We start from the raw sequence: 288358 nt of genomic DNA on the forward strand, positions 1-288358 counted from the left end.
TATTTGCACACATGTGCACACACCCACAGGAACATGTATACCCTCGTACTCCCCCAAATAATCTGTGTACCTCAACAAAAGGCAACCCAATTAAAAACAGTCCTAAGATTTGAATGAATATGTTGAAGAAATACAAAGTGCAGATGCCTAAAATGTATATGTTCAACTTTTTAAAAAAATATTTTATTAATTTTAATGTGCCTTAGTATGAGAGTGTCAGATCTTGGAGTTAAAGACAGTTGTGAGCTGCTATGTGGGTGCTGGGAATTGAACCCGGGTCCTTTGGAAGAGCAGGCAGTGCTCTTAACCACTGAGCCATCTCTTCAGCCCATGTTCAACTTTTTTAGTTATTAAGAAAATGTAAATGAAACCCACAAATACCTAACCAGTCCAGCTGGTCAGTTATTGGGGGGCCGAGGGGGGTCGCAACCTGTGGATAAAGTAATGGGCGAGAGAGAGGCGTGGCTCAAGGAAACAGTAGCTTGTCAAGAGCCGTTTATTGAGGGTAAGGGCAGGCTTTTTAAAACCTGCTTTAGGGAGGGCGGGGGTAAGCGAGGAGAGTAATGGAAAAGTACAAAATCTTCTGGGGTTGAGCCCCGGGAACATCTGCAGGGGGAGGGGTTTTCCTAGGTGGGGCAAAGCAGGATGTCTCTGTGGTTATCTCAGGATCGGATCGCTCTCTTCTCAGGGCTAAGCCGGATGCCTTGCATGCCTAATGAGTGGCCAAGCAGGATGTTTGCTGCAGATGCTGAATGGGTGGGGGTCGGCCACGGGCCGTTTGGTCCCTGGCAAATACCACTTTATCTAGCAGGAGAACCCATAAAGGAAAGAATTAAAACAAAATACTCTCAGTCTTTGGGCTGGGGATATAGCTAAGTGGTTAAGACTGCTTGCTGCACAAGCTTGACTTGAGTTTGAATCACCAGCATCCATGTAAAAAGCCAGGTGTGCTGTGTGTGCCTATAACGCAGCTGTGGGGCCAAGACGGGGACTGCTGGGGCTTTGTGGCTCTCAGCCTAGCCCCAGACTCAGTGAGAGACCCTATCTCAAAGGAATAGGTTGAGCAAGGCACCCACAGTCCTCTTGCCTCCACACACACAAGCATAGCCATGCACACCCTATTGGCACATAACACACACACACACACACACACACACACACACACACACACACACACAAGAGAAAAGATAAAAAGAAAAACTCTTGATTTTAAACAGTGAAAATTCCCGTTGATCCAGAAAGTTATCTTACTGAAATATTCTACAGATATATGTGTATTAAAGTATGTCGTGTGTGTGTGTGTGTGTGTGTGTGTGTGTGTGTAGAGAATGTAATCTTGCCTTAGTCTGGGCTCAAGGTGAAAAGTCTTGGGATGTTTGACCACACTGAGACTTTGTCTCTACAAACTGATCAACATCTTAGGATGGTCTCAGAGGAGGAAGTAACAGCCCAAGACAAAAGACAGGGACCAGTGATTTAGGTGAATTGAGGGGGGAGGAGGGGAAGAAGGAGAAGGAAGAAGAAGAACATCATCATCATCATCATCATCATCATTGGGGAACCAGGGAGAGAGATCAGAGGTTCCTGCCCATGGTGCCCGGCAGTGGGCGGTGGCGGTGGCGGTGGCGGTCGCGGTCTCAGTGGACCCAAGTTTGGCCCACAGATGGTGCGGCTTCTTGTATCAGATAGAGCATCTGCTAGACTTCTAAAAATTATGGCAGGGGATTTGCCCCTCGGAACTGACACCCAGAAGGTGTCATTCTTGTTCTCCTTAATCTCCTGTCCCTCCTACTTCGGGTACTCAGGTTGTAAGGGAGGGACACGCCTTTAACAAATCCCTAATAAAGTAGAATTGTTACGGAGTCAGAGCCAACACTAACACCATGACTGCTCCATGGTTCGGTTAAAGGGAGATTTTGGTCGTAGACAATGAGGGAGAGAACAGCCAGAAGCATCTGGAAGGGTCCAGAGGAGAGAGAGAAAGTAGTAGACTAAACATGGCCAGGAGACCAGACCTCGCCAGGGCAGGAGCAGAGTAGGTGGAGTGCGGGGGGGGGGGGGGGGGGGGGGAGGGGGGTTGATGAAGAGCAGAGAGAGCACGGTCACAGCCGCAGGGTTATAAGGAGAATGTGTAAGCCTGGGAGGATTAGGTGGAGGAACAAAGTGACAAGAAGGGTTAGGATGCTAGCCTGGGCACTGTGACACTGAGGGAGCCTGGAGGCCAGCGTGTGCTTGGCACCACGTTCAGATACCCACTTGTCCCCTCTGCCAGTGATAGGGCAATGGCTCCTTTGGCTTCACAAGTTGCTGAAGAATGCTGGATTTTGTCTAGCCACCAGAACTTGGGGAAAGGAGTTTCCTTTGGACATGACAGTATATGCCAAATGTATATACTGTGTGTACATAACTAGGCAGCGCAGCATCATATCCTTTGGAGGTGGAGTCACAGGCCTTCGTGAGCTGTTTAACATGCTCAACATGGGCACTGGGATCTCAACACTGGTCCTCATGATTGAGCAGCGAGCATTCTTAATCATTGAGCCATCTCTCCAGCCCCAAGTCCATTTTCATTGCTACTAAATTTTACCCTCAAGAAACTGAATCAATTTCTAATCTGTCAGCAGTGATTGCTACGCATTTTACACATATGTATTGTGAAACATTTCACTTTTTACCTATTTGAAATTTAAAAGTTGGTCTTTCAGTTTTGTCTTACATTTCTTTTATTGAGGAAACATCCTATCTACCATCTTTTAACGGTCCTCTATCACTAGTAATTTTCTTTGTTAATGTAGTCTGCCTTACTTGTCAATAATGCCAGCTCAACCACACATACGACACACCCCTAGAGAGCATGGATCTGGCATGGGAACTGCTCACACACTCATTTAGGGGTTTCTCAGTGCCTAACACCACCAACCCCCCTAGCCAACCCTGTAACAGAGTACCTCCCTCAAGCCGACCCCCCACTCCGCCCAGTCCTTCCGCCCAGAGTGCCTAACACTATCACCATTCCCAGGAGCTGTGTGGCCCTTGAGCAGTGGGCCACTAAAGTTTAATGTGGCCGGGCACCAGACCTCAGTCCTGCCCTGGGGTTGTGGAGACAGGAGAGAAAACGGCTCCTGTCAGCACCTCAGTGGAGAGCTGTCTAGGGTGACTATTCCTGCTTTAGCTGACTGCTTTATGAAAACCCGGATACCTTTCCTGCCTCAGAAAAGCCTGCTGCTACGGCCACGGCCACGGGAGCTGTCCATGATGATGACAACCGTTCCTGCTTCGGCCTACTGCCTTCACAATGGACTCTTGTAAATTTTGGACAAATTGTAAATTGTTACCCCCCACCCAAAGCAGAAAAGTGACCAGACCTCTGCCTGAGAAAGCTCCAGCAGCTCCCAGACCCCTGTAACTGTCATCTCCAGCCCCTGAGTAGGACTCATCCCAGATTCTGTTAATTTGGGATGAGAAAGCTGGACAAAAACCTACCAATCCCTGAGATTTTCCCAGAAGAGGCTTGAAATCCCACCAATCCACATTATGGAAATCCCTGCCCCAGAAAGCTCCGCCCCCTAAGAAACCCTTTATAAAGGCTGTATTTGCCCAGTTCCCTGCTGTCTCCTCCTGAGAGCAGAAGCAGCCACTCCTGGATTCGTCCCTCCAATAAATCTCTTTTAAGAGATTTACTGCCTGCTGTGACTCTTTCATCATCATCATCACCATCAGGAGGAGGAGAAAGAAGAGGAGGAGAACAAAATAAAAACTGAAGAAGGAGAAGGCTCAGACTCCAAGGCTCCTCAGTTCCTCAGGTTTGGGGCAGGCCTCCTCTGGAACCTGCAGTATCTCTGCTGAGGAGGCCTCCTCTCAGAGCTGTGAGGTTCCTGGGCTCCTGTGCCTCAGGACACCCAGGATGCCTTCCCAGCTCTCAGAATTGTGGAACCCTTCCACCCGAGAGCCAGAAGGCAGGCCACACCACCCACACAACACAGCGACAACATCAATGTCATGTTCCTGATGGGGTGGGTGTTTCAGGGATTTTTACTCCTTACAGGCCATGTGAAACAAGGTTCCACCATACTGCTGCTGCTGTAGCAGAATTTGTTGCCTTATCAAGAAATGAGCTTGACAAAGTGATTGTTGAGGGCAAAGCCAGCCCAGCATCAAAGGTGGTAGTGGGGGGTCACTTGTTAAGTCAAAGGAGACAACCAAAACTCTGATGCCTGCACCACTACCTTTGTGGTGTCACTGTGGTGGTTTGAATGAAAGTGGCCCCCATAGGCCCATAGGGAGGCATGGCCTGGTTGGAGGAAGTGTGTCACTGGGGGTAGGCTTTGAAGTTTCAAGGGCTCAATCCAGGCCCAGTGTGGCTCTTCCTGCTGCCTGCCTAGCCAGGTGTGGCACTCTCCACTCCTCCTCCAGCACCGTGTCTGCCTGCACACCACGGTGCTTCCCACCATGACAATAGTGAACTAAACCTCTGAACTGTAACCCAGCCCCAATGAAAAGGCTTCGTCTATAAGAGTTGCTGTGGCCATGGTGTCTCTTCACAGCAATAGAAACTCTAAGAGAGTCATCATATTTGGTAGCCTTCTCCAGTCAGATCATGAAGGACACACTGCAGGGAGAGACTGGCTTTACCAGCGGACTTCCTCTTCATCTCTAGCAGACTTCCCCCTTTGTCTTGGCAGATACAGGGATTATTATGGTCTGGGCACCTTGGCCATTCTACATTTTAAGTATTTCCTTGAAGTAGAGTCACTTAGTATTTCCCTGTGACTCTCTTATTTAGTATAATGACCTCAAGGTTCATCCACGTGAGGGCCAGCCAGATGGCTCAGTGGGTAAAAGTGCTGGCTGCCAAGCCTGAGTCTGAACCCCTGCAGCCATGGTGGAAGGAGAAAACTGACTCCTGAAAGTTGTTCCCTGACCTCCACTTGCTTGCCAAGGTACGCAAAGCCCACCTGTGCCCTCCACACATGACATACAGACAGAGGCAGGCGGATCTCTGTGAGTTCAAGGCCAGCCTAGTCTACAAAGTGAAGCCAGGACAGCCAGAGCTACACAGAGAAACCTTGTCTCAAAAAGCAAAACAAAACAAAAAATATCTGGATGTGGTGACACCTACCTTTAATCCCAGCACTTGAGAGGCAGATGCACTCAGATGTCTGTGAGTTAAGAGCATCTTGGTTCATGCCAACAATCTTGCACTTACTTAAACCCTGTCTCAAAAAACCAAAAATAAACAAACACTTTCTTTTAGTTACCACTGCTGTGTGCGTGGCTATATTCACATGCCAGTGTGGAGGTCAGAGGGCAGCTGGTTCTTGTCCACCACCATCTGGGTTCTGGTGATCAATCCTAAGTCATCAGGCTTGATATCAAGGTAATAGTGCTGGCTTCATAAAAAGAATTGGAAGTATTTCTTCCTTTTCTATTGTATAGAGTAATTTGAGAATATAAAATAATATTGGTGTTAATTCTTCGAAGGTCTGGTAGAACCTATGTTGTGTCCATTTGGTCTTGGGCCTTTCTCAGTTGGGAGATTTAAAATTGCTACTTCTATTTCATTGGTAGTTATGGCTCTGGGTTTTGGTGGTGGTGGTGGTGATGGTGGTGGTTCTGGGTTTTTTGTTTGGTTGGTTTTTGGTTTTTTTTTGAGACAGTTTCTCTATGTAACCTTGGCTGTCCTGGACTTGCTTTGTAGAGCAAGCTGGCCTTGAACTCACAGAGATCCATCTGTTGTGTGCATTGTGTGGGTGGCCTGCCTTCTGGTGCACTGGTGCAGGGGTGTCCTCAACTCTGAGAGCTGGGAACATATCCAGCCCTGAGGTGGGACAGTGTCCCCAGGGTATCCTGAGGCACAGGAGCCCAGGATCCTCACAGCTCTGGGAGGAGACCTCAACAAACCATGCAGTTCCCAGGGGAGGGCTGCCCCAAACCCTGAGGAGCTGAGAGGCCTGAGCTCCGATCCTTCATTCCTCCTCCTCCTCCTCCTTCTGATGAGAGAGTCACAGCAGGCAGCAAATCTCTTAAAAGACATTTATTGGAGGGATAAATCCAGGAGTAACTGCCTCTGCTCTCAGGAGGAGACAGCAGGGAACTGGGCAGACACAGTCTTTATATAGGATTTCTTAGGGGGTGGAGCTTTCTGGGGGGGGGGCAGAGATTTCCAGAGTGTGGATTGGTGGGATTTCAAGCCTCATCTGGGGAAAACTCATGGATTAATGGGGTTTTGTCCAGCCTTCTCGCCCCAAATTAGCATAATCTGGGATGAGTCCTACTGAGGGGCTGGGGATGGAAGTTACAGAGGTCTGGGCAGGGGCGTGTGCAGCTGGGCTGTTGGGGCTTTCTTGTGGGAACCAGGCCCCACTGGGCTGCCTGACTGTGTTGCTGTTTCATGTCCTGTTTTTAGCAGCTTCTGTATCTGTGTTTATGTTGGTTCGCTAGTCATGTTTACTGCTCTGAGAATGCAGCCCTCCCTTCCTCAGGTGCGCAATCACCTCTTGAGGGATTTCACCTGCGAGTGGCATGCCTGTTTTGCTGCCTATAAAAAGGCTCTTTGGCCACCGAATAAAAGCTGCTGCTGCTCTCTTAACACAAAAGACCCGCTGTTTTATTGCGTGTTAAATCCGCAGTCGCTCACCCTCGACTCGGTACCACGGTGGCGCGGGCGCCGCAAGTGGAGGTCCCACTGAAATCGGGGAAAGAAGGGAGGAAGCTGATGGATCGCCCGGGGAAGCTGGCCAGCGCCTCAGGAGGTAGGAAATGGGCGTATTGGAAATGGATGACACAGGTTCATCCACGGTTCTGGTGGATCAAGCAGTGAGATTATTAGAGGATCAGGGCACCGGGATTAAGCATGAGATGTTAAAGATTTTATAAAAACAATAGAATAGAGTAGTCATTGGTTTATGGTATCAGGAGAGCTAAATATCCAAGATTGGGATCAGGTGAAGCCTGACCTCCAGAGGATTTCACAAAAGGAAGGGTCCAACAGTGTTCCTATCGCTACCTTTTCATTATGGCGTCTTGTTAGAGATGCGCTTAGGAACGAAGATGAGAAAAGAAGAGAGCAGCTAGGAAGTATGGGACTTGCCCTGAATGAAGTGCAGGAGGAGCGATCTGTGAAATCTTTGGCCCCGTCTGAGATTGCCTCTGATATATCTCCTTCTAATTCTGAGGAGGAAGAGGCAACTTTAACCTCTGAGATACGGGCCCTAAAGAAGAAGCTGAGGGAGTGTAAGATTGAAGGAAAAGAAACTAGAGGAGAGTGGCCCTCGGCATATAACCCAGATTATCAAAGTCAATTATCTTTGGCAAAGCCTTCTGCTCCCCCTCGGGGAGTAGTCTTTCCAGTAGTCGAAGTGCCTCACCCAACTAACCCAGGGCAAGAGCAGAGACAGCATGAAGCCCTCCAGTTTAAAGACATAAAACAGCTTAAGGAGGCAGTTATGGCCTATGGTCCACATGCCCCTTTTGCGATTGCCATTTTTGAATCCTTCACAGGACAATTTTTAACACCTAGTGATTGGCAACAAATGTGTGGAGCAGTCCTCAGTGGGGGTGATTTGCTTTGGCGCAGTGATTATCAAGAACAGTGTATTCAGACCGCCGCACGTAATGCAGCGGCTGGGGTTCCACAGAGAAACGTGGATATGCTAGCAGGCATGGGTTTGTGTACTGAACTTAGTGCCCAGATACAATATGACCCAGCTGTGTATGCGCAGATTGCAACTTGTGCCACGAGGGCTTGGAAGTCCTTGCCTAATAAGGGGGCAGGAGAGCAGCTGTCTAAAGTGATCCAGGGACCCTCGGAGCCTTTCCAGGAGTTTGTAGATCGCCTTATGCAATTGGCAGGAAGGATTTTTGGAGATGTGGAAGGAGCCATGCCCATTATTAAACAATTGGCCTTTGCAAATGCTAATAAGTATTGTCAGGAAGCCCTTCGGCCTTATAAGTATAAAAGTGTGAATGACTATCTGAAAATTTGCCGAAGTATAGATACTACTCACATAATGGGACATGTAATAGCTTCTGCTGTTCAGGGACGGTCACCTTCTGGGGGAGTCTGGCCGAAAACATGTTTCAGATGTGGCCAGATAAGACACCTTAAGAGAGAATGTACTCGAAGGGAGACTGGACAAGCTCGAGATAGAGTTGATCATACTAAGCCAGGTTTGTGTCCTTGTTGCCAACGAGGGTATCATCGGGGGAATGAGCGCCGCTCTAAGACAGATAAGCAAGGGACGCCACTGCAGGGAAACAGCCCCAGGGTCAGCTCCGGCCCCGGCAAGACAGGTGTGTGGAGCATTGCAGACACCTGCCCTTCAAATGATTCAACCTGTGCATTCTATCCCCCAAAGAAACCCATTTTTATCCGAGATCTCACCCAAGGGACAGCAGGCAGCGCAGGATTGGACCTCTGTACCTCCACCAGAGTCACATTAACACCTCAGATGGGCCCCCAGGCCATTGGGACAGGAATTTTTGGTCCGTTACCTGACAACTCGTTGGGACTATTGCTGGGTCGAAGTAGTGCCCTGATGAGAGGTCTCAAAGTTATTCCTGGAGTCACTGATGCTGATACAAGGGGAGGAATAGAAATTATGGTGGAAACTACTAAGGGTATCCTGGTGATTCCCCAAGGAGCCCATATAGCGCAAATAATCCTAGTATCTCAATTCCGAACACCCAACCCATTTTTAAAGGAAAAGAGAGACGAGGGAGGGTTCAGCTCTACTGGGCCAGTGGCTTATTGGAGTGCAACCCTTAATGACCGCCCTGTGCTTACACTGAAAATTGATAGCAGAGACTTTAAAGGCCTACTGGACCCGGGAGCGGACACCTCTGTCCTTTCTCTCTCCTATTGGCCTACGGCCTGGCCACTGCAACAAACAAATACCCAATTGCAAGGAGTGGGAACAGCCAACACTCCTTTTCGCAGTACTAAGATGCTGACTTGGAAGGATGAGGAGGAACATCAGGGAATATTTCAGCCATATGTCCTCCCTCATATTCCTGTTGATTTATGGGGAAGGGATACACTGGAAGGAATGGGGGCTGTATTGACCACACAGCCAGTACAAAGAATGTTAAATCAACAAGGATATTGACCAGGACAAGGTTTAGGCAAAAACCTACAGGGCAATAACCATCCTGTCTCAGACCAAGAGATAACTCTCCGCCACCCTTCTGATAAACAGGGGCTAGGGTATTTTCCATAGGGGCCATTGTTGAACAGCCTCCAATCCCCCCTATTCCTATTAACTGGAAAAATGATACCCCAATATGGGTTGAACTCTGGCCCCTGTCTAAAGAGAAGTTGGAGGCTGCCAATATGCTTGTACAAGAGCAGCTCGTTACAGGTCATATTATACCTTCTACATCCCCTTGGAACACACCTATTTTGTTATCAAAAAGAAATCAGGAAAATGGAGATTGTTACAGGACCTTAGAGCTGTCAATGCTACGATGGTAGTTATGGGGGCCACTCAACCTGGCCTCCCTGTTCCAGTAGCCATTCCTAAGTATTGGCATATGACTGTAATTGACTTGAAAGATTGTTTGTTTTTTTTTTTACTGTTCTCCTACATCCCAATGATTCACAATGGTTTGCCTTTAGTGTTCCCTCTGTTAATTTTCGAGAACCTTATAAAAGATATCAATGGGTAGTATTGCCTCAGGATATGGCTAATAGTCCCACCATTTGTCAGAATTATGTGGCATCTGCCATAGAGCCTGTCAGGATGCATTTCCTTGCTGTATATATTATTATATGGATGATATTTTGCTGGCTGCCCAGACAGAGGAGGAGGTATTATCTGCTTTGGCTGACTTACAGGAGATGCTGAAACGGGCTAATTTACAGATCTCACCTGAAAAAATTCAAAAGCAATTTCCTTATCAATATTTAGGTCACCAGTTGTTGCAGAGTGGTGTTAAACCTCAAAAGGTTACTTTAAGATTGGATTCCCTTTCCATTCTCAATGACTTACAGAAGCTTCTGGGAGATATTAATTGGATTCGTCCCAATTTAGGAATTACTTCTGGACAGTTAAAACTTTGTTCGATATTTTGCAAGGAGATCCTGATCCTACTTCTGCCGGACATTTAACACTAGAGGGTCATACTTGTATAGAACTTCTGTAAAAAGCCCTATCTCAGGTCCATGTTAATTATATAGATTATAACCAACCATTACTGCTATTGATATTCTGCACAGCCCATGCTCCTACTGGAGTTTTGTTTTTGTTTTTGTTTTTTTGGTTTTTTTTTGTTTTGTTTTGGCAGACCAAGCCTATCTTGTGGGTGCATTCCCAGGCTTCACCTGCTAACGTGGTAATTTCTTATCCACAAGCTGTAATAAGTCTTTTATTTAGGGCCCAGAAATCTAGCCTGAATTTTTTTTTGAGACAAGGTCTCTCTGTGTAGCCTTGGATGTCCTGGACTAACTTTGTAGACCAGGCTGGCCTCGAACTCACAGTGATCCGCCTGCCTCTGCCTCCCAAGTGCTGGGATTAAAGGCGTGCGCCACCATGCCTAGCAAGCCTGCATATTTTTGGAACGGAGCCTGATCTAGTAACCTCCCCTTTTTCTTCAGGCCAAGTAACTTGGCTTCAAAATAATAACGATGATTGGGCAATTTTTACGTCTTCTACCCTCAGCAAATTTGACAATCATTATCCTCCAAATAAGTCAGTTGAATTTTTAAAAATGCACCCTGTTGTTTTTCCTAAAATTATACAGAAGCAGCCTATTCCTCATGCTAGGGTGGTTTTTACTGATGGGACCTCTAAAGGTATCGCAGCAGTCTTTTCCCGGGGGTGGGGGTGGGGGTGGGTGGGGGAGGAAGTCAAATAAATTATGGCCGCCACCCTTTCTGCTCAGGTGGCAGAATCGCAGGCTGTCCTTTTGGCTCTACAGCTATTTCCTAATTCATCTATACACATTTATTCTGATAGTAAATATGTAACTCAAATTCTCCCTCCCCTGGAAACATCTGCCTATGTAGCTCCCATTTCTTCGGTACATGGCCTTCTCTTACAGATTCAGGGGTTAATTTGGCTGAGACAGGATCCTCTTTTTATTGGACACTTAAGAGCGTACACACACCTGCCTGGACCCTTGAGTGAGGGAAACAGGATGGTGGATGCCCTTACTTAAGAGCCCATAGCTCTGACAGCAATCACAGGGGTAGATAAAGCTTGGCAATTACACCATAAATTCCATCTCAACGCCAGGTCCTTACGTTATCATGCTGGTGTTACCAAAGATCAAGCCACCCAAATAGTTACAGACTGTCCATCTTGTGCAGAGTTCCTTCCAGTTCTGCAAACTGGGGTCAATCCTAAAGGGCTCCTGCCGAATCACATTTGGCAAATGGATGTAACTCACTTGGCTATGTAAAATCTTAATCAGTGGACAGCCTTATTACAGGAGACTAGAGTCCCACCCATTAGAGGGGATGCCTTCATAAAGGGCCTACAGCTGTGGGAAGCTTGCTAAAAAGCTGAAGTGATGCTATCGCGCTAGGCATCCTGCTATGTGGCTTAGGAGGTTTTCTGTTCTGGAGCCTCTGCCACATGAGAAAGCAACAGGCATTTCAACAGTTCCATACCAAACAGGTCCTCGGGCCTTTGGCAGGGGATAACCCCACTGCCCTGACTTGGCTCAGCCTCAATAAATGAGTATCCAATGACAGGTAAGACCCAGGAGGTACCTATCCACCTAAAACAGGAGGGTTTTGAAGCACAAAGCCTTTCCAATGACGGGTAAGATAGGAAGCCAATGTCCTGGCAACCTAAGACAAGAGCACATTTGTATTTTATATAAAGGGGGGACCTGTGGGAACCAGGCCCGACTGGGCTGCCTGCCTGTCTTGCTGTTTCATGTCCTGTTTCTAGCAGCTTCCGTGTCTGTGTTTATGTTGGTTAGCTAGACATGTTTACTGCTCTGAGAAAGCACCCCACCCCTCCTCGGGACTTTCTCTCCCGTGCACAATCACCTCTTGAGGGATTTCACCTGCGAGTGGCAGGTGCTACACTTTCTCAGGCAGAGGTCTGGCCACTTTTCTGTCTTGATGGGTAGTAAAGTTTACAGTGTGTCCAAAATTTACAAAGAGTCCTCTGTGAAGACAGTAGGCTGAAGCAGGAAAGGTTGTCATTATGGATACCTCCCATGGTGGAGGTAGCAAGCTTTCTGAGGCTGGAAAAGTGTCCAGTTTTCTTTTCCTTTTTTAAAAACTATATTTTTAAAGATTTATTTAATTATTATTTATACATATCCTGCCTGCATGTGAGCCAGCAGGCCAGGAGAAGGCACCAGATCTCATTGTAGATGGTTGTGAGCCACCATGTGGTTGCTGGGAATTGAACTCAGGACCTTTGGAAGAACAGGCAGTGTTTTTTTTTTTTCGAGACAGGGTTTCTCTGTGTAGCCTTGGCTGTCCTGGACTAACTTTGTAGACCAGGCTGTCCTCGAACTCAGAGATCCGCCTGCCTCTGCCTCCCGAGTGTTGGGATTAAAGGCGTGTGCCATCACCCCGCCCAGCTCAGACAGTGCTCTTAACCTCTGAGCCATCTCTGCAGCCGCAAGGTATCCAGTTTTCATTGTGTCAACTGCCACAGCTTTGGGGCAAACTACTATTGCTGACCCAGGCTGAGGCTTGAGTCAGGGCACCATGGCTTTGGCCTAGGCAGGGTTGTGGTGGTGGTGGTGTTAGGCTCAGCTCTCTCCGCTGAGGTGGTGGTGGCTTTCATCCCTCTGTGGCCAAGACAGCTGAGTGCAGAGGCTCTGGACTGTCCCTGTGGAGGTAGCTGTGGTGGAGGTGGCAGCAGAGAAATCCTACACGTGTTTGAGTGTGTGTGTGTGTGTGTGTGTGTGTGTGTGTGTGTGTGTGTATACATCTCCGTGGTGGTGGCTTTGGCAGCCATGGCAATGACCAAGGTGGCAGTTTTGATCTGGCAGGTACCCCTGCCATGGCAGAATCCCTACACACCTGACGCTGCCTCCCTGAGTGCTGGGATTACAGACGTGTGGCACCGCATCAGGCAGTTATGGTTCTGTTGTTGTTGTTGTTGTCGATTTGTTTTGAAGACAAGATTTCTCTGTGTAGCGTTGGTTGTCCTGGACTGGTTTTGTAGACCAGGCTGGTCTTGAACTCACAGAGTTCTTCCTGCCTCTGGTTCCAGAGTGCTGGGATTATGGGCTTGGGCAACCAAGCCTGGCATGGCTCTGTTTTAGTGACTTACTTAATTCTATTTAAATTTGGTAGGTCATATGTATCTAGAAATTAATAAAAAAAAAAGTATGCCTTACTGTCTGAATTTCCTCAGTGATTATTATAATGTTTCCCTTTTCATCTCATATTTTATTAGTATAGGTTCTCACTCTTTCTTTTCATTATTTTGGCTAAAGATTTGTCAGTTTTGATATTTAAAGAACCAACTGTCCGTACTTCTTCTTTTTTTTTTTTTTTCCTACTTTGTTCATTTTAGCCTGGCTTTGATATCTCTTGTCTACTCTTCTGGGTTATTGTTTGTTTTGATTCTTGCTGCTGACCTTCAGAGGTCTGTGTGGCATTGGCTGGCTTCTAGAGGTGGCCCTCGGTCACACTGGGAAGGTGTGGCACCAGACAGGCTCTGCCCTCAGGCGCAGGGGCACAAGGTCGAGGACTCTGCCGAGGTTGCAGCTACAGGGCTCCACATGGCCCTAAAGTATCGTAGTGCGTAGGGGCCTCTTTGTACTTTGAGATCTTTCTGTTTAATTCATTTATCCATCTAGTGACTCATTTGGGGCAGGTGGGCTTGTTTGTTTTGTTTTTTTGCTTGTCTTGTCTTTGTTTTTTTTGAGACAGGGTTTCTCTATGTTATCTTGGTCATCCTGGACTCGATTTGTAGACCAGGCTGGCCTCGAACTCACAGCGATCTGCCTGCCTCTGGCTTCCGAGTGCTGGGATTAAAGGCGTGCGCCACCACGCCGGGCTGCAGGTGGGGTTTTTTATTACTTACTTTTTAGTTCTTTATTCTAGATGTTAACCTCCTGCTAGATGTATCACTGCACAAAATTTCTCCCATTCTGTATGCTGTCTTCATTCTCTTAATTGTTTCATTTATTGTGTAGAGCTGAGTGTGTGTGGGTGTGGGTGTCTGTCTGTCTGTCTGTACGTGTACACAAATGCAGGTATGGGGGTGTTGAAGCACCATTTACGGAAGTCAGATGACCTTGGGATTTGGTCTTGCCTTCCACTTTGAGGCAGTGTTTCTTTATTGTTTCTCGGCTGAGTACGTGTAGCTAGTTAGCTCCTGGGCTTCCCAGGCATTCCTGTCTCTACTGCTCATCCCCCCACAGGATTCTGGGATCTGGGATGCTTACACTACTGCCCTTTATGTGTGTCTGAGGATTCAAGGGGAGCAGACGCTGTTACTCACTGAGCCCTAGCCCGTGCAGAGAACTTTCAATTTCATGCATTCCATTTATTAAGTTCTTGCTATCATTGGGAGTCCTTTGCAGAAAGCCCTTAGCTGGGCGGTGGTGGCACACGCCTTTAGTCCCAGCACTCGGGAGGCAGAGGCAGGCAGAGTGCTATGAGTTTGAGGCCAGCCTGGTCTATAAAGAGAGTCCAGGACAGCCAAGGCTACACAGAGAGACCTTGTCTAGAACAACCTAAAAAAGAAAGCCCTTATCTATTCCTGTATCTTGAAGTACTCTTTCTTTTTCTTGTTTTTCTCAACAGTGTCCATGTTTCAATCTTGGACTTATTTTAATGTGATAATCTGATTTATTTCTGTGCTTATTTGTTTGTTTGAAGCAGTCTCACTATGCACCCTTAAGCTGGCCTTGAACTCAGAAATCCGCCTGCCTCTATCTCCTGAGTGCTGGGTTTTAAGGTGTGTGTCATCATGCCTGGCTTGAACTAATTTTTTAAAGGATTTATTTTATTATTTACTCAGTATTCTGGCCACATGTGTGCCTGCCCACCACAAGAGAGCACCAGATCTCATTACAGGTGGCTGTAAGCTACCATGTGGTTGCTGGGAACTGAACTCGGGACCTTCGGAAGAGCAGACGGTGTTCTTAACCTCTGAACCATCTCTCCAGCCCATTGAACTAAATTTTGTACACAAGAGATAGAAAACAAATTTCATTCTTCTACATGTAAATACGTGTAGTTGACCAGTATCATTGATAAAAGAGGCTGTCTTTTTCCAGTATTAGCTTCCACTCTTTAGAAGAAATCAGATGGCTGTAGTGGCATCTTCTGTCCCAGTGGTCTGGGTGCCTCTTTTTGTGTCAGTACTGTGTGTGTGTGTGTGTGTGTGTGTGCATTTGTGATGTGTGCATGTTTGTGCATGTGGTGCATATGTCTGAGTGTGTGTGCATGTGGTGCATATGTGTGTGTGTGCATGTGTGTGTGTCTGTGTGTGTGTGTGTTTACTGTGGCTATAGGACAGAGTTTGAAATCAGTCAGTGTGATACCTCCTGCTTTGTTCTTTCTGCTCAAGATTGCGTTGGCGTTCAGGATTTTCTGGGCTTCTATATGAATTTGAGATTATTTTTCTGATTTCTGTGGGGAATATTATTAGAATTTCAACAGTGATTACACTGACTCTATAATCACTTTCAGGAATACAGACACTTTCATAATAATTGGCTCTGTGATCAATTAATATGGGAGGTCTTCAACTTCTGTGTTTGAAATTTTACATTATATAGATTTTTCCTCCTTCTTGGTTTATTTTAGTCAGTTTGTTCCTGAGCGTTTTATTGCTTAGGCTGTTGTGAATGGGATTGCTTTCCTGATTTCTGCTCTTTTCCCTCCCTCCCTCTCTTCCTCCCTCCTTTCTTCCTTCCTTCCTTCCTTTCTTTTTCAAGATAGTGTTTCTCTGTGTAATAGCCCTGGCTATCCCAGAACATGCTTTGTAGACCGAGCTGGCCTCAAACTCACAGAGGTCCTACCCACCTGCCTCTGTCTCGAGTGCTGAGGTTAAATGTGTGCACTGCCCCCACCCAGCTTTTTTCGTGATTTCCTTCTCAGCATGTTCGCCATTGTCGCTGGTTACCCTGTGCTGTTGTATCTTGCTACTTACTGAAAAGCTTTACCAGATCTAAGTGTTTTCGGGATTTTTAGGGTCCTTTAAGAGGTAGCGTCTTGTGAAAGGAGAAGTAATTTGGTTTTTGTTTTGTTTTGTTTTCCTATTTGCATCCCTCTTGCTTTGCTGCCCTGGCTAGGGATTCTGAACCTACCATCTTCTGTAACAGTCAGGGCATCTCGTGGAGGGACTGGGACACCAGCCTAGCCACAACCTTAGGCCTACAGTTTGTCTTCCCTGCAAGAAGAGCTGGGGTCAAGGTGATGCAGAGCCTGTGGGAGGGGCCACCAATGTTGGCTTGAACTTGAGAGCCAAGCCACGAGAGGGAGCCCATGACTGACACTGCCTGGACAGCTAGGAACCAGAGGCTGGGTAGTCAGAGGCCGAGGATAGAGCCAAACACAGTTAGCAAACAAACAAAAACAAAAAAAAAAACAAGGAAACGACATGATTCCTAATGATATTTAAAGATACTCTGCTGTACTGCTAGACGGGAGCCTGCCATAACTGAGGCCAACCAACAACTGACAGGAAGAGATGCAAGACCCACAGTCAAACGCAATGGGGGGCTGGAGGAACCCCAGGGAAGATGGAGGAGGGGAGGATGGCAGGTGCCAGAGGGCTCGAGGGCACCGCAAGAACACGGCCCATGGAATCAGCTAAGCAGGGCTCACAGGGGCCTACAGCAGGCCCTCTGCATGTGTGTCTCAGTTGTGCGGCTTGGAGTTCTTGTCCTAACAGTGGGGGCGGGGGCTGTCTCTCTCTTCCCGTGCTTGGGTCCTTTTCTTCCTACTTGGTTACCTCGTCCAGCCTTGATATGAGGGTATGTGCCTAGTCTCGCTGTAGCTTGTTATGCCGCGTTTGACTGACGTCCCTGCGCAGGGGGGTGGGGGGTGGGGGGGTGGGGGGGGCTGGTCTTTTCTGAAGAGGAGTGGATCTGGGGGAGAGGAGAGGTAGGAAGGAGGGAGGGGGGAACTGCAGTCAGGTATAACATATGAGAGAAGAATAAATAAATTAATCAAATAAATAAAAAGAATTCAGACACTAGACTGAATAAGAGCGGAGAGGGTAAATAGCATGTTTTGTTAATAATTTTAGAAGAGATACTAGCACTCTTTCCCCATTTAGGATAATGTTGGCCGTGGGTTTGCTTCCTCCATGAAGAGAGCAGAAGAGAGGATTTATTGTATACATAACTCGTTCTGGTTTGGGCAAGATGGGCCTCTCAGGGGAGTCTCAGCAAATACAAGGGACAGAAGGCAGATCCGCTGAGAGAGAAGCTGGACCGCAGCCTGCAGGCCAGCAGCTGTGCCCACACCCCTGCTCCGTGTTTCTGCCCTGTGGCCTCCTCGGGCACATGCTTCCGAGCTTCCCTGGCCTGGCCTCTGCCTCATCCCTCGTGGCACGTGTGCCCACGCTTCGCCTCATCCATCGCGCACGCGTGCCCGCGCTTCGCCTCATCCATCGCGCGCGCTTGCGCTTTGCCTCTTGTATTAAGCGCTAAGGGCTCGGGCAGGGCAGCGCTGTGGAGGTTTGTGCTTGAGTCTTACTGAGCTCAGGGCTGTGTGTTTATAGTTCTCGCCGTTTTTAATAATGCTCTCTGTTGTTTCTTCGGCTGCATTTGGTTTCATTTGTCCGAGGGGATCAATTGTGCACGCATTAGGCTGCTTGGTAGTGACTGACTCTTTCTCTCTGCTCATTTGAGCAGTTTATGTTGCTGTGTCTTCAGACTGCAGATCTCTCGTTTCCTTGTTTATCTGCTGGTAATCCCACCTGGCGCACCTTTTTGAAAATGTGTATATCTTTATTTTTATTGTATGAATGTTCTGCCTGTGCATATGTTTGTTCGCCACATGTGTACCTGGTCGCTGTGGAGGTCAGAAGAGGCCACCCAGTCTCCTGGAAGAGGAGTTGCAGGAGCCTGTGCGCATGGGTGCTGAGGACTGAACGCTGGTCTTCAGCAAGGGCAACCAGTGTACGCAACCTCGGAGCCACCTCCAGCTTCTGTATCTTTTTCTTTCTTTCTTTCTTTTCTTTCTTTCTTTCTTTCTTTCTTTCTTTCTTTCTTTCTTTCTTTCTTCTTCTTTTTTCTTGTTTCAGGTATTACTCTTCCTCAGAGGGAGCTCAGTTCTTCTTTTCTTACTTCCTGCCTTCTGGGCTCTATGAACCATGGCTACAGTTGCTGACGGTGCCTTTGTCGGCTAGGTCCTGTAATTCTCACTTCTGGATCAGCGGTTGGTGATTTTTGTTTAAGTGTTTTATGATCCTTGTTTTGATGTTTTCCTCACTCTTGTGTGGTTTCACAGGCACGGAAAAGTTGCAGCTGTAGGCCAAGGAAACCCTCTGCAAAGCTTGACCCTGGAACGCTGATCTCCGCCTCGCCCTCCTGTCCCACACTTTGCCCTGTTACCTGTAGTCACGTCAGTGGCCCTGAACCCCGTCTTCTGACATCAAGGGTGCCCCACTTCCCACACTGCAGTCTGTAACCTCCTCCCAGCTAGAGTCAGGGAGGTCACAGCTCACTTGGCTCCTCCCCTCCCGAGCTCTGTCCTGCACTGTGGAAACTGCTGCATTGTTTGAGCCTCTGCTGTCTGGTTATTTCAGGCTCTCTCCTGAAGGCAAACAGAACAGCCGAGCCAGTGTGTCAAGGTTGGGATAAAACTAAAAAACAGGTGGTGCCTATTGGTTAAGATAACTGACCCCACTAATACTCCATTTTCTTCTTCTATAACTAGCCACTGTGCTGGTGGCCTCCTAGCCAGCATGTCCTTCCAACTTGCTGCTGCTGTGTCACTGGTGGGCTGAGGAGTCTCTGTTGGTTAATGCCTCCTTGTTCCTAGGAGTACCTGAAGACAGGGCTGCTCTTGCCTCCAAGAGTGGTACCCAGACCTGTGGCTGGAGCATGGCACTGGGGCGATGTCTGACTCTAGTCAGGCCATCTCAGTGATGGTAGAGAGTGGGGCAACTTCCTGTTGCAAGCCTGTGGAGATGAATGTCTGGAGGCAGCACTATGGGTTGTTTATTCTTGTGAAATGCTCAATCTCCCACAGGCTCCCCTGGTCTTATGTGCACGTTCTTGCCCCAGAGAAAAGATCTATTGAGAAGAGAACACGCCGGGCGTGGTGGTGCACGCCTTTAATCCCAGCACTCGGGAGGCAGAGGCAGGCGGATCGATGTGAGTTCGAGGCCAGCCTGGTCTACAAAGTGAGTCCAGGAGAGCCAAGGCTACACAGAGAGACCCTGTCTCAAATAAAATAAAATAAAATAAAATAAAATAGAGAGAGAAGAGAACATGACAGCTCATGGGCAAGAGGTGTGGGAGAAGCACTCCAGGGCCCTGGGAGCCACGATCTCCCCATGCCCAAAGCAGGATTGCCTCACTGTTGTGTACTGTGCAGGCTGGGGGTCTGTGCTACAACTGTGGTGGTTGTCACACAAAGCAGGACTGTCAGCACGGCCATTAGCCTCAGGGTTGCTGGCCGGTACAAGACTCCAGCTGAGGTGTAGGAAGAAGCCTCCTCTTCATGGTGATGGACGCATGGCTCCTCTCTCTTGCCCTACAGCTCTCTGCCTTCTGCCCACTGCGCATGCCGGGCTCTCTGCTCTCTTGGAGCATCTTCCACTGAGCAGTACCCTGAGGCCTCCCGTGTCCTCTCCCATTATAGCCATGTTCTTCAGTTCTGCAGTTACCCGAGGTCACGTGTCACCCACCTGGCCTGGGGATGTGGGAACCTGGGGACCAAGAACTGAGCGGGCTTGCCTCGTGCCAGGTGCACTCCTGTGGCCTGAGTCAGAGCACTGTTGTCGCACACAGGTGTGCTGTGGCATTCCAGGTGCACCACGTGTGTCCTAGATCTTGTGGAGCTTAGCTTACCCTCTGTCTTAGTCATTGTCCTACTGCTGTGAAAAGACGCCATGGCCGCCAGGGCAGTTATTATAAAAGACAGCATTTGTTGGCTGGCTGGCAGTTTCAGAGACTGAGTCCCTTGCCATCATGGCAGGGAACCCGGTGGCACCGCAGGCAGACACTAGCCTGATCCACAGGCTAAGAGAGAGCCTGGGCCTGACATGGGCTTTTGATTTTTGTTTGTTTGTTTGTTTTTGGTTTTTCAAGACAGGGTTTCTCTGTGTAACCTTGGCTGTCCTGGACTCGCTTTGTAGATCAGGCTGGCCTCGAACTCACAGGGATCCACCTGCCTCTGCCTCCCAAGTGCTGGGATTAAAGGCACTGGCTGGCTGGCACAGGCTTTTGAAACCTCAAAGCCCACCCTCAGTGTCACACTTCCTCCAACAAGGCCACCATTCCTAATTTTTCTAATCCTTTTAAACAGTTCCACTCCCTTTTGACTAAGCATTTAAATTTGTGAGTCTATGGAGCCGTTCTTCAAACCACCACAGCCTCTGAGGACGAAACTGATGTCAGATGCCATTAGTGGAGAGAAAATTGAACTGGGACAAGATATGCCGTGTGAATTGGATGCCATAAACGGAGCATCAGCACCCAGACTACTATGCCCAAGAGGTACCGCTTTGTGTCCTGTGCCCACTGGGAACACGAGCTCTCTTCTTGCCATGGACTTAGGCTACAAGGGCACTGACTTCTGCACGGTGTCTCTACAACCTTCCTTCCAGTTAGATGGTCACTAAAAGCTGAGTGCAGAAAGATGGCAGTAGCAGTGGCAGCAAGGGTTGGGGAATGTTGGGGGGGTGCCACTAGTGTCACATGTCATGTAGTTGAACGTCAACTGGTCACTGGCATGACCGGCCAAGCATGACCGTGCAGCCGCTGTGAGGCTCAGCAGCCCAGGTGCTGCTGTTCTGAGTAAATTTCCACTCTGGGTTCATGGCATCTTTCCAGTGAGTAGGGCTGGTGTGCCCGGACTGGGTCCTGGGCCGAGGACAGCTTGCTGAACTGAGGGCTACCTGGGGCCTGCTCTCGGGACAGAGCAGTGTCATGGCAAAGAGATGGCCACTGCTTTTGTCCCCAGGATGCTATTTCTATGTGTTCAGTGCATATTGGCCCTGTGCCTGTAGCTGCTACCAAGCCCCTGGGAGCTGCTGGCCAGTGCCACCCAAGTAGTGGGTTCTATTTGGTGCTGTTTTGCTCTTTGCTGGGTTTCTCCAAAGGATGCATGTCAGGAGGAGGTAGCTCTGAGAGGAGCAGGGTGGGCGGGCTTGCAGCTCAGCCGCACCACAGCTTTGTCTGTATGATGGGCTGAAGATACCAGAGAGAGGCTCCCACCTCAGGAAGCTGGCTGTGGGAACAAGAGCAAACACTGCTGAGTACCTTAAAATAAATAGGTGACATGGGCCATGAAAAATGGAAGCGGTGCTCTGCTGGGGGTAGGGACTGCAGGGCGAGTATGGCTTCTCTATGAGGGGTCACATTTAAACCAAAACTGGAGTTTGGACAAGAAAGGACCCAGCTCTCAAGGCGGGATGGAAGCCAGAACCCCACAGGTCATGGTGAGCACTGGATTTCATGGGGAGGACAATGAAAACTTGACAACAGATTTTTAAAGTAAGAGAATAATGTGATCAAAGATCTGGTTACAAGTTTATGAGGTGTTCTGGGAGCCCTGTGGATGGCGGTGCGTCCTGATGTGGAGGTCAAGGGCACTGGTGATGGAGTCAGAGTCCTGAGTGCACTGCAGGGAAAAGCAGAGTCTGGGAGAAGCTGGAGGGTCTCAGGGGACGAAGGCGGAGTGCCACCTACTGCCCACTGTGACTGGAAGATGAGGATTCCCATCAAAGGGTAGGGTAGGGGTGGCATCCTAGGCCAGGAAGGCCTGAGATGAGGTCCCTGCCTCAGGGTTGCTGAGTCTGGGCCTGACGGTAACTGATTAAGAAATCCCTGCCCCCATGGTCCACATCGGCTTGCCAACTAGTCTCCCAAACTCCCACACTCCCAGCCTAGACCCAGACCCACCTGCTCACTGTTCCCATGAGTAGGGTTCCATCTCCCCCATCCAAGGAGCTCTCTGAGATGCAAAGTTCAGGGTTAAATAATTTTGACTTTCATTTCAAGTCTATTTTTGGGTGCCACACTATCTGCTTGTACAATTCAATGCATTTCATTTCTTAAGGGAAAAAATAGTTTATTTCGAATGAAATATGGGTGACCATGTCCCAGGAACACAGAGTCAGGTCCCCCAGGCTTTGTTTTTATTTATAAAATTTAAAAATCAATTATGGGAAATTTCAATACATTCAGACCATAAAAATCAAGGCTCTGTCCTACATCTGTCCCCCAACCTCCCGGCCTACCCTGCCGACCTCATCCTGCCCCACTGTCGCGCATGGCTGTGTAACCCACTGCCATTAACCACACCTGGAAGCCACACACTTGCTCAACACTCATCAGGCCCTCATTCTCTTAAAAATCATTTTGAATACAAGAGGGACTTACATGTAAAACTACTGCATTGCCGTGTGTGTGTGTGTGTGTGTGTGTGTGTGTGTGTGTGTGTGTGTGTGGTGTGTGGTGGGGCACCTACAACCTTGAATATGCCAAGCAAGAACTCTACCACTGAGCTAATTTAAAAACAAACAAACAAACAACTTTTTCTTTTGAGACAGGGTCTCAGTAAGCTGCTCAGGCTGTCACCAAACTCACAGTACAGCCCAGGCTTGCCTGGAATTTGCTGCTCCTGAGTAGCTGGGACTTGTCACTTGTCTCAAATGGTTGGTGAAATGTTTCAGAGATGCAAAGATTAGTGTTTTACAGGCTCTGAATAATCTTCAGCACTGTAGTTACCAGTGTACTTCCACTCTCTTTTCACTAAATTCTTTTTTCTTTGATGACATTTGCTGGTTCAGCTGTGTGTCTTCACAGTGGTGCGGTTGAGCCCTGTCTCCCCTAGTTGCTGTAGGCTGGCGCTAGATACAGACACGGGTGCCCAACCTGTGTCCTATGGGCTGCATGCATCCCAGGAGAGCTATAAATGCAGCCCAACACATTTACAGGCTGCAACATGCCACTGTGTTACCAGGTTATCTGCTCCTGATAGAGGCTTGACTGAAGCTGTCTGGGCACGATCATCCGTGCATGCTACTGTACTCTTTAATAAGGAAGCAGAGAACACTGGCTGTTTTCTGTGAAGTCAGTGGCCCCTGACCATAGGCCTTTACTGGGGACTGTAGAACTTGGGTCCAAAGTCTCCCTCCCTGTCTGTTATCTGTGGGGAGCCTTTCCCTATAGATATCTGTGGGGAGCCTTTCCCCTATAGATAATAAATCTCAGCAGGGCCATTTTTATGAGACTCGTAGGGTCAGCTGCTGAATCTTGGACTTTGTTGTTTTGGAGAAAAGTCCCCAGAGGTTGCTGGTCTCTGCTCTGTCCCCTTTACCCTAGTATGTGTGCACAACTATTGAGTCAGTTCTTTTCCAAACCTTTATGTGGGCTCCAGAATTTGAACTGTCAGGTTGGTGTGGGAAGCGTGCACCTCACCTCCCACTGTTCATCTTCTATCAGTACAGACTCGTGTATTTAAATACAAGTATTAAGGGAAGCAGAATGAATGCTCCCCAACTCAGGCCGTGCATAGCTCATCAGGTCAAAGCTTCCCAGCTTTCTTAGAGCAGACAACTTTTAGTGAAGCTTCAGTAATAACAGTTCAGGAGATCCCTAGGTCCCAGGAAATCACTGGTGTGCTTTTATTAGGTGGGTAAACCCAAACAGTATTTATAGCCTCACGGTTTATAGTAAACATTTGGAAAAGTTAGCACATGCCTTTTTATTATTGTGTGTGTGTGTTTCTACACAGGGTTGCAGTGTGTAGCCCTGGCTGTCCTGGAACTACGCAGACCAGGCTGGCCTCGAACTCACAGAGATCCGTCTAATCTCTGCCTTCTGAGTGCTAGGATTAAAGGCCTGTGCCCTAGCTAACATGTACACTTTCTAAAGTTGTTATATTCAGTTAGTGTGTGTGTATGTGTGCATGGATGTGTCAAAGTGTACATGTAAGTCAAGGGACACTTGACAGGAGTTGGTTCTCTCCACCAGGTGAATCCTGGGGGATTAAATTCAGGCTATCAGCAAGTGCCTTGTCCTCTGAGCCATCTCACTGGCCCACACATAAAATTTAAAGATAAACTTTACTTTTAACCCTAATTCTTCCTGGAATGTATCCAAATGAGACTTTGATGTTATCACCCTTGTCTTGGTGTGCATCAATTCCCACAGGAATGCTTTCTCTGTAATGGGTACAACTGAGGCCTGCAGATAGCTACAGAACACCATGGAGAGGAATGAAGAGGTCAGCACGCTGAATCTGCACGTCACCACTCACTGGGCTACTCTGTGAAGAGGGTGGTGCACGCTGGCTGTGGCACAGAGCCTGCCCCACTGGGGTCACTTGTTTCTGGTCATAGCGCTTAAGAGAATTTTTCTAGTATCCTTTCACTTGGCTCACACTTTGGTAAACCATTGTTATCTGCTGTTTCCCTGTTCAGCATCTGGTAAAGCAAGCTTAGCACACTCCAGCACCAGGACTGGCATGGAGTCAGAGCAGCAGGGACAGCTGGGTGAACCCATGGAGCCGCCCATGGTGAGGAGGATGAGGAAGGTGACCATCAAACAGAAGAGCCCCATGGCCTCAGACAGGGCAAAGCCCAGGATGGCGTAAGAGAAGAGCACTGCCTGAGAGACGGGCTCTGGCACAGGCAAGAATCAAGCTACCACACGCTGTTCCAATGGCAGCCCCTGAGCCGGCCACACCAACTGTGGCGGCCCCAGCACTAATGAACTTGGCTGCTGTGTTAATGCTCCAGGAAACAGCACTGGTCTGGAATTCCCGTCTGGCCACCTGCAGAGGGGAGCTGCTGCTGGAAGGCTGTTTAGAAGAGGCCTCTGCTCTACTCAGCAGGGAGGAAGGCACAGCCCTGGTACAGGAGCGGATCAGAACTGGGGAACCAAGCAGCACCTCCTTGCTAGTCTGCATTTTTCAATCTCCCAGCTTTAGGCCTTGGTCCAACAAGAGCAATTTAAAAAGAGAATATTGTAAGCCATCACAGCTAACCTTAAACAAGCTCACCTGATCTGAAAAAGTGGCCAGTTTACCTCATGGCCACTGGCTGTCAACACATACTCATTGATATGACTGAACATTCCAGAAGCCCTCCAGCTGCTTCTCCCTTCCATGGTGCCTATCCCTGCACCTCCAAAGTGGGCGATGGCATGGAAGGAGAACACCCCTCCTTCTCCTGTTGATGTGGAGTGTGGCAGAGACAGCACCCAGACGTGAGAGCATCACATACCCTGTTTATCTGCTGGGGTTTCCACTTCCCCCTTTTTGTCCTAGTCCAGCCTTGGGGACAAAGACAGCCCACCTAGCCTACAGACCTATATACAAGAGAAAATGATGATCATGCATGTTGCGTTTTGAGGCCACTGACTCAGTAGTTGACACAGAAGGAAAAAACACAGGAGAGAAAAGTAAGTGAGCCCGTGTACCATCCCAGAGCTTGTTTTATTCCTAAGAGGGGTGAACTCCTGGTTAGACTGTGCCCATTGACTCTTCGACCACAGAACAGGACAAGAAGTCCTTATCCCAAATGAATGGGCCCAAGCTGAGAGGCTCTTACAGAGCCCTGTTGTGGGGGCCACCATGTGCAATCGGTGCCCAAAACCCAGATGCTGCCTAAGGCCGAAGCCCTAACCTTTTTGCTGGCTGGAAGGGAGGGTAGGGGTGCCTGGGAGTTCCCAGGAGCAGGGCATGGGTGAGAGGCTTCTTAGCTACTAAATTCTGAAAACCAGGGCGGTGTGGCCCTATATTGAAAGCCACACGTGCCAGGTCTTCCTGGTGTTTCTGTGTCCAGCTGCCTGGTCCCAGCCACCTTTCTGAGCACATTGGTTTGCTCCTTCCCACCATTAGTGTCTCAGTTGTGTGAGCAGGGTAGGAAAATGAGCTGTGTTGAGCCACCAGGTGCAGTCGCCCGGCTGGGTTTATGGGAACTGGGTGCTAACGCACCTGTGTCTGTCCCAGCCTCAGGCCAAGAACTAAAGCACCGGCCGGCCCTCAGTGTTTTTAAAGGACTCGAGTGGAGTGGATCAGAGCTTGCTGCCCAGCACCTTATAACCGGCACACGCCTGTAAACTCAACACAGAATTCCGGACTGTGCGAAGCCGAGGCAGGAAGAGCAGAAGAGGAAGATGATCTTTGGCTACAACCTCCCACCCCCCAGACCTTGTTTTAACAAAGGAACCATGATGGGGCTTCTGGCAGTTGGAGAGGCAGGTGAGTGATTTGATCTTTGAGACTCCTGCGGATGAGAGACACAGATGTGCATCAGTGCCACGGGGACACTGGCCTCCTGGAGGTTACCTTTGTACTCTTGCTAATCCCTTTTAGGCCTGCATGCCAGGCGCCTTGGCCAGCTGGCAGGTCTGCTGTACTTTGCTAACCTTGGCCTTTCTGACTCCTGACCTCTAGGCTGCTCTGCTTCTGGATAGCCCCAAGCTCCTGTAGCTGCCTGCTCTAATATGCTACGTCCACTCCACCCTGGTGTACAAGGTCTTCCTTCCTCAGGGTGGGTCAGTCCCTGGACCATGGTAGTGCTGTCTAGGAGAGCCATGGATGGTGGCACCCTAAAGGATGCCCACATCCTAACACTTTGCAAAGGGAGCTTTGTGGGAGCTGAGGCGATGGCTCAGGTCTGGAGTCAGACCTACGGTGCTCATGTGAGATTATTACAGTGGAATTCCATATGCTTGGAATTCCAGCACTAGGAGGCAGACAGGGGAATTCTGGGGGCTTGCTGGCCAGCTGCTCCAGCCAATTTAATTTGGTGAGTTCAAGATTCGGTGAGAAACCCTGTCTCAAAAACCAAGGTGGTGAGCGATAGAGAAAGACACCTATGTCAACATCTGGCCTCCATGTGCATGCACACGGCCTAGTTTGAAGGATTAAGGCCTTATCTGAGAGGAACTTAAATGCAGCTCCACTGACCAGAAAGAGGGATAACCGACCCAAGAGAAGCCAATATGCTCATGGAGGAGGCTGGAGGGATGAGCATCTTCCCCTAGAGTGGGGTGTGCTTGGCCCTACAGATACCTGGGTTTTGAACCTCCAGCTACAGAGCTTTCATGGGTTGTGGTAGCTTGTTACAGAGCCCTAGGGGATAAACACAAAAGAACTTTCAAGGATTGGAGATGATGGCAAGACCTAGCCATCTTGTGATGTAGGCACTTGGGGTTCCCGCAGGAAGAATTTCTACCACTCAGCCTTGCATTTCCCTCCCAGAGCCTCCGGCATCTCACCAGCTTCGGAGGTGATGGGTCCTAAGCCTCAGAGCAAAGCAGCTGTCTTGGGAATCTATGTACATGTCATGGAGGTTAGCCCCTGGCTACAAGGTGACATTAAGGCCCTTAGACCAGACATAAGTAGATGAGTTAATGCAGCCAGCCCTGCCTCCAGCACACCTGTGGTGAGGACAGGATGGGCAAAGGACACCATTAGATGTTTTATAACCACGCACTAACAAGATTATCAGGCACTGTTTTTATAGTAGCAAGGAGGCCCTGTTTCTGCTGAAGTCAGCACGTGCTATGAGCCTGCTCAGGCCACAGTGAGATGGCCACACAGGCAGCCCATTGTTCTGTGCTCCTGGGTGAAGGGCACACACGTGTCCTGGGGAGGTCACAACTGCCTGAGCCTTTAAAAGGAGCAGGGCAGGGCAGGTTGGCACTGCCTGGGCGGCCACCTGGACAGAGAACTAGCAGCTCTGCAATTCCACACTGCTTTTCCCCCCTTAAAAGCAAAAGAAGTGAGTATCAGAACATCCCAGGTTTTGGCAGAATTCTATCTCTACAGGTATCTCCGTGAGAGTCAGACCACCTGTGGAGTGAGCTCCCTTGTTCATCAACCATCCCAGAGCAGACTTGGGGACACGCCCCACCAACAGAGCATTCTGTTCTGGCCACTGCAGTTCCCAGGATCCGCTCAGATCAGCATTGCACCCAGGACTGGCTTTCAGGTGAGTGCGGGGGAAGGACGGATGCCTCCCACCGGTGGGGTCACTGCTTCTTTGTCCTAACACCCACAATCTCACAGGATGAGATGCTCGGGGCTGATGGGGACACTGTTCACCCTGGCCAGCCTGCTGCAGCTGGCTGTGACTCTGAGAATTGCAGCCTTCAACATCCGGACTTTTGGGGAGACTAAGATGTCCAATGCCACCCTCGTTAGCTATATCGTGGAAGTAAGTTTGGGGTGGCCCATGCCTGAGGACAGACAGACCCCAGAAGGAAGGTGGTAGCTGTCCCCAGGGACCACAGAAGTCAGTGAACCTCAAGCCTTACCAGAACTTGGGTAAATGTAGGGGTTGTCAGCTCAGGTCGCTGTCAGTGCTGGCAGGTATCTGCCAAGGCCACAGGGAGAACCATGTCATGACTTAAGAGTGGCGGCTGCAGCTCTGGCCCTGAGGTTCCTGGTAGGGACAGGGTCTGACACCTGGCAGGATTGCACACCCAGCCAGTCTTGTTCAGTTGTTGTGGCCCTGCCCCTAGATCCTAGGTCGCTATGACATCATCGTTGTCCAAGAGGTCAGAGACACCCACCTGGTGGCTGTTGGGAAACTACTAGATGAACTCAATCGGTGGGTGACAGTCCTGGAGCGTGTATGTAACCATCACCTTTAGGGGAACAATCGGTGGGTGACAGTCCTGGAGTGTGTATGTAACCATCACCTTTAGGGGAACAGCCTCACTCCCTCCATGCTCCATGGGCAGGGCTTGCTATTGGGTGCCAGGAGGTTCCCTCCAGGGTCCCAAGGAACCTTTGGTTTCCTTTACCCAGGGACCTACCTGACAGCTATCACTATGTGGTCAGCAAGCCGCTAGGCCGCAGCAGCTACAAGGAGCAGTACCTTTTCGTGTACAGGTAAAGGCCCAGGCTCTCGAAGCCCGCGAATACAAGTATAGAGATGTCAGAGAGCCCAGGGCCCCTCTCTCTTGGAGCCCCTTAGAGAGTAGCAGCAGCTATGGGTGTTACAGGGCTACAGGATAAGGTTCAGGCTGGGTGGGCGTCTATGCTCATGTACCTCTCACAGCCCCCACTCACCTCCTGGTCTTTCTTTAGGCCTGACCAGGTGTCTGTTGTGGACAGCTATTATTATGACGATGGCTGTGAGCCCTGTGGAAACGACACCTTTAGCCGAGAGCCAGCCATCGTCAGGTTCTTTTCCCCATATACTGGTGAGTGCTGTTGTGTTCCATTGTCAGCCCTGCCCAGGCCAAGATGGAGTCGCACCGTGCAGCTCGCATCCAGAGCTCGAGACGCCTGTGCTGGGTTGCCCCTCCCCAACCCCACTCCCACACAGAGCTTGCAGCGCCCTCGGCTCCCAGTGCTCTGAATCCTGTGGGGTACTGTCATTCTTCATCTCTGCTCCATGGCTGAGCTGGTCCCTACACGAGAGCCCCAGTGCGTCCTCAGAGCAGCCACAATTCTGGCTGGTCTCTGGACACCATGCCCTTAGAGATCTGCTGTCTCCTCAGAGGTCAGAGAGTTTGCAATCGTGCCCCTGCATGCAGCCCCAGGGGATGCCGTGACTGAGATTGATGCCCTCTATGATGTCTACCTGGATGTCCGGCAGAAGTGGGGCCTGGAGGTGAGACCATCCTAGGGACAATGGATTCTACTGGCCCTGTTTGTCCCTGGACCAACAGCATGTCTCCTGGTAGGACATCATGTTCATGGGCGATTTCAATGCTGGCTGCAGCTACGTCACTTCCTCCCAATGGTCTTCCATACGCCTCCGGACAAGCCCCGAGTTCCAGTGGCTGATTCCTGACAGTGCCGACACCACAGTCACATCCACACACTGTGCTTACGACAGGTAAGCGGCCGCAGAGGCAACGGCTAACCAACCCTTCACTCACTCTCCTCCTCAATAGAGGCAGACGCTTTGGTTCTCACAGGCCCTAGTTTTCTCGTCAGAATGGCTGCCTGTGGCTGGGGTCCCACTGGGCACCCCACATGCTAGTCCTGCTAGTGCAGGGCCCTCTCTTAGTGCTCCCGGGTAGAGCACGATTGGAGCCTGGGGCTACCAAACCATTACCAAAGACTACTGTGTGGGACAAGAGGGTGAGGGCGCCTTGTCTTTTGCTTTCCGGCAGGATCGTGGTGGCTGGGGCTCTACTCCAGAGCGCTGTTGTGCCCAGCTCAGCGGCTCCCTTTGACTTCCAAGCAGCATACGGGCTCACCAGCCAGCTGGTATGTGTCCTTCCCTCCTGCAGTTCTCTTAGTTTGGCTCCAGCAGTTCCTGCCATTGCTACTGTTTCCCACACCAGAGGTGGGTGGACGTGACTCAGGCCAGAGCAGCAGGGCTCTCCACTGCTCACCCTCCTGGTAGGAAGCGCTCACTCTGGCCCCATGTCCTCACCACCTTCTCCCTGCCTCTGCAGGCTGAAGCTATCAGTGACCACTACCCAGTAGAAGTGACACTCAGGAAAACCTGATCCATCGAGCAGCACAGCCATACTGCCGCTTGGGGTGAGGACGGCCCCAGCTGCACAGCAGATGGCTCTGCAGCATTCTCCTGTCTGAGGACGGGGAATGTCTACACACGGACTAAGACATACTGTTTAATTGCAGTAAGTAAAGCTGAGTTCAAGCAGTTGATGGTGTTGTCTGTGTATCCAGTCCTCCTTCCCCAGGCTGCTCCATCTGTCACCTGGTCCAGTCTCTTGGCTGTTAGTGTTTTTCCAGGGCCTTGACCAGAAGGTCGTTCAGGCGGCCCACCATGGCCCGGGGGTCATCAACAAGCCCCGCTGCTATCATGGCATTCTCATAGATCTGAAATATGAGGACAAGACAGTGAAATCGGGACCAAGGGTTCACGTCCAGCCTGACCTGTACATGACCCCTAGGGAGAGAGCAGTTTCCTACCCCCAAGGCAGACAAGCATGCCAAACCCGTCAGTCCCCGTACCTGATCCACTAGCAGCTGGGCTAGCTCCGGGTCGCCCTCCCTCAGCTGGCTGAGCTTCTTTATTAGTGTGTGCCTGCATGAGGGCAAGAGGAAAGTTAGCTCAAGCCTAGCGTCCCCAGCCCAGCGCTTCTGCGGCTGCACGAGGATCAGAACACTCCACGACCTAAAATGTACCTGTCTGGCACAGCTGTCTAGACAGTCAATAGACAGTCAACAGCCACTGTAAGACTGATAGACAATATTCCCAGCATCAAGAGGCAGCAGAGATCTGTTGAGTTAGAGGTAGCCTGGTCTACAAAGCAAGCCCAGGACAGCCAGGGCTACACGGGGAAACCCTGTCTCTGAAAACCAGATAAATGAATGAATGAATGAACAGACAGACAAAAGCTCCTAGGGTGCTGAGTAGCAAAACCAAAATCAATGTAAACATGGGACAAAGTGCAGCTTCACCTCGGAAGACCATAAGTAAAGGTCGACCGTTCATAAGTTAAGTCCTATGTTTATATGAAATCTAAATGTACAGAAAAATAAATATGAAAGAAGCACTGAGAAGGCCTCTCAGGGAGGCAGAGATGTTGATGCCCTGGAACAACTTCCTGCACAGACTTACTGTTCCTCAGTAAGTACTCAGACTCACCCACTGTCCTATAGTGACAGCATTTCACAGGGGAGAAGGTGGTTAGAACACACAGTAGGGACACGTACGGCTGTCCATCCAAAAACCAAGTCATTCTCTAAGAAATTAATCCCAAGCCAATTCCAGAACCAATGACTAACAGGTACAAACCTAGAAGATGGAAAGGATAAATCCAAGTCTATAATATTTTCCTTCATGAGGGAAAAAAGGACAAAACCTCCAGTTTAACCCTACAGGAAACACATCAAACCTCTGTTTAATTCCGTTTATGAGAAGAGCACAGGGGAAGAAGCCTGGCAAACGATGACAGGGCAGGAATTATAAACTTTACAGAGAGCACAGGAGGGCTCCACTGCTTGATACGGCCGTGTGCTGCAGGGAAGCCTTAAACATGCGCACCAACAGCGGCATCTCTGAAGCGGAAAGAAAGGACACGCTTAAGTGCTCTAACCCAGGTCCGTGGGGTGGGCCGGGTTCCCTGGAGCCCGGGAACCTGTGTGGTACGTGGCCCCGCGGAAGGGGAACACGTGCAGCTTACTACATATTACCTGAACATTTTCCCTACCAGTGGCTTTTGAGTTCTGAATCATGTGAACATACAAATCTAAAAACAAAATTGAAAATAGAGTCCTCTGCACTTTGGTTTTGTGATTGACCAGTTTTGTGTCAGAACTAGCAAACTGTCATACCGAGTCACTGACTCACAGCAGCCAGTGCAGGCGGTGGGGCCCAGCCAGAAGCTGCTTCCGACCTCTCAAGCCAGTCACTTATATGTATCATCTGGCTCAGAAAATGGGGAAAAGCACCTTTCTATACTAAGTTTCTAATAAAAACTTATGGTTATAAAGAAAAAAATGAGTGATATTAAAATCTCAAATACATGTAAGTCAAAGAGGAGACAGAGCTGGAGACAAGTGGCTAACAGCACATATCCTTACAGAAGACTCAGGCGCAGCTCCTAATACCCGTAACAGGCAGCTCAGAGCATCTGTGTGTACGTACACATATTAATAACAACATAAAAATACATCTTAAGAAATGAAAGTAAATCAAGCTAGGTACACTGACAGTGATGAAGAGACAGATCTTATTTTCTAACATTTTTAGCAACTCTATAACCTCATTAAAAAACAACTATTGCTAAGCTGGGCATGGTGGTGCACACCTTTGATCTCAGTACTTGGGAGGCAGAGGTGGATCTCTGAGTTCAAGACCAGCTTGGTCTACAGAGTGAGTTCCTGGACAGCTAGTGCTACACAGAGAAAACTTGTCTGAAAACACCAAAACAAAAAACTATTGCTATATGCAGAACCAATTTTTCCTTACCCTCATTGCATATACATTTTCAACATCAATTAGGAAGCAAAACTTAAAACACCCAATAAAGATAGCCAACAACTAAAAACTGTGGCACAGGCCCATAATCCCAGCGAGTGTGGAGCATAGTAAGGTCTGAGTTCCAGGCTCAACTTAGGCTCCAGCCAGGGGCACCGCCTCAAAGCAAAACCCAAGCCGCCCCACGCCCTTCCAGTAGGTCAGTACCTATGGAGTCTGTCAGGCTAAGTTAAATATTTCTATAGAAGTGAAGATCCAAGAGTAGCCAAGAGCTCCCTCATTGCCGTGGAGATTCAAGGAAACGAGAGGTAGTTCCAGCAGAGGGCAGACAAGACACCCCAGCGACCCGCAGCTCAAACCAATGCACCAGTGAGGCCGGCCGCATCCAAATGGACCCAAAAGCCGAAACTAGAGAGCTTTTAGAGAGAGCTGATTTCACAGAAACCCTAAAGCAGCTTAGATTTATAAATTTGATTATAATAAAATTAAGATCTTCCTCTTATCAAACGATATCTTAAAACAACAGACATCTGAAGCTAACTGTATATAAATGGCCAGGAGAGGTGATGTACACCTTTAATCCCAGCACTTGAGAGGCAGAGGCAGGTGGATCTCTGAGTTAGAGGCCAGCCAGGACTACACAGTGAGCTCTAGGCCAGCCTGGATTACATAGTGAGCTCTAGGCCAGCCAGGACTACACAGTGAGAGCCCCATCTCATATACACTACAAGTGAACTTTAAATATAAGGTGCTCAGCACATCACCCACCTGGGAGTTCTGTGGGGATAGCTGAGGCAGCTCACACTGCTGACCCTGAGGACAGCACATCCAACAGAAGCCCCGCGTTCATACCAGCCCCGTGCCTAACAGCTCCAGACTGCAAGCCACACACCTCTATCAAACGAGTAAGCTGTCCTAAGTGGAGTCACACAGTGAACTGCACTCTGCCATCTGCACCAAGATCCATTCCATGAAGTTAAAAAATGGCTTTAAGGATAGAGATGGCAAAACCAACAACAGACAACATGAGAAAATGTCATGTTGGTGGTTTAACTCAAGGAAATAGAACTCCTGTGGAGAAACAGGGAGCAAATTAGATCAGCCATGTTCTAAGGGCTGCCTCTTAGAGCCATCCTCACACGGCACACATGCTTTCCATCCATATGTTAATGCTCTGCAGACAGAAGAGCTCGTGCTCACACAGCTGCGAGCTGGGGCCCAAGCATACCTGGGGTTAATCTCCAGTGTGGGCTGTAACAGTTGAGCTCGTTCCTCCTGGGTCTTGGCCAGCTGCTGCATGCGCAGGAAGTGCCGAGCAGCCCCCATCTCCAGCACCGTCACCATGGCAGGGTGTGTGTCCAGGCGGAAAGTCACCTGCAAGCAAGGCCCAGGATGAGGAAGAGCCCAGCAGTGAGGAGCCAGGGTCGGCAGGGTCTGAAGCAGGGAGCAGTTAACGAGGCCACCAGGTAGAAGGCAGCCGCCCTGGGGTGGCACTTGCTTCTGTATCTACCGCTCCAGGCAATAACAACAAAGATCACAGCTAGAGGCCCAAGGGGTATGGACTTGGACAGGCTCACACCCTTCTCCCCATGGCCAGGAGACCGACCCCTCCGCACCGAGGGGCAGAAGCTGAGTTGCTCACGTGAGGTCTCTTCAGGACAGGAAGCACAAACAAGATCCTTGTGTTAGAGTGAGGCAAAGGAGGCAGGGCCTACACTAGCACTGGGGGATTAGAGATGGGCACAGCCGGTAAGCTTGACCAGTGTGACAGTGGAAGGCAAGACAAAGCTTTGATGGTGAGATGCTAGTGCCTGTGGCCTTGGGAATACAGCAGGAGTCCCCACCCTGGCTCAGTGCCTGCCTACGGGGCCCCACCAGGCCAGCAACCATAGCTACAGTCAGGCTCCGGGAAGAGACCGAGTCCCACAATAACTGGAGGGAGGTGGCCTTACCTTCACGTTGGTGACACGAGACCCCAGAGCATTCCTCATCCAAGCCATTAGCTCTTCTGTTTCCTTCTCAGACAGGCGTTCGCCAGCTGTATACAAGGAGTGAGTGAGCCTATTGGCCAGTCACAACTGTCCCACTTGTGGCTTCCACTTAGCAGATTCCCAGGCTCTCTCTAGCAATACCACCTCACCAGAAACTATGAACAGACAGGCTCCTGGAAATGCCTTCCCACTGCATAGAAAACACATATGGTTGCCCCTGGCCTCTGTGAAACTTCTTAGGACTCGTAAAGGGGGTGGGGCGGGGGCAATCCCCATTCTTTCTGGAAGTCTGGTAACCACAGGAGGAGCATGAGCAACACCGGGGCCCTGGCCTTTCCCAAGCAGCTTCCCGCATAGGCTGGTGAGAAACAGGGTGCTGTACATTCATGGGCAGGTCAAGAGAGCCCTGTGGGACAAGTGAGTCTCCTGCCTAACATTCCCAGAGAGACGGGAGTCAACCTGGAGACGTGTCCTCAAACTTCTCCTCCTTGTAGTGATCGACGACAATGTCTGTCTCCACAGAGATCAGCTTCTTCTTGTCAAACTCCCGCAGGTGCAGCAAAGTAAGCTCATCGAACTGCTCATAGCAGAAGAGCACCTGTGGGCAGCCAAGCCCTTCAGACCGCAGCCGCGGAGGGCACTGCTATGGATGCTGAGCAACAGCTCACCAGAGGCTTCTAAGAGAGGCTCTGGCTGTCTTGGCCACACCCACACACTCCCACACCCACTCCCACCCATTTCATGAACAAATCCATCTGCCACCTAGTGGGAATGACAGCCACATCACAGACAAGGGCAGGCACTGCCTCACACCACACAGCCTCCAGGGCCTCAAACACATTCAGTCACTTTCTCTCATGCATAGTTGGGAGTTCAGCCCTTCCCTCAGAGCTTAGACCCTGTACGATACCTTCTTGGCCCGGCAGCAAGCTGGAGCCCACCTACCTCAGTGTGTTTCCGCTTCATGGCCTCGTAGTAGGGTGAATGCTCAGCCAGGTGACGGTTAGGGGCACACAGGTAATAGATGTTGCGAGTGCCAGCCTGCATTCGGCTGGCGTAGTCTGATAAACTGGTCAGCTGGCCAGCAGGTAGGGCTGAGGACTCATACCTCAGCAGCTTCGCGATATCCTCCTGTAGACATGTGGGCAAGTCACTGCTTACTCCAGGGCCAAGACCTGAGCATCATTTCCAACTCTGACTTTTGGTAAAGCCTGTAGCTTTCTGGCTGCCCAGCCTGGCCCCCAAAGGTGGACTCAGAGTTATATACAGGCCTATGAGCCCCACTGAAGACATATAGGACCGGGAGAAAATCTTTTTTATTTTGTTTTGTTTTTTGTTTTCTCTGTATAGCCTTGGCTGTCCTAGACTCACTTTGTAGACCAAGTTGGCCTCGAACTCATAGCAATCCACCTGCCTCTGCCTCTCAAGTGCTGGGATTAAAGGCCTATGCTATCAGGCCCGGCTAGAGAGAACATTTTAATTTGGGTGGCCTAGGGCCTCTGAAGAGCTGGGCAAACTGCCTCAGGGTCGCCAGCCCATTCATGGCAGAGCCGACTCTGGGACTTCTTATCCTCTCTCTGTCCTCAGTGACAACTGGACACAGACAAACATTGCAGTTTCCAGCCTCCTCAGCCAAGAGTGTTCACACTACCAGTTCTGGCCACTGGAGCATATGGCAAAGAAAAGGGCCTTTAGGGACCAGGACAAAGAGATGACCAATGCAGCCCATGGGCTGTGTAGAACTAACAGCAGTAAGGTAGGCCCCTGGAGCTGCAGGCTTAGATGCTACCTTATCTAAGGCAATGTCACCGCTGACCAGCCCAGCATAAGAACCTGGGGAAAGGGTGTGACAAACAATAATCAGGGAACAGATCCAAATGAACGTGCTACTGTGCCTTGGACCCATAGTAGACAGAGGCAGACAGACAAAGATTTTCAGAACTGTCAAGGTCAGGTCTGGCCACATCCCCATCACAGACGCATCTGGCTCTCACCGTACAAGTACGCCTCATCTAAAATGAATTCTAAGCACATGGAAAGGCCCTGCCTAGCTCAGCAAATGCTATTAGACGCTGTTAACCAAGAGTGAGATCAGGGGCTGCAGAAAAGGCTCCGTGGTTACAGGAGCTTGCTGCACAGTATTCGTGAGGGCTGGGATTTAGATCCTAGCACTTGCATAGCTCCTGTAACCCAGCTCCAAGGAGGGGCTCTCTGCCTTCCAGCCAAGCTGAGAAATGTAAGTTCCACATTTAGGGAGGCACAGTGCCTTAAAAGGGATAGATGGAGAGTGACAGAGCCACCTGGCCCTCTCCTGACCTTTCCAGCTGTACTTGCACATATGCAGATGCACACATACATGAGTAAATTTTGAAAAGCGAGATCAATAACAATGAATGGTATCACATACTGAATCATAAATGCTCCAAAGCTGGGCTGGAGAGGTGGCTCAGAGGTTAAAAGCACTGACTGCTCTTCCAGAGGTCCTGAGTTCAATTCCCAGCAACCACATAGTGGCTCACAACCATGTATAATGTGATCTGATACCCTCTTCTGATCTGCAGATGTACATGCAGGCAGAGTGTTGTATACATGAAAACAAAACAAAACAAAACCCTCCAGGGCTCATGAGCTGGATGCCCAAAGCAGCAGTATGCACAGTTGAAGCCTTGAGGAGTGGCTGGATCACACGGGCTCTGGCTAACGGACTGATAGGAAATGGTAGAAACTTAGGACTGGGAATCTAGTTGGCAGAATCTCTGGGGTGTCCTTTAAGGGTCTATTTACCCATAGCCCCCCCTCCCCTCTGTTTTTTGCTTCCTGCCATATGGTCCGTGCCTCACCAAAACCCTCAAATATCAAAGCCAAAGCGTCACTGTGTGATAATAAATCTTTCCTCCTTTAAATTCATCTTGGCTACTTTGTCACAGTGATAGACACATAACAAACGGACATCTTAAGTAGACCACTACTGCTGGGACCTGTTGGTGGTCTGCTGAGAAGAAGGCCCAGGCAGTGCCATGGAGCCACCTTGGTACCTGCACACTAGTGAGCTTTGTACAGCCACAGGGCAGTGACACCGACGGATTTATATTGTTTTCCTGAGACAGGGTTTCTCTGTGTGGCTTTGGCTGTCCTGGACTCACTTTGTAGACCACGTTGGCCTCGAATTCACAAAGACCCGCCTGCCTCTGCCTCCCAGAGTGCTAGGATTACAGGCATGTGCCACTGGATTTTACATCATGCAAATGATACTTCAATGTAACATGTCTCAAACCATTTAGGGACAAATGCATTATTTTTTTAGTAATTAGCCTGGCCCCAATGGTGGTATTACTAACTCTACCAAGTATACAGTGACTACTGGGTTAGGTGTTTTGTCAACTTGACGGATAGTTATTTGGGAAAGAATCCCAATTGAAAAAAAAATGCCTTTATAACACTGACCTATAGGCAAGTCTGTGGAGCGTTTTCTTCATTAATGACTGATGTGGGAGGACTCAGCTCACTGTGGGTGGCGCCAACTCATGGCAGGTGGTCCTGAGTTATATAAGAAAGTGGGCTGAGCAGGCCAGTAGGCAGCAGTCCTCCATGCCTTCCGCTTCAGCGCCTGCCTTAGTTTCCATTCATACAGGACTACAAATAAACCCTTTCATCCCCAGGTGCTTCATATAATACAACAAAAGGAAACAACTAAGACAGTAACTGAGCTGGGCGTGGTGGCGCACGCCTTTAATCCCAGCACTCGGGAGGCAGAGGCAGGCGGATCACTGTGAATTTCAGGCCAGCCTGGTCTACAAAGTGAGTCCAGGACAGCCAAGGCTACACAGAGAAACCCTGTCTTGAAGAAAGAAAAAACGTAAGACTGTACCCTACCCTCACCCCTGCTTTTCTGTACTTTCCCTCAACTCACAACACCTCTCTTCCTGCCAGCTGCCAGGGCCAGGGTGTCAAGAGATGAAAGCCTTGGCCTCCCAGCTAAGAGCACTATGCCTGTGGGACAAGGCTATGTGATGGTTGATCTTGCCCATCACCTTGACTGGATGGAGACGTGCCTAGGAGACAGCAAAGTGCACCTCTGGGTGAGTCTGGGAGGGTGTTTCTAAGCCCCTACACTGGCTGCATCAATGGATCCCAGCTAGGTGCTCCGTTCCTGTGAGTTTCCCCTCACTTACAAAATAACTGAGAAAGTCAATTTTAAGGAGTTCCAATTGACTGAGGGGAAGCACTCAGCTACTTGAGCGTGTGTGGTCCTGAGTGTGGGTGGCATCATACCATAGATTGGGGGCCCATGTAAATAAAGAGAACACAGAGGTAGTCAGAAAACACAGGGACTGTTTCTCCTCCACACTACACTGAGCCCACAGTCCTGGCCTTGAGTTGCTTTTGCCAGGTGTCCTGTCAGTGACTGTAGTTTAACCAACACAGGTAAGGACCTATGCAGACCTGCTGTGGCTACCAGGAGAGACTCAGGAGCCTGGTGTTCCCAGGGCTGACCACCTGTCTTATCATCACGTCCAGGGCGGCCTCTACCAGCTTCCTTGGTAGCAATGGGGCCAAGGCTGATAGGGAGGACTGGACATTAGCGTACCTTGATGTCCTGCTCTGCAGTGGTCACGATGCCCTCCCTCATGAACAAGCCATAATCTTCAAAAAACTTTGCATATTTTTCAGCATCTTTTTTACTTTGGTCAATGAAGAACTTGATCAGTCTCTGTTGTAGAACATCCCGGAGTTTCCTACAGAACAGAAGTCACTGACTGTTAACAGAACTTTCTGCCAAGTACCAGGGCCACAGGGACAAGAGAAATCAGCATCACACCAGAAACTGAAGGCCCAGGCCCAAGTAAGCACACCAGGAGCCTAAAGGAAAGCACAGAACAGAAGGGGTCCCATGCTGCCCCCTACTGGGAAACTTGCTGCACCTGCAGGAAGGTGGTGGAACAAACTGACAAGCAGCAGGGACATCTTGAGGAGACTACCTGCAGCCAGCAGGCACCACACATCAGAAACAAGGAGAGTGAGTTCCACTGCAGCACACAACAAAACAACCATCAACAGGCTCAGGGGTAAAAAAAATCATGCATTGCTGAAGCCACCAAAAAATGCCATCTACCAACCCTAGAGATAGGAGGAAATGTCTGCCTTACAAAACAGAACAAGGGCTGGAGAGATGGCTCAGAGGTTAAGAGCACTGCCTGCTCTTCCAGAGGTCCTGAGTTCAATTCCCAGCAACCACATGGTGGCTCACAACCATCTATAATGTGATCTGATGCCCTCTTTGGCAGATAAAGCATTCATATACAATAAATAAATAAATCTTTTTTTTTCCAAGACAGGGTGTCTCTGTGTAGGCTGGACTCGCTTTTAGATCAGGCTGACCTCGAATTCACAGCAATCCTCTGCCTCTGCCTCCTGAGTACTGGGATTAAAGGCGTGCGCCACCACCCCTGGCTATAAATAAATCTTTTAAAAAAGATATTAAAAACAAAACAAAACAAAATATAGGAAACCCTAGTGGGGAAACGTCACAGCACAGTATATATACATACAAAGACTGCACCTATGCTGCAGAACTTCCCGTATTTAGGTCGGTGCTGTGTATATTATATACTTTATAACCTGGGGCCCACTGAGTGTATTTCACACACACTGTGTAACTTGGCACAATGTGATTCTGTGATCAGGACATTTTACTGTATTATCCATAAACACCTACACCGATGAGCAATCAGGGTCAAGTGCACAGACACGGGCTTCAGGAAAGGACGGTCACTGTCTCAGGTTTTCTATTGTTGTGATAAACAGAGCCATGAATCCCAGAGCCTGCTATGTCTGGGCCAGCACATGGGACACAGTGAGGGTTGCTGAAGGGGGCAGTTCCAATCCAGAATAACGTGAGAATACAATCCACATTGACAGGAATAAACCGTTCCCTGATTAAACAGGTAAGCAGCACATGTAAGTAAGCGGTAAGTATTTTAAAAATACTATTGAATAACCTAGAAAGAGATTGTCTAGCATGTACGAAACCCTGAGTCCAACCCTAACACCACTTAAAAATCCATAAAGCTATTGAAAAAACAAATAAACAGACCCCCCCCCCAAAAAAGAACCAAAAACCCCAGTGAATAAGGAGTGCCTGCAGAAACTCACGTTGCTACCACTTCACAGGACACTCATTACCAAGAGAGAGCAAGAGTGGAGAGAAGCTTAAAAACTTCCCTTTACCAAAGTGTCCAAGTGAACATCACAAGCCAAGAGACAAGTCACAGTCCTGCCCCACCCCAGGACCAAGCCTTGTGCACTTCCAAGTGCAGGGCCACCCGACAGCCGGAGGAATCCCTCTGGGAAAGCAAGGGAACCGAGACTATTTCCTATGGCTTGCCATGACCACTGGCACCAGGAGGAAAGCAGCGGTTGGCAACCATGGCACAGAAGAAACAGAACCACCCAACAGACAGCTCCCTGTGTGGCTACCTTTCCTTCTCCAGGAGCAGAGAGGGTCACAAGACCTTCTCAGGACAGAAACCAACCCTCCTTTGAGATCCCAACCACTTTCTGGCCACAGCCAAACCATCTTGGAAATGAGGTTGGAGGGAGCGACTCGGTGCAGCTGCCTGAGTCACTGTGCTTCCCTAAGGGGCCCCCAGTTCCCACTACAAAGCAGAACCAACAGTCTTTGTTTTCGCTGTCAGTCCCCTCAGCTCCACACAACGTCACAGCACGTGGATGCTCCCAACCTGAGCGAGTAACAGCTGTGGGCTCAGGGGCTCGAGAACAGACAATGGCAATGACAGAGCCATGCAACTGCTGGTTCTGAGCTTCTTCCAGGTAGAAAGAAGTCTTTGTGAGATGGTGACACCCCAACACACACACAGGAAGATGGCATCAGGAAACAACTCCACCTCAGAAGTCCAAAGCAGAGCTACTCCCCACTGGGGAAGTTTCTGATTCTCTCAACATTCAGAATAAAGCAGCGAGCTCAGACTGCCTGCCCGGTCCTCATAAGCACAGGCAGGAAGGAGGTGCTGGCTCTACACCCCAAGGGGCAGACTGCCTCAGGGCTAACACAGGTGCAGCATAAGCACAACTGCTTTGTCAGACTCAGGGCAACAACACACAGCTAGCTCAGCTCCAGGAGTGAGAGAGATGTCTCCACACGAACCAGGCCTGATCCCCTAGTTTCAGAAGAGCATCCCCAACCATGTTGGTTCTAAGGTCACCTCTGCCTAGAATCTCTCCGACTGTGGCAGCAGTGCACTTCCCACCCTGAGGGACTCCTAAACGTTCAGAGCCGGTGCGCGCAGCAGTGTTGGGTCGCAGGGTTAGAGTGGGCTGAGAAAATGGACCAAGTTCTTTCTTCACTCGTGATTTGTATTTAATGGGAAAAGTGATTATATTCCACCTAAGAGCCCGGACAGGGAAGATGTACCTACTATGCTGTTGTTAGTGCTTCCCAAAACAGTACTTGGAGCACCTGAGAGCAAAGGGGATAAGCTGAGGCACCCGTCCGTACAGGGCCCAGCCTGGCGCCTCACAGTTCTACTACTAATAGGTTCAACCTCAACAGTTGCCAAATTCTTCCTGATCCCAGTAAGCCTCAGAGGTCAGGACACCTGGAAGGTCATGGTGGGATCCTGCCCTCAGGCCTCTCTTCTCTCTCTCTCTCTCTGCTCTTGGCTTTTGAAAACTACACCTGGGGCAAAACCAAGTAAAGGTCAGCCCTCCCCTGGGCGCCAGCCCTCCCCTGAGCGCCAGCCCTCCCCTGGGCGCCAGCCCTCCCCTGGGCGCCAGCCCTCCCCTGGGCGCCAGCCACAGGCAGGCTTACCGGATGAGTGCGCTCTCCTGCAGGAGCTCTCGGCTGAGGTTGAGGGGGATGTCCTCACTGTCCACCACACCTGAGAAGACAGGGAACACCACAAGCAGGCTTCAGTCTGAACCAGCTCTTCCTCACTGCTTGGCCTCATCTAAGCCGTGGATGGTAAAGGAGGAGCAGGAAGGGCAGGAGGGCACTCCTTCTCAGTCCTGCTCAGGAATGGGGGGCAGTACAGCAGGCCCAGGGCTGGACTGTGCTGGGGGTGGAGCCTCTTGGGGCACACAGCAAATACCACCCCCCCACACACACATTCAACTTCAAAGTGCTAATTAAGCAAGGCTGTTATCTCAGAACTTTGGGAGACCGAGGCCTGGGCTACATATAAGACCCTGTATCAAAAGAAAAAAATTCCTAACTGGACAGTGTTGGTCTTTGTGCTATGAAAGTGATGCTGAACTCTTTAATCTCAGGTCCATCATAACTCATCCATAAACCTGATATTCAGGACAAATTTCTAAACATGAAAGAACTCAACGCCTCTCTGCCTCCCAGTGAGCCAGGAATCCAACTACGCCATTTCCCAGAGATGCTGAGCCCCTCTCCTGGCTGCTCCATGCTAAGTCCCACTGGGTAAGGATAGCTAAAGAGCAAACGCAGCAGGCAGCACAGGACACTCAGCAGCACTGGGTCATTGGTGTGAGCAGCAGTACCTCGAACGAAGCGCAACCACTTGGGCAGGATGTCCGTAGCCTTGGTCTGGATGAGCACCTTGCGGCTATACAGTGCCACGCTGGAGCCCAGCTCCCTGCTCACGTCAAACATGGATGGTTTCTGGGAGAAGAAAGCAAAGAACATAATCAGGTGGTAACATCAGAGCCAACCAGATAAAGGGGAGGTAGGGCTGAGGGCAGCATGGCAGAGAGCACCTCCCTAGGCCACATGGGTGATGAGGCCCAGGCGAGGAGAGCGCACCCAGTTCCTCACAAGTGCTAGGGGAGGAAAGGGGGTGGGCGCAGCCTGGCCCAGCTGTACCCAACAAGTCTTATACGTCCCCAAAAGAGAGTCACAACTTCCTAGGACTCAGAATCAGCAAACTGCAGCCTCCAGGTCAAAGTCAGCATGGGTTTCCCCACCGCCATTGCTAGGTGGGGCCTGGCCATGGATTTTACATTAAAAAAAAAAAATGGTTGGGAAAAAAAATCAACAGGAATATCTCCTGACACACAAAGACATGAAATTGGAATTTTGGCATTATAAGGTCCATGGTCCGCTACCTCCTGGTCCACTGAGGCACTGGAGTACAGCTGGCAGCTCTCTCACTGGGATCACAAAGCCCTGCTGGCTGCCCTCTTAGAAAACACCCACTGCATCGGTACTGCCTGCAGTGACAGCGTGGGCGCATCTAGGAAGTCCTGGCAAGCTGAGACTCAGCATTTCTGATAATCTATTGATACCAAGGGTCTTATCTAAAAACCTCAGGGTTGGGGGGGCCAGGGCCAACCTAGCCCTTTTCCAGAGGACAGTATGAACTGAGTGCTGCCAGGCTGCACTGAGGAAAGGCAGGGGAGGAGAGCTTGGCTAGGCTTTGTACCGTGGACTTGGCAGAGCTGTTGCTGCTGCAAACCAGAAAGGCAGAGGGAATGTGGGAGTAGCAGTCACCTGCAGAAGCCTCAACCTTACACCACAATGGCAAACACATATATGCAGTTTTTCATAGGGAAAGCCTTGGGTGTGGGCACTGTGAGGTAGCCCTGGACCTGGGGCTTGCCCAGAGTTATGCTGTGGACCGCCTCACCATCTCTGGCACATAGAAGATGCTGCGAATGTTGAGTGGTGCGTCTGTCTTGTAGTGCAGAGTGAAGCGGGGCTTGTCGTAAGCCTGAGCAACGTAACGGTAGAATTCCTCATGCTGCGACTCACTGATGTCCTTTGGGTCCATCATCCAGACGGCCTGGAAATTGATATCAGACGGGGGTATCATGTTTCTCAGTGACTGTACAGGCCTGGGGTGGGACTCACGGACAGGCTAGCAGGGACTAGGAAGCCCCGCACTGACAGCCCCAGACTGGTGCAGCTGATGGCAACACAGGCGAGAGCAAGAGCCCTTGTCTGTCACAGCAGGTTGGGGAGGACTAAGCAGGGACCACACATGAGATAATGACACTGTCCTGCATGTGAGCTACCCAGGAAATGGAATGCTGCTCAGTCACACCTGCTGCCCAAATTAGGCAAATCCAGAGATGAGGACTGCTCCTGGGGATATGGCTACTTTTCAGGATGCTTAAGTGCTCTAACACCAGTTGTGGAGATATAACTGGCCATATTATAATTTCCGCTCACTCAATTGGGGGAAGCACTTAGTGAAATGCAGCTTACAACGTCAAGGAAAACTGCCTGCACCATAGCTCCCATCTCCCCTGTGATTATGAGCAATGTCCCCATAGTCACCTCTGCCTCTACATCCTTGAGAAGGTTTCTACAGCTGTCTGAGCCTCACAGGCAGCCCAGGGCCTCACCTGCAAGGTGTTAATCCGCCTTCCATTAAGGTACAAGGGGAAGCTGACAAAGTTACTGTACTTTGTTACCACATCTGGAGGAGAAAGAAACACAGTGACCACTTACAGCCCCCCAGGGAGGGCTTGCCTGTGCTGTACAAGGCAGGGAACGCGGAAGCCTCAACAGGACAGACCCCTCAGACTACCATCCATCATGGAACAGGACACCAGCTGGTGGCAGAGGATCTGCTTGGTGCGCTCAAGAGCTTTCGGTGAGAGACAGAGAGAGCCAAACAGTGGCTGGAAGCTTTCCCCAGCTCTCAGAAAGCCTAGGCCTAGAAGGCTCTGCCCAGCAGGTGGCAGAGTCCCAAGATTCTCAGGGAATGAGAGCCTTCCACACCCAGCAGAGGGCTATGGAGCCTGGCCATCAGGACTCCTGATGCAGGGCTGTGGCAGTTGAGTGGGAGGCTGAGCCTCTCCCGACCCTTCTGTGCTGTGCCCACGCCCTCCCTCACCCAGGCTCGCCTGAAGACAGGCCTGGCTGAGCTCACCTTGCACCCGGGACTCGTTGGCGAAATCTTTGCAGTCTGACTTGAGGTGGATGATTATTTTGGTGCCAGGTCTAACTCCTGAAGCTTCAGCGACTTCAAACACTCCAGAACTAAAACACGAAGGTGAGTGAAACCAGTTCCACAGCTTGCTGCAGGCTGAACCCCGTGTGGCAGATTCACTACTTCCTTGGGACTTTCACAAGTGGAACCCACACTTGAGTGTGGAAAAGGAGCAAAGGTGGCCTCCTTCCTCCTCTGCTTTCCTTTTTTAAATAAAATCTTGTTAAGTTGCCTAAGCTAGACTCAAACTCATGATCCTCCTGCCTCAGAATCCTGCGTCCTGGCATTAGAGCCCTGGGCCACCACATCTAGCTCTCTAGCTCCTGACTCTGACATCAAGGTTAAGGACAGCTACAAAGTGGCACAGGTACGGGTGCTAGGACACCTAAGTCATCTTATCACTCTCTAAGAGAACGTCCTGGGCATGTGACTGAAGAGCAGGCCTAGCCTAGCTCCACAACCGCACAGGATGCTGTGGGGATCCTAAGGTGAGCAGAAACAATGTCAGAGATGCATGCAGAGGGCATGTTCCCTAACCTCCCCTGCTGGCATTGTGCAGTGCCCACTAGGAACAGCTCTCAGGGGATCTGCTGAAACGCAGACTAAAGAAGGGCGCTTGAGTTAGCTTCCAGGCCCACGAGTGTGAAGATAGAATTAAAAACATCTAATTCTGGGGAGGGAGCTACAGAGATGGCTCAGCAGTTAAGGGCACTGACTGTTCTTCCGAGGACCCGGTTCAACTCCCAGCACCCACGTGGGGGTTCACAACCATCTGTAACTCCAGCTCCAGGGGATCTGACACCCTCACAAGGACAAACATGCAGGAAAAACACCAACAGACATAAAATTAAAATAAATAAATAAATCACCTTAACAAATAAACAAAAAAAGGTTAGCCAGGTGTGGTGGCGCACACCTGTAATCCAGGCACTCTAGGAAGGAGAGGCAGATGATCTCTGTGAGTTCAAGGCCAGCCTGGTCTACAAAGAAAATCCAGGACAGCCAAGGCTACACAGAGAAACTGTATTGAAAGAAAGAAACAAAATAAAATAAAATAAAAATAAGAAAAAAAGAAAACGAAGCATCTAATTCAGGGCAGCCCATTTTAGAGACCCATGCAGGGCATGTACTCTACTTCTCAATAAAACCTTGCTAGGTTGCCCTAATACAAACAACCAACCCATGTAACCCAGAAAGACAAATGCCTTATGTTTCCCCTCATTTGTGGATATCAGCTGCAGGAAAGGGCATCAGAGGAAGGCCCATTCTCTTACTGCACTACCAAGAGCCTAATGGTGCAGAACAGCACCATAAAGCACGGCGACCCAGGCCCCAGGCCATCTGGGCTTCGCATAAACAGCCCACAGAATGTACAACTGAACCTAAGAAACTCCTAACTCTCGCTAGATGCACATCTGTGATCCTAACACTCAGGAGCTAAGACAAGGGGATTGTTGTGGGTTTAAGGCCAACCTTAGCTACACAGGATAACCTGCGGTAAATATAAAAACCCTGTCTCAACACTCCTAAGTCAATCAACTCTGCAAACTCATGGATAATTTCTAGTTTGCATGTCAGATGACAGTAGACTCTGAGTGCCCCGAGGGAAAGGGACATTGCCTGTGTGAGGTGGCCCCTTCTTACTTACCCATCTGAAAGCCACTGGTAACCTGGGCTCTCTGGGGCTGCTGAGCGAGAATAGACCTCAACTTTGTCAGCCACCATGAAGGCTGAATAGAAGCCCACTCCAAACTGGCCAATGATCTTGCTGCTGGTCTCTGCCTGGTTCTGCAGTGCTTCCAGAAAGGCCTGTGGAGGCAAAGATTGTTCAGAGGGTGGCCGACTGAGCTGGGCATGGTCCTCTAGCATATGCCAAGAGGGTAGATAGCACCACCCTAAATTCTCCTAAGGATGAAGTCAACAGAAGCTGGAACAAGATGCGTAGAGCCATCCGGCTGGGCCCAGCACTGACAGGACTGTACTCTATTTACACTGCTCATTGCTAACAACTTCAGTCATACCAGACAGCGAAGAGGCAACCTGACCTTGTGGGTCAGCAGGCCTAGTGGGGCCACTGCAATGGTATTGTGTGTCATGTCTCCTGGGCGCTAAGCCTTGTGGGAAGCAGTACAAACCTGGCACCACTGTCCCTCGGTGCCCTGGTACCTAGTTCCAGGACCAGGTTACAAGATCCACGGATGCTAAGCAGCTTGTAGAAGAGCGGCGTTCCTATATAATCTGTACTCTCTACCCGCTCCTAAAACCATCTCTACTTACAGTGCCAGAGCGCAGAGTGTGCCGTTTAAAGAGTAAGTGTGTCTTAATCCCAGTACTCGGGAGGCAGAGGCAGACGGATTGCTGTGAGTTCAAGGTCAGCCTGGTCTACAAAGCAAGTCCAGGATAGCTAAGGCTACACAGAGAAACCCTATCTCAACACCCCCGCCAAAAAAAAAAAAAAAAAAAAAACACAAAAAACAAACAAACAAACAAACAAACCCCAAAAGAGTAAATGTGTCTAGGACAGATATCACTTTTTAAAAATACTTTCACTTTGGGGTACTGAAGACATAGAGGTACACGTGCTTCTGTAAAACACCCCGGTGCTTGCTTAGCTACTCTCACATTGCCACTGTCCACTGCTCTGGCCTAAGCTGGCTATCCAGAACATCCTACAAAGATCTGTTTTCAACAGACCAGCAACACGGCAGCTTCTAGCACACCTGGCTAGTGTGATCAGTGAGCTGACTTTACATCTCATTTTGTTAAAAACAGCACGCACAGCTTGTACTACTCCATGAGACAGTGCAGACAACCGCACACAAAAAACTAGTAAGGACGCACAGAAGCTTCTTACAGTACAAGTTCCTGTGAGACACTCTGGCCTGTCAGTGGCACCATTGGCCCAAACAGAAATGAACAGAAAAGCACACAGGAACCAGAAGGCAGCGCAGACCTCTGGCTTCTGCCTTTGGCCAGCATGGACACTGCTGAGGATCCCAGAACAAACACCTGTCTTCCCAGCATGGTTTCTGTCCCACTGCAATAAAATGAGCTCAACTGGCTGATTGTCCTCAGAACCAGTGCACAGTGTGGCCCAAGAGCATTCTTTTTTTTTTTTTTTTTTTAAGTTTTTGTTGTTTTTTCAAGACAGGCTTTCTCTGTGTAGCCTTGGCTATCCTGGACTCACTTTGTAGACCAGGCTGTCCTCGAACTCACAGAGATCCTCCTGCCTCTGCCTCCTGAGTGCTGGGATTACAGGCCTGCGCCACCATGCCCAGGCCAAGATCATTGTTAAAAGCAATGCTGCTTGGGAGAAGTGGCCACCTCTGCTGATTGTCTGGGTCAGGCCTTGTAGCTCAGGGGTGGCTGAGGGCTAGCTTGAAGACAAGTATCTGCAGGTGGTATGGCTCCTCCTGGACTTGGATTGGCAGGCTCCCAAGTCTCCCTTCACCATGCTACAGCTCTGGGCAAAGTGTGACTTCAACCTCTGCTAGCAAAGGCCTCTCTATGCCACGGCGCCCATCCCGAAGGGGAGGAATGATGCTCCGGCCTGTACCTACCTTTGACCCTGATCTGGCGATTGTGCCCAGGTTGGACACCAGCTCCTCCTGTGTCATCCCAATGCCAGTGTCCTGAAGAGAGAGACAGTGTCACACACAAACCCTGTGTAGCTAGACCAAAGCACACAGACAGCACCAGGAATACAGCTGTCCTCCTTGCTACACAGGTTCAGGAAGCACACCACAAACTCATTAGAAGTCCAGCCCTGTTAGTCTACAGCATCAGACAACACCTTTAGAGTTGGTTGGAGGACTCATCAATGAAAACACCTCAGGGCTAGGGTGCAGTTCAGTTTATTTGTGGTGGGCCTTGGATTCCAACCTCAGCACCAAAGATAAACAAAACCAATCCTGGGAAAAAGGCACTAATTTAGCAAGTCAAGAGGTAAACATCCAGCTCTTGTCACCTACACATCCCGGCCACTCCTCTGCCTGGCTCTGATCCACCCTCTGCTAGCTCTCCTGACTCAGAACATTCGAGGCAGTGATTACCACTGTAGGGTCCTGTGCAAAGGGAGGGCCTTCTGGGGCAGCTGGACAATCCTGAGGCAGGAAGGATGCCCTGTAGCCCCCTGGCCTGTGCATTCCTGGAGCAGCTGCAGCTCCTGTGTGGGGCCACAGGTCCTCTCTCCTGCACAGGCCTGTGCTGTGTGCTGTGTCACTGCTCCTTGGCTAGATCCTATTCCCTCACGGTACAGGGTTAGGAAGTGGGCCTTCGGAGGTGACAGTAGGCCATTAAAGAAAGGAAAAGGCCTGTGAGTCAGGTGTGGTGACTGACATCTGTAATCTCAGTATTTGGGAGGGTGACGCAGAAGGTTGATGAAAGTTTTAGGCCAGCTTGGGCTACATAATGAGTTCTAGGCCAGCCTGGGCTACAGAAGTTACAGAATGCTTGCCTGACATGCTCAAGGTCTGAGTTCCATCTGTGGGAACACATAAACATGAGTCCATGGAAACAGGGTAAATTACAGCCCTGACCTTACACCATACACAAAATTTACTTAAAAGGATCACAGATATTAACAGAAGAGCTAAGGTAAAAAAATCCAGAAAAAAATATTTTCGGAATGTTTTCTAGAAGAAAAAGGAATTGTCTTTTCCAGAAGCAAAACTTTCCCTGTCAAATCAATAAAAGCATAAAAAGAAAAGAAAATAAATGACAAGAGCTGGAGAGGTGGCCCAGCAGCTAAATGTACTTCGCGCTCTTACAGAGGCCCCAAGGCTGGCTCTCAGCACCCATATGGCTAACTCACAACTACCTGTAACTGCAGTTCCCGGGCTTCCAATGGCTCCCCCCCGCCCCCCCAGGCACCTGAATGTATGTTGGCATGCACGCACACAGAAATAAAAAATAAATACATCTTTCAAAAGCAGAGAAAGAAATGATAAACTTGACTTCTTTAAAACTTGAAATTTGACCCAAGGGTAGCTACGACTCAGCCACAGAGCCCCTGCTTAGCAAGTAGCAGGCCTGGGTGAAATCCCAGGGCCACAGAGTGAAAGCAAAACCTCCACAACCTTCACTCTTCAAAGGGAGCACTCGACTAATAAAAAGGCAAGCATAGCCTTTTAGGTAATTTTAAATTTCCTTCTCTTCTGCCTGTGCCTCTTTCAGTGAGTGAATGAAAGCCAGAGTCCTCAAAATGGGAAGAAAGTGGTCCACATGTTACTTGAGTCCAGCTGCAACTAAAATGCAGGCCAACTGTGTCTGCTCAGCCTGGTTGTTTCTTTTTTTAATTTTGTTTGTTTGTCGAGACAGGGTTTCTCTGTGCTATCTTGGCTGTCCTGGACTCACTCTATAGACCAGGCTGGCCTCGAACTCAGAGATCCACGTGCCTTTGAATGCTGGGCTCTGGCTGAAGAAGAGCTGGGTACTGCCAAGGCAGAAGTACCTGGATGGTGATAGTGCCTTTCTCAGCATCAGTCTGAAGGTGAATCTCCATTTCCGGCAGCACCTGGCCTTCAGATACCAGCCTGTGCCGCAGTTTCTCCAAGGCATCGCTGGCGTTGGAGATGAGCTCTCGTATAAACACCTAGGGAATAGGAGCGAGAGGTAGGGAGAAGATTAGCACTGGGAAAGATGTGACAGCTGAGTTTGCAATGGCTGCAGCTGAGGACCTGCACACAGTACCCAGCCTCCCGTGGTGGGTGGCACGTCCTCAGCACATGCTCTGTAGCAAACCTTTCCTTTTAGGATGTTCAGGGAAGCCTGCAGTTACATGTGAACTCAGACTTTGAGAGACCTGTAATGGCCCCCCAGCACTCGGGAGGCAGAGACAGGCAGATCACTGTGAGTTCGAGGCCAGCCTGGCCTACAAGGTGAGTCAAGGACAGCTAGAGCTTCACAGTGAAACCCTGTCTCGAAATACCACCACCAGCACCACTACCACCACCACCACCACCAATAACAACACCTGTGATGGAGCAGAGCAGTGGCCACAGCACTCAGGAGACAGAGGTAGGTAGATCTCTAAGTTTGAAGCCAGCCTGGTCTATAGAGTGAGTTCCAGGACAGCCAGGGACACACAGAGAAACCCTGTCTATAAACAAACAAACAAACAAACACATAAATAAGAAAAAAAGATAGATCTGTGAGAAGCCCTTCCTTAACTGTCTTGCATAGAATGGTAAACATTTCCCAAGGACCTCTCACCTGCTCTATGAGAAAAGAGACGTTGATAAGCCAGGGCCAGTGGCAGAGACTTATAATCCCAGCTACTCAGGAGGCTGAGGAACTCTGAGATCAATACATAGACGCAAGGAAGCCTGGGTAATTTAGTGAGACCTTGTTTTAAAAAAAAAAAGGAGGAGGAGGAGGAGAAGAAGGAGAGGGAGAAGAAGAAGGAGGAGGAGGAGAAGAAGAAGGAGAAGGAGAAAAGTGTGGCTGGGAATGCAGGCAGAATGATTGCCCAATGCACACAAGGGCCTGGGTTCAATCCCTACCACCACAAAAACAACTGTTTCATTTCATCTAATGGGGAGCAAACACTAGAGTCACTTTTACCCTACAATTGTCACCTAGCATGACAAGTTAAATGTAAGACTGCCACCAAGGAACTGGTGTGCATACCGAACATATTAGGTACTCTGGCAGCTGAGATAGCTTCCTGAAATGGCTGAAGGAAAATGATGAAGAAAATAAGAAAGGCAAAGATGAAGGCACCTACATCGAACTGAAGTGCCAGCTGCTGCACTCAGAGAAGCACACTTTATAAAGACTAACAGGAGGAGCCTGAGCCTCCTCCCTATGAACTCATGGCCTAAAGTGCAAAAAGAAACGAAAGTCCTAGACTGTATTTTTTTTTTTTTTAAGTTCAGTTGGGTGTAGTGGTGCATGCCTGCAATCCCAGCACTCAGAAGACAGAGGCAGGCAGATCTCTGTGAGTTAGAGGCCAGCCTGGTCTACAAAGAGAGCTCCAGAACAGCCACGGCTACACAGAAAGACCTTGTCTTGAAAAACAAAACAAACAAATAGCAACGAAGCTCAAAGTCAGGCCAGCAAGATAGCTCAGTAGGTAAAAGTACTTTCTGCCAAGTCTGATGACCTGGGTTCAATCCCAGACTCCCACGATAGAAGGAGAGAACCCACTGACCAATTCATGAGTGCCTTAGAGCATGCACACACAAAATAAATAGACTTAAGAAAAAAATCAAGTGCAAGGTCATCTTTGACTACAAAGCAACACATGAAACTCTGTCTTGGAAAAAAGAAAGTCCTGTATCCCTCTCTGGCCTGTACCGCACAAATACAGGCCTGCAAGACCAGCTGAAGTGGGTTAGCACAGGGGATTCAAACACATCAACGGTCCTGCAGAAAGAGATCACAGTAGATGCCTATGCCAGCATTTGGGAGATTTTTACATTATCAGCAAAATTAATCCTCAGAGTTGATCTATGAACCCAAAACAGACACTGTGGAAACTCCTCTCGTCAGTGGATCCAGAGTCCCACACCTTCTTATGGCGCCAGAGGATTTGGATTTGGGCTTTTGCAGGATGGGATGGAATCAGTTTGCCAGAGCCCACCAGCTAGGAGAGTGATGCACACACATCCTACCTCTTTTTCCGAGTACAGGGAACGGGCCACAATGTCCAAAAGTTTCTTTGTCTCCGCCTGGAACTCATGTTTGGAGACAGAACCTGGTAACGAATCACAGACACAATCAATAAAACTGCACTTTCACTTCTGTGAAAGAACACGCTACTACACACCTTCCGAAAGAAGCTTCTGGTGCTGGCTTCTAACCACGGAGGAATGATGGAGAGAGGTGGACACTTAAACAGTCTCTCTCAAAATAAGGGACATGGAGTGACTATGTGGCCACAGAGAGGGACATATGGGACAAGGAAACAAAGCTCCAGCCTGGCTGTGACCACCAGCTTCTACGGTGCGCTCCCCAAGAATGTGCCCTCATGAATCACTCAAAAAGCAAAGTTAGAAGAAAGCCGCTCCTGAACATCACAGTTCTGTCCTTGTCTCCACCAGAAGTCAGAACTGGAGCCCCTCGGCCGGGAAACAGCCTTGCTGTCCTGCATCAGCTGGACAGTGATTACTACCAGAGGTGTCATTCATCACCAGTTGGCAGCTTCTTGGGTGACCAGCAGAGGGGGCAAGCCACAGCGGGTGACACTTTGCAGAAGGCTGCAGTCTCCAGGCTTACCCTGCACAGCCTCAGTGCTGCTGATGATAGAGTGCAGAGCCTCATCCTCCTTGCCTTCCGCTGCCTGTGTGCTGTACAACTGTGCTGCAGAGATCCTTGAAGCCAGACTGTGTGTGGGGCTCCTACATTGGACTGTGCTGCTCTGAAGATGCAGAACTGGTTTTCCTGAAAAGACAATCAGAAAAAAATGGATGGGATTCTCCTCCCCCAACCCTGAGTCAGGGTCTCTCTGTGTAGCCTTGGATGTCCTGGACTTGCTTTGTAGACCAGGCTGGCCTCGAACTCACAGTGATCCACCTGCCTCTGACTCCCAAGTGCTGGGATTACAGGTGTGTGCCACCGTGTCTGGCAGGATAGGAATATTGTAAGGCAGATGTCCTAGCCCACTTAAATTGTGCTTGTCTAGCAGAGACCAAAGTGGTCGTCTGTATGTCCAGCCCATCTTGTGAGTATGAAGGCACAGCTTCTGTGGCAGGTAGTCTCGGTGAACTTCCCTCACAAACCCAATGACATATAAAGGTATTTTACCAAAAGGTACCTGATTGAGCTATGCTTAGCCAGAAGGGGGACTCAGCATTGTGTTGGCAACTTCCTGGCAAGCCTGGTGGGTCTTGAATCCTCTGGCACAGAACTAGGTATGAGGTGACTCCACTTGGTCTCCACTGCCACACAACCCTTGCAGAGTCTGTACTTCAGCTGGAGGGGTGAGCCTGGCCTACACCATTCCTTAGCCAAGGGCCAGCAGGCAGTGCACTGGCACTGCTCAGCGGGCCTTCAGTGCTCACTCATTTCTAAAAATGAGTAGTTTTTAAAAACAAATGTCAGGTAGGGTGTGGTTGGCGATCTCTGTGAGTTCAAGGCCAGCCTGGTCTACAGAGAATGTCCAGGTTAGCCAGGATTCTGTTACACAGAGAAACTGTGTCACACACAAACACCAAAAACAACCAACAAACAAATCACCAGGGCTGGCCGAGTAACAATCCACAAGAGTCAAGAAGGAAATCTGGTTCAACATGACTCAATAGCTGGTGTTGGTTCAAACTTCTAGAGTCTGACACTGGGCAGTTTATTTTAGGCATATTTAGGCACAGTACAATTTGGATCGAAGTTTCCTGGTGTAACACAGTCCTGTGTGCACAATGAGGCACAACAGCAAACTCTTCTCAGAGTACATGTCCCCTCTTTCATGAAGGTGGGTTCCAGAGATAGACTATCCATGTTAACTTAAGGGCCTGGGGAGAAATGGGTATGGTGTAGGTCACAGTGACAGCACGAAGGTCACCTGGGCTATTAGCCACCTACGGTCCTGCTTGTGGGTGCTGGATATGGTCTGGCCCTATATATAGCACAGATTACCAAGCTATGGACCACTGTCATTCCCAGCCTTCTGTGTGTGTGTTGGGGGTGGGGGGTGAGGGAAGATGGGGGATGGGGGGTTGAGCCAGGTTATGTATCTCTTGCTTTGAAAAGACAACCCTGCATGTTTAACATTCCTGATTCCCTACTGCTATCTGCGAATTCAAGGACCTCCGTGCTCCCAACATCTGTGAATGAGTTATGTGCACAAGTATAAGTACCCAGAGGTCAAGCAAGGCACTGGATCCCTCTGGAGCTGGAACTACAGGTAGGTGTGCTAAGAACTGAACTCGGGGCCTTTGCGACAGCAGTAAGCATTCTCAACTGATGAGCCATCTCTAAATGTATGTTTGTGTGTGTGTGTGTGTGTCCTCTAGTGAGGGTAATGTGAATTAGCTACTACAAAAATGCACACAGCGAAGCGCAGCATCCGGGGTACCTCACGCCTCCCTAGAAGACGACTGCAGTGACCTATGAGGATGTGCGTGTGACCTTCACTCAGAAGGGTGGGCTGTGCTGGATCCTTCCCACAAGCCTCTACAGAGAATCTGTAAGAGCTCCATCGCCATAGGCAAATACAAATATTGAAGAACACCAGCCAAGTTCTAGACGACACTGAAGCAAACTGTGCACCTCTTTCCCACAGTAATTAGAAGATATATAACAGTCCCCGCTAGGAGCAGATCTGGTGAATGTGATATGACTTCACAAGTAACTGGTTTTCCAGTATGGTTTCTTTTTCTTTTCTTTCTTTTTTTTCCTTTTTTTGGAGGGGGGATCTTTGAGACAGAGTTTCTCTGTGTAGACTTGGCGGTCCTGGGCTCACATGGTAGACCAGACTGGCCTTGAACTCACAGAGATCCGTCTGCCTCTGCCTCGGTTTTCCAGTATGATTTTTAAACATGTTTTCAAAGATGACCAGAATGTGTAAAAGCCTTAGCAGAAAATGTCATTTTTACTGTAGGTTACAAAGGTGACCTCCAAAAGGACTGCACATCTTGGCAAATCTATTCACCAGCCCCAGTTATCAAGTCTGAAACTGCCCTGGGTATAAACTAAGGTCAAGCACACTACACCGTGAATGAGTCTGGATCCTCAAAGCTGAAGGTGGGAAAGGGGGAAAGGTTAAGACTGTCAGCAATTCCCTGGAAGTGAAGCACCACAGACCATGAGGTCCCTTGTCATGTAGACCAGACAGAAGCCAACACAGAAGTGTGTGCACCTGTGAGTGCACCCCACCTCCACATGGGTTTCCTGTCGCTGTCCACTGACTGATAACACCCTGAACAAGCACCATTATATAGGGGTCTTCCTCCTCCTCCTCCTCCTCCTCCTCTGTTTTTCGAGACAGGGTTTCTCTGTGTAGCCTTGGCTGTCCTGGACTCACTTTGTAGACCAGGCTGGCCTCCAACTCACAGAGATCCGCCTGCCTCTGCCTCCCGAGTGCTGGGATTACAGGCATACGCCACCATGCCCAACCTAAAGGGTCTTCTTAAAAGGTCTAGCAGCGACTCTTGACAGCCCCTTTCTCAGGAACACACTGGTCCCGGGCAAGCTGGAACTACTCTACCATCTCCCAGTGAGTGGAACAAGTGCTCTGGGGAGGGCGCACGGTGATACCAGACAGTGATGAAGAACTCAGCAACGAGGCTGGCTCAGGGCAGCACTATGTCTAACCTGAAGGTAATTTTAATGGTAGAACCTGGGATGATCCGAGCAAAGAGATTACCAGTAACTGACTACTGCCTTCAGTTTAACAGGCATTAATCCATACTTTAAAGTACAAGAGAGAGGGAAATTGCCATGGAATGACAGAAAACAAATACACTCAGGAAAGTCACAGTCATAATCTGTGGCAGATAGAAACTACTGGTAGCCATCAGTGAACAACAACTGCACAATACTAGTGTATCCTGAAAAGCCATTTGCTGATTTCAAAGAGGAAGTCAGTCAGCAGCTTTACCATGGAGAAAAGGGCAGGTCTCCTTTAATCAAGTGACTCCCACATCAGGAGAGACCAGCCAACATCATAATGTGACACACCACTGTTCTGCTATCTTTTTGCCAAAACTGTATCTCTTTCTAATCCTTACAAAATGTTAGACAATCCCCAGACTGACAGACATCCCATAAGAGCACTGGCAGGAATTCCTCCCAAGTGTTGTAGTTCCAACAGACAGACAGACTGACTGACTGAATGACTGAAGGCAGCTCAGAGATGCCAGAAGACAGAGGAGATACAATCAGGAATACAGGACCAAGAGTCCAAGAACAGCCTGGGCTACACGAGAAGCTGTCTCAAAACAGATCTGAGGGGCTGGCAAGTTGGCTTCACTTGTGTGGTAGTGTTTACCACGGCAGCTTGATGACCTGAGTTAGATCCCTACAACCCACGTAAAAGTGGGAGAAAAACTGACCTCTCAAACGTTGTCCCTGGCACACACAAGAATAATAAATAATTTGAATGTGCATGGTTATAACACTAGCACTTGGAGAGCTAAGAAAGGAGGACTTTAAGTTTGAGGCTGGCCTGGACTACATTAGGGACAGTCTCAAAACAGAAAAAGTAAGTTCTTTCTGTCTACAACGTGTGGATCACAGGCGAACTATCACCTCCTGAGCGGTGCCTGCCTGACATCAGATGTGAGCTGTCACCTCCTGAGCGGTGCCTGCCTGACATCACACGTGAGCTGGGGGCTCCTGAGCGGTGCCTGCCTGACATCACACGTGAGCTGGGGGCTCCTGAGCGGTGCCTGCCTGACATCACACGTGAGCTGGGGGCTCCTGAGCGGTGCCTGCCTGACATCATGCTCTTTTCCATTATGGTCACAAACTAACCACCTATACATGTACCTGTCACCTCTGTGAAGGGAACCAAGGGACAGCTGGGCAGACTGCCTGCTGCTCATGTGGTGACATTGTGATGGCCATAGTCAAGACAAACCAGAACTAAGAAAAGGTCCATCCAGCAGTGGTAATTCACCAGCAAAAGTCATATGGTAGAAGTGATGGTGTGTGTCTTTATTTTGAAGACAGTAACAATAGACATAGTAAACAGTATCGACGAGATAAAAAGTTCTACCACCACAGGTCCCGCTGCAAAGGAGTGTGCAGTCTTGTGGCCTAGAATTACATCCAACACAGTTTGCATTGCATGATTCTCCAGTGCATTTGTAAAATATATTCACTAAAAAGCCTTTGCACAGCTCGGTGGTGGTGGTGGTGACGCTCACCTTTAATCCCAGCACTTGGAAGGTAAAGGCAGGTAGTTCTCTGAGTTTGAGTCCAGTCTGATCTCTAGAGTGAGTTTCAGCACAGCTAAGGCTACACAGAGTAACACTGTCTTGAAATACTCATAAGGGTGGGGGAGGGCTGGAGAGATGGCTCAGAGGTTAAGAGCACTGACTGCTCTTCCAGAGGTCCTGAGTTCAATTCCCAGCAACCATATGGTGGCTCACAACCATCTATAATGTGATCTGATGCATACTGTATACATAGTAAGTAAATCTTTAAAAAAACAAGGGGGCAGGGCAACACACGGACGGACCAGATTTGATTACAGGTTAGCTGAACTTTCTATAATGACTTGAAGAATAAACCAATAACTCAATATATCGGCCTGAACCAAACACTAGAGACGCTATCTGCATAATATCGGGCTCTATGTTTCCCCCACACCCTACAGGAAAAGGCACAAACCTCAAAGGCAGACCACAGCCCCCGCCCGTTAAAGTGCTAGGTGGCTTGGGGATCATATAGTAGCACTGGTAAAGTGACTGTAATGTACATGCATGCGTGTGCGCACACGCAGCTAGCGTCCCTATTTCTCCTAGCTGCAACCACACCGCTTTCCATCTGAACTGTTTCTGGACCTGGCTCAAGGCCTCGTGTGTTATCCTCCCAGGCCTCCACTGTTCACAGCAATCTCTCTTTATTATGCTTTCACCACTCATTTTCTATACTACTCATTAAGAATCATTGTTGTGTGCTGGTTTGGGGCAGTCTTTCTATTACCTTGTTACTATATCTCAATAAATTACAACAGGGACAAGCTTTTATTTCCTTGTATCAAATTCTTACAGACCAAAGCCTGAGACTGTGAAAGTGGCAGCCACTGAGTTCCCACAGAAACAGGAAAGGTGAGCATCCAACTTTAAGGGGAAGTAAAGTCATCAGGCCACAGGATCCACTTATGTGAGCAAGGAGTAAAAGGACGCAAGCTGTGAACGTCTACCTCCAAAACATCACCCACCTTTCCTACAGAGCTCCTGACGGCATCTGAGAGGCCAACAGTGTGCTAAGTTGTGAGAGGCATGCTGGCTGTTTTTCTGGAATTACAAATCCCAATCAGACCATCTCCAATTTACAGAAGATACAGGCAAGAGATACTTTACATGGAGCGCTGTGTCCTGTCTGGCCTAGTCATATCCAACCAGGACACGTTTATTTAAGACTACAACCATGACCTTCGGTCCACCACCAAAGACAGAGTTAGGGGAAGCCCTAGAGAAACAATCAATTGGTCAACCAATCAATCAATCAACAGAAGGGGGTTCCCAGAAGGAGCCAGCACAACATGGAAGCAGGCTGAAAACAGAGCTTTAATGAGGCGCCTACCTCTACAATAGAAAAATGTATATACTTTGTATATATTTTCTCCACCTAAGACTCAGGGAAAATTAGTGTCACCACTGAAGGCAGAAAAGGGAAAGGGAATCCCTGAGTCAGTAGAAAGAAGCAGCAATGTTGCAAATAAACGTAAGGTTCTGAGAGACCCTGAGGCAGCCTCTGTGAACAAACTGAGCAGACCAGGCAAGGCTGAGAAGGTGTTTGCAGAACATGATGCAAAGATACACAAATGAAATCACAGAAGATACTGATCCACTGTTAAACAAGTAAAAACAGTCTCTCACTAGAATACATGTAGATAAAAACCACAAAAGCTCTACAGAGGGGTTTTTTGTTTTGTATTGTGGATGGTACTGGGGACCAATCAAGCAAGCTTTCGGGGGATTTTTTTCCTTTTTTTAAGACATAGTTAAATGTTGGAGAGGATACTATGGAATAGTCAGTTTTGCTACTAGAGGATGCATACATAAAGTATTTTGAGCACCACACAGTGGCACACATCTTTTTTTTTTTTTAATGATTTATTTGTTATGTATACAGTGATCTGCCTGCATGTACTCCTGCACGCCAGAAGAGAGTACCGGATCTCATTGTATCATTGTAGATGGCTGTTGGCCACTATGTGGTTGCTGGGAATTGAACTCAGGACCTTTGGAAGAGCAGCCAGTGCTCTTAACCTCTGAGTCATCTCCCCAGCCCCCGAGGCACGTGTCTTTAATTCCACCACTCTGAGAGGCAGAGGCAGATGAATCTCTGTTTGTGGCCAGCCTAGTCTATGTAGCAAGTTCCAGGCTAGTCAGAACAACAGTGAAACCCCATCTCTCTCCCAGACCCCATGAAAAATTAAGACAAAATTTAGCAAACTAGATAACATTAATGAGGAAGAGGAGGAGGAGGCGGCGGCTGGGCGTGGTGTTACACACCTTTAATCTCAGCACTCGGGAGGCAGAGGCAGGCAGATTGCTGCGAGTTCAAGGCCAGCCTGGTCTACAAAGCGGTCTAGGACAGCCAAGGAAAGTTACTGTACCCGTATATGCCTAACATGAAAAGTTGTGTAGGGAATGCTGGAAACATTAAAAAAGGATTCTTTAGCACAATTCATATTTGATTTGGGCTCTTTTACGTAAATGTACGTAATTTGTGTTGTGTGTGTGTGTGTGTGTGACACGCTAATACCTTCACTGTTACTTGAGTGAGAGGCGGGAAAGCATAGGATGGTCATTCTTTCTCCATTCCTTGTTCTTTCAGTTGCAGACCCTAGGGATTCAGGGACCAACCACTTAAGAGTTCACCGGCCTCTACACTCCGAGGTGACCATTGGTTTCGTTCGCCGTAGTTTCCCCAGGGCTTGAGCTCGGCCGGCACTGAGCTGCGTGCAACGTACGAGTGAACCCAGGCGCCGGAGACTCCGCAATCAGGAACACCAGGCACAGACCAGACAACGCTGAAGGTGCCGGCGCTCAGGCTCCCCAAGACTGACCGCACTTCCCTGCCCCCGGCCCAACGCTGCAGCCCCGGAGCACGCCTCCCGCCAGTCAGAGAGCCCAGGGCCTCAGACGCCGCCTCTGCGCTCCCGCGCCGCGCTCACCTCGCCGGACGCCCGCCAGCGCGGGAGCCCGCAGTATAGTCTGCAGCCCACGGCCCCACAGCAGCGCAGCCCGCAGCTCACGCGCCATGCCTCCGTCCCCCAAGAGCCACGAACAGCGAACGAGAGTGGTGAGGGGGCCTTCCGCGGGGGGGCGGCGGTGCAGTGACGTCATGGCGCGCGCCGGGCTGCCCAAGTTGCTGCCTGTGCGGGAACACGGACGAAGCAAAATCCTGCTCTAGGGCCGGAAGACCGGACTCTTTGATCTTGGATCTCGGTGTCAAGGGCGTGGAGTGGGAGGGTGGGGGTGGGAAGGGGGGAGCTGGGGGGTGAGGGCTTTAGTGTCCCCGACACCCGCAGTTGCTGGCTGTGCCTAGGCGAGAGCGTCCCGTTCTCGAAATGTTAATACCCAGGCTGGAGTGTGGACGGGCGGACTTACCCACCCATGTATTTTTAAGCGCTTGGGCCACTGGAAGACTCGTAGAGCAATGCCAAAAGCTACAGTGACAGAGATTTTAGGTTTGACTATCATTCGCCAAAAAGTGAACTTAGTAACTTCCAGAACTGGACTTACCCGTTTATTGTGACTTTCTTCCTATTGGAAGTTTGGGGATCCAGGCCATAAACCTTAAGCTGGTTGCCTGTCAGCGCCCTAACCTCAAGAGTAAGGCGCTTTGTGACAGATTCTTGCTTGATTCTGAGACAGGCCAGATATAATTTGCTATGATCAATGTTTAAAAAAAAAAAATTAAAGCGGTTGCCTATCTAGTTCCAACTGCAGGTATATACACCGACCACAAAACCAGATTTGTAAACGGTGCTGGAAAAAACCAAACCAAACCAAACCAAACCCAGAAGGATCCAGGAGTGGTGACCTCCTGGATCCTGGACAGACTTGAAACGTTGGCAGAGGGCATGTTTAGGAATGGTTCCATGTTGAATGTATCAAAGATAGCTCCCACATTCTTGACTTTATAGACAGAAAATAGAAAAGAATGAGCAGGTCTAGAAGGCTGGACAGATGAGTCTGTATTTAAAGTGCTAGGTACCCTGGCACCCCCAAGAAAATGAAAGGGCAGCGTGGGCCTGCAATCTCATTGCTGGGGAGGATGGGTAAGAGAATCCTTGGATCTTGCTGGCCAATCTACCTAAATCTGCTAGTTCCAGGTTCAGTGAGAGATCCTGTTTCAAAATAAAAGGTGGAGAGCAGCTGAGGAAGACATCGTTCACTGAATGCCCGAACACTTCAAAATTACCCCACATCTCCCAGCAACGTCTGGTTCTTCTTCGGGGGGGGTGGGACATCCCCCATAGCCAGCCCCTCTCTTGGGGCTCTTTTCCTCTGTTCTGCCCTAGATCCTTAAAGTTTCTAGCCTCTGCCTCTGCCCACAGGTCGTGCGTCACCCACCCTAATCTGCCCGGGTCCAGGTCATGTCACCACACAGAATAGCTTCCCTGGACACTACTAGAGGAATCAAGGCTTCATTCCTTTAACTCTTCGTTCTGAAATCATCTCTTCAGTTAGAGGTTAGAGTGATCTGTAGAATACCAGGTCTGGCTGGGAATATGCTTAGAAAGGTGAAGTGACATTTGGCAAAGGAAGGGGAACCTGGGCTTTAGTTAAGTACGGGGTCGTAGGTTCTGTCCAGTATAAACTTCCTACATTCCAAGCAAACCAACCCTAGGCCATCCTGTATGCAGTCTGTCCACTCCGAGGAAACGAGTTTGGAACCCATGTATCTACCAAGGGCCAGGAGCAATAGGAAATGTCTTCCTACAAAATCCCAAGGGCCTTCTGTACACCGTAGCCCAAACTACAGTGGTTGCCTTGTCTTGCCTGATTCCACGTCCCAGCTTTGGGACTTGTGGTAATTCTTTCAATGTTCACTCCAGGTATGTGCATGGAAAGTTTCTTAGTGGCTCATACCTGTGTCAATGTCTGAGGACAGATAATAGAGATATCATTAAAGGATAACACAGGAAGGAGTCCTGGTGGCAGAAGGGGAAAACACTCAAAGAGATGGCAATTACTCAGTTGTCCCCCACCCACATCCCCCTTGCACTCACTCAGCAGGCTTTCAAGGACCCGTGTGTTCACATTCTCATTGTAGCTTGGAACTTTCCCTCTCATTCTCCCTCAGGGATCCTTTTATCTGAATTCCATACATAAGCTTACACGTACTGAAACTGTCAGTGTGCAGGTTTCCTTGTGGCAAGAGCCATGGAATACAAGTTGAACGACCTTAAAGACCATCTCAGTTTCAAGCCTCTAGTAGAATTTGCATTGAGAGGACAAAGCTGGGTCCACTAGGGGCCCAATTCTGTGGATACTGGGCTTACCTGACTCTTGAACCGCTGCTCAGTGAAAAGTGAATTATCAATGATTTCTAAAGAATCCTCTATAGACCCACATGCACTTGATGAAAATGATGTTTTAGACAATTTAGATCAGCTGTAGCCCTTGGGTATCTGCTTTTAGTTTGAGTTCTGCAATTTCATTAGTATTTTATCATTGACTCTTTTCTCCACCACACCTAGTATGCGCAAAATAAATTAGACATACCAGCGTATGCACAGCACACCAGGCTCCTGTGTTATCTTCACAGTTCCAGATGGGCAGACTTTATTCCTACATTCCCCAGACTTGCTAAAGTGTATGGACGGAGATCTGCTTCCTGGTGCTGTCCTGTCACCTCCTGGCACCACACTGGCTACCGACACACAATCACCTTAGTGAGAAGTATGCCCCTTTTGTTTTGAAACACAGGCTTATTTTGTCATGCTGCACTAGAATATGGATTCAAGATACCTTGCCCCTGCCCAGTGAGACATTCCTCTATGTAGCCATGGAATTCCCTATGTATACCAGGAAAGCTGCCTCTGGCTCTTCTGGGATTAAAGGCATGGGCCACCAAACTCAGCTAGCCCCATTTAATAGCCAAAACATATCTCGTTCAGGAAGACAGCATGAACTCAAATGGCAGTTTCTCAGAGCCTCAAATGCATGCAGGGTTATATTACCAGGCATCTTCAGTCATTCAGTGACTGGTAGCCGAACTAATGCTGAGGGGACCATTAGCCAATCGGAATCATCTTTGAATCCAAGCAGTTTTACCAGCTTTTATTATAAACACCAGCACATTTCAAGTTCCCTCTTTTTGATCACAAATATAGGACTTTTTTTTTTCTTCTCCTCTTAAGTATACAGCATGAGACACAGTGTCTGGGCACTCCAGCTCTTACAGAAATTTCCGTAGGACAAACTTAGGGATAATATCCACAGCCCACACCCTCAGCCACATCCTTTGAGATCCAGATGGACAATTGCATAGGATGCAGACTCCAAGGAGGTTGTTGGTACATAGCTTTGAACTTCAGGACCTGTAAAGGATGTCCCCAGGGCCCACATTAAAAGGCTGCACATTGCCAAGTGCTACCTCCTGAGTGAGGATGAGAGCAGCTCCTCTGAGGCTCCAGTTCCTTTTCTTGTTTGAACACATGGCTTGGGCTTCCCAATCAGCAGCAAAGGGAATTCTGAAGAGAGCCAAGAATGTGCATGGAGCCATTAAGTAGAGCAAAGACGGAGCGTCCCCTCTGGAGGACTCGGGGCTTAGTTGGGGATGTTAGATGGTCTGCTCCTTACCTGGTCTTATCCACAGCATTAAAATTCAAGATTCAAAATTCTACATTCAAAACTCTAATCTTGAAAAGCTTCCTCAAATTTATATTTCCAAGCATCAGGAATTTTGAAAATACTCCTGTGAACTTAAAAGGCCAAAAGGCAGGCTATTTGGGTCATGATTTCTAAATTTTTGCAGCCCCCCACCCCCATCTAGACCACTCTTTTGTTGGAAGACAGGTATATATATATATATATATTTTAAAAAAGGTTCCCTGGGAGCAGCAGACTAGGGGTTAACTTAGTCCCCTGTCAGTGGCCCTCCTCTTAGATGTAACATTTTCAGCACTCAGGAGCTACCATCCTCTGCTGAGGACCAGCACCTGTAACTGGACTCCATGAGCAGGTAAGACCACAAAGTAGACGCCCCCAGGGTGGCACCAGGCCTGCAAGGCCATAATGAGGCCACATGGGGCAGGCTGATGGAGGTAACCTCCCTGTTGAACTTTTGGGGAGAGGAGGTCAGGAACCACCTCAAGTCCCTGGAGCACCCTTTGCATTGATTGTGGGATCTGGGTAAAGAAAGGGGAGCTATCTGGAGGGAAATGGGGCAGGAGCCCCCTCACAGGGGAAGCTGGCCAACCAGAACAGGAAGAGTAGGCTGGAGGCAAAGTGCTGTTTCTGATCCAGTGGTGATTGCCCCTCATGGTATGGGTGACATTCACCTGTGAGTACCAGGTGGTGCTGAGCTGCCTCCTCACTCTGTGCAGGGAGCCCCCTTTCCTCCATCAGTGGCCACAAGTATGGGACATTTCCCAGCTGCCACCCACACTGCAACTATGACTGCAGCCCCGACCTCTCCACTCTGAGTGAACAATCAGAACCATGTCTTACAAAGAACAGACTCCAAAAATATATATAAATAAATAAAAACCTTAAACATTCTTACAGGGATCTTAAAGAACAGAATACATGTTAAAAACTTCAGTAATTTATATCAATTTTAAGCGATACTTTATATACAATGGGGAAAAAAAACACATGCATAGTCCAAATACAATGTTGAAAACAGCATTTTCATAACAAAAAAACCCCCGAACACTAAGTGTTAATACCATGTACATGAATTCAAGAAGGACCACCCTTTTTGTCTGTTGCACACAGTTTATTTAACAATATGATATAAGAAATGAGTTTGTATGTTACCATTCTATACAGTGATTGAATCTTCTTGAATTTTCTTATTTATAGTAATTATAGCGCTTGCATGATTTACACTAGAATTGCTTTTCCTCATTTCAAGTTTCACATAGAAGAAAGAAAAGAACGCTTCTTCCCTAGTAACATTAGCATGGTCTAAGAGTGATCATCCCTATTTTTGTCTAAAACCAGTTTTATCAGAGAAACAAAGCAACAATTTCTACATCTGCAAGACAAGAGGTTGGCTTAAGCCAGCATGTATAGATAGATGTGTGTGGGTGTGTACATGTGTGCACGCCGGAGTCAATTCCTATCGTCCAGGGGTAATACTTGGAGATGCCCACAGAGTTCACTATAGAAAAAAATCTTCCCGCAACATCAGCTCGTTATCGGGACACATTATAAGATGCATTATTTCTGGAACCAGTTTCTGAGTATTATTTTTCTTCTCACTTTTAAACATAAATGTTTAAGTCTTGAAAATACAAATAAAAAATATGAATATAATGAACTTGTTTTTCCCATTAAAAAAAGGCATGAGTCACCAGCAATGACAAAAAGAATCCAAACAACCCCCCACCCCCCAAAAACAAAACAGAAAAAAAGAAAGGAAAAAGAGAGAAAGAGAGAGGACAGAGAGAGAGAGAAGAGAGAGGAGAGAGAGAGAGAGAGAGAGAGAGAGAGAGAGAGAGAGAGAGAGAGAGACCAGATATTTAAATCAACTGTTTTTTTTTTTAACAAAAAATATATTCTTTGTATTGTTTCTTTAAACATCAATCCGCCCTTCCATGCTTGGGAGTCACAGTCCCATCTAGGATTAATAAAAAGAGCCCAGATGCCTGGATTTTCAGTACAAAATGTCCAAAAACATGAAAGGGGAGGGGAAAAGAAACAAAAACAAGAACAAAAAACAAAAAAGAAAAGAAAGAAAGAAAAGAAAAAAAAGAAAAAAAAATCCCCAAAACAAAACAAAACAAAAACAAACACCCAATGCTCTCATAATGCTACAAACCCTCCACAAACTTTTCTAGCGTGTCTCCCGTGGTATCACCAACCAGAGACAGTTCACTGGACAGCGCGCTCCTGTTGGGGGTATTCAGCTGGGGGAGCATTGCACTCTGTTCAGGGTTCCCCAGGTGCCCCTGATCCATGGAGCTGGCCATGGTGACTGCAAGTCCAGGGTGGGGGGAACCAGTCTGGGGTGAAACATGGTGTGGTGAAGGCTGGGGCTGTATCCGTGGTGACGGGCTGGAATGTGGAGGCTGGGATTGGGGCCGTGGAGACTGGACAGGGGCTGGAGATCGCACCTGGTTACTAAGGGATGTGGCGATCTGCTGGCCGGGGAGATGAGAGGCCTGTGGCTGTCCTGAGAGCATGTGCTGCTGGGGGCTCATGGGGTTCGGCTGGCCTGGTGACCCAATCTGCTGCTTCATCTGCTGCTGCTGTAGAATCCGCTGCTGCAGGGCCTGCTGGATGTTGGGGGTGCTATCTGCCCCCAGCCCAGGTTGCCCCATCTGGCCAAGTTGTCCCATTGGAGCAGCCATCTGGCCCATGGAGCTGCCCTGGATGGGGAGGTGCTGTTGCATGCGTTGCTGCTGCATGGCTGGGGCATAGCCTCCAGGTCCTTGTGGCTGCTGGAACTGGCCATGTCCTGCCATGCCCCCGGCCAAGCTGGCACTGCTTTGCTGTTGCTGCTGTTGTTGCTGCTGCTGCTGCTGCTGTTGCTGCTGCTGTTGGTGCTGTAGCAGCTGTCTTCTCACCATTTCTCGGTACTGTGGATTCATGCTTGCCATGTTTGGGTTGTGTCCTGGGTTCATGATGTTCAGAGCCTGTCCCTGGGGATTCAGGCCTCCCATTGCCTGTTGCTGTGGAGGCACACCAGGCCGTGGCACACCAGCTTGCATTGCGTTCAGGTTTTGCAGGCTGGGCTGCTGGTGCATGCCGGGCTGGGGCTGCATACCAGGCTGGGACTGAAGTCCGGGCTGGGGCTGCATGCCAGGCTGATTGGCCACATACTTGGCTGTGCGCTGTTTGATGAAAGCTGCCATTAGCTGTGGGTTTGATTTGAGGATGTTCAGCACCTGCTGCTGCTGCTGAGGGGAGCTGGGCGACTTCAAGGTCCGCAGCAGGTCTTGCAGGGCACTTGGCGAGATGCTCCTTGGTGGCTGCACATTGGGCATCCGTGGCCCAGCCACTGCTGGCTGGGCCTGCATGGACATTACAGGCCTAGGCATGCCTGGCATCGGCTGCTGCTGGGGGATGGGTGCCTGCTGCCACTGCCCAGGTGGCATGCTAGACATTACAGGCCCACTGACTTGGTTGGGACGTGGAACATTCAGGCCCACAGGGGCCATCTGGCTCCCTGGGTTTCCCATACCTCCACGCCCTGGGGGCATGCCATTGTTGATGTTTGCTCGGTATAGGTGCTGCTGCTGCTGGGCCTCACGTTCAATTTGCCGAGCTGCTTCCACTGCTGCAGGTGGGGGCTGGGCAGGGGGTGGGGGGGCTGGCACCTGGTTAGTAGGCTTCCCAGCAGACACTATTGTTGGGGGCTGAGTCCGGGCTACATTAGGGAAGCCAGCTGGTGACATGTTTACAGGTGAAGGCTGAGGTTGGGCAGGGGGCTGTGGTGTCTGGGGTGTGCTGGGTTGCTGCGTGGGGGTCCCGGGTGGTGCTGAGGTAGGAGAAGGCAAACTCTGCTGAGGCACATTGCGGGTGTTCATGGTGGCCATTCGCCGGCGCATGAGCTGGGCCTGCTGCAGGCGATGCTGGATCTGCTGCTGGCGGAGCTTGTGTTTGATGTTGAGGCAGAAGGGCACAGGGCATTTGTTTTCTTGGCAGTGTTTGGCGTGGTAGCAGCAAAGAGCAATGAGCTGCTTGCATACTGGGCATCCTCCATTAGTCTTGCGCTTGCAGCCCTTGGTGTGCTGCACGACTCGCTTCATCTTCTGGCAAGATGGCAACGAGCAGTTGGCATTGCGACACTGGCAGGCATGCACCAGGGACTGTATGCAGCGTTGGATGCTGAGACGCCGGGACTCCTGGGGGCTCTTGGACTGTGGCTCACCCTGACTGCTGCCCTCATCGTCTAGGCCCAGCCCCCACTTCACCATCTTATGGGTGTGGCTCTTTGTGTTATAGCAATTGATACAAAGGTCGTAGTCCTGTAGACAAGAAGGGAAAAAGCAGCATTAGCACAGGCCCAGCATAAGCAGACATCCTTAGGCCAGGGGCATACTGTAGGCCTAAGGCTGAGCAGTTATTAACAGCTCCTTTCCTTCTTTATTTCATTTGCTTTAGGAAAAGCATCAAGACCTTGACCCTGAGGACTAAGAACATTGGGGCCATTTCCTCGAAGCTTCAGAGGACAGTGAGACACTATCCCCAGGAGAAAGGCGTCAAATGCTTCCTTCCCAACACACAAGCCCAAGTGGCTGAGAGATACTTGAATGCAGAAACTAAAAAGAAAGCATTACATCTGAGGGATGGGGGTTTAGGAGATAGTTCAGTGGGTAAGAGGATTTGATGGTCAAATAGGAGGACATGAGTTTCTATCCTTATCACTCACACAAAAATCTGGGTATGGTTGTGTGCTTGCAACTGCAGCACTGGACAGAGACCTGCTGGGGCTTTCTGGTCAGTAACCAGCCTAGCTCAAGACTCAGTGACGTACCTTTTCTTTTGGAAATGAGGTAAAGAGCTAAAGAGCAATTTTCTTCTGGCCTCTGCACACATGCATGTGCTCACACACCCACACAACACATCTGAAAATGAAGTCCTACTGCTAGGCCTAGAGATCATGATCAGACAACACACACCAAATAATAAAATCAGCAAAGCAGAAAGACGATGGAGAAGAGGAAGGGAATGGGACAGATGAACAGATGACATGGGACAATAATCCAAAGGTAGGCAAAGAAGGAAGGGTTAGGAAGCCTTTGCCCTACCCAGGACAAGATCTACAAGGGTGAAGACAAAGCACCCCACAGGGCAGGAGACGGTGAGCCTGCCGGTGGCATACGGTCTTCTAACCACATTCAGCCATCCCGACACTGGACTTGATCAAAGGTGTCAAGCTGCAAGCAAGGTGAATGGCATCCATTCCCCCTCAGCAAGACGAGATAGAAAGAGAATCCCTGTAGAGCGCAAGTTTTCCAGAGCCTCTTTTCCAATCAGGCTGCCTCAGAATACGACCTGAAGCCATGACAGACAGAGCCCACGGAAGAAAGAGAAACAAGGGTGCCATTCCTCACCCTAAAAGGGACAGCACAAACAACACTGTACACAGATGCTTGCACCTGTATCCATCCCAGCTGCTGCAGGGGACAATGCTGCATGTGGGGAAAGGCCAGGAGGGAGGTGGTGGGGCTTACCTCACACACAGTGCAGTGCCAGCGTGTCTCCACGTGGTGTTTGCACTCATTGCAGGTATAGACAAAGCGGTCCTGGCCCTGTGTGTGCAGCTCCACCAGCATGCACAAAGTGGACCATTTGGAGCGGCGTAAGGAAGAGAACTCCCAGTGCTTGTCTCTGGCCAGGGTGAGGAAGGCATCGCGCCCATCCATGAGGTCACAGCTAAGCAGGGGGTCAGGGTCCACGATGGGGGGCTGAGTGCTGATGACAGGCCCAGCATGCAGATGAATCACAAAGAAGACCTGAAAGGAGAAGCTGCATTAACACACAGAGAGGCAGCGTGTACCAAGTGCAAGGCCATGTCCTCCTGTGCAAAAAGAGGGTAACCAAACCCAGGGCCTGCTTGAGGCTCTGGTATTCTGGGATAAAACCTAAATTATGACAGACCAAACAATACATTAACAAACTACTGTTCCTGCTCCTACAGAGGTAGCCCTCACTTCTATCACACTTGTGCAGACAGCCCCAACAGAGAGGGTCTACTGCCTGCTGTTGCTCAGAGTACTGAGTATCCCCAGAACCTCCCACCACATCATGGCACTACCTCCTTGTGTTTCTCCATGGTGGCATATAGCTTCTGGGACAGGTCATTGGACACATTGGGCATGCTGGGCTTCTTCTTGTTGGCGCGGCTAATGCTGCTTTTGTTTTTGTTGGTCTTCTTGTTGTTCTTTTTCTTGGCATTCTTGCTGTCACCCTGACTGCCCTGCAACCACATGCAAAGCTGTTAGACCAACACCCATTTCCTAGGCTGTGGTGCTCCCCAGCTCCACAGACCCCATATAAACTTGGGCCACAGGCTACCTCCAGAAGGCTAAGAAATGGAATCCTCCCAGCCTGGCCACAGGGCCTGTATGTCTTGTTACTTCTTCAGGATTTTAGATTCAGAATCTAAGCAACAGAGGAAACTTTCTACCACTCCCCACAATCCCATGGAACAGGAGTGCTATGGTCCGTCCTGGATGCTCAGTACCTGGCTCTTTCCTTGGGAAAGCCCACACATTTGCAGAAGACACAGGGAAGAAGCAAATGGGGGACAGCCCAGGAGGATCAGGGAACCAACGGGATCTTTCCAGGCCCCACTCATAACTTGCACTAGGGTAGAACATGCCTAAGATTGTTTTGAAACCTATTGTTACTATTTTCATCACTACCTGGCTGAGGTCTAAAAGGGACTCATTCCCCAATTCAAGTACTGCAAGGATCCTACTATGAAAAGAACTTTGAGGGCTGGAGACATAGGCCAGTGGTTAAGAGTTACAGGCTGCTCTTCCAGAGGTCCTGAGTTCAATTCCCAGCAACTACATGGGTGGCTCCCAACCATCTGTACCAGGATCTGGTGCCCTCTTCTGGGTGTATATGTGAAGACAGATTATAAATATACATTAAAATAAATAAATATATTTTAAAAAGGAAAGAAAGAAAAGAACTTCGAGTGTTACCCATTTAGAATACAATACAGAAAAGCTCACCTGATCCATAACTTCTTTATCTTGTACTACGGAGGTAAAACCCAGAGCCTACGCTAAGCATGCAGGCTGTCACTGAACTCTACTCTCAGCTCCAGAATACTTTCTTCAAGTGGTTCTATATAACCTAGCTTTAAAACTCCTGCCTCAGGTTCCTGAGTCAAATATATATATAAAATTATTTATGTACATGTGTGGCCATGCCATGTGGTGGTCAAAGAGCAGTTTTTTAGGGAGACTGATCTCTTCTTCTACCATGTGGATCCTGACCATCACATGTATAACAGGCACTTTTAGGGACCCATCTTGCTGGCCAATTTGGAAGTTTTGTTTTTTTGTTTGTTGTTGGTTTTTAAATTTTTTTTTAAAAGAGAAGGTCTCACTATGTAGCTCTGGCTGCCCTGGAACTCACTGTATAGATAGCCCAGGATGACCTCAAACTCACAAAGATCTGTGTGTGCCACTTTGTCTGGCTTCAAATAGATTAAAAAAAAAAAAAAAAGAAATTGTTTTTGAGTCAGGGATAGTGGCACATGCCTTTAATCTGAGCACTCAGGAAACAAGCCTATCTCTGAGTTTAGGCCAGTCAAAGCTACACAGAGAGACCCTGTCTCAAAAACTAACAAAGACTTGCGGGGGAGGGGGGGGGGAAGGGGGGCACATGCAAGCGAGAGACTCTGTGTGTGTGTGTGTGTGTGTGTGTGTGTGTGTGTGTGTGCGCGCGCGCGCGCGCACGTGCGCATATGTGCTTTTGCTATCTGGAGCAACGTACTTTATTTCTCCAGTAGTTTTACCTGTGCATGTAGCTGAGTATGGGCTTTTTTTTTTCCTTTCCAAATACTGTAGTTGAATACATGTTGCAGTATCTTTTCTCCTCCATTTTAACACCACCCTAAATATTTCTCTAGTTCCGTTAACTTGAGATTCCAATTTTTAACATTTTAAGAATCTCATACATGCTCACAGTGTGTTATGACCAAGCACCCTGGCCCCGTTTCCTCTACTTTGTTTCCTCCCCAGAGAATCTGATTTTAAATGGCAAAGCAGCATCCCCTACAAAGTATTGCTCTGAGGTGTGGTTGGGCTGGTGGCGTCCTGAGCACTTGGTCTCCACTGCAATGTGCTCTGAGCCAGCCACTGAGACCTGCCTGTTCTTTTAAGGCTTGGAGGTGGCTTCTCCCCTCCAGCATCTTTTTGGATCATTTTGCACTGGAGTAAGAAACCAAACCTTGGTAGAGAACCAGTCAAGCTCCTGAGAAGGTGAAAGGACAGACCAATCAGTGAGAGGAAGTCAGACGATGGGGCCATTTGTGGAGTTCTTGTGACCCACAAAGGACACAAGCTTCTGGTTCATCCTAGCCTGTGCACTCACGCTGCCAGTGCTTCAGGAGTCGAGACATGCTGCCGGCCCCTTTAACCTGCTGAGGCCCAGTCTCAGCCACTTCCTTTGGGGGGCACTACAGACATTTTAATAGCAGTGCATTGCAGCATACTCGTTGTGTCTCCCTCACCAAAGTATGTTCCACCTTCACACAAGACATTTATTAGTGCTGTTGCTGATTTTTTTGAGACAAGGTTTTTCTTATAGTCCTGGCTGTCCTGTTTTGTAGACCAAGCTGGCCTCACAGTAAAACTCTGCTTACCAAGTGCTGGGATTAAAGGCGTGTGCCACCATGTCTGGCACAAGACACTTCTTTTTTTGTTTGTTTTTCCAGACAGGGTCTCTCTGTGTAATAGCCCTGGCTGTCCTCCAACCCAGAGAGGTCCGCCCGCCTCTGCCTCCCCAAGTGCTGGGATTAAAGGCCTGCGCTACCATATCCGGCTACAAGACATTTAATTCATGATTTTTGGGGGGGGCGGGGCTGTTAGCTCCACCTGCCACTCACACAGTGCCTTGTGATCGTTAATACAGGACTTTCCTTCCCCTTCCTGGAAGATTCTACATGGGATCCCCATGACACTGTTTCAAAAGCCACCCCAGCCCTCCTGCTGTCTTCTTAACCTTAAGCTCCTCTCTTCTCAGAGTTGTCCCATCACCTGACGACACACCATTCAGCTAGTCTAAGTCCCTTCCCGTTTCTCCTACTATAAGATACAGAACAACGTCTTATTTAGTTCACTCTGCACTTCCTGGTACACAGGGATAGTAAACAGTGAACAGGTTGAGATTGGAAAAGAAAAAGCACAAAAGTAGGAGTTACACAATATTCAGCACAAGGCCTGGCATTCCAGTTTCTCCTGGAAGTAATTTCCACCCACCTTTACACACTTTCCTGGCTACAACACAGCACCACCTCCCCTCTACTCTCTAGGTCTAGCCACTATGCCTCACATCTGTTTATTGCTGTTGATGGTGATAGCCGGCGTGTGTGAGTGAGAATATCACCACAGAAAGAGCCCAACAGCAACGTTTACTCTGCAGCCTGCCGCTCTGGAGGCTCGGATCTAGTGGAGGCTGTACCTCAGGGGTCTCACTCGCTGCGGTACTCTCTTCTTTTTTCCGCTCTTCTTCTTCTTGTTCTAGTTCCTTAATGCTTTCTTCCAACACATTAGGCCAGAAATCGCCTTCAAAATAGGGCAACTCCTTGGCACTTGTGAGCCTGTCTTCATTTGCTTGTTTGAAGATGTCCTAGGAGGAAGCAAGACAGAAGAGAGGTGAAGTCCTTCATGGGCTATTGGGGACAACAGTCACAAACAAGATAGCAACTGCCTGAAAGGCCCACTGCTTTGATTGCATAGTTACTTCTGCAGTTTCACCAGATGCTTCCAGGCTCCTGCTTTCTTTTCTTTTCTTTTTTTTTTCCTTTCTTTTTTTGGTTTTTCGAGACACGGTCTCTCTGTGTGTAGCCTTGGCGGTCCTGGACTCGCTTTGTAGACCAGGCTGGCCCTGAACTCACAGCAATCCTTGTGCCTCTGCCTCCCCAGTGCTGGGATTAAAGGCGTGCGCCACCACGCCTGGCCTTCAGGCTCTTGCTTTCTATTTCTTGTAAATGATCATAATAATTAAAGCACACGAGTGCCAGAGATTTTGAAAATACACAAAATATGCCAATCAGTTGCAACAAAGCCAGCATCTTCCTTCAGCAGGAGTACCTTGTAGTCGTTAATGATTCTCTCTGCAAATGCCTTGTCCAGCATCTTCTTGTACCACTCTTGTAGTCGTTTTGGTTTGGGGATTTTCTGATCAGGGGGGTGACAATGAAAGATGTAGTCATCTCCTTCACTTGGGGGACAGGCCCAGATGTGTCCTGTCACATACCTATAAAACACATACGAACAAGCAGACAGAAGGGTCAATGAACTCAGATCTGCTTTTAAGAACAGGAACTAGAAGAAGGACAGAAATAAATGTGAGGACAGATGGGGGGAAAAAAGAGAAATGATCATACTGCTAGTGTAGGTCTTATAAAATACCTGGGCTCCAAATCAGTAATTAAATGGGGCTGAGGGAGGCATTCTCTTCATCACTTAAAAATTCAATGCTAGACTCAGACTTTGTTCTCAGAAGGACATGCATAGGGTTGAGCGTGGCAGGGCACAATCAAGGGATTTGTAAAACACCAGCTTCCTCCATACTTCCTCCTGTGCACTGGAAAGGTAGCTCAGCACGTAATTCTCTTTAAAGGGTTCAAGTCAAAGAAATCTTATTTACTCTGTAAAAGACATTTCCAGAGGGCTGGGTGCAACGGTGTACTCTCAACTCTGGAAGGCAGAGGCAGGCAGATCTCTGTGAGTTTGAGGCTAGCCTGATCTACAGAGCAAGTTAAGAACAGCCAGAGTTACACAGAGAAACCCTGTCTCAAAACAAAACAAAAGAGAAAAAGAAGAAAGAAAGATACTTCTAGTAAACTCTTTTCAGGTTTGGAAGAAGAATGCAACAGGTATGGTATAGAAACACAGAGGTACCAGAGGGAAGAAACACATAGTGTGTATTGAATTAATGGATTCTAACAAAAGACCAGAAAAGATAGAAGTAGAGAGACAGAAAGTGAATTAGCTGTCATCTGAGGGCAGGAGCAGGACAGGGAGTAGCAGCAAGAAGGCACAGGGCTCTGGGAAAGGAAGGAGGGTGTGTGGACACTGACTTAGGAAGATGGTTACACCAGCCAGTAACAGTAAAAATCATTGACTCCAAAACCGGAAATAGGCAAAATGTATGATATAAAGATTATGTCTCAACAAAGAAAGAAGAAAATGAAAAGTACGTAAAGGCAGAGTAAGTATGGCTCTCTGGAGTCAGACACAGACACATATGGAATCCTCAAGAGACTCCTGAACCAGCCTCAATATACTAGAATAAAGACACACAACTACACCAGACACGGTGCGCACGCCTGTAACCCAGCACTTGGGAGGCAGAGGCAGGTGGATCTCTGTGAGTTCAAGGCCAGCCTGGTCTATAAAGCGAGTATAGGTCAGCCAGGGATTCACAGAGAAACCCTGTCCCGAAGAACCAAACCAAACCAAACCCACAAACAAAAAGCCCCACATAAAACTTGCTATTTCACAAGACAGACAAAACACTTCCATTGATCTGAATAATCCATACTCACCCCAATTTCTTCACATACTCCAGATATCCAATGAGGATCTCATGGTAAACAGCTGTCCGGAGGCAGCGGGGCCGGAAGAAATGAATACTGTCCAGGTAAGATATGTACACACGCCTATGGGGGAAAGACGGGGAGTGTTATTTTATTTTTAACTCAAGATACCCCTGAATATTGAAAATAAATACAAACATCCAAAAGCCCCCAGAAAGAGGTCTGATAGTAGTCACACAGGCCACCCAACAAAACTATAAAAGCAACAAACCAACAAAACAAAACAAAACAAACAAACAAAAAACCCTAATCACAATCCCAGCTGAAAACGAACACAATTTTTTGCTGTCCAACAAAAGACTCAGAAACTTTCCTCCAAGGGAGCAACTTTGGAGAAGCCACTTCTTTGCCCCAAAGTCCAGACAAAAGCAAACTAACTCTGGGCCAGAGACAGTTGGTTTGAGGAGGGGCATCTAGCTATTGCTACCCTGGCTCCCAAGTGACAATCGTGGTGAGACAAAACAAGACTAGGACCACACAGCACAAACATGCTACACTACCACCAAAACCTTCTGTCAACTAATAGAAAACAAAACTCACTGGTTTAGTCACTTACCTGTGGCTTTATTTTAATCTAGTACCAAAGCACATAGCTCTAACACCTCCGAGCTCTGGTCTGCTATTACACAACATGGGGCTAGAAGACACACTCAGAAGTAAGATGGAAGACTACCTTGTATTTGGCGGGGGGCAATCAGAGCCATATTCTTGCACATGCATCCCAAAAAAGCAGACATCAACTCCATCGATCTCCTCAAAAGCAAAGAGTGCTTTGGTTCGATATGGGAAAGATTCAGACATTTCTCCAGAATCCACAAACCTGAAACACAGTAGAGCTTGTGTTCGCAAATGTGTGTTCCAACTGCTTCTGGGCTAAACCTTCTGTGAAGAAAAGTTCAAGGCTTGACAACCTCTTGCCACAACAGCCAAAGCAGTTTCAGGCTATACTGCAGCTCTTCCTGGTTCTGTTTCTTGGGCAAGGGAGTGGCATGGATGCTAATAAATTTGGATTCAGAAGAGAAGGCCACAAAATCTCTGCATAAGGGTGACACATGTGGAGACCAACAGAGACAGAGGTGGGTGTCCTCACAGTGTAGGACAGGAAGTAAGAAAACAAACCTTGACTTCATCCCCGGCTTGACCTCCACAGTCTTGTCTGAGCTGGCCACCACTCTGACAAAAACTTCACCAGCTTCAGGGTGATTCTGGCGCCGCAAAAATTTGTTCACTCGGTCTTCCAAGTGGTTTCCCAGTCTTGTGGTCTGCAGCCCTAAAAAGATCCAAATGAACAAGATTAGGCAGAGCTGTTCAGAATGCTGCTTCACCTCTGCAGCTTTCAAGGACTAACGACGGTTTTGAAGAACAGAAGGGTCCATCCTGTGACATGAGTGTCTTATGAAGGAAAAGTAGATGTTGGACTTAGGCACTTTGCATCCTGTCGGCTATTTATTTGTACAGATATTTCTGTCCACTGCTAACAGTAGGGGACAGGAGAGCAAAAAATGATGGCCTGACCTTGACAGGACTGAGGACACTGTGCTTCGTGCCTTTTCCCTATGCTGAGCAGACGTCTCCTTTATGGAGGGTGACTTATCTCAAGGATGGCAGCAGGCAGATGGCTTATTGCTCCAGTAATAACATGAGAGCCTCTAGTAGCAACAGGAACATGATACTCACTCGGCCTAGTCAATGGCTGGTTCCCTTCCACCCAGCTAACTTACAGTCTAAATGTAGCTTAGGAAAGTCAGGACCAAATCACCTAGCACCAGGCAAGGGCTGTTGGCTATCTTCAGGGCTGAGTGACTACTCTGACAAGCACAGGTGCAGGCACAAATAGCCTCGCAAAACCACCATTCTTGTTGAAACCCCTGAAGGAAATCTTCTCATTCTCACCCCTATACTACTGGATAGCAAGCCTTGTCCCCACAGGTTGCAGTTTCCAGCTCAGACACAAAACAGCCCCAGAAAACCTGTAACAACACCTTTTCTGGATAGGGCCCTTGGTTCTGAGCTTTGAGAAAAAGATCTGTCAACAAACATTCTCTCAGTATTTCTAAAATTTTCTAACCTGTTATTGAAAATGAGCTGAGGCTGGGCATGGTGGCACGCACATGCAATCTTAACACTCCAGAGGCAGATGCAAGCTGATCTCTGTGAGTTCGAGGCCAGCCTGGTCTACAAATCAGTCCAAGACAGCCAAAGCTACACAAAGAAACACTGTTTCAAAAAACAAAAACAAAACCCAAACAAACAAAAAAACCTCAAATAAACAAAACAAAAAACATGAGTAGATCATGAAACTAGGAAACCGTACACATGAAAACTGCTGACCACTGAGCTCTAACCTTCACACTGAAAGGTAACACAAAGAGAAAGAGAAAGAGGAGAATCTACAGAAGGTCAAAGTCCACAATGCAGGAAACAGACATCTTCAGCAAACTTACTCTTAGCACTGAATTTGTTTTCTTTCCGAGGTCTGCCAGTTTTCTTCAAGCAGTTGTCACACACAAAACTGCACAACAAATAATGGGTGTTATCAGATTATAATACTCAAAAGTGTATGTTGCCAAACTAGTAAAATGCAGCACTGAAATACTTTGTTGGCAATTGAAATCACACCATTGTGAAAAGAGTGAGGAGACAGACAGCTTTGATTCTACAATTTGTAAAGCAGGCAAACATAAGATTTAAATATAGAACCAACTGCCACCTCCCTTAATTGCTGAATTCTTGCTGACAAGGAAGGAGACTCGGCACCACAGCCACCTCCCTATGAGTTATGCACAGCTGCTCCCCCTTCCCAGAGATGACAGAAAATCACGCACCCTGAAGGCCATATGATGTCATAGTGCAGAACGCAAATCTGATGCATCTTCCGGCCACACTCTTTGCAGTCAACAAAACTGGGAGACAAGAAAACACAGTTACATACTGGGAGCCACACAATGCAGTCTTCGGCTGGAGCTTGAACATATGGCACGCACTGTTGTCTGAGCTGCTTTCAAAGCTCTGACATTAATGCATATGGTGCCAATCCACAGTGTTTTACACACTCATTTATATTATTAGTTAATTTCCTTAGGGAAGAAGCAGATACCCCTATCCCTACCCCTGCCCCACTTTCGAGGTCTGGCCATGTAGTGCAGCCTGGCCTTGAACACATCATCAGCGATCCTTTACGTGGATTCTTGGGATTGAAATCAGGTTGATCTATTTGTAGAGCAAGTGCCTTTACCTCCAAGCAATCTTGCTGGCTTCCAAAACATTATTTTTTTTTCTCAGTTTTTTGAGACAGTGTGTGTGTGTGTGTGTGTGTGTGGCCTCAGCTATCCTCAACTCACTTTGTAGACCAGGCTGGTCTCGAACCTACTGCAATCCATTTGCCTCTGCCTCCTAGAGTGCTAGGATTAAAGGCTTGCATCACCATGTTCAGCTCCAAAACCTTATTTTTAAAATTTACTATGATAAAGTTCAGTAATTCTACCATTACCATGCACTCTCAAAACCGTTTCTTTCTCGATGGAACTTTCAAGTACCTAAACGGGCTTAGGAATCAGAACAGTATTTTTAGGGTTATTGTGGAGGAATGCTGAGTGAATGTATCAACCATCAATAAAGCGCTGTTTAGCCAATCAGCTGGGCAGAAGGACAGGAAGTGGAAGGCGGGACTTCCTGGAGGGGAGGAGAAAATTGGACTGTTGGAGAAGGGAGGAGGTTTTTGACAGTAGGAGGAGGACAGTGGGGACTTCAGGAGGACCGGCCCAGGGGTCATAGTGGCAAGCGCCCGGAATATATGTATGTTATAAGGTTTAGAGTAGTTTGTTTAGTTTACGAGTAGATTAGTTCAGACTCTGCCCGGCGAAGTGCTGGCAGCTTTAAAGTACGTTTCAGTCTCCTTGGGTCAGTTATTTATTTGCTTTGTAGGCTGAACGGATACAAAATACTGTAACAGGTTATAAATACTTGCTTCTAATTTTCAGAACCCCCTTCCCAAGGTTACAGGAAAGAAAGAGACTAGAGGAGAGCAGCCCACTAGGCCCCAGGCGCAGGAAACACCTGCTCCAAGTTGGTGACAGATAGTTTAAATCTTCAATGCTAACAGAAAGTGGATAGGCTTGAGTACAAACTCCGGTCTCCCGGTGCCGGGCCGTACACCGCTCACTTCAGCTACAGCCACTTCCAAGAGGAGACTTCAATAGGAATCCTCAACACCAAGACACTGAGTGGTCAAGCCTTTTGCTTTTTAGGGTACTGTCTCGCTGCTACCAAAATCCACATCACAGGCAAATAGAGCGCACCAGAGAGCATGGTGAGAGAACCCATGCTCCTGATAATGACTAGCTGCTTCTTAACCCTTCATCCTGCTGCCACACCTGCTATATAACCATTTAGCCATATCTTTTGTTTGTTTGTTTATTTGTTTTGTCTTTTTTAAAAACTATATGTATACAAGAGGGCACCAGATTTCATTATAGATGGTTGTGAGCCACCATGTGGTTGCAGGAAATCATACTCAGGACCTTTGGAAAAGCAGCTAGTGCTGTTAACCTCTGAGCCACCTATCAGCCCCCTGCCATGGCATGACTTAGCCAGCCTCCCTGCTGCTGTTGTTCTTAGAAAGAGGACCCACATGCAACACTGTGGAACGGTGGCAGCATGAGTTGGTTTTGACTACTAGCTACTAGTTATGGTGGAGGTTGCCTCTCCACACCCCACTTAATCATTTATGGCCTTCATTCCATTCCTCCAGAGCTGCACCTCCAATCTCTGAAGTGAGCTTGGTTGGTGTCAGTGGTGAGGCACAAGCTCAGAACTTTGACTCCCACCCTATCTCTAAAGACAGCCCACTCAATTCTTTCCTCCAGTGTCAGGAAAGAAAATACCAAAAAAGAAAAAAATTTGTTATGCGTATGTAACAAGACCCTGATGACATGGAGCCTTCTCTCTCATAGCATGGCATCTTCTACCTCCAACAGGTCCAGTTTTAGTTGAGCCCTGACTTCTTGCCGAGGTTGTACTTTAGAATCAAAGCTGTACCTCCAAACTTGCCCAGTACACATTGAATGGTCTAAATGCCAAACAGGTTAAATTCATTATGTGCCCCTGTTACTGCATCCCAGACTGGATCTTTACCCTCAGGCCTGACAGGCCAATCATTCCTGTGACACGTGTGCTTTGAGTATCTTCTGCTCTTTCCTTCCATATGTCCAAAATGTTATGTCCCTCTCTCTAGCACCTGCTTTTAGGTAAGAATCACCAACTCCAGCAAGCCAACCCTAATGGTGATGCTGCTGTACCCATGCTAAAAGCCCTCTCCCACGCACACGGTGCCTCTTGCTGCCTGAATTCATCTATTGCTGCAAAAGAACCTTCAAACCCAGAGGTGGCTCAGTGGTTAAGAACAATGGACCCGAGTTTACCTCGAAAAACCCTGATGGTTCACAGCCACTCTAGTTCTGGGAAACCTAGCATCCCATTCTGAGCTCTGAGGGCACCACATGCACATGTCCAGTATACAGATACACTTAGGCAAACAATGATACATACGAATAAATCATTAACTTGAGGGTGGTAAGTGGGGTTGGGGGATTATGACATGACAACATAACAAAGAATCACAAATAAAACTGGATTGTCTCTAATGGTACAAGTGCGTGCCCTGGGGGAAGTCTCCATATACACCAGCACTCATTAATTAACACAACCCTATTCCTAGGTATCAGAAAGTAAGAAAGAGAAAGTAGCCTTCCCTAAGGAAAGGTGGTTCCCTAAATGTAGCATGGGTGGGAAGTTCAGTGTCTTCCATTATAGCAGTTGACCTCTCTGGAACTAGGAGATTTGGGGCCAAGAGAACAGAACAATTATGCTAGGTCTCAGACCTGTCCCAAGCTTTAAAAGCCATTAGACAGTAAACTTTGCAAATGAAGCATTCTCATAAGCAAAGGCAGTGGCAAGAACATACATTATACTTCACAAGACAGATTTAGAAAAAAACTAGACATTCCCAAAATGTTTTCATTTTGGAATTTCTCTGGGACCATGTCAGCACTTCACTTAGAGTAACTGCCTGTATTCATTGCAGAACTGCACTTAGCAGTCCTTAAAGATGCCTATGACCAAACTTCAGAGAGGTTCCAACAGAACTGAAACACCCACAATAGTCACTACTAAAATTCAACAATTGGAGAATGTGTTACAGAGACATCTATTTTGAGTTTTAGATAGCTTCCCATAGAACTCTACTTTTTTTCTCCCATTATCTAATCACAAGTAGTAGCTTTCCTCATCTAAGACTAAGGGGGGTGGGGGTGGGAAAGCCAGGTGTAGTACTGCACACCTTTAATCCTAGCACTTGGGAGGCAGAGGCAGGCAGGTCTCTGTGAATTTAAAACAGCCAAGGATAAAGAGAGAACCTGTCTCAAAACCAAATGAAGGAAGGAAGGAGAAAAGAAAGAAAGAAAGAAAGAAAGAAAGAAAGAAAGAAAGATAACAGAACACACACACATATATATATATATATATACTCACGGCTCAGGATCTAAGGTATCATTTTTCTTCTTTTCAAATTGATCCTTGGAAATTGTCCTTATTTAAAAGAAAAATAAACATCTTAATTGACTCACATATATTTCTCTACAATTTCTTTTCATTAAAATATGTTCCTAACTTCTATGAGCTTTACTGTAAGTTTAATTAAGACACATCAGTATATGTGTTGAGATTTAGACATGTTTATCTTTAGTCAGGTTCATATGGTGAACAGTTAATAAATTGGACATTGGTGAGACCACAACTGAATGGCAACATATCCTAAGGGAAGCATCCACTAAGGATTTTCTATTTTGGAAGGGTGGAATATTGAGCTTCAGTTGTGCATATGTGAACTGCTTCTGATGCATGCAATTATATACCACCTCCCTTTTTGTGGTTGTTACTTTGCAAAAAAAAAGAGTACTTACATATTTACATGTGTGTTTATGTGTGTGTAAACATAACGTGTATGTGTGGACAGTGATCACGTGGAGATCCGAGAACAGCTTTGTCAAGTTGGTTCTCTCCTTCCACTTTGGTTGCCAGATTTGAAATAAAAATGCCTGTACCTATCAATTTATCTTGCTGGCCTCTTTTCCACACCTTTAGCTTTTATTCTAAATGACATACAAAAACTTAAGAGTCGAACATTTTAATGCTATACTACATAATACCTGAAACTTGTGCACACTGTATAATGCTTAAATTAGGCTAAACATACTAACCACCTCTAATACTTCTCTTTGGGGAACAGGTGTACAAAAATCTTTCAAAATCCTTCCTTGTAGCTTCCTGCAGTGTATAGTACATAGCTGTTATCTACAGGCCCGTACTGTGCAAGAGTACTCCATAGCTTTTGCTGGTGTCTACCTCACTGAACCTTAGCACTTATTGATTAGCCTTCCACCATTCCTACTTCCTACAAGTGAATGATTAACTCTAATTAGACCAAGGAATTAAGATGAGGAGGGTAATGAATCATTTCTGGAGGACAGTCTTGCTGCTTGTGAGATATAGTAACTCTGGAATCATATTTCCAGAATGACCAGATGCATGGGAAGACTGGGAAAATCAATGTCCAGAAAAGAGAACCATAAAACACCGGGCACGCTAGGGCAGATGGACAGGTCAGTAGGCCTTTGGGTATTTCACAAAAATCAAGTACCCACAGTGGTTTTCATTTCTCTGCCTATGGTCTGGTCATACTGCCACTCAAAAGAAATTTCACCACAAGACCAGCAGAAATATGGATGAACAGACATGCTTAATCCAGCTAGGGAACAAGAGTCAGACCACTAGCAGGGAATGATATAAACTTGCCCTATACTAGAAAATGTGGACCGAGGGTTAGAATCTAACCTGTACTAGTTCAGTCGCGTAAGAAGTTAAGTTTAATTCCAAAGGTTTTTTGTTTGTTTTTAAGGTGGTGGTGGTGGTGGTGATAATGTATACAAACCTACTTTTCTGTGGATAAGGCTACTAGGCTTCTTAGGTGTAACTCAAATTATAATTTCCAAGCAAAGGTTACCCACCACTATGAAGAAAGCTATTTGTCAGCGAGATATATGAAGAACTTACTGAATTAATCCTGCCTCAAGTGAAGAACCATGGAGAATCGGTTTGCTGCTTGGCTGACACCTATATCTTTAAGTACAAGCATCTATGCTCATGTAACTATGTTTACAGTAAATGTGGGTATAGTTAACGAGAAGAAAACTAAAATACAAATTGCATGAAACTCAAAATGACACATTTTGGCTTCTTTTTTAGTTATGAACATAAGGAAGTATAACAAGATGTACTTACGTCTGAGGTTGGGAAGGGTCGTCACCCAGGGTCACATTCTCGCCCTGGATCTCTGTGAAACACTTCTCACAGAAATGATACCTGTCAGCAAGAAGGCCATACTTGGGTGAACTGCTCCATCACAACATACAGCCACCCAAGCAACGAAGCCACCAATCAGAGCAGGGCAGAGCACCACGACGAAGGGGGGGCGTTGTTGGTTGATTGATGGGTCAGTGAGGACAATGAAAGGAACAGGGGGCAGGAGGGGAAGGGCAGAATTAGAGAACAGGGAAGGGAACAAATAGCACAGACACAGAGGTAAGACGCAAACACCAGACAACACAAAGCAGAAAGCCAAGGCAAAGCATTGATTAGCATTCGGTCTCATTGCACGCATCATAGGCCATCATCACTAACAACTGACAGGTTTGGTCCGGCTCCAAGATGCAAATGCTTTCAAGGAGTTAATATTAGGATTGCATGGAGCCTAAATTTAGAAGTCTGAATTTTGTTATAAAATTAAATATTGAGCCAGGGTTTAAAATAGAAAATTTTACTTTGAAACACAGTATGAGAAAAAAAGCCTTCAAAAAGCAAGTTAAACTGGAATAGCTTCAGTTTTCAAAATGGAAATTTTATGCTTGATAGCATCGGGTTTTATTTCCAGTATTAAGCCAGATCTTCAGATGTGTGACAATGTTGAGCACCCAGAACCATTTTTATAATTGTTATTTTTCATATGTTAATCACTGAGTTAATAATAATTGTGTTACAATACAAATGAAACCAAATCCATATTCTAGACAAACACTTAACAGAAATGCAGTCAGGGTCAAAGACTTTCCAGCCATTTATTAATATGAATATACAGAGAAAAACTGTGATATATTGTATAAACAATACAATATATGCAAACCCACAAACAATTTTGAAAAGCTTTGCTTCATTTCTAAGCTTTGATTTGAATTTTGGCACTGGGACCAATCATTCATCTTGCAATACATGGCGAATGACTGTTCTGACTTGGTAACAACCCAAGTTAAGCAAATTTAGAGAGTTAATCTTTAAATAGAACAATCTGCATTTGAAAAATTATCCATCATCCCAATTTCTTGTGTGATAATAATATAGAGCCTGGGCTCATGCTGTTAAGTGAAAACAATTAAAATAAAGACTATTAAATGTTTGGAAAGGACATGAATGAGAAGTTAACAAAAAGCAGATGGATTCTGCATAAAACAAGATGAGCACACAAAAATACTATAAAATAAACAAGCTTAATGGCAGTAAATTACACAAGCAAAAAGATGAGCATAAGCTAGCAGCAGCAGTACAATCAAATGCAAGTTTAGCTCGAAACTACATCTACAAGATACCACGAAGGATTAGTATTAGGGACACTGATGAGACTGGGAGCACCGGGCTGAGCCCCGTGCAGAGTAAGAAGCAGTGACTGTGCTCTCTCTCACTTGCTCACTCACCACTCACGGGCATGCTCACTCACTCATTTAGTCACTCGCTCTCTACAGAATGAGCCGCGAGGAGAGGCCCCCACAAGCCCCAGTTTTCATCTCCATTAAAACATTGAGCATTTGGTGTACAGACTTCACTGACACATGCAGCCAATTTAAAGCATAAAACTTCATTCAGAGCAGTCATAACATCTCAAGATTATCCAATTTTTCATATTCTGTGGTTGAACAGGGCAGATCACTGCAGATCACCAGACTAATAATAATTTCTTGCCAGGACAAGATTAAAAATTGAGTAGGAACAGACAGATTAACAGTTTTGTCTATTTTAAAAATAAACCATAGCGATGTCCTTGTCATTCACTATCTTGTAAATATTCGTATAGAGCCTTAAAAAAATACCTTGCATATACAGCAAGGCATGGTAAAAGCTGACATTCCCTCAAGCCAAGAGCTTCTCTGTCAAAAATAAAGCTTAGAACTGAGAGATCCGTTCATTATAAAAACAAACGTACTACTGGGGGCCAGCAAAAACTGCTATAGTTTGAAAAGAAACCACAACAATCACAAGTGAGTCATGAGTAATTTTTAAAACCTGGAAAAATTCTTGGTTATTTCAGTCAGTCAGTCATTAAAGCCTCGCAATATCCAGGACAAAAGAACATGAACCTATCATTTTCCAGTGGTGGAAACTGATGGAGAAAGAAGCACTGGTGATTGACAGCCAGCCCCTGGAGGGGCGAAGGAAACCTAAGCTCTCTGTACGTGACCAGTTCCCACTCCTGAGAATTTCGGGTCACAAAATTTAAGGGATAGTGTTAAGACTCTGGCGTCTGTCCCAAAGCACTGGCATTCAAAGCACAGATAATCAGGCCTGCTCATTAAGAAGGTGAGAGGACAGGGCCCATAACCTCACTGCACTGAGCTCCTCTGAGGTGAGGACAGTGGAGAAAAAGGCATCTGTCTAATGAAGATGAAACAAGTCTGGTCTTGGATAACAGAAGCAATGCAGCCTGTTTTATTATGACACAATCTACACTTCATTCTCCCTAAAAAGAAAGGTGCAGAGGTTCACTTTTTAACCATTTACAGCTTGGGTAACACTCTGTCTTGTGTGAAGGAAGTAGTGTGATGAACATGGAACTGTGGAGGAGAACATTTCACATAATCCAATGAGAATGCAAATCTGGGTTGCTAAATTAGCACATGTAATTATATGGTTTAACTATGAGGGTAGTTAATGTATGATTTCAATTTCAATTTCAAATGCAGATTGTTTTAAGAACTCTATCAGTACTCACAAACTATCATTATTTGGCCTAACAGTATTTAATTATCTATAAATAATTTTCACATTATCTTCAGATAATTGTTGGAAAAGCTGTAACAATTTCCTAAAAGTGAGGTACTTTTAATTTTCAAAAGTGTAGAAACAAGTGAAAATGTAACCACAAACATTAAGAGTGTCTGTCACTGCTTACTTAAATGGTCTATAGAATATTTTACTGATTTAAGTGTCCAAAACTTTAGCACAAGTGACAAAACAATTTATTTATTGGAACACAACAGTGTTCATAGTTGATTTCAGAAAAAAAATATGAGCAATTAATTATAGCATGTTCATCAAAGAACTTGACCTCCTTTCTTAGAATTACAGAGTATTAATTCATATACTTCATTCTAAGAGCACAAAAGGTGTGTATGGCTGGTTAAAGCTTTTGACATGAGTAAGACATAAGATACAACTCTTATACAGAGTTCTACACAAAAATAAAATTGGGCATTTCAGGACTTCCAGAGCAGCCCTGGTGTTTGTCCTCTACCACTTCTCCTGATCCCATCAGTTCTAATTACCTTTAATTGTACTCAGTTGATGGGGCTGGGCCTGGTTAAGTCATCAAAAGCAGTGTTTCCTAAGTACCCAGGAACAGTCAAAGAATGCAAGGTGCAAACACTAAGAGACAGCGGGTAATACCTCACCTTCCTTTTAGACCAAAATTGTGCGAGCTAAAAAGGTTATCAGGCACAGCATTTTTCAGGGTGTAGTTAATACTAATCTACACAATCTTATGACTCTAAGAGCAAGATGGTCTCTACCCATAATCCTAGCACTCAGGAGACCGAGGAACGGTGATTAACTTTGAGGCCATCTGGAGCTACACAGTGAGACCTTGTTTCAACTAAACAAAACAAAACCCAACCAACTGACTTACAACTTTATATAATTCACAATGGTCTTCAAATTCAAAGTACGTCCCTATGTACTATTCCACTAAAGATGGGGCAACAAGAGCCCAAGGAAGATGCGATTTTGTCTGTATCTTGGACAAGGTTAAGATGTATTAAGAGTCCTAGGGCTAAAACAAAAAGTGGAGGGGACAGGGCGACTGTATGGTCACTATGGGAGGACCCCATCATGAGGGTGGAGGGGACAGAGCGACTGTATGGTCACTATGGGAGGACCCCATCATGAGGGTGGAGGGGACAGAGCGACTGTATGGTCACTATGGGAGGACCCCATCATGAGGGTGGAGGGGACAGGGCGACTGTATGGTCACTATGGGAGGACCCTATCATGAGGGTGGAGGGGACAGAGCGACTGTATGGTCACTATGGGAGGACCCCATCATGAGAGTGGAGGGGACAGAGCGACTGTATGGTCACTATGGGAGGACCCCATCATGAGGGTGGAGGGGACAGGGCGACTGTATGGTCACTATGGGAGGACCCCATCATGAGAGTGGAGGGGACAGAGCGACTGTATGGTCACTATGGGAGGACCCCATCATGAGGGTGGAGGGGACAGGGCGACTGTATGGTCACTATGGGAGGATCCCATCATGAGGGTGGAGGGGACAGGGCGACTGTATGGTCACTATGGGAGGACCCCATCATGAGGGTGGAGGGGACAGGGCGACTGTATGGTCACTATGGGAGGACCCCATCATGAGAGTGGAGGGGACAGGGCGACTGTATGGTCACTATGGGAGGACCCCATCATGAGAGTGGAGGGGACAGGGCGACTGTATGGTCACTATGGGAGGACCCCATCATGAGAGTGGAGGGGACAGGGCGACTGTATGGTCACTATGGGAGGATCCCATCATGAGGGTGGAGGGGACAGGGCGACTGTATGGTCACTATGGGAGGATCCCATCATGAGGGTGGAGGGGACAGGGCGACTGTATGGTCACTATGGGAGGATCCCATCATGAGGGTGGAGGGGACAGGGCGACTGTATGGTCACTATGGGAGGATCCCATCATGAGGGTGGAGGGGACAGGGCGACTGTATGGTCACTATGGGAGGATCCCATCATGAGGGTGGAGGGGACAGGGCGACTGTATGGTCACTATGGGAGGACCCCATCATGAGGGTGGAGGGGACAGGGCGACTGTATGGTCACTATGGGAGGACCCCATCATGAGAGTGGAGGGGACAGGGCGACTGTATGGTCACTATGGGAGGACCCCATCATGAGAGTGGAGGGGACAGAGCGACTGTATGGTCACTATGGGAGGATCCCATCATGAGGTGGAGGGGACAGGGCGACTGTATGGTCACTATGGGAGGATCCCATCATGAGGGTGGAGGGGACAGGGCGACTGTATGGTCACTATGGGAGGATCCCATCATGAGGGTGGAGGGGACAGGGCGACTGTATGGTCACTATGGGAGGATCCCATCATGAGGGTGGAGGGGACAGAGCGACTGTATGGTCACTATGGGAGGATCCCATCATGAGGGTGGAGGGGACAGGGCGACTGTATGGTCACTATGGGAGGACCCCATCATGAGGGTTATGGTATCCTTTTAAATTTTGTCTTACCAAAACCAACACCAAACAGCTTCTATTTAAGAAGGGGGTGTTTAAATAAAATTAAACTGTAGTTGAGTTAGGTTGCTTTCAGCAGCACAAGCTATTCAGGCTGCACTTGTAATAGAGATGACCCTAAGCTGCGGTGGACAACAGTAGATTGGTCATGCGAGGCTTGGAGGTCTTCTATTTTTGTTTGTTTTTTGTTTTTAACTTTTGTGTGTGTGTATGTGAGTTCATATGTGCACGTGGAGGTCAGAGGGCAACTTGAGGGAGTTAGTAGTCTCCTTCTAGAATACAGGACCAGGGAACAAACTCTGGTCATCAAGCTAGATGATGAATGCCATAACCTGATAAGCTAGCTCACCAGCCATCAAGTTCTTTTTTTTTGGGGGGGGGGTGCAGGAGGTGGGGGGGAAGATTAAAAAAATTAAAAACTGCTATCATGGAGCTATCTGGGAGAATGATATATATATATATATATATATATATATATATATAAAATTACAAGGATAACTGAAAAGAACATAATTGAAATTTTTTTCAGAATTCCAAATGTTTCAAGGTTATATACATAAGTACCTCTAAACAAATAAACAGCTCTATTATTATTATTATTATTATTATTATTATTATTATTATTATTATTATTATTATTGTGGCCCAAATAAGAAAAGACGCAAATACCCACAGCAGCAAAACCCTGATACAATGCTGAAGGCTTAAGACAAAGAACATGTGCAAAGTCCCTCTTGGTCACACAGAGGCTCTCATTTCTGGCTCACAAAATGGAGTCAACAGTACTGACCTCAGCATAAGTCATAACTTGTGTTTCAAGCCATGAAGTCTTTGTGCTGCAGCAACAAGGCAGTGAGAGGTCTCATAATGGACAGAAAGGAATTTAATTTTCACTTAATTTTAGCAAAAAAGGCAGGTAAATGATTAGAAATTTTAATTTTTAAAATAAGCCACAAACTACATACAGCAGTTATCTGTGGATTATTACCTCACTGTCCCTCTGTGTAAAGGAGGAGATCTATTCCAGAAGGTTGGCCTACCACTCTCAAAGCCTTGGCAACAGTATCTCAAACCTTGCCATGTCAGACTGGCCCCAAACTCACAATTCTCCTTCCTGCCTTGCTTCCTGACTGCTGGGGTACCAGGTTTACACGGAAGCCCAACAGGAAAGTTCTTGAATTCACTAAAGAACAGCAGCCCTTACATGGCAGTGTTAGAAAAGAGTACCTGTGGTTGCTATCTGTCTGTCTGTCTGCCTAGTCCAGCAGGGCAAATGATATAGGCATGCATCTTATACATCCGTTGTAGAAGAAAATGTAATTTTCTATTTTCTGAATATCTTAAAAGTCATTTCAGGCTTTTCCAAGGTTAGTTTCAACTTTGGCATCTTGTTTACAGTGAGCTACAACCTCAGCCCAAAGTAAGATTAAAATTTATACTATATGCTTTTTTTTCTTTTTTTTAAGACAGGATATCTCACACAACCTTGCCTGTCCTGTAACTCACTATATAAACGAGGCTGGCCTCAAACTCAGAGATCTGACTACCTCTGCTCTAAGTGCTGGGATTAAAGGCCTGTATCACCATGTCCAGCAAATTTATGCTTTAAAATCAGGAGACCAGGGGGCTACCTGACTCAGACGCACAGAAACTGTGGCACTTTTAATAGGAATTTCAGGAAATAAGTAACACATCCAGGCTATGGTCAGCTGCACAATGCTTACCCTGACACCATCCTTTGCTCTGGAATGCAGAGATCTGCAAGATGCTTACCTATTCTGATAGCTGTAGTAGGCTGCATCACGAGGAATTGTACACAGCTGCTTCCCGTAACAGCACAAAGTCTGTGGGGAAAACTCATACTGCAAAAAGAAGAAGAAAACACTAAACATGTACTCTCCTTACCACCCTCAAGTAGTCTAGCGTGCTGTGGAGTAGACTCGGCTGGTACGCTATTAACTAGAACCTAAGGTAAAATTCTAACAATGGTCATAGTTATTCCAGGACATTTTTGGATTTAAAGCGACAGAATTGACATAGCTCTAGTTTCAGAAAAGGCTCACACTTTGACCATGGTATCATGTCAGGAAGTCAACTGTTGCAAAACTCGTATTAGTCAGCCAGTGGTGGTGCACACCCTTAATCCCAGCACTTGGGAGGCAGAGGCAGGTAGATCGCTGTGAGTTCAAGGCCAGCCTGGTCTATAAGACAGTTCCAGGGCAGCCAAGGGTACACAGAGAAACCCTGTCTTGAAAAAACAAAACAAAACAAACAAAAAAATCAAACCACTACCACCAAAAAAATATATATAAATAAATATAAACCCAAAACCACATGATACCCTAGAACTCCCAACACCAACTTGGCTGGATTAACCATAAAAGTTTGCTTTCCAGAAATACTATACCTTGCGTCCACAGCAATATCCAAGAGACTGCATGACAGGGTCAATTTCTTGCTCAAAGACCTCTGCGAGTTTACTGCAAAATTTATATACCCGGGACGTCTTACGATTATATAGCCATGCATTGTTGAACATAAGCCAGACGTCATCCACATACTGCCAGGGCTCTTGGTACTGCCCTGTATCCAGCTTCCGTTTGATGGTAGAAAGATCCATAGGATTCTTCACAATATCAAAATAATCCTTAAAAAAAAGTCAACCCTGTGAGTGGATTCCGCAAAGTTTAAGAATAAAAACAGAAAGCATCAGACATTTGTACCCAAGAGTAAGGTCTGGAACTGGAAAGAAAATAATCCCAAATGTTTTATTGATTTGACTCACTACTATAGCAACTGGTAAGTGCAAGTGTGAGTAAATTATTGCAAATGCAACATTAAAAAAAAGACACAAGTAAAAGGATTATTAGAACATATTTTTGAGCTGGGTGTGGTGGCGCACGCCTTTAATCCCTGCACTTGGGAGGCAGAGGCAGGTGGATCTCTGTGAGTTCAAGACCAGCCTGGTCTACAAGAGAGTTCTAGGACAGCTAAGGGTACAAAGAAACCCTGTCTCGAAAAACCAAACAAAACACATACACACACACACACACACACACACACACACACACACACACACACACACACACGGTTTGGTGTCTCTGTGTTATCTTGGCTGTCCTGGAAATGTTTTGTAGACCAGGCTGGCCTCAAACTCAGAGATCCACCTGCCTTTGCTTCCCGAGTGCTGGGATTAAAGGTGTGCACCCCCACACCTGGCCCAAAAACATATTTTTAATAAAAATAGAGACTTTATTTTACTGAATTAAAATGGTGAACAAAAGCACCAGAAAATGTATACTTACTTACCTCTTTAACCAATTCTTTTATATAAATTTGTACACAAAGCCTCAAATACAGGGGCTCTGTGCTAACGCATGTGGGCTTGAGGTCCAAAAAATGCTCCTACTGCCTCAATAACTGATGACAGACACAGACTTTTATAGCAAAGTTAATTTACTCAAATCTTGCGTAGTCCTGGTTGACCTCAAACTCAGAGATCTACCCACCTCTGCCTCAAGTGCTGAAATCAAAGGTGTAGGCCATCACTAGGCTTCTTTTCCTCAATTTTAAGAGCTAAAACAATAGATACTCAAAGCTCTAACATATCTTTCATATTCACTTACTGGGATTCCTAGGAGCTGGGGATCTACAGGCTGTCGAAAAGGTAGAGACTCTGGGTCCTGTCGATAGAGTGCTTCTAGAGTTGGCATAAGTGCCTGGCGTAGCTCCTCAGGTTTGAAGACTGGAGGCAGAAAACATTAGGAGAAGACATTACACATGGTGCTCAGATACCTCCATCACCAGATTGACATGGTTAGCCTCCTGGCTTCTTCTCTCCACAAACACTCTGCCCTTCATTCATCACGTTAAGAATCCTTGGTCTAGAGGTGTGAGCTGGGGTTTCTGAATATAGTGGGCTTTAATTCTTATACTCAGTCCATGAGACAAAATAGAGCAGGAAGGAGTTTGCTCCAACAAAAATCTCTGACCTTAAATTGTTGCTAATTCCCGAATCTGCTTTCTTAATCAAATTAGGCAATAAATGAGGTCCTTTTACTGCAGGGACCCTTTGTGAATTTTCTAGAGATGCTTTTCTGTCCTTGACTTAAAGTGATATTCAACTCACATGAAATAAACCTTCATCTATTACACCCTCACATACAAATATAAATAACTGAACTCTAAAAAATATGAAAGCCCCATAGTATTTCTCCAACACCTGTCCGTGCCCACTGCTCTCACTGCTTAGCTATCATAGTTCCTACCTAGTGTGTTGTTACCATTGTGCCTGTAACTGCAGTGCCCAGGAGAGTGAAGCAAGAGGCCTGACTGGAGGGCGAGTACTAGGCCAGCCTGGGCCCTGAGTGAGGCCCTGTCTCAACAAAATAAGCCAGAGATCGGTAGGTAGGTAGGTAGGTAGGCAGGCAGGCAGGCTGCAAAATATCTACAAATAGGACAGTAATAAAAACTCCGAGCCTGCATGGCATGGGAACACACCTTAATCCAGTCCTTAATGTGTAGGCCACTGTTCTAACTCTTGGCTTCCAAAAAACAAAAAACTGTACAGAAGGAGGTATATCAAAGCAGTTCTGATGACTGCTCTTGTAAGTGATGCAAACCTTGTCTCAAACAAATGAACACACATCGTAGACAAAAGTTCCAGCTGGGCCACAGCATGTAGACTACTTGGAGAGTCTAACTTGTCAAATTCTAAAATTTTACTTGATTGTTTTTTCATGTGAAAGATTAAAAGTTAACGTCCTCACTTTAGACGTGTAAACAGTTGCACCAAGTACCCATGATTTGCTCCCAATAGAGCCAGGAACCCATCTGGTCTTGTGAGCACCTTGTTATAGACACTGCCTGGTTACTCTTGTCGACTCCCTATGAAAACATCTCCAGCACTCAGCAACACAAAAGCGCACTCAAGCATACAGACATGTCCTCAAAATATACGAGTATTCTTTCTGCCAACTTCATTCTTCTGTTCGTTAGACAGTGTTACAAAGGAGCACCTGACCTTTGCATTTTGCATGTGCTTTTGTATTTGTATCTTCTGAGACAGGAACTGAGTATGACTAGGCTAGCTTTGGACTCATTACTGCCTCAGTCTCCAAGTGCTAGAATTACAGGCATGTACCACCACGCCCAACTACATCTGGTATCCTTGAATAATCTGTTTGATGTTACACTCGCACATGTAGAGGCCCAAAGCCGACACTGTCACTGATTGCTCTTCACTGTATTCATCGAGTGAACTCAGAATGTGTAGGAATGACTACTTTAGAAAGCTTGTTTGTTCCAGGGCTACCTTGCCTCTTCTACCTCCTGAGCTCTAGAATTACAGTCAAGACAGCTCACCATGTCACTATGTGGGCTCTGAGAGCTCTGAACTCTATTCTATACGCTTGTTGATTGTGCAGCAAATACTTTAAGTACTAAGCAATTTCTCCATCCCCTTAAATAAGTCTTTATAAGAAAATATTTATTCAAAAGCTTTCTCATTCCTATAGAGAAGGCACTGATCAAATAACCTAATCTGGCAAGCTTCCCACTTTCTATGAGTCACAACCTCAAAATGGCTTTTACTTTTACAGGACTTCCTCTGTACAGCCCTTGCTGTCTTGGAGTTCACAGGGATCCTTCTGCCTCTGTCTCCAAGTGCCAAGATTAAAGGTATGTACCACCACCACCTGGCCAGATAGTTACCTTTTTTAATGCCTGGGAAAAGTTTATTTCATGATACACAAAAATTAAATTCAAGTTTTAATTGAGAGACCTACCCAGAGAGACCTTATCTAAAAATGATGGTGTTGGTGGCAGCACGTGCCTTTATTTCCAGTACTCAGAAGGCAGAGATAAGTGGATCTCTGTAAATTTAGGCAGGCCTGGTCTACAAAGTGAATTCCAGATCTTCTAGTACTACAGAGACCCTGTCTCAGAACATCTGCTCATAGGCTAATGGGCGCCTGACACCTGGAGTTATATCCTCAGGACCTATATGGTGGAATCAATTCCCATAAGTAAACCTCTGACTTCCACTTACTTGCCACAGTATTGGTATGCACCTCCAATTAAAGAGCTCTTATGGACTAAAGAGATAGCTCAGCGATTAAGAGCACCTACTGCTCTCTCTTCCAAGGGACTGGAGTTTAGTTCCTATCACTCATGTTGAGTGGCTCACAACCAAGTCTAACTTCAGCTCCAGGGTATCCTATGCCACCTTCCACACTGCAGCCACAGACGGGGACACGGACGGACACACACACACACACACACACACACACACACACACACACATCCTCCCCACCTCAGAAAAGAGAAGGGTCTGCTCATAAAATAACTAAACGTGTCTCACTATGACTGATTATTCAATAATTAAACAACTACTTACATCCTGTAAGTATTTTCAAATTCCTAGCTTTATCATACTTTACCATACCACACTCCATAAGGGCTGAAGAGAAGTCAGAAGCTGTATCAGAACTGTAACTAATTACTGGTGTAACAGAATATGTTATTTCACTTTGCTAGCATCAACACCATAATTCAGTAAGAATGTGTGTGGTTCATAAGCTCCGTGCCATTCAATGTGGTAGTAACCGGAAATATTTGGTACTGAGGGTTCAACAAAGCAGTTTTACATAAACTGAACAACTCACTTTACCAATCACTACTGTTAAAAATCAAGTGGTCAAGAGCCACAAGGCAGGCAGATAATCACTAAAATAAAGCAAAGGTGTGATATCTCTATTATTGTAGAATTTTCTAGCACTGTCTGGGGCCTCTCTAGGGATCTGTGAGGTCAAAACTACCCCTAGGACAGAAATACACTATGTCAGTAGTGCCACTGAAGAGGCAAATCAATGGGAGATTCTTCCAGTTGTTGTGAGCGCGCTACTCAGGAAAAGGAATGACAACGACTGGATGAGGCAGTGAAGTCAACACGCTTAGTAAGTCTGCACATCACACATCTGCCACCATGTTCACTCTGTAACGGACCAGGAAGCCCAATTGTGGAGAAGCAGGAACCAGCAGCAGTGTCAGCACAGCGGCTGGAAGCAGGGCTGCTTTTCTCCCTGAAGACAGATTTTTGTTGTTGTTTTTGTGTTTTTTGAGACAGGGTTTCTCTGTGTAGCCCTGGCTTTGTTTATGAAACTGATAGTGACACTAGAAAATGTGGGTCTTTGGAGGAGGGAGATTGATATTACAGCATCAAGTATGTTAGCGCACTTGGAACATGTTCACAACTCAGTGACCAAAGGATCGTATCAACTCACCCTCAAGAGACTCTGCTTGCTGACTTTTGAAGCATCTATCAAAAGCAGAGTATCTATCCCCAGTCTCCTCTCTTTACTAATAAGTGCTGAGTGAGATGGCTGTCCCTCACACAGTTCAAGTAGCACTGTGGCCACAGCAGAACATCTAACTCAGTTGCCTAACTCTCTTCAAAACATTGACAGGTTACAAAATATTTCACATTTTTACTATTTTTTGTTTAGAAAAGGTAATTTTTGTAAAAATGTGTTAAACAAGGTTAGCAATATCACAGGTAGAGTACTGGTTCTATTCTCCAGGTGGCATAAATAGTACCTTTAACAGACTTATTAAATGAAATGATTTTCAATTTTACAAGGTAGTTCACACAATCAAAAACTCTGGCATCCTCAATTTATAAAGGAAGTGTCTTTCCTAACTGTGGAGCTTTACTGCCTCAGCTACCAAAATACTCTGCACTCTTTCTCAAACATGTCTCTTGTCACATGCAGCTCTGAACTTCCAAAGTCCTGTTAAAGAAAGGATCTCTTGACAATTTTCTAACACCCTATTGCTTCTAACTGTGGACACATCTTAACTGAAGTATGCCAATTTCAACTTGTCCTGAGTTAACCTCACACAGCTGGAGCTTAATATTCCCATCCCATGCCAAGTCTATATAGCCCTTTACTTGAATCCATCTGCAGAAACCTATAGTACGTACACACGTGCTGATAACACACACATGCTGACAGTGATCATTTGCTTCCAACTGTAGCACTCTTATTCATTTCCCTTCATGAATACCTTATCAGTTCTTTACCTGGCAATGCAGAACCTACAATTCCTTAGCCTGCTCAAAAATCAAGAAGCATTTAGCTGCCTCTCTAGTCTGCAACATCTCATCTTAGAAGAAAACTCAGGGCTGTTTCCTGAGTCACAGTTTGTTACTGTCATTTTTCTCTCTCGCCCTCTCCAGGCCCCACTATCTCCATTCTCAGAGGTAAAACTTAGAGAAGGACAGACAAGGAACAGAAGGGAATTTGTCATCATTTTCCTGCCTCAGCTTTCAATCTTTGGTGTGGACACACCGCAGTCCATACATTACAGAAAATGTGACCTACTTTTTTTTCGTGGCTGGGAAGGGGATGTTGACTGTGAGGCTGCGCCATTAGCACTGTTCTCTTCTTCCTCTTTTGCTTCTACTTTTCCTTCGGGTTTCTTTTCTTCTACTTCCATTGGTTCTGACTTTTGCTCTGCTGTATCTGTTTCTTCTTTCCCTTGGGAAGATCCTTGTAAATCCTCTTCCATCATCTTGAGAAAAACAGAAGCCATGGAAGACAGGTGATTGCTAGACTCCTGCAACCCAATTCAGCTCTGCACACACAGGCTACTGAGTGTTCCCTTAGTCAAAGTACCTGTATCATTCTTCCCGCCCCTGGTTAGGAAAAGGAACAAAATATCTAATGTCCTTTGAGTCACTTTATATAGCACTGGTGCAAGCACAATTCTAATTAAGTTTTTTTTTTTTTTCAATATAAAAGTACATTTACATGCTGAGTAAAATACTGGTACATCTTGTTTGGAAATAAAATTTCCTTGGAAAAATGAAACAAAGATCAAAACCCCATGCTCTGAGATAGAGAGTATGACATGGGACTTGGACTAACTGGGAAGCGCATGTCCCACCCATATCAAGGACCTTGCCTCCCATAAAGGAATGTCAAGAGCACTGATGACAGAGTTGCTCATCTTTTGAGAAAAATCAGGTTTTCTAACTTCCTGATTTTGAAAATATTGATCAGCCAGAACAAAAACACACTGACAGGCTGGATTCAGCTCTTGGCCTACTGATTTCAACTTCTGACCTAAGTCAATAAAAGAATCTACCACCCTTTCTGCAGAAGCAAACATGAATGAAGAAGATCAACAAAATTCTGGAAAATTCAAACATTTAAAATGAATATCCAAACATCATGATAGGTTCTGAGGATTTGTAGGTAAAGGTGCCAAACACAGCATGGACTGATGCCTAGGGAGTACCAGGTACCTCAGAGCGAGGTTCCCCCTTGGATTCACCAGGATCGGGCTCAGCATCATCTGACTGGACTTCTGTCTTCATTTCCAGCATGGGTACATCAGGTCCTGGCTGCTGGGAACTGGTTTCAGCACTGGTCACAGAGGAGGGAGTGGGGACTCTATTATCAATGCTGGCTGCTGCCTGAGAAAGCTGCAAAGAAATCGAAATTATTCACACTGTAAAGCAGATAATAGGCCTTCAACTCTTGGGTCTTCCAACCCCAGTCGCCCGTTTATATTGCTACATACAACCTAAGCATGTACTAGGAACATTAAAGCACAGGAGTTCTAGAGGAAGTCACTGTCTGTCAGAGACACGAGTTACTTCTTCCCAAAAATGCAGAGCTGGAAGAATAGCGTTTTAAAAATTCTGACAGAAAGCTATTTTCTCTCTGCTCTCTCAATGGATTATTTTACCATTATTTCTCTTCATTATCAGTCAGGCTTATGGAGAGAGGCAAAACACCCAAGTATTTACAGGCAGCTGGGGAAATAATGACCCATGGGAAGCAGAATATTGAGTGAGCCTGTGTGTAAGGCAGGACAGTGGTCAAACACTCTACGACCATGCAACAGGCATAACCCAGTGAAGTTCTATATAAACTAATAACGGAGCTCCAAAATTAAGAAGAAATTATTTTTGAGGGCATAGGAGGCAGCCAGTGGCAGCGTGCTTTCCAAGTGTCTGCAACACCCTGGTATGGAAGATGGGAAATAACTTATTTAGAGATAAAAATGAAGAGTCAGAATAAGTATATGTCCTTATGGAGAAAGCAAAATGATGTTATCTTTGCAATTGTTGTTTGATTAATTTTGCCAATCTATAAGTAGCCTGAGTATCTAAGAATGGAATAAATGTCAATCTGGGAGACCTAAAGGTTAGGGGATCTAAAGATTAGATTTAAAAGAAAACAATACTATGATCTCTGTACTTCTAGAAAGGCACTTTGCTATGCACTGGCCAGCAGGCCTGGGATGATACAGGACATACCTTCCATCCCTCCAACGATACCTACAGAGAGGAATGGGGTGCTTAGAGCCACAGAGGGTACAAGCCTCACTCTGTTGTTTTGTTATGGGTGAAAAAAAGTTTCCTCTTCTGAAGGAAGGCTGATTATCCAAGTTTGCAGTACAGCACAAGACTAAGTAAAAAACTATCAAAGCCTGGAAATACTAATCTAGAACAGAATATAGGGAAAATAATGGTAGCACATACAGTTTAGTAGTTCTGTCCATGCTGTGATATATCAGTGACTCAACTGCTTTAACTAAAGGTAACTATAAGCCATGCCTTTATGGACAACAGTGGCAACGAATCACAGCTCACTGCAATTTCATCAGGGTGTACACACACACACACACACACACACACACACACACACACACACACACACACACACACACACACAGAGTCACAGTCACACACACGTTTTGGCATCATAGAAAACTGCTACAGCAACCTGGCAGAATATTCTTTCTTTTCTTTCTGTCTTTTTGTGAAAGACAGGGACGTACTTTGTAGCTCTGGCTGGCATCAAGAACAAAAAGATCTGTCCACCTCTGCCTAGAGTGTCTGACGTTCTTATAGGAAGGTATCTTGTAAACCTGGCTTGGTAAATGACAGAATGAAAGAGGCTCACCGGTGTGCCAGGAGGCTGAGTGTGCACAGGTGTTGGCTGCTGCTGTGATGACTGAGGGGTAGCCACAGATGGTGGCTGCACTGGGGTTTGAGGCTGTGGAGTCACCTGGGCCTGTGCTGCTGCCTGGATCGTGGGGGTACTCTGTGTCTGGGCAGCACTGGGCACTGAGCCAGGAGTTGGTGTAGGAGTCTGCCCAGATGACACAGGAGTGGAAGGCTGAGTGGGAGCTGCTGGCTGGGGAGGTGTCATCCCAGGTGGCGTTGGATGTTGGAGAGAGGGCATGCCAGCAGCTGTAGAAGCAGGAGGTGGAGTCGGGTGCAACGGTGACTGTGTCACTGGTGGGCAAGGCAGTTGGTTAGCCTGGGGTGCTAGCATGTTCAGCGGGTTAGGAAGAGCACCTCCAGGCACCTGGCCCTAAAAGAAATGAACAGAGCATGTGAAAACTACTTTACCCAATTGAAAATGTAAGAGACTTAAAAAAAATATGAAAAGTTTATCATAGTTTCTTAATTAGTTCTGCTAGTTTCATGAGGATGTTTCATTTGTAAAACTTCACAGACTACACATTTATAGCATGCACCACTCCATGTAATAAAGTTAGCACAAAATGCTTCTCATACTTTGATTTGTACAGCTACAATATTCAAGGCTTAGACATATATTTACCTAGTTTATATTGACTTCATGTTTCATCACATCAACTTGTAACTTATACCACAGAAAAAGGGTTTGTTTTGTTTTTGTATTTTTGAGACAGGGTTTCTCTGTGTAGCTTTGGTTGTCCTGAATTCACTTGGCACATGAGGCTGGCCTCAAACCCAGAGAGATCCACCTGCCTCTGTCTCCCTGAGTGCTGAAATTAAGGCGTGGACTACTAAGCCTGGCTTTGTTTTTGTTTTTAAGGGAGTTGAGACACCAGAACATTTCAGTATAGTAATATTCAACTGGGGAGACACTTGAGAATTGTTGGCCTTTCAACAAATGAATCAAATTATTGCTGTTCCTGAGAGAAGTTTGACCTAAGGCACCAAAACCAGTTTTATAAGTAACAACCATAAACATCCATGTGCTTAAGCTAAATAGTTAAGGCTAAAACTAAGGCCTAGAAAAATGAACGAACATATTCACTGTCCAGGTTTTTACAGAGAAAGTTTACTGCTGATCACTGTACCATATGGCTGAGATAGGAAGACTGTGGTCTGGGCTACATGGAGAGACTGTGGGGAAGGAGAGGAGCTGGTTTCCTGACAGAGAAAGTTAGATGCTACTGAGTAAACCTAATATATTCAGCAACTCATTCAGCACTGCCTCATTGTTTTAAAAGACATGAATTTTATATTTTGAGAAAATTTGGCCTATTTTTAAAACTTTGTATGCAGCTGACATTTGACACACTCCACTTAAGCAAAGTGGGAGAAAGCAGTAAGATGATCAGAAAACCCAGCTTGAATTGACTAACTGAAGCTCACTCAATGAGAAGAGATTGTCACTACCCCGATGACCTGTGACACCCAAAAAGGGCAGGAAGACACACATCACTGAGACGAATTCACCCTTTCCTAAAGTCCCAGTATTTCTCAGATTCAGTTTAGCATTCTAAATACACAAACAGTAACCAAAATCCAAACAACAAAACCACACAATCCATTTTACTTTTTGTGTGAAGTTCACCTAGAGGGAATAAGAAGAATTGAAACAAATTAAAATTTACAAGACAAAGTAGGAAACAATGAAAAGTTGTACAGAGTCTAGTTTCCATAAAATAAGACAACAAAGATCTTGTCACTGAGACTGGGACTACACAAATACTGGTTGTCCAGGCTCCACCACTGGTTGTACCTGTGAAACGGCTGTCTGGGCTGTTGGCTGCCCCATGCCCACACTGTTTACACTCATCGCTCCACTGGATGATGGGAACTGGTTCTGTGGCAGAAACTGGTTCTGAGTGGGTGCCTGGGCCATCATGTTGTTGGCATGGGTGCTCATCATGTTTGGAGGCTGAGGCATCCGGGAAGGAGAAATGGCCATCTATAAGACAAGAATCAGGACTGTTACAGTGCAGAAGTGATAGGCCAGCATCTTCACGATGTACAGTGCAATGGAGACCCAAAGCCATCAAAACTAGTATATCTTGGTTTTAAAGGCCAGCACTTGCTAGGCACCTCTCAGTTCCTAAGCACTTTTCTGCACCTTCTCAGACAACTTGTTTTTACAAATTTAATTTTCATTGGTATTTTGCCTGCATGCATGTGTCTGTAAGAGAGTGCTGGATTCTCTGGAACTGGAGTTAGAGAGCTGTGAGTTGCCATGTGGGTGCTGGGAATTGAACTCAGGACCTCCGGAAGAGCAGCCAGTGCTCTTAACTGATGAGCCATCTTCCAGCCCCCTTCAAACAACTCTTAAGTAAGTTAACATTGAACTGTTCTCTGAATGGCAATCAATAGCATGCTGTAATTTAGAATTCAATCAAGTCTTTAATTATTGAAGGCTATTTTAGGAGGGAATAAGATAAAGTCAACAGACACTGACTATGAGCAGTTGGTTGCCTGTTCCACATTTGACAGCAAATTCCTACAGACTTGTTATTCAATAAAAAATAATTAACAGTAAAATAATCCTCATTGTAGCAATAGTTATGCTTGTTTGCTTGTTTTAAGAGAGATGAAGGAAATAAAACATAGCTTAAATTCAAAGAAATAAGTACCCAAAATTCTCAGGTAACAATGGAAGATCCTTGCTCAGAGAACGTTCTACTGAGCAAAGACTGAGAGGAGAGGCACTTACACCCGGAACTGAGGCCATGCTGTTCATCTGGACAGAGTGGTTCATAGGGGAGGCTGCACGAGGTCCCATCGGTGCTTGTGCCAACTGGACGTTACCCAGGGACATTGGGTTAAATGAATTCATCCCTATAAACAGTTATAATAATTCATTAACAAAAGCATCCACAAGCAAAGAAATATACCCATAGAGTAAACTACAAGTATGACAGAACACATGGGTAACAGACAATTGAGAAGAGCCCACAAGCAAATCAGAGCAGATGGTAGGAGCCTTCCGTATCTGACAGGAGCAGTGGTTGGGAAGGTTCGGGGAGCTCGGGTAGGATGAGGACATGAAGGCAGATTAGAACAAACCAAAACTAATGTGCATAAAGTTTGGAAGCAACAAAGGAGACATGAAGGCTTTGAGAAGGAATGAGGTTGCCCCATCTACACAGGAGGTATTTCCTCAGACTGACTACCTGAGTGCATTTAACAACCCTAGCAGCAATCGGCTTGCATTATTACAGACTTCTAAGTTTCTTGGCTAGAAATACTATTGTTAGAATCTGTGCTAAGACTCAAAACATCATCTCAATTTTGCAAGCATCTTTAATAGGAAGTGTCCAAGGGCCACCCTCAGACTCCAGTAGTTTGCAGAAATACCACATCAATGACAAAGGCTTAGTAGGGAAGTGTCTTCAGATTACAGAGGTTAATTCTCACTAACTTTCTATAAAACTATGCAAACTATATGGGTTCTAAATAAATCCCAACTCAAGCTGCTACTCTACCCAACACTGCAATCTAACAGAATCCTTGAAGAAGTTTCTGAGAGGCCTTGCCTTACCAGTGCTAAAACCAAGAGACGATTTTATTATACTTTCAGTACTATCCAAAACTGCCATCCTCAAATGGCCAAATTACAACAAAGCCCAAGAAGACTTTCCAGGGAGCTTATAACATAAAAGCTCCTCCGCTCTCCATGCCAATTTTGTGCAGACACTAAGAAATAGCACTAAAAGACATGGACATTCATGGGTACTGATATTACTAGCAAGGAAGGCTGGTAAATATGCCTAAGAAAATGTCTCTTCTTATCGCCTGCAGCTAACTTAGTTACCTTGTCAGACCCAAAGGCAGCAATGGTTCCCTATCCTGCTCAATGCCCACGTTCCCCCAACAACATTCAGCCATGTTGCTATGGGTCAATTTCTCAAGCACTTAACTTCCCTCTACCCCTCAAATCCAATCCATCCAAACAAGTTCTTGAAACGTTTATCCAGTGTGTTTCAGTATGCAGTTAACACAGCCTCTGCTTTAAATCCTTTACCCTTCTCCCCTCAAACTGCTTTGTGTACTACACCACCTTTCTTCACCATTTGGATAATGTTCCCAACCAGGAGCAGTATGTCAGAAGCTGAAAAGCTTACAGATACCCACAAACCCTGAAGACCTGCCTATTCCAAATAACCACAGAATCTTGAATTAAGCATTTTATGGTTTGAACAGCCATAATTACTCCAGTGAGGCATGGAGCTCTGCACACAGCCTCCAGTGGACAGCACCTACTTGCCAGCTTCAGTCCTGATGGCCCGGAGCAGCACTGTGCCTTTTCAGTCCCCCACAAATGCTTGCCACAGACTGGCTCATAGACTCTCCTGCTCAGTATTTTAAAAGGCCTTTTCTTTCTTTTATGTTTCTTTCCTTCCTTTTCACATGTTTCATTATGTAGTCTTTTAATAATGTCTTCCCTGTTTTGGTGGGTATGTCAGTCCAAAATCATATTTTTAGTTGGTTGGAAAGCTCTCCTGTAATTTCCAATTCTGTTTGTCTGTCTGTTTTTGAGACAGGGTTTCTCTGTGTAGCCTTGGCTGTCCTAGACTCCCTGTGTAGAGCAGGCTGGCCTCGAACTCTGCCTGCCTCTGCCTTCCTGAGTGCTAGGATTAAAGGTGTGCACCACTACACCTGGATAATTTCCAAACTTTTAAACACAAGAGACTCATATTATTTGGTGACTATATTCTCATCAGAAAGGAATAGAAAGAGCAAACACACACATCACATAAACACAAAAAGGGAAAAACAAGGGAAAAATTCGTTGCCATTGAATGTTAAATTAAAATATGGCTGACAATAAATAGTTAAATACCTTGAGAAACCTGCATGCGATTAACTGGCAAAGGCAGGGGCCCATCTATAAGGGGAAATTTTTAAAAATTAAAACAAAAGGAAATATGTTCAAGTCTAAAAAGCACACAACACACTCCTTTAAGATGTGCCCCTCCCCCACCCCCCAACAGCGGCACATGTCTTTAAGCCTAGCACTTGGGAGGCAAAGACAGGTAGATCTCCAAGTTGTGTTCTAGAACAGCCAGGGATACACAGAGCAGTCCTGTCTTTTAAAAAAGGAGAAGCAGGAGGAGGAAGAACAAAAACAAAAGACAAAACAGAAGAAGCCTCCTTATGAGTGAAGCTCAATATCCCCACGGGCCACTGCATACATACACCTTCCAAAGTGTACAGTTTTGGTGAATATAATTGTATATTCTTAGAAATATGCCCTAGAGACTGAAGGAAAATTAAACAGGCTAATGGCTGGTAGAGAGAAATGCAGTCCTTACTTGGAGGTCTCACAGACTGAGCTGGTGGGATCACAGGGGGCTGAGCACCAGGAGCTGGTAAGGCCGGCTGGTTACCCAGGATGCCTTGCTTATGTAAACGTGACCTCCGTTTTTCTTCTAGTTCTTTTTGTATTTTATAGATTTTCTCTGCTAATAAATGGTAGTACTCATCCTAAAAAGCAATAACATTAAATATTAAAGAATTGAAAAATCTAAGAACGAACAGTTTATTTTGTATGTTCTAACTAATAAATTCATTTGTTTACTCTTTCACTCACTCATTCACATTTTGCTGGGAATCAAACTCAAGAGCCCTGGTGTACTAAGCAGGTACTATACCACCGACCACATTTTAAGTGCACTGGCAAAGAAGTTTGATATAAATATTATACTACACTATACTAATATATTATACAACAATCCTAAAGAACACACACCCACTGTGGGGGAAAAAAAGCTGTTGATTTTATAGATCCTCTATGCTCCTATATCATGACATTGTATTTCAAAAGAGGTCTCTGGTCAGGGTCCTCACAGTTAAGGGCTCTCCTAGACCACGCAGGTTCTCCTAATTCCAGACAACTAGACAGATAACATCCCACCATGCGCTCGCCAGCTGCTGGCAACATACCCGGCTGTTAGCCGACTCATACATGTCTCCCTCTACTTTCTTAGCATAGGCAACCAGGTTCTCCATGCGGCGATCTTTCAGGGCTGCAGGGTCAGGAGTTGGGAAGATGGCTTGGACCCTGAAAGGACAATACAGTCTATCAACCCGCTTTCATGGTAGATGCATGAGAGCTTAAACAAACAAACAAACAGGAATGGCCAGCTACGTGTAGAACCCAGATCTCTCCTTGTTCTGTATGTGAACATGGGAACAATACTAGCGTCTCATCTACGCACCAAAGACAAATATGTGCTAGGTCATTTTGAGAATATATGACTCCAAATTCCTATTTTGAAACTACTCACTATAAACAGATCAAAATAAGGAAGCATCTATAGTTGATTTAACTTCACTCCAACTTAGGACAGGTAGTTTGAAAACCTTAACTTCCTATATATAAAATAAATGTATGGTCATACCATCTATACTCAGCAGATCCAAATTTCCCCCAATTTTTAGGGAACTCTATAACTAGTTTCAAGTCATTGAACAAAGTTGAGCTCAAAAGCAAAAAAGGAAGGGCTCCAAGTCATGCCCCCATGCTCTCTGATGCCACCACACAATGGGGACCACAGTCTGGCAAAGCCAGACTTCCTAGGTCTCTGAGCAGTGGGGGTGGTGCGTATGGACCCTGTGCAGCTCTGAGCTGTAAATTGGGGTTCAACATGCAGATGAAAAACAAAATCAAACAAACATCTACGCACCCACAGAGTCAACAATACCCTCAGCCACAAGATGTGAAGCTGGTTGATGGGGTTACATACAGTTTATGAACTAGATGGCTCCGCAGGTCCTGAGTCACATGTTCATGCCAGCCTTTTCGAACACCAGTGCTGGAAGGAGGTGCTGCTGTAGGTATCGTGCTGAGGCTTCCAATGTTACCAGAGTTTGAGCCATCATTCATCAGTGGACTGAAGAGAAAATAAGGACACTTCATCCAGCCACTCAAGTGAATCAAATGCACTCCCCATCTTTTCAAGCACGTTGACTTAAAATGTTTAATATAAGAGAGTAATGTATATCCACCAAAATTCAAACCGTTTAATTGGTTCTGTTTTACATTTATCATTTTAAAAAGAAAGAGGCTGGAGAGACAGCCCCACTATTAAGAGTGCTTGTTTGTCCTTCAGAGGACCAGGCTTCCATTTCTAGCACCCACATTGGGTGGCTCATCACTGCCCATTATCACTCTAGCTCCAGGGAATCTATTACCCTCTTCTGGCCTTTGTGAGCATCTGCACAACACGCATGCAGTCTCTCTCAGTCTCTCTCTCTCTCTCTCTCTCTCTCTCTCTCTCTCTCTCTCTCTCTCTCTCTCAGTCTCTCTCTCAAAAATAAGAAAAGAGAAAGATAACATTCACCCTCACCTCCTTCTGAAATGGTCTCTCTGCCATATGCCTAGGGTTCTGTATACCCCTCATCTGTTCTTATGCCCACTGTACTTCAGATAGGAGCTATCTGAAACTTTGGTCTTACTTGGTGGCCCCCAAGGAAGTTGGAAGAGCTGATTCTGAAATCAAGTTTGGTGGCTGCTGATCTGCTGTTATTCCTCCTGCTGGAATACTCATTGGGTTGTTTCCTTTAAAGACAAAGAAATGAAATCAATCCCTACCCTATAAGCACTTCATGTTCTTATAATAGATAAGCAAGTGAACACATAAAGAATTCATATGAAGGATAGCAAAATACACTAAGACAGAACCTTTGTTTTTTTGTTAGTGGTAACTAACATCAACAAATTCCATTATCAACTCCTTCCCACTCCTACTCTATAGTCTGGCTCATGCCTTAAGTGTACTCTATGGCTTCTGAGAAAATGATCACTGCCCATTTGTTGCCTTTTCAACTTTCTGTTTCATTAATGTCAAATTCTAGAAAACTACACTGACCTGCCTGGCACACACCTGTGTGTTGGGGCTCTTCTTACATGTCAAAGAGTAAACTTACAAAATTTAAGTTTAGGGAAAAAATAGAGAAAGCCAGTTTGGCTATAAGCATCTCATTAAAAGAAAAATATGTAACTCAGAGTTTAATACAATTCATGAATTATACCATCAAACAAGAGAAAAGTAGATTAAAAACCTGGGTGTTAGGGTTTTAACCCATTCTCCCAGACATTACTAATAATCATTTAGGTGCTTTTCCAAAAAGTAATATAAGGATGATTTTAACTGGTCCATCTCTGTCTCTTTTTACCTCCTCAGCATTGGTAGATATCAAACTTGGGGTGTCACGCATACTAGATAAGTGTTTTAACACTGACCTACATCTCTAGCCCCTTAACTGGCCATTTTTAAATGACTCACTTTTGAGTCTAAATAGTGCCACTACTCACAGCTTCGTTGACAGAATTAATCACATAGTAAGAGCCTGAGGTTAAACAACAAGCAAAGGAAAAAACAGACAAACAAACAAACAAACAAAAAAACCCAAAACCAATCCCGCCTCCAAAATCAGAAGAAAAAACTACCCTGAGGAATTGGGGAATTAACACAATTTGTGTTGATTATGAACAAATGTGTAAAGATGGCAAGTGATGGGCTAGAGTGACCAAAGGAAGTACTGATCTACCTAGAGACAGATGGCAGCAGTTGTTGGGAATCCACTGCTAACCAACCTGATTGTGCATGGTCACGTCCAATGATGGCAGGATGCTACCATGTCCTATTAAGTAAGTAATGTACTTAAGAGTTCACTCAGGTTGGATTCTGCATTCTGAGCCACAAGGATATCCTTTATTAACTGTCTAGACAAAGTGGTACATATAGGGCACTGTTTTACTTGAAAATATTCTCTTTACAACCATGTACCATCTTCCCGACAAATATATGCCTCAGGTTTTCTCCAGAAGCTTGCTGATCCAAAGCAAGGAATCTGAAGTCAAAACACGACTGAAAACAGCCTTGGGTTTGGCAAGCACTGTCACCTTTATAGTGTATCTGGAGAAAATTAGTTCTTGAGTGCTCCCTGACTTACCTAGGGCATTGAGAGTCCTCATCTGCTGGTGGGCTGGAGGCTGTGCTGGTTGCTGGCCGGGAACCTGAGGCTGCAGCTGCGTCTGGGGCTGGTTCATGTAGGGGAGTCCTAGAGCGGCATAGGCCCGCTGCATAGAACTGGGGTCTATGGGATTGGGGTTACTTAAAGAAGTGGCATTCTGTTGCCCTGCACCAACAGAACCAATTGTGTTTTGAATTCCACTAGCTGGAGATCCCAGGATGGCTAGAACAAAAAACAGAAAGACAAGCAAAAAAGGTAAGTAAAAAGGAGATGCCCACAAGTGACTTGTACATAATGTGAGGCAAATAAGCCTTTCAAACTCTAGGCATGTATATAAAGCATTAAAGCTAGTAAGAAAGAAGCAGAGCTATTTGGTTTAGCAGTAGTTAAGGAACAAAAAGCTAAAGAAAACTTACCCTCTATGTCTAAAAGCAACAGAACATAAGTAAGTGAAAAGAGATCACTTAGTAAAAATGAGTATGTATTAAAATGTAGAGCTACCTATGAAGTAAGTTACAAGGAGTGTCGAATGCATGACAAGGCACATGATTCTGAATGGGTCAACAGCTACCTCAAGAGAAGGAAGGAGCCTCCTACAAGCTGGTGTCCACCTATCTTTTAGTGCTCACTTCTGTAAACTGAGAGAAACAGTAAAGGCGAAACCTGATTGGACACTTTTTAATCAATAAACCTATGAGGTGACCCTCTAAATTACAAAACAGCATTTCTCTAAACTCACTTGTATAATGACCTTCTCATAAACTCTTGTCCAGGAGAGCACCATATAGGGCTGTATTATACTTAACTGATTGACAGATTTGCCTAAAATTAACAAATGGAATGAGGCTTGGAGATTCCATGTGAGCTTAGCTTTATTTAGGTGTCACCTCGCTATCCCTGATAGATGCACTTCACTGTGCTGATCCAAAGCCATAAGCAGCATGCAGAGCAGCTGTCCCATCTGGGTGTCTAACCCCAGGAAATTAGAAAGGAAAAGCAATGCCCTCATAATAAACTCATCCCAAAGGACTTCATGACATGAAATAGCATAACCGGTAATGCTTTTTTCTTTGATCATTTTAAGTTTAAACCATTTACCCACTCATACAATCCATCCACTTGATGACTTTTCTGTATGACAGAGGCTTTCTGTCACACTATTATCTTTAAGAGGTCCTTTCTTTTAAACTTGTATGAAGTTTAGAGTCATGTTAAAAGTAAAATTTAAAAAGCATGCTTTATAAAGTGGGTATATGACTTTTTGACACATAAAACAGTCACAAAGCCTTTAGTAATTCAATTAGTAGTATTTGCCCCCACCCCCCGGGTTTCTCTTTGTAACCTAGGTTATTCCAGAACTCTTAGACCAGGCTGTTCTTCAACTCAGAGATCCATCTGCCTCTGCCTCCAGACTGCTAGGAGTAAAAAAAACGCTGCCGCGCCCACTTGGCTAAATTAGTAATGTTCTTATAACAACGTTTATGCGAATATAATATACAACTGCAGAGCAACTTAATTAAACTGTAATGTGTAAAAAGGAAAAAAAATCATGGTAATTACCCATTCCATGCTATTAACTTTTCTAATAAGGACAGTCAGATCTAAAACTCATTAACACTCATTAGATACACTTAAACACAGCAAACATCTCATCATTATAAATAAAACGCAACTCCCAAGGTTCACCTTGACAAGAGTGTAGATGAAATAGTCAAGTACAAGGTCTTTAAAAGTATACTGTTTGAGAGTCCCTGAAACCATAAGCATGTACTCATCATTTTCCTCAACTAGCATGGTAATTTTTCAAAAAGAGTTATGACACAGAAAAAGAAAATAATTACCCAGCGTTCCCTTGTATGACAAAATTCACAGGCTTCTCTTTCAAAATATTTCTTTTCCTTCTCCCTTCCTCACCCCCACCCCGTTTCTATCCTGTCTTCTCTTACACATGCTACTCAAACACCCAACCTGAGCCCAGAACAGTCAGTTTCCTGCCACTTCAGGACGAAGAAAGCATAAAACATAGTGAATTTTCCCAGGGATTTGAAGAAACAAAGTGTCCATGTGGCCCTCCCTTTCTCAGGAAGATGCAATGGCTGGGCTCTAATGACTTTATTCTACTATAGTCTTTCATCTACACATCCTGAAATGTCATCTATTTAGACAAAATGCCTACCATAGGATGGATACCATTCCTAAACTTGGGGCCACATATAAGATAAACAGTCTCATGGATGTTGTTGACATGGTCACTCTATTTTCTGCTTATGCTAAAAACATATTTCATAAATATAAATATTATTTTTATTTTACAACAAAATATACCTAGCAGAAAACATGCAGACACTTTGGAAATTTGACACTTTAACAATCCAGAACCAAGAAAAAAAACAAAAACAAAAACAACTCAACAGGAGCTCCAAACAACACTACTGTATGAAAAGCACAAACATATAAGGGTTACAGGAATTTACAAGGGGGGCGGGGAAGCTGATGGACTGACCGAGTCATATTACCAGGGCTCCATGTCCTTCCCTAAATCCCCACAGGGCCAACAGGCCTCTTTATCTTTAGGTGTTTATCCTCCCAGTATTCACACTACATCCTACTAGGCTCCCTGATACAGCGGCTAGCACATAATCCATGTACTCCTTGAGCTAAGACCTGCTGGGAAAATCAAGAGTAATCTAATAATCATCCATAGCTTGAGAGCTGGATCATCTTCATCTTTCCTGGACATCACTGGAAGTTGGGACTCAGTCTACTTTTCACCTACTCTTGCTACACAAGGCTGGCTTAACTAGGAGGACTTAGTGTCAGTTAACTCTTTATCTGCCACATGGAGCCATGTGAAGTGCACTCTGTACAGGGGATCTGTAGCTATCTGTCCCTTGCCCCTCACACCCCTCTCAGCCCCTCAAGGATGAAAAAAAAATTAAAAGAGCCTTAAAGGCAGCAAAGCTCACCTACTTGCACCCCTGACAAAAAAACAAAAAAACAAAATTCTGCACTCATCAACTGGACATGTTACTGAAAACAATCTACTTGGGACTTTTCCCTTCCTGAAGTTTAATGCTGTGATACATGTCACAAGCCCCTTGAATGTCATTAGGACCCTGAAGAGTCCTGATATGCTAGCTCAAGCTAGCATGGAGATGTACCTAACTTATAAAATCCTTGAATCCAGATATATCTTTGAGGAGTTTGGGGCTGTTATTTTGGTCTGTTTGTTTGAGGGCAAGGAAGACTGAATCTTGCTACATAGCTATGGCTGGCCTGTAACGCACTGGGTAGTCCAGGGTGGCCTCAAGTTCATGGCAATCCTCCTGACTTCACTTCTTGAATACTGAGATTACAAGCATAGTTTCTGGAATGTGTTTGTCTTTTCTAATGCATGCTCAATACCTTCTCTGCCTCACTACTCCTTTTCCATTGTAGCTAATGCAAAAAGTCATAGCTTCGGAAACATAAGGCCAAGTTTATTATGAGTTCTGTAGAAGATTCGCCTATCGATCTTTAAATAGGGACAAGACAGTCTTTCCCCTGTGAAGTATATGTTGCTAACTTAAAACATTCAATTAACCAGACAACTTCAGGCTTTAATCATTTTCTCTTTTTTTATTTTGTTTTGTTTTGCTTTGTTTTTCGGGACAAGGTCTCTCTGCATTAGCCTTGGCTGCCCTGGACTTGCTTTGTAGACCAGGCTGGCCTTGAACTCACAGTGATCCGCCTGCCTCTGTCTCCCAAGTGCTGGGATTACAGGCATGCGCCACCATGCCCAGCTAACCATTTTCAATAAACTCGGCTCAATCTGGAAATTCAACAAAACTGACACGAAGTAAATTTCCCACTCTGTCAGAGTGGTAGAAGACAAAACGCAAGCTAGGCATTCTATTCATTCTTAGATTGCTACAGAAAAATCAGTGCTAGGTTCATTCAGATCTGCGCATATCTTTGCCAAGTAGAAGGTATCACCTCATCAGTCTTTTCCTGTGCACAATACAGGGCATAATAACAAACAGAAAGACTGAGTGCCCATGTTCTCAAAAGTGGTTGTCCTCAGAAGCTGAGAGACACCAGAGGGCATGCTCTGATCAAGGCAGAGAGAGTGAGTTCTCTCACTCTATAAAACCATCCAGGCCCTATCTCCCCAACCCAAACTCTACTAGTATGTTTGCGGGATCTGGGGACTACAGGGCTCCCAAATGGAACTGTGAGCCTGGTCAGGCAGAGCCCAGGAGGTGCTGTATGAGTGAATTTTGAGGTTGATTTTAACTGAATATTATAACAACAACAACAACAACATCCAAAATGTGCCTAGAAATGGGATAAAGAGGCAACAACAAGCTCTCTCTCTACACCTCTTTCCCTCTTACCCTTCCTCTCTCTCTCCTTACTCTTCCTGTCTCTGTCTCTCTGGGATAACCCTGTCCCCTTTCCTTCTCCCCCATGTTCATTCAATAAACTCCTCTACAACATTTTTTTGAAAGATGCAACAATAAAAGGTGTTTCAAGCAATCCAAAATGTGCCTAGAAATGGGATAAAGAGGCATCCCATGAAGTAAGGGACAAAGCAATGAGGACACTGGAGCAACAAGCTAGATGACTACTGTCATAGACACTGGGAATTGTAATTCTGTGCTTCAGTCCAAGGCTGAGGCTGGAGCTGGGGCTGTTCCTGGAGCACAAATCTAAATCCCTGTGGAGTTCAGGTAGAGAAGCCAGGGTCTTCCTCGGAGAATGTCTCTATCCTCCCTACAGCTCTGAAGCAAATCCGGCACTTGTAGGCATTCCAAATGGTCACATCCCAGATTTTAATGTACACACCAAAATACCAGGAAATGTGTTTTTAAAAAAAGTACAGATTCTAATATAAGAAGCCTAGACGGGGCCCAGATTTCCACACAATTTAGTACGCAATCTGGAAACATCCATCTATGCAGCATGCCTGTGATTATAACAAGAGACCCATTGGTTCCAACATGCGGACTCAAGCACATGTCACACAGAACCTACCAGTGGTTAGAAGCCAGGAATGATGATGGAGAAGCTCTAATAACTCAACGACTACTTCTATGGTGGGCAGATAACTCATAATGACAGTCAATAAAGCAAAAAACAAACAAACAAACAAACAGGCCCTCACAGTAACAAATAACATTGGTTTCATTTCAAGCAGTATCATCTTCGTGCACTTTACTACCACTAGATGTTATCCCACTGTAGTTTTGTTGATTCTGGGTCCTTTGAGCAAATTTTTCTCTATGAAGTAGTCTAGGCATACTCTGATTCTCCCCATAAGGACTACACAGAGCACTTCACACCTATACCTGATCCTTTGACAGAGACTATTACCACTTTTTGAAAATATGAGAAAACAGTAAACATGAAAAATCCCAGAAAAGTCACTCCCCTACATTAAAAGTCAACGATGAAACTGAAGTTCACTACTCACTGAATTAATAGCACACAAGTACAAACTAGCTTAACAACAGTGGGTTTTTTGTTGTTGATGTTTGGTTGGTTTTTGTTTTGTTTTGTTTTGAGGGAACATGGTGTGGAAATATACTCTATGATAGCCTAGAATTCATAATCCTCCAACCTCAGCTTTCAGAGTTACTAGAATGAACCACCACACTAATTTTTAATGTATATAGTTCAGGCTCTAGAACTCAACCTGAAGCTACTGAAGGATTGGATTCACATTTTTCTCTAGCTCCTAATCTAGGATTCAAAGACCATAAACACAGTTTTCTTGAGAAAGGCACTGCTAAACATTCTTAGTGAGGACATAACACAATTTTATACTTGGACTTCTGCAAGTATAGAGCCAACAGACCACATTCAAAATTGAAATGTGATTTTAAGAACAATTTAGGCTGCAGAGATGGCTCAGTAGGTAAAGTATTCAGATCTCCAACACTCGCATAAAAATCATGCAGTGGTGGTGGTGGTGCCAGTGGTGGTGGTGGTGGCGGCGGCAGTTTAACCCCAGGGGCTGAGGAAGCAAAGAGGAGCAGATTCCAGGGGCTCACTGGCTCATCAATCTAGCCAACGCTGTAAGATCCAGTTCAATGACAAAGTATCTCAAAAACAAAAAACAAACAAAACAAAACAAAAAAATAAGGTAGAGAGTGATCAGAAAAGGCCCCGGATGACCTTTGATCTCCACAGGCTCTCACATGAGAAAAAAGCACCTATAGACATATGTGCATACAGACACACACACTAATTAAAAATTTCAAAAGCACTTCTTTTTAAAGTGCTTTTATTTATTTTTTTATTAAAACTACCAAAAACCTTGTACAGACATCATCTCAACTCTCCCTGTGACTTAACATTATCAAGTCCCCGTGATAACACCTCATGTTATGACTAGTAGGAACACTGTGGTTTACCACTTGAGAAAGCATGCACCAAATCAATTTTCATACTTAGACAGTTATAAGGATGTTAAGAAAAAACAAACCACATTTCTTTTTTTTTTCTCCCTCTTGAATAAAAACCACATAAGTATTTCTTAAAAAGAGAAATCACAAAGGTTAACAATATTCATACCAGTATGTACATATTAAGCTCAAAAGATCCCATACAAGTCACACCTCTAAATTAAAAGTGAACAATAAAATCCTAGCTATTTATGGAATTAATAAGACCCAGTATCCCAGAATTTCATTTTATGTGAGATGTCTAGGAAAATCATGTATTAAAAGTTCAGGAGTTAAGAAGATGACTCAGTGGCTGGCTAAAGTGCTTGCCACTCAAGTGTAAGGACATGAGTTCAAATCCCCACAGCCTATGTAAAGCCAGGCATGGTATCATGTGTGTAATCCCAGTGCTCCTGGGATGCCAGGTGGAAACAGAAGAATCTCTAGAAGCTCACAGGCACCCAGCTCACACAAACAACAGAGATTTTGTCTCAAAAGATAAGGACCAACATCTAAAAGGTATGTGGACAAGTTACAAGTTACAAGGACACACCATCACCACCACCATCACCACCACCACTACCCACACACAAAGAATAATGTAACCCATCCAAGAGAAACTATGTTTTCAAAGAAATTTAATTGTGGTCTATCTGTAGGGGAAGAAGACAACAAGCCCCAACGCCCTGTATTTTCAATGAGGCATGCTGTGCAGTATAGTCAGCTCATAGGAAGGAAAGTTGGATTCATAAGAAGAGATCAACAGCCAGCAATGGCACGCCACTCCACGGCACTCTTAGATTAGAGTGATTTGCCATGTACAGCCAGCCAGGAAGAAAGCAGCACATGCTCACCAGGCAGAAAGGGAACCTGTGAAGATGTTCAAGAAGATATCCTAAGTGAAGAGCACTCAGGACATCTATCTGGGAGGAGTGGAGATGGTGAAAGATGGTGAAAGATGAGAAAGACTGTGTGCCTCCTAAAAGACCACTAAAAGAGGGCATGCCTCCCACCTAGAGAATGACATGGATGAACCCAAGGGTACCAAAGTCCACAACTGAGCCTCTGAAATGACAGCAAAGAGTCTTAAGACTGCGAAGAGGTGTCCATACCCATCCTAATGCTCTGATGGCTAAAAACAGCAGGGATCCAGGGGTCACATGCAGTAAGAGCAGCCAGTAGAGAACTGGTCATGTATCAAGGACCACACAGATGATTCAGAAGACAACAAAACAATGGGGATGAGAAGGATGTGTCAACCCTGAGGCTAAGATTCCCAGTCTAAAGCTTAGTAAGTTGTTAGATCAGCAGGTGTGGGAACTGCATAAGCAAAACTCTACCAGGCTCTTACACTGATACAAGCTAACAGGGTCTTCACAAAAACAGTGCCCCTCTTGTGCCCCCTTGGTGTCACTATCCTTGTAGGTGACCTGACATTCAATCCTCATACTAAGTATTGTCAGAAAATGCCAAATCTTCGTGGCAGCCATTTGATGGAAGTGACCTTGCAGCTTTGCACCCTTTCAAGTGGGTTGGTGGAGGTAAAGGAAAGCCTACCATGGCCATGGCTATTCACAAAACTCACTGAAAGCCCATCTACCCACCGAGTTTGGCTGCACCAAGGTCACTGTTGTCCCTGCCTCACTCAGCATGTTGTGCTGGTGACCTTTGCCCACTACCTACCTACTCTCACCATCCTCTTAAGAACAGTTTCTAGTCTTATCTCCAAGCTTCTCTGCCCCGTGCTCACTTACTTTGTTGGTTTCGCTTGTCACTGGCATTTTTCAAAGGGAGGCAAACAGGACAGTCATGTCGTGTGCAGTTCTTCCAATGAGAGATGATTTGTCGTGAAGATGCACAATGGGCAACTATGACCAGAAAAACAACGAGATGTTATTTTTCTATCCAAATCGTCACACTTTCAATTACACCTAAATTATAATGCCAGATTCCATTAAAAAAAAATGGTAACAAGTGTAACCATAATACAATATAGGCAGTCCTTAACTTACAAACAGGCTGTCCAAAAAGTTTGTAAGCTCACTGCTAAGTAATTCCAGGCAAAAATTTCCCATAGAAACAATGTTATGAATGATGGGTGATTAAGGTTCCGCCCACAAAAATAGAACAAAAGCTATCAACCTCTGAAATACTGAGCATCTACAATGAGAGGCAGAACAGAGTTCTACACTACATGTTACTATTAAAAATAAAAACATTAAATTATATTTCAGGATGGAACCAACTAAGAACTACCACAGGAAAAAAACACAGATAGTGAAGCCAATGAGAAGTCTGTGGAGATCCTAAGAGGAATCTAGGGCACTTCATGAAGTGCTTGAGAGAGTAACTAAGCCTGAAGAGTCCCAGTCTTCATAGTCTAAAGTCTAGCCTTCCCTCCCCTGTTCTGTGTTTCCATCATGATCAGGGTTATTCCAGGGATTCACAAATAGCACCACAGGATAGAGGGAGACCATGGAGATATTTCCCCCCAAAGTTTATGAGCACAAGAAAGAAGAGAAGAAAAGAGAGAAGAAGGGTTACAAGAAATCACAGCTGTTAACAGGAAACACTTCTTTCGGTGAAACTGAGGTCAATGGTTAAAAAATATATATATATAAGTAAATAAATAAAAACCTAAAAAAGGAGAGCATAGATGTATGTGTCTAATCCCTCCCAGCCCCTGGGATGATGACTTGGATGTCATCAGAGCAGCCTTAAGACAGAGGACAGAGGAGCAAGGCAGTAGGTCGCTGACAGTCTGAATCCATGAAACAACCACAAGACAGATGGCTAAGGGTGCAGGAAAAGGTGTGTGCCTGCTGTGAGTATTACTGTCCAGACAACCACAATATAGATATTACCAAGGAATACTCAAGAAGTGATAGAGAAGTCCTTCATGAAAGAAGGAGAAAAAGAACACGCTCAGGGAACAGCCTCATGCAGGAGCAGTGCATCTATTAGAAGAACAAATCACCTGCCAGCTCAACAGGTGAGTTTTTCAGGGACAGTTGAGCGCCAGATGTGGGGACTACAGAAACAACATATTCTAGGTCACACCAAAAGGAGGCCAGCACCTAGACCATGCAGGCTTTCCAACCACCAAAGCTGCTGAAAAACAATAAAGGCAAATTCCATCCTAACAGCAGCCACTAGTTCAGAAAGTGCACTTACCTTGGCAGGCTTTCCCAGCCTGACAATGTGTCATGTGGTTCAAAACATTTTTCATGGTTCGACAGTGTGGGAGAGAACAGGCCCGAACCTCTCCATTCGCTTGTTCTCTTCTCTGACATTTGTGGGCATGAAGCAGTAGAACCAGCTGCTGCTGTATCAGTTTGCGTTTTTCAGGGTCTGCTGTAGGGCCTGTTGCAATTGCTTGTGTGGGTACAATCCCCACTGATGTTTGCAACTGGGACTAAAATAAAACAAAGTAACAAAAATTTCTTATTAAGTTTTTAGAGTTTTGATTCATTCTAATTATTAGGAAAGCTCACAGATGTAGCCGAAAAAATTGATACAGTTTTAATTGATCAAAAACCTTGAGAAGCACCCAAGCACAAAAATCAGCCTAACTTAGATGCAAAACTGATTCAAGTTCACTTGAATACAATTATCATCCAAGAGACAACAACAACACAAACTCAATCCACCCCACTGTGAGCTCCATCAGTGGAAAGGCATGTATCAGCTGACCCACAGGATGCTGTTGCTTATGTAGGTAGGTCCCAAAGAGCAGAATGTTGGACATTTCATATGGTTCAACTTAATAAAAAAAAGATTGCCTTGGAGCTGGGCACAGTGACACATGCCTATAATCCCAGCCTGATAACCTGAGGTAGATCCCCAAGTACCCACAATATATAAGCAGTCCCAACCTCCATACATACAAACATATACATTAAACATAAAAAATTTTAATTAGATTTATTCATTTTACATGTGTTTTGCCTGCATGCATGTATATGCACCATGTTCAGGCACACTTGGAACCCATAAAGGTCAGGATACACTGGATCCCCTGGAACTGTAATTACGGAGGATTCTGAACTACTGTGGTGCTGAGAACCACATCTGTGTCCTCTGCAAGAGCATCAAGTGCTCTCAACCATTGAGCTACCTCTCCAGCACCAATTTAAAAATTAAAAAAAAAGAAAAGAAAAACTTAACTATGTATACACAATTAGGAGATAAACAATAAAAATATTAAGTGTGTATCTGCTTGCATGTGTGTACAAAAGCCCAGTTCATATTGTGGTTTCAGGTTGCCTACTTGGTCAGTGACCTCTAGGGATCCTCCTGTCTGGCCCAGAAGCACTAGGGCTAACCATGGCTTTTAAAAACGTGTATCCTTGGGATCTAAACTCAACCTCCCCAGCACAGGCTGGTCAAATTTTACAAAGTTCCTAGAAACTGAAAGGCAGATTTAATTGCTTCTCCCAAGTCGGCATTTACTAAGCAGCAGAGGGCTGCAGGTGGCCCTCATATCTGTCAGAAGCACCCTCTAGAGTCTCTTTCTGTCTCTACTGCCCAGGCAGGCAGCAAGACACCAACAGAGGGAAGGTGTTTAGAGAGAACCTTCCCTTTAAAGCATAAAAACTGGCAAGATGGCTCAGTGGAAGGAAGGGAATTGTCTTAAACACAAGTATCTGAATTCAAATTCCAGTGGAAGTAGAGAACCAAATTCCAAAAATTGTTTTCTGACCCCCCCCACCCCCACATGCATAAGATAGTAGGAATACACTGCTTATGTGCACATTCACACGCAGTAATCATTAAAACAAGGGGGGGGGGAGGAGAAGAGATGACAACACACACACAAACATAAGCGTTGTTTCTCTAAAGTAATCCACACACTTTATAAAATAGTTTAGAAATTTTTTGAAAAACAGTTAAAAATAGGAGGGGGAGCAGCACTAGACAAATGGCTCATAGCACTATTCTTTCAGAGGACAAGAATTTGAGTACTAGCACCCACATGGCTGCTCATAACTGTAACTCCAATCCCAGGAGATCGAGACACACATGTAATGTACATATAAACATGCAGGTAAAGCACACATACAGATTTTTACTTAAAAGGGAGCTGGGTGCATTGATACATGCCTTTAACTCCATCACGTGGGAGGCAGAGACAGGCAGATCTCTGTGCATTTGGGGCTAGCTTGGTCTACATAGAAAATACCAGTGGAATCAAAAGAGAATGGAGAAAGTTGTTTGTAAATATAGGTCTGATATCCAGCCATGATCCAAAACAGTAAGAAAAACACACAAACTCTCTTATAATCCATTAACAACAGACAATCTTTAAAATGTGCAAAAGATCTGACTAGATTTTCTTTAAAAAAAAAAAAAAATACACACACACAAAGCATCACTAGTATTACTGAAATGTCAATCAAACCAGTATGATGTTGTACATTTTTAATCCTAGCACTAAGGAGGCAGGGGTAGGCAGATCTCTTTGAGTTTGAAGCCAACTTGGTCTACATAGTCAATTCCAGGACAGCCAGGGCTATGTATATAAAAAGACCCCCATCTCAAAAAACCATAAAACTGGGGCTGGAGAGATGGCTTGGTGGTTAAGAGCACTGCCTGCTCTTCAAAAGGACCTGGGTTCAATTCCCAGCACCCAAGTGGCAGCTCACAACTGTCTGTAACTCCAATATCTGGCACCCTCATACCAATGCACATAAATTAAAACTAAATAAATAAAAAAATAAACAAACAAACAAAAACAAAAACCAAAAGAAAGATAAATCAAATCCACAGAGTATAGCTTTGGAGCTACCCAGATGGCTATAAATGAGACACAGATACTAAACAACTGCAGTGGTCCAGCAGAAGAGAACATGGAGGAATCGTGACACACATCACTAGAAAAGAGCCTAAGATGCTGGGAAACTGTCTGGCAGTTCCTCAACACAAAACAGTACATCACCCAGTAACTGCACTCCTGGGCACATATCCAAGATAATTAAAAGAGCTTTTCATACACCAACATGTTAAAAAAATTTTTTTAAAGCTGGGTGCAGTGGCACATGCCTTTAATCCCAGACCAGACCAGGTTGGTCTTGAACTCACAGTGATCCTCCTGCCTCTGCCTCCCGAGTGCTGGGATTAAAAGCATGCATGCACCACCATGCCCAGCTAAGAGCTAGGTTCTTGTTAGATTACTTTTGTTGTCTTGAGACAGGTTCTCCTGTAACCTAGGCTGGGCTAATCCTTCTTCCCTCCACTTCTCAAGTGCTGGAATTATGTCACTCAACATGGCCAGCTCAATAGATCTTTTTCCAAAAGTTCACTTCACTGGTCATCAAAGAAGTCAAAAATAAAACAGAGGCTCTTTACCTATCAGTATGGGACACACATAACACACACACACACACACACACAAATAACCACTGTGGTTGTTGAGTGTATATTTTAAAAAAGTATTCTCAAGTGTTCTAATAAAAATACAGCTTAGACTTGGGAAAAGAACACTATCAAAAGAAACGCGTGCAATCCTTCTGGTTGTAGGGGAAGGGGATGAGACGACGTCTGTTCTGTGACCAGGTTGTCCTCTTCAGTCTACCTCTAACCAATGCATTTCATTTCCCCTCCCTGTCGTTCTTTCCTCTCTTCTTAACGGCACTGGGTATTAAACCCAGGGCCTCAGGAAGCTCTAAGTATGTGCTTTATGACTGAGTTAACATGAACAGCCCAAAATATATATTCTTTTGGCTCTAGACCCACTGCTAAGGAAGGAACCGAACAAAGATAGGGTCCAATTATACACTAAATTAAGCATCACATTGATTAATGAAAAACTGGAGAAATACAAAGGCCTAAGAAGCTGAATAAGCTTTGACACATAGCTATACAGGAAGAGGATGCAGCCGTTACATGACAGAGCTCAAATGAAACCAGGCAATGCACCGGGAAGCACTAGAACAGCCTGGCCAAACCTGCCTGATTCTTGACAGACAACAAATTAGAAGATAAAGTTAGCATCACTTAAGGCAACAAATTATAACACTGAAGTAGACTTGCAAGCTTTTGGGTTTCTTTGCTTGTTTGTTTGGATGGTTTGATTTTTCTAGACAGAGTTTCTCACCTCCTGGAACTTGTTTTGTAGACCAGGCTGGCCTCAAACGAAATAGATCCACTTGCCTGCCTCTGCCTCCCCAGTACTGCGATTAAAGGCTGTGCCATGACCAGCTGGCTGACTTGAAAGTTTTAACAGAAAAATACCAAAAGGATATTCAGGATTTAGAATAATACTATAAAGTCATTCAGTTTTCCTCATTAACCCTGAGTTTTTATCTTTTCTAGGAGAAACCTTGACAGAATCATCTACTAGTTCAAACAAAGGAGGGTGGTTCAGGGCCTAGTTGTACCTCATTTTCCAAAATTAATGTATTGTATCAATGTTTTAGAGAAAGTAACCATTACTTTTATAACTCAAACATTCCTATTTAGAGAAACTACTTTAAAAAATGAAATTAGAAGAATCATTAGTAAATGTAAAGGATTAGAGCATGGAGTTTGGATCCCCAGAACCCACATAAAAAGCCATGCAGCACTGGAAGGCAGAAATGGAGGACTCCCAAAGCTAGTCAGCTTGCATTCACACTCATATGAACACGAATGATTGAGCACATATGTACACACACACACTGAAAAAAGAAAATGGAGAATATAAAAAATTAGAAAGGCTCAGAAAAACACAAAGGTCGGTGGTTAAGAGCACTTGTTCTAAGGAGCAGAGTTGGATCCTAGCACTCATGGAACAACCGAGTGCATACCAAGTTCTGTGGAAGATGAAAACAGCCAACAAACTGCAAATGAAAGACCCTGACTCAAATAAATAGGCATAATGATGGAGAAAGACAACTGGCATCCTCTTCTGGAATGTATGCCCTGTGCACATGCGCCAACACATACCTGTGCCTGCACTCACACAAACAAATCTTTTTGTTTGTTTGTTTGTTTGTTTGTTTGTCTTGTAGTCCTGGATTCACTTTGCAGACCAGGCTGTCCTCGAACTCACAGAGATGTGCCTGCCTCTGCCTCCTGAGTGCTGGAATTAAAGATGTGTGCCATCATACCCAGTCAACAAGCCATTTTTTTTAAATGACAGTGGTTAACACAAAAACTCACAACTATTCAAAGTGCAGAGATTAAGTATTAGTGAACTGGTTAGTCATAAATAGGACGTCTATATCATAACACACACACACACACACACACACACACACACACACACACACACACACACAGCTCATGGAGGGACTGGATTAAAACAATGGCTTTTGGACATGACAGGACTGCTACAACCATGAACTCAAAGACCATGGTTGTCTGCGCAAGATCAAGCAAGTCAACATTCTAGTATGAAGTGTAAAGGGGTTCATGAGTCCATATATCTAACTGAGGGCCTATGGGCAGCTAATGGCATCATGGAAAGTAGGTTTACTCAAAGGATGTGGTAGGTCAACATACTCCAGTTCCCACATAGGAGGGCACATATTGGAGTGATTGATCATTAAAAAATAAATCAAAGAGGGCACTAAGTTGAGAAATTAGGGAGGGGTGAGTTGAAGGAGTTATGGGGGAAAGTGGTATGTATGTATTCAATTTTTACTGTTACTGATGTCTCAGAGTTAATAAGAAAAAAGTAAATCTATAAAAGTCCTAGGAGATGAGATGTATAACCTGTGAGGCCCAGGGATGGAGAAAGCCTTTGTCCAGGCAGTCATCCTCACCCGCCCCCAGCAGTACTCTTCAGATAAGTGTAGATAACAATGCAAATAACAACAACAAAGAGAACCCTGTCTCTTCCTCTTGGCCACCCTCATTTTGTAGGTACCCAGAAACAGGGTGAGTTCAAGGCCCAGATAATAAGAGAAGGTGAGATCAAGAGCAAGCATCTTGGCCAGGTTTCCAGAAGGATTTATCATGGCTGGGACCCACCCTGAACCACTTTGCTCTCCTTCCACAAAGATCAGACCTTGCTTATAAAGTATGCTTAAAAACAGGACAGCCAGCAAACAGAGAAGCCAAACAACTCAAGTAAAAAAAATAACCACATCCCTAAGCATAAGAACTTTAAGTCTTACTAATAATCAAAGAAATACAGATGAAAATAAAGATTCCATGACATTCTTCAACAAAAACTGCCCCAGCCTTTGGAAGACAATGTGATGCTGGGGATCAGGTACACAACTGTTTCTGAAAGGCAATTTAATGGGGGGCATTCATCAAAAGTCTTAAATTTTTATGCAACATAACTATTTATAAACACCTATTTTTATTTTATGTGTGTGTGCCTGCATGTATGCATGGGCACTGTGTACATGTCAGTACCTGCAGAGGCAAGAAGAGAACGTCAGATGCCCTGGAAATGGAATCACAGGTGGTTGAGAAGCACCTCATGTGTGAGCTGGGAACTGAACTCAGGTTCTCTGCATGAGCAGCAACCGTTCTTAAACACTGAGATGGTTCAGCCCCAAAACAGACACATTTTATAAGAATTAGTTCACATCAAACAGCTAAGTTGCAAGGAAGTTAGAACACTGGTTTGCAAAGTCTAAGCTACTGAGAAACATGAACAACACACACTGAGCCAGACGCATCAGGACATCGTCCATTTATTCAGTGGTGGGCTTCACTAAATACATGCTGTGGTAGTTAGTTTTTGACAGTTTGTTTTTAGAAAGGGTCCCTCCATGTAGTCCTAGCTGTCTTGGAACTCTCTAAGTATACCAAGTTGGGCTCAAACTCAAGAGATCTGCCTGCCTCTGCCTCCCAAGTGCTGGGGTTCAAGGCATACAACACCTCAGCCTTGTGATAGTTAGCTTTGTCAATTTTACACAGTTCAGAACCACCTGGAAAGAGAATTTCGGTGAAGACATTATCTAGATCAGGCTGGCCTTGGACATTTTATCTTGATTACATTATAGTATACCCACAGTGGGAAAAGTGAGCAGAGCACAAACAAGTGTGCCTTCTTTGCCCTCTGCTCCTAATTACGCACGTGATACAACCAATCCCCTCAGGTTCCTGTCCTGGTGATGTCTGGAACCTGGAGTGGTGAGCTAACACAAACACTTTCCCCTGGTTTGGTTTTTCAAAACAGGGTTTCTCTGCAAATCCCTGGCTATCCTAAAACTCAGAGATTTCACCTGGCTATGAATGTCAGTTTCTATGACGTGTTCTCTCACACTTGCTCTTTACGGCACTATGCTCTCCAGCATAATTGGCCATGAGGTTTATTCTTCTTAACGTTTTACTCTTATTGTGAACATTAATTTTGGAAAATTAGCAAGCAGCATCAATCTAACCCTGTAAAATAGCCCTTTGGAACTTTAACCAATAGAAATACCTGTGCAGGTGTCTCTGAGGAGAACCAAGAGGCGCCTGTATCTGAGAGTAATGTTGGGGATGGGTGGGGATTACTGCGTTTTTACACCTGTGTGCTACAAATTATTCACCTCATCTACTAGTGCTGCTCTTTATAGAATTTTTTCTTAACATTTTTATTAATTCTTTAAGCAACAAGTAACAGTAAAAGTATACTACATGCACACGCACACATACCATTTCCCCCCATAGCTCCTGTGCCTCCCAAGTGCTAGGATTAAAGGCGTGTACCATCACACCAGGCTTGCTTCTGGGTAATCCCCATAACCTATTTTCCCTATATACTCTATATAAAAGAACATTCAAAAACAGACAAGCAAGAATCCTGAGGTTTGCCTGGCAGTGCTCGCTGTGTCACACTACATAAGCCCACTGTGGTAACCTCAGCTCTGAACACAGTGTACTTTGTACTTACTGCACATGCCATCATGCCAACTCAACACCAACAAACACTGCCTGGAACACCGCAGGCTCAAGAACGCACATTTACTGCACATACAAACTTTTCTGTTCTTAGAGAAAGAATGGTTTAATTGCAGAAAACAATGACTCAGTCACTCCTCAGTAATAGTGTATCAGAATGTATTTTGCTTTATCTTATGTGCATGGGTGTTTTGCCTGGATGTGCAGCTACATACCACTGTTTGCCTGATGCCTCAGGAGGCCAGGAGAGAGGGGCTTTAGCATCCCCTGGACATGAGTTACAGGTGGTTGTAAGCCACCATTAAGGAAATGAAACCAGATTAAGTGGGGGCCGGCTATGGTGGTGCACACCTTTAATCCCAACACTTGGGAGGCAGAAGCAGGCAGAGTCCAGGACAGCCAAGGCTAACATAGAGAGCCCCATCTCGGTGGGAGGGTAGAGCAGAGCGGGGAGGAGAACCACCAAAAAAAAAATTACCAAGTTGAATTTTGGCTTGGGACTAGTATAGAATTTCCAAAACATCACCATACATACTTTTACCATTTTGCAGTATATATTTACACAAAGCAGCATTTTTCAGTACTGACAATTATAAAATCAAAATAGCAACTAGAAAAATCATTGAACATGCTCTATACCCTGCAGATTCAAACATTAAACATTAAAAGTTTGAATCTTATGTAAAAATAAACAAATACATTTATCTCATTCACAAGCAAATTAACTTTCATTTTAATAAATTTAATGATTATTAAATCATTTTAATAAATACTGCTGGCTCTAATTCCCTTCCGGACTCTGCAATCACTGAGAATGCAAAGATGAGGCGTAAAACAGAAAGTGCTATCAAGGCCCAGCATTGAGCACATGCTTGTAGTCTCAGTACTCAGAGGCAGGAGTTCAAGGGCAGCTTAGGCTACATAGTATGAACCTGTCAAAAAAAAAAAAACCACTACCTAGAAGAAGGGAAAAATCACTCAGAGACAATGAATATCATGTGGTAAGAAGCGAATACACCTATGCACATCTCCTATATTCTCTAAGGACACTATAAAACATAATTTTGCCACCTAAAAATATGGTGGATGATATACAAGCCTATCCTGGGGTACACAGGGCTCATACGCTGCAGGTTAGACACGATTATGCAAATCATCTCCAGATTACTTAGAGCAGACACAATGAAAATGCTAAATAGTTGTTATGCCATATTTCTTGCCATAAAGGCATGAAAAATTTTGCGTGTGGTACATACATATATAATTATATGGCCTATACGTTCCATGTGAGATATATTGGATCCATAGATGCGGGTCCATTGTACTCACTGGCCTCCACGCAGCTCCTGCCTGCTATGCTGGTTTATTCCCAATGCCCAAATCATTAACCAGACCCAAGAGAAAGAAAATATGTATGTGGCAAATAAAAAAGAAAAGGTAAGGCAAGTCTATTCCACAGGGCACAGCTGGTCACTTAGCCAATATTTTAGTCGACAATGGCTGTCATAAGCTTTCTTTTAGATCAGTTCCACTAAAGGGACACATTCTAACATAAAAGAAAGGATTACATGGCCATCTATTTGAGAAGTATTTGAATTACATCAGAGAGGTTTAGGTATCATAAGCTGGGAAACTAAGCAAGAAACACTCTCAAGTTTCACAGTGACCACAAAAACAGAGATGTCTTGCCTTTTTTCTGGAGGATTCTGAATCCGACGGAAAAAGAAAGAATGTCCCATCACCAACATGCACACTGAGATACACAGCTACTTACTAAAGCCCAGGACACAGGGCAAGAATGCCCAGCATCCATGGCTCACTACTCAGATGCTGCTGGCATCAGGATATTCTGGCAGGACACAGAAGACATGACAGCTCTTCTCTATCTGAAAAATTCCCTCTGGCCAGCCACATTTTCCTCCCATTTAGAGACAGCTGTCTATCAGCAACTGTCTGGGCCTTGTCTAAACCTCTACCTCACAACTCTACCACACACTCAAAACAGAGTATAAAATCATTCTCATGAGCAATGTTAAGTAAGCTAAGCAGTACCCCTAATGAATCTCCTACATTATATGCTTAAGAATGCTGAACTCTTTATAGTGTTGTTTTTAAATTTTTTCCCTATTTAAAGAATCCACATAAACCTGCTGGTCACAAGTATTCATCAGCAGAGGATGAACTTTCTCAGCATGGTTTTCATGTTCTGATGATGCTCTTTGGCCTTCCTCTTAATCTCAGGTGACACCAAATCCATGCTCCAAAGGTCCCTTTCTCCCCTGGCAGTGAATTATTCCCCTTTGCCAACTCTGTTTCCTTCTTGTCCCTAGTTGGGGATCTATAAGATCTCTTCCTGAGCCACATCATAAAATTGTCATTACACTATGTCATGTTGAGCTGTTGACTCCAAGATGGCTAGCAAACTGACCGATTCATTTGTGCCTCCCACCTGTACACCATCCTCTCTTGGGGTGCAGTCATTTGTGCTTATACCTTTGTTCCCTCCCTCAAGCCTGCTACTCTGCCACCTCTGTAAAGGATTCTCCACCAGGACACCTTCTCTGTAGATAATCTACCAAAGTGACAACCTTGTCTTGTCTCCTAACTCACTGTGAACAACCATATCTAGGGCACTAGCTCCTTTAGCCTCTACAAAGAAGCTGGGGGCAGGCGGGGGGGAAGAGGGGGTGACTTTGAATGACTTATAAACAAAAACAAGAACCGCAACTTATTTCCTTGCAAACAGACAGCCCTCCTTCCACTCAAGACCCTACCCTCACACCAGCTTTATAAAATATATCTTAACACAATTTTATTGGCACTTTGCCTGCACGTATGTCTGTATACTACACGCATGTCTGGTGCCTACAGAGGCCAGACAGAACAGGGCATCAGATCCCCTGGACCCCTAATGGTGCTGAAAATTAAAACCTGGTACTGAAGAAGAGTAGCCAATGCTCTTAGCTGCTGAGCCATGTCTCCACCCCAACTCCAAGATAATTCTTGTTTGGCCTCCAGTTTTGTTCATGTACTCCTACTTGCCCTTCATAAGAGTCACCATTCAAAAGTACTGGCTTCCGCCATTCCTACAAAAGCCAATGACTATTACCCTAAGGAAGCAACCTGTGGATCACAACCCCTTTGGGGTGATGTAACAACCCTTTCACAGGGTCACCTAAGATCACTGGAAAACACAAATATTCACATTACCAATCCTAGCAATAACAAAATTACAGTTATGAAGTAGCAACAAAAATAAATTTATTGGAGGGCACCACAACATAAGGAACTGTATTAAAGGGTTGCAGCATTAGGAAGGCTACCTCCCCAACTCCCATTGTCAACACCAGACAAAAACGATGGAGCCATGCAGGAAGAGAGAAAAAGAGTGCCCTGGCTCATGACTATGAGGCTTCAGTTGCCCCATGAAGAACTAACCTATGTAATTTGGTATCAGTGCCCCTAACCTGAACTGCTTGGTACCCAAAGTCAATCAACTGTCTCTTAAAAATTACCTCTTGTGCTGGCTAATTGTTTGTTAACTTTGACATAAGCCCAGGTCACTCTGAAAAGAAGGAACCTCAACTGAGAAAATGCCTCCTAAGATTGGCCTGTAGACAAGTCTGTGGGGGTATTTTCTTGATTAATGACTGATGTGGGAGGGTCCAGGCCACTGTGGGTGATGCCACCCTTAGGCGGGTGGACCTGAGTTGTTGTTGTTGTTGTTTTAAAGCACACTGAGCAAGCCACAAGGAATAAGCCAGTAAATATCATTCTTCCATGGTCTCTGCTTCAGTCCCAGACCCCAGGTTCCTGTCTTGAGTTCACGTCTTGGTTTGTCTCAGTAATGAAAAGTGGTGTGGAAATGTAAGCATTTGCCTTTTCTCCCTATATTGGCTTTGATCCTTTATCACAGAAATTCAAACCAAACAACTTTCAAAGTATATCAATTCCCCTCCACTCCAAAAAAGGGGAAAGCCATTAAGTTCAGGGTATCATAGTTTCCCTCTTTAATGTAACAGATCTAGTTTTTATAACAATGTTTTCTTGCTATGTGAAAATCTGTCATTTTAAGATACTAGATATAAAGGAGAAAATTCAAGATTACAAAACAGAGTCAAAGAACTGCAAATAAACTGGAAGCACAGGCAAGGAAGGCCATTGCCAGGGAACTCGGGGCTGCTAAACCATCTGAGTATAATTAAAAAGAACTTTACAAAAAGGAAGCCACAGGGCCAGGAACAAGTCAAACTCCCTGCTAATGATGGTGTTCTCAAGAAGCCACTGCAGGAATAAAGTAAAGAAATACATGCTGCAAAAGATGCCATGCAACCTGTACCTTGACCTCTTTATCAGACACTGAGGGCTTTCCCAGGTGCTGCTGTCTCATAGGCACATGGCCACCCTGTGCCTCCAGAATAAATAGTACAAGCAAAGGACCCAGCTTACTTCCCCAAAGCATCTATGGATCTTTTTCTAAAGTCCACATTAGCTTTTAAAACAAAGGTAGCCTGAGTGAGCACTACAGGTTCTGTAGACAAAACTGCTTTATTAGCTTACTATGATTCCCCCCCACCCCACCCCACCCCCGACAAGGTTTCTCTGTGTAGCCTTGGCTGTCTGGACTTGCTTTGTAGACCAGGCTGGCCTCGAACTCACAGCGATCCGCCTGCCTCTGCCTCCCGAGTGCTGGGATTACCCGGCTTAGTTTACTATGGTTTTGAGGGGGTTGAAGAAAATGCGGTTGACTGAATTTCTCCAAGATTCCAGAAAATAAGCAAAAGAATGGGATACACTGCTATTGCTCCTCCTGACCATTCTTCAAAGCAGGGACAGCTGTACCTAAAGGAACAAATCCTGTCAGTGCCTGAAGATGTTAGATTGTAACGATAAGAACAAATGAAGGGCTACAGGTAGTGTGAGTGGCCAGGGTTCTGGCCAGATATTACCAAAGCTCCAGGAGGCCCTGGAAGAGAACCGTGGTCACTGCTAAGATCCCTGCTATAGTCCTGAAAGGGGAAGGCAAGGCCCTCTCCCTAGTCCCTCTGTGCAACCCTTGGCCACCACACCTAACAAGTTTAGGACTCCAGCTAGCAGAGGACGCTGGAATACGGGAATTTTTGTCACTCTGTAGTAGTAGTGGAGATGGAAAGACAAGAAGCCAGAGGGGGGTGGGGGTGGGGCGGGGGCGCAGGGGATTTTTGTTTTGTTTTGGTTTTTGTTTTTTGAGACAGGGTTTCTCTGTACAGTCCTGGCTGCCCTAGACTCGCTTTGTAGACCAGACTGGCCTCAAACTCACAGTGATCCACCTGCCAGAGAAAAAAATTTTAAAGGGAAGGGAGGAAAACATTAGGTTAGGGATTTCCCTGTGTATAAAGCATAGAACACCATGGAAAAAGACAATATTTTCACTGGAGTCTAAATGTGTGCCTAGCTACCAAGCAGGCACAGGCAATGCAGCTAGTCCTGGAGATCACACCACTGTCTTCTCAGGGAGAACTGAAAACAAAACACGAGAGGGTCCAAGATCCTAGAGACTAATTGCTCCCATAACCCTGGCAACCAAAAACTACTGAAAGGAAGGTTAGCAGACTAAGAGAGCTAAGGGGATTGTCCTAAGAAGAAAGAAGAGAAAATCATCAGTAGTTTTGAAAACATGCAGGTTTTACTGTTTAAAAAAAGGGGGTGAGGGTGGGTGGGGGGGTTAACGGTTATAGCCTCTTGCCAAGGTATCTTACTGTTCCCATTTTCTGATTGTACACTAGTGGAGAAAAGCCCTCAACACTTGCCTCGGAACATTTGCACACTGTAAACACTGTCACTCTTTCTGGTACATACTAAGGTTAGAGAAGATCTTAGGGGGCAGGGAGAGGGGAGTGACGCTAAATATACCACAATTCTTTGTGCTAGTATTTCAAAATGAGAAGCTTTTAATGCTAAGAGGCAACTTTCCAAAGAGCACGGTCAGTTTTGACTAAGACTTGCCAAATGACTACCTTAGAAGCGCATGGAAGTGTGTGGGCCCTGTCGCCGACCATCACCTGCCCACCTGCCTACCATGTCCTCAGCAGCTGAGATGCACCACTAGGGACTGGGGACACTAGCCTCAATGCTCTAAATCAACAGGCTTGCTGGGGCATAGAGTCCATGGATAATGCTTGTTATAGCTGGGAACTCTTAAGAATGAAGATATGATATCATCTATCAAGTCCTATCTAACACCTGTCTCATCAGCACAACATAATTCTTATAATAGCTTTTGTTTAACTGTAACATAAATCAAGCTTCTACTGACAGCTTCAACCCACTAACAAACAGCAAGATGACCCAGTCTTAATGATATTCAGAATTTTGGAAAGGGTAAAATAATTTACATGCATAACTCTCTCCATCTACAAAGGGAATCTGGGAGGAGCTGCTAAATCAACCTTCCCTATCACTCTTGTTGCTAGCTCATGACAGAAAACGATAAGCTCGTTTAGAGAGCTGTTCTTAGGATGCAGGTTATGTTTCTAGCACCATGGCACACTCTCAGATACAACTCTTCACTGCAAGCACCATAAAATCCATATGCCAAAGCACCCACCAACACCCAAAGCACAAAAATCCAAAGGCTACTTACCATATTTGGCACATTGGTGACTGAAGTATTCTTGATATCTGTAGGAAAAGCGGGCAAACTATTGACCATGCTCTGTTTGCTGGATAACTGGGGGTTCACTCCAGCGGCTCCCATCTGCTGCCCTCCAGTTTGACTAAAGGGTTGTCCAAATGGACTTGAGTTACCAGTCATTCCCATCTGAAACAAAACAGGAACAATCATCCGCGGTGAATGACACAATCATACATGAAAAAACAGACAACAGAATTGCTTGGCTGACCCACTGATGCCTTGCACAGAAGGCTAATGAAGTGGCATAAGAGACTAGATTGCCCCTGTCCTACAAGGGGCAGCAGCACCCCACAAGAGGCAGCAGTTTTCTCCCCTCCCCCTTGACCAAAGGCCTGCCCAGCACAGCCAGTCCTAGACAGCATAGGGAGGAATCTTTAATTACTCCACAGTGCTTTATTTCTCTCAGGTTCATCAGATATTAACTAAGTTTCAACTAGTTCAAGATGCAGAGTAGAAATACTAGCAATGAAAGGATAAAATACGTGGACTCTCCAGCATTAAAATGATCCAGCAAGGCAGGCAGTAGCTAATGAGGAGAGTGAAAACTGAAGAAGGTATACCAACCGCCAAGCTCCCAACAGTGGTGTACCACTCGTTATTACACACGCTGAACATTTTCCCTAATGAGCTTTTTCTTTTAAACCAAAGTGAAATAAACTAACAACACGGTAGATTAAGGTAAAGTCAGGAAGGAGGGACTCCCGCCTCTCCCTCCAGAGGCCAGCCATACACAGAGCTAGTTTGCTCAGGTACAGCTAGCTCCAAACTCCTTGAGTAGATATGGAAATCCCCAAACAGTGCCCAAATGAGCTCCCTGTTGTCTAATGCTTGCTCTGCATGTCTGGCATCATATTGTGTTTGATGTTTGGACTGGGAAGAACAGTCTTGAGCAGGGAAGACCTCCAGGGAACAAAGTTACACGCGAAGAACTACTAGTAAGCTGGGGTATGGCTCCATGGGAAAGACTTGCACTAAATGTTCTAAGTCACAGGTTTCATCTCCAACAATACACACGGGTAAGTTCTATCTAAGAAATCACTATCAGACTCAGCTGGTAACCATCATGCCAATAAACTCACTCTATCACATACAGTCCTTCTGTGGACTTTTAATCTCTTGACTCCAAGGTGAGGGTCACTAGATCACATCATTCCCTTTAGTTCTAAAGCTCTAGGTTACAAACTAATCCACATGTAACACTAGCTCCAACTAACTCTCTTCTGCTGAAATGCCTATATGCCCCAAAATACCAAATGTCTATATGCCAAAAGCCAGTGTGACTAAATGTCAATAACGCATATATGGGGGGGGGGGACCATACGACATGTAGAAGTGCTAGCTATGTGCACCTGAGTTTTCTCATCTTTCTGAGAATGAATACATTTTAGCTGTGTCCTTTGTACTAGGTACTCAGTGTGAGTGACATGAAACACAAATCTTTCATCAAATCCAGGAATGAGGCTCAAACCTGAGTGCATGAGACTTAAAATCAAGGCAGAAGCTAGGTGAGTCTACAAAGGGCATTCCTAACCCTAACAAGACTCCTTCAACTGTAATCTGACACTCAGAAAACAAACCGGATTGTCTGTCCACAGTGCAACACACTATGTTAATCCATGTAGCAGCCATTACTCAGAATCCGTTTTATTACATAATTCAGGCCATTAAAGGCTTGGTGGAAAGTGCTTTATAGCTGGGCTATCTTACAGGCCCCGGGTCCTGTTCTTAAAGGCCTAGAATTTGAAAAACAATAACAAAAAACTCACAAAGACAAAACTCCCAGTTTCTAAATTTCTTTATTTTGAACCAAACATTTCAGAGTACATGTATTCACTCAGCCACAATCAATCCACCCTCACTGTTCACCAGTATCTACTATAAGCCAAGCCCCCTTGAGAATGGCTAGAAAGGCCTTGTTCTCCCTATTCTCTGAGGAACATGCTCCTTATATACGTGGACTTAACAAACAAAAATAAAAATCAGTGTTGGCTGAAAGCTTCCAGCCTAATTAGAATACAGTGCCAAGAACTACAGCAGGTGGCGTGTGAGGTAGAGTGGAGAGCCTGTGCTACCATACACCCCTGCACTGAACACAGAGACCACAAATGCCAGGACAGTAAACTTCCCAAGTGCTCTCTATGGTTCAGAAAGTATACCTGGCCTGTTCTCTGAAAACATACATACTGTTTCTGACCCTGCAAATATTCCTGACAGCATTCCAAAACCCCCCCTGCCAAGGTGAACAGTCAGGTGTGTGCCTGGTCAAGTAGGTGGATATCTGCCTGATTAGACTCTGGGCACTCTCTAACTGCCTGGTTTTAAGGGCAATATCATGTTTGGAAACACACTGATAAGTTCCTTTTAAAAAAACGTCTTTTCTTTCTCCTCCCATTACCACCACCACCACTTTCTCTCCTTCTACTTTTGGTTATGAACCTAGTTTTTAATGGCTAAGCCAACTCTCTAGTCCAATTTTTGTTTTGTTTTGACAGGCTCACTCCATGTAGCCTTGACTGTCCTGGAACTCACTTCGTAAACCAGGCTGTATTCAAACACAGAGATCTACTTGCCTCTGCTCCCTGAGTGCTGGGATTAAAAGAAGGGGCCAAAAGTACCAGGCCTTCTTTCGCTTTTTAAACCACTAAAATATAGTTTTCCTGTGTTGCCTTGGCTGGTTTTGAACTCATGATCCTCATGTACACTGCCACCCTCAGCTTTCTTCAAGAAATTATTTTTCATCTTTTCTCCTTGACAAGTTGGCAGTTTCAACATGGCTTTAATTTCCAAAAGTTAAGAATGATAGACAAAGCCTAAGGAACTCATTATACATTTTGAGAGCTAAAAGCAAAAGTCCTCTCCTGAGTTATAACAAAAAGAAATCCGAACTAATTAAGGAGGCCAGGAACTTGAGTATCTGGTGCCACACCCATTTCCAGTCAAATCAGAGTTAGTAGTTAAGGCCAACAAAGTGGACGTAAGCCTCCAAAGGGCTACCACAGCTCATCTCAAGTGGACTGTCCCACCTTAAAAGGAGTGATAGATCAGATAGAAATAAATGGTCAAAGATTTAGGTAAAAGCCATTCATTTTTAGATTGTCTAGATTTCAGGATTCCTCATTCTGCATCTATTTTCTGTTGATCAAATCAAGTCTATGCTAATGCACTGTTTAAAACCAGTGTCCAAGGGGCTGGAGAGATGGCTTAGTGGTTAAGAGCACTGACTGCTATTCCAGAGGACCAGGTTTCACGTCCCAGTCCCACATGGCAGCTCCCAACTGTCTGTAACTCTAAGATCTGACACTCTCACACAGATACACGTGTAGTCAAAACACCAATGCACATAAAATAAAAATAAGTAAATGTTTTTAAAAAACAAACCAGCCAGGCATGGTGGTACACACCTTTAATCCCAGCACTTGGGAGGTAGAGGCAGGTGGATCACTGTGAGTTCAAGGCCAGCCTGGTCTACAAAAGTGAGTCCAGGATAGCCACGACTGTTAACACAGAGAAACCTTGTCTCAAAAAAAAACTTAAAAAAAAAAAAAAAAGAAAAGAAAAGACAATATATTTAAGATGTCTAAATCCAGTTAATAACTAAATCCCTTTTAACTCCCTATGTTTCTTATTAACAATAATATGCTCATCAACTCAATTGAAGTTTTATCAGATTTAGTTTAAATCTGCTACTGAAACTGAGTAAAATCCAAAGCAGAAAGGAACTTTCGGTGATGGTAAATTTATTTGTCAACAAAATAAAACTTGTAGAATATTGATATTCTCCCCATTCACCAGTACCCAGCGCAGTAAAATGTGCTTTTACTCTGTCCTTCCAAACAGAGCCCCTTCAAGTACTTAATTTAAGTCCAATCTCAGAAAACAGAAGAGTCAATTACAATGGCATCTATTAATTAATGTTTCACAGTTTCATCCTTTTGCCATGAAAAAGATGCTGTGACCATGTATGCCCAACAGTCGTTCAAGAATCTGCTTATCTGGTAATGTCTCTCTTTACTAAGAGAATAAAATTTTGTAAACTGCAGCCCCCAGGAGAATGAGCACAACAGCTAAGGCGAGACATCCAAGAGCTAGACATGAGTCTGCACCGCCGAGGTAGGAGACCCAGTGAGGGAAGAATGTTTACGCCAAGGAGAACACCCACACAAACTCTGCTCACCGACACAGGGGTACTTGTGGCAAACTGGCAATTATCCAGCCGACAGGCAAAAGCTGCTCAGGTCCTGGGCTACACAACATAATCAACTGACTGTGCCCAACACAACGGAAGGAAGGACAAGCTATGCTTCTTCCACACTGACACAGGAATGATACCATCACAGAGATGGAAAACAGTGAGCACTATTCAACTCCAGAGTTGCCTGCCACATCAGTACCTATGCTAATCCACACTGAGTCTGACTTGGGCACAAAACCAGGTCTTGCCTCCCACAAACATTTGTCTTATGTTGAAGGTGTTTAGCGTTTGAAAGGGAATAAATGACCATTCCAAGACATTACCACCTTAAGAGTCTCCAGGAACATAAGCTTGTGTTACACCTAAAAAAGTAAGTCACTGCAGCCAGGGCACAACAGCACATCTGCGGGCACCAGGAGAAGCAACTGTCCTCTTTCTACCTTCTAAACTTTGGAGACAGGGCTGGGAAGATGATTCAGCTGGTCAAGTGCTGACTCCACAAGCACTGGGGACCTGAGTTTAGCTACATGTAAGCCACACCAACACATACATATACCATGGACATAAGCAATTAATAATAGTATAAAATAGAGCCGGGCAGTGGTGACGCACGCCTTTAAAGCCAGCACTCGGGAGGCAGAGGCAGGCGGATCGCTGTGAGTTCGAGGCCACCCTGGTCTACAAAGTTGAGTCCAGGACAGCCAAGGCTACAGAGAGAGACCCTGTCTCAAAAAAACAAAAACAAAACAAAATAAAAAAAATAGTATAAAAATAATAAACTTTCAAGATTCTCAGTAACTAGCTAGTACCCAACTAGCAGTTCACTTGGTCACACTAAAAAAGTTGAAGCACTTTAGAGTTAATTTTTACAGGATGGCAGTTTTGTTTGATCACAATATAGTCTAGGGCCATACATACGATGAATGCTCTCTGCCTTACTTTTTTTTTTTTTTTTTTTTCTTTTCCCTGCCTTACTTCTGATGCCAACAAACTTTTTGGGCTTTGGTCCAAGACCACCTTATCTCCTAACCTAGACACACTCTCTGCAAACAAACAAACAAACCTGGGTACCAAAATATTAACCTCTGGGCACAAAAAGCCCATTGAGTTTGTTTTAATGGGGGAACAAATACTATTTTCTACTTGTAATGATACAACAGCTATCAAAATATTAATAAAACAAGCTCCAGGATCCAAAAGAGCAGAAAGATTCTCTCCACTGCACCAATCAAGAGACCATCCTAGCTCTTCTTGGAGTTATTCACCTTCCTCTCCTAACACATCAAGCAAGATGTCTCAACCATCAAAAAGGTAAACCACAAAAACACTCAACCTAGAGTTCTTAAGGCACAATGGCACTAATATTGAAAAGGCAATGAGGTAGTCCACTGCCAAAGAGGCCCCTCCCCAGGGCAGACTTCACAAGAGTGTACGCCATAGCTCTACCTTCTTGCTCCTCTGTAGAATGGGAGCACAGTGAGGCATTTACTGCACATAGACACCAGTCATAGCTCGCCTCCCAGAAGAACTCCCACACTCCACTAGGCTGAAACAATGGGCAGGAACAACCTGAGCCATCAGTAGGAATAGGACAGAGGAGTTGAGTGTTGACATCTGCTTTCTGTGGTGGTGTTTTGCTTTTTTGTCTGTCTGGTTTTTTGAGGGAACAGATACATTATTAGATTCTCAAAGGAGATCAGGTCAATAGGATTCCCAAGAGCTCCTCAAAATGAATGCTCCTTGCTCATGAGAAAATGAACTCAAGCTAACGCAATACTCAGTGCATAACAAGCTTGTCTCTACCCTCAACCGTATACCTCATGTAAGAGTTTTACTGTACAGATAACTACTCGTGAAGCCAACTATGCTGTAATAAACGGTCATCTCCAGGTGACCACTCAAAATAAATACTCAAAGGAGAGTCCAACTCCAGTGATACATCAGACAGTTATGTCCAAAGCTACACATCTGATGACCATGTGGTCAGCAAGAGGAAGGAAGGCAAGGAGACATATGCTGCCATGAAGGAGCTCACAAAAACTCAGCAGGGCCATATGGAATGCTTCCTGTGACAAGTGCTAAGTATGATACAATTTCAGTGAAGACTACAAGTTTTTTTTTTTCAAAAGTGGACTTCAGTTTTCCTCATAATTTTATATACACTTAAAACCAGATAGCAGAGCACTTGGAGGAAGTGTGACCAGAAAACATACTTAGAAAAACCAAGTATGGCATTCAAATAAGCTACCTATTGCTTCATAGACAAGCTTTCCTAGAAAGCTCAGGAACATCACAGATCAGCTCAAGATCTCACTTGAAGTGCCCTGTGTCCAATCCAGAGACACTGTCCTACACAATGAGGCCTGTCACTTCTTCACCGCTGCGTCCTCTACGCACACCAGATTGAAATGAGTACCGCTAGACAGAGACACTGGCTCTCTCCACAAAAGATCTGACAAACTACAGCCAGTAGGACAGTGGCAATGTAATGCTTGATTTAAGAGGCACAACAAATCTTATTAGCACACACCCACAAGTAAGATGTCATTTACAGAGGCAGCCAAATCTGTAAGCTTTGGGTATTAGTTTGGTCTGGATGGTAGCTTCTGCCACTTGCTATCTATATGACCTTCCTTAGGATATTTACTTAAAACTTTCTATGCTCTGGTATACAATGAAGATGAAAACACCTCCTCTAAGGGGTCTGTGAGCATTTAAAAAAAAAAAGCCAAATCACATTCATGAAGAATTCCAAATCAGAGCTACTATACAGAAAGTCCACGAATGTTGGCTACTTCTACCTTCACGGTTTTTCTGAGGCTTTGGGGTCAAACTACAGGAAATATGGTTTATTTCCAGGGCTTACCTACACTAATGCTGAAGTGAAAGAATAGCGTTTTGAGACTGTCTAATGATAGGGAGAAGCTTACACGCAAGCCAGCAGCAGCAAGAGGGCTCTGGGATCACGGTATCTGGCTGTGAAACAGATTCTGACAAACCATGAAAACATTAGGATGAGAACACTCACCCTCAGGGATCACTATGTGTAGAAATACCACGAGGAGACAACTATTTTCAAACTATCCCAGAAAATCACAACTGTTTTTCTTTTTTCTTTTAGCATTTAATGACAGGGGTTTTCTGTGTAAGAGCCCTGGCACTTGATTTATAAACCAGATCTAGCTGCCTCTGCCTCCCAAATGCTAAAATTAAAGGCATGCACTATCACACTCAGGCACAAATATTTTCAACTTAAAAACGTTCTTTTCAAACTTAAAATGTATTAAGAAGCAACTGGGTATGGAAGTCCAAGCTTAGGCAGGAGAACCAGAGACAAAGCTATATAGAAAACTGTCTCAAGAAGAATCAAGTATCATAAGCAATATGACCAGAATATACTGATATAATGCAAATGAGCTAAAATGTGAACCAAGCTTAAACAAGAAAAAAATCATAAATTAAAAAACCAATGTGTGCCCAAAACACATGTGAGCCACACACAACAAATGCTACACTTGGTGTGTTCTGTATGACCTGACAGGTTAAACAGGCACCTTCAATCTTTCTCTATGCAGTGGAATACACATAAAACCACAGATTTATGTAAGGCTTATAAAAACAATATAATCCAATACATATCAAACAAAAAATTGTAAATACTTTTAGGACCATAAATATTCATTCTTTCTAATGGAAAGATGAACCATTACTGGCCTACATTATGGCTAGATCATTTGTAAAGCCAAAGTATTTCTCTCTTGGCAACCCACCGCTGCTGGAGAAAAGCCAAGAAGAACAGCTTTCATGGAAAGGCTTGCCTGTATTCATCAGCAGCTATCACCCACTTGCTCTTGGAATCCTTCCAGCACCTCTACTTGATGAATGGAAAGCTAAGGGCCATGCGACAGTAGCGACAATGCCATAGGCAGCACCCTCACCAGCCAGAGCACACCTGGAAGCAGAATGAGGTGAACTGCTAAGAGCAGGCAATAGTCCCATGCTGGTCGCATTGGAGAGGACACAGGCCTGGGTCTGAACACTTGCTGAACAGTAAACCCTATTTGTAAAAGTATTTAGAACATCTGTTATGTTTCTCTTGGATATGACTTCTTTTAAGGCACTGTGAGAGGGCCTGGGGCAGTAGAATCTTCTGGTAATAAAGCCCGTGCTATGCCTTAGCAGGCCATGACCTGTGGGGGTGCAATCTATGTTAATTCACAAGCAAAACACTGGGCTGGAGACAGTTTGAAATTTGTTTCTAATCCTGCTCCTAACTAGTCACATGGCATGGACAAATCTCTTGTTCTTAGCATTAATTTTTTCATGTAAAAACAGGAACATTCAGATGGGACTCAGAATTAAACAGAGAATTCTCAACAGAGGACTATCAAATGGCTGAGAAACACTTAAAAGAAATGTTCAATGCCCTTAGTCATCAGAGAAATGCAAATAAAACTACTCTGAGATTCCATCTTACACCCATCAGAATGGCTAAGACAAAAAACTCAAGTGATAGTACATGCTGATGAGGATGTGGAGAAAGGGGAACCCTTCTTTGCTGGTGGGAGTGCAAACTTGTACAATCACTTTGGAAATCTATCTGGCACTTTCTCAGAAAACTAGGAATAATGCTACCTCAAGACCCAGCTATTCCACTCCTTGGAATATACTCCGAAGATGCTCCACCACACAACAAGGTCATATGCTCAACCATGTTCATAGCAGCTTTATTTGTAATAGCCAGAACCTGGGAACAACCTAAGTGTCCCTCAGTTGAAGAATGGATAAAGAAGCTGTGGGACATTTACACTATGGAATACTACTCAGCTATTAAAAACAAGGAAAGCCTGAAATTTATGGGCAAACGGGATGGAATTAGAATCAATCATGCTGAGTGAGTTAACCTAGACCCAGAAAGACTCACATGGTATATACTCACTTATAATTGGCCACTAGCCCAAATGGAATGTCCAATGAAAGTCTTCACTTACCAGGAGATTGGGATAGATGCGAGGACTTCCTATTGGGACTCCAGCTACTGGGACTCTAGGTGAGGGAAATATAGAATGGGGAAATAGAAGGACCCAGAGGGTCCTAGGAACCCACAAGAAAAACACCATGACGGGCAGATCTGAACCCAAAGGGTCTGCTCAACCTACTGCACCAACCAAGGACAATACATGCAATAAACATTGAACCCCTTTTCAGATCTAACCAATGGTCAAGACACTCTCCACAGTTGTGTGAGAGCGGGGACTGACTCTGACATGAACTCTGGTGCCCAATATTTGGCCACTTCCCCGTGGTGGGGAGGCCTGGTGGCACTCAGAGAAAGGATAAGCAGGCTACCAGGATGAGACTTGATAGGCTGTAACCACATGGTGGGAAGGAGGTCCCCTTCTGTCACAGACCTAGGGGAGGGGAACAGGGTGAAAGGGGGAGGGAGGGAGGAATGGGAGGATAAACATAAGGGGATAACAACTGAGATGTAATCTGAATAAATTAATAACATTTTTAAAAAATAAAAAAAAAAAAGGACTGTTCAGATGATCACAATAGAGTGTTCACAGTTCCTTCTGATACTAAGACTTATGTCCTTTTTAGTTTCAATAAGTATTTAACTTATGTGAAAGCTTTACTTCTGGGAGATGCACTTACAGTGAGAAACAATTTGGGATCCCAAATCTGGCTGATCAGGAAGGGCTTATGCCAGCAATACTCTCAATGTGGCCAATGATCACACAGGGACCAAGCGCCCACAGCTTCAGATTCTCTGTACTCTTGCCTAGAGTACATTATAAGACTATCTAAAAGGGCCAATGAAATTAAGTGGGGTGTTTTGCCTAATTTCTTCATATTCTAATAACCTTTAAGGCAGAAGAACAGCCTCTTTAAGATTAAGTAGTCCATTCCAGCCTGGCCCATAGTAAGTAACAATGGAGAAGGAAAGGGAAAGAGGAGATAAATAAGAGACATGAGGAAAAATACCATTTTCCTGTACCAACACAAATTTAATTCACATTGTGGCTCAGTTATGAAACAGTAGAATAGATTTCATTGGATCACCTACACATGTGGCCCAAACCTTCATACAAAGGACAGATATGCCACAATTCATAGTCCACTCACTGATGACCATGACAAACAGATACTAGAGGAGGGCACAAAGGAACCAGGTAATGAGAGCATAAATAATGCAAGACCCAGAGCAATGGGAAGGAAGAGGGAGCAGAACCTGGGAGACAAGAAAACACAAGTGCCTCCGCCACGCTAAGGCTCAAAACAAGGACAAGTTCTTGAAAAGTTCTTGAAAGAGGCTGTTAGCTTTGCTGTGACAGTGAAAGAACAGCATATGGGGTGAGCTCTAAGAGGGAGCCACAGGGATACAAAGAGGCTCTATGCTGTCCTCTCCTTTATACAAGCTTTATACATCAGTGGCAACAGGAGGGCTGAAATGTTACAGGTGGAGCCAGAAGACTAAATGCCATCACCTGAAGTATAAAGCACACTCAAAGTTGACTGTCATTTTAAAACATGTCAAGCAACTCTACAGCATACAGAATACTGAACTGTGAAAAGCCTTATCAAAAAGATCATGGACAAAAAACATGTGTAAATGGAGGGTTCCTGACTAGAAAGAGAGAGCATCAGCACCTGGCACACAAAGAGGAGCCCCAGAAAAGTGCAAAAAGTGGAAAAGCAGTGAAGGCACTGATGGGCTAGTGAGATGGCTCTCATAGTTAAAAAAAAAAAAATAGCATCTGATTACTGACAGGGAAAAACACTTGGAAGTTTAAAGGGAAAATAGCAAGACCACAAAGTATATAATCTTCAAGAAACATGTACACAGTCAGAGCAAGTGCTGCAGTGGGAAGGGGTCAACAGCAAAACATTTAGTGATTAATCTAAAGGGTTTTTCTTTTTCTTTAAATTCTATTTTATTTATTAATGATGATGGTGGTACGCGCGTACATGTGAGTGCATGTTAACAGTTTGCCAGGAGAAGGAGGCCAGAAGAAAACTTTATAAAGTCATTTCTCTCTTCTACAGTGTGTTCCAGGACCAAAATCAGGTTATGAGGCTTGCATGGCAAGTACCTACTACTAGGCTGCACCTCAACGGCCCCAGTTTTTCTCTTTTAAAATTTCTGTTATTTAAAACATCTATAAGATGCATTATTTTTAAGAAGAAACTGTTTTTTAAAGTAATTTTCTACGCAAACATTGTGACTGACCGAAATGACAAGATGACCAACTATTTGGCTATACAATTATATTTAAAATATTAACTGAAGCTGTCATCAGACACTATAAATGCAACTCACTGAAGCAATCTGATTGCAGTTCAGAGATATCACATGGCTATACACTGTCACACCTTGCTCCAATGTAGCATAACCTATCCAGAAAAATATCTGAATGAATGAGGTTTGGCCATCACTATCAGATCTTTACCACCAGTCTTTGTAAAAAAGATGAAAAGGAGGGAAAACAGAAACAGGTGCAATCAGGACACCAAAGACTGTGTGTTGCTAAAACCACTGATATTTACTTGTCCAGCAATCACATGTTAGCTCCTGAGACAACAAGGGTGCAATTGTCTCCCCAGTCTGAATTCTGGTTCAATTACGGCAGCCAGAGATGTTGCTTCATTAGGAGTTATTTGGTACGTGAGCTTTAGAGAGCTTAACCAAGAGACCAGAGTAAGAATTGCCTGAATGAATGTCCTAAGCTCCCATTACAATCACTGAACAAAAAATAAACAAAACCCCCACATTATATAAGGAGCAGACTGTTCCAGCAATGAGACTATATGGGAACTATCACACAGCCACCTGCTTCTAAAGCTCGGCTGTGATCATATACATGTTTATCAACCAAGAACAAAATTATTTGTTATCTGTCAGAAGGTTCTATGGAGTAGTAAAAGTATTATGTAGGGGGGACAAGTACTCCCAAGACCAAGGTTAATAGACACAAGACCCAAAGAAATAAATGAGTGTTGTCAACTAACTACAGAATGGATCTCTAAGTGAAGAGAGGATTCTCAGTCCAAAAAGTCAGGCTCAACAAACCACACCAAAACTGGGCCTTGGACACCCCACCCCGTATACAATAGTAATATTCAATATCTCAGCACAAAACAGAACTTGGCAAGACAGTGGAAGGAGAGGCCTGGATCTTTACATTCTTGCAGTTTCTACTCCAATAACCTAAACATCTATAATATCACAAGTATGTAGCCATCCATCTAGAGAAAGGGGTGTGTGTGTGTGTGTGTGTGTGTGTACGCGCGCGCATATGTGGTGGCGGTTGTGGCGGTGGTCTTATTTGTATATGCAAGTGGGTACATGCTTACCATACCATACGTAGTCAGATGACAATTTTTGAGATTTGGTTCTCTCCTTTCACCATGGGTTCTAGTGATCAAACTCAAGTGTCAGGCTTCCACAGCAAAGTACCTTTATCTCCTGGGCCACCTTAGCCATCCAAGACCTGAAGTCTTAATTAAACCTGGCATGGGGGTCCTTGCCTTTAATCCTAGCTCTCAGGAGGCAGGGCAGGTAGATCTCTGCAAGTCTAAGGCCAGGCTGGTCAATATATCAAATACCAAGCTAGCAAAGTTACATAGTAAGTCAATGTGTGTGTGTGTGTGTGTGTGTGTGTGTGTGTGTGTGTGTGTGTCTGTCTGTCTGTCTGTCTGTCTGTCTGTCTGTCTGAGACACACACACACACACACACACAGACACACACACACACACACACACACTCTTCTCTCTTCTCTCTCTCTGTCTCTCTCTCTCTCTCACACACACACACACACACACACACCCTGGAGAGTGGAAGAAAGTAAGAATGAGCTGGCTATCAATACTTAAGGACTATACACACCATCTCAGAAAAACATCTTTCACAACACTGACAAACAGCATCAAAGCTGCTCAAATCAGGCAATCAAATCCTAAGCTAAGGACAGTCAAAGTGTTAGAACTGTTCTCCTTTTGCTTCCTTCCCCTTGTCTTACAGAACCTTCTTTGGGGTAGCAATAGCAGTAGCACAGACAATGGCTAAGTCATACAACCCAGAGACCGTAGCTACCAAGAAAGCCAGCTCCCCTGTCTCCAATGACCCTACAGGTAAATGTGCCAACCTTACCCTCTCTCCGCTCACCCTTCTCACCTCCACACACACACACACACACCATAACCGCTCTCTCCGCTCACCCTTCTCACCTCCACACACACACACACACACACACCATAACCGCTCTCGTCCTTCCTTATTCCTGTACCTCACCCCTGTCCAAGGAGAACACATGTGAATGGCTGAGAATACTACTTCTGCTTGCCATCTGCACAAGACATGATAACTTCCTGTTTCCAACATCAATGGAACAGCACATAGGAAAATGCTGAGAAGCCACAAGGCACTATGCAATCTTGAGGTGGCTTTAAGGTATCTTTCCAAAAATAGAATGTAAAGTATCACCCTAAGCAACCACGAGTCTCTGAAATGAACACAATTTCTAAGTTTAAAAAGACAGACAAAAGCCGGGTGGTGGTGGCGCACACCTTTAAATCTAGCACTCGGGAGGCAGAGGCAGGTGGATCTCTGTGAGTTGGAGGGCAGCCTGGTCTACAAAGCGGGTCCAGAACAACAAGGCTACACAGAGAAACCTGTCTCGAAAAACCAAAAAACCAAACAAAACAAAAAACAAAAAAAGGATAACTATCAACCGGTGTCAATCCCTGGATGCAGGCAGGGCTGGGAGATGGTGCAGTGGGTTAGAGTGTGCTGCTCTTACTAAGGACCTGGTGAGGGTTCCAGCACCCACATGGTGTGGGTTCCAGCACCCACATGGCGGCTCACAATTACTTACAACTCTAGTTCCATAGCATCAATGATCTCGTTCAGACTCAAAGGGCACCAGGTTTGACTGTAGCACACATCCATACACGCAAGCAAAACACAAAATTAAGCCAGAATGTTACAAATCAAACCTCTCTTTGCCATCACAATGTCAAAAAGATAGATGTCTCAGCAGTTGGACTTGCTATTTAGAGGATCGAGTTGGGTTTCTCTGTAACTCCAGTTGTGGCAGGGATCTTACACCCTCTTCTGACCACCATAAAAACTGCATGCACATGATATACATAAGTAGGCAACAACCACGTACATAAAAATAAACACACACACACACACACACACACACACACACACACACACACACACCCATTTAGCTAGGCATGGTGGCACACACCCTTAATCAGGAGGCAGTCAGACCGGTGTGAGTTTGGAGCCAGCCTGGTTTATTGAGTTCTAGGGCAGCAAGGACTATGTAGGAAAACCCTGTCTCGAGGCTGGAGAGATGGCTCAGAGGTTAAGAGCACTGACTGCTCTTCCAGAGGGTCCTGAGTTCACAACAACTATATGGTGGCTCACAAGCATCTATTCTGGGATCTGATGCCCTCTTCTGGTTTGCAGGTGTACATGCATGCAGAGCACTGTATATATACATACATACATGCATGCATACTAAATAAATAAAATCTATTTTTTTTTAAAAAGAGAGAAACCCTGTCTGAAAAATGAATGAATGAATGACAGATATTAAGAGGCAGATTGCTCTATAGACATAAAATATAGACAGATATAATTATGCTGGCCTCCAGCATCCAACACAAACACACATTTTTAAAGTCTTTTTCCCCCCTTCTTTTAAATTTTTTCTAGAGATAGGGTTTCTCTGTGTAGCCTTGGCTGTCTTGGACTCACTTTGTAGGCCAGGCTGGCCTCGAACTCGCAGCAATCTGCCTGCCTCTGCCTCCCAAGTGCTGGGACTAAAGGTGTGCACCGCCACTCCCGGCCACAAGTCTACTTTCTTACGACCCTGAAGTAGATAGCTACTTCCACTACTTCAGCTACCTCAGCTAGAAAGCCATGGCCTGCTCAGGTGTCAGGCAAATCTCAGTGCACAGGGATGCATTTCTTTAGACTATAAACAGTAAATCCTTTCATATAATGAAAAATACTCCAGGGAAGTAACTATCTCTTTCTCGGCTACATTTTCTATAAATTTTGTATAGGGAGAAACCTGTCCTATACAGAAAAAAATAAGGTACTATATACATTATCATTTTACAAACAAGTGGTGAATAAATACAATTTTTGGAGCCAATCATAGGTGGGATTTAAGTAAAAGTCTGCTACTTTCTAACTTGTAATTTTAAATGATGCTCTATATGAGCAGGACTGTGGCTCTGATGTTACTCTTTGTTTTGTAAAGTAGATACAGCACCACTTCAAAAGGTTACTGAACATGAGACAAAAGAAATCTGTTTGCAAAACCCTCCGCACAGTATGGGCACAGTGGCATCCCTCTCCTGTTCATGACCTTAGCATAATTCAGGGAGGATAAATACAGTATTTAGAGCCGGGTGCAGTAGCACAAGCCTGTAAGCCCAGCACTCAAGGAAACACAGGCCAAGAGCTCTGTGAGTTCTACAAAGTTGAGTCCAGACAGCCAAGGCTACACAGAGAAACCCTGTCTCCAGAAAATAAACAAACAAAAAACCAGTCATTTAAGACTATAATAAAAATTTATGCTATGGGCAGACACACACACACACACACACACACACACACACACACACACACACACACACATTTTGAAAAAGGCCAAAAATATTACACCACAATCAGCATAAAAATCCTTCAATGTTTTACCTTAGTGGCAGATGGACAACAAATTACTGTCTATGGTAAATGTAATTCTTTCAAAAATATAGAAGAAACATTTTAGAAAAGCTTATCATGTTTTGACTCAAATGTATTGAGAAAAGCACAGCGCTTCACAAGTTTGTGCCCTGAAGTCATTTATGAAGTGTGCAATCACTGTAGGCTACTAAATGCATTCCATGGTGTACGTTCAACCATCAGAACAGTATTCTTGGAGATGCTACGCTGCCAGCCCCACCTGGAGCCTGCTCAACTTGGCTGCAGGAACAGAGTGCTCAGGGTGAACTGAACCTAAGTGGTACAGCACTGGAGACAGAAGATCTAATTACAGCCCAACTTTGAAAGCTCTGCTAACTACCTTAGTAATTGAACAAGACCCCAAAAGACCAACTTCAAGGCTTCTTTCAAGATTTGCCTTAAGAAAGGAAAGGCAACACCAGCCTTGAACAGATTAAAAGTAACTGACAGAACAAAACCTCACACTCTCCAACAGAAAGCAACAAACTACATTCAGCAACATGTCATCCACTCTGTCTACTATACAGTCAAAACTTACTGGGCATGCACAAAGGCAGGGAAATGTGACTGTTACCAGGGAACATTCTATTTAAACAAGCAAAAGAAACCAGACACAGAAATAACAGACATGTGGGAATTAGATTTTTTTTTAAAAAAGAGAGAAAGGAGAAAAGAAATCAAGCAAAACACTAAAGAGACAAGTGAGGGGAAAGGTTCCCCAACAAGGTGAGAAATATAAATCCAGTTGTCAACATTAAATATTAAATACTACAGCTAAAAGACTAATAACAGCAGGCTCAGTTGGAAGGGTACTGAACTAAAGAGCTAAAAGACTAAGATCGTCAGAATAAATAAAAGGAAAAATGCTACCAAAATGCTGTTTATAAGAGAAACACAAGCAAATTAACATATAATTTTCAGATACTGATAAGAAAACAGGAACTGCTACATTAGTAAGAAAAGTAGACGTTAAGACAGAATATTCATACCCTATGAGCATATACAGAGGGAAGAGGTCCCCCTCAGCCATAGGGGAGGGGAGTAAGGGGGAAATGGGAGGATACAAGGGATGGGATAACAATTGAGATGTAATGAATAAATTAATAAAATATATTTTAAAAATAAATAGAAAAAAGACAGAATACTCAAATAGCCAAGAGGAATATTTTATAATGGTTTTAATTTGTGAGAGAAATACAACACAGTATATTCACATAATGAAAGTTCAGTGTGGTGGCACATACCTTTAATCCCACAGCCCTGGGAAGGCAGAGGCAGGAGGATCTCTGTCAATTTGAGACCAGCCTGGTTTATACAGACCCTGTTCCAATACAACCTTCTCTCAAAACAAATAAAAAACTTAATGAGGGGGCTGGAGAGATGGCTCAGAGGTTAAGAGCACCGTGCACTTCCGAGGGTCCAGAGTTCAATTCCCAGCAGCCACATGGTGGCTCACAACCATCTGTAATGAGATCTGGTGCGTTCTTGTGGTGGGCAAGGCACATGTGTAGGCAGAACATTGTATAAAAAAAAAATCTTTAAAAAAAAAAACAACTTAATGAAATGTCTTCCTGGATGTAAGCAGACATCACTTTGGGGGGTGGGGTGGGGAAGAGGGGAAGCAAGGCTATAATTAAATGTATACTTTAAATGTTCCTTTCCTAATAATTAATAATACACCCATTCGAAGCCAGCAAAGATTCTATTAATAGCCAACTTATTCTGGTTAATATTTTAAAAAAAGAACCACACCTTATAACTAGAGGCTGCCTTGTCGTTCAGGCAGGTACAGACCATGCACTAGAAAACGATGGAAAGAAGAGCTCAGTGGCTAAGAGCACTCACTGCCTTTCCAGAGGACCTGGGCTCAATTCCTAGCACCCACATAGCAACTTACACCTGCCTGTTACTCCAAAACCAGGTGATCTGAAACCCTTACACGGAGGGTTTCATACAGGCAAAACACTAACGTACATTAATAAAAGTAAGTAAATCAGAGAAGTATGGGAAGAAAGGCCTAATAGGAGGGGAGGAATAGAGAGGGTAACAGTTTGCTGTTGTTTGGTGCTCTCCCCTTCCCCAGCACCCCCCCCCCATGCCTTCTCTCAATGTGTAGAATGTTAATGTAAAAAATATTTTTTTTCTAAATATACCAAAGCACTGCTGAAGACTGTAGCTCAGTGGTAGAGTGTTTGACCAGCATGCATGGGGTCCTAAGTTAAAACACAGTCATTAGGGGGCAGAGTACTTCAACCATCAAATTGAAGATGCACTGGCAGTACTTTATAAAGCTGGAAAGATCACTCAATGGGCAAAGACACTTGCTGCCAAGCCTGGCAGCTCAAGTTCAAACACCAGAACATACATGGTGTGAGAATCAACTCCTCAAAGTTGTGCCCTGACCTTCGCATTGTGCACTGTGGCATGATGTCTACGCATACATGCACACAAATAAATATACATATACTGAGACTATTTTCGAGGAAAGGGACTAAGAGGAGGGGGAAATATCCATGTATTTAAAAGTACTGAATAAAAACAATTTCCTAAGTTAATTAAAATTTTTAATTATTAAAAAAGCCACATGTTGTGTCATAAAGTTCTTAAGTTCCAATGAATTTTCAAGGGAAAGATTCATACAGAGGAGACTGGGGATGTAGTTCAGTTGGCAGTTTACCTAGCACTCATGAAGCCCTCGGTGCAATCCTTAGCACCACAGTAAGTACACCTGTAATCTCAGCACTCAGGAAGCAGAGGCAGGAACACCAGGAAAAAGTTTAAGGTCATCTTCATAACATATATGAGGCCAGCCTGAGCTACATTAAACCCTAACTAGGAGCCGGAGAGATGGCTCAGAGGTTAAGAGGACTGCCTGCCCTTACAAAGGTCCTGAGTTCAATTCCCAGGAACCACATGGTGGCTTACAACCATCTACAATGAAATCTGGTGCCCACTTCTGGCATGCAGTTATACATGCATCAAAATATTGTATATTTAATAAATAAATAAATCTTAAAAAAAAAAAAAAGACCCTGTCTCAAATATTCATCAGATTTTAAAGCCCTAATGGGGGAAAGTAAGAGAAAAGCACAGGAAACATGACAAACATATTCTACAAACAATAAAAGTTAAATAGAAAAATACTGGGCTTTTAACATGGCTCAGTGGATAAATGCATCAAGTCTGACAACTCCCAGGACCTACAATATAAACAGACAGAAATGGTCCCCACAAGTTGTCAGAACATCCACACATGTGCCCTGGCACTATCCACAGGCACACACATACACACAGATAACTATAATAATTGTTTTTAAAAGAATATTAAGAATACATTTGAGCAGTGGCACACTCCTTTAATCCCCAGCACTTGGGAGGCAGAGGCAGGTGGGTTTCTGTAAGTTCAAGACCAGCGTGGTCTACAAAGGGAGTCCAGGAGAGCCAGGGCTCTGTTACACAGAGAAACCCTGTCTCAAAAGAAAAGAAAAGAAAACAAACAAACAAACAAAAACAATAAGTTAGATGAAATCAATAAATCCCCTTAAAAAACTACAAATTACCAAAATTAACACAAGTAAAAACTATGAATAACCTAAAATGGATCATAATTTAAAACCTTTCCAGGGCTGGAGAGATGGTTCAGAGGTTAAGCGCACTGTCTGCTCTTCCAAAGGTCCTGAGTTCAATTCCCAGCAACCACATGGTGGCTCACAACCATCTAAAGTGAGGTCTGCTGCCCTCTTCTGCAGATAAAGCAGTCATATGAAATAAATAAATAAATACATCTTTTTTAATTTAAAAAAAAAAACCTTCTCAATGATAAAAATAGCAGACTAAGATGGTTTCAACAGTGAATCTTTTTAAATAGTACTAATATTTTAAATTTTTATTTAGTTTTATGTATACATTGTCTTCATATATGTGTGTGTCTGATACCCAGAGGCCCAAAGGCGACACCAGATCCCTGAAATTGAAGTTACAGATGGCTGTAGACAGTTGTAAACTGTCATGTGGGTGCTAGGAATCAAACCTGGGTCCTCTGGAAGAGCAGTCAGTGCTCTTAATTGGTGAGCCATCTCTCTAAGCCTCAATAATACTAATCTAGATAAATTTTAAGAATGGTAAAAGAAGCAATCCCAGAGTTACCTCACGAAGACAGTGTATTCTTGACATAAAAATCATGTAAAAATAGAAATGCCTTAATGTAGGAGCTCACACCTGTATTCCAGATTTCAGGAGGCTGAGACAAGAGAACTGCAGTCAAGTCTGAGGCCAGCTTGAGTCATACTCATACAGCTCGAGTGAGCTACAGGGCCAAAGCTAACTCAAAATGAAAACAAGGGCGTGAGTGACTTAAGTTAGGTACTACACTAAATGGAACAGGAAAATCGTGAGGGTTTGCTGGCCACCAAATCTAGTCAATTGGTACACTACAAGCTCCGCGACTGAGATCCTGCCTCACAAAATAAGGTGGAAAGTGATTAAAGAAAACACTCATGCTGACCTCTGTTCTGTGCACACATATATCCTCCCTCCCTCCCTCTCTGTGTGTGTCTGTCTGTCTGTCTGTCTCGCACACACACACCCCTCGCATTCTTAAGAGGCACAAATGCCAAATGTTTTAGTAAATTTACTAAAAGAAGGCATAAAAAGCCCCACAGAAGCCTATTATCTCATAACTCAGCTTTTTAAAGTGCAGTGATAGTAGGACACACATGAAAAGAAAGAAGAGGGATTGAGCCGGGCGGTGGTGGCGCACACCTTTAATCCCAGCACTCAGGAGGCAGAGGCAGGTGGATTGCTGTGAGTTTGAGGCCAGCCTGGTCTACAAAGGGACTCTAGGACAGCCAAGGCTGCACAGAGAAACCCTGTCTCGAAAACAAAAACAAAACAAAACAAACAAACAAACAAACAAAAACAAAAAAGGAAAGAAAGAAGAGGGAGATACTTAGGGCTAAAGGATTAAATCTTAAAAGATGAGGAAAAGAAGCAGATAATAGGGGCTGGAGAGATGGCTCAGTGTTTAAGAGCACTTACTGTTCTTCCAGAGGTCATGAGTTCAATTCCCAGCAACCACATGGTGGCTCACAACCATTTATAATGTCATCTGATGCCCTTCTCTGGCCTGCAGATGTACATGCAGGCAGAGATCTGTATATATAATATAATAAATACATAAATCTTTTTTAAAAAAGAAGCAGATTAATTATGTATGAAAAGCCTTATGATGAAACCCAGTAACTTAGGAGGCAGAGGCAGGTGGATCACTGTGAGTTAAGAGGCCAGCCTGCCCTACAAAGTGAGTCCAGGACAGCCAAGGCTACACAGAGAAACCCTGTCTCGAAAATAAAAACAAAAGAGAAAGAAAAGAAAACCCAGAAGTTAATACTCAATTTCAAAATACAACCTTAAAAATTTTAAAACAGAAGCTGGGCAAGGTGGCACACACCTTTAATCCCAGCACTTGAAAGACAGAGGCAGGTGGATCTCTGTGAGTTTGAGGCCAGCCTGCTCTACAAAGTGAGTCCTGGACAACCAAGGCTACACAGAGAAACCCTGACTGGAAAAAAAAAGAAAACCAGAATTAATCATTAATCTGCTTGAGTAAACAATGCTACTTCCATAAGACAGGGGTTATTAAATAAAAACTAAAGTGCAAGGCATGTGATGGCTAATCATTTTGACTATATCTGGAACCAACAAAAACCCTAGTGGCGGGGATACCTTTGAGTATTTCCTTGAATGCATCTTTTGAAGTGAGAAGGCCCACCCTAAATCAGGGCTACCCGCTCCAGTGGCAGCCCACATAAGAGCACATGCTTTTTGTCTGTCTGCCTCATTCTCTTTGTTAAGTTCATCCATCCTGCTGCTGATGCACTAATTCGCTGGTTTAGAACTATGTTCTTTGGGATTCCAATGTATACTGAAGACCAGCTAAGACATCCCAGGCTCGGGGACTGAACTATTGGACACCGCCTATAGCTACTCTAATACAGAGGCAATCAGGATTAAGACTCAGGAGGCTGAGCTGGGCATGATGGCACACATCTTTAATACCAACACTAGGGAGGCGGCGGAGGCTGGAGGATCTCTGTGACTTTAAGGTCAGCCTGGTCTACAAATCAAGTTCAGGACAGCCAAGGCCACACAGAGAAGCCCTGTCTTGAAAAAAATAATAATAAATTAAAAAAAAAAGAAAAGAAACAAAAACAAACTGTCTAGATTAGCAGATGGAGGCAGCAACCATCAGAGGAGGGTTAACATGGAGGAGCAGAAGTGGCTATAACTAAAAATACATTTTACATAATAAAAATGTGAAATGAAAGAAGCCAGATACAAAAGCTACATATTATACAACTCCATTGATATGAACTGTCCATATGAAGCATTCATTCATATAGTTGGTTCCAATTAGGTAAAAGCAACCCAATGAAAGCCATTAGCAGTAACTGAAGGGGAGGAAGGGACTGAGTGAGTAGTGTCCCACATATTCTCTGGTACTTGACTACTCAGTCCCCAGTTGCTGGCATTATTTGAAGGGGTTTAGAGGTGCCATTTCTGTCACAGGGAGAAGGTTTTGAGAATTCTAAGTCTTAACATCATTCCCAGTTTCCTTCCTCTGTTTCTTGCTTATGGTGTGAGATGTGAACTCTCCGCTGCTCCTGCTGCCACAATTTCCTGCCATGCTGAACTCTTTATCTCCTAGAACTCTCACCTCTTATGCTCATATAAGCCTTTTCTTCTATAAAATGTCTTGGTCATGGTATTTCATCACAGCACAAGTGAAGTAACTAATACAGAAGTTGATGCCTGGGAGTGGGATACTGCTGTCAAAGGCCTCATGGTGCTGCTGCTTAGCAGCATGTAAGTCTCTGAACTTTGGTCTGGAACTTAATGAGACACCTACCAGGACCTCGGAAGACAGCAGTACTGAGCGCTAGGAGAATTGTGGAGACTCAGCTCAAGACAGTTCAGAGAGTAACAGTATTAGTCACTAGGCTAGGGAGTATTCCTGTAATATTTTGGCAAAGGAAGGAAGAAAGAAAGGAAAAGAGGGAGGGGGCGGGAGGGAAGTGGCTGCTTTCTACCTGTGTCCTCAAAACCTGCCTAAGGCTAAATTTAGGACTAATTTCTTTGGCGGAGATTTCAAGACAGCCAATATTAATCCTGTTAAGTGATTATTAGTAGTCACTCTTATGCAGATCTGCAATGCAAAAGAACAAGTGAGGTAGAAAAAGAAAGAAAATATACAGTATAAAGACCAAAAAAAAAAAAAAAAGAACACCAGAAAACTCAATGTTACAGCTAAGACTTGTGCAAAAAGAAATAGAGATTAAGGAGAGGCCTGATTTGCAACTGAATAAAGGAAAGGTGCCTAAGGCAAGATCCAACACAGCTAGGCTTCTACCACGTGAAAGGAAAAGGCCCACAGAAAGTCTCTGCTCCAAGGAAGAAACAACAAACAAAAGCTGCTGCAAAAACGACTCAAAGGAGCAGCATCCCAAGACAGTGCGTGCTTTAGAATCACCTACCATGATGTAGATCTGTTAGGGTTTGCTACATGATCCCTGCATGGAGGACCTAAAAGGCCAGCGTGTGGAGCCTAAAAGTGGAAATGAAGCCTCAGTTGCATTGGTGACCTCTGATGCCAGAGTCAGGGGACATTTGCCGAGAACTGTAAGGGAGCAGACTGCACACAGCGAAGCTACAAAGGCAGAATCATGGAAGGTCTTCGACTTCAGACAGTGAGCTACAGGATTTGGTATTTTCCCTTCTGGCAAATCTTGTTTCTGTCCATCATTTCCTCACAGTACAGTACTGGTGGTCTTTATTTCTCTCCAGAAGCATGTAATTTGCCTTTAGATTTTACAGGGAGTTAGAGTTAAGATACTGTCCTGAGTCTCGTAAGAGATTTTCAACTTTTAAATAGTACTATGACCGTTAAAAATGATGAGGACTTTTGAAATTGGATTTTTTGCATTATGTTATCCCAACAGGACTATGGGGCCCGGGAGGGCAATGTGGTGGTTTGAATGAGAAATGCTTCCACAGTATCAAGGCATTTGAATACCAGGTCCCCAGTGGAAAAGAAGCTTAAGGCTGCCGAGATGGCTCGGAGGTTAAGAGCACTGGCTGTTCTTCTAAACCAGCGTCATTCAAGTGGGAAGACCCAGCCAGGCGGTAGTGGCCTTTAACCCCAGCACTTGGGAGGCAGAGGCAGGTGAGTTCAAGGCCAACTTGGTCTACAGATCAAGTTCTAGGAAAGCCAGAGTTGTTACACAGAGAAACCCTGTCTTGAAAAAACAATAAAAGAATATAGTGGGAAAATCCACTTTAAAGTAGACAGCACCATTCCATGAATAGAATCCTGGAATGCATAAATAAGGAGAAATCCAATTTAGCACTAGCATTCACCTTCCTCTCCACTGCAGATGCATTCCTGCCAGTATGACCCTGGAACTGTGAGTCAAAATAAGCTCTCCCTTATTTGATTTTGTTAGGTGTTTCTTTACAGTAACGGGGAAGATGACACAGGAGAAAGATGGGTACAATGGAATTTTCTAGCAAGAAAACTGCCCTACATCTTGAAGATTGGGGAGCAAAGGTATGTAAGTTATGACTGATACAAGATTTGTTCAGTCCATTCTATGTGCATTATATTTTTAATGTAAGACATTAAAATATATTTAAATCAGCAACAGTATGTCTTTAATTCTAGATACAAGAACTGCCAAGATAACAAAGATGATTCCTTGACTATTTACTCATTCCTCTTACAGTATTGGTCTAAGAGTTATCAAAGAAGTCATTATTGTTAGGAATGTGCAACACATTCACTCAGGTTGTATTACAGAGAATAAGCAGCTAAGTAGAAAAAAGGAAAACTGAGTTCAACTTTTACTTTTAAAAGACACATATATGGTAGCGCACACCTGTAATCCCAGCACTCAGGGACGCAGAAGCAGGTGGATCTCTGAAGGCCAGCCTGGTCTACAAAGGCCAGGTGAACCAAAGCTTATTTTAAAAAGCCGCATAATCGTACATGTAAGTGAGCCCTGTCGGGGTACTTGTTGACTAGTGTGATAACCCATGTTCCATCCTGGAGCCTACAGCCTTAAAAGAGGAAAGCAACTCCCACACTGTAAATAAATACAAACAAAAGACCCAGTAGAGATGGAATTACATTTTATGCTTTTTTCTCTACAAAATCCTATGCTTTCAAATTTATGATTTAAATAACAGTCACTGAAAGCATTGCAAAAAGTCTCGTCGCTGACTTCACACTCTTATGGCTATTTCATGTCCTACAGTAAAGGAGCACTTCTCAATTTCTACAAAACCCAGGCAGTGTCCTAAGAGCTGCTCTCACATCCCACAAATCACCACAAATCCTCCAGGAGACATGAGTACTATCCCCTCAAACTGATAAACCAGTTCTTGGGGTGGGTAGTGCTATTATAGTAACCTCACAGAAAAGATGGGGGTAAACAAAGTCATTGGCATATGGGTAGGAATTCGGAGCCTTCATCTGAACCCAGGCAGCTCACTTCAGAGTCCAAGCTCCACTCTTGAAGCTTGACTTGGTCTGCAGTTATGGTGAGGTTCCTGAAACTGCTGTGTACTCTGCCCAGAGGCCGCGCCTGCACGGGTTGTATATGTACCATACTACAACCGTACTTCACTGCTGGGGAGGCTCATTTTACAAACTACTCATCTCTGTTGTGATCATCTAAAAGAGATCAAATTATGGCTTTTTCAGAATAGAAAATTGCATTCTTAGGGCTGAAGAGATGGCTCAGCAGTTAAGAACACTGACTACCCCATTCCAGAAGACTTGGGTCCAATTCCCAGCACCCACATGGCAGCTTACAGGGTATGACACCCTGAGAGACAAATATGCAGGCAAAACACCAATGCACATTAAATAAATAAGTAAATAAATAAATCTAAAAATGCAACAAAAAGGCAAATTCCATTTTGTTTGGATTAGTCTTAAATTTCATTCCATCTTATGGAGGGAGGGAGTATATGTCTGCATGTATACATGCACCATGATGTTTGTACAGGGTCAGTTCCTCCACCATGAGTCTCCAGGGATGAACTCAGGCTTATTAGACTTAGCAGAAAAGGCTTTTACACATTGAGAAATCTTGCTAACTTCCTTTATGTTATATTAAAGAAAAAAGATGAGATGATATTACATCAGAATGAAAAGCATCAGAGAAGTAAACAGTGCTACAGTGCTGTTTCACTTAGTACTAAATATCAGAGATTCCCAACAGTCTGAAGAACAAAGATGAACTAACCCTTCTTTAACAAGAGACTTGACTCTACTAACCCTCCAACGCCTACATTGTGAATCTGTTCCTTTAGAACCTGGATCCCCAGAATGCAATTCCTGACTGGCATAATCAGGTTCACCCTGGAGGAACTTGTTATAAATGCATATTCTGAGGCCACACCCCTGTCTAGATGTTGGGCACTTTGTGTGTAGAGCCCAGCTTTGATTTTAAATCACTGGTCCAATATGATGATGGTTGAGTGTGGCTGAAGACTGGATCCACGTGAAAACCTTTACTCTAGGAAGAAGAGTCCCAGGCAATATCAAGCTCTACTTTTCTGAACACATTCTAAAAAACAAGCAGTATCTCAAAAGTCTCAACACAACAAAAAGGGCCTACTCTTAACCCTCTGTGGAAAAAAAAATATTTTTTTACTTTATCTACTTATTTTGGAATCCTTCCAGAGTAAGGAAAAAAAAGTGATTTCTAGGGTGACAACACTAGGAAATTTTTTATTAACCTTAGAAATAAAAAAGAATCTGGACCACCTGACCAGGTTTGCTGCTGTTTTCTCATTATTTACTTATTATCATGTATACATGCATGCCCCAAGAGGGCAATAGATCTCAGATGGCCATGAGCCACTATGTGGTTGCTTGGAATTGAACTGACTGCTGGAAGAGCAGCAGTCAAGTGCTCTTAACCTCTGGGCCATCTGTTCAGCCCCTACTGGTTATCTTTTACTGTCAACCTGGCATACCTACCTGTAAGAGAAATCCTCATTTGAGGAGTTGCCTAGATCAGACTACATGTACATCTCTATGACAGAGTGTGCTGACTGGTGACTGGTATGGGAGAGCACAGCTCATGGAGGGGGCACCATCTCTAGGCAAGAAAGTTATATGGGCTATATAAAAAAAGTAGCTGAACGTAAGCCAGAAACGACACCAATAAACAGTGTTCCTTCATGGTTTCTGCTTTGTTCTTGCTTGAGTTCCTGACCTGACCTTTCCTCCCTGCTACACTGCTTTTGGTAAATTAACAAAGCAACAAAAAGCAAACTACAACACCAAGCAGCACACAACACTCCCCACTCTGCTCTGCAACCTTCTGTATAAAACAACATATCTCAGCACCTATCATAGGAGAATATTAGTCTGAGTGCCTGTGTGGTTTCTAATCCAATGGAAATTCATCTTTTTCTGGTTGCCTTCTACATGCAGGCCAATTCTCTGGGCTATTTTCAGTGGCAAAGTTGACACAGGCTCCCCTAAAAAATAGTAACACATCAAGTTTGCTAACGTCAAATCAAATGGGGAATTAGTTTTAGTTGGCTCCAGATGTTAACTTCGCCATGCCCTGTCATCACTGACAGTGTGTTTAAAATGACTTACCTTTTTCCTGTAACTGTTTTCCTGATGACAGGACACCTATAATGCCACCCCTCAGCAGGCTGAGTCAGGAAGATCCTGAGTCTCAGTTTAGGGCCAGCTTAGATTACATACTGGAAAAAACTCACAGCATTTTCTTCAATAGTGACACACAATTATAAATAATCCACAATCATCAAGATAAAGAATATTTTTTGGCCGGGCATGGTGGTACACACCTTTAATCCCAGAACTCCCGAGGCAGAGGCAGGCGGGTCTCTGTGAGTTCGAGGCCAGCCTGGTCTACAAAAAGTGAGTCCAGGACAGCCAAGGCTACACAGAGAGACCCTGTCTTGAAAAAAAAAAAAAGAATATTTTTTGTTGAAGTCTCTGTGTGTCTGTGTGAGTGTGTATAGGTACAAGCAAAGGCCAGAAAAGAATGCCAGATCCCCTGAGGCTGGAGTCAGGTGGTCATGCACTGCCTAAAGTTTTGAATGCTGGAATCTGAACTTAGGTTCTTTGAAAGAAAATCAAGTGCTTACAGCCCAGAGTTACAATAATTTTAAGATAATAAATGAGTGTTGGGCATGGTGGCACACGCCTTTAATCCCAGCACTCTGGAGGCAGAGGCAGGTGATGGATCACTGTGGGTTTGAACCCAGCCTGGTCTGTAAAGTGAGTCTAGGACAGCCAAGGATACACTGGGGTGGGGGGTGGCGGTATTGACTCATGCATGGTTCAGACTGCATAGCTCATGATTAAAAAGGCTTAAAGCCAGGCTGAGTAGAATACAAGGGGGTTCTGCAACTTATTGACTGAAATTATATAAAGTTATTCAATGTCCTAATCTGTTCTATAAAAAGTAAATAGCCTACAGTACCTATCACATATACACACTTAATTTAGAATTATTTATTTTATATGTACAGTTTTTGTCTATAAACATGTATGTTTATGCACCATGTGCATGCTATGCCCAGTGTCATGGAGGTCAGGTCAGAAGAGGGAGGTCAGATCAGGTCTGGAATTGAGTCATGGATGGTTCTGAGGCACCACATAGGTGCTGGGACTTGAGCCTAAAACCTCTGCAAAAACATCAAGTGCTCGTCCCCCCCACCTTCCGGCAACCCAAGGCCCTGCGGCTTCAGAGGCAGCCCAAATACCCTCGAAAGAGCACACCCAGGACAAACAGGCTTGACCACTACGCCATCATCAAGTTCCCCCTAAGCACCGAGTCAGCCATGAAGACAGAGGACAACAACACACTAGTGTTCATTGTGGATGTCCAGGCTAACCAGCACCAGGTCAAACAGGCCGTGAAGAAACTCTACGACATTGATGTGTCCAAAGCCAATCCTCTGATAAGGCCTGACGGAGAGAAGAAGGCGTGTGTTCAACTGGCTCCTGATTATGATGCTCTGGATGTTGCCAACAAGATTGGGATCATCTAAGCTGAGTCCAGCTGGCTAATTCTAAATACACACTTTTCTCACCATTTAAAAAAAAAAAAACATCAAGTGCTCTTAACCACTGAGCTGTGGCTTCAGCCACTAAATATACCTTAATGAGAAGTATGTGTTTTTCCTAAAATCTAAGTAAATTTACACTTCCCTGAAAAATATAAAGACAGCTACATCAACTCAAAAGACAAAGTCCAAAACCAGAAAACTGACAAAAGATGTCAGGTCAGTCTGGAGGTGAGAAGCCCTAACTTTCCACAGAAAGGAGGACAAAGACAGAAAATGAGGCAGCCTCAGGTCCCCATGCTTACACAGACCACATCCTTCAAGGTATTAAATCATGTCAGCACTACTTCAACTGCCTGAGGAGGAGACAACAGGAACTTCTACACTCGCTTTCATTCAGTTAACACAACAGTAACCAAAAACAAACAAACAAACAAAACACACAAATGACAACAACTCTGAAAACCACCCCCCCACCCCACCCCCACCCAAAAGGTCAATCTTCCTAATCTGTAAGAAACAGAAATCCTAAAAGATGGGGCTGGAGAGATGACTCAGTGGCTAAGTACTGGCTTCCTCTCAAGGACCTGAGCTCAAGTACCAGCACCCACATCAGGAAGCACACAGGAAATCTGACATTTTCTTCTAGTGTGTGTACACACACGTACACACACACACACACACACACACACACACACACCTAATTAAAACCTAATTAAAAATAAAAAATCTTTTTCTGAAAATCCTAAAGAAGCAGCCGGGAGGTGGTAGCGAACACCTTTAATCCCAGCACTCAGGAGGTAGAGGCAGGTGAATCACTGTGACTTAGAGGCCAGCCTGGTCTACAAAGCGAGTCCAGGACAGCCAAGGCTACACAGAGAAACCCTGTCTCACCAAAAAAAAAAAAAAAAAAAAAGGAAAAAGAGAGATAGGTTATTTCACTGGCCTTATGCTCATCAATCAGACTAGGCTGGCCAGCACCAAGTCCTAGGGATCTGGGTATCTTACCTTCCCAGGCAGCATGGATACCAGGAAACAAACTCAGGTCCTCATGCTTATGCAAAAAACACATTACTGATAGAGCTCTCAATCCAGATAGAAACGGTTCTCATGTTTACCTAAAATAGTGGTCCTTATCCCTGTCTGCTGTTAAGATCATCTGAGGAATATAAACTATAACCGTCCGTGTCCTGCTATGTCTCAGAGATTCTAATCTAACTGCTCAGCAGTGAGGTTCAGACATTTTTTCTTTAAAACTCCCAAATAATTCTAATGTGTGGCCATGGCTGAGAAATACATGTACCAACACTGTCATGAACAAAAGGTGAGTCAACAGCTGGCATGACTTTCTAGCACAGGTACAGGCAGAGATCAATAACTAATGCAAACAATAAGGAAAGATAGACTAACAACATGTAAATTAACTGCAACTACTACCAATTGAAAAAAAGCAACCTTAGATTGAACTTTGGTCAAAATGAACATTTCTTTGGTGAGTCTGTTTGTTCATTGCAAGAGGGGCATTCTTAGAACACAGTGTTAAGGTAGGGGTACCCACGGCCTCACACTTACTAACAAATGCTTTGCCACACCATGAACAAAAAGTAAGGTCAAGACTCAAAAAATAAGAAGAAAACATAAGAGAATAGTTTTCTGTTACATTTTTTAGGGAAGAGGGCAACAACAGATCTTGCTTCTATTGTCTATGCTGATCTTCAACTCCAGAGCTCAAGCCATCCCCTTAACTCTTCCTCCTAAATTGTTAAGATTACAGATGAATGTCACCACATCCAACACATTTATAGTTTAGACTATAGAAGGTACTTTTGAATATGATATACAATCTAAAAGCACATAAAGAATAAGCTATGAGCCAGGTGTGGTGGCACATGCCTTTAATCCCAGCACTTGGGAGGCAGAGGCAGACAGGTGGCTATGAGTTCGAGGCCAGCCTGGTCTGCAAAGTGAGTCTAGGACAGCCAAGATTACAAAACCTTGTCTTGAAAAACCAAAAAAGAAAAAAAAGAAAAGAAAAGCTAAAGCTCAGTGGTACAACACTTACCTAACACATGTGATTCCTTAGGTTGGGTCCCTAGCACTAAAGGCAGGCAGGCATGAACCCACACACACATGTAAAAATAATCTGAGAAAGACAATTACTTGTGATTTCTAATAAAAATTATTTGACTAGAGGATCTCACAACATCCAATGTTGGTGAGAATTTAGACAGGTTTACTCAGCATGAGTTACGTTATTTTTCAAAAGTATATCTATGGTAAAAAAAAAAAATCAATGTTCTTTTTCAAGTTTTATTTTTGTTTTAAAGAAGGTCTCACTGGGTAGTCCTGGCTTGCCTGGAAATTGTTGTTTATCACAGGCTGGTCTCAAACTTGGCAATAATCCTCCTAGCTTTGTGAATACTAGAATTTACAGGAGTACAACATAAGTACCATCCCGTATTTGTTTTAAATGTCAGTATTCTTTTGTTAATAATTGTCCCCACCAGGGCTGGAAGATAAGAGCACTTGCTGCTCTTCCAGAACTCAGTTCCGTTTCCATCACCCACAACAGGTACATCACATCAGCCTGTAACTCAAGATCCACCACTTGGAGAGCCATTGTTCTGTTTTCATTGAAACGCGGGGTCTACAAATCCCCTGGCTCTGTCTAGTTCCTCTCCTCTGTCAACAGTGGCAAGTAGCTGACCATCTTCAAATATAGCTTCTTTAAAATAAAATGGAGGCTGTGACAGTAAACATATTCCCAAGTGATGCAAAGAAAAGGGTAGATAGGAGGATATTTCATCAGCTGAGTAAAGAAGCATCCTTTACCAGATCCTCTGATGCATTAAAAAGCTGGTTCTCAGCAGAAACTGCCCTTGAACTACATGGTTCCATTTCTCCATATTTTTCTCAGAAGAACTGGCAATCAATGGCACACACCTGTAATCCGAGCACTTAATCTGCCTCTCATGGACATGTGCAACTTTGAAGAGAAGGGATAAAAAGAAGCCATACAGTCCCATGTTCCCCACCATCATTCTAGAAATAATCAAACACTTGAGCTCACTTACCTTGGTCATGCCTCCTGCCTGTGCTGTATTCAATCCAGCATGGCCTGCCATTTGTGGGGAAACCTGTGTCAATGTCTCAGCCAGCACACTGCTTGTGGCCCCCTGCATGGCTGGAGCAGGGTAGGGCATTCCAGCTCCCCTTCCTCTTCCAGCAGCCCCAAGAGATCCATTCATGACTTGGGCCTGCCCTTGTTGAGCCTGATTCATTAAGCTATGGCCAGAGTTACTATTGAGAAGGCCTGGGTGGGTCTGGTTGAAGTTAGCATTCATGCAGATCCCAGGTCCAGTCTGTGATGTGGCAGGGCTACTCGTCACCAGCCCAACTTGCTTTTGTGCTTGTGGATTCAGTGCTTGGGAGGCAGGGGGGTTGGGCCCAGAGGTGCTGGCTGCCTGTTTGGGCAGGTTAGGAGTTGATGAGTCTCCTTGGTTCAGAGGGCTCTTTCCCATGGCACCCAAGTTGGCCATGCTTGTACTGTTTGGCTGCCCCTGAGCCTGGCCACCAAGGCCCTGTTGCACAGGGCTGCTGGCACTCACATTGCCTATCCCAGGGTTGATGCTAGAGCCACTGCCTCCTCTAAGAAGCTCCGACAGTTGTTTATGTTTAGACGCAGCATCTGGAACAAGGTTCCCACTGTTTAAAAGGCTTAATTCTCCGTTGGGGATCAGCTCATCAGGAAGATCATTTTCCAAGTCAAACAATGATCCAAAATCTAGAAATTAAGCAGAAATGGAAATGAGAACCTAAGAAAATGTAGCAGCTCTCCAACTGTCATGTTACCATAATCTTAGCCTAATGGAGCACAGACTACTAGCACATCTTAAGAGTAACATGAAGCTAAAATGGCATTATGTGAGGAACTAAAACACGGAAAAATGTTTTTCAAATTCAGAAAAACAATAGCTAATAATGAGAAAGGGACCACCATTTTGTTTTTGTTTGGTTTTTTTTTTTTTTTTTGAGACAGGGTTTCTCTGTGTAGCCTTGGCTGTGTAGACTTGCTTTGTAGAGCAGGCTGGCCTCGAACTCAGTGACCTGCCTGCCTCTGCCTCCTGAATGCTAGGATTAAAGGCAAACGCTACCACACCTGGCCCACCTTTTTTTTTTTTAAATCCTAAAATAGTAATTAAATAGTATGGTATGAGGAAAAATCCAGATACACAAATTAAAGTATAACAAGTTTTATTTTTAATTTGCTAAATTAAAATGTTAATTAATGAAAAGATGGCTGAGCATGGTGGTGTATGCCTGTAATTTCAGCACTCAGGGAGGCAGAGGCAGGCAGATCTCTGTGAATTCTAGGCTAGCCTGGTCTACAAAAAGGGAATCTAGAACACCAAGGGCTGTTATACACAGAGAAAAATCAAGACTCAAGGAAAAAAAAAAAAAAGAACGAAAATATGGAAGAAGAAGGGAAAAAAAAGTATAAAGGCAGGTGTAGTAATACACACATGTAATCCCAGCATTCAGCAGGTAAAGATGGAAGAATCAGAAGTTCAATGCCAATCTTGGTAATTATAAATATAGAATTTCAAGGCCATCTTAAGCTATATGAGGTCACATCTTAAAAAATAAAAAGTAGCCATGCAAAAAATTAGACATGAGATTCTATAAATAGCAATTTAAGGTAAATTAAGCTCAATATTTGAATATTTGCATATTTGAAACTTAAACTGTTTTTAATACATTAAAAATTACATTTGTAGTTTTCAAAGGATTGAAGATACATGTATAAAAATATAGAATCTAAAATGTGAAGGTATAAAAGCAAGCAGCCATCTCCCAAAAAAGATGAAAGCAGTTAGGTCTTCTTGGTCAGCAAACAAAATACAAGCAATTTCCTTTTTTTCTAGCTCCTTTCAGGGTAACCCTCCTCTACAACGTAGTCTTCTGTGCATCACCTCTATTCTTTCACTCCCAAACCCCCAGCGTGTTCCTCAGCTAACAGCCTGTCTATGCATGTGTAAAGAATGAAGTGTGCAAACCACACACAGCACAATGTTATCTGTAAAAGGAAGGAAAAGAAGCCAAAAACAGCAATATCCAAAGGCAATTCAATCTAATAAATACAGATGAGACTCCCTGCACCAGAACTCCAACTCTACTCTATCTGTACAACTTTGGATGCCTTTCTCCGCCTTTCTGTATCTCACTCTCCTCATCTGAAAGACAGACAGCAATGACTCCTGTACAGGTTGGGCTGCTATGGGTACCAGAAGAACTAATGAATGGAAATCACTGAGGTCTGTGGGTAACAGGAACTTAACAAGAACCAGCTATTCCAGCCGGGTGGTGGTGGTGCACATCTTTAACCCCAGCACTCAGGAGGTGGCTCTCTGAGTTAGAGGCTAGCCTGGTCTATAAATCAAGTTCCAGGACAGCCAGAGCTGCAGAGAAACTATCTCAAAAAAACAAAAAGGAAAAAAGAAAAAGAAGTGCTGACTGGTACTGAAGACTAGTGCTGATTAATCAGAAGAGTCTTCTGGGTTGTCGGCCCTTCCAAGATCCAAGTCCCTTCTTAAAATTGACAATTCAGTGACCCTGAAGAGGCACCCCACATGAAGGAACATCTACAAAATAGTTGGCTGGAGAGGTCGCTCAGTTAAGAATGGGTACTGCAGCCGGACACGGTGGCGCACGCCTTTAAACCCAGCACTCAGGAGGCAGAGGCAGGTGGATCTCTGTGCGTTTGCGGCCAGACTGGTCTACAACGCAAGTCCAGGACAGCCAAGGCTACATAGAAAAACCCTGTCTCAATGAATGAATGAATGAATGAATGAATGAATGAAGGGTGCTGCTCTTGCAGAAGAGTTTGGTTCCAAACACCTATACATCCAGCTCTCCTCTGGTTCCCTCAGGCACCACATCAATGTACACCCCTTGCTCCCTACTATATATATGTAATAAAAAAATGAAACTTTTTTTGAGCACTAAAGAGTGTGTGTGTGTGTGTGTGTGTGTGTGTGTGTGTGTGTGTGTGTTGCATATGTGAGAGAGAGAAAAATGGTGGCAAGGTGGGGAAGCAAAGTCTGGAAAGTGGCACCTTCTTAGGCAATACAGACTGAAGTCCTTAGGAGAAAGGGATTTCCTGTTCACAACTTAATCTTGAGTACTTACAAAATCCATGAGCCTGTGTGTGCTCATTCTGCACAATAGGACCTCATTTAGTATTCTCAGGTGGCGTTAGAACTGGCTTGCTAGACTAGTAAATTCAGAGAATGTTAGGGGTCAAAGAGGGACATGGCAGTTCTGCAGGAAAACCTAAAGAAAGCCTGTGCAGTTGCTGCTAAGTAGCCAAGCGGAGCTGGAGTATAAATACAGAAAGGTTGCTTGTGTACATGGCAGCTCTAGCTTGTGCTACTGGCTAGAAAATAGTGTGTATCCAGAGGTGTGGGCTAAAACAGTCTAGGTAAGTGGTTTTAACTCTACAAAGTGTATTTTCTCATAATACAAGACATTAAGGGCTGGATGATGTAAAAGTCCAGACTTTACCAATTCAGTTGTTAAAAATACTTATTTTTAGGGGCTGGAGAGATGGCTCAGTGGTTAAGAGCGCCACCTGTTCTTCCAAAGGTCCTGAGTTCAATTCCCAGCAACCACATGGTGGCTCATAACCATCTGTAATATGATATGGCGCCCTCTTCTGGCTTGCAGAAGTACATGCAAGCAGAGCACTATATACATAATAATAAATAAATAAATCTTTTTTTAAAAAAATACTTATTTTTGGCCTGGCAATGATGGCACACACCTTTAATCCCAATACTTCAGGGTCGGGGGAGAGGCAGGCCAACTCTATGTTGGAGGACAAGAGCTATACAGAGAAACTTCGTCTTGAAAAGCCAAAAACACCCTTATTTTATTTTTTAAATTTTGTGTGTATGGTGTGTGTGCACATGGAGTCTAAAGGAATTAGATCCCTTTGGAGCTGGAGATCCAGGCTCTTATGAGCTGCCTGATGTGGATCCTAGTACCTTGATTTAGGGTCCTCTGGAAGACCAGTACATGGCCTTAACCACTGAGTCATCTCTCCAGTCCCATCTATTAAGTTTCTACCAACTTAGACGCTACCTTTTTTTTTTCCTCCCTCTGTACCCAACTATGGACGGCGATGACTTCTCTTGGTTGCAAGGTGATTTCTATAGGCCCATGGAGAAATCTAGTGATGAAAGGAAGACTTCTTTCTGAGCAAGCTTTGCTAATAGGAAGGGAAACTGTTAACACTGTCGTGGCTAACAAGAGGTTTAGCCTCCCTTAGGTGGTGTTTCAGCACCGGCATGTGGTCGTGGTGTCTGGCTTATCTGGTCAGCTTCCCTCCTATGGCCCTTCCTCAAAGGAAACTCTCAGGCAGCACCTCAGAACTACATGAGTTTATCTACAGTGAAAGGTGTTGATGGTGGAAGCGGATTGGACAGCTAGACAGTATGATCTGCTACCCTGGAAGCAAAGTTCTCAAATTTCTAAAGGGGTGGCAGATGGGTATTAAGCTTAAAAAAAGATAACCTCCCAAACTCACACTGCATTCTCTACCTCACTGTTTTACCACTACAGCTAGTTTATTTTTGACCAGTTACATTCTAGCCATTGTTCTTTCTACTCTTTTATGCCATTTGTATACATTTCTTTTCATTTTGATGCTTTTCTATAACACATATATACTGAAATTTCTATAGTCATCATAATTACTTAAGACATTTTTATAATATAGGGCTGTTTTATTAAGCTTTATAATAGTAATAACTAATTCTTGTTTTGTTTTGAGATGGTTTTTTTTTTTTCTGTGTTGCCTGGCTGTCCTGGAATGTGCTTTGTAGAACAGGCAGGCTGATCTACACACCCAACTAGTACTTAAATTTCCTTTATTCAACCCGGGTGCGGTAGCACACACCTTTAATCACAGCACTGGAAGACAGAGGCAGGAACTTTGTAAGTTCCAGGACAGCCAAGGCTACATAGTTAAAAAAAAACAACAACAACAACAACAACAACAACAACAAAAAACCCCTTATTTTCCTTATTTTTATTTTGTTATTAAAAAAAAAACAAAACCACTTAAGCACAAACTCACTCTAACAATTTCTTACCTTTAATATTTGCCCACCACTCTACCACATGACAATCAGTTTTCATTTATAAGATACTCATCAAATGCACAAGAACTTTTTTAATGTGAATAGAGAGGTTTCCCTGATGATTACTTTGGTTTCAGTTTTTACTGGCCTGTTACCTTTCTGTCTTTGATCACTTTTCTCTGTGTAGCCCTGGCTGGCCCAGAACTCTGAGACCTGCCTGCTTCTGCCTACCAAATACTGAGACTAAAAAAGCAAGAGACACCACACCAGGGATCAGGATGTGACTTGTTTGTTTCTCTCAAGACAGGGTTTCACTGTGTGAGTAATAGCTCTGGCTATCCTGGACTCACTTTGTAGACCTGGCTGGCCTCACACTCACTGAAATCTGCCTGCCTGCCTCTGCCTCCTGAATGCTGGTATTAAAGGCGTGCGTGGGGTGTGTCTGTTTTAAAAGACAAATGGACAGCAGGCAAGCCATCACCCCTCTTCTCACCACTTTCCCCATAGTATTAAAAAATAAAAAATAAAAAACAAGTGACGGCAGTGACCCAAAACATAGCTGTGACCTAGCACACCTAGGCTTTCTGCACACCACAGTGCCCAAACATTGAGTAAGAGCAATCTAAACCATCTGACGTCCCTAGTCTCAGCTCAGAGCTCTCATTTCCAGTCTCAGATGCATTCTCGTCTTCTCTGCCAATCACCAAAGCCCTGGGAGAACACAAAGTGGAAGCTGCACCAATAGGGACATCCTCCAGCCAGGGCCTTTTCCTTGAGCAGCAGAAGTCGAGGTCACACATCAAATACCAACATCTCCTATCACACTTAATGGCTAGAGACAAGAATGTTCCCAATGCTGAGGCTTCCTGTCCATCAACCGGAAGTCCATCCATTTTAATAAGCTGATACTATAGAAAATGAGCTACAAGCATGCCTTTAATCCTAGCACTTAGGAAGCAGAAGCAGGTCAAACTCTGTGAGTTCAAGGCCAGCAAGGACTGAAAGAAAGAAAGAAAGAAAGAAAGAAAGAAAGAAAGAAAGAAAGAAAGAAAGAAAGAAAGAAAAGAAAAGAAGAAATGAGTACAATCTCCCCATTTCTACTGAACCACTGTGAAGCCAAGGAGACACAATGTGGAAAAAATAAGTGTAAGGTCTGTACATGACAACCAAATAAAATAACAAAGGACCTTTCACTACTAGCTGAGAAACTCAAATCAAGTCTGCAGACCTAGTTCAGGTAACCAACCACTCCTGAACACTCAAAGATAAATGATACCCGACCTGAGTTGTGAGCTAGGAGTACACATATTTAGTTCCAGCACTGAAAAGGCTGGTGCAGGTACAAGTTCCAAACCAGGCTGGACTACAGAGCAAGAACATGTATAGAAGAGCCAGAACAAAACCCAGGGTTGACTGGAGAGGAAAAGGAGAAATGTAAGGGGGAGGAGGCGGCAGGAAGAAGGTAGAGAAGGGGAAAGGTGAAGGAAGAAGAAAATACTAAGTTAGAAACATCAGTATCTTAGCCGGGTGGTGGTGGCACACGCCTTTAATCCCAGCACTTGGGAGGCAGAGGCAGGCGGATCAATGTGAGTTCAAGGCCAGCCTGGTCTACAAAGTGAGTCCAGGACAGCCAAGGCTACACAGAGAAACCCTGTCTTGAAAAACAAAAACAAAAAAACAAAAAAAAAAAAAAGGAAAAAAGGAAAAAAAGAGAAAAAAGAGAAAGCTGCTCATTTAACAGAATCAGGGGAACAAAAAGGCCTGTCTTAGGCGCTTGGAAGGTAGAGTCCAGAGAATTACCAACACAGTGAAATTGTTCTTAAAAAGACCCAAATGTAGAAATACATAACTGTAATCCAAGTTACTCAGGGGACTGAGACAGAATCGAAAGCTCAAGGATTTGGCCATTTATCAAAATTTAAAAATAATCAAACAGCTTGAGGGAAAGATAAGGCCCAGCAATAGAACACTTGCCTAGCATGTTGAAGGTCCTGGATTAAATTCTCAGAACCCCAAACAACCAAAAACAAGTAAGTGGTTGAATCAATGCGTGCAGCCAATAATAAATGTCTGATAGCAGTTGTAGATTTGTACCAGCCAATAAATCGTACACAAGATGCACCTTCTTTCTCAAATACCCCCCTTTCTTGCCTAGCACAGCATATATAATATATAGTCCCAGCATTTGGGAGGTGACGACAGAAAGATCAAGAGTTCAAAGCCAGGCCAGGTGTGGTAGTACATGCCTTTAATCCCAGTACTCCGGAGGATTGGGAGGCATAGCTTTGTGAGTTCGAGGCCAGCCTGGTCTACATAGAGTTCCAGGACATCAGGGCTACTATACAGAAAAACACTGTCTGAACCACCACCTCCACCATGCCAAAAAAAAAAAAAAAAAAGGAGCTAGGGTGATAATAGCTTAGTCAGTGAAGTGCTTGCTGAGTAAGCATAAAAACTCAAACCCCTAGCACACAAGTTTTAAAAAAAAAAAAAAAAAAGGAGAGTATAGTGTTGTACACTAGTAATCCTAGCACTAGAAAGCATGGGCAAATCTTTCTAAGGCTCACTGGCCAGCCAGCCTAGCTAGTGAGCCTCAAATAGGCCCCTGCTTTAGAAGAGGACAGGGCATGACACCTGAGGTGACCTCGGGTCACACATGCACAAATACATATGCAACACAAATACATACGCAACACACACACACACATGCACAAACATTAACACAAAGTTTCAAAGTAAAACTAAAGCACTCTTAAAACCCTTTTTTTCTTTTGTATTACATTCAGAGGCCCAGAGTCTCTGTACGGACAGAACTGGCATTTGCATCAAAAACTGCTGGCAGATCATCTTGTCATACCTCCTTCTGGCCAGAAGAATGAGCTCTTGTGCTCTAAAGACTCATCACATGAGTTACTGAAGCTATACTACCAACTTCATTTTGTAACTCAGGAAGGCAAAGTTCTGCGAAAGCACTGAGGGGAGGGGGGGAGGAGAGAGAGAGAGAGAGAGAGAGAGAGAGAGAGAGAGAGAGAGAGAGAGGGAGAGAGAGAGAGAGAGGGAGAGAGAGAGAGAGAGAGAGGAAGAGAGAGGGAGAGAGAGAGAGAGAGAGAGAGAGGAAGAGAGAGGGAGAGAGAGAGAGGGAGAGAGAGGGAGAGAGAGAGAATACATATATATGTGCGTGTCTGTCTGTCTCATCACTGTCAACTTAGTGCCTTAGCATAATAAACTTAATAAATATCAGTAGTGCATCAATTATACAAAGCCAATTTTAGCTGGGCAGTGGTAACGCACACCTTTAATCCCAGCACTTGAGAGGCAGAGGCAGGTGAATCCCTGTGAGTTTGAGGCCAGGACAGTCAAAGCTATACTGTCTTTGGGGGGCGAGGGGGAGAAAGAAAGAAAAGAAGAAACACATGTATCAAAATATTACTATTTATACACAAACAGAAGCTGTCTGGTTTAGTGAGAAGAGCACCAGTGGGTCTGGGTTCAAATCACAACAATCACTACCACTGCTGTCTCCCTGACCTCAGCAAGATCAGAGTATACAGGAAGAGTGTCCACAGGATAGTACATGAGGGAACTCAATAATATTAAGCTGTATGTACATCAAGCCTAGCATGTAGTAAGAGCTCAATAAACACCAGTTATTATTATCACAGTGACAGGAAAACTAAGAGCCCAACTTAAGACCATGACTGTCAAGGTCCCAGAACTCATCCCTGTCCAGAGGGCCGAGATACTACTACTATATCTTCTCTGGCTCATCTCTGATAATATTCTCAGCTTGAATGACTTATAGCCATTCTGGAAGAAGTGACGCTTACTTAGCCTTGGAAATCCTTAGCAATTATACAATTATATAATTCAATAATTTATATAATCTATACAAATAATAGTTCTCCAATGATGGGGGGGAGAGCACTTTTATTACCAACTATGCCAGTATATTCGTGCAATGACACAAGTTTCCAAAAGACACTCCACCTTTTCCCCCTAGTGACTGTTAGGAAATAATTAAAGCACCTCTCTCTAAAGTCTTCTATAGTTAAGCTTCTTTTGTGCAGGCATGCTACCATATAATTACTACAGAATACTGATGTTTTAATTCATTTGGTTTGGTTGGTTGGTTTTTAATTTTTGTCAATTTACTTGATTGGCTGGGCTTTTGGTTGTTTTTGTTGTTTTGGTTGTTTGTTTGTTTTGAGACAGGGTTTCTCTGTGTGTAGCCTTGGCTGTCCTGGACTTCTTTTTGTAGACCAGGCTGCCCTTGAATTCACAGAGGTCTTCCTGCTGTGATTAAAGGCGTGCACCACGGCATCCATCCTTATTTTTTTTTCTTAAACAGGGTCTCACAGTATACCTCTGACTGCCCTGGAACTTCTATATAGACCAGGCTGGCCTTGAACTCACAGAAATCCACATGTCTCTGCCTCCCAAGTGCTGAAATTAAAAGTGTGTACCACCATGCCCAATTTTTCATTCTAAATAGTTGTCTGTATAAACAGTCTCATCTCTCCTCAGAGTAACTGCCCTGCTGGAGACTGGCTCCACTGTGGTAGACAGTGGCCTCCTTCCCCAGTCCTCCCGAAAGCAGAGAACAAGTCACTGCCTGCGATTGCCCCTCTTTGCAGAAATGACTGGCCAGGTATATTTCAGTCTTTGATAAGTCATGTTACAGGAGGATCCACCCAGAGGCACTCTAAGGTAAAAACCTGCCTAATAAGTACTTAAAATATTTCCATTACACACACCCTATGATTTGAACAAAAAGAAACCAAGCAAGGTATTTACTGCAATCCACATAATAAAATGCAAAACTTTAGAAAATAGTGTAAATCACAGAGGAAATCTCCAATTTTTAAAATGTGCTTTAAGGGACTGGCAGCAAAAGGGTTTGCTGCCAAGCCTGACAAACTGCATTTGCTCCCCAGAACCCGCATGGTACACACATTAAATGGATAAGTAATGTTTTAAAAATATTAATGCACTTTAAGGTCAGACATAGTAATTGACACTTTACATCTCAGCTGAAAGTTGAAGCCAATCTGTGTTACACACAAAATCCCAGGGTAGCCTGAGTTAGAGAGTAAGGTCCTGTCTCAAAAAATAAAATAAAATAAGCTGTGTGTGGTGGTGCCCACCTTTAATCCCAGCACTGGGGAGGCAGAGGCAGGTGGATTGCCAAAGCCAGGACAGCCAAGGCTACACAGAGAAACACAACAAAACAAAACAAAAATAAAATAAATAAAAAGAAAAGTGTACTTGATATACTTTTCAAGAATTATTTGACTTAGAAAAGATAAAATTGCTGGAGAGATGGCTCAGTGGTTAAGAGCATTGTCTGTTCTTCCAAAAGTCCTGAGTTCAATTCCCAGCAACCACATGGTGGCTCACAGCCACCTATAGTATGATCTAATGTCCTCTTCTGGCCTGCAGGTGTACATGTGGGCAGAATACTATATAAATAATAAATAAATAAATCTTTGAAAATATAAAATCCATTTTATATGATTACTACCAAAATATGAGCATTTTATTGTTCTCTCAGATGTACTTCAAGACCAATGCACTAGTTAACAGGAAAACTTGTTTCACTGAATGCTTTTTAACTTTCCACCTAAAGAATTCAAGACAAGCCTGATGTGGTGACACACACCTTTAGTCCCGGCAGAGGCAGAGGCAAGCAGATACCTTTCAGTTCAAGGCAAGCCTGGTCTACAAAGCAAGTCCAGGACAGCCAGGGCTACACAGAGAAACCCTCTCTTGAAAAAAAAAAAAGAGAGAGAGAGAGAGAGACCTACGTATCTGAATGTTCTTTGTCATGCCCTAAACCTAGAAACACATCCTATGTTTTAATAGTCATAGGGAAATGCCACTCAGATTACTAAAACAACTAAATTTTGCTCATTGTTGTATGTTCACTACCTCCCTAAGCCCTGCACAATAGAGAAAAACCTTTATAAATACAAGGATGGTACAGGGGGCAGCTGTCACAGCAGCAGGCCACCAGATCTTACAGTACATGACCTAGAAGTTCTTACCAGGGTTACCTTAATTGTCTGGGAAAGGGGATAGGAAGAAGGGGTCCGTTATTTTCTGCCAGTGTGGCTGAAAGGACTCAGACCTCCCAGGAAAATAATATAACCAGCTGCCTGCCCACACTACAACTCAACGAATTGCTGGGGAAATATTATCCTGTCAAGAACAGTCCTGGAAGAAGAGGAATGTGGGTGCTCTGCCACAACTGGACCCCTGCAAAAGCAAACACTGAGATCCAGGTGCCTGCCTGGCCATCTCAGACTCTGCAGCCACATACCATCAACATAAGCAAGCAGACCCCAGTGGGATAAGTCTGTAGCTAATAGCTGTGAGTTACAGAACAAGCAGGTAGCAGTATCAACTCAGGAGAAAAAAATGAAGAATATATCCTGAAGTCAAAACAAAATTAGATGTCACAATATAGAATATATATGTGGGCTATTGAGTGTCCAAAACAGGAGATCAATACATTAAGTACAAAAATACTACATTAAACACAGGGACTGTCTCTGTGGTATAGAGACTTTGCCTGGTTTGTGAAAGTCCTTGGGTTCAATTCCCAAAACTACACTGATAATAACAGCAACAGTAAATTAGTGCATAAGAAACTATTATTGGGTGTGGTGTCTTGGATTGTAATCCCAGCACCAGGCAGACTAAAACAGAAGGACTTCTGCAAGTTCCAAACCAGCCTGTGTCTCAGAAAAGCCCTTGTTCGCCTCCCCCGCCCCAAAATTAGGAGGCACAAAAGGATGGAAAATTATCAGCTGAAGGGCCTGAGTATTGAGCCACGTGTGTTATCTAATACCTATAATCCCTCTGCAGAAGTTCAAGGACAGCCTGAGCCAAATTAATAAAGCCATGTCTAAAAGCTATCCAAAAAATGTAATTACTGGACTATGCTAACAAGTGCACGTAGACCACTTAGAGATGTTTACACTGAGCATGTATGTGTGGTTTACATGGTTTTGGAGGAAGCAAGATTGCTCAAGAGGTAAAGGTGCTTTCCATGCAAGCCTGACAATCTGAGCTCAACCCCCAGAATCCACACGAGTGAAAGAGAACCAACTCCAAAGTTGTCCTCTGACTTCTACACATACACATACACACACACACAGCACACTGATAGTTGTAATTACAGATGCAGGTCGGTGAGCTAACTTAGCAGATAAACGCACTTGCTGCCACATCTGATACCTAGGACTTAACATGGTAAAAGGAGAACTGATTTCTACGCGCTGTTCTCTGACTGCAATGTCCATGTACATGCACCCCCACCCCCACCCGTGTCTACATACAAAACAAATGTGATTTTTAAAAAGTAAGTTCTAGCTGGGCATGGTGGCACATACCTTTAATCCCAGCACTTGGGAGGCAGAGGCAGGTGGATCTCTGTGAGTTCCAAGGCTCTGTTACAGGAAGAAACCCTGTCTTGAAACCACCCCACACACAAAATAAATAAATAAATAAATTTATTTTTTAATTTAAAAAGAAACCTGAGGAGCCGGACGTGGTGGTGCATGCCTTTAATCCCAGCACTTGAGAGGCAGAGGCAGGCAGATGGCTATGAGTTCGAGGCCAGCCTGGTCTACAAAGCGAGTTCAGGACAGCCAAGGCTACACAGAGAAACCCTGACTTGATAAAAACAAAACAAAACAAAAAGCACTTAGAAATACCTAGTTAAAGGCTTACTCCACCATACTCAGCTCATAGTACAGGTTTAAGTAAGAGAGAAAAGCCTTTAATCCCAGAACTCAGGAAGAGAGGCAGGCAGATTTCTAAATGCCAGGCCAGCCATGGCTACACAGAAACTCTGTCTCAAAAAACAGAATAACAAACAAAAAAGTGTTAAAATGAGAGGGAAGAAACAGCCAAGGCTGACTAGCTGTGGGAAGGGCAAGTTACTTCAGAGAAACAGAAGGACGTTCATCAAATGTTTGTTTCAACATAGAATGCATTATCCAATTTTTTAATGAATTTTACTTAGTCTTAGCGCATGCACATGTGCCATGTTGTATCTACTATGTGAGGTGTATGTATGCATGCAGAGTATATGTGTATGGACACACTCAATACCTAGCATATGATCTTTTTTATAGAAAATTTCCCCCAATTATCTTAAGACCGCTAGTTCCTAGTCTTTTTTGTTGTTCTTTTGTTTTTTGAGACAGGGTTTCTCTATGTTATCTTGGCCATCTTGGACTTGCTTTGTAGACCAGGCTGGCCTTGAACTCACAGCTATCCACCTGCCTCTGTCTCCCAAGTCCTGGGATTAAAGGTGTGCGCCACTATGCCTGGCTTAATTCCAAGTCTTATACTCCTTTAAAAGGTACTCTTCTTCCCCAAAGTGGGGCTAAGATAAAGAAAGCCAACTCCATAGATATGAGCTCTGATGGAAAATGTAGATTTGCAGAAAGCAGACTGCAATATTTCTTCCCTGGATTACTCTGAACCTGGTCAATTTTTCAAACCTGTATTGCTCTTTTTGTTTTGTTTTTCGAGACAGGGTTTCTTTCTGCAGTTCTGGCTGTCCTGAACTGGCTTTGTAGACCAGGCTGTAGATCTGCCTGCCTCTGAGTGCTGGGATTAAAGGCGTGTGCCACCACACCTAGCTTCCAAACCTGTATTAGTCTTTAAACCCTAAAAAAGACTAGAAGTTTCTGGTCTGGCATTAAAGGCTCTTAAGTGACCGTACCTGGTCTCTACATGCCCAACCACCCTCCTCAACTAACCTTGCAGCAAATTCCTATGTCTTTCCTGTGGAAAGTTCCCCTCACCACCCAGCCTAAAGCATCTAGCTTCAGTTTCCTCAGTCAGAAGCTGATCTAGAGGTTTCTTTATATTCATGGCTTATGTTAGTTTTCCAGGGTTATTCACAGAGGAAAATGGTTGTCATACTGTGGTGTTGTCCCTGGTGATCTAAAGGGACAAGACAGCCTACATACATATAAATAAAAATAAAATATATTTTTGCCAGGAGGTGGAGAGATAACAAAGCACTGATGGGAATGGCAAACTGCCTAGGCATTCACTCAATTCAGTTCCACCAGGCCAAGTACAGCTTTTGCACCAAAGTTATCGCCATGACCTGGCCAACCATACATCTCCAACCCTCACAAATAAACACAATAAGCACTGAAATATTTGTTGGATAAAATAATGACGTAGTGGCACTGAGACTACAGGCTGCAGGCTCCGCCTGACCACCTCCCTGAGGGCAAGACCACATCAGCTGTGTCCATCACCTCAGAAGCCACCAAAAGCTCCTAAATGAGGGTAGCGCAGTAAACAATCCAAAAACAAAACTGATTTTTTGCAAACTATTAAGGTGCTCAAGAGTTCACGCAGCTAGACCGCCACACTTTACATTTGTGCTGTTCCCCGTGCCCAGAAAAGAACAATTTTCCATCTCTTCATCTTCAAGTCACAGCACACATCACTAAATCCAAGAGGCCTCCAAAGACCCTTCAGAGCAAGTTCTGCCCCATCTGGTGTTACAGCCCCCCTCGAGTGTTATAACAGCAAACTGTCCAAGATCTGCCTTCCCCAGCATGAGTATGTCCATGAAGCTGTGCAGAATCTAGGCCTGTCTTGTCACTCTCGATCAACCAGTATGATAGCTATTACCCAGTGGTTAACCCTAAAAAATTAACCTAAGCCATGAGTATTTCTAAAAGTATCCTCCATCTTTAAAAGGACGTTGTCTTTATTTTTTTATTAAAGATTTATTCATTATTTATAAAGTATTCTGCCTGCATGTACGCCTGCCTGCCACAAGAAGGCACCAGATCTCATGGTTATGAGCCACCATGTGGTTGCTGGGAATTGAACTCAGGACCTTTGGAAGAGCAGACGGTGCTCTTAATCTCTGAGCCATCTCTCCAGCCCAAAAGGACTGTCTTTAAATCATAAGCATCTTAAAGAAAACTCTAGACAAATGTGAGAAGCAAATGAGCTTAGAGCTGCACTGTTCAAAACAATGGCCACTAGTTACATGAGGCCATCTCCAAAAATTTAACATTTAGCCAGGCATGGTGGCCTATTCCTGAAATCGCAGCACTTGACAGGTAGAGGCAGAAGAATCAGGAGTTCAAGGCAAACCTCAGCTACATAGTGAGTTCAAGGCAAGCCTGGGCTACTAAAACCCTTGTCCCAAACAAACAAAAGTAAATAAATAACTTAATAGTAAGATCGAACTATTCTTGCATCCAACTCATCATATTTCAAGTACTTGATGGTATATGTGGACTTTCACTCCTACTGAGCAGCACTGACCTCTAAATCACCAACATCATCTCCAGGAAGAGCAATGTCCACACTTGTGGCCGGTGAAAAGCAATCCTTTCCCCACACTTCAGACAACTGACAAGTTGCACAGGGAGCCCAAAACCATTCACTTTCCCAATGCTGCTTTCTATAAAAGGAAGACAACTTTTACAATTTCTCTGCACTCAAGTTTTCCTTTTACTCTGTAAGTTCTAACCCATATCAAGCCTTTGCTCTGAAATTGTAACTAGAAACCAGTTCCGCTCAATTAAAGTTCAATTTCCCAATAAAGAACAGATCGAGCCAAGCGAGGTGGCGCACACCTTTAATCCCAGAGAGACAGAGGAAGGTGGATCTCTGTGAGTTCAAGGCCAGCCTGGTCTACAAAGTGAGTCCAACAAGGCTACACAGAGAAACCCTGTCTAAAAAAAAAAAAAGTAGGGGGGAAAAAAGATCAGGTGGAGTCAAGTAAAGTGAGCCACACAATTGCCCATTTAGTAGAATTTCTGAATCTTAGCTCTCACTTCATTCTTTCTACAGACTGGAGCTGAAACTGCATTAGAGCAGGGTATTGAAGTGAAGCAGAAAAAGGCACAATTCCCTATACTGTCCTAGTGAGACGCTACGTGGGTTTAGGTCTGGGTCAAGCCTTCATCCCCTTATCAATCACGCCAATCCTCACCGGCCCCAGGATTAATACCTGCTATTCTCTTAATTAATTAAACAATAATGGCTGCCTCAAATGGCTATATGCCAAGCTCCATAACAGCCTAATATACACAAAGCTAATCAAACTGAACAAAAGTAGAATGCCATGAGGGAAAACTCCCTTTTAGAGACCTGACTCACTCCCTTTGTCCCCAAGGCTCCCACATGTGAAGCCTCTGGCCCCAGTCACAGAGCTGCTGAGTTGGGAGCTAAACTTCCATGTCCACTCTGAGCCCAAGCCAGGGCTCCCTCCTGAGCACACACGGCTGGCTCCCAGTATAAAAAGCTCTGACATTTCCTTCAACTCTGAGTCATGCTTAGAAGGTTCTACTTTTAATCAGGTGACAAATACTCAAAATATTTTAATCCAAAAGAACTGGGTCAAGCTTTCATAGTCCATAACTATCCACACAATCCCTATTTGTTGATAGATTTCTATAGCTCCTGAATATCATTCAACTCATAATCAAACACCAAAATCTATTAAATTCTATTTAAATGTTACCCAGCCTTCTCCATGGGTTACCATAAAGAACAACCCAAATTTCTATTTCACTTGCTAACTATAAAGTTAAAACATGCAAGGGGAGGCTGGCAAGTGACTCAGCAAGGCACCTGAAGCCAAACCTGGTAACTAACCTCAGTTCAATCCATGGGACCATGTAATAGAGGAAGAAAAGGCTCCCCTGTGTCCTTTGACCTCCACACAAGTGTCATGGCACACATGCACCCACACACACCCACAACTCTATACACACAAAGTAATCAAATAAGTAAACACATATAGATGATAGTGAAAAACAAAAAACTATTTAAGAAAGGAGGAAGCTTTTCTATTATAAAAATAATTGATAACCGGGCATGGTGGCGCACGCCTTTAATCCCAGTACTCGGGAGGCAGAGGCAGGTGGATCGCTGTGAGTTCGAGGCCAGCCTGGTCTACAAAGTGAGTCCAGGATGGCCAAGGCTACACAGAGAAACCCTGTCTTGAAAAACTAATAATAATAATAATAATAATAATAATAATAATAATAATAATAATAGCCTCATTAAGCAGACCATGCTCTGAATTACAACTTGTTAGAATGTAGATGTTATTGTTAAAATTAAGAGATTCCCAGATGGGACATTTGAGAGATGGAAGAAAGGCTTTTTGTTTTGTTTTGTTTTGTTTTGTTTTTTGGGCTTTTTTTTGGGGGGGGGGGTTGTTTTGTTTGCTTGTGTAGTTGGTTTGGTTTTCATTGAGACAGGGTTTCCTGGCTGTCCTGGACTTGCTTTGCGGACCAGGCTAAAGGCACAGCAATCAGCCTACTCTGTTTCCCAAGTACTGGGATTAAGGTGTACACCACCACACCTGACAAGGAAAGATTTTCACTGCTACGTTTTACTATTCTTAGCAATGCTTCAATTAAATATTCTTCTGAATTACTAGAAACAAAATAGGAGAGGAAATGTTACTACAGATAATATTCAAGTATTTCTTAACAATAAGTTTTAATCGGAAGTCAACTTTTAGACACAGAATTCAAAAATATACCACGCCTATAATCTCAGCACACTGGAAGGCAGAGGCAGGTGGATCTCTCTGAGATGGAGGCCAGCCTGGTCTACAAAGCAAGTCCAAAACAGCCAGGGCTACACAGAGAAACCCTGTCTTGGTGTGGAGTGGGGGTGGCGGGTGGAGGGAGCTTACTACATAAAGAACTAGAAAACACACTAACAGTTTTTCAAAGACAGCAGCAGTCCTTCTTTATATTATTTGGAGACTTGTAAAAGGACACGCACTTTGCTTACTTCCAAGGCTTGTACACCTCTGTGTGTATAAGTATCCTGGGTCACGGCCATTCAAGAAGGTCCAAGCTCATCAGCAAGCCTAGGAGCACCCAAGCAGGACCCTGAGAGGACTGCCCTGGAGAAGTAGAACACGCCAAAGCTCCATAGCTAATAGCTTTCAGTACAGTGCTTCACATTTCAGCATCAAAGTCAAAGCTTTCCTCTGAAGGCTAAGCTTGAGACTAACAGGAAGGTGTGACCCCTTTCCCAGTTAAAGCAAGAGTTGTGGACAGGACAGGGCAGATCTGATAAACATGTTCCAAGAAGCAAGGGGGAGAGGGCCATCCCCAACCTCAAATTGTACTACAGAGCTATAGTAATAAAAATAGCACGATAACTGACACAAAAACAGACATGGTCATCAATGGATTCTAATTGAAGGCCCAGACATAAATCCATATACTGATAGACACCTGCTTTTTCACAAAGGAGGAGAAATAACCCTGGAAAAGACAGAATCTTTAACAAATGGTGCTGGTCAAACTGGATGGCCTGCACGTAGAAGAATCCAAGTAGTTCCACATCTACCACCCTGCACAGAGTTGAGCTGCACGTGCATTAAAGCCTTTAACATAAAACCACATACACACGGAACCTGACAGAAGACAAAGTGGAAACAGCCCTGAACCAGTCAGCCCAGGGAAAGACTTTCCAAACAGAGCACCATTAGCACACACAACAAGGTCAACAATTAATAAATGAGATCTAATGAAACTGAAAAGCTTCTGCATGACAAAAGACACTATCATCCAGACAAAGTGGCAGCCTACAGAATGGGTAAAGATTTCTACCAACTACACATCCCATAGAGGGCTAATATTAAAAAAAAATTTATATAGATAGATTAAACAAAAGAATCCAATTAAAAATTGGGTACAGCTCTAAACAAAGAATTCTCAAAAGAAATTCAGATGGCTGAGTAGCACTTAAAGAAATATTCAACATCTATAGTCATCAGAGAAATGCAAATCAGTACTGACGTTTCATTTTACACCTAACAGAATGGCCAAGATCAATCAATAAAATAAGTGACAGGTCATGGTGGCAAGGATGTTGAGTAAAGGGAAACATTCATCCACTGCTGATGAGACTACAAACTTGTACAACCACTATGGAAACCAGTGTGGTGGGTCTTCAGGAAAATGGGAATCGACTGACTTCAAGATTCAGCTGTACCACTCTTGGGCATATACCCGAAGGATGCTTCATCCTACCACAAAGGCACTTGCTCAACCATGTTCATTACTGCTCTATCCATAGTGGCCAGAAACTGCAAGCAGCCTAGATGCCGATCAACAGATGAATGGATAAAGAAAAGGTGGCACATTTACACAATAGACTATTATTACTCAACTATTTAAACATAAAATAGAATCATGAACTTTGCAAGGAAATGGATGGAACTAGAAAATCCATCCTGAGTGAGGTAATCCAGACCCAGAAAGACAAATATAGTATGTATTCACTTATATGTGGCTATTAGCTAGCCACTAGGTCAGTGATAACCAAACTACAATCCACAGAATGACAGGCATTCAGTACAGTAAGGGGTTGGGGGGACAAAAAGATCTCCCTAGGAAAGGGATATAGAATACATGGCTAGGGATGGATGGGGAGGGGGGCTGGAAAGGAGAGAAGACAGGATGAGGGAGGGAATAAAGGGAGAGAAAATTAAATTAAGGACCATTTGAGGGGAAGTGTGGTGACCTAATACAGGAGAGGCATATATTTACATTTATTTATACATACACACACACATACAAACTAAATAAATAAAATGAAAAGATGGGGGAGACAGAGTCATCAAATGAAGCTTCTAGTACCAGGAATGGGTTATATCTAATTGAATTGCTGGCCAAAGGAGTTTCATGAGAACCCCCAAATGCAGGCTATTGCCAAAACTATAGGTTGCTCTCCACAAACTGACTGCAAGGTTCTATCGCTGAAGACAACACCTACACAACTCACTGAACATGGAGAAGTTGAGAGGGTACCCTACATGTTAGTAGTAAATACCAACTCAGCCACAAACCTTTTGAGCTACAATGTTGTCCTGCCTGCATGCTATGCTAGCGCAAAGCTTGTGGGAGTAACCAACCAGTATCTAATTTGACTTCAGATCCACTCCACAAGATAAAACCCATGACACTACTTTGGTGATGAAGAAGCTGAGACTAGATAGTCCAGGGACCCTGAGTAAAATCAAATACCACTGTTCTACTAAAAGAGCGTAGCAATGAAATGACGCCTAGTGACACTCTGCTACACTCCTAGTTCAGAGCCCTGCTCAGCCCTCGTCAGAGAAGCTTCCCCCTGCAGCAGATGGGAACAACACAGAGGCCCACAACCAAACACTATGCAGAGCGAGAGACCTTGGAACACTCAGCCCTAAATGGGATCAGGCCTCAGAAAACCCTGTGAAAGAGGACTCAGAGAGAGTGTAAGAGCCGGAGAGGGTGGAGGGTCCCAAACAAGACCCTCTAAATCTACAGTATCACTGCACATATGAACACACAGTGACTGAGGCACCATGCACAGGGCCTGCACTAGTCTTTTGGATACATACATACATACATACATACATACATACATACATACATACATTATAGCTTCCACTTTAGTGCTTTTATGGGATTTCTGAGTGTGCAAACAAAAGGGTCTGCTTTCTTAAGCTTTTTCTTGGGCTCTTTTCCTTTTGTCCTACAGTCTGATGTGTTAGTTTTCGTTGGATCTTATAATTTTTTTTGGGGGGGTGGGTTTCAAACAGGATCTCTGTGTGTAGCCTTGGCTGTCCTACACTCATTTTGTAGACCAGGCTAGCCTTGAACACACAGCTATCCACCTGCCTCTGCCTCCCAAGTGCTAGGATTAAAGAAGTGCACCACCATGCCCAGCTTTGATCTTGTATTTCTTATTATCCCTTAGAAGCCTGTTTTGTTTTCTAATGAGACAGAAAGGAGGGTGGGTCCAGATGACCAGGGAGTGAAGGAACAGAGGTAGAGGGAAGAGAAACTATAATCAGGATATAAGGAGAGGGAGAAACACTATTTTCAATAACAGGAGGAAAAAGAATTAGTAAAGGGGCCACACACCTTTAATCCCAGCACTTGGAAGTCAGAGACAAGTGGATCTCTGTAAGTTCAAGGCCACCCTGGCCTCTTAATAATATAACATATTAAAATATAGTAAATTTTAGGATAGCCAGGGCGACACAGAAACTCTGTCTCAAAAACAAAAACACAAAAACTAAGAATGAGTGAAGGGCAAGGGTACATGTTAACAACACCAGATTACATCAGAGGACAGAGGGCATGCCGAGGAGAAGGCTTCTGAGAGACATCTGGAAATAAACAGGAGTTATACAAGAGCTATCTATGTGTACTGTGATACCCAGGAAAAAAGACCTGCATGGCCAGGGTCCTGTCTCCAGCCCTGAAGACTAGGGAAAGAGCTGGGCTTCCTCAATTGACAGATTAGCACTGTGGTACAGCAGGAAGGCCAGGAAAGCAAGACTTAAGAAGACCCACCTAACCCAGGCGGAATCCCAGCTCCCTGGGATTTGACACATTGAGGCACTAAGAACAATAGGAAGTAAATACATCCTCTTTGGGTCACTCTCTTGCCCATTTTTACTTAATTGCATTTTGTATTCTTTTCTTAGTTTTGCTTCATTGTTTGACTGAACAATTTTAAACCACTGAAAGCCATCAAGTAACCAAGTAATCCCAGCACTCCAGAGGCAGAGGCAGGCAGATCACTGTGAGTTTGAGGCCAGCCTGATCTACAAAGACGAGTCCAGGACAGCCAAGATAAGATAGAGGAAAGAGATTTGAGGGCTGGAGAGGTGGCTCGGAGGTTAAGAGCACCATCTGCTCTTCCAGAGGTTCTGAGTTCAATTCCCAGCAACCACATGGTGGCTTATAACCATCTCTAGTGGGATCTGATGTCCTCTTCTGGTGTGCAGGTGTACGTACAGATAGTGCACTCATATAATAAATAAATCTTTTTAAAAAGGGGGGGAGGGCTGGAGAGACAGATGGCTCAGGGGTTAAGGGTACTGACTGCTCTTCTGGTCTCTACACAGAGGTCCTGACTTCGATTGCCAGCAACCACATGGTGGCTCACAACCATCTATAATGTGATCTTCTGACATGCAGGTGTACACGCAGGCAAAGCGCTATATACATATAATAAATAAATAATTTTAAAAAAGGAAAGCTGGGCAGTGATGGTGCATGCCTTTAATCCCAGCACTCGGGAGGCAGAGGAAGGTGGATCGCTGTGAGTTCAAGGCCAGCCTGGTCTACAAAGCGAGTCCAGGACAGCCAAAAAAAAAAAAAAAAGAGGAAACCCTGTCTCAAAAAGAAAAGAAAAGAAAGTCCCCCATACAGCGATAATGCCTAACAGGTATCTCCAACTGAATTTTAAGGCACACAGTGGGTAAAGAACAGAAGAGAATCACACATGCAAGACTTAAGAAGCCCATGAAATGTGTTTCAAAAGTATCACGAGTTTACAGAACACATAAATTTTTAAAGTTTTACATTTTCATAGCTATGATGTTTCCAGTGAAGGGGCTAGAGAGAGAGCTCAGCAGACTGTTCTTCCAAAGGACCTGCGTTCAATTCTCAGCACCCACAGGGCAGCTAACAACCATCTGTAACTCCAGTTCCAGGGGATTTGATGGCCTCTTCTGGCTTCCAAGGGTAATACACAAATTGGTACAGGAAAAACACACGAAATATAAACAAATATAATATAACCATCATCCATTTTACAGATGAGAAAACTGAGGTTAGAGAGTAGAAACCTGGCCAGAGCTCAACAGCTAGGTTACCGACGGTGAGAACATCTAGATGTAACTCTTGAAAGAGAAACAGAGAGAAGGATAGGAGACCCAAAGAATGGATCAAGCAGTGGAAAAGCAAAATCTTAGGAGAAAACTATGAGCATTTTTCAAAGACAAAAACTGTACATTCTTTCACTTTTTGTCTTAAGCATCTCCTAAGGACCTACTACTGTGCAAGTAAGCTTCCTTGTGCTGTGCTCAGTACCAGCAGGGCAATTGTGGGAAATCTATACCAGCTCCAACAGAGATACTCACCATCCAGTTTCACAGAAAAGTGAGGCAGTTGAGGACCTGAAGTGACAAAGAAGCAGGGAAAAGAATGCTGTGGCCTACTCAGGTCAGCAAAAAGCAAAATGGCCAACAAAAGAACAAAGCTACCTTATGAAGTTACCTGGCTTTCTGTTAAACTTACCTGATTTTAATATAGTATGTAAAGCTATTACAGAAAAAAGAAAAAGGAAAAAAAAGCCACTCAAGAGAAAGCCTCCTAGCCGGGCGGTGGTAGTGCACGCCTTTAATCCCAGCACTTGAGAGGCAGAGGCAGGCAGATCTTTGTGAGTTCGAGGCCAGCCTGGTCTACAAAGTGAGTCCAGGACAGCCAAATATACACAGAGAAACTCTGTGTCAGAAAAAACTGAGACGGAGAGAGAGAGACAGACAGACAGAGACAGAGACAGACTCTCCTACTGTGAAGTGCTCATCCTACCCTACCTAATAGTCACTGTCCAGGCCAGGGGCAAAAGTCTTAGAAAGCTTATGCTACCGCTAGGACAGCCACAGCCAATCACTACTCCAAACTGGTCCTAACACCAAGAGTACCATGCGACTCAGATCAAGCTGTGGCTCAAGGGAAACTTCTCTGGATGCCAGTTTTCACACTGAAGTTTAAGAGGAGACAGCCATCTCCACATACTATCTGTGGCTGAGTTCTTGACAAAATCACAAAGTAGAATGGTTAGAGCAAGAGAACAGAAATATGTCCTCTCTGGCCCTTTACAGAAGTTTACCAATCCAGGTATTACATAAAGGGGTGGGGTATACTCCTGGTGCTAGTGAGCTGTAGGAATGATGCAAAATCATTTTAATTTTTAATGTTCACAGTACCTACCAGGAAAAGCTCTGAGAGGTCTAGTCCTGGCTGTCCTGGACTCCAACTCACAGAGATCTGCCTGCCTCTGCCTCCCAAATTCTGGAATTAAAGGCATGTGCCACCACGCCTAGCAAAAAAAAATTTTTTTTTTAATTTTTGTTTTGCTGGTTTTGAGACAGGGTTTCTCTATGTAGCCCTGGCTGTCCTAGAAGTCACTCTGGAGACCAGGTTGGCCACCGAGACAACTCTCCAATTCTAGCCTTTCTTTCAAGAAAACAACTTTAGCCAGGTGTGGTGGCACACACCTTTAATTCCAGCACTTGGGAGACAGAGGCAGGAGGATCTCTGTGAGTTCGAGGCCAGACTGGTCTACATACAAAGCAAGTTCAGGACAGCCAAGGTGACAGAGAAATTTGTCTCAAAAACACAAAAAGAAAGAATGAACACACCTTCTAATTTCTTAACTATATTCCAAGTGTTGACCTGAGTAAGATAGAGAGGTAACACCCTCACTAATGGAACCCTGAGAACTTAAGTAACAAGCTTTCCTAATCTTTACAAACCCACAATAAGATGATACTTCACCTTAACAAAGGAAGGCCTATTAGTCACCCCATCTTAAACTACTTTATTTTCAAACATGAAGTAGAAATATTGTAAATCAGCATTTGCAGAGACCTAAGTAAATGGGGCACCCTGAAAGCCGACCACAATGGCAGAAATTAAAGGTGTAGACCTCTGACTTACAACCTAAGCATCAATTTCCAAATGCAGAAATAAAGCCTCAGTTCCTTTCTAAGCCATTTTCAGTGGTGGTATTTAATGCCAGCACTCAGAAGGCAGAGGCTGGCAGATGAATGTGATCTACAAAGCCAGTACAGCTAAGGCTACACAGAGAAATCCTGTCTTGAAAAAACAACAAAACAAAAGTTACCGAATCAAGCTGGGGCACAGTTGAGCATATCTGTAATCCCAGCAACGCAGGAGGTAGCAACAGAAGCATCAGGAATTCATGGCCAGTCTGAACTACATGATATCCTGTCTCAACAAAAAGTGACAGTCATTGCAGAACCTCCCAACCTTTTGATTTACCACTATGGCACCACTGACAGCACCTTCTCTGAGGAGCTACCAGTGCAACTCAAAAGGTTGTACTTTCATGGCAAGATACAGTCATGAAAAGCCCTACATCTATGAAAACTTGTACTCCTATTTAGAAAAGACAATAATAATAAAGTAAAAAAAGAACCATAAATTATAAATTTTCTAAAAAAGGACAGCTGGGGGTGGGGGGTGGGGCGGGGGACCAGAGACAGAGAAATTAAGACCTGCTTTGTAGCACAAGCTTGCCCAGAACTCATAATGTTCCCTAGGTTAGCCCCCTCCTGTTTTAGACTACAAAGTGCTGGAATTACAGTTGTACATCACAGGCCTACACAGGCCTTTTTTTTTTTTTAAGATGTATTTATTTATTATTTATACAGTATTCTTCCCACGTGTGCCTACATGCCAGAAGAGGGCACCAAATTATAGATGGTAATGAGCCACCATGTGGTTACTGGGAATAAGACTCAGGACCTTTGGAAGAGGACAGTGCTCTTAACCACTGCGCCATCTTTCCAGGCCCCTATACAGGTCTTTAATTCACTAGTTCAAGTTGATGCTACTGAAACCTGGCAAATATCACTCAATGAGTCAAGTTTTAAAAAAATTACACACCACACACACACACAGCGTCGGGAGGTAGTGATGCAGGCTTTAATCCCAGCACTTGGGAGGCAGAGGCAGAGGCAGAGGCAGGTGGATCTCTGAGTTCAAGGCTAGCCTGGTCTACAAAAAGAACTTGCTAAAATTGGCTTTGTATAATTGATGCACTACTGATAGATAGAGCTGTTACACAGAGAAACTCTGTCTAGGAAAAAAAATATTGTGCCCGCATGGATACTGTGCAGAATGTGCAGTATCTACAGAGTCCATATCCTCTGGAACTGGAGTTACAGATAGTTGTGAGCTGCCATGTGGGTGCTGAAAATTGAACCAGGGTCCAAATTCATAAAATAAATTGCTAGGATACCCTTTTAAAAAAAATACACGTATTTATTGTGTGTGTGCATGCATGTACATGCACTTACATGGTCATGCATGTGTCATGACCTATGTATGAAGATCAGAGGACAGCTTGCAGGAGTCACAGTCTATCCTTCCACTGTGTGCAATATTGCAATCAAAATCAAATTCTGGGGCTTGGGGGCAAGTGCCTTTACAGGCTGAGCCATCTTACCTGAATCTCTGACTTTTTTTTTTTTTTTTAAACAATCTAGATGTGGTTCTAACTATTGCTCTGGAGACCATACCCCTTAAGGTACTGGTCCTCATCTAGAAAACAGCAATTATTGTATCTTCTCTTCATCTGCTGCTGAGATGGCTCAGAGAAGAGTATTGTGACACATAAAGGACTGAACACAATGAAGATTTGCACTCAGTAGTAAAAGATGCGTATTTATTTACCACAAGCTTTCTTTCTTTTTTTGTTTTTTGGTTTTTGAGACAGGATTTTTCTGTGTAGCCTTGGCTGTCCTGGACTAACTTTGTAGACTAGGCTGGCCTCGAACTCAGAGCAATTGGTCTGCCTCTGCCTCCAGGTGCTGGGATTAAAGGCCTAACCACCACCACAAGCTTTCTTTAAAAATACCTTTTTTTTTTTTTTTTTTTTTTTGGTTTTTTGAGATAAGGTCTCTCTGTGTTAGCCTTGGCTCTCCTGGACTCACTTTGTAGACCAGGCTGGCCTCGAACTCACAGCGATCCGCCTGCCTCTGCCTCCCGAGTGCTGAGATTATAGGCGTGCGCCACCACACCCGGCTAAAAATACTTTTATACTGAATTTAAAGAGATTTATAGATACTCAGAAAGCGGAGGCAGGAGGTTCACTAGAGTCTAAGAATTGAGGGCTGGCCTGGACAACATAGGAAAATTATGCCTCTTGAAAAGTTAACTTTTTGCTAGTAACCACAGAGCATTTCTGTAATCCCAGCCAAAACTCAGGCTGAGGCTGGAGAATAACAAGTTCAAGGCCAGCCAATTTGATGTTAGTCTTGGGTACGTATATAATAAAAAGTGGGTTTTTCTTTATTTTGGGATTTTTTTTTTTTTTTTTTTTTTAGTTTTTCAGAGACAGGGTTTCTCTGTTTAGCCAGCCTGGTGTTTTGTTTTGTTTTGTTTTGAAGGCATAGGCATTACAAAATACCACCACAATGGTTTAGGCTAAAATATACCTGTGTTCAATTTTCAAAAAACAAATTTAAAACTTTAAAATTTTTATTTTGTGTGTATGAGAGAAAGATGAAAGTGTCTCTGGTAGATGGTGGCACACGCCTTTAATTTCAGCACTTGGGAAGCAGAGGCAGGCAGATCGCTGTGAGTTCGAGGCCAGCCTGGTCTACAAAGGGAGTACAGGACAGCCAGGATGACACCGAGAAACCCTGTCTCAAAAAAAGCAAAAAGTGTCATGTCATACTTAAAGGTCAAAAGACAACTTTGTGGAATCAGTTCTCTCCTTCCACCTTTATATGGGTTCTGAAGACCGAACTCAGGTCACTAGGCTTACACGGCAAGCACCTTTCTTTTCCCCCTAAGCCATCTTGCTGGCCTTACACTTTTTTGCTTGGTTGGCTGGGTTTTATTTGAGCTAGGACTTGGCTTTGTAGACCAGGTCAGCCTCGAACTCACAGATAATCTGCCTGCCCCTGCCTCCCTGAGTGCTGGGATTAAAGGCATGTGCCACCACTCCAGGCTGGCCCTAACATTTTTAAAATGGTTTATTTGTTACACACAAATTTTACCATAAAGTTTCCCAGATCACTAAGTGTGATAGTGTACACCTACAATACTAATATTTAAAAGGCTAAAGCAGGAGAATCCAGAGTTCACAGCCAGTTTGGGGTACACATCAAATTCGAAGCCAGTCTGAACTAATAATCAGCAATACTCTACCTCAAAAAACAAACAGCCGGGAGGTGGCGCACACCTTTAATCCCAGCACTTGGAAGGCAGAAGCAGGTGGATCTCTGAGTTCCAGGCCACTCTGGTCTACAGAGCAAGTTCTAGGACAGCCAGAGCTAGAGAGAAAATCCTGTCTCAAAAAAAAAAAAAAAAGCAAACAACAACAAAAACCTTAACAATTTTCATGAATGTATAAACTGCCAAAAAACAAAAAACAAAAGCCTAATATTTGCCTGAGTATATTTCTCCTACACTGTTCCGTCATGAATCTCTGGTGTTAAAAGATACTAGAATGTGCTATTTTAACTTGGACATAAGAGAAAGTTTCCAAAACACAACCAGCAAAATATTGGTAATACAAAGCCCCCTTTTCTTACAAAATGCTTAACGCTTCAACACAGTATAAGAAAACAATACTGATACCATCTGACTCTGTGCCACTCAGAACTACCTATAGTGGGGTGAAGAGCAGTTTCTCCGTGCACTTGCTACCCTTCCTCCAGGAACCTTCCCTCTTCCTTGATGTGCTCTGCCCCATCTTAAGTGACAAAGGCGTTGATCACTCAGATGCTGCCTGGCCCCTAGTGGAGTGGTGTATGCATGCATGGCCACTCCCCTTGGTGAACTCCAAGGACTGCAGTGGCCTGGTAGGCTCCTCAACATCAAGAGTGCCTGGGATACACTCTCTTTCCACCCACTACCATCCCTAGAAACACAGCTAAAATGCACTTGATGGTTTCACAAGACAGTCCCCAAAGATATAGCCTGTATCACAACAGTTCAGATAGCCGCTGCTCCTCAAGTGTCTAGAGCTCTGTTCTTCTCCTTCCATCCCCTCCCTCAAATATGATCTTGTGCTCAGAACACACTTTTTGCCCACTGTAGCCTAATTTTCTCCTGGAGGCTTGAAACACAACTCACAAAAACAAGATTCAATTTCTCAATGTTATCCTTCTATGTCCCGGCTGTCACTTCTTTAAATATATTTAACATAAATACTTCAGCCATTTGTTTAATTTGCATCTTTAAGATCTGTCTATCTTGTTACTGGATCTTAGACTGTTACTCTTGACAATGTTTCACCTTGTTAAATGTGTTCACAGCCCACCCTACAATGTGATGGTGCATTTCATATAACCAAAGACTCAATATGACTGGCATTTTATTCTTTTAATCATTTAAATCAGAATCATTAGAAACTATTACTTTTTGTTTCATACATTTAGAAATATGAAAGGACTTTTGTGCTTTTCCTGGATAAAAGTTGGAAAGGGGGCAAAGTGGTTAATTGTGGAAAACCCTTTTTGATAAGTTCTGCTCTGATTAGCAGCACATTAAGTAAATATCTAACCATCCACTAACATAAACTCCACCAAAACGAAACAAAAAAGCCATCGTTTGGGTTCCATCTTGTTAACAGCTGGATGTATAAAATACTATGGGTCTTTTTGTTGCCCGATTATTAATTTGCCCAACTTTTAAGAAAGGAAAAAAAAAAACTACAATAACTTCACTGAGTAACAGCAAAGCTGCAAAGTCTCCAGGTTACCAGTGTCGGAGGAAACAAGCTCCAGGACTAAACTTGCCTGCTGTGATCTACACTTCACATTACAGTCTTCTGCCTTAAACACGGCAAGATTACCAAAGCAAGCAGGCTCTATTCTGCACGACGGCACTTAAACCATTGTTTCCACATTTCTCGTGTCAATAAGTACACTTTTATAAGAATAAAAGTCAAACTCAAAACTTGTCATTTAAAAAGTAAAGTACCATTAGAGACTTTTCTCTATCTGCAAAGCACTTACTCCTTCCCTCTACTGAACAAAATTTAAGGCAACAGAAATCTCCTGAGAGTTATAGAGGACACTCATCTCTCATTTCTACATTAACTAATATTACACATCTCCTTTCATGACTGGATTCCAGGAACAGTATTTAAATTAAAGCCACAAAATCCAAGTTTTGTTTCAACAGTAGAAATTTTTTTAGTACACAATAAAGTCACGGAAAAGAGTTCCAGGACTTGAACATCTGTGTCTAGCACCAATCTGCAGGCAGCAACGTAATTTGATTTGGACCCATTCATCAGAAACTGACTTTCAGATGCCGCCACTACAAGAACACGGTACTGGAGAAATGCTAGTTGCGCTGAGCCGGCATTGTTCGCAGTAGCGCACAAGTTTTTAATAGGAAGGAGAGCTTAAAAGAGGAAATACAAATAATTAATTGGCAATGTTACCATAGAACTGTCCAGGACAACTCTAAACTACAGAATGAACAGAAAACTCTTGGGTATCTGATACGATCACCTAAGAAAGTTTGCAAGGAAGCTATTTAGTGAGTCCGGAGGAAGAATTTAGATTGCTACTTTTTTTTCTGGGGGGGGGAACCCCTACAGCCCTTAATTTTTAAATTTTACATCTCCACTAAAAAGCAGACTGGAGCCCACATGGACTTTAAAGCATGCTAGCTTCTTTTAAGGTTATGTACGTAAATGAAAGACACCACAGCAACTTTGATGACATCTCGCAAATGAAGTTTGGGGTTTGGGGGGTGGGGGAAGTAGGTGATCAAAAAAAGAAAAACGAATCAAGAGTTTCAAAATAACCACTAAGCGTTTTCCCAAGCAACACATTCCAAGAAACTTCTCAGTTGCAACTCAGAAGCCGGCGGGCAGCAGTGTCCGCGACTGCACCGCCTGGAGTGGGGGGTTCCGATCCTGAAAGCACTCATTACCTCTCAGTGGCATTCTCTCCCTCCACACCTCCAAGGTCCCCTCCGCTGTCATCCCGGCCGGCCACGCGTGCGGACACTCGGCCGCGCCCCCGCTCCACTTTTCCTCTCCACCCGCGAAGCGCAGCCCAAGGCCCGAAACAGTGTCCCGCCACAGCGACCCTCAGCTCCCTCCCCGCCGCGGACTCTGACAGCGAGCCTGGCCCCAGCCTCACCTGTGTTGTCATTCGTGGAGAAGCCGGGCGAGCTGAGTTTGGCTCGTTTGGGGTTGGGCGGTCCGTCCAGCAAGTTCTCGGCCATCTTCACCTGCTCGCGGAAACAGCCCTGAGCGCGGGCGGCACGACGCGGCCCGGACGGGGGTCGGGCCGGCGGCTGCGAGCAGGAGAGCCAGCGAGGAGCGAGCGCAGGAGCGCGGGCCGGGCCGCGGAGGGCGCAGGCCGGGTGGGGGAGGCGGCGGCCAAATCTCAGCCTCAGCAACAGCGCCCCGCAGCGCTCACCGCCCGCCCCCGGCCGCCGCCGTCGCCGGCCGCGGCCCCCTCATCCCCCTGCCCGCCTCCCGAGCGCGACACTCCGCGGCCCGGGCAACCCAGCGGCCCGACCGCCTCCGCGGGCCCGGCTGGCAGCGACGGCGCCCGGCCCCGCGGCTCAGGCGGCGCCCGGGAACATGGTGGTGCCGCCGCCGCCGCCTCGCCGCCTCCCTCCCCCCCGCGCGCGCCCCACTTAATGAATTCGCCCGCGGCCGGACGACCGGGGGGCTCCGGGCTCCGCCGCCCGCCCGCGGCCCGCAGCCGCCGTGAGGAAAAACAATGCGCCGAGCGGGGCCGCCGCCGCGCCGCGGCCCCCCCACCCCGTGCCGCCGCGGCCGCCGCCGCCGCCGCCGCCGCCGCCGCCGCCGGGCTCCGGGAAGCCGAGCCGAGAGGCGAGCGGGGCCGCCGGGGCGGGCGCCGAGGGCCGGGCGGAGCGGGCCGGCCAGGCGGAGCGGGGTGCGCGGGCGGTTGTGGGGCCCGGGACCGGCGGGGCCGAGTAGATCGCGCTCGAAGCCCCGGTCGGGTCCGCGACAAGATGGCGGCTGTTGATTCCTCAATTAAAAAAAAAAGAAAGTTTTTTTTCTTCTCTTTCCAGAGCCTGAACGGGGAGGGGGAGGGGGCGGGGCACGCCTGTACGTCACCCCCCGCGGCGTCACCACGCACGGCCCCCGCCCCGCCCCCTCCACCTGCGCCGACTGCGGCGGAAAGAGCCGAGCGCGCTCGGGTGGAAGGGTCGAAGGCGCGGCGGCAGTGCGTGAGGCAGCGGGCTGCGGCGCTGGGCCGGGCCTGCGGGACGCGAGGGACGCAGAGCAGGCGGCCACTTTTGTTCTGACGGCGTCAGAAACGCTGCACGCGCGGGGAGGGCGCCCTGGGCTGGAGCCTAGGCCCCCAAGGCGCGGAGTCGGCGCTGGTCAGAGCCCAGGCAGTCCGGTCCCGCCCCGGCAGCTCTGCCTCTTAGAAGCTGGCTCTTCGCCTTCTTGCTTGCGAGCCTCCAGGGTGACATGGGACTGGGAAGTCGCCAGCGCAACCCGCGCCTCTTCCCCTCGACCTGTGCTAGTGATGGCGAAGTGGCGTCTGCAGGTTACAGAAAGTCCTGGGGTCTGTGCAGGAGTGTGTGAAGATGGGGAAACTGAGGCCGGAGGGGGCAAAGCAACTTTTTCCAAGATCACGGAGGGGAAAAAAATGACAGGTCGAGAGTCCAGCCAAAGTGTTCTCCCAAAGTTTACCAACGGCACCACGAGGCTCCTGAGTGCCCATTCCCAAGCCCAAAATGATGGACCCAGGTCCAACGCTGCCAACTGAAGAAAGAGGAAGAGGCTCCTGGAGCTGGGAAGGGCCCTGGTACCAAGACCAAGCTTAACTCGGAAGTGCTTATCTTCCAGGTATCAACAGCACCCCTGTTTCCTAAGCCAGAAACCTGTGAGTCAGACAAACCTGGGCCCCTCCCTCCCATCTGCCCACGATGTAGCCAGTCTCCCCCACATCTATACCCACACCGCTGCCACCCGGTGTGTTCTCCATCATGGTCCCATCCTTTGACTGGGGCAACTTTTAAGTTTTTTCGAGAAGGTTTCTCTGTAACAGCCCTGGCTGTCCTAGACTCGATTTGTAGACCAGGCTGGCCTTGAGTTTAGCAGAGATCCACCTGCCTCTGCCTCCCGATTGAGTGCTGGGATTAAAAGCGTGCACCACCATGCCCAGATCTGAGGCAACAACTCCTTACATAAGCTCTTCTTGTATTTCACGTTGTTTTTTGGTTTTTTCACTACATAGTACCAAAATTACCTTTCTGCAAAAAGAAAAAAAAAGAGGAAAAACTAATTGGCTCCTCCTATACAAAGAAAAAGAGAAACGCTAAGAACATAAAGTAAACATGATGTATGTGTACACACACATATGTAACAATAATTGGGCCAGATTGAGTGGTACACATTTTTGTGACACTGTTCAAAGTTTGTGCTATCCACACCTCTTTATCTTTCCCTTCTATCCGCCACCCTATCCCCATCAGCATCCCACATCCACCGCTCCACTAGGTCGTTCTCAGCATCCCTCTATCCGCCACCCTATCCCCATCAGCATCCCACATCCACCGCTCCACTAGGTCGTTCTCAGCATCGCTCTATCCACCACCCTATCCCCATCAGCATCCCACATCCACCGCTCCACTAGGTCGTTCTCAGCATCCCTCTATCCGCCACCCTATCCCCATCAGCATCCCACATGCACCGCTCCACTAGGTCGTTCTCTGCATCGCTCTATCCACCACCCTATCCCCATCAGCATCCCACATCCACCGCTCCACTAGGTCTTTCTCAGCATCATTTATACTTATGTCAATACTATTCACAGTACTGACAACCCCGTCACTAGCACAATAATTCATTCTCCAAAACCCAGTCCAAACCTCACATATGCTTCATAGAAGCCCTTCTATCCCCCACTTCAGGTCCTAGGAGATCGAAGTCTCCGTGAGCTCTACTTGAGGAGTTAAAGTGACAAGCATGGGAAATCATAACCAGACTATTCAGCTCGTTTTCACAGGAGAGGAGGAAGTTTGTGGAACCACAGAGAGACAGGGGACCAGCATCACTCTGCAACTGAAATGCCCTGGGTGTTGGTCTCCGCGTAGGGCATTGTATTCACTGAGGGCAGGGCTCAGTCAGGGTTATGGTTTCAATCAAAAAGCAGGTTTGTGAATTTTATGACTGAGTGGATGTAGTCTCAGGTCTCCTCCCAGTTCTGTGGCCTTTGGCTATTAAGAAGAGTAGGCTTACCCTGAAGGCCTACTCATCCATTGAATAGTGGCTAGCCACCTAGAAAAAAACAGGCTCTTTCCCCAAAGGAAGTGCTTGGTAAATACTTTGTCTGTTAGGGTATCCTTGAGCTTGAGTCATTCCCCAGCTTGTGGGCAGGTACTGGGTCATACTCCATTTTACAAAGACAACTTAAAATCATGGTCCTTACACTTTGGAGTAGGTGTGGTAAGGATGAACCAAGGTCACAGTTCTTAGACACTGAGCCCCCTCCCCTTTGGTTTGTTGAGACAGGGGTTTCTCTGCGTAGCCTTGGCCTCAACCTCACAGAGATCTGCCTACCTCTGCCTCTCCAGTGCTGGGATTAAAGGTGTGCACCACCACAACATCTTGGTGAGGACACTGTGTTCCTTCAGGATCCCTCATGGCAGGATGTAGAAAGTCCACATCTTTCTAGATAGAATTCCACTCAGTGTTCCACTAAAAACTGTACTTGGTAAGGATATCAGTGTTCACAGAATTGCGAATTATAGTAGTTAATCATCTATTCCCTTGTTTATAATTTTATGTACCAGTACACTTGTAGGTAGCAAGTGTATTTGCACCTATGTGTACATGCCTGGGGAGGCCAGGAGTCAGTGCCAAGTACCCCCTAAGGCATTCATTTTACTTTTGATGCAGGGTCTCTCACTGAACCTGGAGCTCAGGGAGTCAGCTAGAATGGCTGGCCGGCAAGCTCCGGGGTACCCTCTTGGCTCTGCCCCTCCAGAGTTTGGATTGCAAGGGCCCCCAAGACACACATGCACAGCTTTTATGTGAGTGCTGGGTCTGCACTCAGGGCCTTCTCCTCGGCCTCTCATCTTTCATCCTGACCTGTGAGCAGCCTCCCACACAATGACCGCTTCTTTCTTGAGGATCTTGCTTTCAGTACACCTTCCTGCCCGGGCCCCTCTCATGATGCTTCCTCTTCATTCTGAGCTTGGGATGCTGGGATGCTGGGATGCCACAGGGCTCGGTCCGTTCCTTCCTGTGCAGAGTTCCTCTGTAGCTGTCTCCACCACTCCTGCTCTCAGCTCTTCTTTCCTTTCTTTTTCTTTCTTTGCTAGACAGGGTTTCTCTGTGTAGCCTTGGCTGTCCTGGAATTTGCTCTGTAGACCAGGCTGGCCTTGGAACTCACAGAGATCCACCTGCCTCTGCCTCCCGAGTGCTGGGATTAAAGGCGTGCACCACACCATGCCTGGCAAGCTTTTATTTCTTAAACAGGGTCTCTGTCTTAGTGTTCTGTTGCTGTGAAGAAAAAACATGACAACTGAAACTCTTATAAAGGAAAGTATTTAACTGGGACTTGTAGAGGAATTTTAATCCAGAAACAATGGCTGCTCTGGCTGGAATACAGATATGCCTTTAATCCCAGGAGACAAACACAAGCAGATCTCGTGAGTTCAAAGCCAGCTTGGTATAGAGCAAGTTTCAGGTAAAGAAATGCTTAGGTCTGGGCATGGTGGTATATACCTTTGATTCCATAGGAAGGTAAAGACACACACACACACACAAAAAGCCTGTCTCAAAAACAAAAAGCAAACAAAAGGAAAGAAAGCGATGTTTAATTGAGTGGCAGAAAAAGTGACAAGTCAGAGAAGATTTGACAGAATAGGATACACCCAACTCTCATGAGAAGAGAGAGGAAAGAGGCAGTTTTACAGAGAGGGGAGGCAGTTTTTTTTTACCAGGACAGTAATAGAGAGATCGGTTGCAGAGAGAAAACTCAGGTATAGACTAAATGAGCCAGAAAATGAGAAGAAGCCAGAAGACAGGCTCTGGTGCGTTAGTTTGAGGCCAAGCAAGAAGCCAGATTGAATAAGTCAGCTGGGAGAAGAGTTTGAGCCAGAACCGCTGAGTTGAACCAGCCAGCCCAGAACTCAGAAAGAACAAGTAAGGGTGAGCTCATTAAGCAGTAAGTCTCAGAGGTTGAAAACATTCTAGGCCTAGGTTAGATTGTGTGGAGGCTACAAGCTTCCAGGAGTAGGCCTAGGTCAGCAGAAGGAGGCAGGAAGCCTCCAAGATGACAATTACATCAGCTGACTAAAAGTTAGGTTTACAGGGCCAGCTGACAGTTTCAGAGGTTTCATCCGTTATAATCACAGCAGGGTTCATGCAGAGATAGCTGACAGCTCTACATCTGGATCTGCAGGCAGCAGGAAAAGAGCCACAGGGCCTGGCTTGGACCATTGTTTTGTTTTTAGAGGCAGAGGCAGGCAGATCGCTGAGAGTTCAAGGCCAGCCTGGTCTACAAAGTGAGTCCAGGACAGCCAAGGCTACACAGAGAGACCCTGTCTCAGAAAAAACAAAAGCAAAAACAAAATTGGCTCTGTTTTTTGTTTGTATGGTTGTTGGTTGGTTTTGGATTTTGGTTTTGGTTTTGGTTTTTTTGAGACAGGCTTTATCTGTGTAGCCTTGGCTGTCCCGGATCACGTAGATCCACCTGCCTCAGGCTCTCAAGAGCTAGGAGTAAAGGTGTGCGCCACCTCCACCTGGCTAGTTTGGGATCTTTTGAGACGGTCTTGCTATGTAACCCTGAACTATGTGACCTGGAACTTCCTATATGGACCACACTGGCCTTGAATGTGTGGTCATCTTTACCTCTGTCTCTCAAGTGCTAGGATGATAGGCTTGCACCACCACACTGCCTTTCATATCTATAAATAAGGCTGACAGCTTAAATGTCAATGTGGACCCTCAGTCTCCATCCCAGACCTCACTTTTATGTTGTATGTATGCATGTGTGTGTACAAATGCGTTGTGTATATGTATGTTGTTTATGTATGTGTGTGCGCTGTGTGTATGCATGTGTGTTGTGTATATATGTATTGTGTATGTATGTGTATATGTGTTGTGCATTGTTTGTATGCATGTCTGTATGTGTGTTGTGTTTATGTGTGTGTGTGTGTATGTGTATGTGTGTACTGTGTGTGTGCATGTGTGTGCTCTTTGTGTTATATGTTTTTGTGTGTGTTCTGTATATGCATGTAGAGAAGTCAGAAGACAGGGTGGTGGTGGCGCACGCCTTTAATTGCAGCACTAGGGAGGCAGAGGCAGGTGGATCTTTGTGAGTTCAAGGCCCTCCTGGTCTACAGAGCGAGTTCCAGGTCAGCCAAGGCTACATAAAAGGAAGTCAGACAACAGCCTCTGGTGTTGGTCCTCACCTTGCACCTTGCTTGAGACAAGGTCCCTTGTTGCTCGTTGCTACAAAGTTTCTCGGGGTCCCCTGTGTCTGTCTTCTGTCCTGTCATAAGAGCACAGGGATTATAGACAAGTTTGATGCTGGGTCTGGCTTTCTGTGAGTTGTGGGGAACTGTACTCCGTGATCTGAAGTCAGGCTCACACAACAAGAGGGGTCCTCACTGAGGACCAACACTCTGCATTCTTTTATCTCTGTCACCCTGGAAAATATGGAATAAGAATAGATAAATTTTCAAAAATCATAATCCCCTAGTTCAAAACTATATCCAAAGTCTAACCTTGCTTAGTCACTTTGCCTGGCTCAAGTTACTGCCATGTTTTACCTGGATTTCAGGAGTTCGGATCCACTTGCCGCCTGTCCCACTTTGTCCCACCACAGTCTGTATCTCAGCGCTCACAGGGAGTGTTCAGAAACCTAAGTCAGGCCAAGACACTGCTCTGCTCCAAACTCTCCAATGGCGCCCAGGCTTTACAATCATTCATGAGAAGAGCCACATAAATATTACATTTTAAAAAAAGTATTTATGCTGAGCCTTCCCTGAGCCCAGACTGTTCTGGGAATTCACAATACATCAGGGAAGGGGACAGGAAAAAGTCTTTATCTTTGGTAGGGAGATTCTAGGGAGACAGCTAATCAATATCCTTATAGAAATATACTATTCTCCAGTAATCTAGAGAACAGTAAGTGGTGACTGAGAAAACAGAGAAAATGGTTAAAAAGAAAAAAAGACAGATGCCCAGCCTGGTAGTGCAGGCTTGCAATCCCAGGGACCTAAGGCAAGAGGATTTTGAGTTCAAGACCAATCTGAGTAACTTGGTTTTTTGTTTGTTTGTTTGTTTGGTTGGTTGGTTGGTTGGTTGATTTCGGTTTTTCAGAGACAGGGTTTCTCTGTGTAGCCTTGGCTGTCCTGGACTCGCTTTGTAGACCAGGCTGGCCTTGAATTTACAGAGATGCCAGCTTCAGCCTGGGTAATTTAACAAGATGTTATCTCAAAATAAAATGTCAAACAGGACTAGAAGTTTAGCTCCGTGCCAGAGTTCCTAGCCACTACTGTAAGGCCTTTTGTCCAGTCCCTAGCACCATGTAAACGCAAGAAGGAGCCGGGCGTGGTGGTGCACACATTTAATCCTAGCACCTAGGAGGCAGAGGCAGGCGGATCGCTGTGAGTTCAAGGCCAGCCTTGTCTACAAAGTGAGTCTAGGACAGTCAAGGCTACACAGAGGAACCCTGTCTCAAAAAACAAAAAAAAAAAAAAAAAAAAAAGAAAAGAAAAAAGAAAGAAAAAGAAATGCCGCATGCCCTTGCTGTCCTCCTGTCTCAGAGCCGCCCTACAACCAAGGAGACTATGCCCAGGGCTACACAGCTCCACTGCCTCCACCTCCACCACCACCTGCCTACAACTATGGGAGCTGTGGCCCCTATAATCCCACCCCATATACCCCCACCACCACCCCCCACTGCCCAGACCTACCCTCAACCCAGCTATAACCAGTATCAACAGGTACGTGCAAGATGGGCCTCCCAGTGAAGTCTGGGAACAGTCGTGCGTGTATATTGACTTGTGTCTTCAGACTTGGGTTTCTGCCTATTCCTGAAACTGAGGCTTTTGGTAAAGTGATCTTTACTGGCTGATTAAAAGACTGGTGTGTAAAGCTGGGCATGGTGGTGCAAGCCTTTAATCCCAGCACTCGGGAGGCAGAAGCAGGTGGATCCCTGTGAGTTCGAGGCCAACCTGGTCTACAGGACAGCCAAGGCTACACAGAGAAACCCTGTCGCGAAAAACCAAAAAAAAAAAAAGGAAGAAACCCCAGCACTTGGGAGGCAGAGGCAGGCGGATCGCTGTGAGTTCGAGGCCAGTCTGGTCTACAAAGTGACTCCAGGACAGCCAAGGCTAACACAGAGAAACCTTGTCTCAAAAATCCAAAAGAAAAAGAAAAAGAAAAAAAAAGAAAGAAACAACTGGTATGTAGGCCCAGCATGGTGATGCACACCTTTAATCCTAGTACTTGGGAGGCAGAGTCAGGCAGATCTCTGTGAGTTCAAGACCACCTGATCTACAAAGCCAGTTCCAGGACAGCCAGTGCTACACAGAGAAATCCTGTCTCAGAAAACCAGAGAAGAGGAGAGAGGGGGAGAGAGAGAGAGAGAGAGAGAGAGAGAGAGAGAGAGAGAGGGAGGGAGGGAGGGAGGGAGGGAGGGAGGGAGGGAGTCAGAGAGGGTCTGTACCAAAGCATCTCATAATTGTAAGCATGGCATCACTTGGGAGGTGTGGGCAGGAGACTGAGGTTCAAAGCCAGCCTTTACTGCAGAAGGATTTAGAGAGCAGCCTAGATGGAGCGTGCCTGTCACTCCAGCATCCAGGAGGCTAACACGGAGGATTGATTTGAACTCGAGGCTAGCATGGCTACATACATCTCTTTTTAAAAAGAAGGGAAATGATGGATCTTGGGAAAGTGAAGTCACCCAGGTGTGGTGGCACATGATTTTACTCCCAGCACTTGGGAAACAGAGGCAGGAGGGTCTCTTGTGAGTTTGAGGCCAGCCTGGTCTACTGAATGAATTCTGTAACAGCCAGACCATGGCTACACAGAAAACCCTGTGGAGGGGAGGATGGAGTCAAGGTCAAGCAGTAGCGCGTCTTGTTCCAGAAACAACACAAAGGCAAAGGGATGAAACATCAGAGGGAGCTGAAGGGAGAGAGAGATGGGCAGAAAGTTAGTAGGCGTGTGTTGATGGGTCTTAGGACCCTGTAGGATGGTAGCCGTCAGGACATTTCAAAGCAGGAGAATGATGCCATCTGAAACACACATGCACATGTGGCTTTGCTGTAGAAAGGGTCTTACTACACAGATCATGCAGAAACTCACAATCCTCCTGCCTGTTTGGGGATTATAAGCATATTCTACCACATCTAGGTTTTAATTTTTTTTTCCCCCCGAGATGGAGCCTCCTCATTGTGTTGTCCAGACTGACCTTGAGCTCCTAGACTCAAGGTGTCCCCAGCCTTAGTCTCCTAAGTAGCTAGGAACACCTGGACACATCAGGGTTTCTCTGTGTAGCCCTGGCTGTCCTGCAACTTTCTTTGTAGACCACCTGCCTCTGCCTCCAGAGTGCTGGGATTAAAGCCGTGCGCCGCCACATCCGCTTAACTTCTCTCTTTATATGTTAGTCATATATCTGAGGACTTGTATCTCCATATCAACAGATAATCAAATCTAAAACTGGGCAAAGAGTCAGGTATGGCAGTATAGCATGCAGTTATAATCCCAACACCTGGCAGGCAGAGACAGGGGAATCGCTGGGGTCTGATGGTCACCTAGCCAACCTTGTAGTTAATGAGCATCAGGGCCAGTGAGAAAGCCTGCCTCAAAAAAGAGGGAAGTGGAGCTAGAGAGATGGCTCAGAAGTTAAGAGCACTGAGAGCACTGACTGCTCTTCCAGAGGTCCTGAGTTCAATTCCCAGCAACCACATGGTGGCTCACGACCATCTGTACTGGAATCTGATTCCCTCTTCTTCTGTACAGGAAAACAGATTAGTCCTATACATTAAATAAATAAATAAATAAGGCTTGGTGGGTAGAGGGCCTTACTGCCAAAGCCTATGACCTGAGTGTGATCCCTGGGACCCACACAGTGGAAGGAAGGAGAAAACCAATCTGCAGCAGTTATGCTCTGTTCTCCACATGCACCCCATTGCACCTGTGTAAACGCAAGCACACACGCACAAGTTAAAACAAAAAAGAATGTTGAAGCTGAGCCCAGGACAGGAAAGCTACACACAGAGAAACCCTGTGTGTAAACCAGAGAAGAAAAAAATGTTGAAGCCAAGTGGTGGTGGCTGTGGCACACGCCTTTAATCCCACCACTTAGGAGGCAGAGGCAGGCAGATCTTTGTGAGTTCGAGGCCAGCCTGGTCTACAAAGTGAGTCCAGGACAGCCAAGGCTGCACAGAGAAACCCTGTCTCAAAAAAAACCAAACAATGTTGAGAGGTACCTGAAGATTTCTTGCCCTCCACCTACATTTTATTCTTGGGATAAAGCCTTATATGATTATTTAGTGTTTTTTTGTTTTTGAGACAGAGTTTCTTTGTATAGCCTTGACTAACCTGGAATCACTCTGTAGAACAGGTTGGCCTCGAACTCAGATCCATCTGGCTGCCTCTGCCTCCAGAGTGCTGGGATTAAAGGCACGTACCACCATGCCTGCAAGCTTTGTATGATTTTAATTATATTGTGAGTTTGTTTTTCTGTTTTTATCATTTTAATATATTGCTAGGTCTGGTTTGTTAATATTTATTTAGGATTTCTGCTTCTGTTCTCATAGATGAGATTGGCTTGTAATTTCCTCTGTTCAAATTGCCCTTGTCTCATGAACTGACAAGAGTTGCTTTTTCTCACATTTTTTTTCTTCCTGAAATAGTTTGTTATGATAAGACATAATGATCTCCTGAATATTCAGAAGTGCTCACCCAAAAGACATATCCTCCACGTTTAGTTTTGTGTTGTTAATGTATGTATCTTATCCTGCAGGGTGGGGTGTAACAAATGAATGAAATATGTTTATGCTTATAAGTGAATATGTCTATTATATCCCTTTTCTTCTCTCTCTCTCTCTCTCTCTCTCTCTCTCTCTCTCTCTCTCTCTCACTCTCTCTTGTTTTTTGAGACAAGAGTTTCTCTTGTAGTCTTGGTGTCCTGGACTCACTTTGTAGACCAGGCTGGCCTTGAACTCACAGAGATTCGCCTGCCTCTGGCTCCCGAGTGCTGGCATTAAAGGCGTGCGCCACCACTGCCCAGCTCTTTTTCTCTTTAAGATTTATTTAAGTGGGGCATGGTGGTGCACACCTTTAATCCTACACTCAGGAGACAGAGGCAGGTGGATCTCTGTGAGTTCAAGGACAGCCTGGTGTACAAAGTGAGTCCAGGACAGCCAAGGCTACACAGAGAAACCCTGTCTCGAAAAACCAAAAAAAGAAAGAAAGAAAGTTAAGTATTGAATTTCCATGTAACCCACAAATTTCATTCCTAGGTATATAACAAAAGAAAGAAAGAAAGAAAGAAAGAAAGAAAGAAAGAAAGAAAGAAAGAAAGAAAGAAAGAAGAAAAGAAAAAAGAGAATATATGCTTCCACAACCCTTGTACATGAATGTGTTTAGCAATATTATCCACAATGTCCAAAAAGCCCAAATATCTCAAGTGTCCGTTAACTAATTAATGAACAAATAAAAAATTATATCATTCATACAATGAAGTATTACTCAGCCAATAAAAAGGTATAAAGCACTAACATGCAACAACATGGATGGACCTTGAAAAGAGGATGCTATCTAGCATGATGCACATCTGTAAAAACAGCACTCAGAAAGCAGAAGCAGTAATCCCAGGGGTTCAAGGACAGCCTTGACTACATAGGAAATTTTAGGCTAGCCTAGGCTATATGAGACCCTGTCTCAAAAAATGCGATTATGGTTGATGGCTGTGAAACTCTGAGAAATTGTTGACTTGTCACCAAGTGTTAAACAGGCCAGGCATGATGAGGCATGCCAGGAGTCATCCCAATACTTGGGAGACAGCGGCAGGAAAGGTGTCAAATGTTGTGGACAAGCCTGGTCTACATAGCAAGTCCCAGGCCTTTCTGGGCTACAGAGGGAGACCATGCTTGAAGAAACCCAAAATAATAAACAAAACAAATGACACATTTCAGAGGAGGAGACAACGTGCTGGGTCCCAAGTCTGCCCCTACCATTGAGAGGATCCTAGGCCACACTATGTATAATGATGGTAAATGCACCTAAATTTTAGATTTCACAAATGAATCTAGCCAACTATCAAATAAATACAAACCGTCCTCTCACTTTGCAGAGTGAACCTTCTGAACTCCCTAGAGGCCGAGGCTCCACAGAGAGCATTCTGGCTTGGGGCTCAGCAGACAGATGGCTGGCAGCAAAGTGCTTGATGTACAAACATGAGGGCCTGAGTTCAAATTTCCAGTACCCATGAAAAGAGCCAGGCTTGATAGCACCTACCTATAATGCTAGCTCTGGGAAAATAACAGCAGCAGGATCCTGGAGCTCACTAGCCAGCTAGTCTTGGCAAATCCATTAGCTCCAGGTTTAGCTGTCAAAAATAAGGTATGGCGGCTAACACTTACCGACCCTTAGGATGAGGTTTTGTTGTTGTTGTTGGTTGGTTGGTTTTGGTTTTTCGAGACAAGGTTTCTCTGGGTAGCCTTGTAAACCAGGCTGGCCTTGAACTCACAGTGATCTACCTGCCTCTGCCTCAAGTGCTGGGATTAAAGGTGTGCACCGCCACCACCTGCTTGCTTTTTTTTTTTTTTTTAAGACAGGGTTTCTCTGTAGTCCTGGCTGTTCTGCCCCACCATGCCCAGCCCAGAATGGGGACACTCAACATAAACAATAAAAAAAGTGCTGACAAGCTAGGCTTAGTGGCACATGCCTTTGATCCCAATACTTGGGAGGCAGAGGCAGGTAGGTCTCTGAATTCAAGGCTAGCCTGGTCTACATATTGAGTTCCAGGCCAGCTAGGGCTACATAGAGAGATGGTGTCTCAAACACAAATCAGTAAGGGGCTGGAGACATGCTCAGTGGTTAGGAATATTGACTGTTCTGCCAGAGGACCCAGGGTTGTATTCCCAGCACCCACACATAGGCTCACAACTGTTATCTCCAGGCCCAGGGGATCTGATCCTCCCTTCAGGCTCCCAAGGGCACCTGGCATGCACTTTGGTGCACAGACATTGCCTGTACAGACCCTCTTACCCATAAAACAAACAAACAAACAAACAAATAAATAAATAAATACTAAGGTGAAGAGGCCCAGGCATGGTAGCACATGCCTTTACTCCTGGCTCACAGGAGGCAGAGGTAGGCAGATCTCTGTGAGTTCGAGATCAGCCTGGTCTAAAAAGAGAGTCCAGACCAACCAAGGCTACACAGAGGGACCCTGTCTCAAGAAACAAACAAGCAAACAAACAAAAAACTAAGGTGGAGAGTGAATTAAGACACCAAATGCACACTTCAGAGATACAGAGAGAATGTTCCTTGAGGTTCTGTTCCAGCGTGAGGGGCAGGGTGACAGCTCTGTACCTACTCTTCTCTCCTCCAACGCCTGGATCTGCCCACATCGTGAGGAGTGCCGTGAGTACATGCATCTGGAAACCTCGCTCTCCGCAGCTAGCTCTGGTCACGTCTTCTCTACTCATTCAGTCCTGGAAACCCTGCATGCGCGAGGATAAACAATAGGGGGGCTGTTTGCCGTCCTCTGGAGGACAGACCCAGAGAGGATGCCAGTACAGGTCCTGGAAGCCAGTGTTGACGTAGCATGGACTCCAGGCTCCAGGATTAGACATAGGTCACTGTCGTGGCGGGTCACTGTCATAGGCTGTTTGGAGCTGTCCTGGGGTCCTCGTCCTTTGGGAAGGGGTCTGGCTGGAGGATAGCCGGGGGTCTCCCTAAAGAAGAGTGCCCAACACAGTAGACAGCCCTTGCCCATGTTTGGATGAATGATACAGAGGGTCTGTTTCATCATTGTGAATTTTTAGAACACTGGGACAAAGAGAGGGTTCTAAAAACTTCCAGGAGAGGAAGAGAGGGAGAGAGGAAGAGAAACAAGAAGTGGCTTCTTATAATGAGCCAGTATCAGAGTGACAACAAAATGACAACACACAACACTTCTAACACAGAGCTGGGGGCCAAAGACAGAAAGCCACACTTCCAAAATCCAGGAGATGCTTTCTAGCCTAGAATTCTCTATGCAGTGGCCACACTTGGCAGCTGAGAGGGCCTGATACTTTGTGTTGACTTCTAGCTTGAACTATGTGAACAAACTAAGAGGCAGACCCTGAGCAGGTCTGGTGGGGGGGGTTCCCAGGAAACAGTAAAAGAAGAAAGGTCCCCAAGAGTGGGCAGCATGCAGTAAAGGTCCAGATCGGAAGAGGTCCATCGGGAAGGAGGCAGTGCTGTCTGCCTACCCAACCTCTCCTCTTGCTCATCCTGCTGCTTCCACATTCTGTACCGGCATCAGAGTCCAGCTGCCCCGGGTCTGCCATGAGCTGAAGACCCCAGGCTCCCCAGGCATCTTTCAAGTCTTCAACATCTGATCATCGACATTACTGAGGCATCCAGCTCTAGGCCTTTAATCCCACACAGATCGCTGTGAGTTTGAGGCCAGCCTGGTCTACAAGGTGAGTCCGGAACAGCCAAGGCTACACAGAACACCATTTCAGCCCTGTATCTCAGAGATTGGAGTGTGTCTGTAGAAACCTACACATGATAGAAAAATACATCTGGCTCTGCTCAGAGGCGAATGCCTGCAATCTCAGCACTCAGGAGGAGCTGAGGTATTGCCATGATCTAGAGGCCTGCCAGGGCTGCAGAGTGAGTTCAAGTCCAGTTTGGATTACATTCATTCTTCCTTTTTTCTTTGCTTGGTTTTTGTTTGTTTGTATTTGAGACAGGGTTTCTTTCTTTCTTTAGGTTTTTGTCTTTTTTTTTTTTTTTTTTTTTTTTTTCCAGAGCTGAGGACCGAACCCAGGGCCTTGCGCTTGCTAGGCAAGCGCTCTACCACTGAGCTAAATCCCCAACCCCAGGTTTTTGATACAGGGTTTCTCTGTGTATCCTTGCCTGTCCATGACTCACTTTGTAGACCAGGCTGTCCTCAAACTCCAGACATCTGCCTGCCTCTGCCTCCCAAATGCTGGGATTAAAGGCGTGCGCCAACACCCGGCTTGGATTAGATTACATTCTAAGACTCTGTATTTGGAAAAACAAAACAAAGCAAAACAAAACTTGGGAGGCAGAGGCAGGCGGATGAGTAGGAGGCCAGCCTGGTCTACAGAGCGAGTCTAGGACAGCCAAGTCTACACAGAGAGAACTTGTCTCAAAAAAAAAAAAAAAAGTGGAGATGAAGCTGGACTGGTAGTAAATGCCTTTAAGCCCAGCACTCGGGAGGCAGAGGCAGGTGGATCGCTGTGAGTTCGAGGCCAGCCTGATCTACAAAGTGAGTCCAGGACAGCCAAGGCTACAATAGAGGAAACCTGTCTCCAAAACCCAAAAAAACAAAAAAAAAAAGCCAACTGGGAGGATTTTACCAGAGACACTCAATCCTTACTCAGCGTCGTGATGGCAGCCTCAGTCTTCCCAGCACAGGAGGCGAAGATCTAAGCCAGCTTGCATGGACCAGGGAGGCCGGAGGGGTAGAAGGAAGCCGCATTTGCGTTGTGTTGTTTGAAGTCCTGAAGACAAGCTATTCATGGCTTCAGGGTAGGTTCTCAGCAGCGGAGCCCCAAGCAAAATGAAAGTGAAGGTGTGCGTGGCTTAGTTCCTCACTTGATGAGATTTCAAACCGGAGCCTGGAGGCAGAGACAGGCAGATCTCTGTGAGTTAGAGGCCAGGCTGGTGTACGGAGGAAGTTCCAGGACAGCCAGATAATAATAATGAATTGAAATCACCCAGGGGACACGCCTCCGGGTGTATCTGTGTAGGCTTTCCGAAGGCTAGGAACTGTGTGCGTGAATCCAGCAAATAGTCCCGGACTCCCAGACAGCATAGAAAAAGAGAAAGGTTTTACCGGGCACGTGGTGGCGCACGCCTTTAATCTCAGCACTCCGGAGGCAGAGGCAGGAGGATCATTGTGAGTTCGAGCGAGCCTGGTCTACAAAGTGAGTCTAGGACAGCTAAGGCTACACAGAGAAACCCTGTCTCGAAAAACCAGAGAGGGAGGGAGGGAGGGAGGGAGGGAGGGAGAGAGCGAGCGTGAGGGAGGCAGAGAGAATAGCGCCAGAGCACCAGCATTCTTCTCCGGCTCCATTCCCCCCTTTTTTTTTTTCCCCCGGTTTTTGGAGACAAGCTTTCTCTGTGTAGCCCTGGCTGTCCTGGACTCGCTTTGTAGTCCAGGCTGGCCTCAAACTAACAGCGATCTGCCTGCCTCTGCCTCCCAAGTGCTGGGATAAAAGGCGTGCGCCACCACGCCCGGCTAGCTTTTACAACCCCCTTTTTTCTAGTTTTCTTTCTGGTGCTGTGTTAAAATACTGAGCAGAACCACCCCGAGAAGGAGGAAGGGGTGTTTTAGGCTCACACTTTCAGGTCACAGTCTATCCTAAGAGAAGTCATGGCAAGAAACACAAAAAACCCTAGAGGAGCCAAGACACCCCTGTAATCCCAGCACCCAGGAGGCAGAGGCAGGCTGATCTCTGTTGAGACCAGTCTGGGAGTCCAGGAAAGCCAGGGCTACATAGAGAAACCTTGACTCGGAAAAAACAAAAAATAAAACCCCAAACCAAAAAACCCACGGAGGAATGGTGCTTACTGTCTCGCTCTGTGGCTCATGGTGTTATCTTTACAGTTCAGGGTCACGTGCTCAGGGGTGGCAGTATCCACAATGGGCGGCGCCATGCGACCTCAAAAGTCGAGGAAGGCAATCTGTCCCACAGGCCAGTCTGATCTGCCTCAGCCGCTCTTGCCGCCTTAAGTAACTCCAAGCTGCCTCAAACTTTCAGCTGATTAGAGCTCCTTTAATATAGGCATGGAAGATAATTTAGAAAATGGATGGCAGCCGGGCGCGGTGGCGCACGCCTTTAATCCCAGCACTCGCAAGGCAGAGGCAAGGGGATCTCTGTGAGTTCGAGACCAGCCTGGTCTACAAGGTGAGTCCAGGACAGCGAAGGCTACACAGAGAGACCTTGTATCCCGGGGCAGGGCGGGGGAGGGGGGAGCGGAGAATGGCTGCCGCTTTGTGTCCTCCAGTTTCGGGGTGTCTAGCCACACAGTCCAGAGGCTTCATCTTAGTACACTCACTTTCTCGCATTCTGTCAAGTCCACAAGGCTTAGCGACTGAGGCCAGCTGCTCGCTGGAGCCAGGGTGTGGATGTCCAAGTGGTCTAGGAACCTCGGCTCCCGAGGAACGAGCCTCCAGGCTTGGCCTCTGACCTGCTGGCGGCTGCCTCAGTCTCCTTGGTTGCCCTCTGGGCCTGGGCCTTAGCCACAGCCCACCTTCAGGTTCCTGCCTCTCGGATATAAAACCATAGCTGTAGGGTGGGAAGCACTTTTGTTCTGCCCTCTGGCTATACACAGCCACATCTTCATCAAGTACAAGGAAGGTCTTGCACAGACCAATGCTGAGCTCTACCGGGAGCTAATGGCTATGAGTCGCTCGGTCCTCTGTGCCTGGACAGAGAAAAACGCAGCTAAAATCGACAGATTCATTCCGCTGTGCATCCCTTGACTGATCTTTGAAAATTAAAGCTGGGCCAGGGTCGCCTGTAACCAGGCTGTTTTTAAATTTGATATGTAGTTGAAAATTACCTTGAACTTCTGATCCCTCTCCATCTCTCAAGTGCTGGGATTATAGGCATTCAATAGCAAACGTGGCTTTAAGTCTTTCCTCCCCTCCCCTTCATTTTGTAAAAATAAATAATAATCAAAAGTAAGAGCACACATACACACAGCATCGCACTGGGCCTGTGGAACATGCTTGTAATCCAAGCGTTTCGGAGGTGGAGGCAAGAGAATCAAGAATCAGTTTCATGCCGGGCAGTGGTGGCTCACGCCTTTAACCCCAGCACTTGGGAGGCAGAGGCAGGCGGATCGCTGTGAGTTCGAGGCCAGCCTGGTCTACAAAGTGAGTCCAGGACAGCCAAGGTTTACCCAGAGAGACCCTGTCTGGAAAAAAAGAATCAGTTTCATTCTAGGCTACATAATAAGTTTGTAGCCACACTGGGATACATGAGACCCTGCCTTAAAAAAAAAAAAATTAAAAAAAAAAAAAGAGGCTGAGGAGAAGGACCAGAGAGTAAAATGCTTAGCATACAGGAGGCCCTGAGTCCAAGCAGAGCCCGGCAAGGCAGTAATTATCTGTAATCCTGATGCTCCTCTGGTGAGATGACAGGGAGGATAGAAGCCCTGAAAGCTTTCAGAGTGCTAGCCTGCTGTTTGCAGCCTTGAACAGCAAGGAGACGTTGTCTCAAGCAAGTTGGAAGGTGAGGACTGACTGAAATGCGAGTGTGTGTGTGGGGGGGGTGTGTGCAAGCGCACACCCACGCATGCACGCACGCGTCACACACACAGGGAAACATACTGAGAACCACAGGTGTGGTGGCACACGCACACAGGAGGATCTCTGAGTTCAGAGGCCAGCCTGGTCTATGGTGCTCCAGGATAGCCGGGCTATACAGAGAAGCCCAGGGTTTTTGTTTTTGTTTGTTTTCGGGTTTTCAAAACAGGGCCTCTCTGTGTAGCCTTGGCAATCCTGGACTTACTTTATAGTATAGGCTGACCTTGAACTCACAGAGATCCACCTGGCTCTGCCTCCCAAGAGTTGAGATTAAAGGTGGGCACGACTGGTGATAAGTCCAGTCTTAAACAAAACAAAACAAAAACAAACAAACATACAGAGAGAGCAGAGTGGGTGGCGCACACGCCTTTAATCCCAGCATTCGGGTGGCAGAGGTAGGTGGATAGTTGTGAGTTCGAGGCCAGCCTGGTCTACAAAGTGAGTCCAGGACAGCCAAGGCTACACAGAGAAACCTTGTCGAAGAAGAATTAGAAGAATTAGAAGAAGAAGAAGAAGAAGAAGAAGAAGAAGAAGAAGAAGAAGAAGAAGAAGAAGAAGGAAAAAAAAAAAAGGAAAAAAAATCACAAGGAAAAACTACTGCCAGGTAAGGACCAAATTCTAACACAGAGCACTGTTGGCTCTAAGAGCATACTGGAGGAGTCCCCTGGCATTGCTGGGGCACTTAGGAATGACTCATTGTGGGCTGGGCCAGCAGTGGTTAAGTGAAGATGCCAGGGCGGGGTTGAGCATTGTTCAGCCATTGATGGATGGTCTCATGTCATAAGGAGCCTTGGAAGAAGCAAAGGGGACACACTTCCTCTTCTCGTTTGATGCTCAGAGCAGAGTCTCATAAAATGAAGGAAGGACACTATTCGCAGCTGGGGCTGCCTGACCTACATGGGGTGACTCGAAGAGTGCTCATTGGGTAATTGGGCGGTCCGGCATCTGAGGCAAGCATATGTAATTAGCCGTGTTGTTGCCTTGTTGACCAGGGATTTGCAGTCAGCTGCAGGGGAGGAGGGGATGGGAGGGGCAGGAAATTGGGCTGAGCCCCTCCAACTCACACCGCTGGTCTCTGCAACTGTCTGATGAGACCTAAGCCTTGAAGGGACTATCCATGAACCAGATGATATAATCTAGGCTGGGATGTGGCATATGGTGGACACTGAGGTCCAGGTCACACTTGGATCAGGGTCTTATAGTGGGGGAACCTGTACCAACTATTGTAGTAAAAGTCATAGGGGGTATGTGGAAAAGTCAGTGACTCTTCCCACCCCACACAATCTTCCTCCTTCAGGACTGTTGCCACCCCTACCCCAACGCTGGAAATGCTGTGAGGAACTGCCCTCGACTGAAGAGGAAATTTTATCTGAGCCCCTATCTCTTCCCTGGGGTCTGCTGCCAGGAAGTAGATATGCAACGGGAGGTTGGCCATCACTGGAGCCCCCGTGGGACTGGCCACCCTGACAAAGGCAGTGAGTCTTGGTGAGATGGCATTGAAATCTTTCTCCTCAGCCTGCCCTGTGAACGCCTATGTGCTCCTAAACACTCCATGCCGCTCCCCCAGGAGCACTTTCCACTATGAGGCTCCCATGAGTTCTCTGTGGCTGCCATAGGCAAGCACCTGGGACCTTAGGGTGAAGATGGACATTTCTTTTCACAGTTCTAGGGGCCAGAGTCCAAAGCCAGCGGTAAGCTCCTCTGTCACTCCACTTGTGGGGTCTCCGGGCTGTCCCTTCTTTGGGTTGTGGCTGCATCCATCTGCTCCTGCCTCCACTGTTGCATGGGCCCCCTCTGTGTCTGTTTTGGCTTCCTGCCTGTGATCAGGACCATCCTGGGGCTCAGGGCCCACCTCACTCCAGGAAAATTCACCAAAACCTTATCTCAGTTAACACCCACAGAGGCTCTTACTCCGCCTGAGGTCACAGTATAAGATCCACAGTGGGGGGAGGGGAGGGGCTGGAGAGATGGCTCAGTGGTTAAGAGTGCCAACCTGCTCTTCCAGAGGTCCTGAGTTCAATTCCCAGCAACCACATGGTGGCTCACAACCATCTATAATGTGATCTGATACCCTCTGCTGCAGATAAAGCACTCATATGCAATAAATAAAGCTTAAAAATTAAAAAAAAAAAGGACAGGTATAGTGGTACACACCTGTAATGCTAGCACTCGGGAGGCAGAGGCAGGCGGATCACTGTGAGTTTGAGGCCAGCCTGGTCTACAAAGTGAGTCCAGGACAGCAAAGGCCACACAGAGAAACTGTCTCAAAAAAAAAAAAACAAATTTAAAAAAACAAAAACAAACAAAAAGATCCAAAAAGAGTGCACTCCATCTGTAACAGCACAAATAGTCTCTCTTAGCCAGGGTGTGGTGGCGCAAGCCTTTAATCCCAGCACACAGGAGGCAGAGGCAGGCGGGGATCGATGTGAGTTCAAGGCCAGCCTGATCTACAAAGTGAGTCTAGGACAGCCAGGGCTACACAGAGGAACCCTGTCTCGAAAAACCAAACAAACAAAACAAATAGTCTCCTGTTTTCTTTTATTCCTTTCTTCTTTCTTTCCTTTTGTGTGTATATGTGACATGTGTGTGTGTGTGTCTGTGTGTATCTTTATATGTATGAATAAAGGGTGTGAACATGTCATACATAAATGTGGGGGTCAGAGGACAGCCTCTGGTCCTCACCTTCCATCTTACGACAGGATCCCTCGCCGTGTGCTACTGCCTAAGTCAGGCTAGCTGGCTGGGAGGTGGGCTCCTTCAGCCCTGCTCTCTGTCTCCCTGCAGGGATGCTGGCATTCCAGGAACACTCTTATACAAATTCAGGCCCTCATGTTTGTACTGAGCCATCTTCCCAGCCCCTCAGGCTCTTTACAGTGACACTAACAGCTAAGAATGAGCTTCCAAGGTAATGAGGACAAGATCCGGGGTACAGTTGTTTCTGGGCCTGCAGGGTCCCTCAGGAGACGTGAAAACACGAAGGGCTCCATCTGCCACCACCAGGAACTGCCCTCTAACAAGGGTCATCTGAAAACACCACATAATGTGTGGGAGAGGGGGGAACTCAGACCACAGCCCTTGCCAGCACCCCCAAATAAGTAGCCACAAGAAGGGTCTACCTGTGGTTAAGAAGGTTATAACAAGGCCACAGAGGAAAAAGGAGACTGACATCTTATGAAACTTCCCACAGAGGATTAAAAAAAAAGCAAAAAACAAAATCAAAAAACCTAACTATTTTCTACCTACAAAGCTGTCAAGGTTGAGTTCCATGCTAGCCTGGTCTACAAAGTGAGTCTGGACAGCCAAGGCTACACAGAGAAACCATGTCTCGAAAAAACGAAAAAACAAAACAAAACTAAACTAAACAAAAAACAGATGTTAAGGTTAAAACTGAAAACACCAAACCAGGTGCATGTAGCTGCAAAGGCCAGGACTCAGCCAGGACGCTGAGGCAGGAAGACTGCTAGGAGTTTAAGGAGCTCACTGGGCTACATAGTGAGCTCCAAGTCAGCTTGATTCAAACAGATAAAAGCAAATGACCAAGACCATAGTAAATTTTATTTGAGCACAATGTTTGTGTGTGTTTTCTGGTGCTAAGGGCCAGGCCCAGGACCCGACACATGCAGGGCCAGGGCTCTCTCCTACTCAGCTTATCCCAGGCCCTTGCTGCTGGAGATCAGAGCCTTTGACCCGCTAAGAACAAATCCTCACTGAGCTGCATCGCTAGCCCTCAGCTGCTCTTTCTTACTGATCGACTTAGGTTTTGAGACGGGGCCTCAACATTTGGTGCATAGCTGAGTATGACTTTGAACTCCTGACCCTCCCGCTTCCATCTCCCAAGTGTTAGGATGGGCGGCACCACTTCATAAGTGGAAATGGTAAAATGAACACCACATTCGGGCCACTGTTTGGCTTCTGTCTATCCCTCTCTGCTTTAGGGATCCCAAAATGTTGATAGACCAAACAAACATAAAACCTCAGGCAAGATGAGAGAAGCCGGAAGCAGCCTCTTGATCCTGGAAACTCTTAGGAAGCTAGAAATGTTTCTGGGGGGACCCACAGAGTTAAGATGCTGGGGTCTCCAAAGGCAATGACTGTGGGACATGCAGTGTCTGGAGTGAGATGTGTCAGCATACGGCGCACATAAGTCTACCAGTTGGTGAGTCCTAGGAAGTCATTGTCCTAGAAGAGAGGATGTGATTTGTACAGTTTTCGTTCTCTCTCTCTCTCTCTCTCTTCCCTATCTTACACACACACACACACACACACACACACACACACACACAGAGAGAGAGAGAGAGACAGACAGACAGACAAAACAAGACAAGAGCAGAGAAACAGGCCAGCTGAGCTGCCTGGGAGAGGTTTAGGCCAACCAAGTTGCTTGGAAGGGACACACTCCAGTCTGTTGAGCTGCCTGCAGGCTGTGCAGTGTACACAGTGTCCCAGCTTTCTGAGCTGCCATCTATTCTGGGTGGGCTTTTGTACTGCAGCTGTCTTTGAGTCATTTTGGCTCCTGTAAGTGACCCCTCACCCACCCATACTCCTTAACCCCAATAAAAGTCACTGGCTCACTAAGTTGAACCTCAGAACTATCCACACTTTGCTCTACCATGGGATCCCTACATGGGGTGAGTAGATATGTATATTGTGTCTCCCCAGAAAAAGTTTTGTCACACAACCAGCAGTGTAGCAAGCTGAGGCACCATGAACAGAGTGATGCCGGGTAAGCTGGGTCTCAGAACCTAGATTTCCCTGTAAGCTACAGTGGCATCCAAGAGGCATGAGTATGCGGACGAAGGGTGACTCCCGGGACCTCAGGAAGCAGGTAGCCCAGTGCCTGGAGTGTTGTGGGACCTCCATGTTGAGTGCTGCTCCTTCTGTGGGGCCACTGGCTGGCTGTTGGCACATACAGACACCCTGGGAAGGGGTGACGGGCGTGACTGGGTGGTGGCTGGGTGGCTTATCGAGGATGGCAATGATGAAGTGATTCTGACCTCCTATCTGCTCACTGCATGTTGATAGTTTTTACTTACTTTGAGGACCAAGGAACATTTAATGGTTTGTCCACGGCCGGCCTCAGCTAAGACCACAAGTCCTATCTGATAAGGGATGGAGTTGTCTTTGGTCCACAGATGCAGGACACATAGAAGCACTTCATTTGTAGCACACAGATTTTGTGCTTGTGTGCACACATGTGTGTAGATGCGTAGGGACTGTCTATCTCAAGCCCTATCCATTTTGTTTTGTTTTGTGTAAGACAGGGTCTCTCTATGGAGACCACGCTGTCCTGGAGTTCACGGAGATCCTCTTGTCTCTGCCTCTTGGGTGCTGAAATTAAAGGTGTGCACCCTCATGCCCAGCCTCTATCTTTGCTCCTTACATTTTTTGTTTTGTTTTGTTTTGGTTTCTCTGTATAGCCTTGACTGTCCTGGACTCAACTTTGTAGACCAGGCTGGCCTCGAACTCACAACGATCCACCTGCCTCTGCCTCCTGAGTGCTGGGATTAAAGGCGTGCGCCACCACTGCCCGGCGTTCCTTACATTTTCATTTATGTCTGAGGAGGTTACATGTACTACCGCATAAGTGTGAAGTTCAGAGCGACAACTTGAGGGACCCGGTTCTCTCCTTCTACCCTGTGAGTGCTGGGGACCGAACTCAGGTTGTCAAGCGTCATGGCAAGTGCCTTGACCTGCTGAACCACCTCGACATCCCTCCAGCTTTGAGATTGGAACTGAAGGGCTAAAGCCAAGAAGCAGATGGGTCGGGAATTTACCCCAGGAGGTGTATACCGAGCCTTGGTTTCCTCAGACAAGTCAGCGAGTTGCACATCGTGATCAGGGGAGAAAGGGTTAGCATTCACGAGCTTGAGTGTTGTACAGATAAACTGCTTAGAGTTAAATGCACCGGGCGCTGGCTTCCTCTACTGGATGTAGACACAGGGTCCAGGATGGGCTCCCCTGGTCTCACACTTGCCTCATCCCTGGTGGCCTCTTCTGTTTCACCCCCTTCCTCCCCTTGCTTACGCCTGTATCTGACCATGAGCTCTGATGAGCTCTTTTGTAAACCTTTATTATTCTTGATGCTCGAAAACACCCAAGTGTACCCAGGACAGACACACTGCCCTAGGGACACCAACACTTCGCCTACACCCATTACAGGTCGTTCCTTGGAACACAGAAATAGTCCCTGAGAAACACTAACAACTTTAGTCCCATCTGATATCTGTGGCTGTTCTTCTGACCCATGGGCGGGTGGTGTGTGGTGTGTGTGTGTGTGTGTGTGTGTGTGTGTGTGTGTGTGTGTTCCTATTCAAGCTTTGCTATAGCTTGGCTCTGAACTGTCCTTCATAGGCCCATGTGGTGGAGGCTTGGCCCCTGGCTAGTGCTAATGGGAGACGGTGAAACCTTTAAGAGGTGAGGGCTGTTGGGGAGTCCTTGGGTCATTGCGGGAGGCAGGGTGGGGGGTGGGGGGGTGGGGAAGGTGATTCCTTGAAGAGAGCAGTGTGGCTGCTGGATCCTTCAACTCTTTCTGTCTCCTGACTTGTTGGGACCCCACTGCTTCCTGTCTCACCTGAGGCTGGGAACCAACAGGGACCGAACCCTCCAAAACCCTGCACACATAGGAACCTTTTTCCTCCATGTCAGCCGATTATCAGGTATCAACTTTCCGTCTGTCGTGATGCAAGGGTTGTGGACACGGACTCCCCACCAGGATTGCTGGCCCCATCCTTCCACCTGAATCTGACTTGTAGAACACAAGCTGAGGACCAGTGGAGGTCAGAGCTTGTGGGGATGGATGGGGCAGCAGTGTCCCTGTACTGACGCAGAATAGCCACCCCCACGGAACCATGGCCAGCACCCTGGTACCGAAGGAGTAGAGTGGGGCCACCCTCACTGAGTCTCTGTGGGGGACCCAGGCAAATATATCCCCAGTTCCTCTCAAGCCCCACAATAGGCTCATGAAGTGATGCCGTTGCTAGGATTCCTGCTTCACGGTGGACCACTCAGGAGCTTCCCAAAGACAGCGCAGCTGAAGGCTGGCTGGAATGGCTGACGGAGCACTCAGCCCAGCTGAGAAGGTGGATTTCCCCACGCTGTGCGGAATCTGCCCTTAATTGCACGGCCGGGAGTGATCAAACAAGTTCTATCACATACCAACAACCAGTCTCCCCTGGCTCTTTGAAGATGCCAAAGCACTTCCTGGCCATGGGCTGAAGGCAGGGAGAGAGGGACGGGAGAGAGGCCTGGGGTCTTACGCCCAGACAGCATAGTTAGTGCTATCTGAACCTTTGTTTTTACCTTAGATCCCCTCACAGTGCTGAGCACAGACTCCTCAGATACATTCTGTTTTCCAACCAGAGAACCAAAAGTTTGTAGCCCACATACCAGGCCAGGCATGGATGCAGACAGTTTGGACATGTATTTTGAGCGGGTGGGTTTGGCTACCCTAGAACTTAGTTGTAGAGGCCAAGGGGATTCTAAAGACTAACACCTAAGCAAGACGGGAGCCAGACCAGAGAGTCAAACCTGGCATCGTTGCCTTTGTCGAATGACCTGGCAACCCTGGTATTTCCAGAGAGCTGGGGGAAAGTGGGGGTGGCAGACATGCTATAAATAAAAGCTAATGGTGCTGACTTACCCTATAAAACAGGGCACAAACACTCTTTTGGCCATGACAGCACTGCCATAGCCAGAGAAGAAAGGCCGGGTCTGCGGACACAGTGGTGGCCACTTTGAGCTCAGGTGGACATGGTGTTTGGGGACAGCAACTCAGAGGCCATGACAAAGCCTATGCTGAATAGACTGTGGCAGCCTTCCTCGTAGACGCAGGGTGGCCTTAGAAGGGGGACTATGGTTTTGGAAGCTTGAGTTCTAATCTTGTTCCCGTCATTTCCTGGTAGTGTGATGACCAGCAAGTTAATTAAAGACTCAGCATAGATGGGAAAGGTGCTGCCTGCTGGAGTCTAAAACATGTTCCCAAGGTCTTTGATATCCATCCTTTGAAGAGGCAGAGTCTAATTCTTCCCCTTCAGTGTGGGCTGGAATCAGTGGCTATCTTCTAACTGTCAGAATAAACCCAGAGTGACGGGCTGGAGAGATGACTCAGAAGTTAAGGGCACTGATTGCTCCTCCAGAAGTCCTGAGTTCAATTCCCAGCAACCACATGGTGGCTCACAGCCATCTTTGAGGTAACCTGATGCCCTCTTCTGGCCTGAGGTGTACATGTAGACCACTGTATAAATAATCAATAAACCTTTTTTTTTGAAGATTTATTTATTTATTATGTATACAGCATTCTGCCTGCAGGCCAGAAGAGATGAGCCACCATGTGGTTGCTGGGAACTGAACTCATGACCTTTGGAAGAGCAGTCAGTGCTCTTAACCTCTGAGCCATCTCTCCAGCCCCCAATAAATCTTAAAAAAAAAAAAGAAAGAAAGAAAAACCAAATAATAATAATAATATAATAATAATAATAATAATAATAATAATAATAATAATAATAATAATAATAATAATAATAATAAATAAAAATCATTATCTTCCACTAACGTATCTTGGGGGATAGTTTATTATGAAGCAGCAGATAGTGGATATGCCCATCTCGGGGTGTCTATCTGTACTTACTGAGGTAATGTGCACAAAGGACTCTGCTTCTCAGTCCTTCCCACTCGGAAATCCCAGCTACCCCTTCCTCATGTGGGCTGAGGCTTGGCTGTGGGCTGTGCTTACCCAGGGGCCATTCCTCTAGATACTTTCCCTTCCTTTCTCTCAGTGTGTCTCCTGGCTTTGCCCCACCAAACATCCTGGCACATGGGGAGGCCTCCTCTCTCTTTTAAATGAAGGATCGAAGAAATTAACCTGTATCCCGTGCCCTCACCGTGTACAACCTCCTTGTTTGAGCTTGTCTTCCACACAGTGCCAGGATGAGATGTCCAAGATGGAAATCAATCAGCCATATGACTTCCTCCTCAAAATAACCAATGGAGTCCCTATTGTAGAGTTACCACAGCTATAGGACCACACTATGGCTCCCCCAACATTTTTTTTCCTTTTTTTTTTTTTTTCAAGATAGGGTTTCTCTGTGTAGCCTTGGCTGTCTTGGACTCACTTTGTAGACCAGGCTGGCCTCGAACTCACAGCGATCCACCTGCCTCTGCCTCCCGAGTGCTGGGATTAAAGGCGTGCACCACCACGCCCCACCGCCCTTTCATGTTCTGCTCCAAGACTCTTAAACATGCCAGACCATACCGTCCCTCCCGCATAAAAGAGCCTTTCATCAGATCTTACTGTTGTTCAAACCTCTCTTACTTTTTCAGAACCCCACACTGGGTCCTCTCTGCCATACGATTTGATAATTTTTATCACCAGCTAAACCATCCCATCATCATATTTACCAGCATTAAAGACTGCTTAGAAGTAAAATTTAGGAGTAAAAACATGTTTACCACAGGAGCCGGGAGGGTGCTGGGATACCACAAGCACTCTGTGAACGTTTTGGGGTCAGTCAGTTTGAGTTCTCTTGTCAAAGTGCTGGAGGCAGCTGTCTCCTTGGCGGACCTCCTGAAAAGAGTTTTCCTGTAAAGAAAGTAAGGTGTCCTGGAGTTACACATAGCCCACGGCAACAGGCTGGATCTACCTGGAAACTTTGCCAGGGTGTGGGTTTTTTGTTTTTGGTTTTTTGAGACAGGGTTCCTCTGTGCAGCCCTGTCTATCCTAGGTTTTGTAAATGAGGCTGGCCTCGAACTCACAAAGATCCGCCTGCTTCTGCTTCCTGCCTGCTGGGATCACAGGTATGAGCGGCCTTTGCTAGGTTTTGAAATGAAGGCTGAGCATATGATTCTGCAGCATGACTTCCGTGGTGTCACTTCCATAGTGGTGACTGAGGGTAATAAAGGGAGCTTGAAACAGATGGAAGAAAACCAAAACAAGCCGGGCGTGGTAGTTAATACATGCCCTCAATCCCAGGAGGATTGCTGTGAGTTCGAGGCCAGCCTGGTCTACAAACCGAATCTAGATTAGCCAAGGCTACACAGAGAAAGCCTGTCTCAAAAAACAAACAACAACAACAACAACAAAACAACCCCACAAGGGGCATTATAACCCCAGCAAGGCAGGATACAGTGATACAAGTGAGAAGCCATGGTGCAGGTGAGTGAGGCAGGAGGATGGCAAACTTGAGGCCAGTGTAGGCTACAGAGTAAGATTATGCCTAACCTGGACAACTCAGTGAAATCTTGTCTCAAAATAAAACTGAAAAGGGGGACGGACTGTGTAGTGCAGTAGTGCAATGTGTGCCGAGCCTGCAGGAGGTGCCCGGTCAGTACATTCCCAGCGCCGTGAAAGCAAAGGAGATCCCAGCCCCGCACGGAGACACCAGCTCATGCTCACCAGGACGGAGTGTGGATGAGGGGTGAAGACCCTTGTACAGATTTTGTGAGCATGTGCAGTGTGTGGCTGTTGTAGAAAATAGTCTAGCAGTTTCTCAAAAGAGCAAAAAAAAAAAAAAAAAGGAGGCCGGGTGTGGTGCTGCAACACTTTTAATCTCAGCACTTGAGAGACAGAGGCAGGCAGATCTCTATGAGTTTGAGGCTACTCTGGTCTATAGAGGGAGTTCTAGGACAGCCAGGACTGTTCTACAGAGAAACCCATCTGAAAAAAACAACCCCCCCCCAAAAAGACCCCCAGAACAACGCAACAATAAGAGCAAGGCGGCTGTGTGGGGTGACGAGCTAGCTCATTGAGTAAAAGTGGTAGCTGCAAAAGCTTGATGATCGCCGGGCAGTGGTGGCGCCCGCCTTTAATGCCAGCACTCGGGAGGCAGAGGCAGGTGAATCGCTGTGAGGTCGAGGCCAGCCTGGTCTACAAAGCGAGTCTAGGACAGCCAAGGCTACACAGAGAAACCCTGTTTCAAAAAACAAACAAACAAACAAACAAACAAAAAACCGAACAAAACAAAAAAAGCTTGATGACCTGAGTTCAAGCTCTACTGCCCCAGCATCTATGCTGGCAGGGCAGAACTGACTCCTGAAAGCTGTCACACACATACACGCACACTAATAATAATAAATAAAATTAAAGTAAAAAAAAAATGAACAGCTAAAATTAAAAACAGATGAAAGCCAAGTGGTAGTAGGCTATTACGCAGAGAAACCCTGTCTCAAAAAACAAAACAGAACAAAAACATAATAATAATAATAGTAATAATAATAATAATAACAATAACAACAACAACAGGTGAAAGAAGCCAGGTGTGCTAGTGAACACCTATATCCCCAGAACGCAGGAAGTGCTTCATTTTCCCAAGTGCAGGGATCACAGGTGTGCTACCGTGCTCAGCTAGACTTGTACATGTAAATATATTAATTATACGGTACATGGATTATATCTCAATAAAGCTATTTAAGGAACAAGGTTTTGTGGGGCAGGGACTATCTTTTTCTCAGCTTGTGTGGTGGGTGTCTTGTAATCCTCCAGCCACTTGTGAAATGACTGATGTGGGCCACATAGTGCTAACAAGGAAGAGATTTCTGTGCTGGAGAGATGGCTCTGTGCTTAAGAGCACAGGCGGGTGTTCCAGAGGACCCAGGTTCGATTCCCAGAATCCATGTGTCTGCACACAACAGAACCCTTAGGCAGCTCACAACTGGCTGTAACCCAGTTCCAGGGGACCCAATACCCTCATCTTAGACTCTGCTGGCGCCAGACATATAGACAGGCCCAAAACCAAACATATAAAATAATAATAATTTAAAAAAAGAAATTACTTTCTCTTTTGAGCCCAAGGCTCATGAAGCCAGGGCTGGCCTTGAACTGGTGAGTACCAGCGTTTACAGTTCAGTCTAAGTGAGCACAGTCGCACACCTAAACCTCTGCACTTGAGAGAATGAGGCAACGCTGGGGTCATAGGCAGGCGCTAGCACCCCTGACTTCTTTAGCCTGCTTTCAGTTTCAGCTGTTCATTTTCCTTTTGACTGGGATTACAGGCATGTGCCATCCTGCCTTGCTAGGAATTTCTTATCATAACAACTATTTCGATAAGAGGTACAGAGCAGAGGAGATAGCGCAGTTGGTAAAACTCCATAAGAGCCAGAGTTCAATCCCCAGAACCCACATAAAGTTTTAAAAAGCCGAGCATGAAGGTGCATGCTTGCAATCCTATGAGAAAATTAATAAGTAGGCCAAGAAATTAATAAAAGGCTTTGGGGGCTGGAGAGATGGCTCAGGGGTTAAGAGCACTGCCTGCCCTTCCAAAGGACCCAGGTTCAATTCCCAGCACTCACATGACAGCTCACAACTGTCTGTAACTCTAAGATCTGACATGCTTACACCAATGCACATAAATTAAGATTAAATAAAAATATATATATATTTAAAAGGCTACAAGGCAGAGGCAGGTGGATCTCTGCGAGTTTCTGGGCCAGGCACAGAACTGCACAGTGAGATTCTGTCTTAGAACAAACAAATAAATAGCAAAAGGCTGGTAAGATGGCTAGGTGGGTAATGTTTGTCACCAGGCCTGATGACGTGATTTCAATGATCAGATTTTCTGGGAAAGATAAGAGCTGTGACAATTTGGAAATGTTAAAAAGGCTGAGCAGAGCCAGAGATGAGTGGGTGAAAAACAGAGCACTCTGAGGCCAGTGAAACCGTCTCTGTCCCTGCCCCCTCCTGTTTTTTGTTTTTTTGTTTTTGTTTTTCAAGACAGGGTTTCTCTGTGTAGCCTTGGCTGTCCTGAACTCACTTTGTAGACCAGGCTGGCCTCTAACTCACAGAGATCCGCCTGCCTCTGCCTCCTGAGCACTGGGATTAGAGGCATGTGCCACCAGGCGTGGTTTTTTCCTGTCTTTTGTTTGTTTGTTTTCTTTTTGGTTTTTCAAGACAGGGTTTCTCTGTGTAGCCTCCGCTGTCCTGGACTCACTTTGTAGACCAGGCTGGCCTAGAACTCACAGTGATCCGCCTGCTTCTGCCTCCCCAGTGCTGGGATTAAAGGCACACACCACCATGCCAGGCTCTTATCTGTTTTTTAGAGACAGGATATCTCTGTGTAGCCCGGGCTGTCCTGGACTCACTTTTGTAGACCAGGCTGGCCTCGAACTCATAGAGATCTGCCGGCCCGAGTGCTGGGATTAAAGGTGTGCGACACCACCTTCTGGTTGAAACTTTCTCAACGTACTATCATGGTGGACAAATGTCCCTGTGTATTTGTTCAAAGTCACAGAATACACAGAGGGAACTCGGGAATGCGGTGGCAACTACAGGGTTAGGGTTAACAGACAGGAGTTCACCAACGGGAGTATATCGACAGTTGCATTTTGTGGTGCTGACTTTGCTTGCTTGTTTGGGGTTGCAGTACTGACAGAGCCCGGAGCCTTCCCTGCACATGCTGGGGAGAGGCCTGTGCTGAGACACAACCCAGGTCTCTTTACTTTTTGAGAAGAGTTTCACTAAATTGCCCAGACTGGCCTTGGACACACTCACGCTCTGCCGTGGTTTGCCTTGAGTCTGCGATGGACTCAGCCTTCTGAGTAGCTGAGATTACAAGCTCAACTCCATTCTAGAAGCTTTCTGCTTTGTTTGTTTGTTTGTGTTTTGTTTTGTTTTGTTTTGTTTTGAGACAGTAGCCCTGGCCATCCTGTGCAGCTGCCACCATCTGGTATCTTTTTTATTTATTATTTATTTTTGGCTAGCATTTGTTATTATCTTTCTTTCCTTCCTTCCTCTCTTCTTTTCATTTTCTTGTTTTCGTCTTTTTTGAGACCGCGTCTCTGTAGCTCACACTGGCCTGGAACTCACTAGGATCACACATATCTTTCTGCTTTTTCTGCTGGATTTTTGTCCTCTTTATGCTGTATTTAACCATGAACCTAAAACTAGTAAGTTCTGGCTTTCAGTCTGGGGGGAGAAGGGGGCACACGAATACATATATGTGGAAACCAGAGATCGAGGTCAAGGGTCCTCTTTTTGGTTTTTTGTTTATTTGTTGTTGTTGTTGTTTTTTTTTTTTGTTTTTTTTTTGAGACAGGGTTTCTCTATGTAGCCTTGACTGTCCTGGACTCACTTTGTAGACCAGGCTGGCCTTGAACTCACAGCGATCCACCTGCCTCTGCCTCCCAAATGCTGGGATTAAAGGCGCGTGCCACCACACTCGACATCAAGGGCCTTCTGTTTCTGTTATTACCTCCCACCTTATTTTTTTCAGACAGTGTCTCGAACTGAACAGGCTCACCAATTGGCCAGCTCCTCGGATCTGCCCTCTTCAGTGCTATGGATACACACACATGCATAGCTTTTGTCTGGTGCAGGGGAGGTGACCTCACTTTACTCTCGGAGCTACCTCTGTTGTTCCCCACTGCCCCGGAGAGCCTTTCTACCCAACACTGAGCGTCTCTGGCTGTGGGCAAGCCGAATATAAGGGTATCTTTTCCAGGAAGCTTCAAGCTGTTTCTAGAGAGGTCTTGGATATTTATCTTGAATATTTCATGTTTTCAAACTAGTAATTTACACACAGTGAACATATAATAGGTGTCTCAAAACAAACAGAACCAAAGCCTAGACTAAATCAAACCAAGACACACAAACACTAACAAAAACGGAGGGTGGTGACTTCGTTAGGTTTGGGGGTGTTTGCTTTGTTTTGTCACAGGGTCTCACTAAGTAACTAGGTTGGGTCTGAACTCCTCATTTTCCTGCCTCAGTCTCCAGGGTGTTGGGATTATAGGCATTTGGTTACAGTGGCCACTTCTCGAAGTGGATTTAGATAGATCCATGTGATTTGTGCCAACCTGCCCAACAAAAACAGCTAAAAAGCCAGGAGGAAATACAGACTCCCAGAAAGGGTCAGAGTGTCAGCTGCTGCTCGCTGGAGGTTGTTTGCTGATCTGAAGAGATGCCTGGCATGGTTTACAACTTCACAGAGCTGTGGGGGGAAAGCTACAGTCCCGAGGCCTGCCACCAATCACAGGCCGCTGAGCGCACCGCTCCCTGCTGGGCCCTGGTTTTGAAGGGCAGCAGACCCTCAGGAAAGAAGGTGCCTTGGAAGACCACAGTAGGGCTGCAAGTCCTCGGAGAGCCCAGAGTTTTTACAAAGGAGGTCCCAGATGGCTCGTGTCACCAGGCACCTGGAAAAAACAAGAGAAATCCTCTCTGGAAAAGAGCATCATCGTCCTAGGACCCTCATTGTCCTGCAAGTAGTCTTTCACCATATGTTGTGCGCTGTGGGGAGGTGATTTGATGCAAAGAGGTAGAGCCAGGAGACGCGGCTGACAACAGGAATGGCTCCAGGCGGCTTCTGGATGTTAAAAGTCAGATGTGTGAAAATAACTCCAATTCCTCTGCCCAAGAGAGAGATCCCACTTACACATTTGGTCCACGAAGCACAAGCTACCTTTGCATTTTTTTTCTCCCTTTCTTCTTCCATCCTTCCCTTCTGCCGTGTGCAGGCAGCACCCTCAGAGGTTAGAAGAGGACATCAGGTCATCTGGAATTGGAGTTGACATGTGGCTGCGAGCCACCAAGTGAATGCTGGGAACCATACCTGGGTTTCCTGCAAGAGGAGTAAGGGCCTATCTTACCAGATCTTTAATACATTTTAGTCTTAAAACCTATAAAAGGGCCGGGCGTGGTGGTGCACGCCTTTAATCCCAGCACTCGGGAGGCAGAGGCTGGCAGATCGCTGTGAGTTTGAGGTCACCCTGGTCTACAAAGTGAGTCCAGGACAGCCAAGGTTACACAGAGAAACCCTGTCTTAAAAAAGCAAACCAAACCAAAACAAAACCAACCTATAAAAGGGCTGGAGAGATGGCTCAGAGGTTAAGAGCACTGGCTGCTCTTTCAGAGGTCCTGAGTTCAATTTACAGCAATCACATGGTGGCTCACAAAGCATCCATCCTGTGATATGATGCCCTCTTCTGGCATGTAGGTGTACATGCAAGCAGAACACTATATACATAAATAAATACATCTTTAAAAAAATAGTTTGGTTTTGGAGCCAAATGAAATCTGTCATGGTGTCCCAGCACTTGGAAGGCAGGGGAAGGAAGAGTAGATGCTCAGGTCTAACCTTGACTAAAGGAGGGTCTATCTTTTTGTTGTTGTTTGGTCCCCCCACTCCCCCCACCCCCCCACCCCCCCATCCCCACGACAGAGTTTCTCAGTGTAACCCTGGCTGTCCTGGATTTGCTTTGTAAACCAGGTCTCCTCAAACACACAGAGATCCACCTGCCTCGGGAGTCTGTCTTAAAAATTACAAACAACAACAACAACAACAAAAATGCCTTTGATCCCAGCACTCCGGAGGCAGAGGCAGGTGGATCGCTGTGAGTTTGAGTTAAAAGTGTATCACACCATTCCTGGCTTCCTACTCGGGTGCTGGAGATCTGAGCTGGGATCTTCATGTTTGTGCCGAGAATGCTTACACACAGGACTATCTTCCCAGGCTTCCCAGTTTTGCTTTTTAAGCGTGGGTTTCATATAGTCCACGGTGGCCTCAAACTCACTATGTAGCCAAGGCTGGCCTAGAACCCCTGGCCCTCCTATCTTCACTACCTGAGTGCTGGAATTGCAGGCACCATAGCTAGTTCAAATTTTATTTTTTTATTCCCTCTCTCTCTCTCTCTCTCTCTCTCTCTCTCTCTCCCTCTCTTTCTCTTTCTCTTTCTCTGTCTTTGGTTTGTGAGAGCAGATGTCTCTGTGTAGGCCTGGCTGGCCTGGAACTTGCTCTGTAGACCAGGTTGACTTGAACTTGCAGAGATTTGCTTGCCTCTGCCTCCCAAGTGCTGGGATTAAAGGTGTGCTGCCACTGTCTCCACCACCACCACCTGGCTAAATTACAACAAAGCAAATCAAATAGGAACTTTAGAACTTAAAAAAACGAATAATCAGCCGGGTGAGGTGGCACACACAGGCCTGTAATGCCAGCACTGGGGAGGCAGAGGCAGGCGATCTTTCTGAATTAGAGGCTAACCTGGTCTACAGAGTGAGTTCCAGGAAGCCAAGGCTACACAAAAAAACCCTTTCTGGGGGTGGGAGGAAAAAGAAAGGGACAAAAATAAAACTGCATAATCAAAATTAAGAAATCAAGGGGGCTTTAGTCCCAGCACTCAGGAGGCAGAGGTAGGAGGATCGCTGTGAGTTCGAGGCCAGCCTGGTCTACAAAGTGAGTCCAGGACAGTCAAGGCTACACAGAGAAACCCTGTCTCAAAAAACCAAAAAAAAAAAAAAAAAAAAAAAAGAAAGAAAGAAAGAAAGAAAGAAAGAAATCAAGGGGCAAGCCAGGCGGTAGTGGTGCACACCTTTAATCCCAGCACTTAGGAGGCAGAGGCAGGTGGATCTTTGTGAGTTCAAGGCCAGCCTGGTCTACAAAGTGAGTCCAGGACAGTCAAGGCTACACAGAGAAACCCTATCTTGAAAAACCAAAAATAAATAAATAAATAAATAAATAAAATAAAATAAAATCAAGGGGGGATAAATCTGGGATGAGTGGGAGTGAACATGATTAACATATTGTATGCAATGAATTAATAAAACTATTATATATAAATTATATAAAAATTGAAAATTCAAGCCGGCGGTGGTGGCGCACGCCTTTAATCCCAGCATTCGGGAGGCAGAGGCAGGTGGATCGCTGTGAGTTCGAGGCCAGCCTGGTCTACAAAGTGAGTCCAGGACAGCCAAGGCTACACAGAGAAACCCTGTCTCAAAAAACAAAAAATAAAAAAAACAAAAAAAATTGAAAATTCAATGGAAGATTTTAGCAGAAAATTGAGCAGCTGAAGAATGAATTGGTGGAATGGAAATTAAATAAGCGTTGAGAGGCCGGTATGCCTTTTGTAGTGAGCAGACATCTAGCTCTCTTTCCTGCAGAAAGGCACCCTTGACAGTACTTTCCCGCCTCGCCCCATTATACGGCAAATGCTTTGTTTTTCACAAAATCATCATGTTAACATGAAATTTGTTTTTAAGCATGGCACTCTTTCTTTTTATCTCTCTTAGTTATTTATTTAAATGTTCATTTTTAGTTATGTGTATGGGGGGGGTGTATCTCTGATTCAGAGGTCAGAAGCACCGCATTCCCCTGGAGCCAGAGCTACAAGCAGGTTTGAGTCACCTGGCATGTGGGCTGGTAATAGAATGCTGGTGTAAGCCATTTCCCTGGCCTTGGCTTCTAACTTTTGGCAGCCTGCCTGCCTCGGCCTCCTAGGTGCTGGGATTATAGGCATGAGCCACTCTACTTAGCTAAAACAAAAACAAAAACCTCACATTAAAAAAATATATATTTCAGGCTGAAGAGATGGCTCAGAGGTTAAGAGCACCGTCCACTCTTCCAGAGGGTCCTGAGCTCAATTCTCCACAACCATCTATAATGAGATTCAACGCCTTCTTGTGGTGGGTAGGTGCACACGCGGGCAGAGCACTGTATACATAATAAGTAAATCTTTTTTAAAAATTAAAAAATTTCAGCCAGGCCTGGTGGTGCAGGCCTTTAATCCCAGCACTGGGGAGGCAAAGGCAGGAGGATCGATGTGAGTTCAAGGCCAGCGTGGTCTACCAAGTGAGTCAAGGATAGCCAAGGATACACAGAGAAACCATGTCTCGCAAAACAAAACAAAACAAAAATATAATAATTTCGGGCTGGAGAGATGGCTCAGAGGTTAAGAGCACCACCTGCCCTTCCAAAGGTCCAGAGTTCAATTCTCAGAAACCACATGGTGGCTCACAACTATCTATAATGAGATCTGGTGCCCTCTCCTGGCGGGCAGGCATATATGCAGGCAAAACATTGTATACATAATAATAAATAAATAAATCTTAAACAAAAAGATTTGTATATAAAAATACTTTGTCAGGCATGGTGGTGCACGCCTGTAATCCCAGCACTCAGGAGGCAGAGGCAGGCAGATCACTGTGAGTTCAAGGCCAGCCTGGTCTACAAAGGGAGTCCAGGAGAGCAAGGGTTACAAGGAGAAACCCTGTCACGAAAAACCAAACCAAACAAACAAATATCCAGGAACCGGGCAAGCACTGGGGAGGCAGAGGCAGGTGGATCTCTGTGAGTTCTAGGCCAGCCTGGTTTACAAATCGACAGCCAAGGCTACACAGAGAAACCCTGTCTTGAAAAAAACCAACCGAACAAAAAAATCTTAAATTACATATTTCTATTTTGGGAGATTATGATGTAATTACATCATCCTCCCCTTTCCCTTTCCTCCCTGCAAGCCCTCTCATGTAAGCCTTCTTGTTCTCTTTCAAACTCACGGCTTCTTTTTAACTAATTGCTGTCATATACATATATATGTATATATATTCATAAATGCATAGCTATCTCCTGTCCAGTCTACGCAATGTTACTTGTATGCGTTTTCAGGGCTGACCATTTGGCACTGGATAACCAGTTGCTGTGTTCTTCCCTGGGAAGACTGTTTCCTCCGCGTTCAGCATCCTCAGTTGTGTGTAGTCCTGTGTTAGGGTGGAGGCCCCTGTGGGCTTTTCCTCTTGGCATAATAAACACCACTCCTGCAGGGTTATTGTTGTCCTTGCTCAGCTAATGTCTGAGCTGTGGTGTCTGTGAGATTGAGGGTGCAGCTCCTGACACCCCCAGGGCACATGGTCTCACACCAAACCCCCTGAGCCCCAGGCTAGGAAATCTTTACACAATCATTTCCACAGTGACCCTGAGGCATAGGGACGGGGGTTGCATTGTAGATGTGTCTGTTAGGCCTGGGCACCTCACGCTTCAATAGAACATATTTATACCTGAAGAACAATTAGAGGTGGGGCCTGCACTTGACGGTGAGACTACGGAGGACGTCAGAGCCCCCAATGCTAGTGTGCACTGTGGACAGCCTCTGCATCCTAGAGGAAATTCTAGCATCAGATCTCTGCTGCCTCTGATCACTGAGACCAAGCATCTGAGCTTCTGGAGGACTCACTGTCAGCAGAGGTCCCGGAAGTACCAGGGAAATGTCACTAGTGGTCAGAGGAGACAGTGAAGGCTCCAAGTGCTCCCCGCACCCCACTGTTCCCTGCACCCCACTGCTGCCTGCACCCCACTGCTCCTCCATATCCTACTGCTCCCCTACGGACTTGCCTCTTGTTTAGGTGAGAATGTGTGAAAGGCAGGAACAAGATTTAAATGGTTGATGCCTATAAGCTCTGCCCTTGGAAAGATGAGACAAGAAGATCAGTCTGAAGCTGGGCGGTGGTGGCGCACACCTTTAATCCCAGCACTTGGGAGGCAGAGGCAAGTGGATCGCTGTAAGTTCAAGACCAGCCTGGTCTACAATGTGAGTCTAGGACAGCCAAGGCTACACAGAGAAATCCCCCTAAAAAACCAACCCCCCCCCAAAAAAAAGAGGCCAGCCTGGGCTACATAGTGAGTTAGAGGCTACCCTGGACTACAGCATGTGATCCTGTCTCATACAAACACACACAAAACAAGCATATATAAAAGACACAAATGGTTGAAAGGAAGAAAAGACTAAAAGGACATTTTTTCCCTTGGGTAATAGAGAAAGGAAATTTAGAAGAATCTACTGATTACTATTAAAAGAAAACATGGTTACTTAGTATAGAGTCAATATATACATTCCAGTAGTAAACAGAAAAGCAAATTAAGAAGAGGTCGGCTAGCCTGGCTCTGTAGCCCACGCCTTTAATCCCAGCACTGGGGAGGTAGAGGCAGGTGGATCACTGGGAGTTCGAAGCCAGCCTAGTCTACAAAGTGAGTTCCAGGATAGCCAGGGCTACACAGAGAACTCTGTCCTAAAAAAACAAAACAAAACGAAATGCTGGGCATGGTGGCTCACACCTTCAATCCCAGCACTTGGGAGGCAGAGGCAGGAGGATTGCTGTGAGTTCGAGGCCAGCCTGGTCTACAAAGTGAGTCCAGGACAGCCAAGGCTGCAGAGAGAAACTTTGTCTCAAAAAACAAAACAAAACAAAACAAAAACAAACAAAAAACAAAAACAAAAACAAAGTGTGGTCTCTTCAGAGGATGAACAAAGGCAGATGAACAGCACAGAATGGCAAGAGCGCGCTCAGACAGATGCCAGCAGCACGTGCTCCCACTCAGCAAGGAAGGGGTTACATGCAAATTAGGATGTGAGGTGAGATCTGTGATGAGAAAGGGGTTCTGGTGAGCTGGTACTAACCCACATCTGGACCCGGGAAGTAATTATGCAAGTATTTGCTTTATGGTAAACTCTTTTGTACACTTTTCTATGATTGGGCCATCTTTTACAACTTTTATAAAAAATGATATAGAATGTTTCTCATACATCAGAATGTGAGTGCCATAAATGTTGTAATCTTATTGGAGAGACAAAATGAAACCATATGTAAAATAAATGTTTGGGCTTTTTAAAAAAATAATTATTTGTTTTCATTTCAGTGTTCTGCTTGCCTGTATGTACGTGTACCATGTCCTGGGGTCCTGAGGGGTCAGGAAGAGGGCACTGGGTCCTCCCACAGCTGGTGTCCAAGCAGTTGTGAGCTGCCATAAAGGCAGTGGGAAGTGAACCAGGGTCCTCAGTAAAAGTAGCAAGTGCTCTTAACCACTGAGTCATCGCTGTAGCTCTAGCCTCTGTCGTTTGCATGTTTATTTATTTGGTTGGTTGGTTTTGTTTTTCCGAGACAGGGTCTCTCTGTGTAGCCTTGGTTGGTCTGGACTCCCTTTGTAGACCAGGCTGGACTAGAACACACAGAGATCCGTCTGCCTCTGCTGGGACTAAAGGTGTGAGCCACCACGCCCGGCCCTTTGTTTACAGCTTTATGCTTACTAATTTTTTTTTTTTTAATCTCAACCTGTAGCCTCGCCTGGCCTGGAATGCAAGCTCTTTCTGCCTCAGCCTTCAATGTCCTGGGGTCGCAGGCATGTGCCACCACACCCAGCTGAAAAAGCAGTTGCTTAACTATGCCATAAATAACAGAGGGCAGAAGGAAGGGAGTGGCCTGGCCTGATCCCAAGAAGATTGCTGATGGCTAAAAATTTGCTATTATTTATTCAGAAGGACACGGCGGCACAGGATCACCAGAGGTACCTCCGAATCCCACTTCCACCAGGACAAAGACAAAGCAAATCTACAACAGAGTCCTCCATCCTGGCCTCACCCAGGAATATTTTGCAGTGTTTTTTGTTCCAAGACCGTGACTGGATTCCCGAAGCAAAAACATAAACCTTCAGGTCTCAGAAAAGATGCATTCTTCCCTAAGGCTTTCGTCTCTCTGAGCCTGTGCGTAAGGGTCCACCTGCTTAGAAAACGGCTGTGTCTGAACCATGCTGTCACACAGAGTCCTTGCAACAGTGTAGAGATCCTGGTCCCAACGTTACCCATCTAATTCACATCTAAGAGACCCAGACTGCTGGGAATGAGGCTCAGTGGTGAGTGGTGGGCTAGTAAGGACAGGACCTAGGTATGAGAAGAAAGGGGGGGGGGAGAGGAAGAGAGAAGAAGAAGAGGAGGAGGAAGAAAGAAGGAAGAGAAGAGGAGGAGAGGGGAAGAGGAAAGGAGGGAAGTGGACAGTGGGGGGAGGAGAGGGGGGAGAGGAGAGGGCACCATCTGGGGATTTAGCACTCAGTGCTGCCCCTGCTGGCTGCTTACCACACTGGGAATGGGGCCATGCCTGGGGAAGATCTTGGCTTGGTTGAGGATCTCAGTGTTTGTTTGTTTTCAAAATGATTTGTTTTTATTTTTAATTATGCCTCTGCATATGAGTAGAGGTACCTGCCGAGGGCACTGGATCTCCTGGAGCTGGCGTTTTGGTGGTTGTGAGCTGCCCAGGGTTCAGATGCAGGTCCCCTCAAGAGCAGGAAGCACTCTTCACCCCTGGGCTGTCTTCCCAGCACCTCTTACCAAAATAGTTTGAATCTTCCACGCGTCAAAGGACAGCATTTAGAAACTGTGAAAGAGGCCTGGAGAAACTGCTCGGCAGGGAAGAGCGCGTGCCGCACAAGCGTGAGGATCAGAGTTCAGATCCCGGCAGCGTGTTAAAAAGAGATAACTTAGCAGCCGGGCGTGGTGGCGCACGCCTGTAATCCCAGCACTCAGGAGGCAAAGGCAGGCAGATCTCTGAGTTCGAGGCCAGCCTGGTCTACAAAGTGAGTCCAGGACAGCCAAGGCTACACAGAGAAGCCCTGTCTCAAAAAACAAAACAAAACAACAACAACTTCCTGTGGCCTCAAATCTGCATGTAGCCCCAGCACGGTGGGGGCTTTCTGAGGCTTGCTGGCTGCTAGCCTCGCTCTAGTTTCAGGTTCAGTGCAAGACCCTGTCTCAGATGGTCGAGGCCGAGAGCGGCTGAGCAGGGTTATCGACCACTCTTTTCTCAATTCTGCACAGATCTGTGCAACACACACACACACACACACACACACACACACACACACACACACGGGAAACCAGGTGCTATATGCTTGTAGTTTAATACTTAGAAGGCTAAGGTTGGAAGATTTCCAAGAGTTCAAAGCTAGCATGGTTATACAGTAAAACCCTGGTCCACCCAAACCAAACTCACAACAAGCACTTCTCTACACCCTGCTGAGTAGCAGAAACGAAAGGAAAACAAACAGCACCTCCTCGACCCCCAAAAAAGAATAATACCAAGTGTTGGTGATGTTTTGGAGCTGGCAAGATAACTCAGTGTGCTTGCAAGAGTGTGGCATACGTACTAACACCCTGGAAAATATCTCAGAATGTTAAGCATATGTCTCTCTCTGACCAGAAACTCCTCTAGGCGTTTACCTATGGGAAGTAAGGATCTATTGCACCAAGTGTCTTGTACGTGAGTGATCACAGCAGCAGCATACTTGTTCAAGATGGAAACGACCCAGATGTCCACTGACAGGCAGAGGGAGGGATCACCAGAGTGCTTTTCTGTCGCCAAAAGGAAAAGACTAGCTGACCCATGAAATGACATGGATGGAGCTTCCTGCCCTTACACTGAACAAAGGCAGGCCACACCTGTGATCCTAGCTCTAGGGAAACCTAAGTATCAGGCTAGCCTGAGCTATACTTGAAGACCCTGTCTCCCAAACCAAAACAAAGAGGAAAAACCAAGAAGCCACGTCCTTGGAGAGCCACACAGACTGACTCCAGTTACTAGGACTCTGGAGCAGACACCAGGAAGGTGAGCAGAGGTTGCCCGGAGCAGGCTGAGTAGCAGGGAGCAGAGGTTGCCCAGAGCGGGCAGAGTAGGGAGGGCCCTTCTGACAGGGCAAGGCAGCTCTGCAAACTAGATGCAAAGATCAACTTCATTATTATCAGCCTCAATTTGCTATCTTCTAGCTGCAATAAGTCCTCGGGCAAAGTACTTAGTGGCTCGGGATGGCCTTGACCTCACTATATACTGTAGACTAGTCTCAAACTGCCTGTGCTGGGATCACAGGCAGGTACCATCACATCCCAGTTTAAAGTCTCTTACCTAGGCCAGCGCTGGCCCTGTGCACAGAAGGTGGCACAGCCTAGGTTTTCTTTGAGACATGGTCTTATGGAGCCTAGGACGGCTCTGAACTCAACACATAGCTGATCAGGCCAGTCTACAAAGTGAGTCCTGGACAGCCAGGGAGACACAGAGAAACCCTGTCTCAAAAACAAACAAAAACGGGCTGGAGAGATGGCTTAGTGGTAAGAGCACTGCCTGCTCTTCCAAAGGTCCCGAGTTCAATTCCCAGCAACCACATGGTGGCTCACAACCATTTATAATGTGATCTGATGCCCTCTTCTGGCCTGCAGGTGTACAAGCAGACAACACTGTATACATAATAATAAATAAATCTTTAAACAAACAAACAAACAAAAAACCCAAAAACAGTGTGTGTGCATGTGTGTGTGTGTGCATGCCTGCACCAGTATGCACACACAAATGAGTGCAAGAGGGTTGCTGAGGCCAGAGGAGGACATCTGACAACATAGATGCCAGGACTCCAATCCTCTGCAAGAGCAGCTATACCCCACCCACCCCCACCCACCCACCCGTCCCCCCCCCCCTCTGCTTTTGAGACAGGTCTCACATTATAGCCCGGGCCTGGCTGAGCCTCCTGAGTGCTGGGGTTAGGAGTATACGCCACCATGTTGGGCTTAACTCCTCACTCTTTCTGTTATAGTTTTTCCGGAGTAGGACCTATTTGTATTTAGGAACAAACTGAGAACAAAGCAGGCAGTAGTTCCTTTTGCGCGTGGCCCAGAACCACTGCTTTTAAGGATCAGCCACTATTGCACACGTCGGCGTATCAAACATCATCCTAAGCACTGTGTGTAACTCACTGGGGCTTCAGCACAATCCCAAGAGGAAGAGTCCATTACTCTCCCATTGAGCAGGTAAGCAAAGCAAGGCACAGAAGGGCTATGTATTGAATGCAAGTGAAATATCACTAAAGAACAAACAAACAAGCCGGGCGGTGGTGGCGCACGCTTTTAATCCCAGTACTCGGGAGGCAGAGGCAGGCGGATCGCTGTGAGTTTGAGGCCAGCCTGGTCTACAAAGCGAGTCCAGGACAGCCAAGGCTACACAGAGAAACTCTGTCTTAAAAAAACCAAAAAGTAAATAAATAAATAAATAAATAAATAAATAAATAAATTTTTAAAAATTAAAAAAGAACAAACAAAGAAACAAACAGCAGAATGCACCTCCCTGGGGCTTCAGGTGAGAAGAGTTTAGGAATATTGGGGTTAGATCCAGAATCTAATAATCAGTCAGGTTTGGCAGCCTTCAGCACTGTCTCCAGAGTCCCCAGAGTCAACCTGGGCATTGTTTAAATGCAGAGATTCCTGAACACCGTGCTGGATCTGGGTAGCCTTCAGCCCGCCAGCAGCTGAGCAAGGCCAGTTGCCAGTTCAAACCTCTGCTGTTGCCAGCTTTAAACTCTTTTGTTTGTTTGTTTGTATTTTGTTTTTCGAGACAGGGTTTCTCTGTGTAGCCCTGGCTGTCCTGGACTCACTTTGTAGACCAGGCTGGCCTCGAACTCACAGTGATCCACCTGCCTCTGCCTCCCGAGTGCTGGGATTAAAGTTGTGCCTGGCCAGCTCAAACTCTTAATGTTTTATCTTACCTGGGTGTGTGTGTGTGTGTGTGTGTAACACATGTATATGCTCCTGTACACACCCATGTTTTTGTATGTGAGTTCACACAGGCCAGAGGTCAGCATTAGCTCTCTTCACTAGTCTCATTTCGTCTTTTGAGACAGGGTTTCTCAGTGAGCCTAGAGCTTGCCAGTTATTCTAGACAATTTGGGCCATGAGCCTGGGAACTGTCCTTCCTCTGCCTTCCCAGCTCTGGGATTGCAGGTTAGCGCCATGCCTTACACTGCCCTATGTGGCTGCTGTGGCTCAAACCCAGGCACTCGCGCTTGCACGACAAGCAACCTACCAACTGAGCCCACTTCCGGCTGCTTGCTTGTGCTTTGCAGTGAAGCACCATGTGGCGCACTCTGGGCTTTGCTCTCTCAGAACACCTGAGATTTCTCTGCCCTCAACCCTGCGCCCTCCCTGTTCCCTGGAGCTCCAGGTCTGACCAGGTACCTCTCCCTGCCTTGACCTCTGACGCTACCACTAACTTCCTTTTTCTGTCATCCCTAGGGGAGCCTAGGCACAAACACAGGGAGGGTTTGAGTGAGTTTGAGTCACCTAGGTTTGGGATGATGGCTTGTTGGACCCTGCTGTTAAGGTGGAAGTCTGGCATTACCCCCGAGCTCAGTGCTGGAATGACAGACTCCCTTCTTCAGCTGGGACCTCACCTCCCTGCCTGAGCTGGGGAAACCTCATATGCTCTAAGGAGCATCACATAAGCCCTCAGGGAGATTACGGGCCCAACCCTTTCACGATTAGAAACCTGTTCAGTGTGCACCTGGGGATTCCTGGAACTACCTTAGCTTCCCAACCAATCATCTTTCTCTTTTTCTTTTCTTAAAGATTTATTTATTTATTTATTTTCGAGACAGGTCTCTCTGTGTTAGCTTTGGCTGTCCTGGACTTGCTTTGTAGACCAGGCTGGCCTCGAACTCACATCCACCTGCCTCTGCCTCTGGAGTGCTGGACTTAAAGGCGTGTGCCACCATGCCCGGCCAATGACCTTTTTCTATACCTCTAACTGTCCCTGGAGTTCTTCCCCCTACCCACCCTCCCCCCCCCATGCCTCCCCTCCCCTCCCCCTGCTGCCCATAGGATAATTAAGTACTTCCTTCCCCTCTTAGGATAGGACTAAGCTGCGTGTAAATGTAGTAACCCTGGCAGCCCTAGCCCCAGCAGATCAGACACAGTCACCTCCAAAAGCCCTCCCACCGCCCAAAGTTTAGAAGTCGCTTACAGATAAAGAGGCCACCGCCTTTATTTCACCAAAGATCATCTGAGGCTCGCCATTTATTCTAGGGGAGGAAGGGCTCCCCTCCTCCCTGAAGGATTCACCAGAAACCGCTGGTCCACGCGAGGGCTCCTGCCACTCACCAGTGTGTTAGCACAGACTGACACCACCAGCTTTCTCTCCGTCCACCGCAGTGACCGCCACACCCAGCGCATAAGACTATTCTTACAGTTCAAGCAATCAAGCCTGGCCCGGGTGGCGCACACCTTTAATCCCAGGACTTGGGACGCAGAGGCCGGGGTGGATCTCTGAGCTTGAGACCACAAAGTAAGTCTAGGATAGCCAAGGCTACACAAAGAAACCCTGTCTTGAAAAACAAAAACAAACAAACAAACAAAAGACACCTTGTGTTTAAAAAAAAAGGGGGGTTGGGCTGGCGAAATCACTTGTTGCTTAAGAGTATTGGCTGTGCTTGCAAAGGGACCCTGGTTTGTTTCCCAGCGCCTACCTGGCAGCTTATGGCCATTTTTAACTCCAGTTCCAAAGGATCTGACACCCTCTTCTGGACTCTGCGGGCACCAGGTACTCACAGAGTGCATAAATGTATATTTGAGCAAAACACTTCTTTCTTTTTTTAAAAAAACAATTTGTTCATTTTTATTCTCTGTGCATTGGTCTGAAGCTGTCAGAACCCCTGGAGCTGGAGTTTCAGACAGTCGTGAGCTGCCCTGTGGGTGCTGGGAATTGAACCCAGGTCCTTTGGCAGAGCAGGCAGTGCTCTTAACCACTGAGCTACCTCTCCAGCCCTCTTTCTTTCTTTTTCGAGTCAGGGTTTCTCTGTGTAGCCTTGGCTGTCTTGGACTCAATTTGTAAAAGAGGATGGCCTCCAACTCACAGAAATCTAATGCCTCTGCCTCCTAAGTGCTAGGATTAGAGGCGTGCGCCGCTGTCGCCACTGCTGCAACCACTACCCGGTTCATATTTTGTTTTTCTTTCTTTCTTTTTTTTTAAAGATTTATTTATTTATTATGTACACAGTGTTATGTCTGCACAAACACCACAAGATGATATCAGATCTCATAGATGGCTGCGAGCCACCATGTGGTTGTTGGGAATTGAACTCAGTACCTTTGGAAGAGCAGCTGGTGCTCTTAACCTCTGAGCCAATTTTGGTTTTCAAGACAGGGTTTCTCTGCCCTAGAGCTCACTATATGTCTTGAATCAGGGTCTCTCTACATAACCCTAGCTGTCCTGGAATTTGCTCTGTAGACCAGGCTGGCCTGGAACTCACAGAGATCCACCTGCCTCTGCCTCCCAAGTGCTGGGATTAAAGGCGTGCGCTACCATTGCTCGGCTATATATGTTTTTAAAAGGAGGGTGAAGTTAAATAACAAATGAAAAGAATGCTACCACCACAGTATCCACACAAAGCGTGTAGAGGAGAAAGGAAACAGCTCTCACTCGTTGGCGTTTCACTACACTTTGTTCAATGTTTCTGTTGTTATTATGTATTGGCTCCTGAGGCTAAGGAGCTAGTTGTGGTTTTGAGGGCTGTTGTCAGGAAAGCTGCAGGTACTTGTAGGATTTAAAAAAATCCAAACTACGTGTTCCTGTGAGAGTGTGCAAGTGTGAAGTGTGTGTACACTCTCATGGAAGCTACAGGTTGATGTTACGTGTCAGTCATGTCTCACCTTTTTAAAGGTTTATTTTCATTTTGTGTGTGGGGGTGCTTTGCCTGCGCATATATCTTGTGTCATGTGCATACAGGGACCTCAGACCTCTGGGAGAGCAGCCAGCCCTCCTAACCACTGAGCCATCCTTGTTTGAGGGCAGATCTCTTTCTGAACCTGGAGCTCACATGCTAGACTGACCGGCTTGCAATCTGGAGGACCAGGTTTGGGGAAAACTCTAAACGTGGGTTTTGGTGTTGCCAATGGCCGTTCCACTTCCCAGCTATTTGGCACTGTTGTAGACATCTCACTCAGCCCTGCTTGCCTCCGCATCTACCAGGGCCTTTCCAAGAACAGTCTGTGCCTTTAAGAGAGAGCAGGAAGCAAGGTGAGCTCTGGGACTGATGCTGACTGAGGAAGAGTCTCAAGCTGGTCAGCCAGTGCCCTATGAAAGGCTAGCTGGTGGCTCTCAGCACTCAGCCTAAGCACAGCCTGCCTAGAATAGGCGCAGGGTGGGAGTGTCCTCTGGGCGAAGTGTGTCTGATAAAATACAGGGCTCCCTGTTATATCTTGATTCCAGATCTATAGCAGATATTTAGCATATTTGACTTTCCTTTTTCGTCTTTCTTTCTTCCTCTTCTTTTTCTTTTCTTTTTTGTTTCCCCCCCCCTTTGGTTTTTTGAGACAGTTGTTTCTCTGTGTACCCTTGCTTTGTAGAGCAGGCTGGCCTCAAACTCACAGAGATCCACCTGCCTCTGCCTCCCGAGTGCTGGGATTAAAGGCGTGTGCCAACACTGTACTTCTTCTTTTTCTTTTTTTTTTTAATTTTTATTTTTTTGAGATATGGGGGGGGGGTCTCCTATGGCCCAAAGCTGGCCTCATCACCCCTCCCCCAGCGTTGCATTTACAGGCCTCCCTGCACAATATTTGAGATAAACAAAAAGATTATTCATGGTTGATTTGAGAGTCATATTTAACTGAACATCCTGCACTTTTATTTGCTAGACCTGGCAACTCCATCTGGACAGGAAGTTCAAGGATCCAGATCATAGTCTTGACTCTGCTGTAACCAGGCTGGGCACAACGGTCACTACTTTGCAGGCCTCTGGTGCAAAACAAAGAGCCCTTTCCCCGGCGGGCCCCCCCCCCCCCACTCCACCTTCTCCTGTGTGTGAGTGAACCACCCAGGCTAGACCCAGGATCTGTGCTTTCTAGGCCAGGTTAGTGCAGAGCCAAGACTTTGGAAAGTGGACTCGAGAGTGCACACAAGTAGTTAAGAGGGCTTGGTGCAAAAGAGACTGGCAGCGCGAACACACACACACACACACACACACACACACACACACACACACACACACACACACACAATGTTCTTCACACTGAGGGGGACTCACTGGGTGATGGTGGAAAGTACGTATGTTCCGCACTACACCCCCACGTCAATCGGCCTGGGGTGGGGTCCAAGATACTTGTCTACTTAAAAGTTCCCGGAGGTCCCAGCGACCTGCCAAGGTTAACAAACTGCAGGGGTCTGGACTGCTTCCAGGGATGGTCTCGACGCTCGCTCAGCGCGACCGCAGGGCGCCTCCCGACTCAGGGACAGGCAGAGCCCGCAGGGCTGAAGCCGGACCTGGGCCTTACCCCTGTCTCACCAGCGCCCTTCCCTGCACGCTCCACTTCCCTGGGACCCCAAAGAGAGACGCCAGGATCCCAAGGCAGGAGCAGTCTCAATGGCGGCCAGCTCCGGCTGTGGGACCCAAAGCTGCCCCACCCCAAGCCCGCTCCCGCCGCCGGCGCCTGGGCTGGCCAGCGCTAGGCGGCGCCCGAGAGCACCGAGCCTGCTCCAGTGCGGGTCTTGCTTGGGGGGCAGAGGTGCCTGGCAGAGATCCTGGGGGAAATGATAGTGTTACCGGAGTCTTGGAGTTGGTCCCGGAGGTAAGTGAAGTGGGGCGTGGATTTAGGGAGAGGGCCTAAGGCACGGGGTCCCGGAGCTTGGAGGCGCGACCAGGTCTCACCTTTCATAGGACAGCGGGTGGGCTCCATCCAGGTTACCTCTCCTCTCAGGCCAGCTGAGCACCGCTGTTAAAACCAATCTGGACCACATAGTCGGGGAGGAGGTCTCCTTCGGTCTTAGACCTAGGGGAGGGGAACAGGGTGAAAGCGGGAGGGAGGAAGGAAGGGAGGGAGGAACGGGAGGGGGAACAAGTGAGGGGATAACAATTGAGTTGTAATCTGAATACATTAATTAAATAATAAAATAAAATAGAAAAAACCAATCTGGAAGCGTCTTTAAGGGTTTACTGCTTCACGCTGTGCTTCAGCCGACTGATGATTGGCAAGAAAATTACATCGTTGACAAGGGATCCTGTCTCCGAAAAACAAAAGCAAAAGAAAGGGAAGAAAAAAAAAAAAGAAAAGAAAGAAAGAAAATTTTATTGTTTCCAAACACAAGAAATCCATCAAAACAGATCAAAAGGAATACAGTTCTTATGCTGTGACAGGAGAGCGGTCGTCTCACATTCAGGATCTTGAAACATAGCAGCATCTAGAATCAAGAAGAAACACACTCTGTTGAGCACTGTGTTCATATACTGTGTTTTACTGTTCTGCACGTGCGTGTTTGTGGTGTGCATGTGTATTCGTGTCCACTTGTTTGAGCACACATATGTGTGCATTGGGAGGCCAGAGGCTGCTGTGAGGGTGAACTGCACCTTTTATATTGAGGTCTCTCACTTGAACCCACAGCTCTCCAGTTAAACTAGCATAGCTAGTCAGTAAGCCCCAGGCACCCTCCTGCCATACCGCCATCTCTTGGTGCTGGAATCACAAGCCAGCTGTGCCTTCTGGTGGGTTCTGGTCACCTGAACCACAAGTTTTCATGTCTTGCCTGCAAGCACCTACCCACTGAGCCATCGCTATAACCCTGAGGGTTTATTATTATTATTATTACCATTACTACTACTACAAATTTAGAAGAAAAAAATACATCATAGGTCACTACCCCCCCCCCCAGGAAAAAAAACCAGACAAACATTTCTTCCTCATGTTACCAATGATTTTTCTCTCTCTTCTTTCCCATTTTATTTCACAAAGTTATTCTGGTACCATTGATTTGCCAACTTCTGAGTTAACTCTGGAAACTAGAAAACCCAACAAACGATAGGAAATGACCCTTTGCCTTCTGAGACTCACCACCTAACTTCAGGAAAAGGACGGCTCATAAGACCAACAAGGGGGCTGGAGAGATGGTTCAGAGGGTAAAAGAACTGACTGCCCTTCCAGAGGTCATGAGTTCAATTCCCAGCAACCACACGTTGGCTCACAACCATCTTTAATGAAATCTGTATACATAACAAAAGAATAATCTTTTTAAAAAAGAAAAGAAGACCAGCAGGGCTCACAGAGTCAGGGAGAGGGGAGTTAGGGGTACTCTGTGTGTTTCTTTTTTTTGTTGTTTTTTTGTTTTGTTTTTTGTTTTTTGTTTTTGTTTTTCAAGACAGGGTTTCTCTGTGTAGCCTTGGCTGTCCTGGACTCTCTTTGTAGACCAGGCTGGCCTTGAACTCACAGCGATCCGCCTGCCTCTGCCTCCCGTGGGCTGGGATTAAAGGCGTGCGCCACCACGCCCGGCTCTCTGTGTGTTTCTTTTTGAGGCAGGGACTTAAGCTGCTCAGTCTTAAGCGGTCCGGAATGGGATATGTAGTCAGGGGTGACCTTGAACTCCTGATCTCCCAGCTTTTACCTCCTAAGTGCTGAGATTACAGATGTGGACAACCAGGTCCAGCTTAATTCTTCAGCACCCCTTTCCCCCTGCACAGTTTGCGTCACTAGGGATGGAGTGTGAGGCCTTGGCTGTGGAAGGTAAGCGTTCTGCCTCCGAGCTGAATGCCTAGCTGGCTGAATTACTGGATTTGGAGAGGAAGATCTGAGTGGTAAAGTCCTGGGCTCCCAGAGTAAAGACCACAGACTGTGGCTCCAACAATACAAATTGATTCTGTTACAATCCTAGAGGCTAGGAGTCCAAGGTCAAGCTCTGATCGATCCTGTCTGTTTTTTCTCCTTGATTACAAAATGCCTTCTCTCTATCTTCACAACTGTGTTCCTTTTTCTAAGTGTGTCTCCTAAGTTTTTCTTAGAAGGTGACCATTTATATTGGACTATGGCCTACCCTGCCCCAATGATCTTCTTCCTCCTTCTCCTTCTTCTTCTTCTTTTGTTTGTTTGAGACAGGGTTTCTCTGTGTAGCCTTAGCTGTCCTAGACTCACTTTGTAGACCAGGCTGGCCTCAAATTTGCAGTGATCTGCCTGCTTTTGCCTCCCGAGTGCTGGAATTAAATGTGTGTGCCACCACCGCCAGGCGACCTTTCTCATCACTGCATTTCTGTGGGTGTTGAATTTGTCTATCAAAATTCTCAACTCCCAAGTTTTGCTCCCAACTCCATACCTGCAGGAGTGACAGGGGGGTATGAGAGGGTAAGGAGGAGACTGTGATCGCAACACACTGTACACACACATATAAAACTGTCAAAACCCTACAAGATGAGAAAAAAATACTTGTAAATTACATGTCGGATCATATCTGATTCAGGTCTAGGATTCAGAGCATATAAAAAACACTTAGATCCCGCTCAAACTAAGGCACCAGCCAAGGACAATACAGGCGGTAAACTTTAAACCCCTACCCAGATCTAGCCAATGGGCAGAACATTCTCCACAGTTGAGTGGAGAGTGGGGTATGACTTCCACACGAACTCTGGTGCCTCATATTTGACCATGTCCCCTGGATGGGGAGGCCTGGTGGCACTCAGAGGAAGGACAGCAGGTTACCAAGAAGAGACTTGATACCCTATGAGCATATACAGGGGGAGGAAATCCCTCTCAGGAACAGTCATAGGGGAGGGGAATAAGGGGAAAATGGGAGGGAAGAATGGGAGGATACAAGGGATGGGATAACCATTGAGATGTAACAAGAATAAATTAATAAAAAAAACTATTTAAAAAAAACCACTTAGAGACTAAGGCTGGCCAGAGGGTAGTGTGGCCCAGACACTTATCATCTCGGCACGCAGGAGGTTGACACAGGAAGACGGACTGTGAGATTGTTATCTCAAAGAAGACACCGTCAGGAAACCACTTCTCATTGCCTTTCTCCCTGGGGCTGAAACCCTGTAATCTGCTGCCTGTCTCTGAGGATTCGCCTCTTCCCCGTAGCTGAGGGTCTCCTTTGGGATGGCGAGAGTGTTTCTGAACTCGGTAGAGGCGAGGTCATGGTTGTACAATACTGTAAAAGAACTAAGTGCCAGTGAATTGTTTACCCCCGTGTGTGTGTGTGTGTGTGTGTGTGTGTGTGTGTGTGTGTGTGTGAATGCTTGTGAATGGAGGTGAGAGGACAACCCTGGGTGTTGCTCGTCACCTTCTACCTGGTTTTGAGACAGTCTTTAGCCGTCCTTCCGCTGTATTCACTAGGCCGCACACCTCACCACTCGGGCACTGGATTCCCACACTCACATCGCTAGACATCTGAGTTGAGGTCTCCATGCTCGCACGTCACCACTTTGCCCACTGAGCCTTCTACCTGGCTCCCTGCCCCTCTAACGGAGGCACTGGAGATCGAACCCAGGGCTTAGTGTATGCTTGGTAAACCCTCTACCAATCTCCAGCCCATGTGTTTTTGTTTTTGTTTTTGTTTTTGTTTTTGTTTTTTTTGAGGCAGGGTCTTACATATCCCAGGCTGCCCTACAGCTCATCATGTAGCTGAGGCTGGTCTTGAACTCCTCATCCTCCTGCTTCTACCTCTCAATGCTGGGATTGGGCACACACTACCACACTTGACCTACACTGCTCTTTTTTTTTTTTTAAGAGAGAGACGGGGGTGTGGTGGTGCATGCCTTTAATCCCAGCACTTGGGAGGAAGAGGCAGCAGATCTTTGTGAGTTCAAGGATAGCATGGTCTACAAAGTGAGTCCAGGAGAGCCAAGACTACACAGAGAAATCCTGTCTTGAAAAACCAGGAAAAAAAACAGAAAAAAAAAGTTTGCTGGGCAGTGGTGGCACACGCCTATAATCCCAGCACTCAGGAGGCAGAGGCAGGCGGATCATTTTGAGTTTGAGGCCAGCCTGGTCTACACAGTGAATCCAGGACAACCAAGGCTACACAAAGAAACCCTGTCTCAGAAAAAAGAAAAGAAAAGAAAAGAAAGAAAGAAAGAAAGAAAGAAAAAGACAAAACAAAACCAAAAATTTAAGCCAGGTGTGGTGGTGCACACCTTTAATCCCAGCACTCAGGAGGCAGAGGCAGGTGGATTTCTGTGAGTTCGAGGCCAGCCTGGTCTACAAAGGAAGTCCAGGACAGCCAAGATAACATGGAGAAATCCTGTCTCAGAAAACAAACAAACAAATAAACAAAAAGCCAGTTGGGGGAGATGGCTTAGCAAGCAAAGGTGCTTGTCACCAAGCCTCATGCCCCTGGGTTTCACAAAATGGAAGGAGATAACAGATTTCCACAATTTGTCCTCTGACCCCTACTCCTGTGTTGTGGTATGCACTCAGATGCACATGCACACACACGCGCACACACACACACACACACACACACACACACACACAAATACAAAAGTAACAAAATGCTTTTTAGAGAGCATTTTATGCTCTGTGGGCTTCCGACTCTTTCAATGCTGGAGTAGAAGGACAGGGAGACGCAGCTCTGCCCGGGCTCCACTGCAAAGCCGCGGAATACTTTGGCTTAGCATTAAGCTTTAGTACGTGAGCCAGCCACGTACTTTGAATAGTAAGGAATTTAAGCCACAGGCTAACTCCTGGCTTACTTCCAAGACACTACGGGCGGTTGGGAGTATCTGCTTCCAGAGGCGGTCCTGCAGGATGGGGATTCTCCTGTGGAGGAAGTGGGGGGTGGGGGTGGGGGGCATTTCTGTTCCCTATTCTGGGGCACAGGCAGGGAAGGAATCTTGGTCTGACCCCGTAGGCTGGCCTTGACTCCCCATATGTATTATGTACCTGACACCTTGTAGGCAAGCGAATTTGAGAGCTTTTTGTTCCTTTTGGTTTTCTGGACTAGGGTTTTGCCATGCAGTTTATCTTAAAATCACCATGCAGCTCAGGCTCTTCCCAAACTTGAAATCCTCCTGTTGTTGTTGCTGCCCAAGTGCTGTTACTACAGTCTTTGAACTCCATGCCTGGCTCAGCCTCTCTTTTGCCTTTTTTTTCTTTTTTCGGAGACAGGGTTTTTCTGCGCAGTCCTGGACTCACTTTGTAGACCAGGCTGGTCTCAAACTCACAGAGACCTGCCTGTCTCTGCCTCCCAAGTACTGGGATTAAAGGTGTGTGCCACCACCGGCCAGCCTCTTTTGTCATCTTGATCTCAAGGTAGGTTCCGGTCAGAAGGTGACACACACAAACTCTCTTTGCTCTCTCTGGCTTCCCTGCACCCCCCTCAGAGGTACAGTCACATTTGCCAGAGACAAGGACCATGAGGCCGCCTGCTTTCCCCATGCTATCTGCCCTGGACACAGTTCCCTGCACATCTGTGAGATGGCTCCCCCTTCTCCCCAGGGGACCGTGTTCTCTGCCCATCCATCCAGTGGGGATGGTAGAGTGACATGGGACTGATGTCTCGGAGCTGTTGCTTCCTGAAGAGCTGACTCCTGGGCTGGCACCTAGGACTCTCCCGATGAGACTTCAGCTCTCTAAGTGCCTTTGGCACCAGGTGAGCTGTCCTAGTCAGGGTTACTACCTCTGAGATGAAACACCATGACCGAAAAACAAGTTGGCTACCACATTGCTGGTCAATCGTTGAAGGAAGTCAGGAGAGGAACTCAACCAGGTCAGGAACCTGGAGGCAGGAGCTGATGCAGAGGCCATGGAGGGTGCTGCTTACTGGCTTGCTCCTCAGGGCTTGCTCCAGCCTGCTTTCTTGTAGAATCCTGGACTACAGGCCCAAGGATGGCACCACCTACAGTGGACTTCGCCCTCCCCCGTCAATCATCAATTAAGAAAATGCTTTACAGTCTTGCCTATAACCCAGTCTTTCTTTTGGTTGAGACAGGTTCTCTCTGTGTAGCCTTGGCCATCCTGAACTCACTTTGTAGGCCAGGCAGACCTAGAACTCACAGTGATCCGCCTGCCTCTGCTGGGATTAAAGGCGTGGGCCACCACACCCGGCTGAGACATTTTCTTAAACTGAGGTTCCCCGACTCAGATGACTTTAGCCTGTGTTAAGTTGACAAAAAAAACTCTCCAGCACACATGGTACAAACATTTCTCTCTAGACACGTTCCAGGCCTGGGGTCCCTGGCACTCTGCTCTTTGGATGGAATGAGACCTTCATCTTCTAGTTTCCAGCAAGTTCATAAGGCTTTGAAGCTTGCTGGGCTGGTGGCTCTGGCCTCCTTGAGTTGCCCGGGCTGTCTGGATAGAGGACAGGCTTATAGCCCTGTGCTGCCTCCCTGGCAGAAGTCACATGCTGCTCTTCAAACCCCCAAATTTCTATCCCAACCCCATGGAAACAGCCTTAGGAGAAGGGTCCTCAAATCTAATTTCTAAACCACTTTGGCACAGAGGTAGTTAGTTCCTTTGTTCCTCATGTAAGAAATCCAAGCTGGGCGGTGGTGGCACAGGCCTTTAATCCCAGCACTTGGGAGGCAGAGGCAGGCAGATCGATGTGAGTTCAAGGCCAGCCTGGTCTACAAAGCGAATCCAGGACAGTCAAGGCTACACAGAGAGACCCTATCTCAAAAAACCAAACCAAAACAACAACAACAAAAAAAGAATCCAAAATGTTTCATCTGTATCCAGCACGGTCCGAGTGGCCTTGCCAGTTGTAGATGAAATGGGCCAGATTCCAGCACTCCTTAGAATTTAGCTAAACCTCTGCCTGGGGTGGCAGGGCATGTGCAATGGGTTTATGTCCATGCTGGAGACTTTGCTTAGTACTCAGGAGACCCTGGGTTCTATCCCAGGCACCACAGAACAGAAAACAAACAGATAAGCCCCACAGGGAACCTGCGCTTTGAGATGAGGTGAAAAGCTTTGGCTCCGCAGAATGAGTTGGGAAGGTACCCGAGGCAGCGGCTGTGGTCACAAATTACAGCCTAGAAAATCAACTCCCTTCACAAAGTAGTCAAGCCACTGCCTTCTCCCTCCCCTCCTTCCATTATCCTCCCCCGCCCTTTTTTGGTTTTTGTTTTTCTCGAGACAAGATTTCTCTGTGTAGCCCTGGCTATCCTGGACTCCCTTTTGTAGACCAGGTTAGCCTCGAACTCACAGTGATCTGCCTGCCTCTGCCTCCCTGAGCAGATTTAAGGCGTGTGTCACCAGGCCTGGCCACTCCTTTTATTTATTTATTTATTTATTTATTTATTTTTGACAGGGTCTCACTCTGTGGCCCAGGCTATAATCAAACGTGATGACTCTCCTGCTGCAGCTGCCTGCATGCTGAGATGGCAGGCTTGCAGCACAGGCCCAGCATCTCCCTTCTTTTATTCCCCCCCCCCTCTTCTCCCTTCCTCTCCTTTTTTCCCCCTCCGTAGTAAAATGGTCACCTCTATCTGGAAACGAGGGACTACAGCTGAAGTGGTCCCCCACTCCGTGTGACAAGCAAGCTGCGTAGCTTTACCCCCCTCAGGGCGCCTTCATTGTCCCATCACCAGGGCTGACCTGAGTCTGTGAGGAGAAACACTCAGAGGAAGTGCAAGCTGCCATGATTCATCGGCTCACGCGCCAAGAGTTTTCGACACAATCAGAACCGTCTCTGGGGCCGGCCTGTGCCGAGTGTGCAGAGGCCAAGGAGTTATTGGCAGAAAAACAAGAGCAAAATTAGCTAGCGTGCCTTCAGTCTGCGGCTGCCTGCCAACGTTTCCTTCAAATGCGAAGGTTCTTGTTTTCATTCGGGAAGTTTTTTGTCAGGTTTATTGCAAATGAAAGCTGTGGTGAGTGGACAGGAACAAAACGAGTTGCTGAGCTGGAGGGGACCGCTTTTTAAATCGGCTCTCCGGGGCACACCAGTATGTGTGTGCTTTTCTGTTGAGACTCCAGGCCCCACTTTCATGGCAAAATTTAATCCACGTCAGAGACAGGCATATTTTATGACCCAGCTGGGTCTCAATGCATGAGTGTTTATATGTGTGTTTAATACGCTGGGGTATGTCTGATACGTGTCGAGGGCCAGTGGAAGCCGCTGGTGGAAGCACACGTGAGGCAGATGAGTGATGAATTCACCAGATAACGAACATTCTAACGAATTTCATTGACATCAAATTTTGTGTAACTGTAAACTTTTGAAAACGCTGAAATTAAAACGAACGGCTCACAATGGTATAAAAGTAACTAATTTGGTTGGTGAAGCGGGGAAAACTAATTCAGTACACTTAAAGCAAAACTAAAACTCTCAAAAAAAATATCCCTGGAGTTTGATGTTTACTTACAGACTCTTCCCAACTTATGAGAACTTGTTAATTAAGACCTCATCTTTTCTGGCGCACACCTTTAATCCCAGCACTTGGGAGGCAGAGGCAGGAGGATTGCTGTGCGTTCAAGGCCAGCCTGGTCCACAAATCTAGTCCAGGACAACCAAGGCTACACAGAGAAACTCTGTCTTGGAAAAACAAAAACAAACAAACAAACAAACAAACAAACAAAAAAAGACCTCATCTTTTCAAACTGGACCTGATGGCACTGACCTGCCAGATGTCACAGTTGAAGTGTCTTTCCCTGAGCAGAGACAGGGTGCTGATCGTCCCCAGCCACACAGCGAGGGGTCACCAGGTTGCCAAGTGATCCCTTCCATGGCAGGAAATGACTTAAAAAACAGGTGTGGGAGTTGGGCTGTGACTCAGTTGGTAGAGTGTCTGCTTGCAAGATGCCCGGGGTCTGGTCCCCAGCAGCTCATAAATCAGGCACTGTGGCACATGGCTGGAGCCCCAGCCGGAGGGACAGGAGTTGAAGGCTATATGGTAAGTGTGAGGCTAGCTTCAGAATGAGGTGGGAGGGGGGAGGGAAGGGGAGGGGAAGGGAGGGGAGGGAAAGGGAAGGGAAGGGGAGGGAAGGGGAGGGGAAGGGAAGGGAAGGGGAGGGGAGGGGAGGGGAAGGGAAGGGGAGGGGAGGGGAGGGGAGGGGAGGGGAGGGGAGGGGAGGGGAAGGGAAGGGAAGGGAAGGGAAGGGAAGGGAAGGGAAGGGAAGGGAAGGGAAGGGGAGGGGAGGGGAGGGGAGGGGAGGGGAGGGGAGGGGAGGGAGCACATGCAATTTTCCTTTATGGATAAGCATACAGCCTTTCCCATCCTACCCTAGTTAAGCACGCTACCACTGAGCCAGGTCCTCCTTGGCGGGAATCCACTCATTCTTTTTCTTCTCTTCCTTACTTTTTTTTTTTTTTTCGTTTTTCTTTTTTCTTTTTTTGAGACAAGGTTTCTCTGTTGTAGCCCTGGCTGTCCTGGAATTCACTCTGTAGCCCAGGCTGGCCTCCAACTCAGACATTCAGCTCCCTCTGCCTCCTGAGTGCTGGGATTAAAGGTATGTGCCACCACTGCCAGACCACTCTTTTCTTTAAAAAAAAAAAATTTTTTTTAAAAAAAATTATATGTACTTGTGTTTGGCTGTGTGCAGGCAAGCGGCCGTGTCTGTGGAGGCCGGAAGGGTTGAGTCCCCTTAGAGACAGAGCTAAAGGCATTTGTGAGTTACCCTACATGGGCGCTGGGGACTGAACTTGGGTCCTCTGGAAGAATAGGCTTTTAACGTCTGAGACATTTATCCAGCCCCTTCTATTCTACCAGCACTACTACTACTACTTTAACTATGTAACCCTTGGCTGGTTTAGAACTCAGGCTGAGCCAGACGTGGTGGTGCACACCTTTAATCCCAGCACTTGGGAGGCAGAGGCAGGTGGATCGCTGTGAGTTCGAGGCCAGCCTGATCTACAAAGCAAGTCCAGGACAGCCAAGGCTAACACAGAGAGACTCTATCTTGAAAAACCACAAAAACAAAACAAAAACCTCAGGCTACCCTTGAACTTGAACTTGCAGCAATCCTCCTGCCTCAGCATCCTGAGTGCTGTAACTACAGGAGTGTTTCAACATGCTCAAGTGGATTTTTTTTTCTTTCTAACTAGTTGTGTCAAACTAAAACAGAACGAATAGGTGAACAGATGAAGTCGCCGATATTCTCCCAGACTGCTTTCCTTTGCACTGCAGTTGCTCATCCTTGCTGCACGCCTGTGCTCAGGATTAAGAGCCCTGTCTGGGATCTTAACCTACCAAGCCCTGAAAAACAATCTGACAATCTGATGCTTGGGCGGCTCATTTTCAGCGTCCCCTTAAGAAACTAGGGAACTGGCGGTCACACTTCTATGTGAAAAGATTGGGAAACTGGGCCAGTGGATAAATACTTACTTTGGATCCATACGATGATCGAGGCATTTTAAAATCCTGGAAAAAATGAGCCCTTCTTCTATTTCTGCTCCAAGCAGTCCAAAGAAAACAAGCCTTGGTTGACTCCTGTCTGTGTGCTTGGTGTTGGTCAAGCTCCAGCAAAGTTGGATGCAGCTGAGCAGTGCCGAGGTGCATGTCACAGAACCCACACAGGCGGTGTCTTCCTTCCTAGCTCCCCCTCTCTTCAACTGCATTATATTCTATGCAGCTTCCTGCTGGAAGGAAGGGCCCTGTAAAGCTCACTCCCAGAGAAAGGGCAAGCAGAGCCTCTGAACATGGAGCCAGCTACATAAGCTGGACCATCAGGTGAGGGTGGCCCCCGCAGAAGCAGGCTCTATCAAGCCTGTCACACGATCCTGCTAGAAACGGCCACATCAGGGCCAGATAAAGGAGAGAGAAACCTGTTTTTTTGGATCCCAAGTGAGGGATTGGAACGGTCTCGTGAGAGAACAGGTGAGGTTAATCCACTAGAAGAGCAACCACCTAGTGCAGGAGCTTGATTGTTGCCAGCTGAAAAGATCCCGTGAACAGACTCTGGGAGGAGCTATATAAATGAGCCAGAACTGGAGGCGGGGCTTTTTGGAGACTTGGGATAGTTTTGGCTGCTCATCGCTGCACTTCAAGATGCTCCTAGAGAGAATAGCTCGAGGGAAGGCTTTGGGGCTCTGGCTCCTGCTGAGGTTCTGGGTTTCTGGTTACTCCAGGTTCCAGCAGAAGAAATCCTGCTGATTGTGCCAGGAGAATCGTTCCTCAGAACTGATATCCTTACGGTTTTGTTATTGTGTCCATTAATCCTCATTTCCTATTGTTTTGGTTAGTCAGGTTATAAGTTACTTATGCTCGGTGACTAAGTTGTTAATAAAACATATCGGTTAAGAAATTGAGCCTACAGCCAAGTACCAGTCCCTGGCTCCAAAGACTTCCTCAAGGCCCCCAGGCCTTTCAACTTGGAGGACTCAAATGCAGCCACCTGCCTGTGTCCCTCTGCAGTGCACTGCGGTGCAATGAGCTTACGCTGACCTAGTCATGACTAGGAGCTGTTGGTGTGTTAAAAAGACATTTCAAGCTGGGTGTGGTGGCGCACGCTTTTAATCCCAGCACTTTCGAGGCAGAGGCAGGCAGATCTCACTGAGTTCGAGGCCAGCCTGGTCTACAAAGTGAGTCTAGGAGAGCCAAGGCTACACAGAGAAACCTTGTCTCAAAAAAAAAAAAAAAAGACATTGCAAGAATCTTGCAAACAAATTCTCTGGCCAACGTCTTCCACTATACTAATTTTTCTATCTGAAATTGCAACTAGCCCAAAATAAACCAACAATGAAGTTTGAATTTAATTATAGTGTATTTTGAGTTATTTTCCAAGAGTTTCTGGATGCACTGTGCATGATTTTTCTCTACACAGAAAAACTTTCGAATATACTTTTTCAAAATAAACTTTTAAAAAAAGATTTATGTATTTGTTTATTATGTATACAGCACTCTACCTACATGTATGTCTGCCTGCCAGAAGAGGGCACCAGATCTCATTATAGATGGTTGTGAGCCACCATGTGGTTGCTGGGAATTGAACTCAGGACCTTTGGGAGAGCAGCCAGTGCTCTTAACCTCTGAGCCATCTCTCCAGGCCCAAAATAAACTTTTTGGAAAACTTTTGTTAGCTTCCCAGGGCTTCGGTAATAAGTTAAAGATAATGTGCATTGTTCTAAGTACACAGCTAGCTCAGTTATTTCACAAATACGTTCTTTCTGTTTGAAGTTGTCAAAGTACAGCGCATGTATGCGTACTTGTACATTTGTGTGTGTGTACATGTACATGCAAACGCATGGAGGTCAGAAGTCAACATTGAGTGTCTTCTTCAATCATTCTCCATCTTCTCGCTCTTTCCTTCTTCTTCTTCTTCCTCTTCTTGGGCTTTTTGAGTCGGGGTTTCTCTGTGTAGTCTTGGCTGTCCTGAACTCGCTTTGTAGACCAGGCTGGCCTTGAACTCACTGAGATCTGCCTGCCTCTGCCTCCCGAGTGCTGGGATTAAAGGCGTGCGCCACCACACCTCGCATACCCACTGATGAATTTTATGTGGGTGCTGGGCTGTGAGTTCACCTGCCCATGCCTGCCCAGCCGACACTCAAGCCCTCCAAGCCACCTAAGCAGCCTTGCTTTCTTTAATTGTTATTACAGTGGTGGCCTGAAGAGCAACCCTCAATGGCCCACTCACTGGAATAAAATTTCCTCCACACAAGGACGTTTATCCCCTAGAAGAGAGATGATGAGGAAGTGAGATGAGGAACTTAGCAGGTAGAAGAGGAAATGCTATTGATTTCCAGGAAGTGATGATTAAAAAAAAAAAAAAGCAGCCAGGTGTGGTGGCACATGCCTTCAATCTCAGCACTCAGGAAGCTGAGGCAGGTGGATTTCTGTGAGTTCGAGCCCAGACTGCTCTACAAAGAGTCAGTCCGGGACAGCCAAGGCTACACAGAGAAACCTTGTCTCAAAAACAAAAACAAACAAACAAAACTCCCAAAAATAAATAAATAAATAAGGCTACTGGGGTTGTGGAATGGGAAGTTTATTTATAATCTTCTGTCATTATTTAATGACAAGATTGTGCAATGCCCATAGATGCAAAAAAAGGCCTCAATCATCGGGTACGAAAAGTGCATTTTATGACATATAATCACATTCCCAACACTGACAATGTCATGCTGGGCAAAACATGTCAGGAGCATGCTCCATGACCACACCACAATGGCCTCCATGCCCTGCATTACGGTGCCCTAAGGGCCACAGGTAAAAGAGATGCACTGCCCCCTGCCCGCCCCCGCCCCCCCCCCCCCCCGCCTCACCGTCATCTCAGGCTAAAACCCAACAGCACCTACAAGATAGACAACAGTTATTATTTGGTATTTAAAAACCATTTATATGTTTGTGTCTGACATGTGAGTGAAGTCGTCTGCAGCAGAAGATGGCGTCAGATCCCCTGGAGCGGGGCTCGCAGGCAGCTGTGAGCTGCTTGATGTGGGTGCCAAGAACTGCTCTTAACCACTGAGCCATCTCCCTAGCCCAACACGGGGGTCCCAGGGACGCTGTGCTAAGGCTTTAGTTTTCTGTTGTGCTCATCCACAGCATCATCCGTGCTTTGGTTTAGTGCTGTGATTAGAAAAGGCTCACTGGGAGTGAGGCTGGCTCCTCGCCTGTCCGGCGGCTTCTGACAAGCTCCACGCTGCAGGACGACTCCTCCTTCTGCAGGGTTCATGGTCTAGATCCAAATGGCCAGTTCTACATCCACACCCAGTCTTCCCTCCTTCGGCTGGCTGTCATGGCTCCATCCCAGATGCAAGGACAGCTGCGGCTCACCTTGGTGCAGCTGAGGAGTTCTCTGCTTAAGTTCCAAGCTGATTCAAGGGCTTGCCCGGGCTGGCCCACGAGTGGAGGTGTCGGTTTGTTTTGTTTTGTTTTGTTTCCTATGTAGGCTCCGAGCTCCCAGTAGGTCACAGTGGCAGCTTCCCTGGCTGAACTGAGAAAGGACTCACAGATGATTTTCTGGAGGGCTCTGGGTGTCACAGGAGCTTGCCCAATGCACATGGGAACTTGTGGGGAGTAAACCTGCACTGTCTATTCCTGGGCTAGAAATGAAGGCTAGACCTAGAAAATGTGCTAGGCACAGCATGAGGCTCACCAAGAAGCCCAAGGGTAGCCAGCGCTGATACTGCGCATGGGGAGCAGGGGCCGCAGAGGAGGTGGCTGCCTGGTGTGCATTTGGTATTGGGGTGAATCTGGGAAGCTTGAGCTGAGGTCACCATCAAAGTATATTACCAGTGAGGAGGCCCAATGTTTGCAGTAGTGAGAGAAAAGACACTGGCTAGGAACACGGGCCACTTTCTTGGAGTTCCAGTAACTGTTGCCAAGTAGAGGACAAATGTATGACAGTGTCCTAGCTATGTAACTTCCTCTTACATTCCACATGTTGGATAAGGGAGGAGTGAACTTGGAAATGAGCTGAAAAGGGTGAAAGTGGCCCTTTGTATTGGCCACAAGAACAACAACAGCAGCAGCAGCAGCAGCAGCAGCAGCAGCAGCAGCAGCAGCAGCAGCAAGCTACTGGAAGAGCCTGGATCACTGTCCATGAGATCCATGCAAGAAATTCACTGTCTATTTTTGTTTGTTTGTTTTTCAAACAGAGACAGGGTTTCTCTGTGTAGCCATGGCTGTCCTGGAACTTGCTCTGTAGACCAGGCTGGCCTTGAACTCAAGATCCAGCTGACCCTGCCTCCCGAGTGCTGGGATTAAAGGGGTGCACCACCACCACCACCCAACTAAAATGTACTGTCTTAGTGAAAGAATTTTAGGGAAAAGTATGCTTATATTTTAAGTTACTTAGATGACTGGTTTTAATTTCACTTTTGTTGTTATTGTTTTTCAAGATAGGGTTTCTCTGTTTAGCCTTGGCTGTCCTGGACTCACTTTGTAGACCAGGCTGGCCTGGAACTCACAGTGATCTGCCTGCCTCTACCTCCCGAGTGCTGGGATTAAAGGCATGTGCCACCACCTTTAATTTCACTTTTAAAAAAGTAGTTGCACCTTTTTTCTTAGGTTTTCCTTTTTCTTAAATTTGATTTTTTGTTTTGTTTTGTTTTTTGAGACAGGGTTTGTGTAGCCTTGGCTGTCCTGGACTCACTTTGTAGACCAGGCTGGCTTCAAACTCATGGCAATCCACCTGCCTCTGCCTCCTGAGTGCTGGGATTAAAGGCGTGCACCACCATGCCTGGCTCTCTCAGGTTTTTCTTTAATGCTCTGAAAATTCATATCACTATCCTTTTTCATTTAATTCATGTATATAAGTGTGTGCATGGATGTGTCAGAGCACATGTGTAGAGGTCAGGGGACAGTTTGAAGAAGTTGATTCTTTCCTTCCACATGGGACCTGGGGGTTAAACTCTGGGCCTTAGGGTGGGTGGCTAGTGCTATTCCCTGCAGCTGTTTTTGTTTTCTTGAGACAGTGTCTTGCTGGCCCTGGAAAACATGATTCCCATTACAACAAAGGCTGGCCTCACACTCATGGCAATTCTCCTGTCTCAGCCTCCTGAGTGCTGAGATTACAGGTCTGTGCCACCACAGCCTGATATAAATAATTTTCTTTAAACCAATACTGCATAACATCAGAGCAGCGTCCACCCCTCCTGTTACTAGGTTTAAGATGATGTGACGCTCTCAGTCCAACAGGAGAACAGCAGGGGAGATCAAGAATGAGTGCGCGCGCGCACACGCGCGCACACACACACACACACACACACACACACACACACACACACACACACACGAGTGTACAGGCAGGTGGTTAAGTGGACATATCCCGAGGCTTCATGCAGGAAGTGGTGTCCTTGAGACAAAGTGAGTAAGAGTGAGAGCGACTGAGAGCCGGGCTGGCCATGACGCACCCTGTAGGACAATCTGAAGAGAAAGGACAGGCTGGAAAATGGTGGGGACAGCAGAACAGGTGGCCCTGAGGGGGTGCAGGGCAGGTAGGTCTTCAGGTCTGTCTTGGGGAACAATGTCTAGGAAAGAAAAAATGAAAATGAGGCCATGACACTCCTGGGGATGGCGGAGGAGAGGATTCATCGTTGGTATGAGGGAGAACAGAGACAGAGGAACCTGGAAAAGTCTAGAGTGAACATGTGTCCTTCTGCGTCAGGTGGGAGTCTGGGCTTTGCTGGGTGCTTTCCCAGGAAGCTGCCTGCCCCACCCCAAACCCCTCCAAGCATCAAACCAGAAGTGGAGGTGGAAAAGGGTGACACACAGGGCCGGGGCTTTAAAAACTGAGCCAGGTGGCAGCAAGGGCCTCCCGGCCTGACTTGGGCAAGTCAGTGGCTGCTTCGTGAGCAGCTTTGGCAGAGGCTTGCTCAGAGCTCTGAATCGGAGAGAGAAGAGGCAGAGCAGACAGCCTGGTTTTGTCCGGGGAGACAAAATGGCGGCTTCAGGAACAGCCAACCACGTGCTCCTGCAGAAGTGGCACATGATCCATGCTGACACACCATGAGTGGCGGAAGCTCAGGGCAGCCAGGAGCACATGGCTGACTGACTGGCAGCCAAGCTCCAGGGGTCCAGCGATGAATTCTTTGGGAGAAGGGGAGCCTTTCCTTCCTCAGTATCAAATACATGGTGCCAGTCCATTTATTTTGTGTGAAACAGGGACTTATAAACCTTAGGCAGTGGGGTGGGTTTTGAGGGTGAATGTGTTTGGTTTGCTAGAGCCAGGGCTGCCAGAGATACCTGCTTTCCATATAGTAAGTAACACAGCCCTATCATTAGAGGGGGAACACAGTACTTAAATTGTCCCATGTGTGGGGAAGAACTCCAGGTATGGTAAATGGCCACTGGTTGGAAGCCGAGACACCAAGACATCTGATTAGCATGGGGTGGGTGTTTCCAGGGAATCGCCAGGTGCTTGCTGAGCAGGTCTCTTATCAGGAAAGGGTTGAGATTGTAATCTCCTTCTTAGAGGATCTGGGGTTCCCCAGATCAGGCGGAGGGAGATCCCAACGGAGAAAGGAGTCCATCATCTTATACGGAGCTCAGAGGCTCTCTGGAAATGCCAGACTTCAACCTCAAAAGCAGGGTCGCACAAACATGGTCGGAGGACTGAATGTGGCCATGTGAGAGAGATGAGGAAATGAGGTGACAGCAGGAACCAAGAGCAGCTGACTTCAGCCAAGAGCAGCACAGAAGGACTGCCAGCCAAAATGGCTAACGTCGTACGGGAATCAGAGGAGATGGGGAATCAGAGGAGACAGGGAATCAGAGGAGACGGGGAAGGCAGCCCAGCTGCTGGGCTAGAGAGGTTAGGGTTGGGGTGGACTCTAACAGAGAGGGGCTGAGGAGAGACGTGCAGCCAGTCTGCTTTGATGTTAAGCAGGCACCTCAGTGAGCCATTTCTCCGCAGTCTGTGCCTAGCTAACTGTAAGCAGATTTTGGGGGCCCACTCTATTCCCTTTCTCTGAGCGCAGCAAACCCTTTCCTGATGATGGCAACTTTTCAAAACAGCAGCCAAACCCAGACCCTCCCTCTCCTTTCTGGCTGGATCCAAGCTGGAAAGGTAACCTGTTGTGTGTGTAGACTGAGGCAGGAGGATCACCACAAGTTCAGTTAACCTGGTCTACATAGCAAGGTCCAGGTGAGCCTGGGATTCATAGACACCACCACCACCACTTTTTTTTTTTTTTTAAATCTGAGGAAGACACTTGAGGGCAGTTTTCCAAGAGTTGTTTCTTCCTTTCAGAGCTGAGGTGGGCCTAGCAGACCTCAGATCAGCCAGCAACTCTGCTTTCAAGGTGGGGACACAAGCTCTTAGGTGCGTGGTACGTCACTCCCGACCTATTCCAGCCAACATAAAGCACTGCCTGCTTGTCTAGTCCCCGAGAGGATTATTTTTAAAGTGTGTGTGGGGGGGGGGGCTTTCAGTGGCAGACCCACTAAGGGCCATGGGTGACACTAAGGGGCCCTGTTCAGAGATGCCAATCAGGAAGAGGACACTACTGTGCTGCCTCAGGTGTCCGAGAGTCTGGGATAAGCCGGGGATGGTGGCACATGCCTTTAATCCCAGCACTAGGACGCAGAGGCAGGTGGATCGCTGTGAGTTCATGGCCAGCCTGGTGAGTTCAGGACAGCCAAGGCTACTCAGAGAAACCCTATCTCAAAAAACAAACCAAACCGAACAAAAAAAAGTGTCTGGAATAGCCATAGTGAAAAGCAGTTTCAACTCACAACTCTTTCTCAAACACCCTTAAGTACCATTGTGAAAATCAAATGGCCTAAGTCAAGGAAGCTTTGGGGCATCAACTGGAACACAGTAGGCTCTGGCACACAGTAGGCTGAATTTTACTCATCTGTTTCAGGTAATTTGACTAAATTGATATTTATATGATGAAAAATTGCGGGTCCTCAAATGTGTTTAGATTACACACATAAGAATTCTAAATTAGGGGCTGGAGAGATGGCTCAGAGGTTAAGAGCACTGACTTCTCTTTCAAAGGTCCTGAGTTCAATTCCCAGCAACTACATGGTAGCTCACAACCATCTATAATGTGATCCAATGCCCCTTTCTGGCTTTTAAACACTGAATACACAATAAATAAAATCTTTTTTAAAAATTCTAAATTAAAGCCCGGCGTGGCGGCACACGCTTTTAATCCCAGCACTTGGGAGGCAGAGGCAGGAGGATCACTGTGAGTCAGAGGCTAGCCTGGTCTACAGAGCAAGTCTAGGACAGCTAGGGCTACACAGAGAAACCCTGTCTTTAAAAAAAAAAAAAAAGGACTCTAAATTATAATTGGGATAAAGATGTTTATGTAACTGAGAAGCAACTCCATGTTCCAAACAGGAGTCTTTAGACAGATGGTGGAGACCTCATCTGCAAGTCAGAGCGAGAAGTCATCCTTCCTCTGGCTATTGCAGGTGAGGGTTAGTTTACTGGAATCCAAGATTTTGAAATCTTTTTTTTTTCTTTTTTGAGGCAGAGTTTCTCTGTGTAATAGTCCTGGCTCACAGAGAGCTGCCTACCTATGCCTCCCGAGTGCCAGGATTAAAGGCTTTTAAAGGCAGGGTTTCTGTGTGTAGTGTGGTTCTTCTGGAACTCACTCTGTAGACCAGGCTGGCCTCGACCTTCTGAGTCCTGAATTTGAAATCTTATGCAATGTCAAAAGAGTATTTTTTGTTTATGGACTTGTGTAGAATGCTGTGTGTGTGTGTGTGTGTGTGTGTGTGTGTGTGTGTGTGTGTGTACAAGGTGCCTTCAGGGCCTCTCACTTTACCTCAGAATTGTTTTGGGTAGCTTGCTTTGGAGAATCCCTGTTTCTGCCTTAGTTGTTCCAGGGTAAGTGCGGCCACAGCCACCCAATGTTTCCGGGGACCAGAACACTGGTCCTGAAGCTTCAAGGTGAACACTTTCTGGCTGAGCTCTGTGCTCAGCCCTAAGAGAGTGAGTTTCTATGTGTATTTGTTTTCAAAGAAGAGAAGCCACAGCTTTTATCAAATTGTTGAAGGCTCTTGAGTGGGATTTCAACAACAGACGTTTGGATTGCCTAATTCTGGTTTCCGTAGACTAGCAGACCCAGCAGGAAGAACAGAGTTCTGAAGGCTTAATTACTCCACATACTAATCTTTATCTTACAAAGAAACCATAGAAGCTGGGTGTGGTAGCACACACCTTTAATCTTAGCACTGGGGAGGTAGAGGCAGGTAGATCACTGTGAGTTCGAGGCCAGCCTGGTCTACAAAGTAAGTCTAGGATAGCCAAGGCTACATCAAGAAACTTTGTCTCAAAAAAACAAACAACAACAAAAAAACAAAAACAAAAACAAAAAAACAAAAAAAAAAAAAAGAAAGAAAAGAAAAGAAAAAAGAAACCATAGAGACACACACCTGGATAATTTTAAATGTACATATAGATATTATGAAATATGACAATATGACTTTTAAAATCACTCCCTTTCGGCCAGGCGTGGTGGCGCATGCCTTTAATCCCAGCACTCAGGAGGCAGAGGCAGATGGATCGCTGTCAGTTTGAGGCTAGCCTGGTCTACAAAGGGAGTCCAGGACAGCCAAGGCTACACAAAGAAACTTTGCCTCAAAAACAAAAACAAACAAACAAACAAACAACAACAACAACAACAACAAAAACCCCTAAAATCACTCCCTTTCACACTCGCTGGTTTGTCGTGCTACTGTCCTTTCCCAGGTCCTTGGGGTCTGTTCCGGGCGGCCATAACGAGTCCCATGGCAGAGAAAAGTAAGCATGTGCATTAAAGATCTCAGATGAACAAGAAACCACAAATGGTAAGTTGTACTGCGAAGATTAGAGACCGCCTTTCTTGTCTGCAAAGCTGTCTCAGTCCCCAAGTCCCTTTGTAGCCTAAGACTACATTCCTGTAAAACCCCGGAGCTGTGAGGGTCCTCCCTCCCTGGTTGGGGAAAGGGCTTCTAGGGAAGCCAGCAGCACTGTTGGGCAGGAAAGCACCCTGGTCACCTTAAGTGCTGCTGCTCTCAGTGGGTGGGCTTCTGTGCACTGACACACAAGTGGCGGGAGGCCACATACCCATCTCCCCCCCACCCCTGCAGTCCACCGCCCATGAGGGGACCTCTGTGTCTTGACACTACTCACCAACACTCAGCAGGCAAAGCTTTCAGGTGGAAAGGGGTTACAAACCCTTAAAGGTATGTAAAAAAAAAAAAAATGACATGTGAGTTTTCTGTGAAGAGATTCTGTAAGTTAAAAACAAAACAAAACAAAACAAAACAAAGGGGCTAGACAGAAGGCTCAGTGATTAAGACTGCTCTTCCAGAGGATCCAGGTTCAATTCCCAGCACCTATATGGTCACTCACTACTGTTTGTAACTCCAAGGTCTGATACCCTCACACAGCAAGCAAGCAAGAAAACACCAATGCACATAAAAATAAATCAATAATAATGATGATGATGATGATGATGATGATGATGATAATGATAATAAAAAAAATTCAGGGTTCCACAGAGCCTAGGCTGGCCTTGAACTTATGCAGTTAAGGCTGGCATCAAAATCTTGACCTTCCTGCCACTGTCTCCCAGCTATCAGAAAACAGGTTTGCTCATAAAACACAGAGTGTTCTGTCACTTTAAACAGATTCTGGCCAGGCGTGGTGGTGCACGCCTTTAATCCCAGCACTCGGGAGGCAGAGGCAGGTGGATCGCTGTGAGTTCGAGGCCAACCTGGTCTACAAAGTGAGTCCAGGATAGCCAAGGCTACACAGAGACACCCTGTCTCAACCCCCCCCCTCCAAAAAAAAAAAAAACAGATTCTGAAGGGGGCTGGGGCTGGGACCAGGACGATCAAGAGGCAGCCACATTCTGCTCTGCAATCACCTGAGGCCTAAGCTTCTCAGGTCATCTTTTCAGAAAACCTATTGTCTTTTCTTTTCTATCTTTTTGGGTTTTCAAGACAGGGTTTCTCAGTATAACAGCTCTGGCTGTCCTGGAACTCGCTCTGTAGTCCAGGCTGGTCTCGAACTCACGAGGATCCCACATGTCAGCTCACAAATGTCTGTAACTCCAAGATCTGACACTCACTTTCACATCAACATACATGTGGGCAAAATACCAATGCACATAAAATAAAGGTTAAAAAAAAAGATGAAGAAGAAGCTGAATCTGGTGGCGCACGCCTTTAATCCCAGTACTCGGGAGGCAGAGGCAGGAGGATTGCTGTGAGTTCAAGGCCAGCCTGGTCTACAAAGTGAGTCCAGGACAGCCAAGGCTACACAGAGAAACACTGTCTCAAACAAACAAACAAACAAACAAGGAGAAAAAGATGCTGTAGCCTGGTCTAGAAAGCAAGTCAGGACTACAAGAGAAACCTTGTCTCAAAAAACCAAAAATGAAAGAAAGAAAGAAAGAAAGAAAGAAAGAGAGAGAGAGACAAATTTTCAGTGAAGTAGGGAAATTGTTAAATGTACACCCATGTCCTATAGCTTGATTTTTAACTTTTAATGTTCTGTGTAAAATTAAGCACTGTTAACCAATGGTAACTGCAGTAGGGTGAATTCATTAAAAAAAAATTAAAGCCCCAGAAACACAAAAAAGTGGAAATTTTGTCCTGCCCCTCTATTTTTAAAGCCATAATAGGAATGAAAAGTAAATCTCCCTGTTTGGGCTACAAGCTGCAGAACACAGAAGAGTGAGAGGTGGGCTGCCCTAAACTGAGGCAGTGTCAAGCTTTTCAAAGAGGAAATACCAGGCACCAAAGTTAAGCTTTAGAATATTTTAATCTCCTTTTTTTTTCAGTGGATGCATTTTGAAATTCTTAGAATTAACAATTTAAAAAGAGCAGAGCAAAGGAAACATGGAAATGCAAACAGTTGGTTCTTGCTAATATAATTCCAGGTCCTAGGCATGATGCAATTTTCAAAACAACCAATTCAATAAAATAAAACAAATGCTTACCTTGGAAATCAAGGAACTCAAATGCAGACTTATCTTTGGACACTACAAGTGACTGCAGCCCAGGTGATGGTTGCACACTGCCTTTGGCTCTCCATGACATGTGCAAGTGCGCAGGTGCAATACCCGGGGAGTGAAGTCAGGGTAGAGGGAGCCATGCGCAGGTGTGGCACATCTGTGGGGCTAGTCAAGCAGCTTAAGGTTTTATAACTGACGCTCTATGTTCATTTGTGTGGGATAAAATTGTGTGTGCTTGATCATACAGATGTATAAAATTGATCTGAGCCGGGGCCAAGAAGGGGAGGGCAACTGCAACACAAAGCAACTATTTACACACATTCAATTCTGTAGTATTGCTTCCTGCCCTAGGTTCCTAAGAAGTATTGCCCCCTGAAGGACGCTCACGCCCACTGCCTAGAAGCCCAACTGTCTCCAGCAACAGCTGTTGGTTCGGTGCCAACAGACCAAGCTGCATGGCAGGTGTGCTGCGGAGATCCTGTGGTTCTGTGTTGAGGTATGCTTTGGGGGGCGGGGGGAGCTGGAAAGGCCCCAGGGGCCTTGCACCCTGAAAGAATAAAATGTCTGCACTGGTTCCTCGGGAAGGCTCAGGGTGTTTCTTAAGACCTTTGCCCTCTGTGTGGGCTGCCCCTCATCCGGGGCTCTGCTTGCACAGTGAGGGACCGGACCGCCTGCTCAAGGGTACCGGTTAATGAGTCCTTCCAGCTGGTTTGCAGGTCTGGGGTCACAGGGAGCGGGCAGGGGGAGAACCACAGAAACCTTTGTAGCAGAGCAGGAGAGATGTGTGTAGAGATCAACTTGGCAGAGCACATCTTGAACCAAGACTGCAAAAACACTGACCACCAGCCAGCCAGCTCCTCAAAGCGACACAGCCTGGAGGACGCACCGACACCCAGACAATGTACACCCTAATACTGACAGGAAGAAAGCCAACATGCCCTAAATCCCTAGTACAAGGAAAGAATCAGGTAGTGTTTTTAAGAGGAAAAAAAAATCTGTGGCATTGTACAAGAATACATTCCTTAGAAGCAAGAGGTATTGTCACAACTTATCTGTTGGAAGACCAACAGGGAGCCCACTGGGGAGGCAAATCTTCCTGTTACTAAGCGTACTCTAGTTCCCAGCATGGCTATGCTGCTTGGGTGGCCATCCCAGGTGTCCCCAGGGAAGGGGATGACTAGAACTAAGATGCCACCTTGCTAGCATAAGCAGGTCCTGTCCGTCTTTGGAGAGGAGTGACAGACAACGGGACTTAATTTGGATGTGGAAAGTATAGTGAGGTTTACCAGTGAAAGAACACACCACAGGGCATGGCGTGAAGTCCCCCAACAGTCTCAGGGCCGCTCCTCAGCTGTCTCATGAGCTGCACACCAGCGTCACCTGGAAAAATGACAGGGCAACTGTAGCCCGAGCTCCATTCAGCATAAACTTGAGACTCAACATGGAAGAACGCAATGACAAGCCAGGTTAGCAGCCAGGAACGTGTGGATGGCACCTCTGTGTCTGGCTGGCTGCATCTCCTTTGTCGAACAGATGGTCCTGTCCCTCGGTGCACTGTAAGACACCCCTTTGGAGAGTCTGAACTGGCCAGCCGAATGAAACCCCACAGACTAGCCTGTGCAGCCCAACACTGGAGGAAGACTGGACAAAAGGTTCGCAGAATCCTGCTGGAGCCAGTTTACTCTGGATCCCCACAAGGGGGAGCAGCACCCTGGGTGGCACCCCGGGCCACAGTGGATGAGACACGAAACAGAGAAACATCTTGTCATTGGTCTGCTGTGTCCTTTGCAAACTGTCCTGCCCACTCCCTGTTTACCTCCACCAAAAACTACCCAGTGGCCCCTCCCCGTAATACACACATTTTGATAAATAAATAAATAAATAAGTGCATCCTCGGATGGTTAAATGCCTCCCTCAGATGGGTCACTCTTGGCTGGAGGACCCCTCTGTGGAGGGTCGGGATGGAAACACGGCTTGTTGAGTGAGATTCCTGAGGCCTGGTGTGTAAGCTTTGTGCCTGGTAAGCATATGAAATCTTGGCCTGCGTGCAGATGAGGCCCTGAAACTGCCCAGTGTTGGGGGCAGAGAGGCCCATTCGTGGGCCCAGGTACCCGAGAGAGGCTAGGAAGGGCCTTGCTGAGCTTTCCGGCCCTGCTCCCTTTTATAGCCCCTCCCCCCCATGAGTTACTGGCACTTTTTATCAGATTCATAAATGCAAGTGTGTGTGCGTGTGTGTGCTTGGAAAGGCCAGGTGACTGAAAAACACTATTACATATATAGAAAAAAAAATAAACTGGAAAACGCTGTATGAGAAAAAAAAAAACTGTGAGAAAAGGCGATAAAAATGGTATTTTAACCACAGCTTTTTTTGATTTTTTTTCCTTTTTTTTTTTTTTTTTTTAAAGAAGTCAAATAATACCCAGGGCCATTATTCCACCAGTGGCCTCAGCCCTAGACGCCAGGCCAAACCCTGAAGGCACTTGTATTCCTCCACACCGCTTAATGGATCCCCAGGCTGGGGGGCAGGCTTCCAGGAAAGGGAGTAAAGGAAAAGAAGAAATGGGCGGAAACGGGCCCTGAATAACTGTGATCCACACAGAGATCAGGGCTGAAATGACCACATGACACCACATCCAGGGACAGCAACTGAGGTGCCGGATAGCACGACAGCCTAGCAATACAAATATTATTGTGTTTGGACGAACAGAGCACCTCGGCAGCTCTCCACGCTGCCTCATACACTCTTTGAGACGCTGAGCTTGGTGAGTTCGTCGGCCTCTTCTGCGCCTGTGTCTTCAGGGTCGTCCTTTTCTATGGCTTTGCCAAACCCAAACTGTTCTTCAGCTTTGACTGGCTCTCTCCAGGGTCTCTTAGAAGACAGGTGCACTTCCTTGGCCTGTGTGTTGTCATCAGATCCCAGGGAAGTGTTGTCCGAGTACTGAACAGAAGGCACCAGGTTGGCAATCTCATCCGTGGGAGACCGCCCGATGCTGCCGTCCACCTGGACTCGAATGTCTGGGGAGATGGACAGCTGGTGCTGGGGCACCACCCCGTTGTCCATGCACTTTGGGTACAGGTAGGTCTTCATCTGACCTTTCCCCTTGACGTTCACAGTCCCTCGGTAGTCAAAGTCGTAGCCCATCTTGCTCAGCACGCGGTAGCTCTCTTCGCTCACCTGGATGCGGCACTCGACACCAGTGGTGTCCATTCGGCTGGCGATGTTGACCGTGTCCCCCCAGATGTCATAGAGTAGCTTGGTGGTGCCGATGACGCCTGCCGTGAGGGGGCCGTGGTTAAAGCCGACCCTGAGCTTGAAGTTGAACCACAGCATGTTGTTGTTGAAGTCATCCACCACACGCATCATCTCCTTGGCGAACTCGAAGAGGATGCGCAGGTGCTCCTGCGGGTGGCCGCCCTCCCGACACTGGGCCGCGTTCAGCCCGGACGCCGCCATGTACGTGGCCCCGATGGTCTTGATCTTCTCGATGCTGTTGTAGTCTGGCTTGCTCAGGAGCTCGTCAAAGTCCCCGATCAGCTCGTTGAGGACCCGGTAGCACTCCTTGCCCCCTTCATAGTGCTCCTCGTAGAACTCGCTGAAGTTGACAATGCTGGCAAAGATCACGCCCCCGCTGTCGTGATTCTTGGAGTAGGTCTGGGAAACCTTCAGCTGCTCGGCCACGTGGTAGGGGATGATGTTCCGCAGCAGCCAGTCAGCCTGATCCCTCATGCTCTGGATCTTCGTGCGATGCAGGTCTGCTTCCACGTCCCCATGGTAGTGCAGACGGTAGCTGACCTCGAACTCCCGGTTCAGGAACCAGACCAGGAGGAGCAGGAGGAAGAAGGTGAGGGCGAGCTCCTTGCCTATGAGGCTGGCTGGCCTCCTGCTGTCCTGCAGCAGCGAGCTGTTGCACGGGTTCCTCTCGGCACTGGGGAGCAGAGAGATGAGAGATGACACAGCTGCTCGGAGCCCCTATCAGGGGAGCGCTCTGCCAAGTGTGGCCCAGCGTCACTCCTGGCTTGGGGGGTGTGTGTGGCGGGGGGGCTTAGAGCAGCCTGGTTGTTGTTTGGCAGGCTTCAGGGATGCTCTGGTTTTATTCATCTTTAATTTGGTTTCTTGAACCTGAATCTTATGCAGCCAAGGCTGGCCATGATTGCTAGCCTGGATCATATCCTCCTGCCTCTCTGCCCACATGCTGGAGTACGGGCCTGGACCACCAGCCTAGCTGCAATTGCTTTTAAGAAGACCTCATTAGTTTTTTTTTTTTAATCTTTTCTTTTTCCTCAACTATTTCTTTTGGGACAATCTCAACTTTATGGAAACGTTAAGTTTATGGAAACAAACACTTGGATGCTCTTCATCTGTGTTTGACAGTTGTTAAATGTTGCTTCTCTGCTTTCCCTCTCAACATTTACAGACACACATGTGACACACAAACACACAAAATAATTTTCCCTAAACATTCTGAAAGTGAGTTGCTGGTCTAACTATTTTAGCATGACTCTCCCAAGGTGTAGGCATCTCCCTTAGTGATCATAGGGTCATTATTGAACCCAAGAAATGGAATATTCTGATAAGAGTTTCCATTCTTTCCCTTTTCTCTACTAGTATGAAAGTTTAACAATACACATCCCTCCCCTGTCTAGTTAGTTCTGCTTTACCAAAGTCATATAAGACAATCTTGACATTTTCAAAGAGAATATGAGATACACGCATTTAAGAGTAATAAAGTGCACATGGGGAGAAAGTCAGTCAGCGTACAGAATGGAACCCTCATTCCTTCCAGGCAATGGATGCAGCTACATTCTTACGGCTGTGGAGTAATCTAACATATGGATGCACCACATTCACTCTGAGGGACACTGCCGACAGGATGAGAAATGGTGCTCCAGGGACCACTCCAGGACCCTCGCCTCCGCATACACCAGGGTTACTGAGTCATTTTAAACACTATGCATTTACAATTTAATTAGAAATTCCCAAGAAGGCCTTTGAAGTGCTGGAGACTGAGCTGAGGGTGTCGTGCACGGAGTTGAGCATTTTCTCTCTAAGCTGTGACTTCCCCCTTCACACTGTCCTAGAGACCGCACTGCCAGCCCTGCGACAGAGCTACTGATCTGCAAGCAGGTACCACTGAGAAGCCCTGCAGCTGAGCTGGAGAGGAGCACTGAGGGCCACTGTGTCTCTGGTTTTTCGAGACAGGGTTTCTCTGCGTAACAGAGCCCTGGCTGTCCTCAAACTCACAGAGATTCTCCTGCCTCTGCCTCCCAGGTGCTGAGATTAAAGGTGTATGCCAACACACCTGGCTTTTCTTTTCTTTCTTTCTTTCTTTCTTTCTTTCTTTCTTTCTTTCTTTCTTTCTTTCTAAGGTAGGCTCTTATGTAGTGCAGGCTGGCCTGGATTTACTATATAACTGAGGCTAACCTTAAATTTCTCATTCTCCTGCCTTTGCTTTGCAAATGCTGGGGTCATATGCATACACCACCATATTTGCTCAGTTTTCCACCCCCCTCTATTAAAAATACCACATACTCAATCATAGAAAACTTAGGGGGAAAGCAGAAATTTAAAAAGTGACTCATCTCTTTTCCTACTACCCAGAGTCAGTTAATTTAATTTAATTAATTTATTTATTTTTGGTTTTTCAAGACAGGGTCTCTCTGTGTTAGCCTTGGCTATCCTGGACCTGCTTTGTAGACCAGGCTGGCCTTGAACTCAGAGATCCACCTGCCTCTGCCTCCTGAGTGCTGGGATTAAAGGTGTGCGCTACAACTGCCCAGCTCTCTGGCTCCCTTTTAAACAGAGTGGACAGAGGGTTTGGGCTGGAGAGAAGCCAACCCCATCTCCTGTGAGCATGGCTTATTGGGTCAGGTGCTAAGTTGTTTTTCCCAATGTCATGACATTGAGAAATAGCCCTTTTAAGTAAGTTTCCTGAGGGACCGAACTTAGGCCAACAGGTTCGGCAGCAGGCACCTACTGAGCTTTCGCACTGGCCCATACCAAAATAATGTGTTTAATTTTGTCCTTCATCTGTTTGGGCTTTAGGTTCTCTGAACATTTTTCTGTCTGTCTTGGTTTTCTTTCCCTTCCTCTTTATCATTCAGCCTTTTCCTTGTGGACCTATTTATTCCTGATAAGACTGGAAAATTATCTGTCATAAGAGGCATGAATATTAATATTTTTCTAGTTTAATTATTTTTAATTTTTCATTTGTTTTTGTGTTTTGGTTTCTCTGTGTAGCCCTGGCTGTCTTAGACAATTTGTCGACCAGGCTGGTCTTGAACTCACAGAGATCCGCCTGCCTCTGCCTCCTGAGTGCTAGGATTAACACACACACACACACACACACACACACACGCACACACACACACACACACACGCACACGTGCACACACACACACATACACACATCAGTGGGATTGGTTCTCTCTCTGCTTTAAGCAGCAAGTGCTTTACTTTTACTCACTGAGCCATTTGCCCTGAACCGAATTTTGTTTTATTACGACTGGGTCTTAGCTGGGTGTGGTGGCGCACGCCTTTAATCTGGGAAGCAGAGGCAGGTGGATCCCTGTGAGTTCGAAGCCAGCCTGGTCTACCAAGTGAGTCCAGGATAGCCCGGGGTACACACAGAGAAACTCTGTCTCAAAAAAGCAAAAGCAAAAACAACAAAACAAAACCCCGGGCCTCATGTCTCTCCGACTGTCTTGGAATTAACTCACTATGCAGCTGAGGACGCCTTGAACTCTGATCCTCTTGCCTCCACTCCCCCAGTGCTGGGATTATGGGATATGACACCACAACCAGCAATTCTTATTCTAAGATAGAAGGATAAAGGCAGCCAATCCCAGCCCTAAGTTTAAGCAGCAAAGGTCAGTTTTCAGGAAGATGGTTTTTGGTGTTTGTGCACTGGTGACTGAAGCCAGGGCCTTGTGCTAGGTAAGTGCTCTACCAGCTTTCCGTTTTCATTTCCACTTTGAGATGGGATCTTACAAAAAGCTGTTCAGGCAGCCTTGAGCTCACTCTGCAGTGAACGTAGATTCATGCAGACCTTGAATGTACAATTCTGCTCTTTTGGCCTCCTGAATAGCTGAGATCACAGGGCCTTTACCCCCACCCCCCTCAGTCCAAAAGCGCTGAGATGAGAAAATGTAAGGGTCAGCTCATGACTGAATACTGGGACATTATAGACCACGAATGGGAGTTAAAGGGAAACATACTAACATCTATTATCATGCAAAAGAGGGATTTAAAATAGGAAGAAAAACAGAAAGTGAGATGAGAGCCACTTGCAGCTCTAACAAGTGAGGCAGGGCATCCACCAACACTGCGCTCTATCGGGGCTGTATATACAGTGCTACACTACAGGTTTGGGTTGGCCTCAAACTCACAACAATACTCTTGCCTCAGCCTCTAGAACATTGGCATTACAGGCCCGAATGCCATGGTTGGCACCATGCTGCTACTTTTTGAGGGCCCAAGCTAAGCCGAGTTGTCAGTGGGGGACACTTGCCCAGCGTGTACAGTGCCCTGGGTTGGATTCCCAGTATCAGGGAATGTGGGTAATCTGAGGTAGATTTCTTCCTTTGTGAACTCTGAGCATTTTGTCCTTTGTCTGTGCAGGCTTTAGGTTCTCTGAACATTTTTCTGTCTGTCTTGGTTTTCCTTCCCTTCCTCTTTATCATTCAGCATTTTCCTTGTGGACCTATTTATTCCTGATAAGACTGGAAAATTATCTGTCTTAAGGGCATGAAAATTAATATTTTTCTAGTTTAATTACTTTTAATTTTTCATTTGTTCTTGTTTTTTGGTTTCTCTGTGCAGCCCTGGCTGTCCTAGACAATTTGTAGACCAGGCTGGCCTTGAACTCACAAAGATCCGCCTGCCTCTGCCTCCTGAGTGCTGGGATTAAAGGTGTGTGCCACCACATCCAGCCTAATATATGTCTTAATGATCACTCACCTTTCTAGTAAGATGCAACTGTGATCAGATATGTTAATACAGTTTTTTTAATTGTTTTCTCAACCTACACACACAAGTACACACACACACACACACACACACACACATACACACTCACATTGTACAGGTTACTTATGGCATGCATGTTTTCAGGAGATAAAGAATGGAAAAATGACTGCTCTCATTTTTCAGACACAGGCCCCAGGTTGAAAGCTTACCTGAAATTCTGTGCTGTGTCCAAGGGTGACATCACTATGGAACTGGAAAGAAAATGCATAAAAATATTAGAGAAAACAAAAGAAGGCATTATTAAAAGCAACCCAAAGAAGAATTCACATAACTTTCCTCCTGGGGGCCATGAGGCAAACAATTCACCGTGCTCCCCGGGAACCATAATCCCAACTAAATGTTTTCTTCTATAAGTTGCCTTGGTCATGGTGGCTTATCACAGCCACAGAAAAGTGACTAAGACACCTTCTCTTTTGTAGAAAGTGAATTCAGGCTTTTGTTTACTGCCTGCCAAGCGCCGTGCCCTGCTAGTTGGGACTGGGCTGAAGGCTCCGAGGAGCCTCCACATGGAAAGGGTCTTGGCTCAAGGTAAGGTCTGCTGTTGGCATTGTAGCAAGAGCACAGACAGGAGGTGCCTACTTTTGTCTCTCTGGATCCAAGAGCAGAAGCCAAAGCTGTGATGTTACCATGAAGGGTTCACGAGGCCCCCTGCAGGTAAAAGCTGCTGCTGGATGCCACACTCTGTGATTGTGGCATTGTGATGGCCATGAGTCCAGATGCTCCACACAGGTGGGAGGCAGCGTGTGTCACTTCATGAAATCACTTGTCACAGCTTCTTCTCGGGTACTGACCTGGCAGCTCTTCTTTTGATCTTGGGTTACAGAGCACACGGCTGTTTCACATGGCTATTAGTGTAGTAAGGAGGCTGAGGGTCGCTACCCATGCTGTTCATGAATCAACACGACCCTGTGCTTCCCAAATACACACTAAGGCGATGATATCAGACACTGCTGATAGTGGCATGTACTAAAGCAGTGGTCCCCAATGACAGCAATTCTAGGTGTCCTGCAAAGCACAGTGGAGAAATGTCCCCTAAGTGCTGGGTTTATGGGCAGGTGGCTCTCCACTGCACATGGGAGGGACGCACCTCTCTGAGAACTTGGGTGTTTGTTGCGCAGGGGCTTAGTTGGTGTAAGAGCGCATTGTTTAAACAAAGCACTAACTGTGCACATTCTGCTATCCACGTTTCTATCCTATTTCCGACTACGTGTTTAGTTGACAAAGCACAAAGGCCAGCTGCTGGTCTGTAACAGGACACTTGAGACACATTTTAACAAACTGAGAAGCAACCATGATGCCACTGGTGGAACCCACGGGGAGGAAGGACTCCCACTGGTTTTACCACACTGGGCATGTCCCTTTGCTGACTGGCTGCTGCTCTTTACCACAGTGGGCATGTCCCTTTGCTGAGTGGCTGCTGCCTGCCTGATGAGATTGGTTGGGTCTCACTTACTCTGTAGCCCAGGCTACCCTCAAACTTGCTGTCTTTCTGTATTCACTTCCCCTTCCCTGGCACTGGGATTACTGGAGTGAGCCACCGTACCTGGCTCTTACTGGGTTTAAACATCTCATTCTGGAGCCCAGAGAGAACTGATCCTGTTTGCACAGGCTCATCATAACTCCGTTTTCTCTGTCCATGCCGCACTTTCTACTCAAGTAGCCCAGAAGGACTTACTGTCTATCCAGGGAGGACCGGGAACTCCTCGCCGTCTCGCCTCTATTTACCATGTAGCACAAGTTTGGATCTTCTAATTTTGTCGTTCTTTTTTGTTTGTTTGTTTTTGTGACAGAGTCCTGTTATGTAGCCTAGACTAGACTCAAATTTGAAATCCTCCTGCCTCAGTTTCCTGAGGACTGGGATTACAGGCCTGCATCACTCTGGTTTCCCCTCTGCTTTTCCATCATCCTGACCCTGTCACGTGACATGACTTCAGCTCTCAAGATAGAGATTCTCTGTGTTAGCCTTGGCTGTAATGGACTCACTTTGTAGACCAGGCTGGCCTTGAACTCACAGCGATCTGCCTGCCTCTGCCTCCCAAGTGCTGGGATTAAAGGCATGTGCCACCACTGCCCGGCTCAGCTCTCACTTTCTTAGACTCTTAACTTATTCACAAAAGTCATCTCAAATGTCCTACAGTAGTCATGTTGTCTTGCAGAGGCGGGGAAGCAAGGACATCTATATTCAAATATATACAGATTGCATTCGTTCGCAAATCCAAATGTGTGGGTTCCTAAGTCTTCTGGAATTCTGAGTTTTTGCACACGACTGATGATATAGGCATCTTTTAGGGACAGAAACCAGGTCATTTATGTTTTAATATATACATGTTATATACGCAACCCGTTGCATGGTATTTATACATGACTTTTTCTTTCCTGTTTCATTCTTATGGCACTTTCTTACATTTGGGGTTTGTTGGTTGGTTGGTTGTTAGGTAGTTCTGGGGTTAGAACTAAGGGCCTTTGCATGCCAGGCAGGCACTTTACCACAGGGCCACATGCCCAGCTGGTACTCTCTGAAGCCATGGTGGAAACACATCCCACAGCACTAACACAGAGCTGTTGCCGAGCCCTAGGAGAGGCCGGTCGAGAGCCGCGTGAGGTGAGAGGGCACAGTCGCGCACCTGTCCCGGCACAGGGAGATGTAGAGCAGGAGCAGCGGCCCGGCCCCCACGACAGTGGCGAGGGAGGACCTCATCCAGGAGCTGAGCTGGCAGAAGTTACAGTAGTGCACGACGGCTACCAGCACTGCAGAGCTGGTGAACGTGGCGAGCTGCAAGAGATCACAGGGTTAGGACAGCTGCCTCACCTTGACCACTCGCTGCCCCCGTCCTACGAGGAACCAGCCACCCTCACTCCTGCCCGGCACCAAGCATCTCCGATCCCACTTGTGGTGCTTGGATGTGAAATGTGCTCCTCGGGCTCACGTGTTTGCACACTTGGCCCCCGGCTAGGGGATATTTTTGGGAGCTGGTGGGATCTGTAGGAAGTAGAGCCTAGCAGCAGGAAGTGGCTCTCTGGTGAGCAGGACCCAGTTTGTTTCCCATGTCATCTCTGCTTCCTGTTTAGCCAAGCTGTAAGGAGAGTCTCAGCCTGATCAGGCATCACCATGGAGCCACGCCTCCCCTGCTGTCCCAAGCCAGAGCCACGACGGCATCCCTACAACATTTCTCATCAGGTCCTTGGCTACAGTGACAAAAAGTAACTGTGAACCATGCAGCAAGACTTCCTTCGGGTAACCTGCTGGTTGTAAAAACACATCCCATATCTGTCTCGTGCGTGGCACAGCACTTTAGGTTCCAAGTCCACACTGCTAGGAGAGTAGTATTCCTCCAGACATGTAAAATGGCACACGTCGCTGTGACAGACAGGAAAGAGGGGCTGCTTACTGGGGTCTACTACTGTGGGGTGGGGTCACCTTCTGATTGCTTCCTCCAGTCCTGCAGTGAGCCACTGATGCGATGCTTCCTGGAAACTCCTATCACACTCGTGCACTCGCCGCACTAGAGCTCAGCCTACAGGTCAAGAAGCAATGCTTCCCACAGCTAGCTCATCCTTTATGGAGTCTGACCCCAAAGCTTTCCCTCCCAGAGCAGCAGCAGCAGCAGCAGCTGATCCAGGTGCCTGTCACTGACTTAGCAGACTGGCACATCAGCTGTGTCATCTGGGCACACGGGGCAGGCGCTTCTGCAAATGTTCACACTGCTGCAGGACGCCATCTCCATGATGGGGGGGGGGTGTGACTCAGTGGCAGAGCACCTGCCTAGTGTAAGCAGCGTGACAAATGGAAAGTATCAAACAAACAAACAAACAAAAAAACACTGAGTTCCCTTAGTGTTCCTGACACCATAGCCCGGCCTAGCCTGGCCATGCTCAGAGCACCCACACGATCCCTCAGTGGGGCAAAGTCAGCCAGTACCCAGCCTACTCACTAGCTGCTAATCCACCCAGTTCTGAAAGTGAAAGCCAGTGACTTCCATGTGATCTTGGCAAAACTGAGAAAGATGAAAGTGACATCTGAGCTGTCGTACGGGGATAGCACCTGCATGACTGTGAAGTGGGAAAAAGTTGAAAGTTTGAGCCACAGGAAGCCAATGGAGCCACAGGAGCCACAGTAATGGATCTGAAGCTCGACGGACACTGAGTGAAATTGGAAAAGCGGTGTGCCCGTTCTTCAAACACTGCCACTGGCAGGCCACACTGCAGTTTTGCTGTTGTTGTCGTCATCGTGGTAGTGGTGTATGCGTGTGTGTGTGTGTGTGTGTGTGTGTGTGTGGTCTATGCAGTTGAGGATGACCTCGAACTCCTGATGTTCCTGCTTCCACCTTCTAAGTGCTGTGTGTATGTGTCACCATGTGTGAGTATGTGCCACATACAAGTATTGCCACCATGCCTACCGTGTGCTTCCAGTGTTCGGAGGCTGGTAACAGAGTACACCTCTTTAAGACCTTTAGCTCTACAGCAAGCAACCAGACTTAAAGTGAGAGAAGAGCCTGGAACGCATGGAGGGAAGGTGGCCTGCTGCTACCTACCTGTATGTTTGTCTCAAACTCAGAGGTGATGTGTGAATAGACAGCCAGGGCAGGAAGAGACACCAAGATGGCTCCGATGCAGTGGCGAGGGAGCCAGCCGGAGATCCATTCCAGCAACCGCTTTGTGCACGCCATGACATCCTCTAGGAAGAACACCATCCTGGGACGCAGAGGGGAGAGGGTCATCACGCCATGCCTTCAGCTGCCTCAGGGTGCACCGGGAAGCCGCTGCACCTCCTACACTTGTCACCAAGTAAGTGAGCTGCCTATACTCAGACCTCACACCACACTCTGAGGTTACCGGCTCCATTTGGACAAAATGTTACTTGTCAGAGACCTCTGTGGGTGTGTAGGTCTTGAAAGAGTAGTAAGGACCCTAAGCAAAGTCCACTGTGGGTCAGGACGTCCCAAATGGGACCCATCTGGAATGTTCCACTGAGCCTTTTGATGGTCATAATGGGGGAAAGGTGCTGCTAGTAGCCAGGGACAGAGATGCCTTACCAGGGCCACACAGTGACGTTCTCCCTTGTAGCACTGGCACCCACAAAGCCCATTGCTGCCTCCTCCTCAGAAGCCACAGAGGTGAAAAGCTTGCCACTAACACCCTAGCCTGGGGCTTGCTGAGCCCTGGGCACAAACAGGTGGCTGGAGGTGTTAACTCTGCTGCCACCAAACAGGTTCTGTTATGGTTGGGATGCTGAGAGCCATTCAACTTTTCAGAAAAATCAGGTCACATACTGAAGACAGACTAACCACTGCCACTGGCCACACCCCGTATGTCCAGCTGCCTCATTCACAGCCTGGACCACGGGTATGACACATACAGTACACAGCTTTTTCCCTTTCCTCTTTTTTTTAGGTGTGCGCCACCACTGCCCAGCCCAGGCAGCTGTTCTTTTCTTTTCTTTTTTTTTTAAATTGCATATGAGTGCTTTATCTACAGAAGAGGGCATCAGATTACATTATAGGTGGTTGTGAGCCACTATGTGGTTGCTTGGAATTGAACTCAGGACCTCTGGAAGAGCATTGGTTTTTTTTGTTTTGTTTTGTTTTTTTTGTTTTTTTTGAGGCAGGGTTTCTCTGTGTAGACCTGGCTGTCCTGGAACTTGCTCTGTAGACCAGACTGGCTTTGAACTCACAGAGATCCACCTGCCTCTGCCTCCTGAGTGCTGGGATTAAGGTGTGCGTCACCACTGCTTGGCAGCAGACACCTTTTATATTTTCCTTTTTTTTTCCTGAGAGGTGTCTTCACATTCTAGCAACAGCAGTCTATGACTCTTACACTGTAGATCTGGGTGGGCTACCTCAGGAAAGTGGTCGTACTGTGATAAAGTCCTCCTGTCAGGAGAGGGGAGCTGTGTATGGACTGAGAACTGTGACTAGGAAAGACTAGGTCTTGGCTGAGCCCAGAGCTCCCTGGGGCAGGGTAGGGCAGGTGGAGGAGAGAACACTGGGACCTTGGGGTGCAGACTCACAGAACTTCTCTTAGGCCTGTTGCTGGGGAATATGGGCAGGCTCACTGCCTTCACCTGTGCTCTGTGGGGATCTAGAACACGCCAGAACTTGCCCCTTTGGCCTTAAGCCCTGAACAGCTATACTGGCTATGCTCGCCACGTCCAGCATCCCAAATCATCCGGCACTGCCCGCAGAGGCTCACGTGCACTTTTAGGATCCTTGGGCTGCTCTGGCTTCCTAACATCTCAATGAAAACAGAGGCCTTGGAACATCACGGGGAAAAACCACAGATGCCTTCACAGGCAGTACTCAGTCCCTAGAGAGGGACACAAGGGAGCTAAGGCCCAGCCAGGAGATGGGATGCTTGGAAGACGTCACCAGAGTAGGAGTCGTCATCTCTGAGCTGAGAGCCCAAGTGTTGGCTTCCCTGGGTACCCATGTAATCCACCATGCAGGTCTTTCAATCTGAGATCCAGCCTCCCCCAGCCTTGGCCACTGTGATGCTGCAATGTCCATGAAGGAGTAAAGTGGTTGTCTGGCTTGCCAGGCTCCTACAGAGTGTGCAGTTAGGAGCAGGCCTCAGCAGCAAACTCAGGGGGAGTGAGAATTTTCCAAACTGGATATAAAGAACAGGGAATAGGCACACGGGAGGCAGAGGAAGATGGATCTTTGTGAGTTCGAGGACAGCCTGGTCTACAGAGTGAGTTCTAGTACACCTAAGGCTACATAGAGAAACCCTGTTTCAAAAAACTTAAAAAGAAAGAAAGAGAGAGCAGGGCACGGTGGCACACACCTTTAATCCTAGCACTTGGGAGGCAGAGGCAGGTGGATTGCTGTGAGTTCAAGGCCAGCCTGGTCTACAAAGTTAGTCCAGGACAGCCAAGGCTACACAGAGAGACCCTGTCTCAAAAAACAAAACAAAACAAAACAAAACAAAAAAGAACGTAAGGGATGGTGCAGACGTATCGTTTCCTCTAGGGGAGACTTTCCTCTCTGCTGCTGAGAGGGCTGCAGGCTGGTGGGTGAGAAAGAAAGGAGGTAGGTATCCCACACAGCTCACCCCAAGGGGAGAAAAGATAAAACACGGAAGTCTCAGGGCCAGATCAAAGCTGTCTTGTTTTGTTGTCTGTTTTACTTTGGTTTTTCTGCATTGGGGCATTGAGTAGAAGTAGCAGAAACTCATAGACAAGGTACCTCTTGCCATGTCATCTCCTGGGGGCCAATTATTAGTGGACTGAATGCACTAGGCTGAAACATGGCAAGGCTGGTGCAAGGACCCACTGTGACAGCAGCCAGGAGGCCGACACCTGTTGGGATGGGTGTGCATGCAAATGAGCTGCTCTGGGCACCCGCACCTGCCTCCCAGAACCTTGGGCTGCTCTTTAGTCTATTTTCAACGGCTGCTTTATTCTGCCATACCCACAGATCATTGCCTTGTTCAGCCATCATCGGAGACATTACCTCCTGAAGTACAACAGAGGCCTACAACAGGATAATGTCAGGAGAGCCCTGAACAGCTGGCTACCAAACCCTCCCCTCAGGGCTCAGAGAGCTACGGAGAGGAGGAGGAGGTGGCAATATTCTAAGAGCCAGAGGGTACGGATGACTCAAAGAGAACCGTAAACATGGCAGGCCTGGTACACACACAACCTCACAGAGACTGGCGGCATGCACGGCGCCCACAGAGGCCCAAGCCAGACGGGGCTCCAAAGCTGAGAAGGGGAGGTAGACAAGAACCCCCATCTCTAGCCAAGAAGCTATCTTCAGTTGACAACCTCTTGCAAAGGGAAAGTTATTTTCTCCAATGGAGCCTCACCGGGTATATAAACCACACTTAAGGGCACGTGCCATGCCCAGCAGCAGACAGCCAACACAAAATGAACTCAGTGCTACTTTTATGTGTATTGTGCTTTTTCTTTCTTTCTTCTTTACCCCCACGCCCCTTTGGCTTTTTGTTTTCTGAAGAGAGAGAAGAAGAAGGTGTAAAGTGGACGGAGGAAGGGAGGGTCTGAGGGGAGATGAGGGAGGGGAAACTGATCTGAATATAGCGTACGAAAAGTATTTTCTTTTTTTTGTTGTTGTTTTTCGAGACAAGGTTTCTCTGTGTAGCCTTGGCTGTCCTGGACTCGCTTTGTAGACCAGGCTGGCCTCGAACTCACAGCGATCCTCCTGCCTCTGCCTCCCGAGTGCTGGGATTACAGGCGTGCGCCACCACGTCCGGCTACGAAAAATATTTTCAATTAAAAAATAAAATAGGCTGGGCTGTCTTTTTATTACTGAGCTGTATGAACTCGACACGTGATGGATATTAGATCCTCGCCACAGTCGCCATCTCTTATTCTTTCACATTCTAGGTTATCTGTTTCTCTATGTTAGGCTTTTTTTGTTTGAGACAAAAGTCTTGTGTAGCCCAGGTGGCCTTGAGCTTGCTAAACAACCAAAGTGGCTTTGAACTGCTGATCTTCCTGCCTCCATCTCCCAAGTGCTGGCATTATAGGTGAGTGCCTCCATGCCGGGCTTCTATCGTACTCTTTGCTACACAACATTTAAAAACCTTTTTATCTGTTTTTCCTGTTGCTTGCACGGTTGGTGTCATATCTAAGTAAGTGCTGCCTGTTTCAGGCTCAGACATTGACAAGAACTCCTCAGTTGGTTGAGGCTGGCTCTTAAGTTAGCAGGGAAAAAAAAAAAAAGAAAGAAAAAAGAAAAGAAAAGAAAAACCAAAATTAGCAGGGACTTGCTCTCTGCTGCTGCCTGCCATGTATTCACTTCCTTCTCCCTTCCTGTCTGAATTTCTCACGCCTCCTTTTAATCGCTAACCTAGGAAACCCGGGGCCCATCTGGCATCAGATGGGCTGCACAGGGACTGCCCCCTCCAGCGGGCCAGTGCTGTGAGGAGGATGCCCAGAAATGAGGTGGAAAGGAGAAAATGAAGTCCTGTTCTCTTTAGACTCCCGGCCATGTGCTGCTGGCTAGTCAGTTTTGTCATTGACCACGGAGCCAGAAGAGGGCGCTAGAGGCTAACTGTTGGCGGGCCACCACTTCACTTGGGGCATACCTGATGGACACCACTAGGGACAGCACCTCCAGCAACAGGTCTGCACCGAAGACGGCCAGGGCAGCCGGTGGGGGAGGGGTGGCGGTGGCTCCGTACTTCAGGAAGCAGGTGACAGAGATGATCAGGAACACCGTGGTGGACAGAAACACATCCAGGAGGGAGCTGAAGGTGGCACTGGCGAAAGTCTTCACGGGAGAATTTTTTATGACCTGTTTAGTGCAGGAGGAAAAGGGCAGGGTTTGAGCAGCCTTGCCCCCAGATGGCCGGGGGAGGACAAGTCAGGGCTCCACACCAGACATAAGCTGCCATGCTTCACACGGACACCGCCACTTTAAAAGTCTCTCGAACACATTTAATATAGTCACTCTGAAAAATGAGTTCCTGTCTTAGCGTCCAGGAGGACACATCTTATTTATTTATTTATTTATTTATTTTGGTTTTTCGGAGACAGGGTTTCTCTGTGTAGCCTTGGTTCTCCTAGACTCACTTTGTAGACCAGGCTGGCCTCAAACTCACAGCGATCCGCTGCCTCTGCCTCTGCCTCTGCTGGGATTAAAGGCGTGCACCACCAGAAGGATGGCAGCACGTGATAGGAGCTTCCAGTCTAATGGATGGGTGTGAAAGCCAGCCTCATAAGACAGGCGGCTACCTAAGCAGCAGCAGCAGCCGAGGAAAGGCTCCGTGTGTGGAATGAGAGACACACCTTGAAGGCTGGAGAGAAGGCTCAGGGGTTCAGAGTGTTTGCTGTTCTTCTAGAGGAAGGGTTCGATTTCTAGCACATACATGGTGGTCCAAAACTATCCTTAACTCCAGGTCCTAGGGGTCCAATACCCTCTCTGTCCTCCATAGGCGCTAGGCACACATGTGGTACACATACATACATACATACATACATACATACATACATACATACATACGTACATGAGGGCAAAACACTCATGAAAGAGAAAATAAATCTATTTTTTTTTAAGGGAGAAAGCCCATGTGGGTGCTGCTCTGGGCTGTCTATTGGGGGCAGGGTGGACACGCAACAGTGCCTGAAGGGAACTGGCAGCCTGATGGTGGAATACAAAAACCAGGGCATTGTGTGAAGCTTACTAAAGAGGCACATGCGTATTGTCAGGGAACTTAGAGAAGGAAACTGCTATCACATGATGTGTCCAAAACATGACCAGTTCCAGACCCCTGCGGGCCCTTCGGAGAGACACCATCTCAGACAGAGTTCTCCTCAGCCCACTGAGGAAGAGGCATCGTTGCTCCTTGTTTGTAGACGGAGGCCAAGAGTAGCTGTCCCAAGGGAACACTAGGAACTCGGAGCCAGGCTAGGCTGCAGCCAGACTGACTGATGCCCACGTGTGCCCCAGGCCCGTCTTAGGATGAAGGTGCAGATGTCGAGCCATGGGCTGTAGTGAAAGGAGAACACGATGCACGGCAGATGGACTTTACATTCAGCCCTGGCAGCGGGGCTCAGGGACGAAGTGGCTAGAGGTTCATGGGAGGGGGAGGCCTGTGACCGGCCTCAGCAAGTTCCTTTCAGGCCAACCTGGCTCTGGTTCCTTAGCCTTAGATAGACCCCAGGAGCTGGGGAAGATGGGGAAAGTCAGGAGTTGGCCTTGGGGAATGAGAGGGCTAGTCAGTCCCAGTGTTAAGCCTGAGCTCAGCTGAGCAAAATGGGCACAGGGTTAGAGTCCTAATGCTCTCCCATGGAATTCAGAGCCTCTGAAGATGGCCATGGGCCTGGTCCTAACTTCTGAGGTTCCCTAAAAAGACCAAAGATCTTGGAGGTGAGGCTGCCACAATGACCTCCTCTGCAGAGCCACATGTATGCCACTGCTCTCTATGGGACCTAATTAGCAATCTAGGGAGTAGCCAGGCCTTGGGCAGAGAAGGCTCAGGACAGCCAGTGGGGGGGTTGGTGGTGGCAGGGGGCGGGGGATGCCCAGGTTTCCCAACTCCTGGTCTAGAGTGCTAAGGCTTAATACTTCTTGCTTTAGGCAAGTACCTGCAG

At 46.0% G+C, this 288358-nt stretch overlaps 4 protein-coding genes and 1 pseudogene across 14 annotated transcripts in view; 1 reads left to right on the plus strand and 4 right to left on the minus strand.

The window, feature by feature from the left end:
- Positions 1–23446: 23446 nt before the first annotated feature.
- Positions 23447–27630, minus strand: LOC311587519 (ATP synthase F(0) complex subunit C1, mitochondrial-like; annotated as a pseudogene). Its single transcript has one exon. The product of its transcript is annotated as an ATP synthase F(0) complex subunit C1, mitochondrial-like (transcript).
- Positions 27631–27768: 138 nt separating this feature from the next.
- DNASE1 (deoxyribonuclease 1) lies at positions 27769–30701 on the plus strand. 2 transcript variants are annotated; one of them, XM_084764404.1, is made up of 10 exons: positions 27769–27851; positions 28014–28061; positions 28139–28286; positions 28594–28682; positions 28883–28966; positions 29165–29280; positions 29581–29693; positions 29767–29921; positions 30202–30298; positions 30490–30701. In XM_084764404.1, exons 3-10 carry the CDS (start codon positions 28140–28142, stop codon positions 30541–30543), a joined length of 855 nt encoding a protein of 284 aa, XP_084620530.1. In that variant the 5' UTR covers positions 27769–27851; positions 28014–28061; position 28139; the 3' UTR covers positions 30544–30701. The 2 variants fall into 2 exon arrangements, with proteins under 2 accessions (XP_084620530.1, XP_084620529.1); XM_084764403.1 differs by having other exon boundaries at positions 27772–28061.
- Positions 30657–61845, minus strand: TRAP1 (TNF receptor associated protein 1). The gene is made up of 18 exons (XM_084764402.1): positions 61694–61845; positions 54121–54285; positions 53517–53599; positions 51353–51493; positions 49461–49532; positions 47549–47709; positions 45841–45950; positions 45311–45384; positions 44590–44745; positions 43505–43625; positions 42807–42876; positions 39567–39714; positions 35924–36109; positions 35438–35576; positions 34940–35025; positions 34216–34361; positions 31016–31088; positions 30657–30880 (listed from the first exon to the last, which is right to left on the minus strand). The coding sequence occupies exons 1-18, from the start codon at positions 61779–61781 to the stop codon at positions 30779–30781; spliced, it is 2121 nt and encodes a 706-aa protein (XP_084620528.1). The 5' UTR covers positions 61782–61845; the 3' UTR covers positions 30657–30778.
- A 2951-nt stretch (positions 61846–64796) lies between these two features.
- CREBBP (CREB binding lysine acetyltransferase) lies at positions 64797–214355 on the minus strand. Of its 7 annotated transcripts, XM_084761923.1 has the most exons (33): positions 214163–214355; positions 212966–213206; positions 210947–211073; positions 166723–167432; positions 134531–134707; positions 120256–120496; positions 118836–118949; positions 110633–110875; positions 109133–109235; positions 108421–108567; positions 107618–107735; positions 106987–107158; positions 106515–106559; positions 104385–104509; positions 103440–103628; positions 101601–102014; positions 99932–100111; positions 99006–99195; positions 94248–94366; positions 93029–93268; positions 92395–92483; positions 85333–85443; positions 83524–83580; positions 79821–79898; positions 79440–79507; positions 78115–78265; positions 77669–77815; positions 76945–77058; positions 75485–75650; positions 74853–75020; positions 71467–71628; positions 70883–71164; positions 64797–69673 (listed from the first exon to the last, which is right to left on the minus strand). In XM_084761923.1, exons 3-33 carry the CDS (start codon positions 211056–211058, stop codon positions 67514–67516), a joined length of 7392 nt encoding a protein of 2463 aa, XP_084618049.1. In that variant the 5' UTR covers positions 211059–211073; positions 212966–213206; positions 214163–214355; the 3' UTR covers positions 64797–67513. The 7 variants fall into 7 exon arrangements, with proteins under 7 accessions (XP_084618049.1, XP_084618053.1, XP_084618050.1 ...); XM_084761927.1 differs by lacking the exon at positions 214163–214355 and having other exon boundaries at positions 85333–85413; positions 212966–213427; XM_084761924.1 differs by lacking the exon at positions 214163–214355 and having other exon boundaries at positions 212946–213427.
- Positions 214356–269067: 54712 nt separating this feature from the next.
- ADCY9 (adenylate cyclase 9) overlaps positions 269068–288358 on the minus strand; it is a 136666-nt gene continuing 117375 nt past the window's right edge. For all 3 annotated transcript variants that reach the window (XM_084764019.1, XM_084764017.1, XM_084764018.1), the window contains 5 exons: positions 286351–286559; positions 281838–281997; positions 279930–280078; positions 277455–277496; positions 269068–273205 (listed from right to left, as the gene is read on the minus strand). In XM_084764019.1, the coding sequence (XP_084620145.1) occupies positions 272014–273205; positions 277455–277496; positions 279930–280078; positions 281838–281997; positions 286351–286559 (1752 nt within the window). In that variant the 3' untranslated portion in view covers positions 269068–272013. The remainder of the gene's footprint in view (positions 273206–277454; positions 277497–279929; positions 280079–281837; positions 281998–286350; positions 286560–288358) is intronic.

The sequence above is a fragment of the Acomys minous genome (assembly GCF_964271855.1).
Source record: "Acomys minous genome assembly, chromosome: 16".
NCBI classification, from domain to species: Eukaryota; Metazoa; Chordata; class Mammalia; order Rodentia; family Muridae; genus Acomys; species Acomys minous.

Bases quoted from the DNA above. Each gene is read 5' to 3' on its own strand.
- TRAP1 (XM_084764402.1), bottom strand. From the start codon at position 61,781: ATGGCGCGTGAGCTGCGGGCTGCGCTGCTGTGGGGCCGTGGGCTGCAG. The intron at 43,626-44,589 runs GTGAGGCGGTCC...TTCTTCTCCCAG, and splicing joins TCTTCTATGTGCCAGAGATG to AAACCATCCATGTTTGACGT. The intron at 42,877-43,504 runs GTACTGCTGCTC...CTGTCTTCTCAG, and splicing joins GTGGTTGCGCTTCGTTCGAG to GTGTGGTGGACAGTGAGGAC.
- CREBBP (XM_084761923.1), bottom strand. From the start codon at position 211,058: ATGAGTAGAGAAGACGTGACCAGAGCTAGCTGCGGAGAGCGAGGTTTC. The intron at 83,581-85,332 runs GTAAGTACATCT...CTTTTAAATAAG, and splicing joins GACCCTTCCCAACCTCAGAC to GACAATTTCCAAGGATCAAT. The intron at 71,165-71,466 runs GTAGTGCCATGA...TTCTCCTTTCAG, and splicing joins CCATGGAGAAACACAAGGAG to GTCTTCTTTGTGATTCATCT.
- DNASE1 (XM_084764404.1), top strand. From the start codon at position 28,140: ATGAGATGCTCGGGGCTGATGGGGACACTGTTCACCCTGGCCAGCCTG. The intron at 29,694-29,766 runs GTGAGACCATCC...GTCTCCTGGTAG, and splicing joins GGCAGAAGTGGGGCCTGGAG to GACATCATGTTCATGGGCGA. The intron at 30,299-30,489 runs GTATGTGTCCTT...CTGCCTCTGCAG, and splicing joins ACGGGCTCACCAGCCAGCTG to GCTGAAGCTATCAGTGACCA.